Source organism: Chrysoperla carnea, chromosome 3 (assembly GCF_905475395.1).
Source record: "Chrysoperla carnea chromosome 3, inChrCarn1.1, whole genome shotgun sequence".
In the NCBI taxonomy this organism is placed as follows: Eukaryota; Metazoa; Arthropoda; class Insecta; order Neuroptera; family Chrysopidae; genus Chrysoperla; species Chrysoperla carnea.
The window spans coordinates 26177433-26465790 of NC_058339.1; the positions used below are offsets into that span (position 1 = coordinate 26177433).

The 288358-nt window shown below is 28.8% G+C and overlaps 3 protein-coding genes across 5 annotated transcripts in view; 2 read left to right on the forward strand and 1 right to left on the reverse strand.

Annotated features, from left to right (window-relative positions):
* LOC123295242 (protein Shroom) overlaps positions 1-5095 on the forward strand; it is a 13276-nt gene extending 8181 nt beyond the window's left edge. Inside the window, exons 4-8 of the mRNA XM_044876511.1 lie at positions 2490-3577; positions 3655-3811; positions 4019-4178; positions 4239-4505; positions 4793-5095. Coding sequence (XP_044732446.1) covers positions 2490-3577; positions 3655-3811; positions 4019-4178; positions 4239-4505; positions 4793-5056 — 1936 coding nt within the window. The 3' untranslated portion in view covers positions 5057-5095. The remainder of the gene's footprint in view (positions 1-2489; positions 3578-3654; positions 3812-4018; positions 4179-4238; positions 4506-4792) is intronic.
* Positions 5096-18624: 13529 nt separating this feature from the next.
* On the reverse strand, positions 18625-38335 carry LOC123296991 (synaptotagmin 1). Of its 3 annotated transcripts, none has more exons than XM_044878733.1 (11): positions 38287-38335; positions 37492-37718; positions 35931-36059; positions 29638-29747; positions 29371-29469; positions 29015-29209; positions 27852-28028; positions 20962-21079; positions 19729-19862; positions 19442-19647; positions 18625-18737 (listed from the first exon to the last, which is right to left on the reverse strand). In XM_044878733.1, exons 2-10 carry the CDS (start codon positions 37712-37714, stop codon positions 19456-19458), a joined length of 1377 nt encoding a protein of 458 aa, XP_044734668.1. In that variant the 5' UTR covers positions 37715-37718; positions 38287-38335; the 3' UTR covers positions 18625-18737; positions 19442-19455. The 3 variants fall into 3 exon arrangements, with proteins under 3 accessions (XP_044734668.1, XP_044734667.1, XP_044734666.1); XM_044878732.1 differs by having other exon boundaries at positions 20962-21070; positions 29605-29747; XM_044878731.1 differs by having other exon boundaries at positions 29605-29747.
* A 14581-nt stretch (positions 38336-52916) lies between these two features.
* LOC123295956 lies at positions 52917-199159 on the forward strand. Its single transcript, XM_044877418.1, has 3 exons — positions 52917-53017; positions 198690-198910; positions 199133-199159. Exons 1-3 carry the CDS (start codon positions 52918-52920, stop codon positions 199157-199159), a joined length of 348 nt encoding a protein of 115 aa, XP_044733353.1. The 5' UTR covers position 52917.
* The last annotated feature ends 89199 nt before the right edge of the window (positions 199160-288358 follow it).

Genomic DNA, 288358 nt, shown 5'->3' on the forward strand with positions numbered 1-288358 from the left:
CTCTGTTAATCGCTTTAATTTTTAAACAAACTCGCACATGCTTATTTGTAATTTGATATTGCAAAATGACGATTTTTATTATTTTGAAACTACTCTGATTGTGAACTTTGGCGTGAAAGAATAATAAAAGTTAAGAAAATATTGTCAAATTAATTCTGTGAATTTCAGAAGGTCAGAAATTAAAACCTGGAGTAAAAAATTGGCGACGTAATTAATGAAGAAAGGGAAAGCTTAATTAAATAAGTTCACAGAAATGTATTAGAGGAAGTTCTTTGCAATCTTAAAGTACGAGGTTAATGTAGGCCTGAGTCAATTTTTACCGTTTTATGATAGGAATCTACCCTTCTAAGAAAGACCCGAAAGAGGTATTCATTGAAATATACCGCGCGCACCCTGAACCCTCGGAAAGTGAAAGTAAGGCGAAGCAAACATTGAAAAAAACTAAAGAAACTGATAAAATTGATTAAACTATTCATTGTTTTTCGATTTTTGCCCCAATTTCCTAGATTAATTTTTGTGCAGACCGTCACCAAATTAGCCACGAGTAACATATACAATAAGAATAATTACAATTAGCTAATTCATACTGATGATGACTACTTGGTGGTCGAAATACGTATTTATATAATACAAAAATTGCTCTAGAAAATTGGGGCAAAAATCGAAATTTATTTCGAAATATCTTAGAGATCTCATTTATTATCTTTGATAATATTTATATGTTCATTGTTAATAATATTACGCTCGATTCCTTTACGGTTTCAGTTTTAACCGGTAGTAAAACCGGCAAATTGATGATTGCAAATATTGATATTCAATTTTAAACAGATAAATAATATTAATTGAAGGTCATAATCAAAGCTATTACTTGTTTATTATAAAATAGCGTTTTCTTTTGATCAATACCGCTGTCGCCATTAGATTTCTGATTAGTATGTTAATTTTTTATTAATAAACATGATATTATATTTTATATGAATTAAATTAGAAAGAAAACAAAATCTATAAAAAGATACACAGTAGAATCTCAATAACTCGAATTTTCGAAGTGTTTACATTCATAATTAACTCTTAATTGACGAAATAGCTTGATCGACGAAATAACCGCTATTTCAAAACGAAGTAAAGAAAGCTTCACCCTATTTAGAAGAAATAATATATTTTGTTCGATATTTTTCAACTAGACTTGACAAAAATCATTCTGCTGTGGCGGTAATTTTCCAACACCCCGTATATTTCAGATTTAGATTTATATTTTGTCAATAATTCGCTTTTATTTACATTCTGTTCAATCTCGTGGTCCTTCAGTGCTGATTTTTTTTAAGGGCAGTGTTTATTGTCTTTTATTATAAATCCTTCACTCTATTTATTTTAAAAATAAAGAACAAATTTGCTTTCCACTTCACTTTTTTATTTATTTATTTACTTATTTATTGATTACGTAATATTACTAATGTATGAATCAGTAAAATTGTAAATGATATTTTATAATTCTAAATACACGTGATAAAGAAATCGTAGAACATAAAAATACCATATGTTTCACATTGCATATAGTTATCGTGATTCAATTTCAGTGTGAATAATTTTCATTTATGCAGCATAACTCTTAATTTTTAGTTATCATTTGTCCAGAAAGTATAGACTTATGCACTGTATGGAAGGTCAACGGAGAAGGATGGGCGCGTGTTTTAAATAAAGGGTATTTTTTAGAGTTTAAAAACTTTAAAATAAAATAAAACAAAGAACGATTTTTTTAATATCATTAAAATTGGATTTTTTATAATTGTACACCATTAATGTTTGTCTCCCTTCTCCTCTCTTTATGCCAAAATATAAAGCTTTCTATCTAATCTGCTATTTAGCTAAGGGGTTGAAAATTGATATATGAATTGTGTCATGTTAAAAAGGTGCCTTTTAGCATTGTCGATTCCCCAATTCGGCTTCCCGTCCTTTTGTCTAGATTTTACATGTTTTCAAAAGTATAAAATGATAAAAATCTTAATTCTTTAAGAAGTAAGTAATGAAAATAGGCATATAAGGGGAAATTTGACCCTAGCGATGAAGCTTTGATACTCACGGTTTTTGTTTTTTTTATTGCATGAAATAGAATACTTTGCATATAAATTAAATTAAGTTATAATTAGTACCCGATGATATTTCCGCATATATATTTTGAATTAATAAAAATTATTCATTTAAGAGTGATTACGAGATATTTTCGTTGGCTATGTATAGCAGATCAAAACCCATATCAATGTTTTGATTAATACCAATCCTTTGACGTAGAACGTGGAATTTTTTATAATTACATTTCTTTCCTTCATATTTTTATGCCAACGTAACCAACTTTAGTTTTTTTTTGTAAGATTTTACTGACGTAAATAATATACAAACCAAATAATATAAATAATTAACACTTTTTTTCTGACGTTGTTTACATTCTAATGACAAACAAACAAAAATCAAATATAATATTTATGTTTCAGAAATCAATCCAAAAGTTCTTCATATCTCTCATATCGGGGTAATCGTGAACGAGATCCACAAGAGACGGAATATGGCAGCTATAAACGAATATTATCACCTGGTAGTAACAAACCATTGGAATGTACGACAACAACCACAACCACGACAACAGAATGTGAACGAGTTACAGAAATTAATAAATGGTCATCAAATTATATTCATAAAACTGCTATGATTTCAATTGAATCGACAACGGACACAAACGAATCTCAAATTGTTAATCGTAATAATAACAATAATTTATACCATCGATTAACTCAAAATGATAAAGATTTACAAATGAAACAATGTGACTCGCGAAATAATCCACCGGATACATCATCTTGTTCCCATTCGGCATGTAATTTACCAGACGTATTACCAGTTAGTGCTAAAATATCCCCTCCACATACTTTGTCAATAGCTAAACCATCTAGTTATCGATCTAATGAATCACCAAAATTGCATACATCACCAAGTCTTTCTCCTAAATCTACTGCTCTAAATACATCACTACAAAGTTCCTCATTAGTTTCACCTATTTCTCCAATTTCACCAATAGGCTGTTCTTCTTTCGAAAAAAGATTATCGGTCTCTTCAACGTCTTCCACAACACCGTCTATTTCCTTTCCACAATCGGATTTAATACTCCCAAAATCTCCGGTGTTATCATCTCCTGAAGTAACATATTCTTCATCGTTATTGGTGTCACCTGATGAAACAGAGGAGCAGGCTTCCCCCGTTTCATTAAATAAAAATACAAGCAGTGAAGATGGTTCAACAAGCTTAGACACAAATTCAATCGAATCATCTGCTATGTCTCAAGTAACAGAAGGATTACAATTAATACAAAGGACGGAAGTTGTGCTTCGAGTAAATGCTTGTACAACTGATACTGCATCACAAACTGATCTACAACGTGATACAGAAACTTCCTCGCCCACAGCAAACATTCGAACTCCACTTCTACCGTCACGTTCTAAACTTCAAGAAGAAATTGATTGTGATCAACTGTCAAGGGATTTAGCAAATCAACTCTCGCCATCCGATAAATTGAAAGGTATTTTAGGTAAGAAGACATATTCAATTTATTTTTTTAAACATTGAAATAATTCGAAATTATATTGAAATTTAAAAATTGTTTAGCTCCAGCACCCGAACAAAAGAAATCTACAGATTATGTAAGTGGTTTATTTAAATTAGAAGTAACACGTCCGCGTTCTACAACAATTACGAATAATCGTAGCGTCGCCACGGAGACATCAACGCCACAGATGAAAGAGAAGAGGCCACATGCTCAAAAGTAAGTAACAACACATAAATAATAATTAATTGTCAATGTTAAAATATTATCGTGTTGAAAAACCGGAGTTTTTTTTCGCCGTACATACTGCACTTTAGGGATACAATTATAATAATGATCTTATCGTAAGTTATATACTTAGCGTATAATAATAAATTTTAATGAATTTTGCAAAAATTAATTTACTTTTCTTTTTGTGTTTTACAGATTACTTTCTTCAACTTACACTGAATGTTCTAGTCCTTTATCACCCACATCTACATATTTCACCACCTCTGAACCAAAAGCCAAATTCTTAACACAATATAGTCGTGATATGGCGCAATTTAGTAGGATGCAAGACACCAAAGGTCTTAACCAAAAGAAGGTATACAAAATAATTAAATAATTTTTACAAAATATTATAAACATTTATTGAAATTTTCAGGAAGAACTTATGTATCGATTAGATAAGAAATTGGAGGTATTACGAAGTGAACAATTAGCCGTGAATGAAGAAAGTCATGTGAATGAAACTTTAGGAACGAAAGTATCTGATCATATCACACGTGTAGCAAGACCACAAGAAATAGCTAAATATCGATTACACGTTGAAGAAGTTGGAAAAATTACTAGTCTACTTTTGGGTCTTTCAGGACGTCTTGCTAGAGCAGAAAACGCTTTAATGGGATTACCATCTGATCATTTAGAAAGGGTAAGTTTTCTAAAATTAAAATACATTAGAAGAGTTAAGTGACTGTTTCATAAAGATTTAGGTGCAGCAAATTTTTTTAATAAGAGCTTTATTTGGTAGATACACCAATCGATGATATTTTAATAGTGTAATTTTTTGAGCCCACAGCTTAAACATAGGCAACAATTTGAAGATTTGTTTTTAAATTATTTTAAAAAATTGGCTGTACACTACTTGTTGCAACAGTTCCTTTCCACATAACCGTTAGCCCGACAATTATTACTAAAATACATATGGTTTTTTTACAGAAAATTTTAGAAAATAAAAGAGATAAATTACAAGATCAATTAGAAGAAGCGAAAAAATTAAAAGAAAATATTGATAAACGTAGTATCAATGTATCAAATATTTTACATAAGTACTTAAACGATGAAGAGTATGGCGATTATGATCATTTCATTAATATGAAAGCAAAATTAATAATGGATGCTCGTGAAATTGCTGATAAAATAAAATTAGGCGAAGAACAATTAACAGCATTACGCGAAACTTTAAATATTAAGGTTGATTAATAAATTTTACATCTAATTATTTCTTCTTTTTTTTTTTAATTTTATATGCAACTCGCTTTAATTATCGATATATTTTTTAAACTAATGCTGTAAATTGAAATTGAAAAAAGTACTTATAATTTTGTATTCAACTATGCTTAAAATATTATTTACAATCGAATTAAATGTTATGTCGATTTGATAAAATGGCAGCTTTTACGTTAATTTTAGAAATATTTTTATGTAATCTCTTTTTATTATTTACTATTTTATATTCCGCCAATTCAAACTACTTATTGCGCTTCAATTATTTACAAAAATCATTCTTTAACTCGAAGCAAATTTTGTCAAATCGATAAAAGCCTTTTAATAGATCAAAATTGTGTGATATTTAAATAAAAAAATCTTATCTTGGTATTTCGTGAAATCTACTTAAATATTCAAACAGCAAAAAAGGTACTACAACACAAGGCCCAAACAAATAACAAGCAAAAGAAATTAATCTCTTGCTACTTGAAAACCGTTTATTCAAGCTGCTAAGATGATGTTTCACTTTAATTGAAAAAGGTAACATATTTAAAGTAATTCGTTGCTTTGAAAATAATAAATGGCTTATTGTAGGTTCCTACTTGTACAGAAAAAATTCATTCATTTTTTAGCTTTATTATTTTTCCAAAAATTGGAATTTATTGAAATATTTTTGTTCTTCGCTTGTAAATGTTCTTGTTTATAATGTAGAAAAAAAAACTATTTTAGATAAAAATCCTATACACAATACATAGTTTTTATAATTAACATGGAATTCGTTTAATATTCATATGAAATTTATAGTTGGAAACTAAAATGGAATTTTAATAATAACTTCATTGCTAACAATTTGTTTCAATTGTTATTAAATTTTATCTCTAGATTCGGGTATAACGTGCCGAAGTAGAACGTTTACGGTTTGAAAGTTTAAATAGGACTCGATTCAATCTGACTTTAATTTAATCGGTAAATATTAATATTTTAAGCGCCATCATTTAAGCGTACGAGACTCCGTGGGTTAAAACAGATTTGAAATTTACTTTCTTTTTATTTATAGTAGTAGGCAATTTTATTACAGATATCATAACGAACAAAGTTAAATCTTAATATTGTTTCTCTAGCCTGTTTATTTTTAGGCGGTCTATTTTTCGCCATTAGCTAGCATGATAAACTTTAAAATGAGAGGTAAATGATGGAATTTGATAAAGGAATAAGGAAGATTTCACGTGGACAAGAAAAAACAGTCTGGAGAAATAATATATAAGATTCTTTAATACATTCCACTACACCATAAAAGATATTGTCAAATAAAGGGTGAGAAAGTAAATAGATTAGATAAAAGTGATAACAATTTTCCAGAGTATCGAGTGGAATAAAAGAAGTTTTGTAATTTAGGTTTATATCGTTTTAAACGTTGAAACAAATTGAAAGCAATTTAACAATTATTTTTAAAAACGTGGGTAAGGATACTAAAACGTAGTTTTTTATAACTGTTTTCTTAAAGATTTCTGAATTTAAGTTACTCGAGAGAATTTTGATTACTTCAACCACTTAAGTGGATTGTGATATTTGTATATAAATGTCCGATGCGCGATGGTGGTTGAATGACCTGTATATATATTTTTCATCTGCCATTGCTTAGAAATGTAGTATTCTACGGGTGTCACAAAGAAAGATAAATATAAACTACATGTAACACATGAAAACATAAAATAGAAATCACATCGTTTTTTCTGCATTTATTTATGTGAGTGATTGCCAAGGAGTTTTAATTAGGGCCAGGCAAAATGACAAAAATTCGTAGGGATGTGAAAATAGAAGTAATATTCAAACTTCAATAATGAATAGTCACAATATGCAGGGAGTGCATGTAATTAGTTTTCGAGATCCCATTTCAACAAGATGGTATTTTATTGAATATCTTGTGTTAATATATGCGAACATAGTTAAATACTTTTTACTATAATTTAAAACCGAATGTCTCTTAGGGATTCGTTCGTAATATAAGATGTTCTTAAATTCTTAAATTACGCCATTTTCGGACACTAAGCAAATACGTGAATTAGAAAGGGTTTGTTGTACGCAAGAAAATATCTTATGTGTTTTGGATCATGCATACCGCAATATGATTCACACAACATAGTCGCAGTTATTGGGTGGTATTGACATAATTGGTATCTTTAAGAAATTTTGTATTTTATCCACGATCCATTTTTAATTGAATATATCGATAATAAAAACCAAACGAATCTACTAGAATTAAAAAAATATTATATTTGTTGCTTTTGAATATTTATAAGAAAACTAAACAAAATGTGATCATAAATATATGATAATTATGTAATAGTTTTTAATATTAGACTGGCTGTTATTTTCAACGAAATATATATATTTTAGTTTTATAATAATATCTAAATAAACATCGTCCTATCAAGTATTTTTTTAAAATTTCTAAATTTTATTAATAATTGCTGTTATGTATGTATATGTATAGTAAAAAAAACAATAATAATTAATAAATGACAAAAACATTGGATATCAAGTCAATAAAAAAAACAAAATATAACTAGTTTTGTAAATATTAGATAATAAGTTTTTATTAACAGATTCTTCTTCATCAAGAATGTTGATAAGAATCGAATAAAAATGGTGCTTCGGAAATAATAAATATTATTATATATTAAATCAATCATTTAAAATAGAGTTTTTTCTTTGAATTAATAAACGAATGTTCACGCACACACTCATTTCTCATTTAAATTTGATTATGTTAACAATGTTTTTTTTTAATCTGGAATAATTGAACGAATTTAACTTGGCAAAATAACATGAGGAGGTATATTTTATAACATTTAAGAAAATTAAAATAATTTCATTTGAATTTTAATTCAGAAATTGAACTAGCTTTTGATAAAATTCGTGTGAATTCGATTTTATTCGCTTGAAGCCAGTTACTTAAATTCAATTCGTTTGAATGAGTTTTAATTGATTCAAGTAGTATACTGCATAGTTAAAAAATACCATAAAAGTGCCTATTTGCAAACATGAACAATATATCCATGATCGAACTTACTTACCTGATTAATGAAATCACAATTTCACCCCCAAAAACACAAAATTATAAAACGTGTGTGAACTTGGAATCTCATTTCTCAATATCGCAGAAAAAAACCTTAGTTCTGGTCGAATCCTCAATAATTATACAGTTCTTTGTGCCTTCCACAAAAATAATTTAAATAATAATTGCGTCATCAAATGGTAAAACGCTATAATCTTTATACGATAATGAAGTTTCCTATTTTTTTTTTTAAGCAAATGACTTTCACTGATCGAGAATACGTCGTCTTTATTTCTCCTTGTGTAATGAATTTAATGGATCATATGTAATCACATTAAACACTCATTGATAAAATAAGTTTTCAAATATCGAATGGGAAGACACTACTTGCAAAAGAAAGGTTGTCCTCCGTAATTGTAAATGTATATCGTTCAAACTGTATCTAGGTCACTTTTATATGCGTGCAATTTTGCCATGAAAAGAATTCGTTTCATTTATTTAATTTAAAATTTTTTACAAACTACAAACTTGAACCTTGTTCCTTTTGGTGAAACTTAAGCGTAATATTCTTTCTATTTGTGTAAACAGTGGATATTATTACCAAATGACAAGTTCATAGTGTGTCTGGAAAATGAATTTTCAAGTTACTGAGTAACAAGTAAAATTTACAAAATTTAAAACCCCGACGCGGTTTTTTCTTGTGGCTCTCTCCAAACGGAACCGATTTTCTTAAACATACCTGTTTAAGAATACATACCTGTTTGCGTCGGGGGTTAAAAATAGATTATGATTATCTCTGACAGAAAATTGTATTATTAAAATTTTATGAAATTGAATTTCTTGTTAATTGACTTTGAGGATTTGATTTTTAGTTAAAACAACTTTAAAATGGTTAATACTGTAGACTTGAAGACACCGACACAACATTTCGATTCATTTGTTACAAATTTGGCGACACTTAAAAGATCGAACTACGTAATTAGTAAAAGGAAAATGATGGTCGCAGCAATGGGTGTTAGAGCTTTATTTTAATTTTTACAGGCTATTTTTTTGACTAATTATTTTTGAGCACGAAAATTACCATGCCATAATTTTTCAACTATTCCAAATAGCAACTGTATCGCTGCAAAGTGTCGACAAAATGTGGGATGGTTGATTATTTTCGTGAAAGATTGTTAGAAAACTGCGAATATGACCTGAGCAGTGACTGTCATTTTCTTCTCAATAATTACGTTATTCGACGTATTAAGGGTAGCCATATCTATTAATAAAACTTGAAATTTTGTGCCAGTCTCCAAGTCTATTTACTAAACAATTTATATGTTCAATTTTATTAAATTATTGTGTTCGGAACAATTTGTGATAAAAACTTCTTTAAAAAATTTGTTACATATTTGTGATTGTTGTATTATTATAATTATGATTAACATTTAAAAAAAACAGTATACAGTTGAGTTATTAATTTGTTCTCAATTAGTAATATTATGTAACATTAGTCAAACAATATACTTGAATAATAGTTTATTATACTTTAATTCAACACATAGTACGTTAATTAATTTACTCTCTATAAGTTAATTTTAAATATTGATGTTTCTATTCAAAAATTCAAAGTATGTGAAACGTTAGCTTTTTGCCCGCTTATAATAAAAAAAAATCGATTATTATAATTTTTGTATTTTTTATTATGCCCTTTTTATTTCAGATCTCGAATATTCACCTTACGAGATGATAACAGGTTAAAAGAGATGTACTTCAAAAACTTAAATAGTTGTGCATCGATTAAGCTCAAATTTTGACTAGATATACAAGCAGCTTGAAGGATTGTTTTTATCTAGTTTTAACCTTCGGGGGATGGAAAGGTGGAGTGAGAAAGTGGGGATGAATAATGGAATATTTTCAAATATACTCAAGTGAGGTATCAAATAAAAGAGTATGACGTGTTCATTACAAAACTGTAACCCCTATTCAAAGAGATATGAGAGATGAAAGTGGGGATGTTGCCTGCTGGTAGTTCCTTCTATGTTCCTTTTATTGGATAAAATACTTTTCGTTAAAGTACTTACCTACTTTTTTTCATTTCAACAAAAAATAAATACTTACATGTGAATTGGCTTGGAGAGTCTTAATTTGGGGAATGTTACATAAAAATAATTTATTTCGAACTGTGGTTGAAGCTGATTAAAATGTGTTTTTCAACCGTCGAATATCGGCCCCACATCCAATAAAAACCATATTTGACATTTATTATAAGAAACGCTTTATTGCGCTTTTCCCGACATACGTCATTGGATAAGACAAAATACAACTTTATTAGAAGATTTAACAGAAAATATAACTTTTTGTTTTGATATTGAATTAAAGTCACTTTTTATTTGACTTTAATTCAAGTAGCAAAGGTTTTGTTATTATTGTTGATTGCGAAAGATACCAATGGACTGGTCAAAATGATTTCACTGTACCTACCCTGATATCCATACGTGAAATTTTGAGTTTATATAGAGTGTATTTGTGATGTACTTGTTACATCTAATGACTAAAATGGGTTCTATTTGTAACCATTTATTTATACTTGCCTTTGTTTGAGGTTTGATGGTTGTTCGTCATATTTATATGCGACCCAAGTTTTATGTAATTAATTTGTCATATTATATCCATTTTATATACAATTTTAGTAATTTTTAATTAGTATTGAAAAAAATGTCAGCAGTGTGAGAATAAATGTTCCAATCTAATTTCTCTAATTATTTATAAATAAATTATTGAAAACTTTTACGCCATCTCAAAATATTCTACAAAAATTATGTTTGTTTTTTACATACCATTAAGTTTGTCGAAAAGACAAAAAAAAATTTTTAATTTAGGTTTACTCTTGTGTTTTAAAATAAATATACTGACTGACCGAAAAATTGCTCCTTCCATTTCTGGAGGTAATTCGGAATGAGAACAGAAGAAAATAATGTGATATAAATATAAAGTTCTTAAGGAAATAAGTCGTTTCTGAGTTATCAACACTTAAAAAATTGTTATTTGTAGCCCGATTGAGATTTTTCTCTCTAAATTATTTCGTAGATTTAAAATTTATTTTTTTAAATGATAAAGATCTCGCACAAATTTTGTCAAATGATAGTTTAAGCCATTCTGAACAAAAGTTCCCATGGTCATAAGTGCAAATGACAGGATTTCAAGTTATCGCTAAATTAAAGTTGGAAAATGTACTAATTTGAATAACATACGTCTGTGTGTATTTAGGCAAATGCATATACAGATATGTATATGCATTTGTATAAAAAAATATATTTGTAATTTCTATAAAAAAAATTATTGTAATTAAATTGTCAAAAATCCTGTACGTGGCTGAAAATATTGATCTTAACACATTATATTATTGATCCACTGAACATTTAACAATGCTTCTTCTTTGAATTCCGTAACATATTCTTAAAAAAAAACAATAATTAAAAAACAACACCCTTACATAAAAAAAACACACGTATGCATGTAGTTATACATATCTGTATATGCATTTGCCTATACACACACAGACATATTTTATACAAATTAGTACATTTTCCAACTTTAATTTACCGATAGCGATAACTTGAAATCCTGTCATTTTCATGACTTGTGACCATGGGAACTTTTCTTTAGAATGACTTACATCTTTTCATATAATTTTTTAGTTTTTTCAACTTTCCCTTATTAAAATTAAAACAAATAGAAATTAAATTACAGTAACAAATAAAGAGAGTTCTTGGCTTATTTCCAGACCTATATTTACATAACATCCTCTGAATCACCCCCCAAAATGATATAGTCAATTTTTCGGACACCCTATATAAAATATCTGATTTTAGAAACTAAAATGTGCATAGGTTATTTACAGTAATAATTTATTTTTTTAGAAATATTATTATTTGTTGTTAATATGATAAAATAGGAATAAATTACTTTACAACAAGATAGAGAGAGAGAATATTGTTACGGTTTTCTTTTAGACTTAACAAGTGAAAACACTGAACACTGCATAATATTTGATAATTTTCTATTTTAAAGGTGAAATTTTTAATTTTGCCACTGAATTTAAATACAGATTTTTTTTTTAGTTTCATTTTCACATTCACAATTCAATTATTTGTAAAAATATGAAACTAAAAATATGAAAAATTAATAACAGCGTAATAATGAAAAAGTGGTTTATAACAACGGTTGGTATAAAATTCATAAAATTAGTTTGAAAATTTCTAAAAGGCATCAAAATTCATGTTAAATAAAAATTGATCTTAGTATTCGGCAAAGTATGACCAGCCTTATATTTGACCATCTTTTAAAAAATAATTATTTTCTCATAAAAAAATATTTGTCTACATTGTAGGTATTTTTTCGTGGTTATAAACAACTTCTGTATATATTTTTTAAAATATTAATAATCAATATTTTTAAAGATGAAATAATTTACAATATATATTTTTTCCATGTTTTCACACTATTTTACATAATAATTAACAAAATTTTAAAAATGACAGCATATTTATATTATTACAAAATTAGTTTTGAGTAAAAACAAATAATACCAACAAAAAAGCGAGCAGATTTTTGTTAAAAATTCAATTGAAATAATTCTTAATTTAGTTTTTTTTATAACAATTTTATTAACAATATTTTAGACTTGATTCAAGCATTTTATTTAAACGCATGCGTATTTCATAGTTGCACGTTAGATTATATAAAAGCTAAAATGATGGTCTTCACAAATTAAGATATTTAAATGGAAATAGTATGGGGTACAGGGCCTAAAATTTCCCATTTATAAGAACTTAGGTAAATTAATCTCAAAGTCATGCTGAGATAATAAAAAGTTCTAGAGGTAAAAAAAGAAAACAAATAGAGAACCTCGTTCAACATACCTATTCATAAAACCTTTTGAAGACGATCACTTATTGGGAGAGGATTTAGTACAATCCAAGATGTCCCAGATTAAGGAAAATGAAATAAACCGTTCAGTTTTTGCTAAAATCTGGTGAAAGATTTCAAATATAATTCGTAAGTCATGAGTCAGTTGCAAAAATGTTTCTATTTGTTAATAAACAATAAATTCGGTCCATGTAAAAGTTGACTTACTAAAATTAATATATAGGCAACTTGTGTTACGGATCTGCAATGAAAAAAAACAATATTTTACATGTATGACATATAGGTAATACAAATTGCCTATTTATTAATTTTCAAGTTAACTTTTACATGGACCGTTTCACTTAATTAACAATTTATTGTTTATTAACAAACAGAAACATTTGCGCAATCTTCTCACGATTTACGAATGATATTTGACACCTAAATCACGTACCATTTTCTTCTCACGCGCATATTCCTAATTTTAAGTTAATTAAGTAAATATCAGATTTTTCCTATTGTGAGTATGATAATTAGGCACTCACTTGGAGGAAACAGATCCATTACGTTATCCTATATGTAGTTTAGTAACTTTTTCACTGAATATTTGAGTTTATCAATTATTTTACGAAGCTGAGTACACCTCTTTCATGCATATACGATGCACCACACCAGCCTATCACGCCTAAATTTTTGCTGCGACGGCGAGAATCGAATACGCTACCCTAGACATACCGACCATGGAATTGGCTATGTTTTAATCAAGGAAGTCACGAAGTTTAACGGTTTTTCTTTCGTAGAAGGGATAGATTTAAAAATAATGTCCTGTGAATGTTCTTTTCTTACATTTCCTGGTATCAATTAAGAGAAGTATGAAACAAAAGCATTTCTATTGATTTTAGTATATGCTTTGAATCATCGTTTAAATTTTATGATATTTTCAAAACCACAAATTCATTTGACATATTCCATATTGTATTACATTTAGGCTTTTATGCTAGGCGTGAGATAAATGTTACCACCAACAATAAACAGTAAAATGACTTGAATAGGTTTTGAGAAATACTGAGCTGTAAATATTGCAGCCGAAATTCTCTAGGTTGATCTTTTCAATACGCGTCATTTTTTTGTTTATTGGTCTCAAAATCTATAGCACCCTTACTTATCACCCTTAGGTAAGTCACTTGATCAACCCCCTCCCAGATATTCATCACGTATGCGTATTTATGAATCATATTCGCTTTAAAATTGAATTATTTGCTACATATTTGAATTTAAAAAAAATCCTGTGTTTTATTTTTATTGTATGTATTATATAATAATAATTTAACTACATTTAAATACATATTTGTTTTGTATCTATAATATTAATAATAATACCTATATTTATATATATATATATTATATATATTTATATATTATGTATAATTTTAATTTATATAAATATTAAATTGGAGATACCTATATTGTCATCGATGTTGCTCTAAATTACCATTTAACTATAGCTACACACTTTGGTGCTTTTTGTTTTTTTATATCATAAGAAATAATAGCTAAATATTTTTTTAATTTTTGTCAAATATCATGGATTAAGTACCAGTCCAAAAAAATTCGTTGAATTTATTAAAGTTGATAATTTGAGAATTGATTATAGTAGATTGTATATTGCATATAAATAACAGTTATGACTGTCAGTCAGTTAGGTGTTAGAACAGGCCTGACTGACCAGCTCTGTTCTATTGACTGAAATCATAACTGTTATTTATATGTAATATACAAGCTGTATAACAATATTCAGCTTTGGTAAATTCATTTTAGTACAACGTAAAACTTAACGGTTTCGATAGCATATATTTGATCCTGTTCTATCGTTCTCTTGACTGACCGCAGTATGTGTGTACACAACTACTAAAACCAAACCTCCAATGATCAGCTTTATTAAATTCAACTAATTTTTTTTGGCCTGGCTCTGGCCATTATCAACTTGGTATGACTTTTTAAAACTTTTTTAATCAGTTGAAAGTATACAAAAATAAATAATTTTCATTTGTGACACTTTCAAAAATGTATACGATTTCCTTAATAACACACATTCAAAGGAAATTTGATATTTATCGAATAAACAAATTGAACCTTCTTGGTTTTTTTTTTATAGACATGCAGTCATGTGAGAAAATAAATTAGCTATTTTTTTGAAAATTTTTAACCTAAGATTTCTACTAAAACATATCTTCTACTTACTAACAGTTAAGTGATATGAATACAAATTTTACAAATTTACACAGAAAAATTTTGGGAAATTATTTTATTTGAGGATAATTAAAAGCTTTCTACAAGGTCGAATTTTAGTATTTATGACGTAAATAGTTTTTTTAAGGTAATTTTTAAAGAAATAAAGTTTTTTTCTAGTAATTAATATTTATAAATCCAACCCTGTAATATTGTATTACGTTATATATGCAGTTTTGTTAGCGTAAATGCAATCTGGTTTTTCCAAGGTGACCGTTGATAATATAAAAAATCAAAATTATTTCTATTGAATAAAATTAATATTCATAATTGATATATGATGATTGATTACTTAGAGTTTTAAATAAATTATTAAAATCAAAGTGTATAGTCATAACAAAATTTATTTTAATTTATTAATGGTCTTGAAAGTCAAATATATTAAAATGCTATTAGTTTAGTCAACAGGTTAAAATTGGTGAAATGGAGACATACTGGTCGTAAAAATACGTATGATAGCTCGTTGGATTTGGAAAAATATAGAAAAATATGCTAGAAGCGTTTTCGAATCATGCCGAATTTAGCGCGCATATCACACGTACTTTTACGACCAATATTTTTATATTTCATCAATTTGAACTTTTCAACTAGACTATATGGATTATGGCACTTTAAATTCGTAGCTTAATTTAAAAATAAAAATAATGTTGAAACATCATTCAACATTTTATACCTCAGTTTTCTCAGCTACGTAGGTTTCGTCATAGCTTGTCATTACTATGATTACTTTAAAATTTGAAGAACTAAAATTAAATCGAAAGTAATTTTGCGTGTCGATATTTTAATCTAATTTTCATTTGAATTTTAACCATGATTACAAGTATTGATTAGTTGATAATATTATTGTATACGAAGAAATTTTTCTTTTTCTTTTGATTTTTCCAATAATTTTAATCTACACTCAACTTATCCCTTCAACAAAAATCAGTAAAACACTAAAGTCTTAAGGATATTATAAGAAAATAAATTTTTCACATGCAAAATCATTTTTAAAAGTGAGGGAAGTGTGGGGGGAAAAGTTTCAGTAAATAATTTTCGTTATATATATTTTAGTTTCTAATTTTTTTTTTACAAACATGATTCAAAAGTGATGCTTATGAATTTGATCGTTTGTTATTTTTTTTATTCATAACGCTCATATTCAATTAAATAACAATTTTTTTTTTTAAATATATATTTTATGTGAGTTTTTGAATAAACAATACTGGACAATTCTATTTTACATCATTTTATTTACACGCCGATGGCTTGTTTTAAATAATACATCTATTAAGTATAACAAATATAATTAACAAAAAAGATTTTATAGTACTTTTTTTACTTAGAAATCGAATACCTTGAATCAAAAGGTAATCGAACAAAGAGTTTTTTTTTAACAAAGTTATTAATCATTTTTCATTATGATTAATAATAACAGAGAGCCGTAAGGTATAAATATCTTAAAACCCCGGAATCCAGGAAAAGACAATGAATCTTTATAAAAACTGTGCGACTTTATTGTTTAAAGCTTACTTAAAGAAGTTAAAAACAAAAATTTGTGAGATCTTGCCCAGGGGTGGGAGTCACCTCTTTTACGAGAGAGGGGAGTGGAAAAAATTATTCAGTAAATGACGACGGGAATCGATATACTAATGAATTCTAAGCAAAATCTGTTATTGAAATATAACTCGAAAAGTCAATATTTTCCGAGCTATTGGCGATTGAAATTCGGAGTATTTAACGTCAAATAATAGAAAAATTTGAAGTTTTTTGAAAAAAGTATGTCATACACTTTTTAAAGTACTATGAAAAACCTTGAAAATGAAAAAAGTTTATCAGACATTTCTTTTTATGTTTTATTCAGTACAATAACTGATGAATTTACCATGGGAACTAAAATTAATGCTAACCGCTTTCCAATTAACTTTATTTAGTTTTTAACTTCTTTTAATAAGCTTTAAACAATGCATTCACACAGTTTTTATAAAGATTCATTGACTGTTCTTGGATTCCGAGGTATAAATCTTACGGCTCTCCACTATAATATAAATACAACTAGAATATTTTTAGAGGAAGTGTGACAATTTTTTTTTTTGCTTGGATAATTCTATTTTAATCCAAAATAACTATTTCTTTTTTTCATTTCGGTATGATATATTTTAATACATAAAAATATATTACGATATGGTAGACAGCAAATGGTCCAAATATAGTAACTTCCTCCATACTAAGTATTCAGTTTTTATTAAAAAATAATGTTTTACTGAAATTTTTGGTCCAAAATATCCTACCTATACAATTTTATTGTATTATTTTTAACAACAAAAAATCTATTATTAGGCCAGCCCGTTCAAATTTTTGAGAAAGTTTTTTATTTTTTTTGAATGATATGGCATTTATTTGAAAATATCGGTAAACCCTTTCCATTTTTTTAGGCAAGAAATTAAAAATATTCTAGTCTTCAAATAAAGTAAATAAAACATCAATATGTTCCTTTAAATGTACTTTGGACCAATACTATCGACTACTTTTTTTTTGGTTTTTGAAAGCGATAAATAGTAATTGATTGAAATCAGTTTTTTCATATATACACTGTTTTTAAAAGTATTTGATATATCAGTTATTAGTGCTGAAAAAGAGAATAATTTGGGAGAAATTTAATCCACGAATATGTTAGTTGTGTTTTTTTACTGTATTATATGTTTATACAAATTGGTCGATTTGTTTATAGGTTTCATCGCCTATTTGTTTCAGTGTCATTCGTGACTACTAAATATACAAATCATACAGTAATTCTTATATCAAATAATTTGAAAAAACAATTTGTATATTTTTACACATCTCCACTTGGAATAAAACAATTGGTTGGGAAATAAAAAAATTGTATGATGGTTGACAGTTGAAGACGAAAAACAATTAAAGAAAAGAAAATACGAGGATATTAAATAGAAATGAATTATTGTCAAAAATATATGAAACCATTTGTGTGTTAAAAGTGGAGATATTTTGTTCTGATGAATTTTAAGTAAAAGATTTATTTTTCACTGTTTTAAATCACTTACTTTTGATTTGGTTTTATACGTAACTACAAGATCATCATAGTTTGTGATATATTTTTAAAAGGCAAGCTTTTTTTTTGTTTTGTAAGGAACATGATAAAAGTATTCGGATTTTTGGAATACTTTTCATGTAGTTTTTATTTTGTATACTAATAATTTTTTTTTTAAATATACCACTTTTGTTTGAAACATTTTTTTAAAATTATTATTGATAGTTACTAATCGATGCTATATAACGATGAATATTTTAAAAACCATTAAATAATTAATTTCAAAATATCTCTTCCTGAATGTGTAACATTTAATATAATTTTTTTGTTTGTTTTGTTTCTTAACTTATATATGCAGTAGACGTTTTTTCTTTTATCATTTTCTTAAAGATTATGTTGTGTTGTTACTGGAAAAAAGATTGATAAAAAGTATTAGCAGAGTTAACAGGTGTTTTCTCAAAGTAATCAATCATACTAAGCTGCAATTATCATTACAATCTTTACCGACAGCCAAGCAGCTCTTAAATCCTTCAGCTCAGTCTATCTAATCTCAAAGGTAGCCCAGGGCTGCCGTGTGTCCTTAAATTAGCTGAACAAATGCATGTAAACCTGGTATAGGTACCGGGACACAGAGACATTCCAGGAAATTTTGAAGCCGGCGAGCTTGCTAGAAGTGGGACAATGCTGCCGGACACAAGCATCAATAAATATCCGGGAGTTCCATTTGCGAACTGCAAGTTGCTTCTCAAAGAAGATATCTTAAAAAAGATCAATCTTAGATGGAGGGAGGAAGAACTTGTGGTACTACAAGACAGATATGGTCTGAGTACAATCTAAGTAAGCTAGGAATCCTACTTATACAAGGAAGAAGAATATAATCTGAAAATTGCAAGATAATTTGATGATTGACTGGATAAAGCTTTGTGACATGACATCTTCGTATAAAATGTTTGTCGATGCCTTGAAAAAAATCTGGATAATTTTCTGTCTATTTGTTTAGCAGGGAAATCCTTACATTTATTGGTTTAAGCTGTATTTGCTTATTTCTAATTACAGATGACCAACCATTGGATAAAACTAAAAAAAATATTTGAATTTAAAATTGACTTACATTTATTATGCTTCTTAATCTTTTCCACCATCCTCAGGATCTTTGAGCGTATGCCACTGGGCAATAGGGCGGCGCGGTGATGCCAACATATCTGACCAATGACGTAATTCTGTACCGCTAGCATTATATCCCAATACCACTTTTCCAATTGGTTCGGAAGTTCCAATACGATCATAATCGACGACTGTCACCATTAAGTTTACTTTCTACAAAACAAATGAAAAAAAAACATCCGTATAAAAACACAATAAACGTAAGCACTTTAACGAGATCGTTATCTCAAATACCTGTATTTGTTCGAAGGGAACTTCAAACGTAAACGATTCGTTGTAATATGGATTCAATGTACATTTTTTAATGCTTGTCTTTTTCTTTTTCAATCGCTTTCCATTTTGCATTAATGCTATTTTCACATAAGGATCTAAAATATAAAATAAAGAGATATACTTCTAATGTTTAGTAAACTGTATTAGACCGTGAGTCCATATTGAAGCGAAATTTGGGAATGATTATTTTAGTCTGCCCTTTGAAAGATTGATCAAGGTAAGTTTGGAAATAAGGAAAAATGCGTTTTTTTATTCTACAGCATGTGAAAATCCAGTTTTTCGATTTTCGTTTTCCCGGCGACTTTTTAATGTATGCGGTATATGTAAAAAAACGTTTTAATAATTTTGTTGTCAATCTGACTGTTTCTGAGATCCTTACTAATATCTTAAATGCGAAAATAAGCCTGTCTCCCTGTCTGTCTGTATATTTGTTACGCAATCACATCTAAACTACTAAACCGATTTAAATCAAATTTGGTACTGGGATAGTCTAGAGCCTGAGAAAGGACATAGGCTTCTTTTTAATACGAAAAAGGGCTGTAAGGGGTTGCAAGTTTGTATGGAAATTACGTCATTTTTAAAGCTAGAAGCTTGAAACTTATTTTTCAGGCTTTTGATTGGATATAAATAACTACGACATTCAATGTTTGTGAAAGTTTTACCCTAAAGGGGGTAAAAATAGGGAATACAAGTTCTTGGGTGATGATGTCGGTAAAAAAGCTTATGGCCCAGAAAATAAAAGTATGGAACAAATACCGAGAATTAGGGAGTCATTACAAAATGTGAAATTGAAATTAGCGCAATAACGCAAAATAGGTGTTCATTTAAAATGGTGAAAGCAACAGATGATATGGACTAGGCTACACACAGTTTTCAAGATATATCTCTTCATGATAAGGGTGTAGGTACTAGGTACTTAACCGATTTGGAAAGGTAGGTACTAGGTACTTAACCGATTTGATTTCATTTATAGAAAGCTATAATATCAGCGAGTAACATGAGCTGTTTTCAAAAAAAATAGGGTTCCGCTTCAAAATAGATCGACGAAATTGTGAACAAAGGAGGATAAGTAACGGCTTATGAAGTGAAGGTTATAACACAATAATCTTTGTATTTAAAATTGATGTTCCTAAGTGAAGCGGGTAGTTCACAGATAGTATTGAATAAAACAATAGAGATAAAATGAAAACAAACCTGAAAGACCACCAACGTCCATTTTTTTCAAGTTTTTAGCTTCTAATATCACAACAGTTAATTTTCCAGCTGTAGGTACATATCGCAAAGAGAAACAAATATCTCCTAACTTGTTATCCTGTAATATTATTAAAAGAAATAGCAAATCCTTATTTAAGTGTACATTAATATAAATTATTATCAAAATATTTTTTAATTAAATAAAAAATTCTTAATTATTATATTTATAATAAAAAATAATATATACGCATAATTAATATAATAACGAAACAAAGGTAAGAAGTTCTAGACCAAAAGAACACATCAGCTGAAATGGATAACAGCTATATTTGATAAAGGGGGTATTTACCAAGGCCAAGGGGCGAGGATACAATCAGGAATAATTTACACAAATATATATTTAATATTTATTTTGAATAAGTATAGTTAGTTATAGCAAGTTGTAAAGTGGCTGCCTAAAAGCAATTATATTGGATTTTCCCGTAACTAGCTTGCAGTTATATATATTTATATATTTATAGCTTCAGGAATATATTTTGATAAGCCCAAATTTTATTTGGAAAAATTAGCTTATCACAGTTATTTAGAAATTATGAAATAGTAAGTATGTTTTTCATTCGTAAGCCATTTTTCCATATTCTTTCTTAAGGTTATAAAAATTTTCTAGAATGTAACGGCATGGTAATGTCATTCACTGTAGTAAATTTTAATTCTTTTTATTTAAGTGACAATAAATTAATGTCCATTTTCTTTATAAATATTCCGTTATAAAAGTTTCGGAAATTCTAGTTTTGAAAATTATGAAAAGACTGTTATGTACAAATTTTAAATATTCTTTGATTGGTGTGAAACTTTATAATTTTTTTAGGAATCCTTTTAAGTATCAATTGGTGAAAAACAAATTTATAAAGAACAGCGATTTTCCAGATAAGAATGGTTAAAGCAGGGGCGTAGGAACGAAATTTTTGCTGGGTGGGCAGGTTCGAAATTTTTTTTTTGCTGGGTGGGCAGAAAGGTCAATTGTTAGTGAAAAACTATTATTTTGCCCTTAAAATTATCCTACACGAAATTTTAATAGAGCAATAAAATTTTTAATCTCTTCAACAAAGGGGCATGGCCCACCCAGGGAAATTCCTGGGTGGGCAGCTGCCCACCCCGCCCATACGGCTCCTACGCCCCTGGGTTAAAGTTACAATTGAATTAAAGTTATAAGTATTTCTATTCTACCTGTCCTGGATACTTTTATTTTCAAAAATCGTGTCAATTTTCCCATTTTTCATTTTTTACACCTAGGTAGAGTGGATTAAGAAAAATTTGTACAACCCCAGGGCAGGTGAAACCATGGTGAAAGAAAACTTGTCAAATTTTCTTTCCTTTGTGCGTAGTTTCCTTGGAGAGTTCTCAAACGACAGGAAATTTTGCAATTTTACTTTCACCATTTTAATGGGAGGGTATTTTTACCTGCCCTGGGATTACAGAAAATTTTCTTATACCACTTACCTAGGTGTGAAAAAAATATCGGGAAATTAACACGATTTTCGAAAAATAAACCCAGAGCAGGTCACATATGAATACCTATAACATATCCAAATTTCAAATCGATAAAGAGTATAATCGCAGTGCTTGAAAATTGTAACTTTAACCATTCTTATCTCGAAAACCGTTTGTATTTTAATTTTTTTCCACCATTGAATAACTTAAGAGATAAAATAATTTTTAAAATTTGTACATAACAGACTTAATGTAAATTCATTTATTTAATTTTCATGCATAAAATGAAAACAGTATCAGTCTGTCAATTATTTTGTTCACACTATCTGATTAAAACAGTCCAATTTAATAATCCTTTACGATTATAACACTGAACATGATTATTGATTAAGGATCGTGTGCAGAATCTAAAAATGATAGGATTCAAGCTTTCAAGGAAAACAGGAAGAGTCCTTCAAAAGCCAATGTAAGATTATTGTTTTAGGAGAACAGATAATCAATAAAGAATAATTTTTGGATGTATTGAAACGTTTAACCAAAATTATTAAGAAACAGTTAGAATAAAATCTCTACTTGGAAAACTTCTCATACTTAGCCATGAACATAAGAAAAATTATTTTTGATTTCTCGAGGAGGAAATTGTGGGATCAAACGTAAAAGATTTTTATTATTGGGTTTTCTGTTAAATATTTTCATTTGAAAAGCATTGAAATTCACAGCCATAAAATTACAAACTGCAAGGTAGTTAGGTTTTCTATTTTTATAGACAAAACACAAGGACCTATAGTTAGACATAAGTATGATTTTATAAACACACAAATACTAAAAGTTAGCGCTGCAAGAAGATGACTTCATTCCGTAAACAAACATCCAATTGGGAGCATAATTAATAATAATAATAAAATAATAGAAATTAATAGAAAGTGACAAATTGAGTCAAATTTGACACGATGGTTTTATGTATAAAAAAATAAAAAATGGTAACTAGCTTAATAATAATATTTGGGACATAAAAATAATATCATACTTAATTAAAAAAATTAATAAAAAAATAAATGAAAAAAAAAAATGGTTTACATAACTAAACACCCAGCTCAAACCTTAGTGTCACTAAATTTAATATAATTATTCGACACAGTTACTTAAATAGCAGTTTCTAGAAATAAAAAAATTATTCTATATAAGACTACAAAATTAGACGATTTTATTGCCGTCATTTTATGTCCGTATTTATTAGTACGTAAAATTGTGAGCGTTTTTTATTTTTATATAAAAAAGTTTCTAGATTTTTTTTTCCTTTTTAATTATTTTTAAATTCGTAGTAAAAAATTAGAATTAACTCACGCAAATCTGCATTCATTTTTCGCCACCTTCTTCATAAATCAAAAATAAATATGCATTTTAATAAAAAAGACATAGAATATACGCTAAGTGTGTTGAACATTGAACAAAAAAATAAAATTAACGATCTTGTTTTAAAATATAAGATTACTACAACCAACTAGGATTACTACAAACGACTAGGGTTACAAAATTCAGAACAGTAAGATATACAATTTACATTCCCGGGAAAAACTGGATTTTATATCAGGATATTTCCGATCATTTCTTTGGATTTAAAAAATGGTATAACTGAGATCATAATAGATCTAGTTATATCTTACTAGATATACACTTGTTCGTTTATGTAAATCTACTTACATCACAATTGATGTACAGTATAGTTCACCTGTGTACATCAGAGTACATCAACATACATAAGCGTACATCAGCGTTGGTCTACTATATTACATCTTTTGATATAAATGTAGACCAACACTGATGTACGGTTATGTACGTTGATGTACTCTGATGAACAACTGTATATCAATTGTGATGTAAATAGACCTACAAAGACGAACAAGTGCCCACCTACTAAGATATAACTAGATCTAATATCTATGATCTCAGTTTTATCAAAAGAAATCATGAGATATATCCTGATTTATAATCCAGTTTTGCCCAGGTTGTTTCTTTCTAAAACTTTATTGTTTGCAGTATATCAAGCCAAATATGAATAAGCCAAAAATCATACTATATATGTATAATATTTTGAGATTTATACGTTCATCCGGACATTTTTTGTGATTTTATAAACATGTTATATCAGTATATGTCAGGGATGGTGAACCAATGTTTTAGGCACGCCACCGATTACAAAGTTATACGAAATATTGAACAAGATAGGGTTATTACTTTAGAGTGAGCAGGTTCTTTAAAACTATTATTGTATATATTTTCTTTTTCCATTTGAAACATTCAGGATGAGATGTGCAGGGGTTTATAAATTGTTTATATAAACGTCATTTTGAAAGTCGTTGGTGGGTTACTCATTATAGGGTAAATTTTTTCATGTTTAGTGTGAATTGAATTTTAAAGTGCGTTTCATATATTTTGGCGTACTCATACTTTGCGTACATATACTTAAAAACATTAAGAAAAAAACAGCAACATACAAACTGTGAGAAGAAGCGTTGAACTTGAATGTCAACATCTAAACAAGCAAAACTATAGCATTTGATATATTTAAGAAGGATTCACATGCACAAAAAGATGAGGAAAAGAAGGTTATCATGATTCCAATATCATTTTGCTGCTTATCAAGAAATATGTGAGATAAATTCAAAAGTAATACAAGAATAAGTAAAATGAAGCTTAAAAATATACTGACAGGCATACAAAATGATTACATATTTATGATAAAATACATTATTTTTGTAAATTGATTTTTTACAAGGTTTTTGGTAGTACATACTATATTAAATTCAATAATTAAAATAATAAAAATTAATTTTATTATTAGTGTATGACTACAAGTTTTTTTTTTTTTATATCAAAATTTTTCGAACTTGCAATGCAACTTCGAAAAATTATGAGATTAAATAAAAAAACTTGTAATACACTTATAATAAAGTTATTATTTATTATTTTAATTATTTATTATTTTTGTAACCAATTTAATGCATGTCAGTTTATTTTAACAAAACAATAAAGAATTTGTTTCAAAGTATGATTTTTTTAGAAAAAATAAAATCACTGTTTAAAACATAATAGAATTAATCATAAAATATTAAACAATTTTGCCGATGATATAGAAAAAATATTAAATAATTTTTTTAGAACACAACAAAAATTTATAAGACAGCATTTTTTAAAGTCTAAAATTTAAAAATATTTTATCAATTTAAAAAAATAAGTACTTTAAATAAATTTAAGTTAATCGGGTGACATCGTTAAAGAAGATACCTAATGTAATATTTTTGAAATTGATAAAATATCTTTTAAAATTATTATATTTAAAATGATTTAATAAAAACTATGAATGAATAATGATTTAATAAAATTGTTTTACTAAAAAAAAAATTTATAGAATTTTTTTTTGATAATAAAAAGTATTTCAACCCAAAAGTTACAAATAAGTTCGTAAAAGTACCTGAATATAAAAAATTATCTCATTCTCAAATTACAAAAAAATAATAAAATAAAATTATCCATAAAATGATTGCTTCAATTGAACGTTAAAATACTAACAATTAAATATTAAAATTATAGTTGATATTTTGAAAATTTGTTTTTGAATTGTCGCAGGATCGCTTACCTGCCACCATTTTAATAAATTAACATAGACGTAAAAGATTTATGTTATATAGAATTTGAGAATATGAAGATTTTATGTTCGCATTGAGAATGTATCTTTTATTTTTTAGATTTCTTTTTATAAATTTTTATAAATACTTACGTTAATTTTTATTTTGATTTGAAGCGGCATGCAATGAGTCGAAGGCGCAACCATTTACACAGGCCATACCATAAGCAGAGCAGAGAAAATATGAGGGGAAAAGAGAAAAAACAAATCACGTAAATACAAAATTCCATTTAAATTTTTGTTTTTTGTTTGTTTGATTTTGTTTTGTAAGCAATGAAATAATGTTAAGTTTTTTTTTTGACTGACATTACTTCAATATGAAATTCTTTGAGTAACATGGCCAATTCGCATTTGTCGGGGGGTTTTTTAAATTTTGTAAATTTCAAATGTCTAAAGATCAACATATTAATTAGAAAACGTTTTTCGGGTCCTTGAAATTATTTGTATATGGGACAATTCTCGATAGCGTAATTTTGGCAATAGAGCTACCTATAAAATTTAATTTTATACAAAAGCTGATTAAAGTAAATAATTTCTTAATTTTTAACCCCCAACCTAAAAAAAAGGAGGTTTTATAAGTTTGATCGCTATCTGTGTGTGACTGTCGGTTTCGCTTGAGAGGCAATTTAATGAGAGTGTTCTTCGATATGTTTCTAGAGCGAGTTTAGGGTTGCGTACCCAAAAAATTTGTCGGGGGTGTTTAAAATTTTGTAAATTTCACTTGTTGAGGTATCTTACCCAACAAGTAAAACTAATATGTACTTTCTTTATTTTGATTTCATTGTAAGACCATATTTATCGGCATGATTTATCAATATTTTTATATCTTACAATTAAAAAAAATGTTTAATTTAATTGGAATTGGTTCTAAGTAAATTTAAGAACATTTATTTTTGACACAAAATGAAAAATAAATTTTTAGACATATTTCGAAGCATATTTGTTGCAATTTAAAGTGTTAGGGTTTTTGGTTTGAAAACATTGGAAATTTGATTACATATATAATTTGGTTCGATTAGTTCGATGTCATTATAGTAAATTGATAATAATGTGAAACAGGACAATTAGATACCTATTTATATTAAAATAATGTCAAAATTAATAAATATAGCTGAAAAAACAGTATAAAAATATGTGTTATTAGAAAATATATCGCGAAAATAGTTTCATATAAGTATAATAAACCTGAAAATCTACAGAAAAAAAAAAAACATTCCAAGTGCACCTTTTCAAAATTAACTTGTAAAAAATTTTTAATACCTACGATCTTACTGCCATTTGTATCTACATAAAAGTGAAAAAAATTCATGATGCAAGAACTAAAACAAGAACTTGAATCGATAAATTAATGTAGCTTAGTTATTCGAACGGAAGAGAAATTCGATCCAAAAATTGGTATCAACTTTTTTTCTCATTTATATTTAAAAAGAATATTTATATGTTTTTTGGTCCGAACTGGGTGTGATAAAATTAAAATGATTAAATCTTAATTAGATAGAGAAATTATAAACATTTATCGTGAATAAAATAAAAGTTAAAAATAAAATTCGATGTGAAAAACACCAGTTTCATGTTTAGGTATTTCAAGACTGATCAAGACGTTTTTTTAAAATTTTAAATAGGTTTCGCCTCATTTTCTTATCATCCTAAGAGCTTAAATAACTTAAATAATTGACACGATCCGAATTATAGAAAATTTATATAACAATATCACCTGTCCACCTTCGCCTTCAACACTCTGTAGCTCACGCCATTCTTCAATTGTTTGCGCTAAATCAATTTGACATAATGGAACTTTTACCTCACCGATTTGGTCATGTTTTGAGAAACGATCAAAATCAAATATCGCAAATACTAATGTTTTGTTCATTGCATCAGCATATGGTACACCCTGTAATAAAAAATTTTAGTTTGTCAACATGTAAATTTTGGGTAAATATTTTACCAAAGCATTTTGTAACCTAGTTAAGGTGTTTGTTTCCCTACAGTAAACAAGTTGTGGTTTATTGCCCGAAACATACATATTAACCAAAGTCAAATAATGTGTTATTTTTAGCTTTACAATACCACACAACTACAAAAATATATCATATATTGTGTGCAAGTGCTGCTTATAAATTTGGTAATATAGATATCTCTCTTCAATCATCAATACTCTAACTATATTCACTTTTGTTCATCAAATGATGGATTTTCGATAAACTCATAATTAAATTAAAATTTTGTTTTTATATAATCGACAATCTTATATTTTTATGGTATATTATTATGGCGCTGATCTCGAAAGAGGTTTCACAAATCACCGTACGAAAATTAAACGAATTGAGCGACGAAGTTCTGCCTCATGCTCCACAGACCACTCGCCTACCGATTACCATCTTTTCAAGCACTTAGGTAACTTTTTCATCGGTAGAACCTTCGCCAAACAAGACCAGGCAAGTACGACTTTCGTTGACTTCATCGAATTCCGAGCAACAAATTTTTATGCAGATGGAATTAATCGACTTGTGTTACGTTGTCTCAAAAGTGCACGGATTCACTGAGATATTACAGTTTAAAGTAGACTCATAAAAACCGGCAGAACTTTCGAAACAACGTAATATAAGCTAAAGATAAATAATACAAATTTTGTAAGAATTTATAACAAAGGTTCCTCTGAAATAACGAGCGGGTATTTTGAGACTTGAAATCTATTTTTAATTTATGGAGCACCAACTAGACTATAGACTTGATGATTGTAAGAATTAAATAAGAGTAAGAAAGAAATAAATTCTTGCAATGGCTTTTGGACGAATACAAATTTACATAGCCAGAAAGTTATTAGCCTGACTCTTAGGTCATAATCAAAGCTTGTTTTAAATTAAGTTGAATACATACTTTAAAGGTGAAAGTTTCATTAAACACCGGATTCAAAGTTTTACGATGAACTTTAGTTTCAAACTTCTTTTTCTTGTCAGGAAGGAGATAAACTTTAACGTATGGATCAGAAGTTCCACCCATATCCAACGCCGGCAACTCTTCAGCTTGAAGAACAGTGACAGATAAACTGTTTGAATTGAAATCGTACTCCAACTAAAAAAACATTAAATAATTAGTTGTTTTCAAGTAATCCTAGTATTTTTTTTTAGGTAACCATTCCAATTCACTGAATTGAGAACATGTGACGAAATTAAAATCAAATTTTTGAAGATCGCCGATAAGAGTTTCCACGTTTACTATGTAAATCTACCCACCTTATATTGAAGTTTTCCTAATTTCACCTCACTTTGTTTACTTTCTCCTTCGTCTGGTTCTTCTGCATTTTCAGTTAGTTCATCCATATCAGGTTGTACCTAAGAAGAAAATACTATTTTCATACAAATTAAAAAATAATTCTCTATAAATTAGGTTAAAAAGCCAAGTCAAATCTGTTTCTTTAGTTTTTTTTTTTTAAATTTTGTTTTGTCTCTAAGCATTCCAATATTTACTTTTTCTTTATAGGCAGATCCTAATAATTGTACCGATTTTAAATCCACGCCTTTCATTCCTTTTTTTCCATCTTTGGCGCGGCGCTTTCGACAACACCGCCGTATGCAGAAGAAGCATATTCCAAGGATAACCAAGGATACACCTAGGAAGAAATAAGTGTTAGCATTCATACTTCAGATTTAAATATTAAGTGCAACAATACGATATTTTTAAAGTTTTTTGGTTCGTTTGGATGATTCGCGGTTCGTTTTGGTTCGTACTTCCCACTTCTCTGATAACATTAAGAATTATCAAACTATGTATGTATTGAAAAACGAAAATACCTAAGTACGGCATGTTCCAGATGGTAGACAAGCCCATTGGTGCAGTATTTTATTGTTTAATAATTATTAATGTTACCAAGTGGTCATAGTGTCCCACAAATTCGCTGCTACTTTTTTTCAGACCGATAGCTTAATATGACTTTAATATGATTATCACCCTCATTTGAAAAAGCAGCACTTTCGAAAAAATTCGTAGGCAGAAAGTTTGGTGGACTCGTTAAAAGGAATCTACTCACGAATCTGACCACCAGTTTGTACACAATAACAAACAAGAATAAAAAACTGATAAATGGTGTCTGGATCTTTGTACAGGGTGCTTTCTTAAGTCGAAATATTCTTGAAACTCGCAAAATAAGTTTTATCGATAAAAATGCTTCAAGCAAAAAATGTTGGGTTTATATGTGCACATCTGACGCAGACATGAAACTTGATATAGGTTTTCAGACTCAATAAAAAGCGCAGTTTACTCCAAAACTAGTAACAGATAGATGAACACTTGAAATTAGAAAGTTGTTATTGATTAAAAAGTAATATTTTTTGCCCGAAACATTTTTTCGTAAACTTAAATAAACTATTCGTTTTACAAAAAATGTTTCCGGTTTTATAAGGTTTTAAACAAGTTTCTAATTTAAAGTGTTCGCCTAATATTTGCCAGCTATGAATGAGAGGGAAGTTTTAATTGAACCGGAAAGCTTAGGTTGAGTTCAATACCCGTATGAGATGCGTGTCTTTGAAATTAACATTTTTCTTTTGCAGCATATTTTCCTCGATTAAACTTGGAGTTTTACGCATTTGTTAAGTTAAAAAAGACACTCTATATATTTTAGGACAGAACTGAGTATTAAAGAAAAGAACTCAACCACTTTTAAATCTTTTTATTTCGAAAGAAACGTGAATGAAAACTAGAAATGTGTTTTTAAAGAATCCTAATATAATTGATGCAATTCGGATCTGAATCCCGATCCATTTTGCTCTCTAGGTGTACCTAAAAGTACTAAATTGAACCAATTTGGCCTCGTATAGTTAAGTGGTTTGTTTCATTAAAAATATATTTTGAATAAATTTGAAAAACCTCTTTGCTTAACAGAATCTTTAAAAAAAAAAATTAATTGTGAAATATTGATGGCATGACATATACTTTATGGCTCTTTTTGGGCATTATTTACATGCCATTTTCTATTATCAAATTTCGTTAATAAAATGTGTAAAAAATATCGTATTGTTTTTACTAATTTAATAACTAAGATACTACATTAATTTATTTACACAAGAATCGAAAATGCATTAAAATGCAAAAAATGTAAAAAAGAAATTATAGAAAAAAGTGAAATAAATAAGAGCATCATTAAATATTCAAAAAACAAAAGATAAAAATATTTAAGATAATTATTTTTCTTGTTAAAAATATAATTTTTTTTTTAGAAAAAAAATATTTCTACGAAAATTGAGTATTATACATTTTATTTTCGTTCACACTGTGTGAAGGGCGTGAGGCAACAAATGGAGAGAATATATGTACTTATTGCCTTTCAAATAATAATGGCCTTAACGAATGTAATCTTTCGAGTTATTTTCACGAAAAATCATTGTTGATCTATCGAAAAAAATTGAACATCTGTTTGCCGAATTTTTTAAGTACAAGTTTCATTTTGCCGAAACATTTTAAGTACAAGTTTCTTAAAAATTGATTGAATTAGAATCATTCAAACTTCTACAAGCTTTGATACACAATAAAAGTCTAATAGAACGTGTGTACCAAAGACTTATACGTATTTATACAAACTCTGTTTTTAATAATTTCTTTTTGGGGGTGTTTCTCTCATTATCGCTTTATTTTTTTTTATAAAAAAGTATAACGAGTGTCATAAAGTTTAAAAAAGTTAGTTCATTAATTCTTAGATAATTATGAATCACGCGAAAATATTTTTTCAATTCACTAAGTAAATTAATATTTTTTTACAATATAAATTACGTTTCTTCTTGTTAGGTTTGTGACAAGGGGTAGGGGGTGGGGGCTTAAAGCTTTGTGACGTTACTTGTCAAAATCTGAAAACGCGAAATTTAATCGTAAAGAAAAACATAAAAATATTATTAACTTGATCTATATTTATAAGACTAATTAATAATGTAGATAATAGTCTCCGGCGACTTAGTTTTTGACCTTCGACAAGCGCAAAAAAATATTTTTTTTATATTAATTTTATTAAAGATTATTTTTAAAGGAATTTAAACAAATTATTTGCTATTTTAATATAATTATTTCTAAATATAAAATTGAAAAATATGTGACGTCACACGCAAAACGGCGGAGGGAGGGAGTGGTCAAAAGATCATAAAATTTTTGCGACAAAATTTATGGATGGCTCCTTACGCATTTTCCTCTAAGCAAGGCTTATGGTCATCCAAAATAATCGTGATTAAGATTGATCAAGTGATTACCTTTGCGTATAATAAACAGATGATGTAATAAGTTTTTGATATAGAGGTAGTCTTTGAGACACTTTTATACTATCTTGAAAAAGAAATATTCATAAATTGAAATAAAACTCAGTATCATAGAAATATTATTTATGTGCCGTCTTATTTATAAGATTTATTCTATCATTAAATTAGAAGATCATAACTGTAACATACCAGAATAATAAGTTGAAGCTTTGAGAAAAATTCCATTCAAAACTTGATGCCAAGTTAATTTAATTGAAAAATAAATCTTTTTTTTTTGGGATTATTAAATTCAGTATTCTTAATGACGTTATAGGGGAAAAATTATTTTAGATGCAAAAAAAAAAAACATAAATTTTTCTATTTAATCGCTTGTTGAAAAAACGGAATAATTTCATGAAAATGTTTTTGTAAATTTATATAGGGTTGTACTGAACAACCCTGAGAATTGTCCAAAAATATATTACCTCTTAAATGTGAGCAATACTTTGTTCGAAAAGATGTTACCACTTAAATGAGGGAGAACATAATAAAATAGTAATATTTTATGAAATATATACTGAACCAAAGTATTAAAGAAACTTTTCAACTCTTCGTACAAAGTGGGTGATACAAACTTTTGAGCAATAGATTCCAAAATCAGAAATTGCAAGTTTTCGTTGGTCAAGTGTAAGGCGACCAAGAAGGCCAGATCAAAAAACGTCTTAAATATGGAAATAGTCTGTTTTTTGACATGTTTTAAAAACAAAAATTAAGAGAGTGGCAAAATTTTTACAAACAATATGCAAGGGATTTCAAGGCAGTTTCAGTTTTCCAATTTCAGTGCGATGATTATTTCCGTTGATATAGGATTTTAAATCCAGAAGTGTCAATTTTGTTTAGAAAGAGAATATCTTGGTACAAGAAGATCGTACAAAAGCTTTTTTAGCTCATTTTCAAGAAAAATAAACTTAAGCTTTCAAGTGGATTTAAAAAATTTGTTGTAAAATAATTTTTTATATTTTGGTACGCTTCTAAACTTTATATCAAATTATGTTATCAAATTTTTCTGTTCTCCATGCAATGCAGTAAAGTGTGATAAGTGGTAACAACTTCTTGAACACGAAGAACTTTTGTCCAAAAAGACCATTTACGTGGAAAATCTTATTGACAAACCCTGTATTTTGGTTTTAGTTAGAACAATTTACCAACGTCTAGGTCTTTGATATATTTGTATACATAACTTTCAAATTAGGTCATCTCAACGTTTTTTGTCAATCGAAGCTTTTTTTTTAAATAAATTCGTCGTGCGCAAGACCATTAAAAAAAAAGTTATTTTTTGCCATTTTAAATTTTAAGAATTATATCGAGTGACGATTTTGTTAAAGGGCTCATCAGTTTCCCGAAATGTATATAACCTATATATAATAATTATCTTAAATGAAAAAAATAAATAAATATACATAATTAAAAATAAAGCAAATAGATAATAAAAGAATATCAAGATCATATACCAAATAGATTCCACAAAACTCCATATATATGTACCTAGCTTGAGCTTAGTAGCGAATAATTATTACAAAAAGCATTTATTCAATAAACTTGTCCAAATAATAATAAAGAAATATAATATACAGAGTGATTTTTTTAAAAGTTTTTAGCTAATTTTTTAAAAACGGATTATAATGTTAAAAAAAACGATAAAATCCTCGTCTTCTTATCTTCGGGGAGATGTAAACTTAAGCTTTTATTTTCCGAGATCGCCTACCGGATTGAACGATAGTGTCAATTTTGTTTATTTAAATGGAACTAGTTATTTTTGGAGCAGATCCTAATTCTTTACTGAAAAAAATCTACATTTTTTTTAAAAGTTTTTTCCTGGACCTCAATTTTTGATACCCGATTTTTAAGATTAAAACTGTAGGAAAAAAACGACATAAAAAAATTTTGTAACCAAAAAATTATTATTTTGAGAATTTTTCTTGGTATAAACTTTGTATCTTGAAAATATCGACAAAAGACCGGAATCTGTTAATAAAAGTACTTAATTTCATTTAAAAAACATAATTGATTTTGTTTGACCTGGAAGATTATCTCGGGAAATAAAATTAACAAATTTTTTTCATTTCTTCCGAAAATATCTCCAATCCGTTTTTGTAAAAAATAGCTGATAACTTTTTAAAGAATCTTCTGTATAATTAATAATAAATAAGATAAATTTAGGAAGTAAAATTTTGGAAATATTAATTTTATAAAAAATTTTAGATTAATGAATTTCAAAACTTTTTGAATACCTACCTCGTAATCTGTTCGTTTATTTAATTACTTTTTTTTTGTACCTACTTATCTGCATTCGATTATTTCAATATGAGTAATTAAGAATGAACTAATTACTTTTGCTGTTGAAATTATTTGCACATTAATTCAGACTTCAATTGAACAAATTTCTGACATAATAAAGCGCATGCGCCATACAATTTATATTATCTAGATTTTTTGTCTGAATTTTAGACTGAAAAACTTTTTTTATTTTATATACAGGGTATCCATTTTAATCCCTTGCTGAATGTTTCTTCAACAAATTGTTTTTGTAAAACAACACGAGTAAAAGTTGTACCATATACTCAAATCTTGAATTAGACAGAACTCCTTCTTTCCTATAAATAAACCCCCGACAAATGCGATTTATTTTTTTTAAACCGATTTTTGGAAACTTAGCTATAAAATGTTCTCAATCAAGTCGGTACGACCGTTTAAGAGCTACGATGTCACTGAGAAACACACGGACGTACAGATAAACACTTTAAACTTATAATACTCTTTCTTTAATCAATATCAAATTGATGGTCAAGGACATCAGATGAGATGAAAAGGATACTTAGAGAGCTATCATTTATTGGGACAAATTTTTGGAAATATTTTAATTGAAATTGAAATATTTGAGTTGAGTTTGTTCTTTTGAATTATTGTTTTGAATTACCTAATTATTTTACCAATTCACTTTTCGATATGAATTGAGCCATGTTTATTTGAACATTCATATCCAATAGTAATTATTTATATGTTAAAATTATATGTCATGCCTGTTCCAAACTGAATCGACTTTGAAGGTCACTGCCAAACTTTTTTCGGATACGAAAAAACCAAAAAAATTAAAATCCGTTCATCCGTTTAGGCGCTACGATGCCACAGATAGACAAACACACAGACACACATACGTAGCGGTCAAACTTATAGCACCCCTGTTTTAGTTCGGGGGTTAAAAACAACTTTTACTGCCTTTCCTTTTTCTTTCGAAAAAAGATTTAGTTGAATGAACATTCAGCTAGGTGAACTATAATGATTCATCTTGTACATTCTGAAATTCTTTTAAACTCTTGTGGACAAGCCTATTAAGTACACCATTTATAATAAATTTATATTTATATATATATACATCGTGCTTATCTAATAGTGCACTGTCATCATAAATTTATAGATAAACACATTGTACGAATAATAAATTTTTACACTTATAGAATAAGATACACAGAAAAGAAAGCTGATTACAGAAATAACAGAACAAATTGAAATTGTTTTACCTATTATGATTGCTACAACACCCCATGGTGGAATTCCTACGTCTTTTGATACTTCATTTATTATATCTTTTGTAGTTTGTCCAATTTCCTTTCCAACAGAAGAAACTTCTTCTGTCGAAACTTCTGGTTCTAAAAACGAAAATATTTATCGTTATGTATAATATTAACATTATATGTTTAAAATTCACCCTAATGAACCCTAACCTAGATTAATTTTTGTATTATATTCATTTATTTTGATTACAATATGGCTACTATCAGTCTGAATGGTGGATAATTCACACATATAGATAGTTTCAATTTATTTTTTGAATAATTTATGATAATAAATTACAACAAATCAATCAACTATTTGTAATAATAATATCCAAGCGTAGAAAAAATCAATGCAATAATTTTTATTGCAACCCATTGAATATAAAGCTCAAGAATAGGGTACTTTCGGTAGTGAAAAATAAATTATGAAATTTGATAAAAATTAGAATTTATATAGAAATATATTTAAATATTCTGATTTTGAGTCATAAAAGCATATAATTGTTTTATTTTATTAAAATTAAAAATCTTTCAACTGTATATCATGTGACCTAAAACACGAGTGAGCCCCGATGTGATGTCAAATAGGCATTAACCATAGAATATGCTAGTCTGTAAGTGGATGCGATATGATGAATGAGAGAAAGACTGCCTGTTAGTTCCTACGTGTCCTTGTCATAGTCATATGTCATAATCATATGATGCATAGAGATTTTGTGTAATGTAAACAATATCTAGTCAATGACATATAGATTAGACAAGGACACATAGGAACTAACTGACAGTCTTCTCTCTCATTCATCATATCGCAAATTTTGGGCAATGGCGTACTCTATGTATAATATTCTGTGGCATTAATTGCCAGTTCATTGTAAACAGCCGGGTACATATCTGTCAAATTTAAGGCAAAAGTATTGATACTGTGACAAGTGTGATAGAAGATTTTTTGACAGAAAAATTACTAATGTCAATACTTAAAAAAATGTTACTTATACAAAATGTTTTGAAGTAATGACTGTTGATAATACCAATATTACGTCACCAAAATGGATGACACCGTTTTTTGACAGAATAAAAAAAGTTTAAAATTTAATTGAAATTTATGGCAAGGAAGTGGGTTAATTTTGCCAGAATGTAATATTTTGTGGCTTTTTATTAGGAAAATCAACATTTTGAAGTACTTATTCAAACATAGTAATAAAGCCCTATACCACGACTCCACTCATATTTCACGAAAGCAAGTTGTTTTCACCTTGAAAATATAAATTTTCTGATTCTTTAGAAATTTGATTCAGTTGTCTGGATAAGTTTGAAGTTCAAAATTTTTACATAAGGTAAAATGACGACTGTGCACAAGATCAAACTTTAACATTTTTATCTTTAAAAAACAACGAAGCCATAGTTCGTTGCGAAACAAGAGTTGGTCAGTTTTTAACAGAAGGTATATGTTAAGTTTTTTGGAAAACATAGCTTGTTCTATTTTTTAAAGTTTGTTCGCATCTAATTGAGTACAAATAATGAATACCTTCAGAAGTTGTAGTATAGTGATGCTGATGAAGAGCTTTGTTACCAAATATATGTGGTGTTGGGACTTCAGTATTTGCAGGCATTTCACGAGGTGTTGTATTCACTACACCAGAACTTTCTTGTGAAACTGGTGCTGCAGGTGCTGCTAGGGTACTAGCGATTGGAGCCTCAGCTGCAGGAGCTTCCCTTTTCACCAATATCGATGCTATAGGTGGCGCCATATTTCTATAAAACAAAATTTATTTTTTTTTTGAAAAAAATTTTATACTTTAATAGTTAGTAATAATATATGATATGCACATTTTTAATTAAAAATTATTTTTATCAATTAATTTTTTTTTTAGTAATATAATCAATTTATTTATTTGACTGTAGGGACTAATAAAAGTTTAAATTATTTTGAAGCCTGTTTCTTTTTTACTTATAATATTTATTATGTGTGGGAGTGAGATGAGTTATCATTGATCGTTTTCTGCAGTTAAAAGTCCTTGCAATTGACAAAAATATACAAATATGATTATATTTTTGTAATTGTTATTCGATTATATTATTAATTAATTAAATAAAGTTAAAAACCCAAAATTTAAAATTTAATCACAAATTATTACGAATATTTAAATTAAAAATATATAAAAATATTATAATAAAATTAAAAATAAATTCATTTTTATTATTTTAAATAAAATAAATGAATTAAGAGAAGAGAAAAAAATTAATTACGTTAAAATAAAAACATAATTAACACTCTATAAATTATCAGAAAAATATATAGGTATCATTGAAAAGGACTTACAATTTTTATAATATTTTATTATTAATTCCCAATTAAAATTAGTTTCTTTTTAATTATCACAAATTAGAAACAACATAAAATCATTTTCAAATATATATTTAATGGTTTTGTTAATGTTGAAATTAACACAGAATTATTATTCTGTATAGTGTTACACTCACTAGAATTGGATACAACTCGTACGTTAGGTAAGATGGCGGCTCACAACCAGCTCCTAGAAAATCAATGTTGGTTATAGAATATACGAGCATGCTCTATACAAATGTACTATAATATTTGGTGAAAGCTTATGGAAAATCAGTGACGGCGTTTCAATAAAAAAATAATTGATTTCTTAAAAAAAAATTTATTATTATTTTTTTGTACCTAATTTCATAATTTTTCTTTAATATGACTCAATGATAATAATGTGTATACAAGCGTATTTAAAGCCATTTTAGATTGTACCTATATTTATGTAATATTAAGGATCACCAATTTGGATACAATTATAAAAATTTAAATTGTTATAACGACTAATGATTAAAGTTATAGAAAATAAATTTTACTACAATTTATTATTTAACCACAGAGAAATTAACGTTCAATGTTCTAAAATACGAAGTCTAGTTTTTCGATTAATATGATTAAAATGAAAATATTATACCATAAGCAAAATTCTAGAATATTAAATTTTTTTCGATTTATTATCTGGTTACTATTTCGATAAATTTAATAATTTGTGTAAATAGCCGCAGTAATTTGTGTTTTTGTGTTAACTAATGTTGTTGAGAATTTGACATTATTTAAATAGAAAAATCATTCAAGTTATGCACTTTCTGCGTGGCGGTTCAAGCTAGATAATAATTTTTAAAATTATGAGCACTTATTTCCATTTCTCATAGTTATTAAACGTTTTGAAAGTTCACTATTTAAAAAGTACTTAAGCATTACCTGCTTTTGATTTTTGCATTTTATACAATTGTCTCACGGTCAGCGGAAGTTCACAAAAATGCTTCCGTCCGTTTAAATGAGAGTCGAGTTTTACTTTTATGCCGATTTAAATTAATTTTGCTATAATTTACTTATTTTCCTTGATATGGAGTAAATTGCTAACTTGCACGAATATAAAAATGATAGACTTTTTGGTTAGTGAATTGTTTATAGAAAGTTCTGAAGTTCTGAGCTCCTAAATTTTACTGTTCGAAAGATGGAGAGATTTCAAATAAGTTCAATATTTCATTCAAGTAAGAAAATAATAAATTTTATATAAAGTATGTAATACATTCAAGCGATTTATAGAGGAATTTTTATCTTTACTTAATATTTAATGAGGGAAAATACATTTCAACTGGATGCTTGGAATAGTTTAATGCTAGGAATGGAAAAAATAAGAGATCACGATTTAATTCCCTAATTTATATATATCTCATATTAAATTAAAATCTTTTTCTGTTTCCTGAAATTTGCACAGATTTTTATTAGAATTTACTGGATTGCTTTGTTAATATAAACAGTTTCAGAAATTATAAAGGAATTAATTCTTTACCAGTACGGCATCGTTTAATATTTCTAATATTTTTTAGAATATATTAGAAACAATTATGGAAAGTTTTAAGCTGTTTTATCGCTACTGGTATGTTAGATAGAAACTATCATATAATCTGAATAAACTTTTATTTTAGAACAATTAAAATGTAATTTAAAAACTTTCTTTTCATATATCTGCAATAATTTATCTAAAAAACATAAATAATACTTAAACTAAAAATAATATTTTAGAATTTTGAACGTTCGGTCTACTCTTAAACTTTTCTACTTTCCCGTGTCGAAAATGACACACATTTATTTATACACCTTTTAAAAAAATGAGTACAATTTTAAAACTAAAAATAGTACAAACTTATAGGATACTTTTTCTGTCTTGTGATTACCTAGTGAATCAATAGTTCTTGAGGAATTCGAAATTTGTTTACCTCACTATTTGCTTAGTTTAGTATACGTTTTCCTATACAAAGTAAATAAAAATATCCACGGCAAATAGCAAATTTCCAAAAACCCCATTCATTTTTAAACTACTTTCTTCGTTGTCCTACCACTTTTTCAGAAAATGGGTAAACGTATATATTAATACGTTTTTCCCCCCAAAAAGAAAGTCGTTGTTGATCGGAAATTTTTCTTGAAGGTAGAAAGCGTAAGTTTTTAGAAAATCTCTCTTAAATGAAGCAAAATTTACAAGGAGGGATAAAATGAAAGGATGTTCCAATAAAAAAAAAAGATTTGTTGTATTTCCTTGTTAGATTCGGGTTAGAAGAAGCGGCTATATTTAAAACGAAAAAAATCAATTATCTCATATTTGTAACTCTAAGATACCATAGAAAGCATTGTAAAAGGAATTTCTGATAAGAACTAGAGCTGTGACTTATATAAAATAGATTATTTGATCTATGATTTTTGTTTGTTTATACCATGGAGATAGATGTTACACCCTCTTCAGTAGCTATTACAGTGCTATCTATGGTATCTTGGAGTCGTTATTATTTAGTCACTTTCACTAATGAATAAGATTCTTCGAAGAAAAACGTATATAAATAGAAATTTCGATCAGTTTTGAAGATAAAAATTTGTTTTGGCCTTCATTTCACATCTTTAATTTTTTTCGAAAAATATTTAGCTATTTGTTCGAAGACGTCATATATTATAAATATGCCGCTGTCGATAACACCATTATACTGTTTTTACTATAGCGTATAGAACCAACGAATTAAGGTGAAAGAGAAACGGTGAAATCATGATTTATAGAATCCTCATGAATTCATACTTAAAAAAATAAAGATTTGAAAACGGTACTGAAATGAAGAAAAATATTAAAATTGCGTAATTATTTCTTACATCTTACGTAAATGTCAGAAAATTGTGTAGAAATATTTTATCAAAGGCATCATATAATATTGTAACATTCAATTATACAATACAAATAGAGTGTAATTGGCATGCATACAGTAGAGATATTCTATTATAATTTACTTAAATGTGCTCTGTACACTACTTACTTCTCTGATACCCGAAACTTCGTACTCAAGAACATAACTTCAATTGAAATTTAGAAAACTTCCGACTCATATACAAGGGCCCATAAATCTAGTAGCTCAGTTCATTAAAGCGTAACCTATATCCTTTCGCGGTATGCCTAGGGTAGCGGGTTCGATTCCCGCTGTCAACAAAAATGAATTTAATTAATGGTCGTGGTGGGCTGGTGCTTGTCATGGTATATGCATGAAGGAGGTGTATACTCAGCCTCTTAAAATAATTGAGAAGCTGTTAAGTTATAGAAAATAATATTTATCATCAGATCATTTTTTGCACTGAGGTTAATATTTATATTTATTTCTAATTACAAGATTCAAACTTTTAATTCTAGAATTTCACTTTTCGAAATGAATTGAGCCAGGTTTATTAGACCATTCATTTCCATAGTAATTATTTATATGTAAAAATTATATGTCATGCCTTTTCCAAACTGAATCGATTTTGAAGATCATCGTCAATTTTTTCGGGTACGAAACTCTAAAGTTGCGCATGAAACATAGCTTAGAATACTCTCCGTTAAGTTACCTTTCAAATTGAAAAAAAATTAGAATCGGTTCATCCGTTTAGGCGCTTCGATGCCACAGACAGACAAACACACAGACGCACACACATAGCGGTTAAACTTATAACATCCCTTTTTTTAATTCGAGAGTTAATTAAAATTAAACACTTTTTATTGGCTTTATAAATACCATCTAATAATCTGAGATGATTTTCTATTTATAGATTTTTTAAAATGTGTATGAAATAAATTTTAAATATATTTACGTATACCTACCAATGTGAAACCATTTATACCTAATTACTTACTTGCTCGTGGAGAATAGCTAATGACGTCAGCAGTCTTTACGTCTATATTTACACGTGGTGGTTTTCATAATGGTTTACTACCATATAATTATTGTTCTTATAGGTCATAGAAAGTTTAATATAATCAGCATACGTTCTCTAACGTTAATGGGTATCACACTGAGACTTACATCACAATTTACTAGACAATATGTTAGGTACAACATGTATTAAAATTTTGTATATACGATTTAGAGCACATTGTATATAAGATTTGTATGTATAGAGTCAAAATTTAAAAAATCCAAGACAAATTTTTCGGGTACGGAACCCTAAACTGGCATTTGAAACATATCTAAGGACAATTTCCTTTTCCCTTAAAGCCTTTTCCAAACTGAGCCGATTTGGAAGATCATCGCCAATTTTTAGTTTTTTCGTGTATGAATCCGTAAATTTGCACTTGAAACATAGCTTAGAACACTTTTCCTTAAATTACCTTTCAAACAAAACAGACAGGCAGACCGACACGCACACATAGCGATCAAACTTATAAAACCCCTTTTTTTAGTTCGGGGATTAAAAATATTAAAGTTTAAATGATATGCATGGCAAAAATGTAATTTTTAAAGTGGTGTTATACCTTTGCAGACACCTTAAAGCAAAGATTCAATTTTCGGTATGAAAATAATAACGTTTATCAGGCAGTGTGGGATGTTTTAATCAATATTGGCATTTCTTTTGCAGTGGCAATAATGCACTGAACCGATACAAAAAAAAATGAGTCATATTACTATAAACATGATGACTGTAAAGTTTGTTTGAATCCCATAAAATTTATTGCTGTAATTAAAATATAAAAAATATGTAAATATCACATAGTATAAAAAATATATAACAGGTAATTGATGATCTATGTATCTTATCGGTGGTAAATTAGATGATTTTATGAACACCTTTACCAATTTTCGTAGCATTAATAGTTTTTAGCTTTACAAACTTGGGACTAAACTTAGTATACCTTGATACATATTACGTATATATACATGGTATAAAAACTGAAAGCTTACTTTGATAGATAGGACACTGGACCACAAATAATTATGCACATATCACATAGCCAAAGAATCCAAGACCTAATTATAGTGTTTTTTAGAAGTCCTTGTTAACGCTTTTTAGCCACAATATATTACCACCGCTTTCCTAGGAAACGAAAGAAATAAAACATAAATGTTTTTAAATCTTTAAAACATAAATGTCGGGATAACGGTTCTGGTAATTCAACAATTTTTCAAATTTTTTGATCGTCGCTTCATAAAACTTAGTATGATTAAATATATCGAATATTTCATTTTCGAAGTATAAGTTTGTATACTTATATACTATATATTATATGAGATGTTTAATTTGTTAGTTTTTTTGAGATCATTTTCAAAATAAGAAAATAGTTCTTATAAATACATATCCATCCTTGGTCCGGTTCCTCCATTCTTGATTCGGCGCTGCTTTCCACCTCTCTATCAGAAAATTCTTTAAAAAAATTGAAATCATGGAAGTATATGGAAGTAGGAATTCAAAATTGAGTAGTAAAATAATATAGTCATTCGCTAGTATTTAAGTGTGTTTATTTCATAAAAAGATAATAAAAAAAATAATTTATCCGTAAAAAATTGAATAAATAAATTAAAAGATTATATAATTATCCCACAATTACGCCTTTAAGCATGAAGGTTCTGCTGCTTTCATTGCTGGTGGTTGTAATCCTTTCATCATTTTCTCCATGGGATTTTCACCCATTTTTCCAATGGGATTTTCCTTCATTTTTTCCAGGAAATTTGGCATACTTGGCATTTTAGGAGCATTAGGTAGAGCACATACACCACCTTCAGTTGGAGCTCCATTTACGGATCCACCAAATAATGCACAGACTGCCATTATTGCAAGTAATACAAAAGGTAGCTAAAAAAAAATTTTATATTTTATCAGATTTTTTAATTAAAAAAAAATGTATTCCGGCTCCATTACTTTATCCATATGTGGCATGGTTATGATATTGTCATGGCGGTTGAAAATGGTATAAATAAACAAAAATTCACGGAAATATAAAGCCTATTTTAAATTATTCACTCCTCCAGTTAATAAGTCCAATGTACTAAAATCAACTTAACGAAGCCAACTTTGGGAATTTTAAAGTACGTTTTCGAGCCAAATTGTACAATTTAATATGAGATGTGGTGAATTTTTAATATATTCAATTTTATAAATTCTATCAGATTATATGCCATAAATCGTCCCTTTTTTTTTTTTAAATATCTCTAAATAAACGTTTTAGCACCTTAGAAAAAATTATTAAGATACGAACCAATAATTTTTTCTATATCCTTGTATATAAGCTCAAAATATAGTCTAGCGAGATTCAATTTTATTCATGAATTAATTTTTCTAAATATAAAAAGACAAGTTGTACTTACAAATTTCATTTTATTACACTTAGATTGAAATGTGATAAATCAAGAAAAATAATTAATAAAATTTAAGATTATTGTAATTGACTGAATTGTAATTAGTCTTTTAATCTTTTAATTTCTTCAATTACATTGACGACTGTTTTATACAATTTTTTATATTTTAAATCATATCATTTTTTATATAATTTAAATATTTATAAATCATATTTACAACCAAGAAAGATACTTTTTGTTTATTCCGTTAACATAACATTTAATAATGGAAATGTCTACGTGGCCGCCGGTGGCAAGAAATATTGCAAAAACTGCCTACAAATGCGAGGGCAATTTTATCCGTAACCAGGGGAATTGTATCCGGTGATGGCAACAAATATTTTCAAGTAATATTTTCGGAACCGGTATACCTCTTCTCTACCTACAAATGCCAGCACAATTTTTATTTTTTCAGTGAATTAGTATTTATGCTGACAAAGTACTTAAAATTAGTTTAAATCTTTATTCATTTGATTAATTAATAAGGGTGGGTCATTTTAATCTATTACGGCTATTAACTCGTTTTTTAGTTGGCCAATCAAAAAATTACTTAAGAAAAACATAATTGGATGGGGGGCTTTATATTCTGACAACAGATTGGACCTAGTTCTTCAGCTTGCTTTAATAGTCAATTAAGATCCTAAAAGAAAAGCGCTGGTCATGTAGACATTTCCTTTCAACAATGCTTTAAGTACACATTGGGAAATCGGGTATAAAAGTGACACTGTATACTACTTGGCCTATTATTAAGCTTCTCGAAGGGAGGATAAAATAAATAAAGATATTTACTAACCATATATTTTATGTCTACAAATACACTTACTTTTGTCTTCAACTTTTACGATAATATGGGGTCAACAAAATAGGTTATCTTGAAGATATTGTCATCTTCATTACTATCGTTTATAAGTGAGTAGGTGTTTTCATACCCACTCTCCTCTATTAAATAAATAATCTTTATTAAATATTATTAAAAATAATATTTATTTAATGTATCAACGGCAGAGAAAATAATGGAAAACTGAAAAAATATTTTTTTTTATTAATAACAATTTTTCCGTGGTATTATTTGATTTATTTCTTGGAACTATGTATCACAGGATTTAAAGGTATCGACGGGGATATTGTTAAAAACAGTATCGAAAATTTGAATAGTATTGGTATAGACCACAATAATTTTTTTCTTGTTTGCGAAACTGCTTAGCAGAAAAAAAAAACGTTTTCTTTAAGGCAAATGAAATTATTTCTGTAAATAGTTTTTTTTGAAGTATTTAACATGCATTCTTGATTAAATTTTTGTCTGACTAATGATTAAAAAAGTGTTTTTCCAGAAATGGTCCAATGTTTGTTGTAAGAATGACTGTACCTAATTGAAATTTTTAAATTTAATTTATATATAATTTTTTTTTCATAGCAGTAAAGGCTTGGGACGTATTAGGTTTTTAGCAAACTTATTGTTTCTGATTTTGGTTTAATTTTGGAATTATTGTATAGAATAAAACGTGTTTAGTAAACAACCGTAATTCATCGCGAAAACTTGAAGCCACTGGCACAAGATTTCTAATCATTTGTTACAAGTATGGCGTTCCTTTAATAGTAAAAAGATGGTTAAAGTGATGGTAACACCGCTGATCTTTCAATATAATCGAAAGACAATTAAATGAGTTTGTTACAGGCATTTAATTCGTTCTCGGATTACACTTTCCAGAAGACTGTGGAAAAATAATCTCTCTTAGATTTTGCCCCCATAATTAGAAATGAAATTGGGTTGGTTTTAAGCATTTATAAGCCAATCCTAGTAGTTCAGTTGGTTAAAGCATAAATAAAAATTATTATTATTATTATATGGTATCACAAAGGGCCTTATAGCCTAAGTGTGTATTGGCTGGTCTTCATACCTACAGCCAATATACCTAAACTAACCTAATCATTTAAATGTGATAAGTTTCAAATAATTGAGTAATATAAGAATAGGTAATCCAATTCTTGTAGAGATAATTATAAAGTTCGAGTAAGCAAGCCAACCATGGCTTGCTTACTGTTAGTTAGAAGAATTCTCTTTAAGTTTATTAAGCTTATTATTGTAACAATTATGACTCATTCAATCAGTTACAACGAATCCCTTGTTTTACAAGTAAAACTACAAGCTCTACTGGCATATTAGGCTCTTTTGAACCTAGATGAGGCTACTTGCTGAAAATTTTTCTGGCAACCCTACCTTACTTTCACATTTATAAAATATAGGAATCTCCAAGTCTATGAAAGAGTGGATAAAACTTGGTATATCAAGCTGCGTACAATTTCATCTCCTTAGATATATTTGTTCAAAATTATTCAACATAATCGTATGCATCTATCAAGCAAGAAGTATTCATGAATAACAATACTACAACTTTGATAGTATACAACTGATATGTTCCAAATTTTACATGAAAATTCTTCATATAAAAGTTGTATATAATAATAAATCATGTAAGATATTACGTTTATATAAGATATATTATATATTTCCGAGTACAGATTGCTTAAAGGATATGACGTATTTATATTTATGCGTCGTAATGTACAAAGTAAATATTATGTATTGTATCCTTTTTTCTATTATTTGGCTAAGGGTTGTACCTTGGTGATAACGTTCCATGAATCAGCCATTAGCTTGTTCAAAGATATTTCTATCGAGACGGTTAGATTAAAAAAAATAGTAATTTGCAATAACTCTAAGATTTTTTAAGATTTTTTAAGAAATTTTAATGATTATTTAAGACTTTTGGTAGGAATAAAAATTATATTTTTCGCTTAAATCCGGAGGATTCACACTTTTGTCCGGAGAGCGGTGGCACAGCTCGAAATGACTCAAATCGACTTCGACTCAAATGGCAGCCCTTATTTTAATTATAAATTTTTATTTAAATAATAAGTTTAGTCCCAAGTTTGTATCGCTTAAAAATATTAATGCTACAAACAAAATTTTGGTATAGATGTTCATAAAATCAAGTAATTAGTTCATTTGAGGCTGTCCGTCCGTCTGTGTGTCATTTACAGCATGCTCAGGACGTAAAAAGTGAGGTCGAGTTCTTAAATGAGCAACATAGGTCAATTTGGTCTTGGGTCTGTATGACCTATCTTGTAAACCGTTAGAGATAGAACAAAAAAACAAAACATTTCGAACATTTTGTCGAAAACATCACAGTTTACCCGTGAAGGCGCAAATTAGGAACAAATTATATAGTATGTATTATATCATGTGTGTGTGACGTGTATGTATGTGTGGCTATCTTAAAGTGGCTATCTTTTTTACTTACATGACGTGAAAAAACAAACGATTCCGTATTCAACACTCTCTATACATGGTATATCAACAATTAACTCAGTCAATTGTTTGTTTTCACTTGTTTACTATTAAGTTTACTCCTCTTGACTTTGGCTTTTGGGAACATAATAGTAGTAGTACATAATTCCTTAGCTATTGGGTTTTGGACAAATGTATATAAGGCATTTTCGATTAGAAATTGCCCAAGCAACACTCTTAAGGCTGCTACGTCTATCGAATCACGAGGCATCTTGTACTATACATAATTGTTTTGTATAGAAATACTACTTAATTATTACAGTTTATAAATGTAATTAGTAATTCAAGGTACATAACGCTCCCATATTATATACTTTTTTGTTGTTGTTATAAAGTACCTTTTTTTTTTACTAGGCAGTTATTTATCCACACCAAAGCAGCAGCATATTATGTTTAGTATGATAAAAGTGATTGTAGTATATGTTATGTACCATATATGACAGTCATTTGACAGCAATGCGTTATTATGATCAACACTATATGTTATTTCTGTACATATACATAAAAACATAAAGTATTCTGAGTGTATGTATGACAGACAATGACGTGATATTATAAACGCATACATTCATTACTAAATGAATAACACGCTTAGGAGCTTGTTTTTTAAATTTATTAAATGGTATGGAAATATATAGGGTAAGATGAAGTACCTAGAGTACAAGGGAGGCACCTTGAATCAGTCTGAAGTATTCTCGGCAGATATTGCTTTTCACTAAACAGCATTTTTATTTAAATGAAGATATTATTTCAGCTCACATTGAAACGTATAAATTTGGTTTCGTTATCGAATAAACTAAAGAAAAAATTTCCATATTTTAGCGAAGAAAATAAAGTGAAAAATGATTTTTAAAAATCTGTTATAATTTTACAAATATTAATGGGGTAAATCAAACAGATTTTGGTAATCAATTCGGAAAATTTTAGGAGACAGCAAATTTTTTAAAAAATAGGTTTCTTTGCGTTGTAAAAAACAGAGACAACGAATTTTTCGGTTCCGGAACGTTCCACAAGAAATTCTATCATCGCTATATTGTCTTCTTTGGTGACGCTTGCTTGAATATCTGATTCTATTGATCGGATTAAGACGAATAAAAAAAAGAATTATTTGTTATGAATTTCTGCATCGACCTTTCCTGCTGTCGAATCCTGAACTTAGCAAAGTAACATCAAAGTTTCAAGAAAATCGCAATGTAATTTTGTCTCTGAGTGTACAATAAGTTTTTGAACGTGGTTGACTTACCACCCAATCAAAAATCGAATAGCTTTTACTAAAGGAATAAAAAACTTTATATTGTAGAAGTGTTGTGAAAATTGAATTGTTTCTTTGATGTATAATTCAAAAGGATATTAAAATAAATAAGAATTTCAATTACAAGATTTTATTTTTAATTGCTATCATTTTTGGGTGAAGTAATTTACCTCCTAAAATTTTATACTTCGCATTTGATCAACTCAAAGTATGTTCTGGGATAGATAGATACATTACAAACCTCGTTTATCACTGACATTGACCATATAAGTATAAAGCTATGGGTACTTTTTATGCAATTATTTTCAAAAATTTATATGGAATAATCCTGAAGTAAAACAAGCTGTGGGTAGGATCTGATGCGACCATTGCGGTCCACACGAATAACTTCCCAACATAATAAATAGTTTAAAAAAAAGAACAAAAAAAAGATTGCAGTCGTGAGACTCCCGCGTTAGGAACGAAGTTCCTTATAAAATCTGCACTGTAATAGTATTTCTTCACATTGACTGCCAATAGAGAACTGAGCTATTATTTCCAATGAACAAAAGAGCGCCCTTGCGCTTTTTAAGTTCTGGGTCTGGCCAATTTTTGGCCACCTTCTAAAATTGATAGTTCTGCTACAATTTTCGATTTGTTGCAAATAAGTGGAAAAATGAATGTTAGTTTTATACCTAATAGTTCAATTACATGCAATGCTATCATAGATACTTGCTTCTAAGTATTAATATTGTATCGTATTTTATTTCTTTGAAGTTTATATAAATATCATGTATGTATGATCAGTACATGCCTTTTTAAAAACCATAAAATAGATGTTAAGTGGCTAGTATTATATTTGTAGATCAAATAAATGTTTACTCTTTTTCTTAAAATGTTATATAAAGTACTAGCGACCCACCCCGGCTTTGCACGGGTGCAATGCTGATACTAAATACACTACAGAAAAACTGTAAACGTTGTATATAAAAACATAGCGACCCGCTGTGGCTTCGCACGGGTATAAAATATATAGCCTATGTGATTAAAATCAATCCAGTAGTTTTGATTTATTCATTACTGCCCGTGGCCCGCACGCGTTAAATTTGGAGTAAAACAATCCCCGTTTCCCTATACCATGAAGATTTCCTGCTATCTTTGGAATATCTAAATTCATACACTACATTTTTACTTATTTACTTTTTACATTTTTCAAAAATAGCAGTACTTCTCCACTATTTAATGGATGTTATTATACATATAAACCTTCCTCTTGAATCACTCTATCTATTAAAAAAAACCGCATCAAAATCCGTTGCGCAGTTTCAAAGATTTAAGCATACAAAGGGACATAGGGACAGAGAAAGCGACTTTGTTTTATACTATGTAGTGATAGTGATAAAGCTAAAACTATGACTTTCAAATTTAATATAGGGACCAACTTTGAAGCAAACAATTTATATCAGCTAAGCATATATGTTTTATTTTATTTAGTCTTCAAACTTTGTTTTTATTTCATAGAAAACTGGCTAATTTTTCAAGACCATTTCACTTAAATACTTAAAATCTTCTGCCTAAAGAAACTAAAAGCATTAAAAAATATAGTGTTCTTAGCGTCTTCCCGTGACTTCCACCATTCAAATAACAATTGCGTATGATATTTTCGAATACAAAAACTTTTGCACACTAACAATAAATCGGTTAGATAAAAGTTTCTAATGATAAATCATGATATTATGTAGATAACGAAACACAAAATTATTTTTAATATATAATATGGATTATTACTATAAAATAATTTTAATAAAATTAGGCGTTCAGTCACACGTGATATCAAACACCAATCAGAAAGTATTAAAGTATAACGTCACGCCTTGGCAAATAACATCACATTTTAATAGAACGATGCAGGTTACTTGATTACAACTGCTTAAACTTCCATTCACAAAAATGATTGTATGCTAAGTCGTAATATCATTCAAGACGCCGATGATCCTATACAATGTTTTCGAAGTAAAGAATTGGTTTAAAAAAATGCAAAATACATAATGAAATAGTGTTTTCTTTTTTTTAAATAACACTTTTTTGGTGTTTAAATCAAATACTAATGTAACCTATGAACTAATTTTTCAAAAGGACAATAGCCAATTATGGTATCAAGTAGATGCTACCGTAGTATTGAGTATACTCCCGAAAATATGTGAAAACTGAATTGAATAATTTTATTACATGAACACATCCACAGGTCAAGCTAATAAAACCGTGTCAAGAATAAAACTATAGTGTTTGTTAGGTATAGTTTAACTACGGTCAACTCATGGACCATAAACACATTTTACATTAATTATTAAGAGTTTTTAATTAAGTTTTTGTATACATGTTTTGTATTCTTATTACTTATTATACTTTTACATTATATAGTTACAAAGTACTATAATGCAATACAATGTATAATATAATGAATTCAAAAGAAATAAGCATATGCAAAGGCTTTCTTTACCAAGTTCCGCTGTTCTGTCTTCCTTCTCTTTTATATGTATGGAGTGCATTGAAAAAAAAAACCGAGAGGTTGTAAGGTACAGAGTCAAAGATGTTTCGAGCTGTTACGATATTTACTTCTTGTGATTGAGCCTGATATAAGGAAAATATTAGTTATATACAAACATATATATATATTATATATATATATATATATATATATATCTTATATATAAAATTCTCGTGTCACGGTGTTTGTGGTTAAACTCCTCCGAAGCGGTTTGACCGATTCTCATGAAATTTTGTGTGCATATTGGGTAGGTCTGAGAATCGGACAACATCTGTTCTTCATCCCCCTAAATGTTAAATAAAGCATACTTTTATTGTTTAGAACCCTTTCGATTATAAGTACAACTCCGAACACTTATACTAGATAGTTATTTTTATTATATAACTAACAAAATGTTTCCTAGAAATAATATACATGGCAAAACAACGTTTGTCGGGTCAGCTAGTATATATATATATATATATATATATATATATATATATATATATATATATATATATATATATATATATTGTGGAAAAAAGGTTAGATCAAGAAAAGCACTTAACCGGAAATATGTACAATACATAAATAAAATATCAATATTATTTTCCGTTTTGTTATATCCCATCTATATATATATATATATAAATAATATATACATATATATAAATTTCTACGCATGCGTATTATAAATAAAGAAAAACTATGTACAATATATAGTATTACTATATCACAGTCTAGTATTATGGATATGAATTTACTAGGAGGCACGGGAATATATCTGTAATACCTCTTCACTGGATATCAGTTGTGTTATGACTTTTTACTGGAGTATAACATAACTACCATTCAGTTTCAGCCGGGATACACTACAGGTCGTGTGTCGTCATCATCATTTTCATTAACTTTCAATGTAAATAAATGCTCTCTCTGTATTCCTTCTTATTCCAGGTTGAAAAATTTCGCAATAAAAACTTTTTAAATGCTTCGTTTTTTTTTTTGGTTCTTGTGATTTATTTTTGAATGTTATCGCTATGATTGTGGATTTCTTGTGAAGAGTTTTCTCAACATGTTTTTAGTGTTTTTGAGAGTGAAGTGATTTTTTTGAAATTTATTTTTTCATTTTTGTTACGAGGAATTTTGTTTTTTGAGAGAAAGAATTATTATGGAAGGTGGATATTATCAAACAATGTTCTTTATTTGGGTATTTACTTTTATGTTAGTGTTTTATGAAGGTTTGTCAACACCAGCTGCTCCAAAACGAAGTAAGTTGGATTTGAGAATAATTTTTATTTTTTTATGAGTTATGAAATAAATTTTTTTATGTGTCAAGGACATTTGGAACTATCATTGATGGTTCGTTTTTATATATATTCCAGTGGCAGTATTTTTAATGGACTTTAATATAAAATTTTTCAGTAAATTACATTTTTTGATGACGATGTTATAAATATTTGAATTATTGATGCCTTTTGGTGATTTATTTATTATTCAACAAATAGTAATTGTTAGTACTAGTAATTTATAATTAATTAGATAGTCTTTTATTGATATAATGTTATATAAACGTTTAGAAACTATTTAAAAGTGATTTATTTGTTCAAAATCAACGATATTAATCGGAATTCGAATTTGGGGAATTATTCTGAAGTAGTTGCCTTCATGAATTTAGAAAACATAAACGAAAATATAGTTTAAACTGTTTATATACAAGATTTTGCGACGAAGAGAATTTATATATAGGAATTAAAATGATGTCATAGCATCTAATTTTGAGGCATATCTACACATGTAAACCTAATTATTGCTAAAGTTTGTCCAACACATTAAATGAAGATTGTTTTTGGGAAAGATTTTCAGATTTATATATGGGAAATTATTTTACCCAAAATCAAACTAAATTTTTCATGTTTTTGAAAAAGTTTGTGTCCTAATTATTAGGCATAGTATGTTAAGCTTTCCATAATTCTGAAGTCCAAACGATTGTGTTTCTTTTAAAGTAAAAACAATTAAGCATACCCATCATCAAAACGTGTGTCAAATTTTAGTTGGTTGATGGTCGAATATCATCAGAAGTAGGTCATATATTTGTTTGATATTTGATAAATAAAAATTATATAAAAATCAACTTTTTTATATTATTGACATTTTCTATAAATGTTTTCAGCCTTATTAAATAATTCAATATTCATTAGGTAGTTCATCAAGTTTTGCTTTATAAGCTCTCTGCCACGACTTTGGAATTAAACACTTGTTTGATTTCGAATAATTTCTTAAACACATGCAAATATGTCATTACCTCCTTGAACTGCCAGGAATATTAGGTAGAATATGGTAGAATATGCCAGATATTGGTAGAATATGGATAGATACAAAACGGAATATAATTGATCTATATTTTTAATCTACATTTTGATATAGAAATATGATTTACGTTTTTATGTCATACTTATCGCATTGCAGAAACGCTAATTCACACAAGGTCATATCATTGCTTAATCATGGCTGCGGTTAACAATCTAAACGGCTTTCTAAACAGAACAGAAGGAATATAGAGCAATATTGTTCAGGTACTGTGATTTTAATAATAATTGCAAGATTCCACATTGAATATCAGTATCAAATCATTTCACAGTATATAGCATGCTTTTTTAATAAATCTGTTTAATGATAATACAGTGAATTACGTGACTAAGTGATTTTTTTCTGACAAAAGAAAAAAAACTGAAAAACATATAAGCATGTAGAATTTTTCAAAATTTAAAAGAACACCTCACGCTGTTGATAACAAGTGAAATATTTGAGTTGACCTTGTTCTTTTGAAATATTGTTTCGAAATGAACTGAGCCAGGTTTATTTGGACCATTCATTTCCATAGTAATTATTTATATGTTAAATTATATGTCATAATCACCCGTTTTTCCGGGTACGGCGTCCTAAGCTCGCACTTAAAACATACCTAAGAACACTCTCGGTTCATCCGTTAACGATGCCGCAGGTAGACACACACACATAGCGGTCAAACTTTAACACCCTTTTTTTTTTAGTTTGTGGGTTAAAAATGGTTTTATTCGTGTTCGTAGCTACGAAGTTGCCGTTTTTCGTTTTAGACTAAAAATAGAACAAAATTGCAATTTTCATAATAATTTTTTTATTATATTGCTTTTGTTTAATAAATGTTGATGTCGGTTTTCATTAAAATATAAACAATAGCGAACGTAGATTAAAATTACTAAAATCAGGTAAATTTTTGTATTAATATTTTGTATAATCAGGGCATTAATATAATTGCATTAAAAAATAAACAAACAAAAATAATAAAATATGTATAATATAGAAATAATTATTTATTTTAATTATAGCATCATCATCATGATGATACTATATAAAAATCCGGTTGAACCTCATACGACCTCCATATACAAGACGCATCCATATACAGAAGTGATGAGGCATGTTTATGTAGTATTTTTGCTTTCATACTATAAAAATTTCTTTTATTCAAGACAAAGTGCAATTAGTCTGAAGAAAATAAAATTATCAAAAAATGGGTAAGTCCACGGTGTATACATTAATTTCATGGATATTAAAATCGACTGAGAAATAAATTTATCCAATAGATCTAAACCAGACAAACAAATAGCTGAAATATTCTAGGATATGGCACCTCAAAATATTCATGAGTCCTAACTATTCGCCGCATTGTTAATAAACTCCTGAAGAAATGTCTGCCAATATTGTGTAACGTTTGTGCGGTCGTTATGGAAGTTACTCAACAAGCGGCAGAGATTTTTTCAAGTTTTACTTACTTTGTTTTACAGCAGTTTTCGGTAATTACCCACCCTTGATTTCAAATTCCCGTCACAGTGAGAGTCTGTGGTGTCTGCCAATATTTTTCCATAAAAGTACATGTTGTAAGAAGAAAATTTTATTCTATCCCAACCTATTCTAAGATTTACTTCTATCCCACCCTGCTACAAAATATTCTATTTTCATTTTTGGACACAAAACTCTTCCATTCTTTCGATCATTTTTTCGACAATCAATACAAAAATTGCATAGTAAAATAGAAATATATAAAAGAAACATTTTTCAATGATCAGATTTTTATTTTCGTTTAATATGGAAGTAAAATTTTTACATATAATTAAAAAAAATGTGTAGAAAATCTCTTTCATCAGAAATGGTGTTTACCTATTTATTCTGGCCGCTTTCAATGACTGTCACAAATGTAAACTCGTAAACATTGAAAATGATAATAATAGAGGTAGAGGTGAGATGAGCATGGGAGCGATCGTAGTGACTGAATGAACTAGTAGAAATTCACTCGTCGTCACACTATTGTTATATTGTTGCTTTCAGCTATTTGTTTGTTTAGTTTGTATCTACTGGAAAAATTTATTTTCCTGCCTGATATTAGCCATGCACGCATATAACGTAGACTCAAAAATGTTTTGGTAATTTATTTTTTTGTCTATATTAATTGTACTTCAAAAGTAATTTTTTATCATAATATATCAAAATTTTGATATGATTTAGGGTTTCTACTCGAGAATTCTCGTCTCAAAATATCGCTTTAGTCGAAGCGGGAAAAAAACTTAACCAATCGAGAAATCAATTCCGTGGGATAGGTAACATGTTTTTGATCAGCTTGTATCCCATATGACGCCTATGTTTCGAATTAGATTAGTAATATTTTAATTAATCCAAATTCACAATAAAAGTACTTAAAAACATTAAATAAACTGCACATATACAAAAATCAACCCTGTAAACAAATACATACGTAGTTAAATTACAAACATATGGCCCGGGTGATTTCCGGTAGAAATCCTTGCAAGATGAATTGCGTCAATATTTTAAGCTATTTTGAAAGATTATAAGTAGTTTAGCTCGAAATATTTCAAGGAGGTAATTTTCAACGAGATAAAGTTGTAAAATAAAAATATTCAAGTATTGACCGTTAGTTGATATAAATTTTCAAAGTTTTCGATATTTAAAACGTAAAGGATACGATTTCATACCATTTAGACGACATTTTTGAACATTTTTAGTTCAAAGCGTTTTTGTTTATAGAAATAAATTTAGTAAAAAATCTTGATATATGTAAATAAACAAATTAGGGACACTTTGAGCTAATAAGGATGTAATTGACGGGTTAGTTTACGAAAAATCAATACAAAGATTAATTTTTGACCAATATTTAGTCTATTCTAGATGTGATGCTGTGTTTAGATGAGAAATATATTAGATTTGACCTATTTGCTCGACAAATACAATTAAATATATAAAATAAATATATGTGGCTACAATTATTTTCTTTCTAAGATTCACTCCGATAGCGAGACTCGTAACTTCAATCAAAGGAGAAGAAAAGCCTCAAAATTTAAAATGTCTCCAAGAAAGCTTTTTTGACATGACTACATCACGTAGGCCAGAGAAAAATTTGGTACAAAGACATAGTTAGTTCTTTCGCTATATATCTGGCTATGTTTCGCAATGCTATCTTTTGAAAAAAAGCATCCCTGAAATTACTTGCATTTTTTACGAAATCTGGGCAAGAGGGCAGAATGATATCTTTGACTGAAATGAAAATATCGACGTAGTCATTTTATTCGTATTTTTCCTGATATCACCCGGATCAATAGGTATTTTCATTATTTAAAAATATTTTTTATTCGGCCCATTCAACCAAACAATCATTTTATTTATGTGTTGTTTTATAATACAACAACACATGCTCTTGTGTGTACGTCATTATTAAAATATTCTTTGTAGTCACCTCTTCAAACTCTATACATACCATTTTTTTTTTATTCCGCGTTATTAACAAAGCTATTTTATTAAAGCAAAAACCATTTAATGAATTTATGAAACATTTTTTTTTTCTATTGCAATCAAACAGTACAGTCGTTTGGGATAGAAAATACCAGACTTAGAGTAAAAATAGGTACTCTAGTTGCTTTGAGTATTGTTTCAATGTATTTAGGAAAAAGTTTTGAAAAAATGATGAAAATAAAAACAACTTTAAAAACGTTTATTGAATTCATTTTAAAAATGTAAATTTTTATCAAAAAGTATTCTAATCGTAGTAGAGGAAAAATTGAAGGAGAAAGTTGTAAATGGGTTGTGTACAGATTCAATTCAATTCAATTCAATTTTTGAAAACAAAGCGAACAAAATAATTAAAGCGGTAAAAGATGGATTGAACATCGATATAAACGGTTTCATAGTTTTAAAATTTTCCGGCATTCATAATTTTATTAACTTCTCAGAGGAGGTAGTTAATGTAAATGGGGCCGATTTTGAAAATTTCCAGTTTTACATATTTCCGCGGTTTCAAGGCCGCAATATCCGAATCAAGCTTTTTCAATGTGATGTCCATGTGTGTGTGTGTACGTATGTGCGTATGTTTGTATGTTCGTTCGGATTATTCCGCCTCGATTATGTCGCGAACCAGAGTTTTCAGCAAAATTAATTCAGCCGTTTTTAATGGTAATAAAAAAATTGGAAAAAAATGAATAAAACTCATTTAACTTTGGAGATAATGGTCGTTTCAGCATAATCTGCAGTACATCTTCGAAGAATAAAGTATGAAGGCTAACAAGACCGTTTTTTTAATGTTTTTTTCCCTCTGAGAAGTTAGTCATGTGGACTACAGGGGTCGCACTCACACGATTTCAGTACCACACCGACTATGTACTGATAATTTATTTCAATATTATGAAATCAAATGAAGAAAATTACATAAAAATAAACATCAGCTTGAAAGAAAAAAAGTATAGCCAAAGAATAAATAGTGTTAAAATGATTTATTGCAATTTTTTCAAGATATCAGAGGAAGTTTTTCGATTTGACCATCCAAAAATATTAAACATTATGCAGAAGAGAAAAAGTTTTATCTGTGGGATATTATTCCTTGCTAGTTAATCAACAAGTTCAAATTGGTGAAATATAGAAAAAATGGTCGTAAAAATACGTGTGATATAGCTCGTTGCATTTGGAATGAAGTTTAGAAAAAATGTCTATATATTTGTATTTCACCTATTCGAATTGTCTGACTAGACTATAGTGTACTATACTGTACGGAACCCCAAGTTTGTCTATATTTTATAAATAGCCCCCAAACTTTCTCTACAATATTGTTGATTAAAAACAATTCTAATATAAGAAAAAATTGTTAAAATACGAGCAAGTCACTGTTAAAAAATCCTGTTTAAAAAGTATTTTGATGTATGAGATTTCTGATAGCTTTATTGAATTGAGTAACACTATTTTTCGTTTTGTTGGACATTTTTGTTCTAAAACTTATATCAGGAAAATTATTAAATGATTGGACTAACTATGAAGTATTAGAAGCGTATCATACATACTATACTACATGTTATATGGTTTTTGGTGTATCATGATTGCTATTTGTGATAGCTGGTTGTGTGACTTCACACACAACAGAAAAATGATTGACAAATGACAATAAATTTGACATTTATATGATCTGTTCATATGAAGTTTGATTTTTGTCTATGTTTTTGATTTTTTACATAAAATAGTGTATGTCTGTATGACGCAGTTTGATAATAATTATATTTAACTAAGTACTTTGCAATTTTAGAAAAGGATAATTTTGGCATTACTAGCTCAAATTTATAATAGAATGTGGTTTACATTATTTTTACGTAATCATCAATGTTACCACATCAAAAAGTGTATAATAACAAGTGAAATATATAAAATTTAAAAAACCCCCGACAAATGCGATTTATTTCTTGTAAAGCGATTTTTGGAAATTTAGCAATAAAATGTTCTCAATCAAGTCGGTTCGACCGTTTATAGGAGCTACGATGTCACTGAGAAACACACAGACGCACAGATAAACACTTTAAACTTATAACACTCCTTGTTAAATGAAAAGGATACTTCGAGAGCTATCATTTTTTGGGACAAATTTTTGGAAATATTTTAATTGAAATTGAAATATTTGAATTGACTTTGTTCTTTTGAATTATTGTTTTTAAATTACCTATAATTATTTTACCATATCACTTTTGAAAATGAATTGAGACAGGTTTATTTGACCAATCATTTTCATAGTATTGATTTATATGTTAAAATTATACGTCATACCTTTTCCAAACTGAATTGATTTTGAAGATCATCGCCAATTTTTTAGTTTTTTTCGGGTACGGAAACCTAAGCTTGCACTTGAAACATAGCTAAGAACACTTTCCGTTAAATTACCTTTAAAACGAAACAAAAAAAAATAAAGTCGGTTCATCTGTTTAGGCGCTACAATGCCACAGACAGACAAACCCACAGACACACGCAATTGGCAGTCAAACTTATAACACCCTTATAACTTTTATACTTGAAAAATCAGCCTACTGAAAACCGAACTAATGTAAAGAAATTATTGGAAGAAATTCCATTATTTTATACCTAAAATTCCACGCATAACTGTGAATGGCCAAAATATTTTGTCCAAATACTTTTACCCGATACACTTCCTTATTATCAAATCAATATTGAATTTGTATTTATTTCCAAATAACCAAAGATATAATCAGTCAATGTCAAAATTAATTAAACTAAACCAGAAAAGGGAAAAAAAATGTATTTTTTGTTTGTTTTGTTTTTGTTTTAAATATTTACGAGAATTTGTTTTGAATTAATTTGAACTGGATAATAATGTTACGTAATTAAGTTAGCGTTTAAAGACAAAGAAAATAAAAAAATAGAGTGTATAGTAAATACAGGACGTACAAGAATCTTTTATAATTCTCTAATATTTAGAAAAATAAACATTAAAACTAAAAAAGTATTTAATCAATTTATATAAAAAAATACATTGGGAAACACTGACTGATACAAAATATCGAACCATTTGTTACAGTATGACGATTTGTTAATATGTAGTGACAGAGTAACGTTGTGGCAGTGGTAGTTGGAGCATAGCGAAGAAAACATAAAAAAATTTGTTTATTCTATTTACTTTTCACCCCCCCCCCCTTTATCATTCAGAAAAATCATCATGTCAAACTTTTCCAACGATTCCAAATAACTACTATACCACCGAAAATATATCGCTAAGCCTGTTATAACCATCAGAAAAGTATGGCATGATTATTTTCGTGTATGTTAGAAAAATGTTGTATTGTGTACCTTTGAGGCAAACAGACTTATTAGCTTAATTATCGGCTGTTTTCTTACCTAAACTTCTACACAAAATATAGAAAACAATCATATCAAAGATAAAATTCTAAGTAAAAACGAGATTGGAGATAAACTTCGTATATTAAAAGATTGAAAGACCCTTTTTTGTAGATAAAAACCGTATAATAGTGGAAGGTGGATGGAAATTGGCAGTGCACATTGGAAATTGGCAGTTTTTAAACCACTTTTATTCATCAACAATGTATATTTTTTGAGAATTTAGTTATTAAACAACCTTCGATAAAAATGTGTGAACCATGGTATATGATGAGTGAGTCATGGTACAACAGCATATATACCATGTCTCACTAGGGAGCAGCACCATAAAATGTACACGTGTTGAAACTTGAAGTATGAAACTTGACGCGGGAACTATATGTTCACCCTGTGTATTAATAGAATATATATCCTATGCAGCTAATACAATTTGGTGTGCCTTGAATATAATGTGATTAAATTCCGTTCGTATATAAGACAAAGATAAAATGAAAAGAAGAGTAGAAGTATCTAATTGAATCTCAGAGTATAATACCCTCAACAAATGAATTTATTATTTTCTCTATATGAATTTTTTTCTATTTATTATTATTTGCAATCATCAAATGTGTATATATCCCTGTGGTATGAAATAACAATAATAATTCAGTTTAAATGATTAATTATTATTGGCCACATGCGTTCAGACCTCTGTATAGGTAGATATTTGCTCCGGAAAATAGATTAAGACTTTATTTTGACATGCATATCAATAGTTGGGATTCGTTCAAAGAACAATTATACTCTGTTAGTTTTCATTCACTTAAAAAAATAACAATTTAACGATTTTTTTCATTTGTAAATTTTCATCTAAACTAGAATAACCAAATTTTTCTCACTTCAGGGCAGAAAGTTGCCGCTTTCTGTCTCCGCCGAGGAGAAAAATAGTATACACACCACGGAATCAAGTATAGAATGTCCACATATCTTAAGCTTGTCCCCATCGACTTCGCCTCGGGCGACAATGAATATGAAATCTGAGACATTCTTTACTTTTATGCATATGAACTGAGAAGTAAGACGAGTGTTCACTAACTTTCGGTTTTACAAGTTTGGCTGGAAAAATAAAAGGATCATTGGAGATGACCTGAACTGAAGAGAATAACCTGAAGTGAGGAACTTATCGAACCAGTAGCGTAAATTTATCGTACATAAAGCAGAATTATCGTATTTATCAAAATAACTCCTTTAATCCCTATATATTATAAATGTGAAAGTAAGGATGCTTGTTTGTTTGTTTGTTGGTTACGATTTCACGCAAAAACTAGGGAATGGTTTTTAATGAAACTGTATAGCAATGTAGCTCATACATCTGAATAAAACATGAGCTATAATTTATAAAGATATATTAAAAAAAAAAGAAAAATTACAAAAATTAAATTTAATATGACATTTACTATTTTAAATTTTTACAGAAATCTTTATGGTTCAAATTGAAGATCATAGATGGAGCAGATCTTTGATCATGATTTTGAACCATAAATTAAAGATTTGTGTAAAAATTTAAAATAGTAAATGTCAAACCAAGGCCATCTTTTCTCATATACTCAATGAATTATGACTATTTTTCTTTATTATAATAGCGAGGTCTTTTTCTTTAATGTTTTTTTTTTGCTGTAGGAAAACCTTCGTATAAGTAAACAAAATAATTTAATCTATTATATTTATTGCATTTATACGCAAACCACGCATTACTGTTATATAACATAAAATTCATATGTCCCTATATTGTCGTTTCCACATATATGCTATGAGAATTACTGTTGGTGTAAAATACCTATATTTTAAATTAATGTCGACAGGTAAAGATATGGTATACATTTGTACTATCGCGGTCAAAAGTTATGTGTTTCTGTACATTTTTAAAATTTATATCGTCAGCCAGTTGTGGCGAATCGATTCGATGAAAAAGATAACGTGTTAACAAAAGCTTTTTATATATTTGATATATAGACCATCCGTTTATGGCTTGCTTGTTATGAAACAAATTTAAATCCAAAATTGTGGATATTTTTTAGCTATCTATATCGTATCAAAATCAGACTAGCTCATTTACAAATGAGCTTCGTTCTGTGGTCAAAGAATATTCCACTTTGAAATTTTTTCACATTCAAACTTTATTAAAATTGTAACTTTATAAATGTATAAATATTATCAAAGATAATACTTAATTGAGATTTCTAGGATATTTCGAAATAAATTTCCACTTTTGCCCCAATTTCCTAGATAATTTTTGTATTTTTTTATAAATACGTATTTCGATTACCAAGTAATCAGCATCATTATGAATAAGCTTATCGTAATTATTCTTATTGTGTATATTATTCGTGGCTAATTTGGTGGCGGGCTACGCATTGATAGTTTCATGTACCTATAATTAATACTGTTCCAAGTGTCTGTCAAATTGTGATGTCAGTGACGTTAGCCAATCAGCTTCGATCAGGTAACTGCTTGGCCAATGAACATGATCCTTCTGGGCCAATGATACTCGAGTATTTGGTCACCTGCTTTGACAATTAAAATCAAAAATTAAAAACGAGGAATTAATCACGAAAGTGAATAATTATTATTCATACTGATGATGACTACTTGGTAGTCGAAATACATTTTTATATAATACTAAAATTGATCTAGGAAATGGGGGCAAAATCGAAATTTAGGGCTAATTTATGAAAGATTCTGTCTGTTTAGTAATTATTATTTTATTTTATATTTTCATGAATTTAACATTATTGAAAAAATCTGAACAATGGCCCTGAAATCCTCTCAAAGCTTAGGTTAACGAATATTTGTTTGTATTTATTATTATTAAGGGTCTAATTACAGATTATAGTTTTTATTTATGTACTAAACTATAATCTGTGGGTCTAGTTGATAAAGTGCTCGTTCCGAAACCAAGAATTTGGGATTCAAGTATTAGAAACTAGGGAATTTTTATAATTATTTACAAATTAAAATGCTACAAGAAATTTGACAAATTGTATCTATATCATTATTTATCAAGAGCAACATTTACAGGTAATTTTTTTTGATACTAGAACAAATTAAAAACAACATTTGTTTACATAATAAATGTACTGTAAAAGTTCAGAAAATATGCACCCCTTTTTGTCCGCAATGGTACAAAATATGTTATAATATTATGCATGCATACACAAGTATGCATGTTTTGTGTTTGAGTGAATTGCCTTAGAGTAGGTTTATTTTCATATAACATATATAGAGTTATCTATCCATCTCTACACATAGCTTTCTAAAGCTATAGTCGGTTTCGTCTAGGAAAAAACGAACAACAATTCTTAAATTGGGTATATTGATGACGTGAGGACATATGTAACGCTTTCAATAGTGAGTTAGCATTTAAACATATAACAATGTAATATTTTCAGTCAGCAACTGAAAAAAAAGTATGTCTTAGTGCCATTTTGTTCACTTTCAGCTGGAAGATTTTTCCCCCGTGGAGTGACCTGACAGAACTATAGAGTGTGAATTTTTCAACAGCTTCTAAAAATCACAAGAAATTCTATGCAGCTACTAAATTCAAATTATACGTTTTGTCGAGATGCAATATTTAAAATTTCCATGGCAATTTTGGTTTCTATTTGAAACATTACACATGTTTTGTTTCAATAAACTGTTGAAGCAAACTTCACAACTATTGCTAGCTAGCATTATCTTCCAACTGAAAGTGAAGAAAAAGGAGGGTAAATCACAAATTATAAACTTACGCCAAATGTTTTACTAGTTTGAAATAGAATAAACCTAGTACATAAACAATTTCACTTTTGATTGTACCGTTAATATTTCAAAATGCCAGAAAAATCGGACAAAACTGATTTTTATTCATTTTGAAGGCATGATTTGAAAACATTTTGCTTCCCATCTTAATCATTAAAACAAGCGTAAGCTATACAAAAAAATATTAAAATTCCATTGAATTTCCTACAAAAGAATTTCTTAAAAATTACTTCAAGATAATTTTTACATCGAATACCAAGTTACTTCTGTGTGTATCGTGATGTTAAACAGTTAGACACATATTTATATCTAAAAAAGCTTTAGTTTACACATTGTAGTCATATAATTCCAATTACATACAAAACCATTAACAAAACAGCAAAAGTACATAGACTTATATAAAGCAGACTAAACAATCCTGATAATACTATACGAACTCTTCTGCTTATGTGCAAGAGTTCTTGTATTTACTGCTATTTTGGGGATAGTTGTCAAGGTCCGTCATATTTTTGAATTATATTCATAATTAAAAATTATTGTTTACGAAAAAGTTTTAGAAATCGAAGCATATTGATACAAAATGTGGTGTATTTTTCTATAAATCACACATATATTGGATATATCTAAGAACACTCTTCATAAAATTACTGTTTTCTTTAAAGCTTTCTGTTGAACTAAACCTAATCTGAAGATCATTGCCTATTCTTTAGTTATTCCGGGTACAGAACATTTAACTCGCATTTGAAACATCGCTTAGAACATTCTATATCAAATTATCTTTCAAACAAAATTAAAAAATCCAAATCGTTTCATCCGTTTAGGCGCTACAATGCCACAGACAAACAGACAGACATTCACATAGCGGTCAAACTTATAAAACCTCGGGGTTTTTTGCAGGGCCGGATTTAAAATTTTGCCGCCCTTGGGCAGTTGAATAAATGCCGCCCCATCACTGAAATTTCACTCAAAGTTATATAGATTTGATATCTTATTTAAAAAAAATTAAAATATTTAATGAATTGCAAATAATTTATTATGCTTATTATATACTCAATATAATGTAAGAAAATATGTTTTTGTTCTTAGAACTACAAATTTTGCACTAAGCTTGACTCATAATTATATAACAATAATTTTTTTCACAGACAAACACGTCTGACTTTTTGATTTGCAAATTGGTCGATTAAATCATCACAATTCAAACGTTGAAGTACGTCCGATTCGATGCATAGAATAGCTAAGCTATTGAGTCTATTTGCACTCATTGTAGAACGCAAGTAGTTTTTAACTCTTTTTAAACAAGAAAAAGATCGTTCTGCGCTACAGTTTGTTACAGCTAAAGTAATGAAAATTCGATATGCAATTTCTACGTTCGGAAACTCAGTGTAAAGGTCGTTTGCTCGTAAAAGTTTCAGAATATCAGAAGGTGAATTTCGTTCCACCTGTTTTTCAGTGCAATAAGCATGGAAGTGCACAAACTCATCATCTAATGAGGACTCAAGATCTGAAGAATAAATATTTTTTAAATGTTTAGCTCGTTTCGAATCTCTCTATTATCCAGATTGCCAAATTCAATTAAAACTGAGAACGTTTTCTGAATCTTCTCATATGCAACGCATCTTTTTCGCAATTCAGAATCCAGATTGTCAAGAATGACATTAAAAGTATTGATTCTAAAGTGGTCTCGACCACTTAAGGTGCCAAAATTATAATTTACCCACTTTCGATTTGACAAATAATGTATAAGTTGAATTTCTTAAATTATCCCCTAAATAATAAATGATTAATTGAAAGAATAAAAAATTCCTATAGAGAACTTTTGATGACTATAAAAGAAATTTTTTTCCACTTTCCAAATTTTGCCGCCCTAGAAAATTTGCCGCCCTGGGCACTAGCCCCGAAAGCCCCTAGTGTAAATCCACCACTGGTTTTTTGGTTTGGTGGTTAAAAAATTGCACTGAATCGAGGCATACAGCCTAGACAACCGTCTCCTACGTTTCATACACACAATATTATATATCACTGTAAGTATAACGTGCACAAAAACCATTAACTAACAGCATTGTTTGTAAAATTATATTCCCAAATGTTCTTATGTTGTGAATTATTATTAAAGGAATTTTGACATAATTCATTCGATATATCATGAAATCGTATATATAGAAATGGCTCAAGTACGCAACTGTATTCCTACTAATTTTCAATTATTTACGAATAAAAGTTTTAATCAACTGGTATTGCATTGTAGAGGGGACCAAAGCATGACATGTAAAGATTTCTTGGTTTTTTCCCAGATCCTTTATTAACACGCCCCCATAATTACTTGTACGGTATAACATGGCTAATTCGTTAAGGCACTTTGGTAACAAGTATATAATAATAGGATACAATTCGGCAAGGTTGCACCATCATCCAATCTTAAGATGAATGAGTCTGCAATGATCCGTAGACATAGCCTTTAAGAAGAATGTGTACTTCTTGTGTTTGTTGATAATTCAAGTTGACCATGCTTCAATGTTCCCCAGCTTTCACAGACTGTAATGTGTCCATGATACTCACGTTGCCTTTGGTCTCGGAGTGTTTCGGTATCTAAATCAACATAACATCTTTTGCCCTTGCCAAGTTCTCATGATTACGTGTATTCGAGATAGAGAGTAGAAGCTGTTTTGGCGGTGAAGATACCTTAGGTATTGATTGTTCGTGGAAAAAACCGTTCCCTCCGGGTAACCGATTTTAGGTTATGCACTTAAAGTATGGTATGAATCCCTGTTGAAAAAGTGAAAAATTTATATATGGCACATTAGAGAGCTTTGCGTGAAGCTAAGTGCCTGTTCTGCCGATTTTTTTCGAAGTCTTAGTTGGAAGTCTCTGTTGACCACTTTCTTTGTTAATTTTCAAGAATTACGAACTTTAGAGACAGAATTACAGAGAACAATTTTAAGAGATCTCTTTCTGCCCCTTTGTGATATTTTTTCTAGTCATGAGACGGATCACTTACCAATGGCACTATGTCTTGGATTCTCAGGCCTCCGTATTCTTCTAGTTTTATCATTACTGAAAATATATTACTGCTGTACACCTTGACTTGAATAAAATAAATAATAAATATTATGAAAATTGGTGTACGCTCATGGAAATTTATTTATGGAAGTTAAAAAATTAGTATTTCAATTCCTACCTGAGATATTTAATTAGGTCATTTAATTGGAATACTGTTTTTATTTTTATTATTTTATAAAACAATTTTCATATTAAAATGATGATGATAAATACGATTTTGATCGCCGGAAATCAAATTACGTTAAAAAATTGAATCGTTTAAAAAAAAAAAGTAATGAGCTTAAACATTTTGTCTCATTAGAAATGGATGATAGCTTTCAATATTTTCAATGCGTTTATAATCCTATCCAATCAAATAATATCTATACATAATTCTTCATTTAAAAATTTATTAATTTGTAAAATATACAATTTAATCGGATGACTAATACACGTTGTGTATTATTTTTTGCTTTTTATTTATGCATGTTCGCCAGCACGATGAACGAACTGACTATTTACTTCGAGGGTAAAGGTGAGTCTTTACAAACAAAATCCAAAAATCTAACTAAACTATCTCTATTAAACGTCTAAGTTTGTTCTAAATCTATCTCTTTGAAACGTTCAGAGAATTCATAAGAGGAAGCTTTAAATTTCTTAGCCTAAAGTTTAGGCTCTAGGTGGGATTCTTTAGGCTATAGCTAAGCGTTTCGCAGAGCTATGAATCTATATCAACCAACTTTATCTAAATAGCTTGGATACTATATTTCTAGTGAAAATCGTCGAGCTTTTCAAAATAGCTAATACGCGAAAATCTATTTATTGTTAGAAGTTTGGTGAAAGAAAATAATTTAATTAAGTACATCTTGGGAACAACCTCGATTTTGGCTGTCTTTTTGAAAATAATGAAATTTATTCCGCCGATAATAAAAACTGACACGTAGTCAGAAAATGGAATTTTCTTTCTTTTATCTAGCCTGCATAGTTCAAACAATAGACAGAAATATCCCCTAAACGATGTTCCTCTTCTATTGCGACCAAGAACGATTCCGTTCCATATTCCACACAATGCTTCAACTGTTTTTCCCATTTCCGCTACCTAAAACAGCCTTTAAGTCGATGATATTATTCTGTAAATTTCGCCACCCAAAATTTAATTGTTGTTAGCGCAGAAACAGACTGTTGTTGTTAGCGCAGAAACAGAAACCGTTTCCAATTACTTTGGAAACAAATATCACAGTTTACGATGTTCTTTCCCTATTGTATTTCGAAATTCAATCAATCAAGTTTCATTTTAATATTATAAATTTATAAAATTTTAAATTATGAAAATAATAAATTAAGTGATCATCACTAATTTAATTTTCATCATTTTTTAAACACAAGGGTAACAAAAACTAAAACAAATGAAAACAAACAATTAACTGTGTTAACTGTGGAAATATCTTGTATAAATAGTGTGGAATGCCACAGCTTACATTAATTTTGATAACTTAGGAGGGATTAAAAACTAGCACAATTATGGCAATCTTTCAGTCGCCTTTTGTTTTGGTTTTTTAAAATTCCCAAAATTTTCTATAGTATTTTCAAAAACTTTTCTTCGTTTTCTAGAATCTTCCAGAATACGATTACTTGAACCTACCTGAAAATTTTTAACTCCCTATCTTTTAGAGTTTTGAAGGAAATGGGAAATCGACCTGTGTGTCTGTCTGTCTGTCTGTGGCATTTTTTGAAAGGTAATTTAATGGAGAGTGTTCTTAGTTATGTTTCAAGTGCAAGTTTAAGGTTTCGTACCCGAAAAAACTAAAAATTGGCGATGATCTTCCAAATCAGCTCAGTTTGGAAAAGGCTTTAATGAAAAATGCACTTTAATGGATAGTGTTCTTAGATATGTTTCAAATGCGAGTTTAGGGATCCGTAACCTTGCCGAGGGTTTTACGGACATTAATACCTTTAAGTGTTACAAACTTAGGACTAAATTAGTATACCTTGATATCTTTTTCATATTTACAGGGTAAAGCATATATAAAAACCATAAAACGTTTTTAAATACACAATCTATCTCTCTACCAAATGAATACTACATCCATATAATTTAAATCGTTCATTAAATTCATGATGACGATACTTTACAAAATATAAATGAACGGGATATTAAGATAATTAGAATTAATCACTGTATGTATATGTAGTATGTATGTATATATACTGTTACTCCTATATACCTACTGGTATATAGGATAGGTACTGTTAAGTTATGGATGGATAGGGAGTTAAGTTACACACTTGTACATTCAGTGTTTTATGTAATATGGGGATATATTTTACATTCCATATGTGAGTTAAAATCCTATTGATGATACTGGGCAATCCACTATCAAAGACTTTATACCGACTTATAATATAGCAGGCTTTTAAAAATTTAAATCCCAACTGACATTGCTTTGAAAATGAATTTATTCGAATATTTCCGAGTCCAGTTTAAGTTGGTCAGGTTAGTAAAATCTTTATAATACACTAATACAGTACGTGAACGAAAAAGATACTTTATTTTATTAAGCTTTCTTGACTCAAGAGGCGATTGCCATTCGTAATATAGGTTTTAAGGACATTAAGGAAGGAAAAAATGAGTGTATACCAATATTTGAGGCTTAACTTTCAAATTTTGAGGATAGATTTTGTTAGAACTTGGAACTTGGAACAAATAAGAGAAAAATTTTCGATTTAGAAAAAAACTACTTATCGAAGATTTAGAAAAAAACTACTTATAGAAGAAAAAACCCATAAATGTCATTCATTTCATCACTTTAAATGTATTTTAAGGAAAAATGAGTCATTTGTTATCCTTTTCTTTATGGAAAAATATTTGTTATGCTTTCAACTTAATAAATGTTAGTTTCCCAAATTAATCTTAAGAAAATAAGCCTTGCAACATAATAAAGCATACCCTTAAAGCTACTTCAATGTAGGATTTATATGTTAAAAACTCAACTTCTAACAGCTAAAATCTATAAGTTTAACTACGTAAAAGATTTAAAAAAATTTACCCGCTTATAAAGGGCATTAATGAAAATGCATATTCATCATTTAAAGACGATTATAAATTACGTGATTTTTGGGGAACGTTCTTAAATGAAAATGTTAATTACAAAATGTATTTTACTTCAAAGCTTTATGACTAATCTTGGAGCCGTAATATCCAGGAATTTCGGATAACGTTCAGCCTCACTGGAAACCGTTATGTAGACAAAACAATTAAAATTATATGAAAATGAAACCAAGACCAAAGCTACTTCGCTAAACTTTAGCTGTATTTGATATTAGCCGTCAAATTGTTGAATTTGCGTCAACTTGACATAAAAGTATGCGTAATATGTGACGTCAAGATATTGTCAATTTGATAATTTTACAAGACATATCAAACACATCTAGTCAAAAGAGAGCAAAACACTAGTTAAACTTGAAAATCAAGAAGAATAATGCAAAATAGACAAATATGGTGAATTTCAAAATAAAAGAAGGTTTTTTCTACAGTGCTTTACTAAAAACCTACTAATGACTATACATAATGTGGGTGAACTCTCAGAATAAAATATTTCAAAGAACCGAAACAAACCGAATGTGGGTTTAGCATTCATTGTTCCTGTGAATATGAATAAGTCAAATAAAACAAGTGAAAAGAAACAATTGACTGAGTTAATTGTTGAAATACCATGCATAGTCAGTGTTGATTTCTTTATCACATAACACATACAAAAATGTATAGACAGTGTTGATGCGCCATCGTTTGTTTTTTTGACGTCACGTAAATAACAAAAGATATTCACTTTTAAATACACACACACAACTGATATTCCTATATTAATACATACTATAAAATTTGCACCTAATTAACGCCCTCGTGGGTAAACAGTGATGTTTACAAAAAAATGTTTCAAACAAAAGCTTTTTATTTTTTTATAAGGAAAATTTTTTTCATTTAAACTTTTGTTCTATCTCTAACGGTTTACAAGATGGGTCCTACGGACCCAAGACCCAATTGACCTATGATGCTCATTTACGAACTTGACCTCACTTTTTACGCCCTGAGTATGTTGTAAAAATTTCAGCTCGATATCTTTTTTCGTTTTTGAGTTATCGTGTCCACAGACGGACGGACGGACGGACGGACAACCGGAAATGGACTAATTAGGTGATTTTATGAACAGCTACGACAAAATTTTTTTCCTAGCATCATTAGTTTTAAGCGTTCTAAACTTGGGACTAAACTTAATATACTATGTATAGTTCATATATGCATGGTATAATAAATGTCAATTAAAGACACTTTCAAGCATGAACAATGCCCAGCTGCACTAAATAAGTTTAACATATTTAGTAGAATCATATCGCATATGAATATATCGTATTAATAACAATTTGATTCCTACAAATATCATTATGAATGATGCATTTCATTAAAATCCCTTCATAATATTAACATTTATCCAGGTTAGATACAGCATAACAGTGTCAGTCTATATAAATGTTACTAGTTCATTCCCCTTTTACTATAGTCTAAATACTATACTTTGTGTTCAATCTACAATACAGGCTGTCAAAAAACTCCGCATTAGATGAACACAGTGATCTAGGGAACATTCTAAGCAGAAAGTACAATTAAAACGTGATACGTCTAGTCATTTAATGTAAGTCAAATTGAAATTTTACAAATATTAAACAGGAAAAAACCATTTACGTTAATTTATTCACTTCAATAGAAAACTTTCGTTAAAATCTATCAAAATCGATTCTACGGATCAAAAAATTAGAAGAAATAATTTATATTTTGACTAATCTCTTTCAGTATCTGTAGTGGGAGCAGGGGATACGAGAACAACATAACCCGAAAGCTTGATAACCTGAAAAGTATAGCAGTTTTACAAAATTCCTTTAGTGATATCTTTTTTCATTTTGTTCAGTTAATGCTCCCCAGACCTATTCCTCTTCTTTTAAGGTTTGCATTATTTTTTGAAATTTTCGGGTCTGACATCTCGAAAACGGTTCAATTTAGGAAGCAATCCTACGTATCTTTGTATTGATTAGAAAGTATAAATTGTTTTAAAAATTCCCAAAAAGGAAGGTTGGAAAAATACTACTAAAAATTGATTCTACGAGTCCTTTTGAGTTTTTTTTTCCATTTTGTTCGGTAATGGTTTCCTAGGCAGTTTCATCTTGTTTCAAGGTTTGTATGGTTGAGGTAGTTTTTTCCCTACAATCAAGTATAAATTTATTGGCTCATTAACCATTCTATACTTATATACATAGCTATGCAACTAAGTTTTTTACTGCTTACTGTAGTGTACACTACTACAATCAAATACCATTCAATGAATGCACACATACACCTCGCCCTTAAAAATAATACTCCAAATGTTATATTCAGTTTATTATTTTAGGGAAACTAAACGGTGAATAATTTAATTTTTTATTTTAAATGATTCTTAATATAATATTCTTCCAAATATTACTTTTTTTTGTAAATACGGTAACTCTTTTTCACTGGAAAAAATTAAAAATAAGCCATTTGCACCCGCTTCTTCTATGCTACATGTGTTAAAAATGTCATTTTTATTTTCAATTATGTCATGTTAAGCGCGGTAAATTGCCTTTAAATTTCAACAGAGTGTATAGTAGCGCGTGAAAATTTCTTTATATTTTGCTTAAATGACCCAACTACCTTAAAGAATTAATAAGCAAAAATAGTCTTTTTTGATTTTGGTATGTGATATCTCTAAAACGATTCGATTTTGGCAGAAATTCTACGTATCTTTGGGTCTATCACCCTTTTTATCATTTTGCTCTTTTAATGCGGTATTTTTGGGATACACTATATTCGTAATAGTAGCTGGTAGCTCTTCATGTATGATGACCTTAATGACTACTATTCATATATCCAATTAACATTTATTACATACAAAATAATTTAGTGTAATTATATTGGTTTTAGTGTAATCAAATTTAGTGTAAGTTATATTAAGTTGGTATGATATTATTATTATTATTATTAGTATTGTATCAAGGAATTGTTGTTGATTAATTACAATGGATATAAATAATGAGAAAACAAGATGTAATCAATCAAATCCATAATGTATAAATTGGTTTTCAATTTAGATCATGTGATGATATACCCGTAAATATTATATCTTAATATAGGGCCAATTAACTTCCCAATATAGAAAAGTTCTTGTGTATTTGGTCCAAAAATAATCGAAATTACCAGCATATCTTTACGTTTCATGGCCAGGACAATGTATAAGCATCACTTTTGATTCATGACTATATTTACGGATGTGTGTGTGTGTTCGGAGACATTTTTCGTTCACAATTTCTAAGATAATAGCTGATAATAAATATGTCCAAATTGGGTTGCTCAATGACTCCATAACCATGTTCCCATAATAAATAAGTCAAAAGTAATCGAATTTTTTACTTAAAGACTTAAACGACCACTGTCTTGAGACAAAGTTTACTATTAATCATCTACTATTGTTTAGAAATTTAAAATAATAAAAATAAAGAAAATTTTTAATATACCATGTTTTTTCATGGGTTTTTAGGCTTTGAACAGACTTTTTTTACGTGTTTTTTAACTGGAGGCACAGTCGCTAGCAACGACATGAAGAGAAAACAATATATTCGGATAGTTTCCTAAATTCGGAGTAAAAAGTATCAAATAATAAATAGCTGTAATCTTACAAGTATTAAAATAGCTATTTATTATTTTGTACTTTTTAGCCCGTTATAAAAGCATGATACATTAAAAATTATTTTTATTTTTCTGCTATTTTGTGTTATGTGAGTGCATTGTCATCCACTTCTGAGCTATGGTTCAAATTTCAAGTCTCTATCGGGAAGTTAGTTTACCTTTTTTCACATTTTCATGCATTGTTCATCACTTTACCCGGGCATACAAAAGCGAGTTAATAAAAACATGTTAATAATAGCTATTAAGTTAAAATTTGTACCTTCCTGTATAACTTTTACGGAGAAAATAACGATACGACACTTTTTTAGTATTACAAAAGCTGAAAGAATGAAAAAATTAATTCAGTTTGCAGTGAAACTTGTACGTACAAATAAATTTAAATTTCGTTAAGTTTTATTGTAAGATTATAATAAATCTTTTGTTAAACAATTATCATCCATTTTAAAATGCATGGAAAAATCTCTCTTGAATGGTAGAATAGAGATAGGGCGTTAATATTCTGTACTACGTATTAAACATCCAGAAAAAAAATAAATTCAAACACTTATATACAGAAAACGATAATAAACATTAAAAGTTATACCTTGGAATATTGTTTTTATAGCATTAGTTAAAAATAATTGTTTCTAAGAAGTTCTATAATTATTATTTTATTCGAATTGTTTATTTATTTTTACTCCTCTTAGTAAATATTTCTTTTAAAAGTTAAGGTCATTAAACACATTATTCGCCTCGTTGAAACTTGATCGTCAGTGAACAATTAACCTTGTATTTATGAGATGTTTCAGATATATGGCCATTAAGTTTAAATGCATTGAATGATATTCACACAACTTTCCTATATTATTAAAATTCGAGATATCGAGATATGAATATGATTTTGTTTTTCACTTTAATTAACAATCCATAGGACCCATCTTATAAACCCTTAGAGATAGAACAAATGTTTAAATGTAAAAAATGTTACTTATCAACTTCATATTATCAACAAAAATAAACAACTTTTGTTTGAAACATTTTTTCGTAAACATTACTGTTTACCCGCGAGGGCGCAAATTAGGCGTAAATTGTATAGTATGATATTATATAAATTGTATGTGTATATGCAATGTGAAAGAGTAATCAACACGATTTATGCATGGTATTTCAACAATTAACTAAGTCAATTGTTTGTTTTCACTTGTTAAATATACATTTATTTGTCTTAATCTTTTAACTGCTACAAGCTTGATATATTTTTTTCCCTGTCTCTAATATCACTATGGGTGGGAATGGGAAATCAGTGCCAATATAAGACAATCGAATGGGTTGTTAGCTGTCTGTCTAAAGAAACGGTTGTAGTATTATTGTAAATATACAGAATATCAATTATTAGATAAAGTTTTTAAGGGTCTTGACTAATATAAAGACAAAAATAATTTTTGCGCTTTTCTGACTCTTGTGTTTGCATTTGACAGGTATAGAGATGGTATATTTTGCTTACTTGATTATTGACGATTCTTTGAAATTCGGATAAAGCAGTCATTATTATTTTTTGAGAAAGATTATATTTATTTACAAATATTTCTTCAGTCCTTCTTTTTCCGTGTATTCCCATTACGGTGACGGGCGAACCGACTGTTTTTATATTTTACAGTTAGCGCCTTTAGCGCTCGATCAATAAAAGCAGCTTTCATATAACCAGTCAATAAAAATGACTTTACAAATCATTTTTGCCAAGTAACAAAATATAAAATATCCAAAGATCTTAAAATCCTTCATTTATTGACTGACTAGCTGTAGGGTTGATAATATGTAACGGTATTATTCCAGTAGTAGCGAAAAATACAAAACGGATTTCCAGGCAGGTAACGTTCAATCCAAATAAGAGTTTGAGGAAAGTCTGTGTGAATCTAGTATGTTGGAATCTCGAGTTTTACATGGAGGATGAAGTTAAAGTAACAGAAAAGCGATACTACAAACGGTTTAACATTTTTTACTTGTGAGTATGAAACTGCTAATACTCACTCACCTGGAACATATTGTAAACTTAATTTGTTCGTAACGCGAACCCGTAGTAAAGAATCTTTTACGGGTGATATTTAGTATCACGAATAAGTTACATAATGATTGTAATAATGGATAATATGAAAAAAATAAATAAATTACTTTTTTATGTAGGTAACTATTAAAAAAAAAACAGTACTAAAAAATTTACTTTGTGTAATGTATATAACACAAAACGTCTAACGTAGTATCTACACCACCTTCACAATCTACCTTGGAAATAATCTTTTTTTTAGCGATTTTTCATTTTCAATGTAGCAATTGATGATGTACCAATGGTACAATTTTGCGAAAAGATCGTTGATCATTTTATTATTCTACCAAGGCCTGTTCGCGCTCTAAAATTCATTGAGATATTACCATAGAGCTGTATAAGCATAAGAAAAAGTGAATTCTTGGACGCAGTCAGAGACGTAGAAGAGACAGAAATTTTAGGCGTCTAAGAGAGACGAAGATATCCACAAGCACCTACTTGATCTGTTTCTCTGCAGCTATACGCATCTACTTTATTTGTCTCTCTCTACAGCAGTCAAACTAACTCTATGGTATTATCTTTATGATAAAATTGAAGCAAATACTACGGGAGTTCATTGTTAAAAACCTCGCCTAGGTTAGGCTATAGAGCCCATTGTGATACCATATATGTAGTTTTGCCACTTTTTCGCTGATAATTTCATTTATCAGCTCCTCAATTTCAGAGGCTGAGTGAACCTCCTTCATGCATAAATACCATGCACTACACCTGTCCATCACAACTATTAATTAAATTAATTTTGCTGCAACGGCGCGAATCGAAACCGCTACCCTAAGCATTGGTTACGCGGAGGGAATTGGTTACGCCTTAACCAACTGAGCTAATAGGGCAACAAAACCTCACCTAACATAAAATAAAATCTAAATTATTTTAAAAATTCATATCATATAAATTGGATATTTTTAATACTCTTTATTTTTACTACTTACAAAAACCTCCATGAATAAAACTTATTACAAAAGAAGTTGATTTTGATTGAAAAAAATTCACTAAACTTACGCAGCTCCTGTGATTTAGAGTCTTTATTTTCTCAAATTGTACGCTGTAAATCTTCATTTTTATTCTACATACCATTCACCAAGGAGTTTAAATATGTGTATGGTTCGATTCACCGTTCGACCGTCTTAACAAATGGAATGGGTATTCAATTTTTAATGTTTAAATTTCGTGATTTTAAATGAAAAATATTTGTGAAAATTTTATGATAAATATATTTAGAATATTTATTATAATTGTTTTTATCGACTGAAATTATTCGTAAAAAAATAGATTACGTAAGAAACATTTTATTACTTATTTTATTTTTGATTTGTGGCATCTTTGCTTCCAAACAAATGATTAGATTTCGGTTATTCTATGAGTAATCTTAAGGCAGTTATTAGTCTTGATTCTTACACTTTGTTTTTTAATTTGTCTGAATAAAAATAATCGTATCTATCTCATGGTTGGTTTTTATACCATGTATATATGAAATAATATAAAGGTATACTAAGTTAAGTTCCAAGTTAGTAACGCTTAAAAATATTGATGCTACGAACAAAAATTTGATGTAGGTGTTCATAAAATTATCGAAAGAGTCCAATTAATAAACGAATAACTCAAAAACGAAAAGAGATATCCAGCTGAAATTTTTATAGGGACGTAAAAAGTGAGGTCGAAAATGAGCAACCTAGGACAAGTGGGTCTTGGGTCCGTATTTTTTTAATAAGAGGGTTAAAAGCTCCACCGAGGAGTTAACAATAGCAAAAAGCATTTAATTAACATTCACAGACGCTCAATTCTTAGATAAATTTTCAACCATCTCCTAAATTTGTTGGAGAATTAGTGGTGTTCAAAGCTTTAAAATCTAATTTAAATGCAGGACGTTTAAGATCGAAGTGTCTTTCGTGGACCGAATTCGTTGGTGTACTTTATTGTCGAAAAATATAATGTGTCAAAATTTACTGTTATTATAAATATTAAGTTATTATGGCTTCTTTAAAATACTGGTATGTGAATTGATAGAACTTGTGCGTACACACGAAAATACTTCAGAAAAGCATAGCTCAGAAAAAAAATAAATACAAATTTATACATAAGAAAAAAATAAAAAAAGGGGATGTTTTGTTCTTGAAGATAATTTCTGAAACAAAATGAACGTACTACTCTAATAAATTTGTTCAAAGAAAGTATACTTAAGGGAGCAAGAAGCTTAGGATACGTTACGTATTTCATTAAACAACGTATAACGGTAGTAGGTATATATTCTAACTTTCCTTATTACACTTTAGGTACACGCTAAAGAAACAAAATTTATTAAATTAAAATATCAATAGTTTTATCATGTAATGGATCTGACGTTTTATTCTTATTTATTTTAATAGACATTTCTATCTATACTAACACGAGCAAATTTTTTTACCCCTAAAGAAAAAATTATTATTAACAATTTCTTCATATAAACTTTTTCTTTTTCGGTGAAGACAAATCGAGTAGAAGTAAATTATAATAATTTGTTACCTATTTTGATTCTATACAAATGAATATTTTTTGACATGGCCAGGATGACAGTTTCGTAACTTGATAATTAACGAAATCGACGAAGTTTTGTTACCCGTAGATTTCTGGCGTTGCTGATTCCGAATATAAGGTTTAAAAATTTTCTCGATGCACCTGGTGATCAAGACACCTTGTTGTACACTCGACCTCTAGGAGTTTTTCTAAATTGTTATTAAATTCATCCAAAATACTTAGTCGGGGATTTTCGAGATTTCTGATGACTCTGATATAATGTCTTAGATACTCTTCAGTATATATGGGGACTAGGGTACCTGGCTGTAGAAGTAAATTCCAGGATTTTGCACAAAATTGGTCACAAAATTCACCCAAAATCGGTAAGATACTGACGGTGTACATAATGTATATACACTTATGCTTCACTCTGTGTTTATCACATTGAAACACACTCTGACTAATTTATTGAATTAAAGTTTATTAATTAGGAAATGATGATTGACATTTATTTACCATTTCAATGTATCCTGATTAAAATATATTCCATTTGTTTATAAGAAACAGGCCCGCCTGCATTCGATTGACTAATTATTGAGAGTGTAACTTATTCAATGTTATTCATCACAATATAATGAAAGTTAAATATAATTTAAGCAATCATTTCAACGCAAGGTTGTGCTTTGAGTTTGGTTATAACTAATAAGTGACTGTATATAACAGACTTTATTAATAAAAAATTGTGTTTTTTCTCGGGAAATACTACGATATTAAAAACAGATTAATTTCCCAGTTTATGGCAATTTGATTTCCATATGTAACCATTGTGGACGCTTAAAATAGATCATCGAGGATGGTCGTTTTGTTCGAAATGGCGAGCCAATGATCAATTAAAATGATTCGGTTTCCGTTATGGACCCAATCATACTCTAATCTTTATTTTAATAACAACAAGATGCTTCTTTTTTCAGTGTTGTTTGTTCTAACACTATTAATTCGACCTAAGATTGTGTCTCGGGCAGATATATACATTACGATTGGTACTGAATCTCCACTGAGGCTCATGCTGCAACGAACCCATTAAAATCACACCTCGAATAAAACAATCATATTTGAATACGCTTTATTCTAGCGTCTATGAAGATGAAAAATCCATGGTAACAACTGAAAAAGATATGCTTTTGGGGGATTGGTAAGATTTTGTTGTAACTAGGTAATAAGAACAATTGAAGTTTAAACCGCCTCCTTAGTGTTAGGAAGAAAATTGTTACTGTCGGAAGGGTTGGAAATTCTGTTTTTCTTTCTTCATTATTTTTGCCACATGCTTGATTTTTGTAAATTTTCAATCATTTTGAAATTGTGATTTTCTCTTTATTTTTGTTATCGAACTTACTTTTATCAATCTGTCTGTCGTCTGTCTGTCTGTCTGTCTGTCTGTCATCACGATTACTCAAAAACGAAAAAAGATATAGAACTGAAATTTTTATAGCGTGCTTAGGACCCATCTTGTAAACAGTTAAAGATAGAACAAAAGTTTAAATGTAAAAAATGTTCCTTATAAAAAAATAAACAACTTTTATTTGAAACATTTTTTCGTAAACACCACAGTTTACCCGTGAGAGTGCAAACTATGCAGAGTAATCAACACTGTCTAAGTATATATGGTTTTTCAACTCAGTCAATTGTTTGTTTTCACTTCTTTTCAATCAATTTTGGATCCTACAGACTGAATATCCTCATAAATTAAAGTTAAAAAATTAATTCTAATTTTTATTAAAAAAAATTTACGCACATCAATGTGAAACGATATCATATAAATGGATACTTATCCTGGTTAATATCAGTGAATATTATATAATTCTCTTAAATCTCTTTCAATTCAAGCTGAAAGCATATAAACTATTGTAGATATTTTCATTTCAAATGGAATACATTATGTGTGTATAACAAAAAAAAAAGGGGCGCGTTTTGTTAAATCCCCAAATTCCACGTTATTACGTCTATTAAACGTCAAATATACCTACTACTACAGTTAATGTCATTTCTATTAAATTTTTTATTTATTTATTTGTGAAATTGAAATATTAACTGTCAACATTCCTGGAAAAGCTTCTATCAAAAATTTTGTTCTATTTTATGAATAAAAAATATATATAACGTAATTTTGAGGGTACAGTAGAAGTTAAGGTCGATATCGAGTGTGCGTAATACTGATGCTACTCATCCTTCCAACAAAATTAAAAAAAATCATATATTTTGATACTGTGTATATTTGACATTAAAGTCCAGGTATATTACATTTTGTCCCAAGTTTGTAACTCTTAGAAATATTGATGATACCAACAAAATATTGGTATAGTTGTTCATAAAAGCATCCAATCAGTTCATTTCCGTTTGTCCGTCCGTCTACATGATAGCTCAAAAATGAAATGTGAGTTGGTAAATTAACAACATAGATCTGTTGGGTCTTGAGTCCGGGCCCATTTTTTAAACTCTAAAAGAAGAAAAGAACAGAAGTTAAAGTTTACCTTATAATAAACAACTTTGTTTCGTAAATCATTGTTTTCCCGTTTGGCAGCAAATTAGGGAAAAATTCGGTGTCTTTTTTCCAAAACTATAAAAGATAAAGAGTAGAAAATTTGCAGGTAGCTCCAATTAGTAAGTCTTGTGAAAGATTTTTGAAATACAAAAAAAAAAGTTTTATAGAAAATAATACAAAATATTTTCAAAATTTTCCAAAACTCGGTTGGAAGACCGCCATAAATGTACTGGTGTTTTGTTAACTTATTTAATTTATTAAAAATATTGTAAGCACTATTAATGTTATCAAGTGGTCATAGTGTCCTACAAATACTCTGCCGCGTTGTTTTAGATCGATAGCTTAAATATGACGTAAGCATATGCTCGTTTGAAAACTCAGCACATCAATACACACCAAAAAAGCCGTAAAGGGAAAGTTTGGTAAATTGCCAAAAGTAAGCCACTTACGAAGTTAACATTCAAGTATATAACAATTGTTTGACAAAAATGGTGCCGTTCTGCAGACTAATTGTTTATAAGGCCAAAATTTCAACGCTTTACGACTAAAGATTTTTTAGTTATACGAGATACTTAGATATTAATACAAAAACTTGTCAAAATCGATTCAAAGATTATTGAAATGAATATTTCTTTTGAAACCATCGAATTTTTAGGTCCAGAATCTCAATAAAATTTTGATTGGTAGTTTGATTTATTCACATTCATTTGAATAAATCTATGGTTTTTGTTATTGAGATCAATAATTTAAATTTTGCATAAATTATGTATCTATTTTGTAGCTTAAGAGCTAACGTTTGTAATGACCTGCAATATCGCCATATCCATAATAGAGACTTTATTTTATAGTATGGAGTCTCTAAATTTCCTAGTGCCCAAAATTTATATTATTGGATTTTTTAACTAATAATACCAGGTAATAAATTGAGTTATTCGGCAATTCTATTATTTATAGGAAAAATTGATATTTTGACTTACTATATGTATTTGAACATTTTACTATCGCAGATCTTATAATGTGATTAGTGCAATACTGGCTTTGTGCCAGAAAAATGGGTCACTTTTATTAATTTTGGTTCCTTCAAATAAAAATTTCTGCTGACTTCGACATTTCTTTCATTCATATGTATTATATGAAGAATACAAAATTCAAATCAATCTGATAAATGTCAAAACGCATTTCTATCGAACTTATGCTGTTAGAATTTAACAATCTTAATAAAGCATTCATACTCAACTTACGTTGGTACAATTAACTCGGTTAGTTAGACATATTCCTTTTATATTAGGGTAAGATGTAGGACTATGATAATATTTTACCTTGGTTAATTCTCGTAATTTCTCGAAAAATATTTTCGCCAATGAGATAGCAATTATATGATGACTAAGTTTATTTGTTTTCAAATAAAATGGAAATGACATTTTTCAGTTAAGCTTCATTTTTTCACGGTTGAAATCACATTCTACCTAAATCATTTGGTCAAATGTCGAGAAGGTAAAGTTTGAAAAAGCTCATCGTGACGTATCACCGACAACGCAAGAGGATTATCTATTATTATGCACCTTGGGTACATGATAACCCCTAGAAACGCAATACATATTATAAATATTTTTCCTTTGTTAAGGTTATCATTTTAAGTAAGGTTAGCGGAGTAAAAGGAAAAAGGAAGTATCTTTCACCCTGGATCAATAAAAATATGAAACTGTTTCTACGGATCTGTAGAAAGAGGTTTTTAAACATTAGGTTTACAATTTCTATCAATGTGATCCTTGGAGTGAATTGTAAGAATTATATGTTGAAGAAAGCATTTTCAGGTACAATCTATGGGAGTAATTCTAAGTGAATATTAACTAGGATTATGGTTTATAATTTTTCTCAATAGGTGCTGAGGAACAACGGTGGTATAAACAATAGAAATTTTCAATGTGATATTTAAAAAATATATCTCTAAGAAAATACATAAATGTAAATTTGAATTCCAGTTACAATACCTTACCCTAATATTTACTTAAATTGTTGTTGAAGAATTTCATTACATTATTACATTATTTTTTTTGCCAATGGCTCTTATACTAATGAATGTTGTATATGTATTCGAAAAGAATGGCTTTGTTGATTAGAGAGATGGTACCGAGTTCGTGATAATGTGTAGGTATGTATGTATGTGTGTATGTATGTAGTACGATCTTTATTCCGAAAAATTGGTCGGGACTCCGACCTAAAAAGACCTCACATCAATGGATTAATGGATGGATATATGGATGTTTGTAACTCAATCACGCCAGAACGGATAGTTTATAACCTGGATTAACACAAAAGCATTTTAATTCAAAAAAGGGCTGTAAAGGGTTAAAATAGGGAGGGAAGGGGGTGTGCTTCAATAACTTAAAAAGTTATGCATCGATTAAGCTCAAATTTTGACACGATATTTTACCACCTTCATAAAGTGTTTTTCTCTATTTTTAACCTTCGGGGGTGAAAAGGTAGAGCGAGCCCAGCAAAGCGAGTTATGCAGCTAGTGAACTGTTCATTATACTATATTATATTTAGAAAGCCAGTAAAATGAACAACCATTGAACTGGGCCCAATAGCCTCCACTGTATATGAATTCCGCCAGGATCAGAATCCTGATCGATTTTTCATGCTAGGGATCGCTCTAAATATATTTTATTTGTGTAGTCGTTTGATATCAAGTAGTGTTATTTATATAAGAAAGACACAAAATCTACATCAACATAGATGACACATAGACATGTCACACATTGAAAATACTTAGTATGCCTTCTTCATTCACTGTATACGACTACTACAGCTACTCTCTAGTCTCTATATATGATAAATTATTATATTTTATTGTTCTGGTAAATACATAAAATGATGTGTCACCCTTGTGACATGTGTCATTTTACACAACGTAATTTTATATTTCTTAACACTTAGTATTATAATACAGTGCGTTTCAAATATTTCTTTTATGAATCGATGTTGATAATGGGGTCGTAGCCTTTGCGATCTTTAGTCTTTTGACTAACTAAAAATAACGCAATACTCTGATTTTTATCAATAGATGTGGAATTAGCGCTAGATAGAGTGATTTTTCGTAGCCACGTCGACAAAATTAGTGTCAATATTGTTTTTCAATGTTGGTTCTAAGGTAGTCAAGAAAACTTCTCATTAGAATCTTGCTTTCCCGTACTATTTAGAATCAAATTGATCGAAAATAATTTTCAGATTCAACATAGATTCAAAGCACTATTAGCAAAATATAAAACATTAAAATCAATAAACACATTTTTCGTGCTTTTCAGTTTTCCTTTTTCTAGGTATTATTATTTCAAGATTACTTTTTAAATCACCCTAGATATTTTCACTTTCTTTCAATTGATTAAGCCCGTAGGTATCTGTTTCTAACACAGTCAATTTCATTTTGATTTGATAGTTCCACTTGACCCGGAATCATAAATATCTCGAACGATACCTCTATAATACATAATATTTTGTTAAAAATTCAATGGCAATTTGTAATCAAATGTAAGTATGGTGACATGACCTTTATTTAAAACAAACCATTGTGGATATGACCAGTTGACACCACGTCAAAAATTCATTGATTATAAATAATTGTATTAATAGTAAAATTATTATAAAAATTTGTTTTCTGCAATTTTACTCAGGATAAATATTTGCAAATATAAATCAAAAATTTCATATTTTGTGTTTTAGAATAACATTATCGGTAATATTTTTTCAAATATCACATTTATAAAGACAAAAGACCTTATACTCCAATTATTTTAGGGTTTCATATCGAAATCCAACGGAATAAGCTAAATTTTGTACAAACCAGCCTGTCTCCGACGACTTCTCCGACCTGGAGTCCGTCGACCTCGAAGCTCTCCTGCTGTTCTTAAACAGCTCCAAAGGGTTCATGGAGTAATCGCCGGGGATCACAGCGGACCCTATGGTTTAAGTGTGTTCCACTCCAGGACAGCCACTCTTATCTAACCTAACCGAGCCACGTCATAATGTAATTTCAATTTTCGAAGCGTATAAAAAAAACTTACTATCAGAAAGCGAATAAATATTCTAATCTATACGCATCGAGGTTTTATCCCTGGTAACCACCGTTGCTAAATTGTGTTTTCATATCAGTACGAACACGAGCTATATTATGTATGAATATGCGTTTTCCTGCCTACTTCAAACAAGATTATAATAATATTCCTTTTCCAAAAGAGAGACCTTCATTGACCTTCGATATGATTGAGTCTTTTACATACATCCTGATATTCAAATTAGATGAAACGTGATAAAAGTTTTGTGTAAATTTGGTTAGCCAATTTTATCAATTTCTTTCTGTATAGCCAAAGCTTTTTTTATTTTCTAACTTTCAAAAGTATGCTTATTTGAATATTTTACGAAGGTAATATGTAGAAAGGTTATCAGTTTTTAAAGTCAATGGACGGAGACATACCTTTTTTGTTAGGTATAGGTATTTTTCTTGTTTTTAGGGTCCGTAGCCAGTTATAGTTTACCTTTGATATCATTTAGTGGAAAGAGTATTGAGGTAGACTTTGTTGTTTGAGGGATATGAACTGACAACTGTGAAATGTTTTGAATGTTGATAGTAATAAAATTCAAGCTTTAATGTTTCTGCAAAAGTAGAGTAAAAAGTAATATTTCAATTTGCAAGAATTTAGGTATTTTGAGTGTAAATGCCCCGATGTACGTTGGCGCTTACTTAAAATGTGAAGGAATCTAAAATGATCCAATGTTAATTGGAATTATGTTCCTTATCACATGATATTTTTTTGTTGGTTGGGAGTTAAAACTAAAAAAACTGCAACAGACACCAAAAACCGACATCTAGGTTACCTAGGAAACTAAAATATGTTCAATTGATTCAGGTTGCCATGAATTTTGACAAAATGCAAAAAACGATGGAGCTATGCTGCTCATGAGTTTCTTAAGTATTGTTATGTTCAAAATAAATTCAGGGTATGAATTTCTTATTTTATTCAGGGTATGATAGACTTTAATGAGAAAGTTACATCATATGGACAATGTAATTAATTTACTAATGTAAAAACATCAATCAAACACACAGTAGTAATCCAGTAAATATGTATGAAAATATGGGGTTGCTGTGCAAAAGGTCGGGTAGTTTTGATTTTTGGATATGTTGTTAGTGTTGAGCCCATGACTTAAAATCCAAGTTTTCCACCTCGGGGTGCCAAGGCGCGCCGCGGGGCGCGCCACTTTTTAATGAAATATCGAAAATTTGACCATTCCTAAGTGAAATCTCGCGAACGGTTTATTTTACAGAAAATATTATTTTAATAAATTAAAGGGTAATAAATTTGTGACAGTTTAAGCCCAACACCAGGTTTGTAGCGTAAATAATGGCTGAATTATAGATCTTCAAAATAAATTAACTAAGATAATTGGGATCAATGATATAGGTTGGTAAACCTGCATTATTAATTGATCAGCTGAGTGTTAGTAGTTTAGTAAAAACAAATTAATTCTATTGTCATGTTATTGTCAGATTTGTTGTTTAAAATGATCTGAATGTTCGTGCATGGTTATTGCTTAAAAGTATCATTTTTAAGATACAGAAGTGGCTAGGTCAAGAGAAAAACCCTCTTGAATGGGGCTGGGTATCTACCAGATTTGGGCTCTCTCCCCTCAAAATGGACAGAGATGCAGCTCCTGAATCCCTTCTTAAAATGATATCTTGCAATTGTAAGAAAGCGTGCAAGAACTCATGTGGTTGCCGTAAAGCTGGTCTTATATGTTCTTCTCTATGCACCTGTTCTCTAGGAGAATCTTGCGAAAACGTTTCGGAAATAAATCCGTTTGAGCTTTGAAGACGAAGACGACATGCTGGCGTCAATAAATAACTCTAAACATGAAGATATAGGAGAGTTAAATTTTCCACTGGATGAAGAGAACAAGGAGCATCAGGCAGAGCTTGAGCATTTCCATCCTGGCCCATCAAAAATGCGAAAACTTTAAATAGATACTGTTATCGTTATTTGTAACAAATACTTCCAAAGTGTACTGTATTGTTTTAACTAAATAGGACATTCATTGATAAAAAAATGTTAATATATAACTCCTACAAACACACTTTTCATTCTTTCTTTCATAATTTTATTAATACTTTGTTTTATTCTTTTATAGCAAATAAACTAACATACACAATTAATTTATACAATTTGATTTAAACAATTTAAACAGTGGAAATATTTTTAAAAAATCACGATTTTCACAAATCTTTGAAAAATTGGTTTATTTTGAAGGTTTGTATTTCAGCCATTATTTACGCTACAAACCTGGTGTTGGGCTTAAACTGTCACAAATTTATTACCCTTTAATTTATTAAAATAATATTTTCTGTAAAATAAACCGTTCGCGAGATTTCACTTAGGAATGGTCAAATTTTCGATATTTCATTAAAAAGTGGCGCGCCCCGCGGCGCGCCTTGGCACCCCGAGGTGGAAAACTTGGATTTTAAGTCATGGGCCTAACACTAACAACATAGGAAAAAATCAAAACTACCCGACCTTTTGCATACCACAATGTATTATTTTACTGAACTATAGTACTACTAATATTATCTGTATTCACATTTAAGGGTTCTGTAGTAATTAACAAGTACCTTAAGCAACTGGGTACATTATTAAAAGGTACGAAATCCTTGGTTTACTTTTTGTAAATTTAACTTGATCGGGATGTTCGTTTTTAACCCCCAATTAAAAAAAATGGTGTTATAAGTTTCAACGCTATATGTGTATGTCTGTGTGTTTGTGTGTCTGTGGTATCGTAGCGCCTAAACGGATAAACCGATTTTAATTTTTTTGGTTTCATTTGAAAGGTAATTTTACGGAAAGTGTTCTGAGCTATGTTTCATGTACGAGCTTAGAGTTTTGTAACCGAAAAGAAATAAAAAAATTTCGATGATCTTCAAAATCGATTCAGTTTGGAAAAGGCATGACATATAATTTTAACATACAAATACTATGGAAATGAATGGGAATACTATCAAATAAAGCTGGCTCAATTCATTTTCAAAGTGAAATGGTAGAATAATTAGGTAATTCAAAACAATAATTCAAAAGAACAAAGTCAACTTAGATAATTCAATTTCAATTAAAATATTTCCAAAAATTTATCCCAAAAAATGATAGCTCTCTAAGTATCCTTTTCATCTCATCTGATGTCCTTGACCATCACTTTGATATCGATTAAAGAAGGAGTGTTGTAAGTTTAAAGGATTTATCTGTGCGTCTGTGTGTTTCTCAGTCACATCGTAGCGGTTAAACGGCTGAACCGACTTGATTGATTTTATAGCTAAGTTTCCAAAAATCGGTTTACAAGGAATAAATCGCATTTGTCGGAGGTTTTTTAAATTTTGTAAATTTCACTTGTATTAAAAAATAACAATTTACTACTGTACTCTCTCTATCCATACACCCCATCATCAATATATGTATTATTTAATGGGAAAAAAATTACCAAACATAAATCAATCTGGAATTTGAAAAATTAGTTATTCTCTGTTGTTTATATGTTTGTTTGTTAAATATTACTCATCAAGTAATGAATGAATGTATTATTATGAATCCTTGTTACAGAGTGTACGTTGTGCGATCAAACACTGAACGAATGAATGAATTATTTCATAAATACATCCAGTCATGGTATTGTGTGTGAGTTTTAGAGAGCAGGATAACAGTTTTCTGATAGTAAATTATCATATTGCAAAAATATTTCGTTTATGATTCGATATTTTGTTTTTGAATTTGATAAAACTCGGTGGATGGGGTAATTTTGTTCCAACAAGTATAAAAATAACGTTTTTTATTGATTGGATGCAGAGTTTCTGAGATATCGCAATATTTGGATCGATTTTAGTCCGTATCTCAAAAACTATTCGACTAGCCAACAAATGCTCTCGATTTTTGTACTTTTTGGGACCAAATTACCTTATATACTGAGTTTTATCGAAATTGGAGATAAGAAAAATTTTTCGATTTTTTGAAATTTTTGTAAGGAAAAAAAATCGAGAAAAACGCAAAAAAAAAATTTTGGAGTTTGATGAAACTCGGTGGCTGGGGTAATTTTGTTCCAAAAAGTATAAAAATCAAGTTAATTTAATAATTGGACCTATAGAAAGTTACAATGTCAGCGAGTATCATGGGCAAAACTTCAGTTTCAAAAAAGTTAGAAAAATTAAAATCCATAAAATTGTGAACAAAAGTGAGGCTAAGTGAGGACTTTAACGTGATGGTCTTTGTTTTGAAAAGGAGAAATTGATGGTTGGGGTGATTTTGATCCAAACAGTATAGCAATTAGGTTAATTTAATGATAGGACCTATAGAAAGTTACAATGTCACCGAGTATCATGGGCAAAACCGAAAAATTAAAATCCATAAAATTGTGAACAAAAGTGAGGCTAAGTGAGGACTTTAACGTGAATGGTCTTTGTTTTGAAAAGGAGAAATTGCCCAGCAAAGCGGGCGATTATCTGCTAGTACTAGAATAAAACTTCGAAATATTGTATTTCATAAAGCTTATCTTATGTTTGCTCTTAAAATAGAAAACATGTATGTAAATATAAGACTTCAAATTTTCTTATTAGTAGAGTTCTGAAAATATCCAAAATCTCAATTCTGTTGAAATTCCAAATTGATCACTTTTTGGAAAATCTTCGCAATAATGATCCAGCCATTGATGTCGTCATACACCTGCATGCGTCTATTTTAAAGTAGCGTTAATACACTTGAGCATATCTCTTCAAAACGTGAAGATACCATAATAGTACTGATTTTGATTATCAGGACAAATATACTAACATTTCTTTCAGGAAGCTAATAAACACAATAATTTATTCAATATTTTATTCAACACACTCTGTTCATGCATACGGCTTAAAATGGATTAACCTAAAACAAATTAATCGATATTGTTTGGTGTTATTTTTTTTGTTTTTTGTTCTAGATTTGTTTATAAAAACATAAATTTATTAATAGTGGTGTTATGGATTATTACAATTGGGGGGGTTTTGTTATTGCTGTAGATTACGAGAGCACACATATAGTCCTTTGTTTTATCGATTTATTTTTTAGACTAATTTATTTTCATAACAAGTGAAAGCAAACAATTGATTGAGTAAAATGTTGAAATACCATGTATAGTGTTGATGATTTTTATCACATTACACATACATTCATGTCACACACACATAAATGATATTCCCATTAATAGAATACATACAATACAATTTGCGCCTAATTTGCACCCTTACGGGTAAATAGTGATATTTACGAAAAAATGTTTCAAACAAAAGTTGTTTATTTTTTTATATTTAAACTTTTGTTCTGTCTCAAACGGTTTACAAAATGGATTCTACGGACTCAAGACCCAATGTTGCACATTTACGAACTCGACCTCACTTTTTACGTTCTGAGTGCGCTGTAAAAATTTCAGTTTGATATCTTGATATTTTCGTTTTCACGTTTCGAGTTATCGTGTTCACAGACGGACGGATAACCGAAAATGGACTAATTAGGTGATTTTATGAACACCTATACCAAAATTTTGTTGGTAGCATCAATATTTTTAACCGTTACAAACTTGGGACTAAACTTAGTATACTTTGTATATTACATATATATACATGGTATAAAAATAACATATTGTGTTAATTTTTTTTACACTTTGTTAATTTACATTTTGATTTATTGAAAAGCTTGGTTGTCGATTGAAAACTGTAGATTTATTTGATTTAATAAATCTGAGTGGTGAACTATGGATTTTTAATCGGCTTAAAAAAAAGGAATTAATCTGATTCACGTGTATGCGTCTTGAAACTACTGCCGATTGGAAGATTTTATTAAGAAATTTTTTTCACCTGTAGGCAGTTTTAAAAATTAGCCCCACCCGTATTAAAAATTTACCAATATAAAGGCTTTTTATTAGTTGCTTAGCTTCAAGTTCTTTATTTCTAAGCACCTGTAAAATCGCATTGGTTGCTTAGGCCAGTTCTCCGTCTCGAGATATCGTTGTTGAATTATTTAAAACGTTTTCCGAGGAATTTTTTGGATCTGTATCCTTATCAAAAGTTTATATGAATGTTTTTCCTGAATTTTATAATTTCGAAAATGATATTTCTGGAACAGTACATGTATGAACGTTTTTCATACCATCAATACAATGAGTGTAAGTAACCCCTATCATAAAATTTATGATTTATTTTAAACTTGTCAAAAACTTTTGATAACTCTTATTTTGTAACAAAATGTAATTTAATTAAACTTTATAATCTCTTATTATTGATTTGTTAAACAATTAATTAAAATATTTTAAAACAATAAATTTATTATTGTTTATAAAATTGAATAGATGGGCTTTAAACGTTCAGTATCAATTTTTTTTTTTTTTTCATTAGGATAAAATACTTTTTTACAAAATTAAATGAAACAATAAAGTATGACAACTTTATATTACTTTCGTTTAGTTTGAATGTTAGATATAGGGTGATCAAATTTGGTTTATATATATTTTAATTTGAAATAAAAGCAAAAAGTTATTTGATGTCACTATGATTTCTTTTTAATCTTATACATTTGATCATGATTAAATGGCGGAAATTGACTAATAAGTTGATTTTATGAACACCTACTACCTAATTTTTTTCGCATCATTGGGATTAAAATTAGTATTCCTTGACATCTATAAATTTCAAATATACAGGTTAAAAAAAAGAACGGAAGGTGTCATGGGACACCTTCGTACCTTGGTGTCGGTATAAATGTACCGCTTGCTTTTTTATTTACAAGATATTTGTCTGAAAATTTTTAGGTATTACTTTTAGAAGTCAAATAATTGTTTGATTCTTTAAAGAATTTAATTTTAATGCTACTTTTAGTTTTTACTGTATGAATTAATTGTAATATTTACTTAAAAAAGGCACTTCTGATTTAGTAGTCAATCTAATATGTGCGTACATTACGTTTGGTTTGATCAGGATCTTTAGTGTGACATAACATACAAATTTCATTGTGCTTACTTTGAATAATCTCGGTTATCTTTAACTTCTGATAACTTAATTTTTTAAATGATAAGACAAAAATATAAATTGACAGTTCTAATAATATTTTTGCATTTTCTCAAAATTCATGGCAAGATGAATTGATTGAAAGGTTTTCTAAGTAACCAAGATGAAAATAGTTGATTTTTGATGTCTTTTTTTTGCCTTTTTCTGGTTTTACCTCCCAACCAGAACAGAACGATAACGTGCGATAAGGAACATAGTTCTAATATAGTTCCAATTATAATATCATAATAGTTTGACGTCATGTTTTTTTTATCTCCCTATCTAACTTAGGGTTAATTTAAATATTACATTTCCGAAATGTTTAAAACAAACAAATTATTTTTTAATAAGATTTTGAAATATATCGATTCAAATTTTTTTATCGTAAAAAAAACATAGAATACAACAAAAGTCATACTTGTGATAAAATATTTTAAATTTTTAATGGTCGTTTAAAAAAAATGAAACTAGAAACCACTAGAAACAAGATGATAGTTAAACAAAACAAATTAGGATAGAAATGCCATCGTCTCATAACTAAAATAAATGGTTTTATTTATACAAAAACAAAACATAAAATAAAATACTATATATGAAATAATTTTGAGGATACACAATAACAAGGAATAAGTACATAGACCAAAAGGACTTTGTTGTGTGAGTCTTGTACTCTGGTGTAATATCCATATAGTACTTAATACAGTCGAATGTCGATAAATGGGATTTAAATTTTTTACTTGAGCGTCAAAAACGATATTCAAAATTAGACGATGTTGAAGAGTCACGCCTTCTAGAAAATGAGGAATCAGAATTTGTTTGTTTCTGGTTGAATATTACTGTACTTTACAAAACCTAAACAAGTTTTAATTCGATACTGCATTTGCCATCTCGTAATAATAGTATTTTGATTTCAATAAACAAATATAATTCATTATATAATCTAGGCAATGACTTGATAAAATATCCTGATGATCCCTTTTTCACATCAAAATTATCCACTGGTAGCGCGGTCAACGTACTGATTTTACCGACCATAACTACGCAGAAATAGTTCTTAAACTGATGTCTTCATTCATCAACCGTAAGTTGAAAAATAGATATAATAGATTAATCTATTACCTATTTATATTAGCGAATTATCGAAAGAAATGAAGCCATTGCTCATATACTGATGTTATAGAATTTTGCAAAAATTTCTTCAAATTTTCGTCGAAGTTGACACAAACGCATGGGTTGTTTGTATGAAAATAAATATTGTTGTTTTGAAAGTCTTTTTTTGATTGATTCAAACACTTAAAGGTGGAATGGTTGTTGCATATGCACCAAAAAATGGTATAAAAAAAATCAATAAGCTTATTTCAAACAATCTTCATGTAGTTGGCTCAATCACATATGAACTAAACATGATATATATAGAATCATCTTAACCATATACTCTATTTAAAGCCCACGCACAGAAATTTTCTTTTAATTCATCGATTCGCTTTATTATCTACACGAATATATATTCCAACAAAGTACAATTTAATTTTTGATCAATAAAATGCACGACTTTAATTAAACTAAAATCAATTTCTTTCATGTAATGGAGGTAATGAGTTTGTTTATTTAACTTCAGTGTTAGGCAATTGTTTGAAAGAATTTTTACTTTATTTCAATATAAAACGGCCAACTTCGGAATGAGTTTATCATAATTTTAATATTTAATTCTGTGTACTGATTGCAGTCTACTGTGTCAGAGCAAGACCAAATAACAACACTAAGTGTGCTATACAACCAAATCAATTTCCTAGCTTTGGTTTTGCTCATCACTACTTGTTCTTACTTTTACGTCGTGGCGTTATAGTTTTTATAGGTGATTCATTCTCTGTACACTTTTCATGGATTAAGTTTGACTGTAGTGTACTACATATAATGTGTTATATGTATGTATGTTTTTCAATGTAAATCTATGTACATACTAGTAGATAGTATAATATAAACAGAACATTTATATATGCTTTAGCTATATAATATGCTTATATGTGGTTAAGTACTATATGTATTCATTTACAATCCCATTATCAAAAACTATAGACATTCAAGACGTAAATATATTCAGACAAATACATACATATATTATATATACAATTATATTACTGTGTATCTATTATATACAATGTAATGCAATGTATAAAATATAATGTACCTACGTTATTTTTGTCTAGTCATGGCTGAAAAATGTGAATATTTTAAGCTGAAGAATAATATTTAGTTAGAATGAATTATTTAAATGTTCATGTTTGAAAGACAACTTGAAAACTTTAAGAAATCAATAACAATTTTTAATAAAAAACAAAAGAATATGGTAGTCAGTTTTTGGAATAACTATGTTTTTAATTTTTATCCGGACAATGGCGAGGGTTATGTGTTTGACCGATTTGTATGTATGTTCATCTGTTCGGATCTAGCTTCTTAACTACTCTAGAGGACATAAAGTTATGATCGAAAACAAATTTCGATTTAATTATAGCGTGTTTGATTTCAAATTAAAGAGCGTAATAAGCACTTTTCAAAAATATACATATTGTTACACTTAATCACGAAATTATAACCGCAAAATAGTTTAAAATGTTTGTATTTTCGTCTGTTCCCTCCGAGCTTCTAAACAACTTATCATAATTGGACAAATGAGGTATCGTCTTGATTGTCCGCTAGTTATAGTCTATGTATCGTCATATTAAATTGAATACGGCGCCCTCTAGAGGACATAAATCTATGATAGCACTTTTCAATACTTTCTCACGAAATTATGGCCTCAAAAAATAAATAAAATAAAGTTTGGAAATTAAAAACCCGACTATTATAGAATCGCGCTGTTAACAGCATGAAAACAAGATAATATTTTCATCTGAAATTGTTATGATTAGTAAAATCGCCTTTACAGTAGAGGGACCTCTAAGATTTAACAGTTTTCCTCAGGACCGAAAAGATGTCCCACGACTGTGCACTTTTAGAACCGTAGAAAACCTAAAAAACTAAGGAAATTCAAAATATTTCTAGAACCGATAACATTTTTCAGAGAGGATTTGAATTTTCTAATGATTTATAGATTGTTTTGAAATCCGAATCAATCTTTATTTAATACCCAATTGAATAGGTATTGTATGTGGGTAATTATGATCAAGCATTCCTGTACATATAATAATTTCTCATTGAATTATGAATTATGAAAGATGAATTTTAACATCTTTCGATTTTAGTAATAATGAAGTATCATTTTCGACCTGGAATGAAATTTTTTGTATTTATAATATGTATATTATATATATGCTCGTATTGATATTATTCACCTTTATTTTATAAATTTATGAAACAAATACTACAATTTTATCATATTAAGATAAACCAACTAACTCACAAGATTCATTTCGAAATAAGACCAAGTTGTTAGAATTCTACCTTTGCAATAAATGTGTTATGTGAATTTATAAATGAAATAATTATTATATCTATTCGTTATTTCTAAATATTAATTTTGTAATGGAATATTGCTGGAATAATTTCCTTTACTTATCTTGATACAGTCCACAAACGAATTTGTGGTCTAGATTTTAGTATCAAAGAATAGAAATTCTTAAGAAGTATATTTTGAAGTACATTTTAAATTACGGAGCTCAGAAAAGGTGTTCACTTATTGATGGTTTGTAAGTATTATAGTGAATTAGATAGTGATGAGCAAGCCTCAAAGGTCTTGGACTTAAGACTCTTGAAAAAGTCTCGAATTTGGTAAATCATAAATGTTGACTTTGTTCATTGGCATCCACTTTTTTATTTTTCAAAAACTCTAAAGGCAAACCAGCTGATATTAAAAAAAAAAAGTTACCCTGTCCCTTCGAAATTGATAATTTTTTCTTTAGTTTTGGCAAGATCTAAGAATATTAAAAAATAAATGCAAAGAAAATAACCAAATGGTTCAATTTTGTCAAAAAAGTCCTTTTTAAGGAGTAATTTAAAAACGCGTAACTGGAAAATGTACGCTTCATGATACTTAAAGATATCATTTCCACCTAACATTTCTATACTATATCAATTTTGAATATCAATTGACTTCAGTCAATAAGTGCTTTTAAAAATGTTAACATTTATATAAAAACTTTTATAAATATTCCTCAAGTTTTAAGCCTTAAAATCATATCAAAATTAAGAACTGTGCATAAAAATGAAAAACTTTTTTTTTGTAAAAACACTGATTTTGTAAGTTAAGTTCTCATAAACCGTACAGGAAATGATAAGAATTGTTCACAAAAAGCGTATAAAAGTATGATTAATTGATAAAAAAAGGTTCAAATTTTGGTTTTATTTTCATTTTTACGGTATCGAAGTACTTTAACTAGGTTAATAAAAACTTTTCGCTAGAAGATATTTAGCTGCAAAACTTAAAATAAACATAAACTAAAATACACTGCATACTTCAAAATCAAATGTATAATTCTTATTTAATGACCCTATATAAAATCATAATCTATATCTTTTCATCAAGAATTTTACTTTTTAACTAGCTTGATACCCGCACGCTACACTGGGCTTAATGGTCAGGACCACCCCTTTGTAGCTACCACCTTTCTTGCTCCCACTTATCCCCCTTCCAAACACTCAGACTAGGGATTAGGATTGTTTAACAAAGGTAAAATTTATGTACAGATTTAAATTTGTACAGATTTAGAACAGGTTGGCCATGGATTATATCTCGTTCAACATTTTTATGATGCTCATATATGGCGTAGTGAAATGTCATGAACTTTAATTTAATATTTATATCTTTATAAATTATAGCTCATGTGTTATTCTGATGTATGATGATCTATATAACTTTAGTAACTAAGTTTCACAAACAAACATCCTTACCTTTACATTTATAATATATAGGAATACTTTTTTCTTAGGCATTTTATACTTGTTGCATTTCTGATGCTGGTCTCGGTCTGTATGATTAGATCATGGTCCAGGTCATTTACCTTATAACTATGAGTCGTTTGATGAAATACTTTCGTTCCTATAGAGTTGTTTAATGTTCCTTTGCTTAAAGATTAAATAAAAAGCTTGTAACGTTACATAAGAATCACCTTTATATATTTATTACATGTGTAAATATATGGTTTATGTCAACATAATGTATGTATACGGAATAAGATGACAACAACCACGTAGAAAGTAGATTAGGTATACACTAGGTATGTATACGATGTTGTTTTCTTCTTCTTCGCTACAGGTATCTAGCTTCATCTATATGAACAGCTTAAGTAACCGCCTTAGAAGCTTTCAGGTCAAATCTATAGCTTAAAAAGGTGCACCTCTATTGTCACTATAAACATATATACTACTTACATCTATATGAGACACTAAAACTATGTAGCATGATACTATAGCAGCTCTTGTAGTGTTGCTGCATTGATGACATTAACCATCATCCACCCAGTGCATCAACAACTGAGCTGGTTGTATATATTGTGGTGGGTGCCGAAGACGTTAGTGATGACAAAACATGTTATATTTATGAGAGGTTTAAAAATTAATATGCATATAATGCTAAGAGTATTAGTTGTTGTACTAAATCTATTTAAGAATTTTATGAGTCTTAGTCGACAGGTAAATGAAAAATGATGTTCGTAAAAGCACAAAATTAACGCGTTGTGTATTCAAAAGTCTGACTTGGAAAAAATTATGGTTATCCGGTCAAATTGAATACAAAAATATGAGTTAAGGTAGTACCTACACGAAAGTGATATTTCAAGAATTTCTCAAAACTCAGAATATAAAATATTTAATTCATAATACACATGCTGTTAAAATTAGAAGATGATTTACCATGCCATACATGAGATATTAGCAATTAAAAGTGACGCAATTTGTACGTGTACATGGGAGAAGTGTATAAAAATACACAAATTTACAAATATTATATTTATTTACCAATGAATGACGTCCACCATCTCTATGAAAAACTAATATAATGTAGAATACTATATTTAGAAAATATATAAATAAAAATAAAAATTATTTACCATATAGTTTCGATAAAAAACTTAAATAAATAACTCGTTTTAGCGATGTTTTTTGTGGAGAGGATATAGAAACTAATGGTAAACGTATATATCATAGTGTGTGTCTGTATACGTATAGGAGATAAATTAGTGTGTAACTACAGTCTTGTGAAAATAATATATGGTATATGTATAATAGTCATAGCACAGTTAATGCACTGAATGATAGTATTAGTCCAAAACTTTTTGACTGGACTGTCGCGGAGGAACTACCTTAAGGTACAATAAATTCGCAACCGACTGAAATTTGGTAAGATTGTTCAAAACATCATCATAAATAAAATCTAAAAAGTCCTCATCGATCCGATGTTTAGGAAAAAATTTACGCGAGGTCAAAGGTCACAAAAACGGGTTTTCCGTGATTTTCAGCAAAACGGTAATTTTTATAAATATTTTTCTATCGGTCATTGTAACTTACATATTTTTCTTTACATGTATCCGTTGGGTGCGTAGTCTTGGCAAGGACAATCTGGATAATTTGCAGTGGATAATTTTGGATAATTTCAGGTGACTGTTATGAATAATTGCCAATTCTTTTCATTCAAATGGTATAGTAAATGGCCAGTTAAAATTATTGAACTATAGCAATTAATTAAACTTGTTGCATTATAAATTGTGAAAATAAGATACAAAATTGTAGATATAAGTAATATTTTTTTTTATATATAAATTTACATAATAACTGATTTAAACTTTTTTTTTAAATATTATTAAATTTTCATTGTAAGCCAAAGAATTTTATGTTATATCCATAAAATTAAAACTCTTGAATGACGATTACAACCCTTATGCAACTTTTTGAATCTGTATATGTCAGAAACGGTGGTTCATAGGAAAAAAAGTATTGAGACATTTTTAACTTCCCGATAAGAAAATAGGGAAGTTATTGTTTTCACCCCGTTTTGCCAAAATCGAGTTTTCATCAAATCTCGACGTTTTAAGGTGTCAGGAAGCTTCCCTGACTACTTCCGCGAGGGTGTCTGTATGGCTGTCTGTATGTGTATGTATGAGTGTGTGTGTGTGTTTGTGTGTGTGTGTGTGTGTGTATGTAAACCTCTCATAACTTTTGAACGGCTTGCCCGATTTGATCGCGGTTAGTGCCATTCGAAAGGGCTTGACCAAACTTAGATTTTGAGGCCTATTTGAACCGATAGATTTCAAGAAATCTCAAAAAAACTGCAAAAAAAAGTTTTTTTTTAAGTTTTTTTTTTTTTGAATAACTTTTAAACGGCTGTATCGATCAATTCCAAAAACTAATCAGCTCTCAACATTAAAAACCACGTCGATCACCACCAGTCCGGTCAAAATCGGTTGATTCGTTCGTGAGTTATCGTTGACGAAAGAAAACCCAAAAAAGGGATTTTTCGGAATAACCTCAAAATATTTTGTTCTATCAATTGAAACTTAAAGATTCTTCATGAAGCTTCAAAAACTGCGTCGAACGTCACCAACCGCGTGAAAATCGGTTTATTCATTCTAAAGTTATCGCGATTTGAAAATTTAAAAAAGAATAGATAAAATTTTTTACACGTTATGAGTCAATACTTAGCGGGAAGTTACAGGGATGACCTGCAGGGTCAACCGTTTTCCAAATTTTTTATATTTAATTATCAGATCTATAATTTTCGTCTATCAGATATATTCAGATATATATTTTCCATCTGGAAAATGTATTACAATCCTGGTGGTATAACATTGAAAACCTAAAAACCTATAGGAATTGTAAGAGCTAGTTCTCAAATATAACGATAAATGTTTTAAAGTTTTCGTTCGAAAACAAAAATTTTTTATTCGCAAGTAAATAAATTCATATGAAGGATATATTTTAAACAAGTTAAAAAAAAAAATGAAATTAAATTCTATGAAATTATTACACACAGACTAGACGTAATAAAATAATAATAACACTTCAATGTTTAAATATTATAATAATATTACATACATAAACACATACATTGTATAAAATATAGGAAGGTCGTCAAGTGCTGCCATAATTTAGATTTTATGCTTAGACTTTAAATTAAATGGGAAATAAATACTTCAACGATTGCGTAAGATAATAACAAACTAATGGACTATTTGATATGTATATGTATTTGATTGAAAACAAGTGAAAACAAACAATTGACTGAGTTAATTGTTGAAATACCATGTATAGACAGTGTTGATACATATAATACTTACTCTACAATTTGCGCCTTCACGGGTATCAAGCATCAGCTTGATATCTCTTTTCGTTTTTGAGTTATCGTGACGACAGGCGGCCAGACAGACAGATAGACAGACGGGCAATCAGATATGGACTAATAAAGTGATTTTATAAACACCTATAGCAAAACTTTGTTCGTAGCTTCAACATTTTTAAGCTTTATAAACTTGGGTCTAATTTAAGTACTTATACCTTGATATATATTTCATACTAGCTGTGAACTACCCGCTTTGCTGGGCAACATTCCCACTTTCACCCCTCCCCCCATATTCCATATCCTTTTCTAGGTTACTATCTATCACCTAACTAAATTTCATCAAAATCCGTTCAGCCGTTTAGGCATGATAGAGCAAAAGTCCCAACAAAAACGACCAAAAATCACTAACTCAATTTAGTTATCTGCCTACTGCCTACCCCCTAAGAACGATGGCGTGATTATTTATAGCCTATGACCATTTCTAGGTTATCATCTATCAACATACCAAATTTCATCAAAATCCGTTCAGCCGTTTAGGCGTGAAATAGTAACAGACACTCAGACAGACAGGCATACAGAGTTACTTTCGCATTTATAATATTAGTATGCATATACCGGGTATCAAATCTCCTTTAACATTTAAAAAAAATCGCTGAAATGCAACGACTAAAACTGTAATTTTCTTTATAAATATTCCATATGGATAAAAAGAACTATAGAAATAGATTAAAGGCTCTAATAGAAAGAGTAAAAAAAATTGGCCTATCATGGTGACTTTCTTTTGCATACATACATATAATATTTATATACATTAATTAAAATATTTAATGAAATTATGATTTTGATAAAGTACAGATAATTTTATACATTTACATACATAGGTAGAGATAGGTAGGTATATAATACCGTCAGCTGTCTCACATGCTTAAATATAAAATTTTATTAGACACAGGTAGTAGTAGCAGCTACCTACCAAGTTCTATGTATCTCTCTCGATACATATGTTACAGTGTAGCAACAATATAATACCTCCTGGAAACATGCATGGAAAATAAACATTAATATGCCAGTGACACTAACATAAATGTAACTAACTAACTAACTAACTAACTACAATTAATTTGATAAAAAAAATAATGTTATTGGGATGATAATTTTACTTTTTATTTTTAGAGAAAAATAAAAACTGTCCTCGTAGTAGGAAAAATTTCATAATTTAATAATAATAATAATAGGGTTTAACCTCCGTTTCTCTGACATATACCTATAACAGAAGCCACCCACATTATTATTTGTAAAATCTTTATTTATTGAAATACATCCGTATATATACATTTACATTTTATGATGTGAGTGGAATCGGTTACTTCCTTCTTATACAAGTGACGATAATGTGATCAATTCTAGCGGCCCCATTAATTATAATTTGTTCACACTGCCGCTGCCTGAATTCGAACCCGCAACCTGCCAGTCAGTAGCCAAACGGTCAAAGACTAACGCCTTAGACCGCTTGACCCAAAAGTCTTATAACCTCATAGGTCACAAATATTGTGAATGACGTATAAGCGAAACTAGAAAAATTAGTTTAATCAAGGAAAATGCTTCAACCGAAAAATGTACGTCTTCGGGCTCAATTAAAAACACCCTGTGATTGACTGATAAACATTAGACAAACACTTTAAATTAAATAGTTGTTCTTTATAAAAACAAAAATATTTTTTATTTGAAACGTTTTTTTGTAAAACTGTTAAGGCAGAAAAATCTTGCTTTTCTTCATTTAATGTGAACAAAAATATAAATGGTCTTTATAGAAAACAAACCGCTTTTATTAGATTTATTGGAAACCTTTTTTCGAAAAGTGCCTAGATTCCACAGAAACAATAATTTTGATTCGAAAAATCTTTTTGGGGGAAAATTTTCAGTTCGTTTTTGCTTAAACTATACGGTTTAATAAACAAAAACTTTCTAATTTAAAGTGTCCTCATCTATCTATTACCAGCTATTGAGTAGAGTGAGCTTTTCATTGGGCCTGAAATTCTAGGTCAAGTTTAATATCTGCGGAAGATACATCCAACATTTTTGCTTGTGGCTTTTTTTTATCGATAAAAGCTTTTTTTCGATATGCCAACTTCAAGAGACTTATGGAATACTGTTTGAATTTCTCCTAAATTTTTTGTTTTTCAACATCTATGTAATCGAATGTAAGTTTCGAATTTCTTTTAATATATTTAAATTTGTATTAACTATTTATTTACCTATTCGGCAATCCCAGAGGAAAACTTTTGTTAATATTCGGATTACTGGTTTTATTAGTATTTTTTATTCTTGGAATTAAAATAGTATTTATTCAAGTTAAACAATTTTTCATAATTTACATTTTAGTACATTAAAAGCAAATTTATGTAGTTAATTAATTATGTATAAATGTAATTATGATATAATTTACCGTTTTTCATTTTAATAGTTAAGTAAATATCCGTTCTTACATAAGAAATTTTACGTTATACCTACATTCGGAAAATATATGAGTTTGTTTACGCATACGAGTAATTTTTTTATCAAATATTATTAAAGGTTTCTTAAATTAATTTTTGTTAATCAAACACAAGAGATTAAAATTGGAAAGTTATGGGCTTAAATCTTGTCAGCGGAAATTTCAAACCTTGATTACTAGACTCCCCTTAAATCGTTAAAGCACCATGGATAGCGATGAGGTAACCGGCTACTGTGGTGCTTGTTAGTATTTGCATTTTTTCTCGATCTTTCCTTTATTGGAAAAAAAATTTTATTCTTATTTTTCGTCTACTTTCATGAAGTTATAACAAAACAAAGTACAAATCATTTCTATCACAAGTCTAAACTTGCCTTGGCGATCGTAATACATTAAGTCACCAATATAATAAAAATACTTTTAAACCTTCGTAGGTAGAAGCTTGACCGTGTTGGTAATACAGACTAAATTAATAAAAAAAGGCGAAACTAATAATTGAATAAACCTGAGTCTCTTAAGACACTCAGGTATACATATTTTATGATAGTTACAAATATGAATTTGTAACTATCATTGTTACATATTAATGACTCTGAGGATAAATTATTTTTAAATTTTAAACTCAAATAGTTATTACTTTATTTGTATGAGCATAGTAAAGTAAAATAATTTGCATGTAATGCTCAAGACTTTTTCAAATGAAAGTAATTACTGCTATCTACAAAGCTAGAGGTAGTTTCATCAATCTGGTTGCTAAAGCAACATAAATCTACTTTATTGTTAATTGTAAAAAAAAAAAAACTTTAACAAAAAGAAAACCGACTTCAAAAGAAAATCTTTTCCAAAACAAATTAATATGCACTAAAAAGTAAAAAAATAACGATAATATAATGAAGTTAAAATTATTGTTATTTTTGAAATCGTTGTCAGCCAAGGAAACAACTCTGACAGAACAGTATGCTACATTAGCTTGGCTGACACCGACTCCAAAAAATAACAATAATTTTAACTTCATTATATTATCGTTATTTTTTTACTTTTTAGTGCATGTTAATTTGTTTTGGAAAATATTTTCTTTTGAAGTCGGTTTTCTTTTTGTTTTTTTTATTTCGTGATTTTTAGTGAATCTGAAGTACACTAACTAATCTTTCACTAAAAAAGAATCAAAATCGGTTGACGTGATATTGAGTTATTCGCCCTCTTGTCGTGCATAATGAATGCAAATTTAAGACTTTTATGGTTTTCTCATGAATGGCGTTGTCAGAACTAGACTAAAATGAAATGGGACCACACGGGAAGCACTTGTTAAAATAGATAAAGAATCATCAAAATCGGTTCACCCAGTCAAAAGTTCTGAGGTAACAAACATAAAAAAACTCTTCGTCGGTTAAAAAGGATTTATTTTAATGAGCTTTCTTTGTGAAATAAGAATAATTTTTAATTTTGGATGGAAAATGGTGGAAGCGATGTAAAATAAAGAAAGTTTATATTTACTCATGAAAATACTCTCAGCACTAAAAATGTAAGAATATAAAAATATATTCTATAACGTTACAGTTATTTTAATTACAAATGTAACGGGATTTTTGAATAGCCTTAAGTATTACAATGTTTATGGATACAAGTCAAAGTTTTGTATTAAAAGTTTTCTGTTTTCCATATAAATATGACATGATATTTTGTGGTTAAACTGCTGTAACTCTAACTCCATCAATCTAAATTAAAAATAACAATTAATTAAAACATACTACTATAATAATATTATATAATATTTATAATATACTTTTAGACAAATAATATATAGCTTCTTTTGGGGGATATAATATAGAGATATTATATAAAGTGCAATTAATATAATTATATCAATGATTGTGTATTATGTTTTGATTATGCGAAGTACAATGCGTGCTTGGAAGTATCTTTAAAGTTTTTAGCAATAGGTGAACCTCTCAGTAATCATGTGTATGACGCTTTATAACATCGAATCCCCCTCCCTTATCGAATATTTCGAGAAATAAATAGAACCCAAATTTACAATAAAAACGAAATTTACAATCTGCTATAAAATATACAATAAATAAATTACAAGAAAATACGCCTTTGGATATCCTAGAATATGAAAAAATGTAAAACCTTATTGAGCAAGAAGAAACAATTGAGGAGCATGAGACCTATATCAGTCGAGAAGTCATCGAACCTGAGAAGCATATGGTGGATATTAATCAATGGCACAGCTTTCAAAATCTCATTATCGTAAGTTATACAAAAGTAAATAATACTCCCATTTCCGTAGGTAATGTTCTCATTTGAAAAGCTCGGGTACATACAGCAGGCTATTGATTGATAGCAACTTGATAGTAACCCTTCAGATGTTTCGCGTTTACCTAATCTAATGTTAGTTGCAAACACATTTCAATTTTGTCGTAAATTTACCATATAATTTGCATGAGAACTTGTATGGTACGAATAATATGTTTGGTGAAGTTAAAAAAAAATATATATCGTTAATATTTCAACGAGTTTTTCGTATTTATATAAAAATAATAATTATATAAATGCATATTATATACCTACGAACATTTGAAAGGTATACCTTTGTAGGAACATTATAAAGTTTTCCATATATAAAGGAAATCATTAGCAGATATTAAATGAAAATTGATTACGTATGAAATAGATATTATATGGATAATGTCAAGAACAGAAATAGCCATAAGCGCCGTCATATGTTAATTAGACCATGTCATCAATATGTTAATTAATTCAAGCGTAAATCTGAGTGAAAGTGTAAAGTTGAAACAGGGCTCTGCAATTTGTATATGATTTTTATATTTGTCGTTATTTTGTATATATTGTTTATATTTGTGATTTTATCCAAATAAAACGGGCTTCTAGTTTTTGGACTTGTTTTTGTTTGTAAAATCATAGTAAATTCCTTGATAACATTAAAGACTATAATTAGACTGTTAAAATTTTACAGAAACTTCAAGGAAACTCTACAGAACCCACCATATAAAAACCAGCGTTATCATTCACTAATCTACCTGCATCAAATTGCCTTACCGAAGGTGTTATTTGACTGTTTTAAATGCCAAATTGATTATAATTATCTGTCCGATGAAAATCTAATCATTTGAAGCTGTTTGAAGAACATTAGCTCTTTTCTTGATGATGTTTTCCCCACATCATTGTAGAAATGTTCGTAAAAATACAAATTTTCTCTAGGTGTTTTAAACATTGAACCATTGAAATAAACAAAATCATATATTGTAACTTACTGTAGGAAATGAAGCATTTGACCAAGGAATTGTCTCCTCGTCAGTTGATTTTTATGGCAGTGAAAAATAATCTGGGCGAACTTAACATGAGTACTTGTGGTTTTTCGATTTACGCCCATAGGGTGAGGCCTAAGTACCCTACTTTCGGACGCCACATTCTCTTTATTTAACAAAAAAAAAAAAAAAAAATTTGGTTAGACTGTTTTTTTTTTTTTGGTTTTATTTCCTCGATTAACTGTATTGACATAAAATTGAATGTATGTGCTATATATCAATTTAGTTTATGTATACATTGTATGTATGATGTGTTCTATTTAACTAACTTTGTGACCAACCATGTTCTAAAACCTTTAAGTCTTATATCCCGTGGGAATCACAGCTGACACAAACCTTAATTAATGAACAGTGGACACAATGGATTACAACAGACATAGACAATATGTGTCTATAATAAAGTAGTATATACATATACCAATATTATATTAGTTATGCTACTAACGAGTGCAGAGAATATGCCAATCAACTTATATATATTAAACCAATATATATGTATTATTTATGGATGGTCTGTATTAAATTTTATATAGTACTAGCAGATACCCGCCGCTTTGCTGGACAATTTTCCCTTTTTAAAACAAAGACTATCACGTAATATCCCTCACTTATTCTCTTTTTTGTTCACAATTTTATGGATTTTAATTTTTTGAAAATGAAGTTTTGCCCACGATACTCGCTGACATTGTAACTTTCTAAAGGTATAATCATTAAATTAACCTGATTTTTATACTTTTTGGATCAAAATGGCCCCATCTACTGAGTTTTATCAAATTTTCTAACAAAATTTTTTTTCCCGATTTTCTCGATTTTTTCAAAGGGGTACCCCTTAAAAAAATTGCGAAAAATCTAACAATTTTTCTTAACTCCAATTTCCATAAAACTCAGTATATAAGGTAATTTGGACCCAAAAAATACAAAAATTGGGTGCATTTGTTGACTGGTCGAATAGTTTTAGAGATACGGACTAAAATCGATACAAATATTGCATAATCTCAGAAACTCTGCATCCAATCAATAAAATAACCTAATTTTTATACTTTTTGGATCAAAATTACCCCATCCACCGAGTCTTATCAAATTCTAAAACAAATTTTTTTTCCGATTTTTTTCAAAGGGGTACGTACTCTTTAAAAAAAATGCAAAAAATGGAAATTTTTTTAAATCTCCAATTTCGATGAAACTTAGCATATAAGGTAATAGTAAAATGTCAGATTGAATTTAATTAATAAATTAACTTTTTTAACATATCTTTATAAATGATAGCTCATGTGCTAGTCTGATGTTTAAGCTATATTATTGTAAAGTTTCAATCAAATCCATTCAGTAGCTTTTACGTCACAATCAAACAACCTTACTTTCACATTGATAATATATAGGGACAGCCAACAACAAGTGAAATTTTTAATAAATGCCCCTCGTCATCTGAAACATGGTAGCTAAAACTTAAGTTTTGCATTTTGTTGCACCATTCTTCTTTCATGGATGATAAAATTTAATAAAAGAATGACTTTGTCGACAATTTAATAAACACTAATATAATAAGGTATCTACGTATGTGATTTCAATAGTATACGACCACATACATAAATACGTATATTTATACAGATTGCCCCGTGGTTACATGGCCATAGTGAGCTTATTCTTTTAACAATTTTAAGTCGAACGTGTCTTATATTCTTTAGTCCAAATCCCAATAGTTAAGGAGCTATGGGTAGTATTAAATTTCACCAATATAGTAAAAACATTGATGAGTAAGGTAATACATTGTTTGAGTTGCTCTTCCAATACCTACTTCAAGAATTGTATGAACAGTTAAGTATATTCAAATAAACCGTAAAACTTTAGATGAGATAACTCAAAATATTATGGCTATATTTGATTCCATACAAGACGACACAGATACTCTTCAATGATCAAAGTCTTCAATAATTAAAAGAGGAATAATGTGTTGTCAGACAGCAGGGAGATATTTTGAACCAAAACTCAAGTTACATTTGTGCTAGCAAGTCAAAAAAATTTCATTATTAAAACATTAAATGATTTTACTCAACAATATCTTTACTTTATTGGCCAAAATCTGCACATAGCTTCTTCACTTTTTGGTTTTGGGTTAAAAGTATACAAAGCAATTTCGACTTAAAATTGTCTATGGCCATTAAATCACAGGACATCTTGTATGTACATATATACATGGATTTAACTCACGTCAAATTTTGTTCAAATGAAAGTTTAATATAAAGAATAACTTTGACAGTTTTACCGTTGCTAGGTAGATGTGATACAAATTACACATACATAATGTCTCAGAGAAATGTAAAAGGATAGATTCTTCAATTCTTGTTCAAGTGCAGTCCATTTGAGCCCTAAATTATGAAGTCTTTAAATTTGAGTCCAATATAAATGTAGCTGCAAAGGTCTACCTGAATGTCCAAGGATTATTGCATTTTTTGAAGACGACTAAAAACGGATATTTCTTGCCCTACTGAACTTACGAATGGATGAAGCACTATCTCACATTTTATAGCGATTTCGTTAAATAATAATATTCTCAGGTTCCAGACGTACTGGCAGACATAATTAGCTAATTAAAATTACATTCTCTCATTATAAAACTAAAGCATATTAAAATTACGGGCAGAAAAAAATTATTTGTTATCTTTTTAACCACCGAACTAAAAAAGTTTGAACGTATAAATAATTACTATGGAAATAAATGGTCATATAAACCTGACTCCATTCATTTCGAAAAGTTAAATGGTATAATAATTTGATAATTCAAAAGAACAAAGTCAACTCAAATATTTAACTCGTCTGTGTGTTTCTCAGTGGCATCGTAGCCCCTAAGCGGTCGAACCACATTAATTGAGAACATTTTATAGCTAAGTTTCCAAAAACCGGTTTACAATAAATCACATTTGTCGGGGGTTTTTTTAATTTTGTAAATTTTCCTTATTTCAAGACGTTGTCAGCTTTGATACCATAAGCAACTCCTGGAAAGAAAACTCAATATCAGACCCGACATCAAAATCAATACTTCTGTGTCTCATATTACGCTGAAATCTTGGATATACAAACGTAATAGACATAGCTCGTAAATATTTAAACATACGTAACGTATTTTATGTAAGACACGTAGATAAATGAATGTTTTCTATTTATTTAAATAATCAAATAAACTTGTATACTACTTGTTCTGGTAAAATACCAACGTTGGTTTTTTTCTCAAATCATAAACAGACTGTTATTTTTTTTCTACTAGTTTTATTTATATTTACACACAAAACATGTATAAATAATAAAGTTCGTGTGTGGTTGGTAATACACTAAAGATTTTAGATATCGTATAAAAATAAATACCGTTAGTATGTCTTTTAGTTGAAAAATCATTTTCTTTTCCATTTTGCATAATAATAAAGTTTCATACAAGCATAAAGAGTGTAAAAAATGCAGTGCCTTGTAACCATTTATCGGAGCACTGACAAGCATAATTCTAACAAGTGAAATTTACAAAATTTAAAAAACCCCCGACAAATGCGATTTATTTTTTGTAAACCGATTTTTGGAAACTTAGCTATAAAACATCCTCAATCAAGTCGGTTCGACCGTTAAAAGAACTACGATGTCACTGGGAAACACACGGACGCAGAGATAAACATTTTAAACCTATAACACTCCTTTTGAAATCAATATCAAAGTGATGGTCAAGGACATCAGATGAGATGAAAAGAATACTTAAAGAACTATCATTTTTTGGGACAAATTTTTGGAAATATTTTAATAGAAATTGAAGTATTTGAGTTGACTTAAGTTCTTTTGAATAATTGTTTAGAATTACCTAATTATTTTAGCAGGCATATTCTTCTCTAGTGTGAATTATAAAGATCACATGTTAAAGGGAGCGCCTTAGGTTTAATAAATGAGGGTGAATCCATAGTGCACCACGGATCATATGTTCAAAACAAAGAAACATAGTTTTTATCTATTGATGTTTAAGTTCTCCCAAAAATATTGGGTAAAAATTGGTTTATGTAGATTCAAAGGCTTTGCACACACGTTATTTCCTTTGCCCTAAAAGGTAGCATGTAAACGAAGCCTGTAAGTCTACATAGGCCAGATATATCCACAAATAAGAATGTAACTATACGAATAGATGTTTTACAGTGATTTTATTAGAAAAAATGGCTTTCAAAAACATAAATGACGATTGTGATCAAGGGTATAACACTCTCCCATACATACATACATACAAACACACATACCTACACACGTAAATATACATGTAGTACATAAATAACGCCGAAAAAGAAAACAATAAGATTTTCTTGTCTCATTTTTTTTTTTATGTATACCGCAATATGCTGTCAGAAAACATTTCTAACTTTTATATGTTTCATTGTTTGGCTGGTGACTGTAATGATGGTGGTGAGTGTTACTAGCTATTTTAGTTACACTCCTATGAAACACGTAAATTTACGAAGTACGTAGACATTTTATACAGGGTGAACAAATTCGTGTGGTATGATATTTTCAAAGTAATAAGAAATTTCTACATACACTTTCTGCATATATGAGAAAAAGGGTGTTATAGTATGTTAAGTTTGACCGCTATGTGTGTGTGCCTGTGTGTTTGTCTATCTGTGGCATCGTAGTGCCTAAACCGATGAACCGATATTTATTTTTTTGGTTTTTTTAAAAGGTAATTTAACAGAGAGTGTTCTTCAAGTGCGAGATTAGTGTTTCGTATCCAACAAAACTAAAAAATTGGCGATGATAATTTTAACATATATATACTTACTATAGAAATGAATGGTCAAATAAACTTGGCTCCATTCGAAAAGTGAAATGGTAAAATAACTAAGTAATTCAAAACAATAATTCAAAAGAACAAGGTCAACTCAAATATTTCAATTTCAATTAAAATATTTCCAAAAATTTGTCCCAAAAAATGATAACTTTCGAAGTATCCTTTTCATCTCATCTGATGTCCTTGACCGTCACTTTGATATTGATTTCAGAAGGAGTGTTATAAGTTTAAAGTGTTTATCTGTGCGTCTGTGTGTTTCTCCGTGGCAGCGTAGCCCCTTAACGGTCGAACCGGCTCGATTGAGAACATTTTATAGCAAAGTTTCCAAAAATCGGTTTACAAGGAATAAATCGCATTTGTTGGGGTTTTTTGTAAATTGCACTTGTTTAGCTTTTGGTTTGCACATACAGTATGTAGTATACGTAAATACCTAAAGGTGTTATATGACTTCACGGCACGTTCACATAATATAAATTTGAATTCAAAAGTAAAATTTATGTTCCGTAGCGATTTACTGAGTATAGTACCCATATAGGAAAAACTCTTACGTCAAATTTATATGTACTTTTTTTAAGAGGTTCATAGGTGTGAAAAAAGAACCATTATTTGAAAAACCTTAATTGAAATGTACCAACGCAACGTAAGAATATTTTAAAAATATTTTTATGTGGTATTTGTTAATTTGTTTTAGTCATAATTTTTTTTTTGTTACGAATTTTTTTACTTTATTTTAAACAACCGAACTAAAAAAAGGGGTGTTATAAGTTTGACCGCTATGTGTAGGCTGTGTGTGTCTGTTTGTTTGTGGCATCGTAGCGCTTAAACTAATGAACTGATTTAATTTCGTTTTAAAGATAATTTAATGGAGGGCCTCGAAATCAATATCGGTGTGAACGCCATACTGAGGGAATAGATACATTACCAATAGTGATGGCGAACGAATCAACGCTGTATGGGCGCCAAGTCCATACTGGTGGAGCGATACTCACAATACTTCTGGTGGATAATTCAATTCAATACTGTAAAATTACTAATGCTAACATAGATACTTTAGTATATGTCTCTTTACCATACCAACATTGTAGTAAACACCATTGTTTTTTTACCGTGTACTTACGAACCTTATAAACTTTTCTATAAAATTTAAATCATCACTCTTGTCTAATTTTTACAAATTTATTATTTATGTGGCATTTTTGATGGTTGAAAAAAGATGGAAAATATGAGATTCAAACACGCAACTTACAGATAAATCAGTGTTGTACGCTTGACTGTAAATTAATGTCTAGAATTATCTACGTATTGTTTACAACATGAATGTAAGTTATGATGACGACTAACTTAGAAAATGATATAAATTTTGTTTTTTATGTTTTTTACACAATGGTCTGTAAATTTTAAAAGGTGTAGGTACACTACATTACTTGTCAAAAATTTTATGTGCCATTTATATATCACATCATTGAGTTTCATTTTATTTATTAGTACCTGGATGACGCTTTGCTCGAAAGTTTTTAATTAAAACGACACAAATTCGATCACTAATATAAAACCGTTTAAAACTCTACATAAATTTGAATGTCCCGGTAATGTACTTTATTTCGTTAGCTACGATATGCACCAATAGATGTCAGGAAAAGTCATATTTTGAAGTGTATGTTTAAATTTTTCACGAAAAGAAGGATAAAATGACGTTTTTTTTTTTAAAATGAAACCTAGCTAGATCGACTTTTCTCCCAAATAACCCCAGCATCGATATCAGCAAGATCGTTGATATATATAAAAATTGCTCGTTTAAATATATAAGATAGAAATTAAGCCTGGGAAAGTTTTGACGAGATAAGCCTTACTATGTTTTTTATTATTATCGAGTAAAATAAATTCAAAATCATAGAAATTTTTTTTTCCACTGTAACTCGGTGTGAAAAATGAAAATTGGAAAATTAACAGGATTTTAAAAAGTACCCTGGGCAGGTAGAATATGAATACCTATAACATATCCAAATTTCAAATCGATAGAGTAAAGAGTACAATCGTATTGCTTGAAATTCAATTGTAACTTTCTACATATCAGTCTTAAACTGCGCCTAATTTTGTGTGAGAACAGGCAAGATTGCAGTCAGAAATGTAGAGAAATTGGAAGTGCTGTGAAAAATCATGTCCATTACAAAAATGATAAAGAAACATGCACATAAATTTTTTTATTCCAAACTAACTGCAAAGTTTGTTTCTTGTTTAAAGTAACAGACCATCAAAAAGATTATGAAATTTAAAAGCCTATTCAAGAAGAAACATTTGCTTACACAACCGACGCACACAGAATGTAGTACACCCTGTAAAGTACAGTGAACAACCCACCGAAACTAACAATAAACGTTATATTTAAATACGATCGGTAAAATATTCCTCTTTGCTCAATATTCTAGTTTCTGTAAAATGAATAGCAAGAATGTCAATTTTCGTTTACATTTGTTAAAGAGTCACGAAATGTTTATTTGCTAGGTGATGATGAACTGGTTTTAATACCAAAAACGTCAATATTCATCCGACATGTTTGTATTTATATTCTTGATGTTTTGAACTTTTTTTTTTTACATATTGTGAACGATGACTTGTTGTATAAGGAGTTTTTAGAGCATGCATGAGACAGAATAATAAAGTATGGTGTCCTCGTAATATAAATATATATATGTATGAAAAATCGATATCTTTTGTCTCATTACCCAATAAATAAATAAAAAAGTAACAACTATATTCAAAAGTCAAGGTCAACAATTATGGTGAACGATAAATTCTTAGTTGAAAATTGTGAAATTTACTAATATCTATTGATTATCATTGACTAATGGTTATCGAATGATAGTGTATGTAAAAATTTATCAATTTTTGCCATATCTGTATCTCCCAAATTAGGACTCAGATCCAAATTTGGAAAACAGTTATGTTTTTGCTCTTGATGAGCTTATTTTGGAAAGCCGGGTTTCTCCAGTCAATAATAGAACACGGTGTATATATATCGCTTACAAATTGAGACAAATTTTATAGATTTTGACGCTTTTGAGAATATATACCCGTCAAGCGGAATTTTTGGTATTCAACGAAATTAAAAAATAAATTTTGTGAGCTTTTTATTTGTATTTTAATTATTCATTTCTTATTTGACCTACAGAGGTAAGAATATGTACACCTGCTTACGTATTTTGATTATATCAACATTGAAGAGGTTCTTTTTACCATTTTGCATCAATTATAGCACACAGTATGCTTTTAACGATCGTAACGTAATATATCATACATTTAAAGCTGTTTGTACCTTTTATAATAATAAAAAGTATAATAATTTTATATTATGTATTCAAAATTCAAATAAATATAAATTTATTGCAATATATGAACGTGTATATATAGGTTGGTCCATTAAAAAAGTTACAAATTACCAACATTCCCAAAGTATATAAAATCAATCGAGTTTTTTTTTATACATTTTTATATTTAGAAGTTAAAAGTATGCGAGAATCAGAAATAACAAGCAAATTTACTCATATACTGCATTGACTTGTCCCCCATAATTATTGCTTATGTTACTATTCCCTCAAGACAGTACACAGTATTGGCGTTCACATCGATATTGACATAGTTATATCCACAAAAAATTTCCTGGCGTGTAGATAAAAAAATGATCGAAAAATGCCTATATATAAACAGCCGAAAATATATACTATGAGTTAAATTTCTAACAACAATTTAATGTATAAATAATGATTTTGAAAACAAAGAAAAACAAATATAAAAAATATATTATTATAATTTCATTTATATTATTGAATAAGCAAAATGAATTTGAACCATTCACTTTCAAACAAAGTCAGTCTGCTACAAAATAAATCGTAATAATTTTATGGAACAGCCTCTGTATACATAATCCAGTTAGTGCCATAACTTATACAACAACAGATGAAAAATTATAGTCGAACCACATATATATAAAAATAAAAATAAAAGTGTAAAAAATGAAAAATAAATAACAACACTACCATATATTTTATATATTGAAAATGAAAATCTTGTATGTATATATACATATAATGTAAAATATAAATATAAAGTAAATATAACCTTGTTGTTAGTTCAGTGTGTAATGTTCAGTGTGAAATGTCGTCGCTTACCAAAGAAACATTTGTCAATGTAATCATGTCAACTAATAAATTTACAAAATTTAAAAAAACTCCGTCAAATTTTTCAGCTACGGAACCCTAAATCGCATTTGAAACATATCTAAGAACACTCTTCATTAAATTGAGCCGATTTGGAAGATGATCGTCAATTTTTAACTAAAAATTGGGGATCATCTTCCGTGCCCGAAATAATTTATTTCGGGTACGGAAAACTACATTTGCACTTGAACATAGCATAACACTCTCCATTAAATTACCTTTCAAACAAAATCGGTTCATCCACGATGCCACAGACAGACCGACACACACACATAGTGGTCAAACTTATAACACCCCTTTTTTTGTAATACCAAGGTTGCAGAAAAATTTCATGGTCGCTCGAGAATGTATTGCTTTTCCTACTAAATACCCAAAATACAATTATGTGTTTGCTTTTCCTGCATTATTGGTTTGGTGTGTTATTAATTTTTCAACTGACAATTTTTATATTATACACTTTTGATAAAATATTTTACGTATATCGTTGAATGAAAAATGAAATGGTTTTTCTCCTTCAGAATTGTTTTACGAGTAGTTTTAGAAATTGAATTCGAAGAATGTAAAAATTTGTTTCATGTTAACAAACCTGATATTGCTGAGTAATTTTGAGATTTGATTGTTTTTCGATTTAAAATTCCTTAAATGTCGATACATTTTACTGTGCTCAAACTTTTTAGTTTTCATTATAGGTTACTGGAACAGAAAACCTTGCAAAAAATTGTCTTTGAAAATAGATTCGCGAAAAATGTGCTTACTATACATATTAGTTAACTAAGTCAACTAAGTTGACTCAACTATTTGCGTAGGAATTTTATCGACGTTTGTATTAAGTATTATTTTGCAAATGTTAAATGACTCGGATAACTTTAATATGTAGATAACTTTAACAGAAATAAAAAGTAGTTTTTACTTAAAATAACATTTAAAAAAAAATCAATTTACTTTTTTAAGTTCTTCGCTATGTGATATTGATACCAAACAGTTCGATTTTTAAGCTAGATGTATAGATAAGGTTCGATATTCTAATCTACTGTTATCATTTATTTTTGTGACAGACAAGTAAATTAAATAAAACTGAAAGCTTTGACCACAAAATACTTCCAAATTGATTCAATTTTTTGTAACCAAGACGTGTTTAAATGGAATTTTATATCATATCATCAATCATTTGTGGAAATAGCACACCATACACAAATAGTTACCTACAATGGTGATATTCATGGGTATGGCTATTATACAAACATACTGCATACTTTATGCTATCAAATATAATATGTTTAAGTAATGTTCTCGTCGAATCGATATCAGGTAAACTCAAGTGTTCGACGTCTAAACAAATTTACTTAAATGAGAGCAATACATACATAAACATACATTTAACAAGTGAAAACAAACAATTGACTGAGTAAATTATTGAAATACCATGTATAGACAGTAGGGTCTATTTGGCTAGGTGCTCTGAACCATTGCTTCGAGGCGCGATGCTCGAGCATGGCCCGCTAACCTCCATACCATACCATACCATGTATAGACAGTGTTGATGACGCATTCGTTTGTTTTTGACGTCATGTAAGTAAATAAAGATATCCACTCTTAGAGAGCCACACATTCATAATTATTAATCCCATATACATACTATAAAATTTGCATCTAATTTGCGCCCTCGTGGGTAAACAGTGATGTTTACAAAAAAATGTTTCAAACAAAAGTTGTAGTTATCTTTTTATTTTTTAACATTTAAACTTTTCTTCTATCTCTAACGGTTTACAAGAGAGGTTACTACGGACCCAAGACCCAATTTACCTATATTGCGATTTACGAACTTAGCATCACTTTTTACGCTATACAGATATCTCATTTTTTTATTGAGTTTCCGTGTCCATAGACAGACGAGCAGACGGACGGACAACCGGAAATGGGCTAATTAAGTAATTTTATGAACACCTGTACCAAAATTTTTTCGTAGTCCTTAATATACTATGATATATCTATAAATATATAGGAGACTTTCTATAGATATAGATAGTCACTCATCACGATATCTCTGGAACTATAAGACCTAGGGACTTGAAATTTGGCAGGAATATTCCTTTTGCCAAGTAGAGGTCAGCTAAGAACGGATTTTACGAAATTCCACCCACAAAGGGGGTTGCGGGGGTGTTCATGAATAAAAAATTCATATTTTTAAATTATGGCTTTTAATAGTTCAAAACTTGGTCAGAATGTTTTAAATTACATTTAGAAATTTTTTTAACCTTCGAAGGGTAGAAAGGTGTAGCGAGAAAGTGGGAAGGAAATATCGAATATTTACAAATATACCTAAGTGGGGTATCAAATAAAAGAGCATGACGTGTACATTACAAAACTGTTACCCAACGCATGGAAATGTGGAGGGAGGGGTGCAAGTGGGGATGTTGCCCAGCAAAGCGGGTAGTTCCCAGCTAGTTTCATATATACATGGTAAAAATATAATTTTATTTTAGGAACTTTTCTGTTGTAGGACACAAATAATGAAAACGCGTGTACGACTCACGTTTATTAATTTATCTATGTATGCTTAAATTTTTACGTACACTGATATGATTTCCTAATTAAAAATTGACTAATTAAGATCAAATCAATTTTCATCAATAAGAAAGAATAAAACATAATTTTGCGTTCGTAAAATGTAATTTAATATTTATATTTTATTGGAATAAATTTCAAATAAAAACTTTTTCTTTAATAAAATAATTTTAATGTATAATTGAAAATTTTAATTAGTTTTATAAAGTTGTTGTTGTTTTTTTTTTTTTTTTAATTTTGAATATTTCAATTTGTAATGTTTATGTTGTTAATGTTTTTGTTAGTTAAAAGAAAATTTTAAGTAATTAATTTAATTACATGTAAAATATCTTGTCTTTAAATTTTATGAGACACGTAGGTACCTACTATACTGATGAACTTCGAAAAACAACTTTGTAATTAAAATCTTATTTATTTGTTTATTTATTTATTTAATAAATATTTTGTATAAAATGAATATTATTTTTCACAAGAAGTTTGGTCTGTTTGTTTACTTTAAATATTTCTATATTTTCTTAATATTCAGTGTAACTTTCGTATCACATAGAAACACGATAGATGGCTCGATATTTATAATTCACCACACTGAGAGAGAAAATAATAGTAGTTACATGAAAATATTTACTTAGGGTAGTTACTAGCTTGATACCCGCCCGCTTCATTGGGCTTAAAAGTAAAAATTACCGCTTTATAGCCTCCACCTCTCTTGATCTCACTTATTCCCCTTCCATAACACTTGAAGGGATTGTTTTACGCAGCTAAAAGGTATGCACAGTTTTCAATTGTTTAAATTGTAAAATAGTCATAATTCATTGAGTATATCAGAAAAGGTGGCCATGAATCGTTTGACATTTACCGTTTTAAATTTTTACAAAAATATTTTTATGGTTCAAAATGATGATCATTTTGTTACATCTGTGATCATTATTTTGAACCATAAATTAAAGATTTCTGTAAAAATTAATGTCAGATTAAATTTAATCTTTTTATAGCTTTATAGCTCATGGGTTATTCTGATGTATGAACTATATCGCTGTACAGTTCCATCAACATTCAAACAAACAAACATCCTTACCTCCATATTTATAATATACAGGGATAATCAAGATTTTTTACTGCTTACTGTAGTGAGGATACTACTATCAAACACAATACAAGGAAGGAACGCACATAAAAATAGGATGAATACACACATACATATCTTTATTAATACTTTAAATGTAATATTTAATTAATATTTTAGAGAAAAAAATGGTAAATAATTTAAATTTTTTTAATGATTAGAAATATATTCTTTTCTATTTTGAATATTTTTTTTTCTTTTTTTGAAAATTTAATTGGTAATTCTCCTTCAAGGGAAAAAATTAAAAAGATTGCCATGTTCGAGAGCTTCTACTAAGCTACGTGTATTGAAAATGTCATTTTTATTAATTGCAATTATCTCATGTTATTCGAGATAAAGTCTTTAAAGTTTAGCGTGTGTGTTAGGCTTTTATTTACTTTAATTAAAAATTATTATTGTCATTATGTCATAACCTCATCATACAGTTTATGGTTGGCTATAGTGAGGTATGGTCAATGTTAAACTTTCTCATTGTCTAAAATAAAAAGGGTAAAAATATAGATTTTAGTGATCCAATGAATGGGCAAATAATACTTAATTTAGGAATAAAAATGTATAGAAACAATAATTTCTACCAGCAGAAACTATATATAAACTAATTTTTATTTTTCTTTGTTCTAGGTAAGTGAATATTTCTATTAATCATACTAATCGATGAAGTCTAATGGAGTTCTGTAAGTTAATTGCCTTGTTTTATAATAGAAGATACTGAAACTTATCTGAAGAGATTTAGCTGATAATAATTATTCTAAAAAACGTTTTTATTCTGGGAGTCATAAATCATAAAAAATTGCTTAAAAGAGTCTTATAACATTTAAATACTACGTAAAATGTTTGATTAGAATATTCGTTTATTAATGTTTAATAAATACCTATTATATTCGAGTCCATTATTTGTATTAGCTGTTAGATACACAGCGCGCTAAAACTGTGTTTTAATTTTGCAAGAAAATTCGAAATTAGGATATTTCATAAAATGTTCAGTTTATTGAATTTAAGCCCAATGTAAATTTAATTTATCAAATTTCTCAAAATTAAATATAATAAAATCCATGATTGCAATATGGTCTTACATAGTTTTTCTTACTTAAGTTAAAAAGAAAGACGTTCTCGGCAGTAAATGCACCTCAAAATTGAAAAAAACAAATTTTTACTCTACCAACATTACAAGTTGTCGAATAATGAAATTGGAAAAATGAAATATATCAATCTACGAAAATTTCGTTGGTGATTTGTTTATTATTACAAGCTGTTCCTAAATGAACGAACGAAACAGAAACTCTGAATGCCTTACGGAATTAAGTACCCTTATTTATCGTTTTTAGTTGATCTTGTGTAATATTTGGAAAAATTAAGTTTTTATAATGAGTAAAGTTAGAAGAAGAAATAGAAATTAAACGTTGCTATAATTTATAAACAGGCTTTTCTTCGGTTGTCGTTTACAGGGTCGGCTATATACTATTTTTCTTAATCCTCTAGTCCCAAGGTATGCTCTCCTGGATCGAATTTGGTTCTGGGAAGACTGGCTTGCTAGATTATATGCAATCCACTACAAAACTTGCCCTTCCTGGAGTTAAATCTGGCCAGGAAGACTGTTTTTTTTTTGGCACCATAATCAATTAAAATCGAAATATTTTTTTAAATTGTCTTAAATGACAAAATAGACATGGAAGAAAAGAAATATTCAATTTGACAATCTTGAAATAGGTATGTTTTTTCCTGATGTTTCTTTCTCTATTTCCACTGCAAAAAAGAGAAAATTTATGAAAGTTTTTTCTTTTTAATTTTGCAAATAGTATAAATTAAGAAAAGGTGCACCTTATAATAATATAAAGAAAGAAAGAAAAGTCGCCACTTTTTAGTAAGCATAGATTTTGTTGTTGTTGTAAAACTAGACATTATATAAAATAATAAAATGGATATTTTGGTAAAGTTATGACTATTTGTCATTTGTATTTAACTAGGTATTTATCTATCGTACATATAATACTAAATATACTAATAGCAACTAATAGTTTAGGGAATATAGTAGGTATTATGTATAGACCATATCTATTTGATTATGTATGGACTAGAGTAACAATCGAGAAATTATTTCTATACCTAGAATTTATTATAATATAGGGTGTTATTATAAAATGATTTTAACTAATACAATCAACTTTCATATAATATGTATTATAAAACCTTATCGATGCAATCTAATCAGGTTCACTAAATTCATAGTAATTTTATATGTAAATAGAACCAACTTTGAAGCGATATAAAGCCATATTGATATTATACTTTTATATATTCAAAACTATTATTATATTCGGTATAAATTTTACTTAAAATAAATGAAATTTGGAAAGTGTAATTGTAAAATACGCATAAGATATTTAATTATATACTAGAAAACCGAAAACAAACTAATTTCATATATTTTATCCCTAAAGTTTAGACAGTATAAAAGGAGATATACTAATGGTGTACCAATAAGGCATAGAATAAAGTTTCGAAATGAGGTTGTTTTACAAAAACACTGTACGATTATTTGCGTAAATTTGTATGCTTCTGGTTACTGAAAAATTGATTTTTGCGTATCAATTACTACCTATACTATATTTAAGCCTACTAGTCGGCATACATTGTCATTGATAAATATACCTCTAGTCATTAATAATAAAAACACAATTTTTATTTGCTTAATTCCGCCTTTTTAAGGCTCCATGCAATTAATACCTCTAGTTATTTCTGTGGATTAATTATGTTTAGCCAAACAACTTTTTTATTAACAAAAAGTCTTGTAACTCGTTTTCCTTTACGACGTTCCGAGAGTTTGACGGAAAGGCAACTGAATAACAAATACAAAAATTGCTTTGTCAGACACTGAACAAAAGAGATAAGTATTTGTTATCGAACAACTTGAAAATTATAGAAAATCGTGAGTTTCAAGGATGCCGAACAAAAATTTCTAGAGATAATTCATGTATGACATTTTTACACGATGTATATCGTAAATCCATAATCACGGCAACTTAAAGTACAATGTTATAACTTTTGCATCTGCTTTTTGAGGCTTTAAAATTAAACAAATAACGATAGTATAATGTAGTTATAATTATTGTTATTTTTGGAGTCAGTGTCAGCCAAATTAATGCAGCAAACTGTTCCATCACAGTTGTTTTCTTGGTTGACACCGACTCCAAAAATAACAATAATTATATCTATATTACATTATCGTTATTTTTTACTTTTTAGTGCATATTAATTTGTTTTGGAATAGTTTTTTGTTATTAAAAGTTTTTTTTTTATTAAAAGATAAATAACCCAAATATTTTGTATGCCTAATCGAAACTTATTAAAATATCCATTTTAAAGTCTACGATAAACAAATAAGTATTCGAATAGTGATATTACTACACTCTATAGTATAATATTTAGGGTACAAAACATGACTACATGTAACAAATATTTAATATATGCAAAATAGAATCTATAATTCCCTAAAATGTGTATTATATTCTGATATAAAGTTTTGTATTATCTATACAACCACAAATACATGCATATATTGACAGGTAAACTTATCGAACCAACTATTATACCTAAAACACTACAAATTTTACCTGTTCTATAAATTCGGTTCAATACGTAACGAATAATTTATATATATATATATATATTTTATAATCTAGAGAGATATCATTATTTTCATATTATCAATGTTGTAATACTTGTAAATAGTATGTTCTTTGTCATTTATCATACGGTCTCTCACCGATGAATAATGTCGCAATATTGACTGATCTACTGCTAGGGAGGAAATTGATTAATCAAAATATAAGGAACAAGATCTGTTTACTAATTTGATTACACTTGAGATACTTTACAAGCAAAAATTCATGATTTGGCTAGTCGAGCTAAAAATAAAGTTCTTTGTGACTTAATTTAAAAGTTCCCAGAAGGATTTCTTCCAAAATTTATTCGTTTTCGTGATATTGCACTTAAAAGATAAAAAAAAACTATTTTTGGCAAAGTTAAATTAAGTTGAAGTATTTTGGAATGGAATTCAATTGTGTAGTAGTTATCTACATGGCCAAATAAAAATAAGAAAAGATCAAATGAATGATGCTATACTTTGAAAAAAATGCTATTGAATTTTATGGTGTTATACAAAAGATGGTGGCTAGAAGCTACCTTTTATCTTCTCAAAAAGACTTTTTTTTTTAAGGTTGGAATGAAACAATTCAAAAATGACTTCATTTTGATAAAAATCCTTCTAAAATCTTTTGACTTTTGACTAGCAAAGATAATGAACCAAAAGGATTTGTCTCTCTCAAGAGCCTGCTTTACAAATCAGTTTATTTATTATTATTATTTGAATTTGAATTGATTGCAGAACACATGTATTGAACAAATATCTGTAGCCGACCTCGACAGCGACACAAAATTGAAGAAAAATTTTACAACGAGGTTCAACTTAACAAATGTATTAGCCGGTATAGAATAAAGAGCTAGTGTAATACCCTGAATTTCGTAGAAATATCTGTAAACTATTATTGTAACATAGGGTCTTCCAATAAGAATGATTCTTATTAGAAATTTGAATACTCAACGTATCAAAGTTAAATATGTTTTTTGAATCTTAGGACAAAATACCTTAAAAATGGCAACTACGACTCCTTGTACAGAGCTCCATTCAAAATGCTTTGTCATTTGTGAAATTTTTGCGATTTTCTTTGAATTTATTATTATTGGACTTTTGGACAAACAATTGGAGACCTTAAATTTCGGTGGGGAATTTCAAGGATATTTTGAGCACAATATAACTGCAAAACCTATCAAAATAAAAAAAAATTTTCTTTGATGTGTTGAATTTTTTTTTTTTTTTTTTGGTTTAAATCAAAATTCTAAAAAGTATCACTCTAATTGAAAGCCCCTATTTCACGAATATTATAAATGCCAAAATTCGAGGTGAAATATTTCAAGCCGCTTTATTATTAGTTTATAATTATAATACGAAACTTTTCAGTACTTAACTATTAATTAAGTATTGATTATTTATGCTTAGGTGCGTCTTAATAATAATCAATCCTATTTAGAAGAGCCGTATAAATTGAAAAGCCTACTACTAACAAGCACAAAAGGTTCAACATCTTAAAACCATGCTCATACACAGTAATAAATTTTTTATGGATATCGCTATGTTAGTATCGTTGTGAACGCCATACTGTATATTGTATTGAGGGAATAATATAACATTAGCAATAGTTATGGCGGACGAATCAACGTAACAGCGTCAGGCCCAATACTGGTTGGCGATACCCACAATATTTCTGATGGATAGACCTATTAAATACGTTAATATTACTTATTCTAACATAGATATTATATATGTGTCTGTCTCTATACCATACCAGCATTGTAGTGAACGCAATGAAAGCCAGAAAATACACAATTATTTTGGTATATAACCTACTACTTAATAGAAACATTTGTAGCAAGCAGAAAAAAAGCAAGTGGACTTAAATCGTAATTTGCCCATGACACTTAATGAACTTATCACTTTAGCAGATCGACTTGCAGACACGAAAACAAAATTTCAAGTACTTTTATGATTGTTATGTGACCTGGTCTCAAATATCAAATAATCTGAATTCATCTAGACAAAAATAAACATTTGCATTTGAGATTTAAATTTGTGGATGTACTAGACGGCAGTTTATAATTGTCTTAAAAACAGTCATAAGATGTCATGGCACAGAACTTACGTAAACTTTATTTCATTTTTAAAATTATTTGTTACAGGCTTAATTTTTTATTTTAATTCTTTTCGAAAAGTTAATACAAGTTGTATTTTTTCCACGTTTCTAATTGGTCTCTTCAAAATTAATTAAATCTAGGTAGTTATATAACGAGTACGATTAATAGTTATGTAATTATGCTACGACAATCAGCGCTGTTACCATCATAATCTTTTTTAATAATAACATAATTTGACATACTATCTGATTCTCATACTTACTACAAAAATATTTCTAATATGGGACTTGCGGATCTGTAGAATAGCATACGCAACCTATAGATCACTAAGTTTAATAAAATTAATATAAAGAGGAATGGAAAAATAAGAATTATAATAGCCATACTCTTTATAACGAAAATATATTATCACATTTCCAAAAGTATGTGCTTCGCTTTATTTACTATCACAATAAAATATTACCAAAAAAAAAACTTTTCTTTAGCATAACTTAATGTTTCTTTATTTTTGCAGTAATATTAACCCAAAAGCTTCCATTTCTTTCTACTACTTTTTTAATCAAATTCATCTTATAAAAAAAGTTTTTCATTGCATTTTTGTGATAAAAACAAATAATAAATTTTTGTGGTTTTTCTAAAAATAATTTTATTAAATAAAATATTTTTTATCTTTTACTTTCATTCTGGTTTTAATATGGAAGATAAATATCACATAGAATTTGAAGGATTGAAATGAATCTTTTGTTACTATGTTTTCTTATTATAGTCAAGTATTTGATATACAGGAGACGCAAAAAGAGTGTACCATAAATTTTTACTAGCATAGAGATGCGTTTATCATCTCAAAGTACATGGGATTTACATATAACTCATTCTTATGTATTCATTCTGATGTGCTATAAATGAATTAGTTTAACTTTTAATTTTTTGTTTCATTTTAATTAACCCCCCAAGCAAAACAAGGCGTAGGTATTACAAGTTTGTCCGCTATATGTGTGTGCGTGTGTCTGTCTCCCCGTCTGTGGCATCGTAACGCCTAAACGGATGAACGTATTTTAAATTTTTTTCTTTCGCATGAAGGATAATTTAATGGAGAGAGTACTAAGTTATGTTTCAAGTTCGAGCTAAGGGTTTCGTACCCGGAACAAATAAAATCTAGGCGATGATCCCCAAAATGGGTTCAGTTTGGAAAAGGTCTAAGGAAAAAGGTAATTTAATGGAAGATGTTTCAAGTGCGAGTGCTAATAGATAAAAGCAAGTTATAAAAATCACCTATATTCGACAAAAAAAAAAAAGGAAAAAATAAATCTAATGTAAAATGCACAAACAACACCTCGAAGATGCATATACATTCAAGAATATTAAGAAACAAGAAAAGGATCAACTGAAAAACCATTATAAAAAGAGAGAAAACCGATAATATATTTTCAAACTTGTTTAATAAAAGTTTCAAGGGAAAAAAATGTCGAAAGGCAAAAACAAAATAAAAACAGAGCAACAATATTGGTATAATATATTCTTATATACCCAGACACCAATAAATATATAGGATTTGTTTTTTAGTTGACACAACCCAAAGATTCGTAAAGTAGGCGTCAAATCTAATACTAAAATATATCTGTTAAATAACTTACCGTTTGATTTGCTTCGTGATCGATAATAATAGAGGTTAAGAATTTGAACTTATTTTAAAATAGTTTCAAAGGTTTTTAGTTTGAAACGTTTTTTTTCCTAAAAATCACTGTTTACCAGTGAGAGATATATGCTATCGTCTATGTGTGTGTGACTTGAATGTATATGTAGCTCTTTAGGAGTGGCTGTCTTTCTTTATTTACAAGACATAAAAAAACAAATCGATTGAGTCATCAACATTATCTTTACGTGGCATTAAATCAATTAACTCAGTCAATTGTTTGTTTTCCCTTGTTTTTAATGTCATTTTCGCATTGTGATACTTCCATAAGTAATGATGTCACGAGGCTATCGCTTTCGTTTTTCGGAGAAAGGCAATAATTTAATTTATCTATGCCCTATGAGATAAGAAGTACATTTCTGATGCATGGGAAAAATAGTTCATTACCGCACTTTTATTATAATGAATACATTTACCACATTCCAAATTACTGTCAAAATGTAAACTAATAACAAGTTACTATAGTTTATTTTTTCATTTTAGAGGCGTAGATAAAGTTTTGTGTGATACATGTGTGATAACGCTTTATTAACGTACTTCTACGATTGTCCCACTCGCGCTATGCACTCGTTGTGCGAATTTCGCAGGCGTACCTTAATAATGCTGTTATATCACTAGTATCGTAAGAACAAAATTTTATTTAATCAAAAATCTTGAACGTGAATTGCATTTGAAGCCATGTAAAATCAGTTTCAAAGTGTTATAAAAAACCTTTAAAGTAATTTTTGTTCATATTATTTTATCTTCAAAATAATTTGAAAGAAAAACTTTATTTTTCAATATACATAAAAATCTGTAAACATAAATCACCACCTTGTAAAAACAAATTATAAAGTTTTTCTCAGCTACCATTATCGATAACGAAAATCATTATAAAAAAAAAAAATATAAATATTGAATTGAATAGGAACTTTCAATCTTCACGACATTGCTTTTATGTTGGGCATTTATAAAATTATTACGAAAACTATAACTTCTATCTATCTGACACTTTTTTTTTTAAGTTATAAGAAAAAGACAATAAGAATAAATTATAAATTTTATTTCTTTTGACATTGTTAAATGATTTTGTAACAATCGTTGTTATAATTTTATATACAAAGGAAGCTAATTCTTTAAAAAAAAAAGTTTATTTTTGTTGCTGAAATGGATAAAAATAAGAAAAGAAATTTTAAAAAGTTTTTATGAAAATAAGAACATTTTCAGATTATGTAGGTATTTGTCTTTATTGTTCTGATTATATGAATACAGGATTTTATATCTATAGTTCAGAATGTTGTGAATGTTGGACTTTATTATTATTAAAGAATTTCAATAAAAACACAATTTTCTTTAATCGGATGCAAAATGTAAATTTATTGCCAAATTTGCAAACTATATACTCTAATACATGTTATACAAAAGGAATAGTTTTCTTATCAATAAGACAGGGTTTCATATAAAATTACACTCAGGAAAAACAAACTTTTTGTACTTTAAGACACGGAATCAGATGAAACGGACTATTATATATACTGGGTGTTCCAAACCACCCGTCCAGGCTGATTATTCTGAATAGTTTTTAAAAAAAATTGAAACGAAAAAACACGTATCAAATATTTTTTGAAACTCTATCTAGCCATACCAAAAACACCCTCCACCCTCAACCCCTGTTAGGGGTAGGGGGTGTAACTTGAAAAAATCAAATGGTAACCCCTATTTTTTTCTGCAGATTTGAATTCTTCAGAAGAAAAGACAAACATTTTGTCTAAGAAATTTTTCCCGATTTTCGGTAGATCACGCTACAATCGACAAAAATCGTTCTTTTAGATTTGGCATTAGAATTTAGATTTGGCATTAGAATAGCAGTTCAAGTGAAGGCGAGAAAAGTTTTTTGAATCGAGAATAGTTATTTTCAATTTTGTTTTTGTTTTTTTGAAGAAAAGACTATATTCTGTTTTGTTTTTCATATTTTATTATCATTTAGAAAAATTATTTTTGTAAAAATGTTTTTATTTTTATTTTGGAAAGTCTGAAAAAAAATTAAATCTAAAATGATTCATATCTAATTCTTTCTAAGAGCTTTATGTTTGTCTTTTCTTCTGAAGAATCCAAATCTGCAGAAAAAAATAGGGGTTTCCATTTGATTTTTTCAAGTTACACCTCCTATCCCTAACAGGGGTTGAGGGTGGAGGGTGTTTTTGGTATGGTTAGATAGAGTTTCAAAAAATATTTGATACGTGTTTTTTCGTTTCAATTTTTTTTTAAAACTATTCAGAATAATCAGCCTGGACGGGTGGTTTGGAACACCCAGTATATGTGGAAAATTATAGACGATTGATTGATTTTAATAAAGTAAAATTTCCAAGAAAATTGATTCTATAAAAATGTGAAGTATTTTTGACAGAAACCGAGTAAAATAGAATGGAAGAGTTGTATTTATTTTTTAAGTTTTGTATATAAGAAAATTGTACTTTAGTCACTTAAAAATCACCTCATTTGGTTGACGGCGCGATAAAATTAACTGTAATTTTAATTAATTTTTAAATACGTAAATTTACAATTTAAAGGTTGTAAGTTATATGAAATCAATTCTGTTTTATTCCGTATTAGATGATAATTTTATGGAGAGCCTTTATGAAAATTACATCCATACTTTTAAATAATTATATATACGCCTTGATTGTAAATAATTTAAAAATAAAATTTTATCCAAATATTTAATAATAAGGACATGTTTACATGTTTTGGGTTGGTTAAATATTCAATGTTATATTGCCTTCAATATGTACACATAATTTTAACTAACTGTTCTAGCTATAAATTATGATTACGATATGAAACTGACATGTAATACAACATTTCCTGCATTATGAGAACACAATACAGTGGCTTCATTATACAATATTTGGTAATTATAAAAAAACATGACCATAGATATAGAGAAACTAATTGCAAAATTTTATGAAGAATTACAAAATATAAGCAAGGTAAAATCTCCACTCAAATTGGATAATCACCTTTTAACACTATTGAAGCTAATTTTACTTGTGAATTTGACTAAAACGCAGATACGGAATTCGTAAATAACTTGATACCAAACAGCTTATTTGCAAGTGGTCAATAAGAAAAGAAATCTTTGAAAGAAAGGATCCCGGGCAGATCATATAAGTTTTGATATATATTAGGATTTTTGGGATATGTACAAAAATAAGCATTATTGAGGTAAAACACCCATTTATAGGGCGGAGTCACTCTCGAATCTCTCTACTAATTAATCCCATGAAAAAAATTTATGTTCCAACTTTTTGACATAATCCAATAACTTTATCCATAAGTAGATATAATATGAGACTAGATACTAATTTGCTACAATAGTAGACCCTAATACCTTTCGAGATAAAGCTTTTCAAAGTTCATCCAAAGAAAAAGCTCTGACTTCAAATTTTTGAATAGGCGATGGTGGAATACATAACATCTGATTATTTGCCTCTTCCACATTTGTTTAAAAAAAATTTCACGTTGGTATGAGATATCAGCAAGGATGATCAGCAAGTGAATGTCTTCACCAACGACCACCACTACACCATATGTAAAGGCAACAGATACAGCTGTAGTGATGATGAGCTGTTAGAAAGTTCCTCTGCTTGGAATACTTGAATATCGTGATTTCCCATTTTAGTTGTCAGCAGGTTTATGCAACGGCTCTTGTTTTTTTCATTTGACAATAATTTCTGGAACCTGTACAACGGTTCTGATGACCTTTTATTGTGCCATGGACTTGGCTCTTCGAAGACGTTCAGAGCGCTTTGTGTTCTTCTGAAAAATTGCAAAGTTTGAAAAAATGACGAATTTTGAAAAGCTTTATCTCAGAAACTATTCTACAGACACAATTCTAGTCTCATATTTTTAGTGAATTTGGTCTACTTTAAAAACGTCCGGATCAAGTTCTATCAAAAACTAGTCGCTTTGGGTTAAAATAACCGAAATCCGAAATTTTTCGATTCTTGACAAAGTTTAGCACTCGAGATCACAAACTTTAAACAAGTCTGTAAAAAATCAGGTTTGATGCAAAGTACGCCATACTTTCATGCGACAAGGTTACTGGAGTAAAAGGAATTGTTTCAGTAAAATGACTGGAATTTTATAATTATAGTAGGTAATGCATTATTTACAAATCTAATGGAGCCACGGTATATATGAATACACATATGTTAATGCATGAATTCAATAAATACAATGAAAATCTGTATACTCTTGTAATAATAATAATAATATGTATGTACTAACAGTATATACCATACTTGATTCCACATGCCAACCTTCTGGATAACACCTCTTTGTGTTTATATTTGATTCCAACCGTATTGTATGATTGTGTTGAATACGGTTTTACAATTCCAATAATTTCTAGTTCTAGTATTAATTTCGTACTAGTTAAAATATATATAATATAGTTCCAATATATTGAATTGATATTTAATCACCTTGAAGCACACATAACTTATAGGTACTGTACTGGATAAAATCAATTTAATTAAAATATTAGAATAAAACATTTTATTTTTTGATTTATTCAATAATTAATTATTTATTATAAATACATTCCTGCAATCGCTACCAATTTTTAGGCATATTTTGATTCTAGTCATTTTCGTGTAAAGGTTATTGAACTTGTAATAATTCTAGATTTTTTCGTTAATATTTTTATACAACGAGCTGTAAATCAATCGAAATTGGTATCAGAAGAAAGATAATTAAATTAAGAAATTGATGATATAGGCCTATAGGAAAACATTGATTGAAATTATATTAAATTAAAAATTGTCCTGTACTAAAAAACTAAAGATAGGAGTGTTACAAAAATCAATAAAATTTTATTTAATAAATATGGCTTATTTAGTTATCAGATGGGTGAAGTTTGATCTTATACCGTCTCCTAGACCATAATATTTAGTTACAACTCACTAAATAAATATTTTGATTGGTGTATTTATATCGTTTCTTACTATGAGCTATTTATTTATCCGCGCTTCCACCAAAAGAATTAAGTGTTTTAAAAGTGGCACTTGGTACAAATACCGTTTTCTACTTTAAAGTTGCATGATGTCCATATTTAAAAAAAACGATTCGATTTAACATTCAGTTTCAGCAGCTAAATTTCATCTTGCACGCCTACTTATACTAACCCATTTAAAATCGTCTGATATTATATTAAAAGACTTAGAAAATAAAAGGGGAAGAGTATTCCGTCTCTCCTACATATATTAATAGAATTAAACTATTGTTAGATTGTCTTTGCTTGTCAACTTTAGTTTTATTCAAGAAAAATAGTTAACATCTGCATACAAAACACTTTATAAAATTAAATGTAGATACTATATACAACTGAAATACCATAAAAATAAAATAAATAGTACCTTTTGACTACTAGAAAATATAAATTATTTAAAATAATATACAGGGGATGCCTAAATAGGTATAAAATTGGTACTTTCTTGGTTACGAACTTCCCAGTGAATTGATTGTGTGTTGCTTTGGGTGAGAAAATCGAAGTTTTGAACAATTTATTACGTTTTATAGTTATTACATTGTAGACTACTTTTTGAGTCATGTATGCGTGTGTGTGCGTGTCTGTGTACGCATGTAAGTTTGTCCGTGAGTAGATATTACAGGTGATTATATCTCGAAAATATAAAGTCCCCGGTACGCGTTTTATTAACTTTTTCCTTATTTTTGTGAAAAAAATCTCATAAAAAATTCATATAAATTATTTAAATACTTTTTGGCGTACATTCGCCTATGTTTTCATTTGAAATCATTCCGTGAACTGGAGCTTATACATTAACGCTAAATGTTAGTGCATAAGTCAACGAAATCGGTATGTTAGTCTCTCATTCTAGTGTCTTTTCCACGTTCTTAAGTTATTTAATTACTTTTATACATATTTACGTAAAACTTTTCTTAACCGGGTTGTTTTTTATCGTTCTACATGCACTTTCTTTTAAATTTAGTGCAACGTCACTGAAGTTTGTTTACAGTATTAAAGATGCACTCTATATATCTTGTAAACCACTATATAAATTAAAGTATATGTTGTATTATATATTTTATGTTTACTTGTATTCTGTTCAGAAATATTGTATCAACATATTCCATCCATAAACAAACAATAAAATACAATATAGGTATAACTAAATATAGAATAATGCACTATATTTTTTTACCCTGTATATATGTAATATATATCAACTACGAAGTATAGTCCCTTGTTTGAAACGCTTAAAAATATTGATGCTTCGAGCAAAGTTTTGGTATAGGTGTTCATAACAGCACCTAATTAGTCCAGTCTGTCAGTCTGTCCGTTTGTGATCACGATAACTCAAAAACGAAAAGAGATATCAAGCTGAAATTTTTATAGAGTGCTCAGGGAGTTAGAAAATGAGCAACAAAGGGTCAATTGGATCTTGTATTTTTTTCGTAAACGTCACTGTTTAACCACGAGGGCACAAATTAAGACAAAATTTTGGTGCCCATTAAAGATAGATGGTTGAAAATTTGCATATACCTTCAACAAATATTTTCCTGAAAATTTTTTGAAAAACAACAAAAAAATTCCAGTAAATATTTTCGAATATTTTCAAAAATTATAATTGTGCGGTTTTTTTTAAATCTTCTAATTTATAAAAAAATAATGCAACCACTGATATTCAATACTTTTTTCACAGGGTATTTCAACAATTTACTCAGTCAATTGTTTGTTTTCACTTCTATATATTATATTTTCGGCGAAGCATCAACTTAAGTAGAAAATCATTTAAGCTTTATTGATAGGTATAACGGCATCGGCTATAACAACTATAGAACGAGATAGAGAAAATTTGGACTGATAAGAAATATGACTAAAAATAAGAATTAAAAAAATCAAATACCCGACTGCGTAAGATAAAATCTGAAAAGAAAGAAACAAGTCCAGTAGTTTATGTAGCGACTTTCATAGTCGAAACCCATTATTGAGAAGATCTGAGCCGGTTTAGATTTTAATGAGTCATGACTGTTAAAGTCGCTATGAAAACTACTGGATTTGTTTCTTCCTTTTCAAATTTTACTAAAAACAGTTGGGTTTTTGATTATTTTAATTATTTATTTTATTTAAGAATTTTTAGTGTCCTGGAACCAAAAAAAATCCTCTTATGTATATTTTTGTAATCCTCTTTTAATTTCCTTTATTTTGAGACCCTATTCGAAACGTTTGATTAATTTTTTTTAATGACGGATAACTATTATTTCACGCCGATAATCCTACATTTTGTCATTGCCGAAATTCATCGAGCCGTTTGAAAGATACGAGATATAATAAAGAAATCTACAAACAAATATACCTTTATACATACATACATACATGATACGCGCAAAAAACATATCCACTCTTTGACAGTCGGGTAAAAAGAAAAACTAAAACATTTTATAATAACTATTGTATGCATTCATCATCTCCTCTTATCAAGAATATTATTTAAGCACTAATAATATGTATATGCTTTATGGCATTAGTATTCAATAGCTGTTAGTAGTGATGTTTTCATCTAGTTTAACACTGAAAATTTTCTGTAATTATACATCACAATATTAGATTATCAACTGTTAAGAGTTAACAAGCAAATTGAAAGCAACTATTCAAGAGATTAATTAACTATATGTGGAGAATTCGTTGTACTACATCGTGCACATATATGTAAAGAAAGATTGTGAATTATTCGTAGAAGATTCCTTTATTAATCACAATTTTCTAATTACCTGAATTTATCGTTTACCTACTTTCTACGAAAAGGTAAGTTCCATTCGTTTGTTATGAACCTGGGTAAAACTTCTAAAGAGATACGGTTCGTTTTTCTTATAAGAAGAAGATGCGGTTAAAATATTAATTTAGATGTAAAATGTTAATTTTGGACCGTATGACAACGTTCATAATAATATGAGTGCCGAAATAATGTCATACACGCCATTTTGAAACTAAAGAAAATGTTTTCGTGCAGAAACGCATTCTCATGGTTTGGTTATTATCACTTTTAAAAAGTACACCAAGATATTTACCTGTTTTATAACGGATTTATAATTTATCATAGACATTCATAAAAAACGTAGCATTGATTACAACTGTCCTTTTTTTGATCGATTTTAAAGAAAAATTAAAAATGTCTTCCAAGGCTATTCTTTCGCATACTATTAATAGGATTTTACCTTCAATAATTTAGACACTTTCGGTAAATATTATGCAGATTATAAATGAGAATGTGTGTGTACACAGTTATGTATTATCTCTATGCATACTTGTGCACATGATAACTTTCTCTGTTATTAAATATATTGTGCTTGTTCAAGCAATAATAGTCGTATTCTCTCTTAAAGCACTTTAATGTTTAATTTGATAGAAACTTTGGAATAATTTTTGCATCACTTTTTAGACCTCCTGCGCCTCTGATATTAAACGTAATGAGATTTCTTTTTATTCCATATGAAATGATTAACAGAAATTGATTCATAATAAATTCATACTAAAATAATATTTCAAACGTGTTCCAGGATTCCTGGAAATTTTCGACTTCATTATGTTATATAGCGAATCGTACTTAAGAAATAGGACTAAATTATTTCCAGACCTAAGTGTTACTTTCTACACTTATACAGATGCATAAAAGAATGTGTAAACAGCCATTCTTAGCGAGATTTAGAATTTTAGCTCTAAGTGCAAACCCCTAATTTAAAAAAATAAATACGGTCATGTCATTTGCTGATAATGTAGTGTTCTATAGGTGACAGTATTTCTAAAATCAGTTAAGTAGCGAACTCAATAGTTTGCATATATTTTCATATAAACTTTCATCACCTATTTCACCCCTTTAGGGAATGTATTTCAAAAAATACTTTCTTAAATGACACCTACTGTATAAAAGCAATGTTCTATCGAAATTTCTAACTTCTATGATAAGCGATTTAGACAAGATGTCGACGTATCAGTCGGGACATTGCGTTTTACCCCTTCAGAATATTTCCCCTTTCTGAGAGGTTTCTGATTTTAAATGATATACAAAAAGAAACATTTTAAAGAAATCATCCAAATCGGAGCTGCTATTGACGACTCCCGAGTAGAAACCGAAAAAATTGTAATGACAGATTTCATTCTCTCACGCAATCACCAATTTTTATGGCGTCAATTTTGCGGGTATGTCTTTGCCAAGTAAAAAAGATCTTGCTACATTACTAGTAAGTTAAAATTCACGAAATTTTTTACATATTTAATCACATTCGAAAGTAATTTACTTTTATTAATCAAAATTTTCCATTTCAAATGATAATTTAATCTCAAAGGAAAATTAATCTTGTAAGTTCCTCAATTGATACCAAATTAATAAGTGAACAAGTTTTTAAAGCAACTATTTTGTATTTAGAACTAAAGAACCATTTTATTCTTAAAATGACACATTCAGAAAACAATTATTTTTATTACATTAAGTTTCTTTACTTTATGTGCCTCATTTGAATGTATACAAAAGTACCGGTTCATTTAATAAAAATTGAAAGACAACAAATATCTGGTAAGTTTAAACAAAAAAGTATACGAAAACATTAGAAAAACAAAACTTCATTATCATAAGACGTGAAAATTGTAGCAATCACAATTCTGTATGTAAACTAAAAGTATTATTTTCTTTATTAATCCTACAAATGAAAATTTATTCACTGCCATTGTTTTTTAATTTGTTTTTTCAACGCCTCAACTGGAAAATAAATCATGTTTAACAAACGTTTATTAACATTTTAACTCTCTTTCTTTTATCAATAGAAAAAATTACAAATTGAATCTTAAAAAGTATGAAACTAAAGGAGATAACGACTAGCAGAGTTACCCTTTTTAAATTCCATGATTATCAATCTTTGAAATGTTTGTAAATTAATGGTTGGGTTACTAAATTACACAAAAATCGTCTATCAATGGTATACAAAAATATATTGACTTGATTTATTCTTCCAACGTTAAAAATTAAACAAGTGAAATTTACAAAATTTAAAAAACCTCTGACAAAAACCCCTGACAAAAGCGATTTGTCCTTGTAAACCGATTTTTGGAAACTTAAGCTATAAAATATTCTCAATCAAGTCGGCTCGACCGTTTAAGGGCTACGATGTCACTGAGAAACACACAGAAGCACAGATAAAAACTTTAAGCTTATAACACTTCTTCTTAAATCAATATCAAAGTGATGGTCAAGGACATCAGATGAGATTAAAAGGATACTTAGAGGGCTATGATTTTTTGGGACAAATTTTTGGAAATATTTTAATTGAAATTGAAATATTTGAGTTGATTTTGTTCTTTTGAATTATTATTTGAATTATCTAATTATTTTACCATTTTACTTTTCGAAATGAATTCAGCCAGGTTTATTTGACCATTCATTTCCATAGTAATTATTTATATGTTAAAATTATATAAAACACTCTGCGTTAAATTACTTTTCAAATGAAACCAAAAAAAATAAATTCGCCCGTTTAGAGACACACAAACACAGACACACATGCAGAGCGGTCAAACTTATAACATCCATTTTTTTAGTTCGGGGGTTCAAAAAGTTAAAAATGATCAAATATTTATTAGGCTGGTGGGCGTAAAATGTTTTTAACACGTTTTCAGTCATTTTCACTTTATAATTTGGAGGTGTTAGTTGGAAGCCTTTTTCCGTTATAGGATCTTATATCATTAAATATAACATGGTCCTCGTGTATTACAATTCCGAGAAGCAAAATTTCAGCATAAACGAGCCAAGTTTCTTTTGCTGATGTTTCACAAAGAGGCCATAAGGATTTTCGAGTGTTGAGGCAAGTCGAATGTTCATTAGACTCACAGTACTCACAGTAATTATGAGTGGCTACGAGACCTTATCGTGTGCATTCTTTCACTGCTATGGTATTCGTTGTGTGCGTAGTCATGGTGGGGATAATAAAATCGATGCCAGCGCTTTAAGTGAAAAATTTTGGAGATAAAGTGGGCTGTTATGACTAATTTGCAATTATTTACATGTTAATGATATAGAAACTGTCAAATTAAAATGATTGAAAAACACTAATTAATTAAACTTAATGCATTAAAAATTGTGAAAATAAGAAATCAAATTGTACAAATATTATTTTTCAAATGTTAATTATCGTAATTATTTATTTAAATTTGTGAAACAAGAATATTAAATTTTAAATGTAAGTTTTCAATGCAATCCACACAATTATATATGCATCCATTAATTCTATAATTAAAGTAGTGTATCGTTGTCATGGAAACGAAATTCACGCTCGGAGCGAATATTGTTATTTACAAGCTCCCTCATGTTTTGCTGGTCGACATTTTCAACTGCGTGTAACATTGACCTATCGTTAAAAAAAAACACAGGAAATGAATATGACTATACAATACTTTGTATATAGTAATAAAAAATGACCTTAAGCTTATTTTTTCCCCGTTAATATTTTTTTATTTTATTTTATTAACACCTAAGCTAACCTTATTAAACTAATAAATTAAAATTTAATAATTGAAATTATATATAAAGCATTTATATGTATTGTATGCAACCAGTGCAACAACCAACAATGTAGATGTAGATGACATGTTCGTCTCTCGCCTTTATTCATAATAAATATTGGTTGTTCTACTTTATAACCCCCACTATCATCCCCACTCCCATTTATTTACAAAATAAAGACTGTGTGTATTATGTGTTGTTTGTATCTGTATTTACAGTTATACTGGAAATAACATGTGATGTAACCTTTAGCATGATTATTGTATAACATGCAATATTTTCATGCTACAATGCTTACTTTTAATAAATGATATTTCTAACCATGCAATAAAGTTATGTGTAGGAACTATACAAAGGATGTATAAATGTTCAAGAAATTATATAAAAATTACGCAAGGGAAGAACGTATAGATAGAGAACTAAAAATGTAAGAAATTCTATGTCTGAAAGACTGTTTCAACTTTCAAATTTCGGACTCCGATTTAAGGAGCGCACCTTTTCTTTTTATTTATTTGATTACCTGAGCCTTTTAGCGCTGTATCAACTTTCCTTCCCAATTTTATGAATTTTAATTTTTCGGTGGGGAACTCTAACTTTTTTGAGAATGAAGTTTTGCCCATGATACTCGACATTGTAACTTGCTATAGGTCCAATCATTTAATTTACCGGATTTTTATACTTTTTGGATGAAAATTACATCATTCACTGAGTTTCATCAAATTGCAAAACAAAAATTTTTTTCCCGATTTTCTCAATTTTTTCAAAAGGGTACCCTTAAAAAAATTGCAAAAAATCGAAAAATTTTTGTAATCTCCAATTTCGATAAAACTCAGTATATATGGTAATTTTGACCCAAAAAGTGCAAAAATCGGATTCATTTGTTGACTGGTCGAATAGTTTTTGAGAAAAGGACTAAAAACGATCCAATTATTGCGATATCTCAGAAACTATGCACCCAATGATTAAATTGACTTGACTTTTTGGATCAAAATTACCCCATCCATCGAGTTTTATCAAATTCCAAAACAAAATTTATTTTTGCGTTACTCCAATTTCGATGAAGGTAATCTTGACCCAAAAAGTACAATTATAATTTCTCAGCTCGAATATTTTCTCTCCCAATTACCGAACGGTGAATGCTGACGGGTTAAGAAATAATAAAACTGATTTAGAATATTAACTGGAAGCTAATTTTAATGCACTTTTATTAATAATACATATATAGTTTGTTTATTAGATTGATAACATTAAGGTTTTTATATAAATTTACAGTGTTATGTAATAAAGATTTAAAGCCCGTAAGGAGTCAGAATATGGAATCGATGCCATAAGGGTGTACATCTTATATTTATTATCAAATTTCAACGTTTACCACAGTTTCCAGTACACAAATAAGTATATATACATTATACGTCGTAAGATAATATTTAATTTTGATAAAGAATATAATAATCATATGTAGAATTTCATTGATTGTCCGATGTACGTTATATAATGCCCAGCTTTTTCATATATTAAAAATCATAAGCTCCAACTTGCAAATCATTATCGTCAAAAAGACGTAAGACTACAAGAATATTCACAAACATTACTTAGTGACTGCATTTATAAGAATTTATATTATGTTTCTGAAACAGAAGTGTTCGCTTGTCTGCCGGTTTGTTCACCTCTAACCTTTTACGTTTGCACCTTATAAACACTATGAATTTTAGGGTCTTGTGGAGATTAGAAACTTTACTAAGTGTAAGCGATTTGAAACGTTTGAAATTGGAATACGAATAATTTTCATAGACTTCTGTATTAAACATAAAATAACTTTTAATTTATTATTTATTAAACTATGCTTACCTTATATTTTACGGTCTACATTTTTTTCACTTCATGAAGTTAATTTTTTAACAGGCTTTCCGTTTTCTAATAATAATAATTTTGTATGTTTCTGATTTCATTTTAATAACATATTGATCAAGTTTAAAATAGCGAGTATATATGTTTATCAAATATAGTTTCAAGTTCCTCAGGAAATAAACACGATATGTTATCATTACAAATTTATGATTAAAATAAGTTAAATTTGCTTTTTTCAGCATATTGGCAAGATATATGTGGGTGCTTTTGTATCTTATTGCTTCATCTTACAAGAAATTGATTGTACAACTTACTTGTATGTATGTACTAGAAAAGTGAAATTTAAGAAATTTAAAAAACCCCTGAAAAATGCGATTTATTCCTTGTAAACCGATTTTCGGATACTTAGCTGAGATGCCGTTGAGAAACACACAGACACACAGATATACACTTTAAACTTATAACACTCCTTCTTAAATCAATATCAAAAAGATGATCAGGGACATCAGATGAGATGAAAAGGATACTTAGAGCGCTATTTTTTTTTGGGACAAATTTTTGGAAATATTTTAATTGAAATTGAAATATTTGAGTAGACTTTGTTCTTTTGAATTATTGTTTTGAATTACTTAATTATTTTACCATTTCACTTTCGAAGTGAATGGAGCCATGTTTATTTGACCATTAATTTCCATAGTATTTATTTATAAATTAAAATTATTTGTCATGCCTTTTCCAATAATCGATTTTGAAGATCATCTCCAATTTTTTAGCTTTTCCCGGGAACGAAACACTAAAATTCATGGCAAGCTGAATCGATTAAAAAGTTTTAGTTTTCTAGGAAACCCACATGTTGGATTTTGGTGTCTGTTGCACTTGCCTCCCAACCAGAAAACAAATCATAACGGGCGATAAGGAACATAGTTCCAAAACAAACCATTGCACTTGAAATTGTTAAAACATTCCATACCTTTTCCAATAACTATCCAATGTTTAACTATGTAAATATTATGGTAAATTTTCCGCACACAAAAAATTGTTCGTATAATATTTGGACCACATTTGGTGTTCACACATGAATACTATTCTAATGTATTATAAATGTTTGTTTGTGGTCAGCTGGTCATACTGAAATAACTATAATTTTATTTAGGGTAAAGTTTTATACCTGAAAGTACAAGTCACCACCAGTTTCTCTAAAGATATTGATTGCTATATATAAGACAGCAACTCTGTATGAGTTTACATAGCAAAAGACAAGCAACCAAGAGAATGCATTTTGCTTTTTCTGTTTTATATTTACTTTAGTTGACTTTTGGTGAATTGTGTTTTAAAAGACGTTAAAAAAAATCACTGCTGATTGATGGGCATTTTTTCATTTTTAAACATAGCTAAAAGTTTGAATAGGCTCATAGCCATGAACCTTGAATCAAAATAATCCATAAGTAAGTCTTGAAAAAGTGAGAAAAAGGGAGTATCATTTACACGCTCAGAGAAGAGGATGCTTATGAAAACAACTTTAAATAAATAAATAATGCTGGTTTAACCTCCGTTTATATGGCATACGCCTTATCACAGAGGTCACCCACATCATTATTTATTAATGAAGGAGTTGCCCTCAGCTTCTGAAATTGAGGAGCTGATAAATGAAATTATCAGCGGAAAGGTGGTAAAACACAAATATGGTATCACAATGGGTTCTATAGCCTAAGTGTGTCCTTCGGGGACAGCCAATATAACCCAACCTAACCTAATGGGATATGGGATATGTTGTAAATTGTGATCCAAGGTACGATCCTTTTATATATGCTAAATAAGCAAGCTTTCTATATACAATACGCTACGTATAAAATGTACCATATCGTTCTTAATTACTAAATATGGGTTGTTATAATATCCACGACTATATATTATGGTAATTGTTATTGTAGCTAACAAGAAATGTTAGCTGTATAGAAACTAATGGTGAGAAAATGTACATTACACAGCATATAGTGCCTATTATAACTAGAACTGTAACGTTACAAATGTCATAATTTGTGACGGTGATTTATTTATATAATACCTGATATTGTAAATTTAAAAGCTGTTATGGATACCGTCAAACGTGTGCCATTTTGATGTTTGAATGTTGTGGTAAGCACTCAGTAGTGCCTCTATTTGATATTTTCAATAATGTTTGAATTATAAAGCTTTAAAGAGTCTAACCATTCGACCAATATCGTCATATTCGTAACACTGGATCGGTCAACAATTGTAGTAATAAAACCCCAATAAATAACACCCCAACACTATTCAAATGGATTTCACATTCTAGAACAATTCTATATAAATATGTTGGGAGCGTAAATAAATACATTTGAATATATTATTTATATGCGTTTCGACCATTTATTTCATGGGTTTTACTTTTTTGGTCCGGAACCTTCAAAAAACATTTTGTAGGTGCAGTGACGATGACAGTGATGGTGAAAGTGCTCTACGGGACAAAAGAGGTTTTAATTTTATAATATTAGAAAGTTCAGAATCCGTTACGGTCTTTGGTATAAATCAATTTTTTCTTAAAAAAAACGTTAAAAATTCATTGAAGTAAAATTAACATAAAGATTTGGGCATTAATTCAATTTTAAAACATCGAAAGTATTTGAAAAAATAAAAAATTCATATCGGTGAAAAAATGTTTTTTTCTTATTTGCTGTAAAAATCTATTTTTTGGAGCTAGGACCTAACTTATGATAACAGTATTGCTCTAATGATGCTCAACTTTAATACAAAGGTTTTTTTTGTAAATAATTATATTGTTTCTTAAATTTATTGTTTTCATATAATCGGATAAGCTGGTATAACGAATATGTGTGACTTCATAGAAAGGTGAAACGCATTTATATTAAATATTAAAAAAACATTGATATAGAAAATACATTTTATGGAAAACATTGACCAAATCCTAAAGAGTTATGGTAGTAAACCATTAAATTAAGTATAACATTGGTCGTATGTACCATATTTTCCCATTGAAAAAAACATTTTTCACAATACAGGCAATAATATAAAATATTAAATTGTGAAGTAAAGATTACTACGTACGTTACGTTATCAATATTATTGTACCGGGTGTTTGGTAATTTGATGCTAAGATAGGAAGTAGTTTGATAAGGACTCATTTGCAAAATATTTGACTAATAAAATAATGTCAAATAGGTGTTGAGAAGACACAATTTTTAAAATTTTACACTTTTTTACTAAAAATGGTGTGTCGTACAAGATTTATGAAGTTTTGGCCAAGTAATTTATTTTTAAATAACTTTTTTAATATGATTGGACATAACATGTCTCAAATTATCGCACGGTGGAAAGTGTTTAGAAATAGATCACACAAATTCCAAAATTGTTTTGTATAGGTAACATTTCGTTCGGAGAAGTTTACCCAATAAAAGTATTATTCAAGTATTCTAGCGTATTCTAGAAAAAATCTCTTGAACACATTAGCAATCTAAACGCTTGAATTAATCGAAAATGTTCGTTTATAAACTCCGTTTCATTTATTTATTTTTATTAATCCAATTTATTAATAAAATATATTGGAAATGAGTTCTGCAATAGACTCATTCAATTTTTTTTTCGGATTACTTAACACCCTGTATGCGGAGAAGAAATAAATTGGTTGTATTACATCATATAACTTCAATTAAGAAACAAAACTGTTACAACAGTTGGTACAAGATCGTCAATTTTATGGCATTATAAATCAAAGAAATTACTTATTTTGGTTGCATATTTTGGCTTTGGAAAAGTGACCATAGTCTTTTTGTTTTAAGACCCAATTGACCTATGTTGCTCATTTACGAAATAAACCTCACTTTTTATACGTCCTAGGCACGCTATAAAAATTTCAGTTTGATATATCTTTTCGTTTTGAGTTATGGTGTTGACGGACAGACGGACTGGCAACCGAATATGGTTCTTAGTATCAATAGTTTAAAGTGTTGCAAACTTAGGATTAAACTTCATACATACAAGGTATAAAAACTGAATATTTGAATGAATGAGAATGAAATTTATTTTATTTTACGAACCAGACCATTTTCTTTTTGTCAAAGCGATTTCAAAAAAAAATTTTTTTGATTATTTCTCGTACAGATTAAAAAACTTTGTAGTAAAATATAGATGATAGTTGCATACTCTCAGATGATAGTCTAAAGTGATATATAATCGACAGATCTTAATTGAATGTATGATACAATAAACTTCGTGTCATTGTACATAAAATGTTTCCTAAGTGTATTTACAGGTAACTTTTAGTTAGTTATTTATGTAGGTGCGGCGTACAATTTATTGAAGCGAAATACAAAAATAATGGAAGTATTAGAAGCATTTATTAATGTGATCAATATTAGAGAGAAAAAAATTAAATATCATCAATAAAAAAAGAAAAACTTTTATAAGACGAACAGCAAAAAGAAAACGGAGCAACAACAAAATATACCATCACATCGTCAATAGCAACCATAATTTGTTCGTATAATCGAAATAAGAGAAATATATACAGTGTGATAATTTTAAAAGTATCTACCCTTAATAGCTCTTGACCTGATTATTGTTTTGATTGAAAACATGTCGATTTAGATATCGAAGGGGAAGTTTAAAATCACAGCTGTAAAGAATGACCCAAAATTAGTGGGTTTCAAAAAAAATTCCATTAAGATCGGATCAAATTTGCCTATGTTATCAAAAAAATTGGATTTTTGTACTTTATGACGTCATCAGAATCCAAGAAATTTAATTTTGCTTTATCACATCCAAATTTTATCCAATTTTTATAAACCAAGTATGCTTTCCTACTTAATTTGGGCTACACTTTTCAAATTTGTAACCAAAATTTACCTAGCTCTATTACATTTCAAGAATGTGGAGTCCTGATACCGGAATGAACCACATAAGTGATAGGTAGCGATAAACTGATATCACAGCTGTAAAGAATGACCCAAAATTAGTGGGTTTCAAAAAAAATTCCAATAAGATCGGATCAAATTTGCCTATATTATCAATAAAATCGGATTTTTGTACTTTATGACGTCATCAGAATCCAAAAAATTTAATTTTGCTCTATCACATCCAAATTTTATCCAATTTTTATAAACCAAGTATGCTTTCCTACTTAATTTGGGCTACACTTTTCAAATTTGTAACCAAAATTTACCTAGCTCTATTACATTTCAAGAATGTGAAGTCCTGATACCGGAATGAACCACATAAGTGATAGGTAGCGATAAACTGATATCACAGCTGTAAAAAATGACCCAAAATTAGTGGGTTTCAAAAAAAATTCCATTAAGATCGGATCAAATTTGCCTATATTATCAAAAAAATCGGATTTTTGTACTTTATGACGTCATCAAAATCCAAAAAATTTAATTTTGCTCGATCACATCCAAATTTTATCCAATTTTCATAAATCAAGTATGCTTTCCTACTTAATTTGGGCTACACTTTTCAAATTTGTGACCAAAATTTACCTAGCTCTAATAGCTTTCAAGAATGTGGAGTCTTGGATAACTAGCGAAAAACTGATATCAGAGCTGTAAAAAATGACCTAAAATTAGTGTGTTTCAAAAACATAAAACATTAAGATCGAATCGGAATTTTGAATTTCCCCGTCGATATCTACATCGATGTGTCCTCTCATAATCACATCAGGTCAAGAGTTTTTAAGAGTGGATACTTTTGAAATGATCATACTGTATATATATACGAGCATTTTGAAGGGTGCGATATCAGGAGGCGATACGATATAAATATACGTATGTAATACAATAATACACGAAGGACTGACTAAACTGTATGATGGCATTTATCCAAACAGTTTCAATTATATTAATGGATTTTATGAAATATATTTTACTTAATTTCTTGACGATATATATTATAAAGACTAGGTTGTGTAGGCGCTAGCTTCCAAAATAATGGCTATATAACGTTATAACCTTATGTAATTTATATCAAGGTATACTAAGTTTATTCTCAAGTTTGTAACGCTTAAAAATATTGATACTACCAAAAAAAAATTTTGGTAGAGGTGTTCATAAAATCACCTAATTAATCCGTTTTCGGTTGGCTCACTTAAAAACGAAAAAAGATATCAAGCTGAAATTTACCGCATATCTAGGACCTAAAAAGTGAGGTCGAGTTCGTAAATGAGCAACATTGACGAATAGTTAGTCTCATTATTAATAAATAAGAAAATCAAAATTTTGTTTACGATATATTTCGTACAAAGAAGTTTATTGCAGGTACATATAATGGGAAAAGCATAGCTTCGGTTGATTAAAATGTTTTCCTGTTTTGGCTATTTTCGAAGAAGAAATTAACAACACCTTTCTATTGATTGCTTTCTATAAATTTTTTAAAAACATCACAATCACTTGTCATAATTTGCATGCAATTACAATAATTATGAATTTTCAGAAAAAAAGGAAAATTGAACATTCTTAGGTCACAACTTCGCAGGGTCATCAATCACGAAAGATTATATTCAATTTTGCAATCGAGAGCTTTAAAAGGTTCGCATTTACATCGTCTAGTCTAGATGAACGTACTTTATATACGAAAATTTTAATAAAATATACAAAAATTGTTTGTAGATATACACAAAAGTTATCAGTTATATTATTTTAAGTAGTATGGATGTTTGTTTTTCTTAAACTCATTTATTTTAATTTTCATTTTAAATTTATATTCTACGTTTTACACATTTCAATCATGAAATGATGAAGAAGAAGTAAATCAATTTGCATAAATCATATTCAAATTAGGACAACATTCATGAAATACATCATGCAAAATTTTGTTTTTAAACCGACATCGAACAAAAAAGGAGGAAGTGATCAATTCGATTGTATTTGTTTTAAATGTGTATTACCTCAGAACTTTCCACTGGGTGAACCAATTTTGATGATTCTTTATCTGGTGCTTTCAATGTGGTCCCTTTTCATGTGGCATCCATGAGAAAACTATTAAAGTCTTAAATTTGCATTAAGTATACAAGACAACAGGACGAATAACTCAATATCACGCCAACCAATTTCGATGATTATTTTTTTAGTGAAAAATTAGTTAGTGTACTTCAGATTCACTGAAAATCACAAAATAAAAAAAAACTTTTAACAAAAAAAAAACCGACTTCAAAAGAAAAACTTTTCCAAAACAAATTAATATGCACTAAAAAAGTAAAAAATTAACGATACTATAATGTAGTTAAAATTATTGTTATTTTTGGAGCCGTTGTCAGCCAAGCTAATGTAGCAAACTGTTCTGTTTTGGAATAGTTTTTCTTTTGAAGTCGGTTTTCTTTATGTTAAAAGTTTTCTTTTAAGCTGAGACAAAAATTAGAATGAATATGGTAATAAACTGCGTACCAAATCATTTAAAAAAAAGAATTTGGTCGTTATCGGACAATATTCAAATAAAACACCAGATAATCGACATTACGATAATATAATAATTTAAAAAAATACCTAAGTATATCGAAGAAATTACTTCCCGATAAATGAGAAATAAATGTTATATATTCAAATATAAAATATAAAATATAATTCTACTTTGATAAAAATTGATTAATAAAAATGAATTAAATTTAGGTCGGAAATGTAAAACAGTTATCCTGATTGTAAATAGTGAATGAAAAAAATTATTATCGATACATTTTCAAGTGGAAGTGGAATAGAATTTTGATACCGATACATTTCGTTTGAATTCCATCGTTAATAACTTAATTTCCATAGGTAGTATATTATGTTAGCTCGAAAACTACTTGTTAATAATTTTTGTGACCGTGAGACCATGAGAGCTTTTGATCAGAAAGAACAAATTAGGGCGGATTAAAAAAATGTTTACCTATCTAATATTACGGGGTCCTTTCAACATTATCTTGAAGAAATAAAAAAAATTAAATTTATTATGGCATAGATTTGGAAAACTAAAACCTGTCACTACAATAAGAACGGTGATTGATTTCTGGATTCACATCCTTAATACAAAAAATATGAACATTAAATAGAACATATTTCTAGTTTAGTAAAATATAACATATTGATTATTTTTTTAAATAATGTATATATAATATACATTTATACAATACAGTATGCACACAGATCGAATTACAAAGAATCATAAAAAATTTTTCTTCGTAGACTTCGTAAAAAATTTTGCTAAGCGATAAGGTTTAGTAAGGTTACTATAAACCAAAGTTTGATCTAACTATAGAGTTAATAATCAAGCACCAAGGCAATTTTAAATAGAAAGCTTAATTTTTTTTATATGAAGTTGAACTAAGTCAAAATCAACTCTGAAAATTTTAGGTGAGAGGGAGGGGTGCGCGATTATTTAAATAAATAAATGACTTTGAAAGTTGGCATTTTTAACATTGGTTTTATGGTAAAACGGTAGATGGATGCTATGTTTTTATAGATTTTCCTAAAACTAGTCGGTGGAAATTAAAACAAAACTACTTAAATTTAAATATAAATTCCCGTTGTGCCCGACTTATTAAGGGTTTATGAGCACAGTAGTGGGGACACAAATTAACAAAAATTTTTCGGAAACCAAGGCAGATATCGAAAGATTTTACTCTTATTTTTCATCTACATACATGAAGTTATTGCAAAATTCATAATCAAAATTGAAAATAAGGAACAAATAATTTCAACTCTAAATCTAAAATTGCCTTGGCACTCTTACCTTAATAGTAAAAAAAATTGACCTTGTATCATTTACAAATTTTTAACCCGACTACAGTTTGTTCAGAAATTAAGAAAAAATTGAAAAGAGAATTTCTTATCATTTATTATTTTACAGAAAACTTTATTAATAAAATTTATTTGGTAATTATTTATATTTTTTTATTAATTACTGAATACCTTGTAGCCTAACAAAAGTTTGGTACTTTTGGATTCGGAAACATCACTTTTTCGACAAGCAAGCATTTTTATGATGAATGAATTTTTGTCGTAAAAACTCAAAGTACAGTTTTTTGTTGCCTTGGTAACTCGATTGGTGAACATACTGTTTATTGTATCGCACATAGACGGTCATGTCACTTGTATGTGCACATGCATGTTTTATTGTACATATTGATAGTAGTTTAGTTAGTATCGCCATTCATATATTTATTCAATAAATGTGTACATGATGATACAGGATGTGAACAGAATGAAAGGTGGAAGAAAAGTTTCCATCTTTGTATTTTAAAAAGAGTGAAAAATTTCCTTTTGTAGGGGTAAAAAAGATACAGTACTTTGGATTGTTATACATTAACGATTTTCTGGTCATCAGAGCTAAGTACCTGGGCGACCAAGCTTTGCTCGGTATTTTTTTTTAGGTAGAATGACACAAATTTCATCACTTGCTTAGGAACTTTTAAAATATCTCCACACAAATGCCAATTTGAATGTTTTGGTGGTATACATTATTTTGTTAACGACGATATACGTATGAACCAAACAGCTATGTATCAACCAAGACTGACAAAACCACAAGGATTTCACACTATGCAATACATACGAAACGAACTACGTACAATGTATATACTCGCCAATAGATGTCTCAGGAAGAGTCATATATTGTAGTTGATGTTTTAGTTTTTCCTGAAAACACGGATAAAACGACTTTTTATAAAAATGAAACCTAGCTATATAGATTTTTCGCCCTCCCTGCATACAAAATTTCATCAAAATTGTTAAAGCCAATTCCGAGATTATTGATATTTACAACAATTGCTCATTTAAATATATAAGATTTTGTTTTTTTAAATAAAACTAATTAGTTGATTCTTTTTTTTCTAGACCTTGATTTTTGACACTTGATGTCAGGTATTTTAAGGTTAGAAAATGTCCACCAAAAAGTTCTGTAGTCGGCAAATTCTGTAGTGTTTTTATTTTCCCTTGGGTTTTCGAAATAAAAGGTACTTTTAAAAAATCATCCTGTTTTTGTATGCATATAGCGAATTGAGAACAAAAAAAAAAAAAAAAACCATTTGCAGACACTGCTTTAAAATATAGAAATTAGGTCGTGAAAAATACTACCTATCACTATGCATTCGTTCAGGATCAATGTAGTGGTATGTACAGTAAGTGAGAAAAAGGTTAAATGTTAAATACTTCTTCTCTACAAAAATATTTACCTGTGTAAACCCCTTTTTCGAGTACTATGGAACATGAGTGAGGGCAAGAGAGGTGAAGACTATAACGCGATGATGTTTACCAGTCTTTACTTTGAAACTCAGCGAAACTGGTGGGTATCAAGCTAGTATCAAATATACTTAAATTTCTATGACTTCTCAGACCCGCAGCATTTAGTAGAAAAAATAGTTTTATCACCCTATTCTACCCAAGCACATACACTACTAAGCTTTTTGGTGATTGGTGGGAGCGACGAGTTTTATTATTAAAATATGGTAAATTTTGCCTTGTTCGTTTTATTACTCAACTATTTCTCATTGGACGCGGTTGGCTACTGTATTATACTCATGATAGTCGAAGGTCTTAAAAATGTCTCTTTCCCGAAGATCGTAAAAGTATTCCAAGGATTCGTATAAGTAGTAGGCATTTTTGATTCGTTCATAAGAGAGATACGCACAGAATTATGGACACGAAAATTTTAGCTGTCCAACCCATACCAGCATTCTCAGATTATGCAACACTGAATCATTTTCTGGCACATTGTAGGTATATTGTAACATTCATCACAGTAAAACTAAATAAAAAAACTGTGTTCATGTTATACGCCATAGCACAAACGTATATTTATTTATAAATTATAGGCTTATAAAAAAAGTTTTTTTTTGGGTTTTAATAACGACATTGCTTGTTCAGCATTCAAGTATTCCTTCTAAATCGAAGAAAATCATTTTACAATCACGTTTTGACAAATGAACGTTTTTATTTCTTTCGTATTTTATTCTCAAATACAAGTAAAATTTAACAGATTGAACAATAAAATCTCATATGAAGCTATGAAAACGCTTTCGATATTTTTATTGCTAATATTCTGAGAAAAATTTATCGGAAATTGTATGCATTTTTTAAGCGTATTATAAAATTGAAATAATTTTACAGTGCAATAATAAGGCACCGTTTAAAACTTGGAATTTTTTATATGGTACACTATAAATTGCCTCTCAAACAAATTTTTAAAATTATTATTACATTCTGAGTAGAGCTATTGTAATGGGATCGATCAACATTTATGTGAGAAATATTAACTCATTTCTCGGAAATTTCACTTGGTGAAATAGTTATTTCTCGACTACTAATATTGAATAAAACTATAAAATAAAAACAGCGAAAATTTCTTATACCGAAAGTAGATTAATTATTGTGAAAAAAAAAATTTTCATTAATAATACCTAAATTGTGTTTTAAAACCATCATTCTTAACTGTATTTCATTTTGAAACTTGGAAATATTAAACATTAAATTGGTATCTTGGAAATATTAAATAAAAAATTGAAAGTCTTTATTCTTCTTTATAATTAAAGTGTTATTTCTGGAAAAGTTTATATATATTATTTTTAATTACGTACTGAAGTGGAATTTCCGAGAAATTTAAGAATGATACTTTATTATAACTTATTTTAAATTGAACTTTTATTTCTTCTTTATCGTAAATTAATTAGAGTATAATATATTGAAATTTCCAAGAATCTGATGGATTAAGATGTATTTCTTGGAAGAAAATTTTTAATAAGAAACTGAAGAGAAACATTTTATTAAAAAATAATAATTTGCCTCTATGAAAGGTACAAGATCTTACAAAAAATGGGTCGGCGCTTGAAAAATTGTTCAAACCAAAGTACCAACACATAAGAAGTAAAAAGATGATGGATAACGATAAGATTTTAGGTACATAAGGAATCGAAGAAATGTATCTGTAAAAATTTTTATCTTCAAATAACTTCAGCGGTCTACAAAAATGTTAAAATTAGGAAAATATTCTTAGATTCTACGTTGAAAATAACTTAAATATAAACTTGCTATTTGAAAAATAAGTTTTTGAAAGATAGTTATATCCAGTTGTCGATATCTGTCAAAAGTACTAGTTTAACGTAAAAAAAATGGATATAAAAATTATCAGTTTATATTTTAAATTTAAAATTCGACAGTCATTTCAAGATTATACTAATTTCCCGTTTTGTTTAAAACATTTTTTAAAAGCTTACGGGGAAGTCGTTGAGTCGTCACGTAACTTATGTGACACCTGGTATAAAATGATTCTTGTTACCGGAGATTTTTATAGGTATACACACATATTCGTTCAAGGTAGTTCATTATTTTTAAAACATAAAAGTATATTAAACTTATTTCCTTTGATATCGTGACTAAAAATTATAAATTTTATGCCATCCACTACTTTAACATTTCTTATAATAAGAAAATGTTTATATGAAATGATTTTGATACTTTAAGATTGTTTAACAAAAAATTGTTCAAATATTTAAACTTTTTTAGGGAAAAACAATATCAAATATGTAGTATTTCGTACTAAAAATAATTAGTTTTTCTTTTCGTTTACATTTTTAAGGTGCGAATGTGTGCACTGCATAAACTTTCAAAGGATAATTTGTTTTCTTTTAAGTATCTCTAATGCTCAATGTGATCCAAGCTCCTATGGCTGGAGAACACCTTTATATCAATTAAGGTACCTGCGTCTTGAATGGCTGTATTCCTATGATGACCTCCTTTCAAAATCGCATACTTTTAAATGTTTGAATAAGTTTACATTTCGCGTTGATGTTCAGTTGTGTTATAGAAAATTCTGCAAGTTGTCGTCAATCTACAAGGGCATTCCTATAAGAAGATCCCGATCAAGTAGAAGTAATAAACACTAGAGTCATAATATTACGAAATAGAAAAATAATTATTCTTCCTAATATTGTATGGTGGAATCTCGAATTTCAGATTCATTCAAAAATTTTCGTAGGTACTTATAATTAAAAAAAAAAACTAATTTTTTTTTGCATTCCCTGACTTTTGAAATGAGTTCTAGGGTGCATTACTTTCATTAAAGATTCTTAAAAAAAACCGACTAAAGCCAAAAAACTGATATTTGATATTCTAGGTGATATTCTTACACCTAAAGTTTATGAAATTTTCAATTTTACATTTTTTATATCTACGTATTATTCGTTTTCTAATTTAACAATCAAACACTGCGCAATAAAATTAAATTGGATAATTCGAACGTTTTTAAGTAAACGTGCTACGAAGTAATAAAGAATGCAACAAATCATACTTTTACCACTTATTTAACTCGTAATATCCTTGAAATAAATTATATGAACCATATGCTACAATAAAAATAGTTTTCCTCCACTAACAGTAAGAAGACATAATATTTCTTACATAAAGTTTGTTTCTATCCGAAAGATAAATGTTTTAGTATTCAAAGATAACAACTATGTACAGGGTAATTCAGCTTAAATGATTGTTCTAGTTTAATAAAAAGAATCATTTCAATAGTTTTTCTTTAAATACATTTAAGTCGTATAGCGCAATTAAAATTTAAAATCGATTTTGGCGTTCTAGAGAAAGGTTAATATTATTACTATAAAAATAAAAATACGGAACCAACAGTTTTTGACTAAAGGTTATGAGGTTTGGTATGAGGTTTCCAAAAAACCCGCGTTTGCATGATAACCGATTTGAAAGCAAGCAGTTGCTTGGTATTTAGTATGATTTGTCATTATATTTTGAATAGAATGGCGGAAATCATATTGAAATGTTAATGGAATAAAACAGTCTATGCAATTTCTTTGATAGTAAAGGCTCCACAGAAATGCAACAAATTTGTTGTTTTGCTATACAATTTTTATCTGATGATTTTTTTTTTTGGTTGAAAATATCTTATTGTTTATATCCTGACATATACAGGAATAATATTTCCATAACACCCTGTAATTATCTATAGGAATATATTGTGTAGGTAATGTTTAAATGAACCTTGATCGTTATAATTAAAACATTGGGTTTGAAGTGAATTACTAACTGAATGAAGTTAATTAAGACAAGAAATTAGTTTCGAACAACGACAATATTAATACATTATATAATATAGGAGCAACACAAATTATTAATTATTGTTAGAACTCTAACACCTAAAAGATAAAAGGAAACTTGATAATGCTTTTAGAAGATGTTAAAATGTATATCAAATTTCTTGAAAAGTAAATGAAAGGTAACAATTAATTTTTCGCTTCTATTATTCTATAAACGATGACCTTTCTTTGACTTCTTTCGAATTTACTTTAAAATTATTAAGTTACAAAAAATAGCTACGTTAAATTCATGTAGTTACCACGATGACAGACACCAATGAGTTTTGTTATTTGACTTAATAAAATAGAAACTTTAATGATATGCTCTAGTACAAGCAAAAGAGAAATTAATTATAATTCGCCTCTATAATGAATAGATATCGCAAATATTTTAAGGCAATAGTTCATTTACACAATTTTAGGTTAGGTTAGATTATATTGGCTGTCCACGAAGGACACACTTAGGCTATAGAGTCCATTGTGTCACCATATATGTGTTTTACCGCCATTCCGCTGATAATTTCATTTATCAGCTCCTCAATTTCAGAGGCTGAGTGCACCTCCTTCATGCATATACCATTCACTACACCAACCAGTCACAATTATTAATTAAATTAATTTTTTATGTGACGCCGTGAATCGAACCCGCTACCCTAGGCATACCGCGAACGGAATTGGTTACGCCTTAACCAACTGGGCTACTAGATTTGACGAGAAAGCTCTAAGATAAAAGGTAATTTAATTGGGAGTGTTCTTAGATGTGCTTCAAGCGCGAATTAAGGGTTCCGTACTCGAAAACTTTGTGTGGGATTTTTCAAATATTGTAAATTTCACTTGTTTTAATTAGTTTTCTATCAAACCATATTACCATTATTACATCAAAATGAAATACTATACAATACTAAATCAATTGTTTCGTACATGGCACAGTGCAGTGAATACATTGCTTTACATGTAGGTAAAGCTGTGTTTGCTGATCCTATCACTAATTAAAATATTTCTAAATAAAATAATAATAAGTGACTTAAAGCTATTGTGATATACATCACATCGTCATCATTATATTTGCATGTGGTTAAATAATTAATATTAAACTACATCTACTATCTACGCATCAACTAAATGATAACAATACGCAATTGTATAGGTACAGGTTTATTATTATATACGAGAGACGAGAGTGTGATGTAATTAATATAACATATCATAAACTTTATTCATTATTATATGTTCTATACTAAGTAAGTACAAAATGGAGTTCCAACTTATCAAATTATGGTCTGAAATATAAATTTTATTTAATTATGGGCTGACAAGTGAAATTTGCAAAGTTTAAAAACCTCCGACAAATGAGATTTATTCCCTGTAAACCGATTTTTGGAAACTTAACTATAAAATGTTCTCAATCAAGACGGTTCGACCGTTTAGGGGTTACGATGCCAATGAAAAAGACACAGACGCACAGGTAAACACTTTAAACTTATAACACTCCTTCTTAAATCAATATCAAAGTGATGGTCAAGGACAGATGAGATAAAAAGGTACTTAGAGAGCTATCATGTTTTGGGACAAATTTTCGGAAATATTTTAATTGAAATTGAAATATTTGAGTTAAGTTTGTTCTTTCGAATTATTGTTTCGAATTTCCTAGTTATTTTACCATTTCAATTTTCAAAATGAACTGAGCCAGGTTAATTAAAATTATATGTCATGACTTTTTCAAACTGAATCGATTTTGAAAATCATCGCCAATTTTTAAGTTTTCGGAAGCTCGCACTTGAATAGCTCTCCGTTAAATTACCTTTCAAATGAAACTAAAAAACAGACATACACAGAGACACACACACATAGCTGTCAAACTTTAACACCCTTTTTTAATTCGGGGGTTAAAAGTAGTTCTCAACCATAGTTCTTAATCATGAAAATTATATTTTAAAAACGTAGTATCGCTCAGTAAGGAGGAGGGGGGCAGACAACGGCTACTTAATCATAACCGTAGTGCCAACCATAGTTTTAATTAAATGACCTCGTTATTAATATTCAACTTATACATAAAATAACCATGAATGTTAGTTATACTCTAGCATACATCTCTATATATTATAAATGCGAAAGTTAGCATGTTTTTTTGTTTGTTTGTTTGTTTGTTACGCTTTCACGCTATAACTAGCGAATGGTTTTTAATGAAACTGTACAGCAATATAGCTCATACTTAATAATTACACATGAGATATAGTTTATAAAGATATATTAATAAAAAATTTTTTTTTAAAATTAATTTAATTTGACAATACCATAAATTACAGATTTCTGTAAAAAGTCATTTGACATTACAATAAATTACAGAATTCTGTAAAAATAGTCAATATAAAATATTTCACGGCCATCTTTCTGATATACTTTGTGAATAATTACTATTATACATTTAAAAAAATAGAAAACCATACATATATTTTACCTGTGTAAAACAATCCTGGCCATCATTTCGAGTGTAAGGAAAGGGGATAAGCGAAAGCAATCTATATAAATCTTTACTTTTAAACCCAACGAAGCGGGTGGGAATCACTCTAGTATTATATAACTGTAGAAATGTCTAAAATAAACATAATATCGTCTCTTTTGTTAATAATTATATTTATTTGAATAATATAATATTATAAACAAATAGTATTTGTATTTGTCAACAACATCACTACACACATTACATCAACATTGACAGAATGACATTTGTAATGTTTGTTTTTGATCAATTATTGGTTGCTTTATATAATATATATATTATTGTATAATATGTTATATGTTTATATATGTTATGTTATATATGTTACATACATACATTTTGAATAACCAAATGTTATATAGGATATAACAAGCGAAATAAAGCTATAATGTATGTAATGTATCAGGTTTAATAGTAAGAATGGGATACTTTGTGTAGTTTAAAATATTTTAACATATTTACAGCGTGTCTATTTTAAGGAGATATGCAAAGATTGAATTATACTAGGGATTTCAATAAAGAAATACATTTTTTGTTTAACAAAATTTTCAAAAATCACAAAAAATTCCTATGTCATCAGACTTTTTATTATTATTTTATCGTTCAAAGTTGACTGAAAAAATGATGATTCATATAAGTAATTATTCTTTTCAATTGGATATTTCTATATCAAAAAATTCAGAGAGTGTGATAAAAAACTATCTAAAATATTTAGACAATCATGTAGTTTATAATAATGCCATAAAAAATAAGGTTGTTGATGATATGATGAACAGAGACGACTATAGTAAGAGTATTGATGATTGAAAGCGAAATCTATATTATCAAATTTATAAACATCACTTGCATAAAATATATTATATATTTTTGTAGTTGCGTGGTATTTTAAAGCCAAAAATAACTCATTACTTGACTACAAAGCATTAGGTTTATATGTAGGTATGTACCGTGAAATAAACCAAGACATTTTTACAATACTGTAGGTTTGCAATCACGTTAAATTGGAAATTTATTTGATAATCGAGACAGAATACAACAGTTGTTTTCAAACGAAATACTAGCCATAATAGATTAAAATGGTGATCACCTTGTATACAAATTCGATTATTATAGATAAAATGTCATTTGAGATGCTGATAAATAAATAAGTGATGAAAATATTTGGCCGTATAAATTATAGGCAGTAAGTTCTTTGCACTTATTTGCGCTTCTACTATATAACTAAAACTGACTTGTTTTCGTGAATTCAAAGAATTCATGACATAACGCGAAAATCGGATTGCAATTGGTTTTTATATTTTTAACGAAAAACGGTGTTTTAATCCTAAAAGTAGGCCACCTATTGAGACACCCGTTAGTTTTTGTTTTATATCCTTTCAAATAAAATCAAATTTCAAAATCAATTTTCAGCATAGTAACAAATTATTTTTAGGGGACGCTAAATTGTTTTCAAATTGTTATATTTTATATATCAACTTTCTATATTGATTGACACTTTGTATAACACACGTATATGTAATAGAATTGTATTAAGTGTTTATTTGTGCTTTCATCAAAGCTACAAATTCAATGCCGCTTTGTTAGACACTTGTATGTATATGTACATAAATAAATCCATCAGTCACATAGTCCTCAGTCTTCCACTATAAAGAATATCGTTTCACATATGGTTTCTGTTCTCGGATTACCACTGTTATATATATATTTTTTTTGGTGGATGTTAAATGTTTGGACGAAGATATTTTCTCTCTTACAAAAATATTATTATTAAATAAAAAGTTTTTTCTTCAAAAATAGTCATGAAATAATTCATCCATTATTTGTGATACAAATTATCTACGATTACATTCTCTTCTACCTAATAAGATGACAACTCAAGCATGATACTTACTTCTTGGAAGTAGAAAAGAATGGCTATCATTAAATGATTTTGCTCATATACGATTCACTTAAGCACTAGAATTTCCACAAAATATAAAGTTACAAAATATTTAAGGCCTTATTAAAATATTTCCAAGCTTTTAAAGTTTAAAAACAAATGTTTCATTGTGGGTTTGTGTTTTCAATGCAAGAATCGTTTCAATGGTTAATTAATGAATAAAAACCGCGGAACGCTACTAAATTAAAAAGTGAAAATTGAAGATAAGCGGGAAAAAGCACCGTGTTTGGTTTTTCCAAATCGCTCTTAAACTACGTAAAATTTCGACAAATTTGATATAAAACTTTTTTTAGAGAATCAAAATTTTTCATCGAATAAGTATTTTTCAAAAATAAAAATAATAAAAATTGTTTCATGCCAAAACAGTTGAAACAAACTGATTTATTGTGGTTTTTTGCTTTTTCGACTGTATCTTTTTTTTGAGCAGGGAAAGATATAGGCATTGTTCCATGCAAAAAAGGAATACATGACAATTACAACAAATTTGGAAGAATGGTGCTACTACATTTTCTCAATAATGCTAGCAAACATGGTATCGAAATCATCATCTATATCTTCAATAATGTCGTCTATTGCAGTTTAAGCTTCTTTTACACTGTCATAATTAATCCCCATGCATTCGTTACCCATCCCCATTTATTCTTTGAGCCGTGATCACTTCTTGTGAGACAAACTATGATAGGCGTGTTTTTATATCAATAAAATTTAAAAAAAATTCTGTCGGCTGGGTGAAGATCGACCTTATACCGTCGCTTAGACCAATATGTGATATATATTATCAATTTCCACTTCTTTGAAATAATTTATTTGCTGTTTATATTTCACTTGTGGGAATCAATAGGTTCACACTGTTGAAATTGAATAATATATTTTTACTATTGAAAGGAATATTAAATAATAAATTATTCATGTTATTTCTAAGATAGTTCTGCGTCATATTGATGTAATTATAGATAATGTGGCATTAATTGATTAGTGTATACTGCCTGCAGACACTTAAAATGGAAAATAAATAAATAATAAATTTAGAATGATAATAAATTTACTCAATTTAGCTGTGAAAATGTATTTTAAAAATGTAAAATCATCCCAGTGGCACAAAGTTAATAGGTACGCTCGACATAACAAAATTTGCTCCTTGAAAAAAAAAATTTTAAATAGCAAAACCACAAAAATCTATATCTCCGGGAAAAATTGTCTTATCGGGACTATATTCAACACATTCGAATGCTTATAAGTAGATAGTTCTTAAGAAAGCTAAGCCAAAAAAACTAATTTTTTATTTTATTTGTTCTAGGTAAGTGAAAATTTCTGCCATTCGCTTCCATTGAAGCTTTGTAAGTATATTTTCAAACCAATAGAATCGTGATGTCGAATTGGCTATATTACCCATAAAAATGTAAAACTAAACTTGATACCATGACAAAATTTGAAAGTGTTTAGATTGATTAAAAGATGAAGAAGTTATAAGCAATGAAAAATTGCATTCAAAGGTTGCCCATCTGCTTTTAGCAAAACAAAGTCTTATATGTAATCTCTATGGCGATACTCACGTATGACGTCAATGGTGGGTATCTTCCTCTTAATTCGTAAAATGAGAATGCTTCATTATCATTTGAAGTGATAAAAATGATTTTGCCCGATTTCCTATTGTTAATACAATTGCGATTCATTACCATTGTAATACTTTATTATCGGTCAAGTCATTGGTCTAAGACCGGTAATAACCTATGCAAATTTTCATGCGTAAAACTGCTGTGCTGTGTGTTTCTAGTGTCGATCCCAAGAAAACTGACGTTCCAATATATTAGCATAATTTAATTGGAGAAAGCGGTGTCTGAGGGCTGATCAGGAGAAAGCGGGGAAACTATACATTTAGAAAATAAAAGCTCCGCTATGATGGAAATCAGTAAATAGTTCTCAGGTCTCCGAGTGAGTGACGACAATGCTGAACAAGACTCTAAACATAACCTAACCTAACAGGATGCTTACGTATACTTATAATATGGTATATTTGATATTGTTTAAATGAGAACAGCTTTTTTTTAAGCATAACAAAATAAAAACAGAAAAACAGAAAAACACTAACATAATAAGCTTAGTGATGAAAGCTCTACGGTTGGTTTGTCACTTTTTTTCTCTGTATGTGTATTAACAAAAAAATAGGCTCATTTATTTTACTTTTTTTAATACCATTTTAGTAATAATCATAGCGTATAAAATAATGTGAGAAATGTATAAAATTATATAAAATATGATGCGTGACAATGAAACATAACAAAATTTGACATATTGTTGACTATGACTATAATATTTATTATGGTATTATTTGTATATGCATGAATGAATGAAAATGAATGGATGCGAGGGAATCGTATATGTCATGATGTTGTACGTACTTAATCCATAGGAATTAGAGATGAGGTTAACCGGGCTTATATAAAACGCCCACCTTTTAAAGCTTTCTTTATACATATATCTATATCGTTGTTATAGAAACTATCGTTGGTTTTGTATCTGTTAGATAGAGACAAGATGGTTTAAAATTGTTTGACATTAATATACTTTTGGATGTTCTTACAGTTTTCTTAACAAATTACTCCAACAATTTTACAGTTAGTTTACACAAATTATTTTATTTGATGTCATCATTATAGTTAAACTTTTCAGGTGTTTTTTTAACCCCCGAAATAAAAAAAGGGTGTTATAAGTTTGACCGCTATGGGCGTGTGTCTGTGTGTTTGTCTGTCTGTGGCATCGTAGCTCCTAATCGGATGAATCGATTTTAATTTCTTTGAATTCATTTGAAAGGAAACTTTAACGAGCTTAGAGTTCCGTTCTCGAAAAAACTAAAAAATTGGCGATGAACTTCAAAATTGATTCAGTTTGGAAAAGGCATGGTGTATAATTTAAACATACAAATAATTACTATGGAAATGAATGGTCAAATAAACCCGGCTCAATTTATTTCAAAAAGTGAAATGGTAAAATAATTTGGTAATTGAAAACAATAATTCAAAAGAACAAAGTCAATTCAAATGTTTCAATTTCAATTAAAATATTTCCAAAAATTTGTCCCAAAAAATGATAGCTCTCTCAGTATCCTTTTCATTTCATCTGATGTCCTTGACCATCACTTTGATATTGATTTCAGAAGGAGTGTTATAAGTATAAAGTGTTTATCTGTGCGTGTGTGTGTTTCTCAGTGGCATCGTAGCCCATAAACGGTCGAACCGACTTGATTTAGAACATTTTATAGATAAGTTTCCAAAAATTGGTTTACAAGGAATAAATCGCATTTGTCAGGGGTTTTTAAAATTTTATATATTTCACTTGTGTTCAAAGATATGTTATGTTTTTTTAATTTTTCATTATTGACGGATTTATTCATTACTGTAGGAAGACAAACACCTTAATGCAAAACATTTAGGCTGAGAGGGGTAGCGTTGAAGCCAAGATAAAACTCGTAGTATTTAGTATTCTAATATTATAAGTATTATCCAAGATAACTAATTTTTCGAATTAATTTTCGATTTTACCTAAATTTTTGTATTATATAAGTACTTATGTCGACTTATATGTAGTTATCATCAGTATGAATTAGTTAATCGTAATCACTGATTCTTTGTTTTATACAAATTAGTACTTCGACTACCATGTTTCGAAACAAAGAGTATTTTAGCATCAAATATACACGAAGGAACTAGCTAGACGCAATAAATAATATAAATAAATAACAGTGGCATAAGCGTCATTTTTCAAATATAAATAAATACGACTCTTGAATCATTCTATAGTTAAACAACAAATTCTCGTCTTGTTGAGGAATTTATAAATATTTAAAATAAAATTGAAATCAAAAACAATAAAATTTTATGTGACTCGTGTCAATATAATCTAGAAACATAAACTTAAAAACAAGATAACCAACCATCTATACAATCTCTTATACGAAATCGAATTACATAAATTGGTTTTTATTATTTGGTAAATATTATTGTTTTTGTAAACAATAATAACTGAGGCCTAGCTTCAAAATTATATAATTTTTTATCATTATCGTTTGGGTTTAAAAACAACCTTTTTCAGAAATTTATTATTCGACATATTGTTGTGTAAACACAATGTTTTTATAACTGGTTTTTATTTTATTTTTTTATGGTATAGTTGAATATTTTTCAATAAGCTATGACAGTTTTGTAAAAACAAACATAAAATGTAGAGTTTTATATTATTTTTTTTTACATATTTATCAATGTTTATTTAAAATAAATATATGTGAAAATTATTTTCAACACATTAATTCTCATATAAATTGACAAAATGGCAAAAAAAAATTTTTAATATCATCGGAAATGTGGTGTCCTAATGGGCCCTACGGCTGAAGTGTCTTCCCTGTGGACAGCCAATTTAACTAGGGTTGCCAACTTTTTTTTGCATACTTAAATTGATGCAGATTTATTTTTATTTTTAACAGATTTTCAACACTACGACCCAGTAGGCTTTTATTCATCACTCAACAAAGGAACTTATAGGACAAAAGCTGACAGCGTGGAAGAATTTATTATATTCCTAATAGATTTTTCAATCAAATTTCTTTAGCACCATAATGTCAAAAAAATCAACGCTAAAGCAGTTTTTTTATTGTTTACGCATTTAGTCAAGGAAATCATTTTTATCGAAAGCATTTTATTTATGATAAGCTTTTTTCTAGATTCAGCGGTTTTAGCTGTGCGTTGATCGATCATTTACGATTTTGCCTGAAAATTTATTATAATGTTCTTCCTTTAGAAATCTTTAAATTTCTATCTTCAATAGTTTTGACTTTTTCTGTCGGCTACAACTTTAAGTATACAGCTGTATAATGATTGTTTTAAATATTTCGTATAACGATAAAATAATGTATCAGACTTTCAATTTATAAAGGAGCATTCCTTACATACCGCTTGTGAGAGGAATAATTACAATTCTCTGTAAACTCCTTAAACTACATGAAGTTTAAAAAAATCTTGGGTTGTTGTAAATAAGTCCAAAAATTGTAGAGTATTGTAGATATATAATTATTTAGACATATAGTCATAGTATTGCATACAAGATATTCTTCTGATGTAACATAATTTCATTGGTTGAAATCTATATATATTTATATCAAACTTTGAAACATCGTTACATTGATTTCATTTACCTCATATCTACTGTTAATTTGAAACTGACTGAGTATTTGATACACAAAATGTTTTAATTGTGACTTTATTAAATAAATGAATTCAATTTGATGATGTTCGTTTACCTTTCGACTTTCTTAGAAAATTAAATACAAAGCGTCTATAAAGTTAATTAATTACAAAGTTATTGAACTGGAATCTTTTCAAGCTGGTTATTTATTGCATAAATACATTTAACAGTAATAATAATCTATAAATAAATCTGAAATTGGAAAAACAATTATAACATTTGTCAATATCATATTTGTAATAAATTGCGGCTAAGCATAACAGTTTATAAACAAATTTTATACAAGTCAGTAGTAGTCAGTCAATATGTTGGTATTTTAAATTCCATTGAGTCTGTCCAGAAAATGATTTTTAAAATTTAATACGTTTACTGGATAATAATAATAACAATTAGGCTTAACCTTCCTTCCGTGGGTGAGATTGGTTACTTCGTTCTTACCCAAGCGACGACAATGTGATCAATTCTGCCACCTCCTATTAATTAGAATTTGTTCACACTGCCGCAACCTCCCAGTCAGTAGCCCAACGGTCAAAGACTAACGCCTTAGACCGCTCGCCACTGAGGCTTACTGGATAATAGAGAGATCAAATCACGATTTTTTGCGCAAGTTTTGCTAACTTCCTCGTCATTGTAATCAGTCCGATTTTCGAAATCTAAATTTTCAACATGTTTTACGATCAAGTCAAGGCATTATTCGATTTTGACCATTTTGAAGTAAAAAGCAATTTGTTTACAAAATTATAATAAACAAAATAAGAAAAAAAAATCCAGCACAAGTTCATTGAATGCCCTTGAAAAATTTTAAGTATAACTCTCTGAAGTGCAGAAATAAAACAATCTGAACTTTTTTTATTAGCACTTCTTGATTTAGGAACTTTATGATAGTAACGCCACTTAAGTGGACCAAACTACGTCTGCATTATCTGAATAAAATTTTTGAAGTCCTAACAATTATTTCTTCCTCTTTATTTTTTATTTATTTGAATTTTCATTGTATTAATATTGAATGTATGTAAGTACGACTAAATTACTCTACAGTGAATTCTACAAGTTCTTACTTGTTTATATTACAAACAATTCAATAATCGTAGAGAAAAGCTTAGAAATTATTTTCAGCATACACATAATAAAACGTTTAAATGGATATAGAAAGTGCTATATTATTACATGTAGATCTACGTTGTTAATACACTTTCGATACAAAAATTTGATTCATTCGTTTTATCCAAAAATAGTCTTATCTGAAGTATTCATAAAGTTTAATATACAGGTCTACGCCCAAAATTGTTGAGAGTATGTATATTTGTCCATTAAGTCCTTACGGCCAGTGTTTTTCATTAAGAAATTCTCGAGAGTCAAGCGTTCTTTCCTGAGGACTCGAGCAATTTTTGATTGAGTTTCTAAGATTTTAATTGAAATATGTCTGTTTTTTTATTGGTATTTTAACGTCAAAATAATCGAATAACTAATCGTTTGGCTCGACTTTCAATAAAATAGATTGTTTGTTAATCGACACTCAGAAAATTGAAATTTTGAGGGGTCGGTTAACGAACACAGGGGTCAGTTATATTGAAGGTCAGACAAAATAACTTTTCATTTGTTATTTGATTATTTTTCTGATAAAATACCAAGAACCCGGAGATTAATTTAATGCTTGGGGGTGTAGGTGAAAATTTTTCTATATAAAATAAAACGGGATCTAATTTTTATTGATATTTCATTAAACAAGCGTTAGGAATATTCATTCTTATAGAAATAGTAGAGATTGTTTTTCTATATTAATCCAACATTGTATTCGTTATTTCGTAATTGGTGGATACACACATATAGAAAAGAGCATGTCGTACCTTCGATCAAAATTTAAATTTGTATGCTTATTAAGTTTTGTATGATTATTTTTTCGCTATTAGTAACAAAATATCTAGTTCCGATTGACTCCAAACATTTAAACTTGCAGTTTCAATAAGGTTATATGAAAAGTATAGTGTGTGGCTCGGGATAAAACACGATTTTGGACTTCGGGATGTTTCAGAATTTAAGCTTTTACCTAAATTAACTCGTTTCTGAGTGTGACTGAATAAAAGTGAGGAAAGTACACCGCAAGCTCAAAACTACGCAGGTCTTTGTCGAAGTTCACTACGCAGGATCAAGACTTTTTCATCTTGTGTATCTCCAAAAAGGTCTGTGCGGTAAGTTGTAAGTAAAAAAAATCTTGGGATTATCTATGTTTTTATGTTGCAGGAGCTCGTTTCTATTGCGTATCCGACCTGTGCACCCCATAATTGGGACATGGTCACTAAAAAATTCACTTTAATTGACTGTCTAGTGCCACCCCTCACCTATCCCCCGAGCCCCATAAAAACTAGCGAATTGTTTCGGTTTCAAGTTTAATTTCGCTCTGAAGCTTCCTCAATCACAAGAGGGGGATCATAATGAGATACCTTCCCCCAATATTCTTGAAGAAACTGAGAGGTGATCTTACATAGGTACTTTTAGCGAGATACAACACTTTATCCTACCCATAAAAGTATAATAAAATGAAAATTATATACTAATGAAAGAGACTAGTTTTTAGTACCTATCTAGGTAAGGTAGGTACCATAACGTTCCTAAGTATATAACAACATATGTTCCACACATTCATTCTATTGTTCATATTATTTCAATGTAATTGCATTTTTCATGTAGAAGAATGAATGAATTGAGTGTATATGTTGTATACTATGAGAAATTAAATTTTATTTGAATTTCTTTTTATTGTATTTTATCGTATTGTTTTAATTTTGTTCACATGTCATCAATTCCCATCTATCTAATCGTTATCATAAATATTGATATATGAAAAAAAATATGTACGTTTATTTATTATTCGTAAAAACAATTACGAATTGTTTAGCCAGCTGGATCGATAATAAAAAGAAAGAACTGAAACACTATATGACGTCGGGTGAACACTATATATAATTTTCATTTCTGACATATCTTCTGTTACACTAGCATGGTTAAAATAAATTGATTGACGGAATAATCGTCAAAATCGTCTCACGTGTTAAGTTTTTAGTGTACCTCATAAGAACTAACATATATACATACATATAGAGACTGATAAACACATTACCACGTTGCAAAGTGCAGTCGGGTAAAAAAGGTGCAAATGGCAATGAATGATGAAAAAGCACTAATCGAGTCTTGCACATGACAATTTAGTGATTTTCAGCATTCATTTCCCTCTTATGATTTTGAGTTGTTAGGTAGATATGAGTAATTATCGAGAACACGATATACACATATTTTTAAAAAGGCAATCAAAGAAGGCTGTATATGTTTTTGGAGAAAAATAATGATACTTTTAAGGTTTATAAGAGATATCCTCTTGTTCAGAGATACCTCTAAAAATTCAGCTCGACATCTTGTTTCTTATTTGAGCTACCATGACAGACAAACGGAAATGGACTTATTAGCATTAGAATTTGTAGCGCCAATATATCTAAGCGTTACAAACTTTTGACTAAATTTAATATACCTTGATATACTTCATATACAGGATATAAAAATAATGATTATTATTACGTACATAATAAGTGTGTTCATAAATTTCCATACATGGCGCTAAGTTCACTTCTGCACGCAATGGATATTTACGTAATTTCAGTAGTTTAATATGTGATATTCACGATTATGTTCCACCTAAACGTCTTCTGAATATTTTTAATTAAAATCATTATTTAAGCAATTTCATTATGCTTGTTAGGAAATTAAAATAATAATTTTCAATAAACAGAAAATGGTATTACAGAATGTTCGAAAAGTCTGCATGTGGTAGAATAACTAAAGAAAAAGACGTAGTTTTTGCAAATTTCTAATTATAAAACACACGATCTTTAATAATTCCTCTTTCTTTAGATATCTTAATGATTATGTACGTTAAAATTTCTATAAAGCGAATCAAAAATCTCAAGTCCATTTCAAAAATAACTTCAATGATACGGAATACTAAAATATAAACTCGAATGAAATATCCCATAAATCTCACGTTTACTAGTATTTTACAAAAGCATAGGTATACAAAAAAAAAAAAAGTAAAAACAATGTAGCGATGTAAGTAGATAAAATTTGTTTTAAATTATACCTTAAAGGCATTATATCCATTAAATGAATTAAATTTTCAAAATGAAAGCAGCACCATCATCCATGAAATAAATAATTATGAGAAAAAAAATTGTATTATTATTATTAACATTGTAAAATGTAATAATTTTCATTTAAAATCATTTTATTTATAGTCGTCAACGTTGCAATAAAATAATTAAAAGAAGAAACATTATTATAAACAAAATACTCCAGTAAACGAGGATTAAACCTCTAAATTATTTCCTGTAGCTCGGATTGATCTGAAAACCCCAAGAAACAAAAGTAATATGGTGCATTTTCCCTGGAAGTGGTAACCACACTTTTAAGGCAGTGGAAAAATATATATTAAAAATGAGAAGGAAACTCGATTGAATAATGAATTCTAAGAAAAAAGTGTAATTTAAGTATATTTTGAAAAGTCAACACGTTCCGCGTTAACACTATCCGATTGAAATTCGTTCAATTTTGAAAATAACTGATATACGTACACATTTTAGAGTACTAAAAACCTTGAAATTGAAAAGTCTCTGATCATTTGCACGAAAATTAACGGAATTTAAATAAAAAGAAAGTTTCTTTTCTCGTACTTTTTTTTTGATGTTTTATTCAGCACTAAAACTGATGAATTTACCACGGGAACTGAAATTAATGCTTGCCACTTTTCAACTTTACTTTATTTGGGTTCTGACAACATGCTCAAAAAGTTTCAAAAAGTTTAGAAAACTAAAAAAAAACACTTTTTTTGGCTTTTATAAATAGCCAAACTGAAAAGTAGAAAATAATTTCTATAAGTTCAAAAGAAAATGTAGGATGACTTAGGAAAACATATTTTTCTTGTAAATGTGGTATGTTTTTTACGATAAAATGATTTTTTTAGCTCTATAATTTTTTAACTATATTGATTAATATTATGGAATGTTACTTGCGCTTCCACCAGCAAAGGTTTTAAATCAATCGTTATACTGAAGATTCTGATAAAGATCAGGATAATCAGATAATCTTATTAGATAATTATGGCTTGTCATCAGTCCTTGACAAGTGTGTGAAGTTTGAAATCAATTCGACGTTTTGGGTAAAAAAAATCACGTTAAAAGATTTCGTTACATAAATACATTGATACATCGATACATACCAAGCAAATAAAAGCGTCTTAATAATAGGTTAAAATTCTCCTGAACGTTAATGAAATTTTTCCCGAAATGTAAGCTTATTGTCTCATCTACATGTATCTATATTATTCGAAGGTGTTCTACATATCATAAAACTTGTATACAACGAATTATATTTACAATGTTTACGTTATTATATAAATAAATTCTAAAACTTTATACCATCCATTATAATAGCTCATTCAATATATATAAAATATAAAATAACAAATGAAAAACTTTCAAAGATAATTCCTGTTTGAGTCGTGTTTTCTGTCGCCATTTTGACGAGAACAAATAATGTCGTCATTGAATAAAGCTTTTGATTCTATATAGTCATAATAAATATAGATATATATATCCACATCTTCAACCATCTACAACACAACTCATACTTCTTCTTACCCGACTTTCTTCTAATACTTTTACTGTTTCAAAACATGCACAAGTTTCTTCGTCAAAGTGTAAACAGAGTGTCTCAGAAATATTGGAGACCATTGATATCGATATGTAATATCGAAAGTAACACTGCGCAGATTTAGTGAATAAAGTTAATGAAAAAAGTTATTTATTTGATTTTCTTGTAAATTATAATTGTCATTTCGAGATTTTTCTTATGATTTTCAAGGTTAGGAAATTGCTTCTAAGTACAGATCATGCTTGAAGAAACACGAAACTAGTTTCGAATCCTAAAATGGAAATCACTACCATTCTGGAGAAAAGCGTGGTGTTGATAGATTGATCAACCAAATTACCACCGTTCATGAAATATAAGAATAAAACTGGTCCACGTTTTGATTCTTGAGGCACACCAGTTTCGATGTGCAGATTATATGGATGAATGAATTTTAATTTATTTGTTAACCTTTTTTATTCATATATGACGAGCATACGTGATCATCACTCACTAGCGTTTACCTCTACCACAATTAATTTATTTTGAAATAATTCTGAAGCATCCTGCATAAAATATGTGTTGAAGTAGAGGTACGATATTTATTGAAACCCCCGGGTGCTTTTAAACTTTACTTTAAACTTGATGCTTTCAACATGAACTACGAAAAAGCAGTTAATCCATTATAGTAACACTCTTATTTACATACGATACATTCACACAAACATAGTACATACATACACACATCTCTCTTGTTTCCATACCACGATGTTGAATTTAGAGACCGTAAGCCCATTATGAAGTGATATTTTCAAGAATCTTTTCATCTTTTTGAGAATAGAGAAATTGCATTCATTTTTTTTGTTGCCATCAATTCATGTATAAATGAAATAATAATCTATACATATCAATTGCTTTGTCCTGAATGACTGGCTGACGGATCAGTGCATAACCTAAGCCGCTGATCGTCGAGTCCTTAAACATGGAGAGTGATTACTTTGTATGACAAAGGTATCCGATAAGAAAGTATTTTCCGATATTCTAACCCTAAGGGAGTGAAAAACGGTGGCAAATTTGGTATGAGGCAACTTGAAAAACAGCAGAAAGAGTTCATAAATGATTTTATTTTGCATTCGATTTTTATCACGAATATTGAAAATGTTCATTCCTATTCCTAATTACTTTAGTATGTCAATCAAACTAACTCTTATCAATCCTCAAAGCGGATAACAAAAATAGTGATGGAAATTTCGCTTCATTATGGGCTCACAGTTTCTTACCGTATATTACTACTATGTACATAAATGACATATCAAATTTCTTCTAACAAGATATTAGTTGCTGGTAAGATATGTTGTTGAAAACTCATACCATTTGATATTATAAGAATTTTGACATTGATTTCGAAATTTAATTCATTAAATATTACTTGCCGGATAATATATAGGTATGTTAAATACACTTCATACCCGAAAAGTTACACATGTATCTAAGTGAAATATCGTTTTGAAATAGTCTGCAGAGTAAGTTTTAATGTTTTTTAATATTCTGTGTGAATTTACTATTTTCTAATCATATATTAGGTTGATTACTAAAACATATGTATGGCTTTTTTAAAGTAATATTACAATTAATTGATACAGTAAAAAGTAAAAGTAGTTTATTCGCACCGTGTGTGAGTTTTATTGGAGGCGTTTCCATGGTAACGATACACTACTTTTATTATAGAATTGTATGGATTGAATTCATGACTTATATTGAAAATTTAATATTATTGTCTCACAAATTTAAATAAATAATTATGATAATTTACATTTAAAAAATAATATTTATGCAATTTGATTTCTTATTTTCACAATTTTATATGCATTAAGTTTAATTAATTAGTGTTTTTCAATAATTTTAATTTGACATTCACTATAACATTTACATGTAAAGAATTGCAAATTAGTCATAACAGCCTCCTTTAACGTCAAAATTTTTCACTGGAGGCGATGGCATCAAATTTTATTGTCCCTACCATGACTACGCATACAAGGAATATTAAATTCTTGGAAGAATAAAACAAGATTTCTAAAATTAATACCTTAAATTTTCAGAAAAATATCTTGTAAATAAAAAGTAAGCATTTATAATGTACGAAGATACGATAATAACATAGTTCCTACCGATATGTAAACGCAAATGGCATAAAGTTAATTTAATATAATGCTCAGATTTTAACATTTTAAGTGTACCTGTCTTATACTTTAAAACTTACTGATACTAATAATGTAAATAATTATTATTGTATGTAAATAACTATGTAATATGTTTCAAGTTTGTACACCTAGGTACATTAATCCACTTGTGAGGTAAAGTTGATGAATGTGGGCTTATGAAGATGAATTATGTCAGAACAAACTTTACCTTAGGTGAATGATTCATATTAATAAACTTTTTAATTGTAGATAAATTAATTTACTTTTTTATTTATTTAAATAGTGAAGTATTATTTGTAGGTAACTGGAATGAAAATAGCTTATTTCTCAGAGTGTAAGTGATTGTTATACTATATAAATAATGTTTTCTACACATATTTTTCTATTTACGGTGCTGAAAAAACTTTTCATAAGGGGAACAATTTTTTTAAATACGAACTTCTATCCACTCTTTAATTTATAAGAAGAATTTTATGTCGCACATGTAAAAACAATTATCAATTTTGGAACAGAAATTGTTAATTACCATGAAATCTTTCATTAGATCACAGGGTGCAAAGATATAAAAAAAAAATGAAAGTCTCTAAGCGAAAACTGCGCGAATATTATTTATGAATTACAATATATTTATTTAATTTTAAATATCTTTAAATCATATAATATATATTTTTATATGATTATTAATTTTATATAATTCGTTACTTATGAATAATTCTACCTATTTCACCCATTTTTTATTTTTCGTTCACACAATCCGCATAAAAACTTAAAACCAAAAATTAAGTTCTAAAATGAAGCTTTTTTTTCCGTCATTTATAACAATGTTTCAAATCGCCACACAAACATAGAAAAAATACTTGATGGTTGAAATAAAATTTTAATGAAACTTTGTTAGAAGTTTATTTTTCTCGAAAGAGTGTTTGTTATTAATACTCTGTTGGAACTTTAACTCAAACGTACAGACTGTCCCACATACCCTTACGTGAAGTTTAATAATTTATTTTTTGGGCTATTAAAAAAAATATACCTATTTGTTGAGAAAGTTTACGTAGTGAACAGGCACTAACAAGCTATGTCAGTTGGGACTACTCAGTCTGGTATGAGACTATGCTAATTGATCTAACTAGCCCTTGTTAAATATCGTTTATGTTGCGAGTACTACGATGGGAGGAACAACTGGGAGAAAGGTAGATAAAGACTATAATGCGATAATTTTTGTTTGAAGTTTCCCCGTGAATCAGGCGGGTAACCGCTGGTTTGAAGTAAAAGCAAAATCATAAAGGATATCAATACGATTTGAAAAAAAATTTAATTAACAGAATTGAGAATATTTTCATCCGTATAAACATCTTTGCGCGGGCGCTACAAAGCTCTATCTGTTTAAAAAAAAAATAATCTGTTCATTCTTTTAATTTGTGTGGATGTAAATATGATTAAATTTACAAATATTGAATAATGTAAAAGTTTTATTATATTAAAAAACGAAAGGATGTATGATTTTTTTCAAATTTTGGCTATGGAACCATGGAATCCTTTTAAATATGTAATGAAGTCTAAAATTTCTTAAAAATCTGGTAGGCTATTTATTTTCTTTATAAAATTTTTATGGTCTTTTTAATAACGGTGGAGGGAATGGTGTGTAGAATATGTTGTTAAGTCATTTTTTGACATTTTGTAAGATCAAACAATAATTCTTACGCTATTTTGTTAACTTAGGTTAACTACAAAATGTATTAACTCGACCCATAACTCGATTTATATTTAAAAAAAAACTACACCTTTTGAGCCACCATGTATTATTGGTTACCTTAAATGTGCGACTGGTTATAAATATGAAGATGTCTTTAAAAAAAAAGAAAACTTTTACATTAAAGTAAAAATAACTTTATACAAGTATATAATAATAATTTATGCAAAAGGATTTATCTTGTTTTTTAAATGTTTATAAAAACAAAACACTGAACGTGTTACACCGAAGAGTCAAAAATCAAATAAGCATAATGGAAAAGTGTATGTCTTTAATTATGTTGACATTGATTAAGATCAAATTCCGGATTTCATTATTTAATATTGTCTAAATTTAGTCCTAAAAAGTTGGTACGAAAGTATATTTTCGGTTAAATTGTACTGGCTAATAACACACAATTACACTTAGAAAAATTTGAAAAATCTAGTTAAACGTTTTATAAAGTATATACGGAATATAATACTAATAATATTTTTTATATGCTACCACCATTTTTTATATGCTAATTGGTAATTTTTCCTACCATAAGTTAGTTTAATTTTGATGATAAATCAGATTTGTAAAAAAAGATCGGCATAAGTGCCCTTATTGCGAACAATCAATCCACTTTTTTTAATAAAATTATTCATCTCCTATACCTATCTCCATTCTAATAAAAATAAATAATGACTTTGAAACATAAAATTGAGTGGTAGTAGATCTTTCAAACATAAAATTTTGATTGAATTTTATTGGATTATGTATTTTTTTATCGGCAGGAATATTTTCTTGAAGCATTATGGCATAAATAAAATTTTGTATGCACGCCACACAACATCTATATACGGATAACATAGGTACACTTAGCAAATATGTTTTGCCATTTTTAAAATACAACTTAATATTCAAAACTTTCACATCCCTGCCAGATACAGATTTTTTTATATTCTGTAAGCTCGACTTTGTAGGAAAGTGAAAATCTGAAAAAAAGAAACAAGTCGAGTAGTTATAAATATTTTGGGTACCAAATTTTTTTAATGTTTATCTTCATACCTTTTACTGCACGATGAAAGTTGTTTTAATATTTAAAAAGAATTGGAAAAACCAAATTTTAGATTTTAAAAAGATTCTAGCAACAGTTTTCTTGTAATTTTGAACAATCGAAAAAAAATTTGTTGGTTTTGCTCTAACCTTGATTGAACCTCGCATGACTATTTTAACATTTTGTATTATGTTTTAATAAGGTGTAAAATTTGATATCCCCAACGGATCTTTTGAAAATGCATTATCAAATTTTCAAATGGAAAAGTGTGCCTCTGTTGTTTTCCCACCTATATAGAGGTTAAAAAAACCGATCACATTAAGTAAAAAACATATACACACATTGAATTTTTTTAAATTCGCTAAGCGTAAAGTAAGATAGATATCTGATAATACAATATAGAAAAAAAAATGTTAAGCCTACAGCAATTTTATATTGTTGTGAAAGGGAAAAAAGGGAAAAATAGATATTAATCTCTAGTTTATATAGTGAAAATCGAAGGATTTTTTATTATCTTCTCTATCTCTTTATATTATAAATGCGAAAGTAAGTATGTTTGTTGGTTTGTTTGTTTGTTTGCTACGCTATCACGCAAAAACTAGCGAATGGTTTTTAATGAAACTGTACAGCAATATAGCTCATACTTCAGAATAACACATGAGCTATATTTGATAAAGATATGTTAATAAAAAATAAGAAAAAAGTTAAAAATTAATTTAATTTGACAATACCATAAATTACAGATTTCTGTAAAAGTAGTCATTTGACATTACCATAAATTACAGATTTCTGTAAAAATAGTTAATATAAAATATTTCACGGCCATCTTTTCTGATATACTCATTGAATAATTACGACTGTTATATATTTAAAAAAATAGAAAATCATCCATATATTTTACCTGTGTAAAACAATCCTTACCATTAATTAGAGTGTTATAGAAAAGGAATAAGCGAGAGCAATCTTTATCAATCTTTTCTCTTAAACCCAGCGACGCGAGTGGGTATCACTCTAGTATATATTTACGTATGGTAGATAAAGTAGATATACTGTTGATATTACAATCGGATTTATATTGTTTAACTTTCTTTTTCATAAAATTTTTTTAACATCGGTTTTAAATTTTATAGAATGAAACAAATTTTTTTTTTATTTATATCTTGCAGATGTTGTATACTTTTTAATATATTCCGTAAGATAAACAAACATGAGCCAGGATTTTTATTCAATGTAATTTAATATTTAAAATATAATAATATATTTTTAATTACTATGTGATAACTTTATTTATAAAATGAGTTTAGAGAATTTGACATTCAAGTACATAAGCATATTTTTGAAAAATTATCTTCTGCGTAAAAGGCTGCTACCTGTTTTAGAACCTAAACTTCGTTTGTGCTAAATCATGCGTTTGATTTCTATCTAAAGTAAGCCTAATGAAACAAAATTTTTCTCTTCACTATATTTAAAATTGCAATATCCCAGAGAAGCGGGTGGGTAGAGTTTCTGAGATAACGCAATCTCAACTGTATCTCAAAACTATTCGACCAATCATCAAATGCACCCGATTTTTTTTCTTTTTGGGTCAACATTACCTTATATACTGAGTTTTATCAAAATTGAAGATAAAAAAAAATTTTTCGATTTTTGATAATTTTTTTTGAAGGGGCCCTTTAAAAAATCGAGAAAATCAGAAAAAAATTTTGTTTTCGAATTTGATTAAACTCGGTAGACGGGGTAATTTTGGTCCAAAAAGTGTAAAAATCAGGTTAATTTAATGATTGGATGCAGAGTTTCTGAGATATCGCAATATTTGGATCGATTTTAGCTCGTATCTCAAAAACTATTCGACCAGTCAAGAAATGCACCCGATTTTTGTACTTTTTGGGTCAAAATTACCTTATATACCAAGTTTTATCGAAATTGGAGATAAAAACAATTTTTAGATTTTTTGCAAATTTGAAAAAATCGGGAAATCTGCAAAAAAATTTTTCATTTATAATTTATTTAGTATTTTGGATATAATTTTTAATAAATAAATATTTTTTGATAAATATGAAATAAAATTTAGGGGGATGGGAGTCATCTAGATCGAGGCGAGATTTTTGGGACAATTTTCCTCGCCTTGCCCCGACTTTTGGACTTCACCTTGTAACCTCGATGAAACACTAGGTTTACTTCTCTGCTTGTTAGCTATCACATGTTACGATTATTGTATTATATTTCTTCCATCTCCTTGTCGTCTAACTTATGTAATTAACTATTTTAAATATTTAATAGAATTTTAAAATCATGTTTTATTGTGAATAAATAATATAGATGAATTATAAATATATAATATATGTTATAAAATATATGAATTATATATTTTATTGTATTCCAGTTAAATAAGCTTAAAATGCACATAATAGCAGTAACAACCAATTAAGTTAGCTGTCAGACAGATAGACTCCACGTATAGATGGTTGTTCTGGCTTAATATAAATTAATGTTATTGTTTTGTAACGTATACCATTAAAAGTTTGTTTCATAACAGATATTAATATGAATATTATAATTTTAAATTATTATTATTATTGTTATAATTATTATTGTTTTTGTTAAATTTTATATTATATTTAATAATTTTTATTCGGTATGAGGTTTCTTTTTGGATATGAAATTAAATATAAACAATGGAAAATTTTTATTTGCTCGCTCACAAAATTTGTTAAGAAAATGAGATGTAAAATAAAATTTTGAAAAAATAAATAAATAAAACGTATAATTTTATTGTCTTATTTTATCAGATTTCTTTAACATGATTCGTAATCAAATTAAAAAATAACAGTCGTGTTGTTAAATTACTGTAAGATAAAATATTCATTCTTATAAATCAATAGCACATACTTTATTTTAGATTACATTTGGATACAAGTTCTATGGCTTTGTAGATCATATATTAATTCATGCATGTATTTTTTCTTTTTTTTTTTCTGATTCTTGAAAATCGTGTACACTATGCAAAGGTACGCGAAAAAACAGGGACCTTACAAAAAAAACAAAGTTTAATGAATGGTTTCCCAATGAAATGTTCGAAACTCTAATTGTCCAACAGAGAACATAGCTCTAAGCAATTAAGGTCGATTTATTTTCAATTAAAAATCTCATAATTCAGTATAATTATCTCAAAGTTGGAAGTTTTACTTCATATATACATGCAAAAATAGAAATTATTCGATAACATTATACAAAAATTAACGTAACATTTTCAAAATCGAGTTCACTTCAGTTTCAAATAGTTTCACAGGTTACTACTTACCGTAACATCTTCAAATCGCCAGTTATTTATGTCAGATCTACAATTAAATAAAATTTTGAAGATACTACTTTAATTAACATACAAATTTCAAAAGAAAACCTTTGTTATTTGTTCTAATTATTGTAGGTTCTATAAATCACATAATAATTTATATCCTCTTTGCTTCTAATATACTTGAAACTTTTACACCTTATCGTAGTAGACTAGACACAAATATTTTTCGTATATTCTCGCTTTATTTTCGGCGATTTTTTTAAAACATCGCTAAAATTATAATATATTATCCGACTAATTTTCCCATTTCTGAATTGAATTAAACAATTACATTTTTACAATATTGAATACAGTTTAAACAAGTGAAATTTACAAAATTTAAAAACTCCCGACAAATGCGATTTATTCCTTGTAAACGGATAAAGTCGTTTCGACCGTTTAGGGGCTACGATGCCACTGAAAAACACAGAGACGCACAGGTAAACACTTTAATCTTATAACACTCTTTCTTAAATCAATATCAAAGTGATGGCCAAGGACATCAGATGAGATGAAAAGAATATTTAAAGAGCTATCATTTTTTTAGACAAATTTTTGGAAATATTTTAATTGAAATTGTAATATTTGAGTTTTATCTTTTGAATTATTGATTTTAATAACCTAATTATTTTACCATTTCATTTTTAGAAATGAATTGAACCAGGTTTATTTGACCATTCATTTCCATAGTAATTATTTATATATTAAAATTATATGTCATGCTTTTCCAAACTGAATCGATTTTGAAGATCATCGCCAATTTTTCGGATACGAAAACCTAACCTCGCACTTGAAACATAACATAACTAGTTCGGGGTTAAATAAAATTTATTTAAAAAAAACTCTTTGACAGATACGACCAAGAGAACTATATTAGTTCTATGCAAGCATACTCTCTATTAAACTAACCATATGAAAGGTCATTTAAAGATAATTGAATCTGTAGATTTTCTATAACTTTTGGTTGTACATGTAGATAATATTAATGCATATTATTTATATTATTAAATAAATCTCTCAACTAAATACGTGACATGAAATTTGATATATTAATCAAAAATAGTATGAACAGCAATTTTGTTTACACTTTTGATATGAACTTTAATTAATATTGTATTATGAGTTACGTGAAAGATAAATTTCGATAAAGTTTATTAAAACATGAATGGTATTAATGAACCGTTTCTGGATACATGTATTTAATTAGGCTCGCTATGATTCAATATCCCTTGATCATGAGAATAGTAGGGGTCGAGATGTTGTATTTTGAATCAAAATTTTTATTTATGTATTTTTTAAAGTCATCTTTTTAAAATATCGCATTAGAAACTGTCCTTGTTTGAAACTTCTGCAGTGTTATTTCTCACTCACAACTATCAATGAGAACGTATGAGCTATGTTACGCCACCAAACATGACGGCCCTGTTTCAGCATGTAAGTGACGTAATTTTTAACAGTTCTATAGACTGAACAGCAGAATAGAATGTATGTGATTGAAACATTGAAAAAATCCTACACGTTCCTCTTAAAGGAATCCACTTCTCTAACCATTCAACAACAGCTTAAACTGATAATTTCAATGACTTGAGTGATTCAGAATTCTTTTGATATAACAAAATTTTATTTAGAGTTTATTCAATAATAAAACCACATTAACAATCAATATTCAGCCTACCTGCACTCTCATAAAATATGTTCATTTCAATACAAGGACTTTCTAGTAAATATCAATTCCGAGAAACTACGAATAATTCAATGAACATTTGACTTAAGCTACTTATCTTATCCTATTATAGGCGTATGTTTAGAGCTTCAGCATTGAAGTATAGTTAGCTTCATTATTGAAGGATAGTTAATATTCAACTGCAGCATTTCAATAAAGTTCTGTGGTGTTTCACATAAGTCTTTATGATCTTCAAAAAAAGTTCCAAGCGGCAGTTTAATATATAGCAAACTATGGGCACAAAATTGATAATTTAATCACAGAAAGGGTACATCGACTGAACAAAACTGAACAATGTGTTTTAGTTATAATAAAAAACGTTTTATTTCATACCTAAAATATATAATTGTACAATCCAATGTAAAAACAGTACTATGTCTAGTCATAGGTAATAAATTGAAGGGATAACATAACAATAAAAACTATTTAATTTTCAGGATTCCGTATTTATCTAAGCAATTTTCTCTTTTGCAAAGCTACGTTAGGTTCAATGCAGAGAAAATTCAATGCCTATTCGAACATGAACTTAATCTACAATAGGCTAAAATAGTATAAATATTAATTTATTAATTTATTATTAATAAAAAAAAAAAGAAAACATTCTTATCATTTTTATATATTCCTTTGCACATACTTTGGTAAGCAATTGCATAACACGCAACAAAGTTTTTTCAATTTCAAGGTTGTTCTTTAGTAGAGGCTGTAGTTTATAGAAAAATTATTGAACGAACAACGTCAAAATTGAAATTGCTCATAAATTTAAATGTCGTAAGGACCATCACCAGGCAGTATTCGAAAAATTTACTACTATCTCTTGGATAGGCTCTTGACCTGGCTGAAACCTTCTGCAGTGGAGCTCGTTGCATTCGGATATAGCTCTAATAAATACCTATTCACAATATTTGAATAATAATAAATAATACCTCAAAACTATTAGAAATTGTTATTATTCTAGATAAATATGGTGGGAGCGCAAATAAATACATAGTAGATATGAAGATGTAATGTAAATCATAATTTATATGCGTCTCCACCATTTATTGCATTGAATATTTTTTTTAAATTTTCGAATGTTTTGCTCAACTTATAATCAATAATTAACACAAAAACAAAAATTAGAGGAATTGTTCCACCCGTTCACGCATGATTCGATTACTTACAAAAATAGAGGTTTGAATAGGCGATTAAATGTCCATTTTTTTTTTCACAAATTGATATAAAGGTGATTTGACATGAATTTGAAACTCGTTGATCCTTTTAAGAGTTTTACTTGTTTTAAGCTCGGCTTTGATCGAATTTTTTCAATTTTTCAAGGACATCTATGATCTAAAACCACCTTTAATTTCAATTTTAACCTTGATGAATCATGATAGTTGACGAATACTGAACCTTTTATCAAATGAAATTCAATTCACAAAAACCAACTGAATTTTTTTGTTACCACAATTGTGTGTTTTTATTGTCTTTATAAAATACATATAGACCGTTATATAATAGCATGAAAAGATGCCTTCAAAGTTTTATACTAGAGCCACGGATACTTCTTTCTTACGAAATTATAACCCCAAAATGGTTTAAATAATATAAAGATCGAAAATTAAAGCCCTGACAATTACAGAATCGCGCTCTTAAAAGTATGAAAACAAGAAAATGTTTTCATCTGAAATTGTTATGATAAGTAAAATCGTTATATCAGTCGGGGAACCTCTAAGATTAAACAGTTTTCCACAAGACCGAAAAGAGGTCCCCCAACTGTAATGACAATTTTACTTATCATAACAATTTAAGATGAAAATATTTTCTTGTTTTCATACTTTTAAGAGCGCGATTCGGTAATTGTCGAGGTTTTAGTTTTCCACCGGGTTTTTAGTTTATTTTATTTGTGTAATCTCTTATACCACAAAAGATGATCTCGATTGACTATCACAAAAAAAGATTGTCAATTACAAAATAGACTGTCAAATATTTACAAATTATATGAATTGTCAATCATGATTGAGCGTGAATGGTGGCCTTAACTTGATATTATCCTTCGATCTAAACCTCACTATACATATATCTATCTATATTTTATTCACTGAAATTAAATAGACCAATAAACGAATTTATTAATCTAGTAATCTAGTCATGTGACAATATTACATGTATTATAATACCTAGAATACAACATACATTGTATATTGTCGCATTTACATTTAAATTTGTTATTTGTTTGTTTGTTTTTTTACGAATTACGTATGTATGAGAACAACGAGAACATAATAAAAAACAATTGTAATAATAATGTTTTGAACTGTTTTGTACAAAACTTAATAACTAATATACTATATATACTAGATGGGGGGCTGTTACAGAATTGTAATTATTTAATTGTTTATTTTATTGATATTCAATTTATTTTAATGGTCCAAACCATTCATGTTATCTTTATGGTTTTTTACTGGAACGGTTAATTTTAAAAAAAAATTGAAAATTTGTTATTTAAAAGCACCAAATGACCCGTCAGTAGAAAAAAAAAATTGTATAAGATATTCATTATACAAGGGCCGTTAAATTTACGTCTTGTACTAAACTTCTTGCATCAGTATATCGGGTGTAACAAAAGAAAAAGGATGGTCCAAGAGCTTTTTTGATGAATTTATTAAGCGATTCATACAGGGTTGGCCATTTTAATCCCTGCATTTAAATATCTCACCAGAGACGCCACCTATTAAGGCATGACCGCCACATAAATTGTAGAGTTTGATCGAGAACATTATATTCTGATATCAGATTGAAACTAGTACTTCGGGTTGCTTTAATAGCTAATTTTCATTCTGAACGGTAAGAGATAGAACAACTCTGTAAATTAGAAAGTTTTTCCTCATAAAAAAATTAATATTTTTCATCAAATCCATTTGTTCGAAAACTATCTGATTTCGGAAGAAATGCGACTGAAAAATATGTCATTATTGTATTTAAAAAAAAAAAACTACGGAAAAATACTTGAGCCAAAAGTTGTCTAGGTCATTCGCCTGTGTCCATGACTTTGGCCTACAATTATCGATAAAATTTAAGCGTATTTTCTTTCGATTAAATGCAATAGTAACATATTTTTAAGTCACATTTCTTCCGAAAGCTGACAATGTTCGAAAAATTGATGTCTCTAACAAAATATTCAGATGCATACATTGAAATGGCCCACCGTGTATAAATGTGGCCTTGAAATGGCCATGGGAAGGTGAACATCGAAACTTTAAATGAAAGCCCTTGTTTTTTGTTGCCGATTCATTTAAAAGATACGAAAATAGCATATTGTATACGAAACTTTTAGAGTAACGATAATCTAATTAATTCTCAAGAGCACTACATGTGAATCGAAATACGTATTTATATAATAAAAAAAATGATGAAGTACTTGATCTGGTTTAAAAAAAATTCAATGCGTATATATAAACAATATTAGTTGTGTGCGTTCTTCTTTAAATTTAGCACAAAATTTTAATTGAAACTGAAGTTTTATTGTCTGTTTAATAAGATTTTTTATGAATGAAATCATGTGAAAGTAATTTTTCGATATATAATTTGATAGATAGGCATACAAACGTAGATATATGAAACATATAGGTATATCTTGTTTTGTATGAAGTAACAATATTATTTCATATTATCACTAAATATTAGTGAAGGTCTAGTGAATTTATGATCACAAATCAGTAAATTAACGCTCCAATACCATCATAGAATGACAAAATAATAACAAACAACAACAACAACAATAACAACAACAGTTGTTGACCATCATATAGGTATTAGGCAATGTAGCATTCAAGGAAATTAATAATATCGAAACAACATACATATAACATATATATTATATATTATAATAACTTGGTTTGTTAGTGGGATACACAGTTTTAGTTATTTGTCCTTCAGTTCAATTCTTGAGTTTGAATTACAGTGTGTTTTAAAACAAAATTTGATACGAAAATCATTTTAAAGTGGAGAAGATAATCTATTGTTATTTGAGGACATTATTAAAATTAGAAATACTAAGTTCATTTAATAATTTTATGTGACAAATTATTTATATGTTTTCTTAATTTCTGATAAATTAATCATCGTATACTTTTGGTTTGATCATAAAATTTCAAAATATGCTTTTAATTTTTATCTGGCAAATGTACAATGATCCCGCGAACTCTATGTAGAAACCCCAAGCAGCGCAGGCATATAGACCCTCAAAATTGAAATACCTTAGGGGAAGCTTATTAACAAGGATGGATATATCGTAAAACATGGATAAACTAGTACCGATAGAACACTTTATACCACATTTTGTCGATTTAATTTTACAAAATTCATGATTTTTGGCTAAATTTTGAAAAGCGTATATCACTTTCTATATTTTTTATTTTAGAACTAGCAGTTTTATTCGCCCGTTTTGCTAGGAAAACAATTTTAAATTTTCTTACCCTCGCATTACTCACATTTTTAACTAAATTTTTGAAAATAAATACAGCCCATGTTACTTGCAGATAGCTCGGTTCAGTAGTGGGCTCAAAAAAGACGGATTTTTATCCTGTTTAGGGAAAAGCCTTTCTTAATGACAATTACAGTATAAAATCAATATCGTCTCAAAATTTCAAACTTCTATTAGTAGTGGTTCAGGCTGATACGTTATTCCAGAAATCGCTTTTTATTTATCATCAACTTTCTAATTTAAAATGTTATTCTATTTCTTACCTTCAAGGACTTAAATTGTCTATTAAAGCTCTCCCATCAAACTCTGCAACTTTTGTTTAAGTTATTTTTTTATTGGTTAACTACAAAACGAGATATTTAGGTGTATAGATTAAAATGGTCCACCTTATATAATAATAATTATAGTGGCGTTTAACCTCCGTTTCTCTGACATATACTCCTATAACAGAGGCCACCCACATCATTATTTGTTAACCTTTATTTATTTAACTTCCATACATATTTACAATTACATTTTGATGTGGGTGGAGACGGTTACTTCGTTCTTATCCAAGCGACGACGATGTGATCTACCGCCCCCATTAATTATAATTGTTCACACTGCCGCTGCCTGGATTCGAACCCGCAACCTAACAATCATTGTAGACAATCGTTCATTGACTAGCGCCTTAGACCGCTTGGCCACTTAGGCTCTAACCGTATATAGACTGGATGCTCGGCTACGATTTACTTCTAAGTGGTAAAACCAAGAGATTCGGACCAAAATCACTATGGATTTTGGTACATGCAATAGGCTTATAAATTATGTATAACATTTGTATTATTTATGTATATAATATCCAAATTTATGTGCATAATGCAACAACCTAGTAAACGTTTCAGTTATGGTTAGTATACCACTACACTTCACCATACTACACTATACTACAATATACTACACATATAATAGATCATAATGACTACTACAGTTGGAAAAACTAATATGTATGTAACATATATATATATATATATATATATATATATATATATATACATAAACTAGCTGTACCCTTTCACGCTTCGCTGTGCCACATTAGGATTGCATGCAAATAGATACGAAGTTTAACAGCTTGTAAATTTTATAAACTTTGACAACCTCGCGATAAAAGAGTTCAGATTGTTCATCTCCATTTCCATTTCACTCCCTTATCCTCTTGCGTCGGGGGTTATAGTTATGTAGGTAATGTACACGCCTTGCTCTGTTATTCGATACCTTACTTGGGTATATTTAAAATAATTGATTGTTCATCCACACTTCCCCCTTCATAACCCACTTGCGCCGAGGGTAAAAATAGATAAAAACCATCCTCTAAGCGAGTTGTATATCGTGTAAAAATTTGAGCTGAATCGATGTAGAACTTTTTGAGTTTTTGAAGCGTACACAAACCAACATAACATTTTTATATATAGAGATGTTATTATTTATTTAATATTATCAAGTTTAGGATTTTAGTTTTGGAAGAAATCTTTTGTTTAATATAGAATAAAGAAAGAACTCTACAGAGCCATGTCAATAAATTGTTTATATCAAGACAGAAAACGGAAAAATTTCAACTTTATTAAAATGATTTATTAGCCTTACGAATGAGTTGTTACCTTACGTTGATGATTCATATTTGATGTTATTTGAAGCACATTAAAGGTATTTTTAGCCCCCGAACGAAATAACGGGTGTTATAAGTTTGACCGCTATGTGTGTGTGTCTGTCTGTCTGCCTGCCTGCCTGCCTGTTCTTAGCTATGTTTCAAGTGCGAGTTTAGGGTTTCGTACCCGAAACAAGTTAAAGTAGGCGATGATTCTCAAAAAAGGTTCTGTTAGGCGAAGGCTCTAAGGAAAAAGGTAATGCAATGGAAAGTGTTTTTAGATATGTTTCTAGTGTAAGTTTAGGGTTCCGTACCCGAAAAATGTAATGCTAACTAGTTATTTTACTTTTTAAAATAAATAGTATTACAAAAATCATAAAAGTATTATTTTAAAATCTTACAAAAAAAAAAATTAAAGTCGTTTACAATATCGTATATCGTTTATTGCCAAACGTATTTATTTAATCGTTTTCAATAAATAAATTTGCAAGCAAAAAAAAGTTTTACTTGCTTGCAAAACTTACGCAGGTAGTACAACTTTTTTGTTTTCATTCAACTTCAGCGGTCATAGAGATTTTTTTTTTGGTAAGGTTAGTAATAAAGAAAGAAGGATTTTTTGTTTGCGTTTAGAAAACAAAAATAAAGATCGATTAAAACAATAGACGTGATTCACAAGCTTTTGAATAATAATTCATGCAGACTAATCGACATACTAATACTGGCAAAAATATATCATTCTTGAATATAAAAACTAAAAATAAACAATTCTTTTCCCTTTTATGTAATATGACTGCAGGATATAGATCTAAAAAAAAAAGTAGATTTCAATACATATTTTAAAGGTTGTGTCATATTTATTTCTTTTCAGTTTTCTATGTTAGACTAAAGCTTGTATGTAATTCTTTGCTAAAGTTCACTACAAAAATGAAGACATATCTTTTCTTTTCATGGTTGGTTCATAAAAATATAGCTATCTTTTCATGTGTGTTTATATATATTTGTGTTTGTGTGTGTGTGTGCTGTGAGTGAGTGAACTGCTTCAATGGATCAGCAAGTCATGTGTGGAAACATATTAAATTGTATATGGATATATTGCCGGTAAAAGTAAAATCCGTTATGGGCAAAAAAGTTTGAAATCGTATTTAAAAATCAAGAGACATTTATATTCTAGAATCAATAAGCAATTCCATTTCTTTATAATGGATTTGTAGTCAAATTAGAATATGGTTGGTGATGCTTAAGCAAGTTATTAGATTTTCACCAAACATAGCTTAGATCTCCCACAAATAGATAATATTTGAGATGTTAAAACGTTTTGAGATTAACAACAGGCCTGTTTTATTGCAAAATAATAGAAATATAATAAACAACGGTAGAAATTATAATTCTATCAAACCAAAATGACACTAAGCAAGAGAAAGTGTAGATATTTGATAGAACTCTATCAACATGCCAAAATATTTAGTAACAAAAATATTGCCCAAAGACTTGCGCGATTCGAACCTTGCAAGAAACGAAAGGTTTTGTGCCACAATACTAGTCTTAATGATGAATGAAATCATTTTACTTGACACTCAATAAAATGTGGATCCTGTGTCTTTAACTACAAAAATTGTTATTTCTGATGTATCGGATAAGGTAAACGCCTTTTTTCAAGTGTTTGTATTAATAAAATGAAATAAAATGGGATTGTTCTCTCAAATGTGCCTGGAAAGATTATTGATAATCAATTCGGTATCAATAACCTTCCCAGGTTATTGAGCCCTATATAATGGCTTATTATTTTAGCTCTAGCCATTATAAAGTTTGCCGGATTATCCTTTGGTTGTATATTATATACAAACTCAAATTTAAAGTAAAATACAATACATAGAGGATATTTTTTATAACAAAAACTAAAAGATAAAAGATAAATATTTATCATGTGCTAGAAAAAGATGAGTATATATTAATCTTTGATTATTTTACATAGTGTATGTATACAGGATCATTTTAAAAACAGTTTCCACTGTAGTAGATTCTTATTTTTTGAGCGCAAAACCTCAAGTCTTGGAACTTGATTTCAGTTATTTTCAGGTTAAAATATTTTTAACGAGCAAATTATTAACCAGTAATTTTTCGAGGTAATAATTTGTTCACAAATTCACAAACAAATTATGGGCTGATGTGTGTGTTTCCATGTTTTTTGATTTTCGATTCCGTTTTCGAAATATATGGGTGGAAACTTTCTAAAAATCATCTATATACTTTACTGTATAACTAATATGGTATTTACACAAAACACCATATACAAACATCGGTTTCACTTAGAATACGAATTGTTGTAGATGAAGATGTGAAATAGTAGAATGTCCATGTATAATAAATTTCTATTGGCTATCTTCTTTTTTCATTAATAAATGTAGATACACTGTTCTGATTTTTCTTTTATTTTTGTCTATTGAATTGAGTTGTTTTTATAACATTGACTGATTAAATAATGATAATAATACGAAATCCTTTCCTTCTATACATTGAAATTTCGATTTTGATCACATTCTTCGAAAATTATATCGGATATTATTTTCGGAGTGGAAAAAGAATATTAAGATATAAAATTATTCTCTTGAAATCGACAGTACAAGAATAACTATTGTTAATTTCGTAATTTATCTGAGAAGCATTTATTATTCTTAGTCATGCATTTGTACAGAATGTTCAAGTCATTCAAAAGTGGCATTAAAAAATAAAATATATAAAAAGAAAAATTCAAATAGCCTTTATTTACTCTGACCTTTGCGCAGTAATATAATAACATATAAAACTATTCTAACTTATTTTATGTGTGCATTAAATATCAGTTATCAGGCCAGGCTGTCTTGCGACATAGGCACCGTCAAGTTCCCTTCACCTTTGCTTGCTCCTTGCTCCCTTTCTCAAACCATTTGGCAGATCGTGTACCCATCTTTTTTTCTGCCTCCGTCTTTTTCCGTCTAGCGGGTACTATTCTGTTTTACTCTTTTGGTCCACTTTAGTGTTGTTGATCTCATCATGTGAGCAATCTATTTCCATTTCAGGGTTAGTATTTTTACTTTAGCATCTGCTACTTTGATGATGCTCCTAATTGTATTAGTTTTCCATTCGTCATTCAACCTTAGCCCCTACATAAAATATATCAAGGAATAATAGAAGTTTAAAATCTGCGAGATAGAATTTAGCAAAAAGTTTTAAGCAGCCAAAATTAGGTAGCCATAATTTGAAATATCAACTTTAGTTTAAACAAGTGAAAACAAACAATTGAATGAGCTAACTGTTGAAAAACCATGCATAGACAGTGTTGAGTACTCTATCACATTACACATACATACATGTCACACAACATATTTACATTTAAACTTTTGTTCTATCTCTAACGGTTTACAAGATGGGTCCTACGGACCGAAGACCTAATTAACCAATGTTGCTCATTTACGAACTCGACCTCACATTTTACGTCTTAAGCACGCTATAAAAATTTCAACTTGATATCTCTTTTTTTTTTGAGTAATCGTGATGACAGACGGACAGACGACAGACAGACGACAGACTGACAGGCAACCGGAAATTAACTTGACTAATCGTGATGAGAGACGGACAGACGATAGACGACAGACGACAGACAGAAGACAGACTGACAGACAACCGGAAATGAACTAATTAGGTGATTTTATGAACACCTATACTAAAGTTTTGTGCATAGTATCAATATTTTTAAGCGTTACAAACTTTGAACTAAGCGTAGTATATCTTTGTATAGTTCATATACATGGTATATAAATGAGTTGCCATTATTGGATCATCAATTCGTAAAAATAAGTTTCAAATTCAGTATAGTTACTAAAATGATGTAAACTGTAATTTAAAAACAATCTACAGTTATAATAATTTTATTTGGAAGTTATTTTATCTTTTTAAATTGAAACTTCCCCCTTAATATAATTTAGAACAAACTATTCGATAAAAATTTCTCAACATTTATTTATATTTTATAATACTCATTTAAAACATACATAATCATAAAATTGAAACATGAAAACAAATAATAATATATATTTTGCATATAAAAATAAACTTAAGAATAAAATCAATATAGAAAATTTTCATTCAAATCCATTATTCTAACAAAATAAAAATTCTTTAAAGTTTGAATTTGCTTTTCTATAAATGGTTCTGTACGTTTTGTTTCTATACTATTTTAACTGGCATAAATTCATACTCTAACCTTACAGGAATTAGTTATGCCTGAAATATTAAAATTAAATCAGAATATCTTAAGGATGTATGAGCATGGTAGTGGGGGCACAAATTTAAAAATAGATATTTTCAATTTTGATGATAAATTTATATTATAAATTGACGATATAAGACGAAAAGTAAGAAAATAATTTTTCGATATCTGGCTTAATTTTCAAAATATCGAAAATTGAAAATTTTGTTTAATTATTTAGCTTTTGATATTTCGAAAACCAAGACACATATCAAAAAATTTTATTCTTATTTTTCGTCTAAATTCATGAAGTTATAACAAAATTCATCATCAAAGTTGAAAATAAAATAAAAATAATTTCAACCCTTAATCTACCCTGCTCTTACATCCCTTATATGGCCTGTGACACTTAGTTTTTTTCTTTTCTAATTCATTGCTAATATGTTTACTTTCTATTAAAAAGTTTTTTTTTAATTTGTTTTCATTCATTCCAAATGAAAATTATCAAAAACTTCCAAAATATGTCGTTTTTTGAGATTCCTCCATAAGAGCCAATGTATTTTATATCGATTTTTAATGACTTTTTTCTTAAAAATTTGCACGGATACCTAAGCTGAAATTTTAACCACATATTCTTTGAGTAAAAGACTACCTACAAACAAATTTTGAACCTTTAAATCAAACATTGTTGTCATGCTCATACATCCTTAATAGAGAATACCGACATTCAAACTAACCTAGTAACTGAATTGATTGCTCAAATAAGGAAAAAAAATACAAAAAGGAATGGAAAAGAAGAAAATACAAAAGAAAATGCTCTCTTGGGGTTGTGTAACTTACGTTGGAATTATAAAACTAGATTTAATTTATATAATTTAGATTCAGTTTGATTATTAGTTGTTGTTATTGTAAAATCTATTCATGATATAAGCCCTTAAGTGATAAAAAGCGCCCAAAAGAATCACATAAAAGTCGCTCAAAAGTCAAGGTCTTTATTACTGTCTTCGATATTCGTGCCTTGCTTAATCATGAATTCGTAACAACACGACGATTTTTATTTCAGAATTATTCGGTGTATTCAGTCAATGTCGCAAGAAAAACACAGGAAAACTTTTATAAAAAGTATATCAAACCATAAAGATTTAAGTTTATTGGGTTAAACAGGCAAACAGTTAGGTTAATGATATTTGAACCATGAATATTTGTTTTTAAAATAAAATTGCTTGTTTTATCTAATATTTATTGAAATTTATTGATTTGAGCAGCACATACTAGAACAACCTAAGAATAACCCCATTTGTTGTTGTTGGCCATTGCCAAAAATACATGGCGAGAATTAATCAAGGAAAAAACCACTTTAAGTGAAATTTTAATGTTTTGGTGGATTTGGTATATTACCATAGATTAATTCAGCAAAACTGTATAGAATCAATTCACAACACTGTGATTCAACCCAGAACACAATGATCCGTTGTAATTTTATCGATACGGAACTTTAAAAACGATGTAATTCCACTTAAAAAAAATGTAATCAAATATAAAGAAGCAAAAATATAACAAAAGAAAAAACAGAAGAAGTAAAAAACTAAATTATTATCATTGAATTGAATATTTTTGATGGAATATAAATGAAAAAAATATTAATGATTTGAAATGATAAATTCTGTTTTAATGCTATTATACATGGGGATGTTATTATGATACTTTTTTGTATTGGGTTTCATTAGAAATTTTCAATTTTTTTCCGAAAATATAGACTTACACACTATACTGTATTCTAGATCAACTGAAGTGGTTTAGGGTTCCATATAAAAGTCTTTTATAAACCCCTAGAACTCAAATATAAATATATGTGTGCCACTACTTTTGGGTATCTCCAGTCCCTTTTTGTTCAAATGAATTACAGTATGTAGAGTTGTGTAATAGACGAATGCTTAAAAAAGTGGGGTTTGATTTTTACAACTTGTAGGTCAAACAATATTTTTCGACCTTTGTATACCTTTAAACATCTGTACAGATCTCCTCTAAATTGATCTAGAGAACCTTTTAGTCATGTAGAATTTCTTTCTGCCTTCTCCATTTTATGCCAAAATATCACGCGATTTTAAGGCCTTACACAATTCCTCAGCCCCTTGAAATTGATTTTTTTTTGGTTTTGTCATCTTTTCAGTCTACGTTAACACCCTTTTTACCCTAAACATGAACATGAACTCTAAAACATAAAAAAACTAAATTCGGTTTCAATAAAAAACATCTAAAATAAAATTAAAAGAAAAAAATTAAAAACTCGACTGCGTTAAAATTGAATAGATCGAAACAAGTACAGTCGTATACATATCGCTTTTTACAGTAGGGGTCCACTATTGGGGATATTTGAGTCAGTCTAGATTTTAATGGCCCCGACCGTTTAAGTCCCTATTAAACTACTGTACCTGTTTCTTTCTTTTCAGATTTTATTTAACGCAGTCGGGTTTTTTATTTTTATATTATTATTTATTTTAGTTAAGACTTTTTAGTGTCCCAGCACTTAAAATACCCTCTTATTATTCTATATTAAAACTTTTTATATAGTGTATATATTAAATATGTAGTATATACGAGCGAAAAATATACCCACTTCTCGAGTGTCGGGTAAAAAATAAACATTAAATGAGGAAGAGAACATGACCTTAAAGACGGAGCTCTAATGCTCACAAAATTTTTCTTTTTTTACGATGTACGATGTTACGTACGATGGTATTTATTTATTGTGTCAATGTGTGAATATTAAAAAATCTCAGGGCGTTTTGTGAAATATATTTTTATTCTCAACGATGATGTGTGTATCGTAGAAATATGCCTCTACTCGCAGCTCCTAAAGTATACAATCGAATTTCCTATAAGTATACAATCGCATACTGGTTGATCGATAGGACAAGTTGGTTATTACTTTTCATATAAATGAAAAAAATAGACCTTATTTCAATAAAAAAACTGTCGACATTTTGTCTTCAAAATGAACTTTCTCACTTTTGCACAACTGAGATAACTAGTTAAAAAGGTTTTAGCCGGGCACCTTACATCGGCCAAGTATAAATTTTTAGATTTTGTGGCCATAAATTGACAATTGGTTACTTATAATTGGGCAATGACTTAATTATCTCAACAAAACTGTTGAAGTGGTCCTTAAGCATGAGCTTCATTCATTTGGAAGACGGACACTTCACGTGTCCCATTTTTGTTAAAACATCTCCGTTGCTATTAGGATATTATACTATCATGAATTAACCTTAATATAATCCGATAATGATTTAATAGTTTATGAGAAACATTAACCCAAAATGATGTAGCGTTTCATAAATATGGCGCATAAAAGAAGATTTGATATGATAAATTCCATTTTAATGCTTTAATACTTAAGATATATAAATATGTTGGCTATATAACTAGACTTTAATTTTCCTCTTCTCTTAGATATATACCTATTACCGTTGGCATAAAAGTAGGTATTCTCATGAATGGAATGTGAATATTATATGATTGGTTGGAGAGAAGATGGTTGAAATAACATTTTGACCTTATATATTTATTTGACTATTTGGGCTTAGTAAATCTTTTATGTACTGTAATAAAATTATATTTTCCCATATTCGTAAATATTTCTTATGATGATAGACATACAGTGTGCATGTAAATTTTCCCTAGCAGGAAAACAGTGTATTGAATAAACAAACTTTATTCCCGAAGGTTCTACTAGAATTGAGAAATTTTGACGACAGAGTATTACACTAAGCTGACTTACGATTTTCATTATCCAATTGTACAAAATAAATATCGAGGAGAGGAGTACTTGTAATATTACACCAGGATCAGACACCCGAATTGACACTTTTTAGTGTTCAGATTGAACCAGATAGTGTTCTGATTGTACCTGATGTGGAATTGGCTATATTACCCATAAAAATGTAAAACAAAACTTGATACCATGACAAAATTTGAAAGTGAATCGCCCATCTCCTTAAGCAAAACAAAGTTTTATATGTAATCTCTATGGCGAAACCCACGCATTAGGTCACTAGTGGGTATCTTCTTTTTTGCTTAATTAGGAGTTTGAAACTTCCATATCTTGCATAGTAGTAAAGATTTTTAAAAACTAACTCCATTTTTCTACACGGCTAGATATTAGGCAAATGTGCAATTTTTGTGAAAAGATACATTAAACTCTAGTGAATTTGTTAACTACAGCCCCTGGTTACACGATACAGATCCATTATTGATATGCAGCTTCTGTGCTATTTAAAAGAGACCTATTTAGGGAAACTACTTAACAAGTATTATCCCAACGAAAATTCGCTTCCTTATTTTCGTGGAATAAAATCACACGGAATCTTGTGAAGTTTCTATGTTACGGGCGACTTCATTGATAAAACAAGACTTGTTTCTTGAACACTTGGAAGTAACACTGGAAGGAGTAAGATTGAAAATTTGTGGACAATATTCATGTGCTCATTTGGTACGCGTTACCAGTTAGGAAGTTAGACAAAATTTTCATTTAACCATTATGGTCCAGCATATGAAAAACATCGGGTTTCCCAGCCAAGAGTATAGGAAACAAAAGTCTTCTATTCTAATCAATCAACCTGATATTTAGTACTTTTCATAAAATGCATGTTAGTTACCTAATTTACTTTTTTTTCAAAAGTTTAGAACTGTTACATTTTGTACCCACAAGTTATATACGTTGTATTTCAAATCAATTTTATAATACTACTCATGCATAAATAACTTGTTTAGTTTTATATTTTTATGTAGTGTGGGTTGTAAAAAAAGCTTTTGACTTCATCCAATGACGTATAAATATGTCATATAAATTTCAAAGAAAATATATTATTAGGTTGTTATTTTTTGTATAAAAAAAATACACGGAGAAATTTTTTTGGTATGCAATCAATATTATGATTGTATATTTTACACAAACAGACTTACTCCTTTCGAATTTTACGAAGTTATCTTAAACATATTATTTTGGATTAAAAAACTATTATACTCCAATCACCTTAGGGTTTCACCTTGGAATCGAACGAAATAAGCTGAATTTTTATGCAAAACTTTATTTTGATAGTACAAATGCTGTCTCAAAAGTCACACATATTCAAGGTCTAAGGTCACGAAAATCAGTTTTTTGAAATAGAGGACGCTCAGCTTAACGTATTTCAGTGCTGGGTCACTATTAATAAATATAATATATTAAATAATTATTTAAGTAATATTTAATGAATAATTAAGGAAAAAACCGCATAATAAACTGATATTTACGATTGACCCTGTCTATTATATGGTTTTTTACTTAATTATCCATTAAATACTATTTAAATAATTATTTAATAACTTATATTTATAAATCAATAAATTGGAGGGAAACAAAACTAACATTTTAACATTTTTCATTAAAGAGGCATGAACTTTTGTACCACAAATGGCTTTTTAGAAGTAAAGCGTCATAAATTTAATAAAATATATCGTTTCTCATGACCCATAATGGTCGATCATAAATTGCATTTGTAAAAAAAGTCTCCGTGCATACAGTGAGTGACCTGATAATTTTTAATTTACTCGATAAAATTGATATATAAATTTTTTTCTTTTATAAAATATAAATTTTTGATTATTCTAATTTTCATTACTTTGCCTTCCAGTCTTTTATATCCGATTTTTTCTATTTTTTATAATTTTTTTCAACAAACAAATTCGTTTAAAATTTAATTGCAATCCGTTGAAATTGTTTCTATAGAATGCAAATTTTAACAGAAATCTTTGAGAATTTTTATTTTTGGCGATTCACACATTTAGCATCCTAGATAATGAAAATAAACGTTATAAATATTAATTTTAGAAAAAAGTTTAAAGTAAATATTTTAGGAAATTTGTGGATTTAAAAGTTTTGTTATTAGTCAATAAATAAATAATCATAGCCGTCGTATAAGTTATAAACGGTTAGTGATATAAAAAAAAAGTTTACAAAAAAGGTAGCTAATTTAATTATCTATAATAAAGAAATTTGGGATAAAGTACACGGTTATGGAGATATAGCGTAAAACGGTTTTTCTTAAAATGGTGGCACTTCCCCTGCCTATTTTTGTTAGTATTTTGTGCATTTACATTTAGTACGTGATATTGAACCTTTTTAAAAAATAAAATAAGTCCTGTAAATTAATGAAAAAATTTCTCTGTAGTCTGAAGTTCTACATCTGATCCAACATAATAAATATAATATTTTACTATGTAGGTATGTAATAATTTAAAATATCTACAAATAGCTTTTAAACTTTTCTCCAAACTACATTCATATACAAATTATATAATAAATATATTATTTATAGAAACTGTTTAACATTTGTATAATATACCCTTAAGTTTTTACTAACAGTATGTATATTTTCTGCTAATTCCATATACTTAACTTTATCCGTATAAATGGCAAATTGTAAAGAAATATATACAAGCTAATAAACCCCTTCAAATATATTCTACTCTTTCTTCTATTCAAAAAAAGGTTCTTTTAGATTTTCCTCGAATTTTAATGTATTTATGTATAAATGTTGTATAGTTAATATAGTAATCATAATATAGATCGCCATTATATTCTTTAATAACCTGTTAGAAAGTTGTATAAAATAGGTTTATATATTACAAATTTATTTGTAATATACTCTGTGCCCAAAAAATAAGGTGACATTGTATTTATTTTGAAAATTCTTTATATATTCTTCCAAATCAATTTCATCCCCTTCAAAGTAATCTCCTCCAGATGCACTTTTGCCAACGGAATTGCCTTCATTTCGTCTTCGCTGCGGATTGAATCACCTCTATCTTATCAAAACGGTGTCTTCGGGGCGGTCTTTTGGGCTTGCTGAACAGCCAGAAGTCGCACGGCGCCAGATCAGGTGAATACGGTGGTCGCGAATTATGAGTGCAGTATGGGATGGTACATTATCGTGGTGTAAAAACCATGAATTGTCTTTCCACAAATCCGGCCATTTTAGGCGGATAGCGTTACGCAAATGACGTTCAAATAATATTCCTTGTTGACTGTTTGGCCGGGCGGAAGGAATTCATAATGCACAACAAAATGCCATATTTCTATCACAAGTTTTTTTAATTTACTGAGTACGCCTAATATTAAACTAAAGAAATTATTTTCGCAAAAAAAATCTAGTAGTCTTAGAAGAAAACAATTTGATCCAGTATTGTATTAAATATAATTTAATATACCTTTAATGGAAGTGAAAAAAAATACATTGAATGAGCTAAATACGTATAATCTAGATTTATTGAATTGGGTAAAATAAAATAATCCTAATTAGTTAATATACCAGATTCAAATTCAATAAATGAAAATATAGATATAAATATGAACATTGATCATGTTTATTTCAATTTGTTTAAGCAGAATGGATTTATCTAACCATATTGATAAAAGTATACCTTATAAATATACAGGCTGATATTCCAAAAAAAGTCGGGGTCCATTATCGAGAAGATTTGAGTGAGATTAGAGTTGGAATTTAATGGGCCCCGGCTGTAAAAGTCGCTATGTTAACGACTGTACTTGATTCTTTATTTTCAGGTTTTACTTAACGCAGTCGGTTTTTATTATATTTTAGACTTTTAAGTGTCCCAGCACTAAACACAGTATAAGAACACTAACAATCAACACATCTTTAAAAAAAGGATCATTAATATTGGAGCAACGATGTTACAGACAGACACACAGATACGTAGATACACAGACACATTAAACTTAAAACATTCTTCTTAGTCGGGGGTAAAAAATATGCATATACATTTGGAAACCAAGTTAAACAGTATATAACGTTGACTAATAGAAGATCAGATAAGATGACAGAAAAAAAAATGTTAAAAATAAATGTTCTGTTCAATGAATATGATAACAGAAACTTTAGCTGTACAAGAACCATTCATTAGAACGAAGTAAAAGATGATAATTGAAACACGTATAACTTTTCTGTGAAAATTATTTGGCAACAGATGTTAATAATGCATAACAGAATTTGTTGGATACCTTACACATAAATTCTTATTTATATATCCGAGCAGTGGCCGGATTTCTATGAAATTAATTTGTTCATTTGGTCGAAAAATTACGTATATATATCGTCTGGTGGTCGCCATATTGTGAAATCAATTATTGACGTAAGAATCATCAAAATCAACCGAACACGTTTGGCCTCTAGCGTGCCACATAGGAACAGACATAGACTGATAAACACATTACCACTCCTTAGCGTTGCTCAGTCTGGTAAAAATAAAAATGTGGAAGTACCGATTAAAGACAATGTGCCTGAAAAACTTTATTTCTATTAATTTATATTAAAAATAATATAAGGATAGCTTTATATCTTTTAATATTGTCACTATTATTTTTATAAATTTTTATTAATTATCTCATAATATTTTTATAAAATACTCAGTTTTTATCCAGTATTTTTTATCATTTTTCTGTCACTTAAATATTTTTAATTTTTGTTACAGCTGAAGTAAAACGCGATCATTGCAACAAGACTGTTGACATTTATGAAGATGTATCAAGCCCAGAAGTAACATTAGACAATATTGGTAAACCAATGACATGTTGGTATCGATTTCGTTCATTTCGTGGCACACCACGTGACTGGATATTACGAATTCGTTTTAAAAAGTTTAAAGTTGGCACATTGATAAATGCGACACACTGTCATATGGGATATATGCAGGTAAATAATATTTTTAATTATTTAAAATAAAATACAAAACATTTGAATTTCTTAGAGAAATTTTAGTTTCGACGAGGCAAAATATACAATAACACTGATTTTTTATAACTTTTCTTTGAAATAGTGACTATGACAATATTTATCACGATATTTTGAACATGAATTAGAACAATAAAATATAAATCGATTTACGAGATGTAATTAATACCTTTTCCTTTATAGATGGGAGAAGTAGAGGACATAAGTTAGAAAATGATATCGCAGTATCATCTCTTGTGGCTAGGGTGTTGTTGACTTAGTATCAAATTATTTCTCACCTGAAAGATGTAGAGTTTATTGTAACTTTCTGTATTCGAGAACTCAGTTGTAATGACTTCCAATTTGTTTCTACATCCTTTGAAAGTTTTGCTGTGTTTTGGGTTCGATAGCAGGCAAAGTCGATGTAGAAATTCATAGCAATTATTTTTTCATTCGTCTCAATTCGATCAATATAGAAGTGATATTCACGATAACGTCACCAACGAAAACATTGAAAAGATAAATTATCCCAAAACCACGTGCAGAAGGTCATGCGGATCGCTCCGGAATCGGAAAACTCCTTTTTTGTATTTTTTACAATGAAAGAAACCTATTAAAAAATTTAGCCTTGCTCTAAAATTTTTCGAATTGGCTATCAAAATCTATTCTATCCAATCTACCCAACTTTAAATAATTATTCGGGTAATATTCGGTCACTAAAATATGAATTCCTTAAACATGAAAAAGATTCTAGTGACGATAATAAGTATATCAAAATTATTATAACAAAAAGCTTGCCTGGTATACAACATAATTTGAGAACCGATTGATGTAAACAAACAATGAGTTTCGTAACACTTTTCGTCAACACTTACCACAAAGAGACAACTTGAATGTATTGATATATCAATCCTATTCTAGATATGTGAACTAATTTTCGATCGAAAAAACTAAAACTAATCTTCGAATCTTCGATGGTCGAATTTCGGGCGCTTTGGTCGGGAGCGAGTCTGAATACTCAGTATTCGACTGTTTAGCTTGACCAAATCACTATTTTTTCATCACTACTATTTAGTGTTTTCTTTTTCGTTATTGAACAATACCTATATTTTCTCGAACTAACATAGATTTACGTCTAGGTACTGTATATGGTAGTGTTGGTACCTACACGAAAGACATTTCTTTTTGTGAAGGGGTGCAGAAATGTTGGAGAAGATATTTTAACGAGTTGTTTCTACGTGATTATTTTTGTAACTAGAATTTTGTTGTATTATGTTTGTGTATTCCCGACATTATGAAGACTCTGGCTCAGTCATGAGTATGAAGGTAGCGTTTAGAATTTGTTATATACATTGGTATATACTACATACATTCACCATACTCTATAGAATATATACAATTTTTTTTACCGTGTTAATTTATGAAATACCTACGAGTTTAGTAAAAGCTATATAGTAAATTTAATTTTTTGTAGGTAAAAATTGTTTTTCGGTATACGCATCCAGGCGTATAAATATAGAGGATATTTCGTATTATACTTGGACTGCTCTTTTCATAGAATATAAAACCTGAACGGATTGAACACTATCTCTGAATTATATTTTAGACCCCGTAGCGACATTTAAGAATTCGAAAACATGTTTTTAACCTGACTCAATTCATTTCGAAAAGTGAAATGGTAAAATAATTAAGTAATTCAAAACATTCATTCAAAAGAATAAAGTCAACTCAAATCTATTTCAATTAAAATATTTCCAAAAATTTGTCCCAAAAAATGATAGCTTTCTCAAGTATCCATTTCATTTCATCTGATGGCCTTGTTCATCACTTTTATATTGATTTCAGAAGGAGTTTTATAAGTTTATAGTGTTTATCTGTGCGTCTGAACCGATTTCATTGAGAATATTTTATAGCTAAGTTTCCAAAAATCGGTTTACAAGGAATAAATCGCATTTGTCGGTCGGGGGTTTTTAAATTTTGTAAATTTCACTTGTGAAAAAATTTTCCTCAATCTGTTTCTATGTTAATACATAGAAACAATTTTTTTAATTGAACTAAAGAGAGTTATAAGACATTCGAACTGTATCGTACATTTTTCATCATTCTGTACTTTCTCAGCTTAAAGTTTATGATACCTCTGTATGTGAATAACAAACATTTCCAAAAGATACCGTGCATACTAATTGTATTTCCTTTTTGTAGATTATAAACTATAATATCTCTGTTGAAGAAAATTTTCACAAAATTTATGTATTCAACCCATTTCTACAACAAAATGTTACCTTTTTTTAATTATGAAATGCTTTAAGCAGTTTTTAGTAACAAACATTAACTTTATTTTCCACTATTGTGAAGAATTATATGAAAATGGTGGTGCAAAAGATTTCCTGCCTTAACAGCATATATGACAAAAATTTTAATACCTACTTATTTTACATGTAGATATGCAAATCATAAATTTACGAAAAGCATTTTAGGAAAAAAATAAAAGTAAATAACACCAGTGAATGACAACTATAACATTTATATTAAGAACTAACTGTGCAAAAACTTAAGCAATTAAATATATGTTTTTTTTTGTGTGGATTCCGTAGGACTTGATCCAATTACGTTACGTGAAATAATGGTGGCCATAATCTAGTTTGCCACTATAACCACAGCCTATTTTGCATTCCCAGTATCATGCAGTTCCCAGTTGTGAATTAAAAACAAGTTGTATAAAATTTGACCAAGAGGGTAACTTTGACTTTTAAGATCGCTTTAAAGTGAACTTTAACTATTATATGGAGATAGATAGAGGAAAACATTAAATTAGAAAGTTATTCATCATAAAAAAACCTTCAACTTTTGTTGAAAACAATTTTTCGAAAACTCAATAGAGTAGATAGAAATCCAACTTGAAACTATATCTTTGATTGTTTTTGTATTCGATTTTCAAATTTTCAGAAGTATAGTCTAGTTTTCGCATAATCTTTCCGAAGCCTTATTTTTATTGACTTTTTGTTGGTTTTGTTGTAACATTTTTTGATGTTTCGGGACATTTCTGACACACGGTATACACTACAGTCATTATTTATGTAATATGTTTCCTGTGTTTTAACATTGCTCTGTCAGTATGTACCTTCGACATACTTTTATGTATATCATATTTAACACACTGGTAAAGGAAAATGGTGCATCTATCGCCTGCATTAGGTTTGTATCAATTCATCTAAAATATCTATTTTCCGTTACTACTTCTTGAAGAGCAACGCAGGCTAGCTTTTCTGCTTTATTTTATAGCAAGACTTCTCTCAAACATTTTCCAAGATTTGTCCTAACTATCTTGAGTACTGCCTTACTATCTGTAAAAATTTTTAGTTTTTCTACGGTATATAACGTTTATTTTTATTCTAGCTGCTATTTGTTTGCTGAGATTTAAAAATTTAGCACCCTAAAATCATCATTAAGTCGTATGACACCCTTTCTTCCCCTAGATAATACAAGGATTGAATAAAAACAAACTTCTGGGCTTAATTTGTTCTTCCTTCTTTATTATATTTTATATCTCTTGCTAAGGGACATAAGTTTCCTTGAAACAAACTCTTTTCATGCTCATAAAAAAACCGCTATTTATATATTATTTACAAAAAGTTCCTACTAGAAACCTTCGTTATTTTTGGTAAGTAATTGTTTTCTTTATACATTTTTTCCTAAAATGCCCATTCTAAGTAACTAAAAATTCGTCTACTTAATTCAAAACTTTAAAATTAATCCTATTTTTTTATAGTTATAAAAGAAATGCATATAGAACTAAGGAAGAGAAAGTAGCCTATAAAAATAAAAACAACACAATAATCGTTTTAATAAAATAAAAAATAAATTCTATTTATTAAATCCAACAAACTATAATAAAGTTTGGCAGCGTCTTACCATTACTTTATATTATTTCTTGGCGTTAAAAGTTAAAATATAAAAATTAAAAGACAATAACATTGCATCAGGCAAAACACACACATAATTTATAATATGAAATCTGATTGTTTCAATCGAAATAAAGTTTTGTTGAAATATTTGTTCTCAGCATAAAACAGTTAGTGTGTAAATAAACAACAGGATAACGCCGTTAATTTTTTCAACCGAAATAATTCAAGTTAAACTTTATTTTGAAAGGAAGTAATATGGGAATGATATGTATGTATATAAGAAATCATGAAAAGAACGCGAAAAGACGCAGCATTCTATGAATGTGTTTACTTATAGTGCAGGGTATGTACGTGAAAATTATTTGAGTAGAATTTTTATTTCAATTTTCTAGTAGAATGAGTTATAAACATGTTGGTGTGACGTTTGGGCTAGTTTCTACGTGACCCTAAACAATACTACTGAAGTTGAAAATAAGCACAAGGTTTTTGAAATATAATGAAATAATCTCAAGCGAGGGTTATAAATATAGTGCGTTAAATGTTTTTCACTTTTAAAATAAAAGCTAAAATCAGAATCGATTTACAGTACTAATTGAAGAAGTAAAGTATTTGAGGTCGGAATTTAAAACTACATATTTTTAAGGGACCGACTACAATTTTTTTTATGGTAAATGTATGTAAAATGAATAAATACGTATTATTTATTTTTTCCAAATTTGACATCTTACAAAAAAAAGTGGGTGAAATGCTAAAATCTGGCCAATACAGATGAACAGATTGCAAATCTATGAGCGGGAAACAATAGTCTTTGTCCAACAGTCTTACCATGCTCAATAACTTTATAAGTAAAAGCCAGGATGTCCTAGAAAGGAAGAAATATGATAGATGAAAAAAGAACAATAGTATAATTTTTCTAACGCGTAGTATGTGACTATGCCCTCCACTATAACTGAAAATAGTATTTCTTGCTGACGATAGTTAGTTAGTAGGTAGATTTCTTTCCTAGATAATTGTCTGTCTATCATTCAAACAGCGAGTCTGTCAATATCACAAGAAAGTTCTTCTGTTTATTTCCCGGCCAACATAATCAGCACATGGTAAAATAGTAGCATCATCTTGAAAATGTGTGTGCATTCATGGACACTTCCGTTGCTATTGTATACTACCATGAATGGGATATAAAGAAGATAGATCAACTTACTTCGTTGAACGGATGTACTATACTGCAAGAAGGTAAAAGACAGCTAAACTGTATAACGGTATAGTACAATGTACTACCGTTCTGTTGGGATATGATATCGTCTATTCGTTCGTTATCTCTTAGTAAGTTTCAAACATCCAATTATTAATAATACTACTTCGTTGTTAAGTATAGTTCTAGCCAACGACCATGTAAGAGTTGAGGAGATGATCGTATAGTTAACCCTCCTTGTTAACAATAAATCTCCATTTTTATTCTATAGTTTTATACTACTTAATAATAGTTGGTCCTAAATAATAGTTGATTTTAATCCTAAATAATACTGAAAATTTTACAATGTAAATTTTTTTACTATTTATAAATGAAAATAAATTTAAATTTTTTAGTAAAATTTGAACACTGAAAATCGTCATGGTAAGAAACGGTATAAGGCCGATCTTTTCCCATCTGATAACCAGATGGGATATATTTTAAATGAAATTTTATTGATTTTTGATTATTGAATATTTTTGACAAGCCTATACCATAATTTTTTAATTAAATTATCTTCTGGTACCAATTTCAATTGGTTAACACTGATAACAGATCGGTGTAGTTACCTTTATTGACTTACCTGTTTACATGGTATGAACACCAATCTGTTAATCAATGGAAATTGGTATTAGAATAAGAAATTAATTATTGGCATGACCACTTTTCGATATGAAAACTATGATAGGCACGTTTAAAAATCAATAAAAGATAAAAATATGTCTCATCTGGTTGCCAGATGGGTAAAGATTGACCTTATACCGTCTCTTATACTACCACAAAATGGGAGAAAGAATATAATTATCAGTTTGATAAACATTCAAGTGTTTGAATTACTATTGGATAAATATATCTAATGCGAGCTATCATAGAAAAGTTAATCAAAATCAATTTACAGTTCTCTCAGCGTAGTTTTTTCATCTGAACTCATCTTTTCTTAGTTTTTAACTGAAGTCAGAAATCTAGGACCACTATTGGTATAATTTTTGTATATCCCCCCTCCCTCTTTGAGTTTGATGTGATCACAGACAGGCAGACGGACAGACATCCAACAAAACATCTTCTTTTAGATAGTTTTATGGCGCTGTAGCTTTGAAGTTTTATTAAAGGTCAAATCCAATCGGATATGGCATTTCTCATTTTTTTCCCGCTAACTCTGCCAGATTTTCACGAGTTTCCAAACTTTTGAGCTACCATGTAGGTATGCGTGATTTAACGATAATTAATTATTCACTTGTTACTGCAATAAAGCGTGTATTATTTAGTTTTTATACCATGCATATATGAAATATACATAGTATATTAAGTTTAGTCCCAAGTTTGTAACGCTTAAAAATAATGATGCTAGGAAAAAATTTTTGTCATAGGTGTTAATAAAATCACCTAATTAGTCCATTTCCGGTTATCCGTCCGTCCATCCGTCCGTCTGTGGACACGATAACTCAAAAACGAAAAAAGATATCGAGCTGAAATTTTTACAGCGTACTCAGGACGTAAAAAGTGAGGTCAAGTTCGTAAATGAGCATCATAGGTCAATTGGGTCTTGGGTCCGTAGGACCCATCTTGTAAACCGTTAGAGATAGAACAAAAGTTTAAATGTAAAAACTGTTCCTTATAAAAAAATAAAAAACTTTTGTTTGAAACATTTTTTTGCTAACATCACTCTTTACCCACGAGGGCGTTAATTAGGTGCAAATTTTATAGGATGTATTAATATAGGAATATCAGTTGTGTGTGTGTCTATTTAAAAGTGAATATCTTTTGTTATTTACGTGACGTCAAAAAAACAAACGATTGCGCATCAACACTGTCTATACATTTTTGTATGTGTTATGTGATAAAGAAATCAACACTGACTATGCTTGGTATTTCAACAATTAACTCAGTCAATTGTTTCTTTTCACTTGTTTAAACTATAATGCCTTCAAATGTAATAACATGTGGCATGTATTTATATTTTCGAGGGAGAGTTTACTTTGTTTGTTTCTTGCACTATAATATCGCCTCTCTCAATCCGTCGCTCATTTCTATCTATTTATTTAAGATGCGAGCTAAGACTAACAATGGATACTTACGTACTTACTATGTTTATTTTAGCATTGCTCAAATATCTATGGTTTAATGAAGAAATGTATGTAGTTGGTACTGTAACGCGAACCAAAACGATTCTATAAACAAATAGTCTGTAGAGTTCTTACTGTCAAGAATTGTTATACGCCTTTTAATTATTTTATTTCCGGGATAAGAAGAAGTTTAAATATTGAAGCATTTTAAACATTAATTACTGTAAACTTGCATTATACTTTGTGGTTGGTACATGTATATACAGTGTTTTGAAATTTAATCGAAGTTTATATAAATCAATTGGGGCACTAATACAAATAAATTTAGAAAAAACAATGTCTTCACCACTTCTCCGTGATGGGAGTACTTCATTAGTATAATTAGAAACAGTGTGCTCAAAATTCCTATTTTTTAACCATATTCAAACAAAAAAGCAGGAGGTTATCAATTCGACTGTATTTTTTTTATGTGTGTCACCTCAGTACTTTCGACTGAGTGAACCGATATTGATGATTTATATAATTGAAAGCTGGTACTTCCCGTGTGGCCCCATTTAATTTTGGTTCAGTTCTGACAACGGCATCCATAAAAAAACCATTAAAGTCTTAAATTTGCATTAAGAATGAACGACAAGAGGACGAATAACTCAATATCACGTCAACCGATTTCTATGATTCTTTTTTAGTGACAAATTAGTTAGTGCTGAAGTACACTAACTAATTTGTCACTAAAAAAAGATTCACTAAAAATTAATTATTTTTAGTAGGTTATTTTTGGAGTCGGTGTCACCCAAGCTAACGTAGCAAACTGTTCTGTCAGAGTTGTTTCATTTTCTACATCCTAAATACAAAATTTCACATTTTAAGAATAAGCGTCTTATTCGAGATACATGAACATACCGGTAAGAAATTCATGGCGTTTATTACAATTCTGGTAAGGTATATGGCTCGATTTACGGGTGTATAGTTAATGATGCTATAGTATTTTAAATTACGTCATAGTGTATTGTAAATAACGTCATAAAGGCATATAACATACCAGCATTTTAATAAACGATATCCATTTCTTACCGTAATACGTACATATTACCCAGGCGTCAAGTCGAAACTAGTGAAAATAGATTCAGTGATGAATATCTTCCTTGAAATTGTACAAAATGAATATTTCCCTTGAAGTATTTCTTACTAAAATATTGAACCTTTTATACAAGAAAAAAAAAAATACTATCATCTTATTTTTTGCTGTTTTACTCGAGTGGTCTTTAGTGCGAATTTTCGATTCGTATTATTACACCATGTACATGGATAAAACATATTTTGTGTTAAAATTTTAATTTAAAATACATATATTCATAAAATAACAATAACAATTTATTGTTATTCATAAATAATAATAAACAACAATAATATTTAATAATATTTTCATATAATAATAATAATAATAATAAACATATAAACGAAAACAGTATGATAAATAAATAAAATACATTATAAAATGACAATAAATAAATTGTACCAACAAACAAAAATAAATAACGATACTCTATTACTTCTGCAATTATTATATTTTATACATAGAGCAGCATATATACCTAAAATACATTTATTTATATGTGGAACGGTTTTACATTATATTATTGTAAATAGTAAACTAAAATGTATGTGGTAGCAGTTCCGTTGAGTGGTAGGTACTTCAATTGCAGGTAAATTGTTAAAAAAGAATTATTACATGTGTTAAGTTAGTCCAAAGGCTAGAAATCTTAAGCGAATTAATTTAGTACTGTAAAAGTCAGGTCGGTTACTAGGGCGTAGTAAAGGAGGCACCTGTCACTGGAAAAAATTACTTAAATTTAGTAGGATAGAGCAAAATTAAATTTTTTTGATTCTGATGATGTCATAAAGTTAAAAATTTCGATTTCTTTGATAACACAGGAAAATTTGATCCGATTTAGTTGGAATTTTTTTTGTAACCCGCTTATTTTATGCCAGTCCTTTCAGCTGTGATGTCAGTTTTTCGGTAGCTATCAGCTCTGTGCCTAATTCCGGGACCAAGACTCCACATTCTGGAAACCTATTAGAACTAGGTTAATTTTGATCACAAATTTGAAAAGTATGGTCCAAATTTAGTAGGATTACATACTTGATTTATCAAAATTTAATAAAATTTGAATGTGATAGAGCAAAATTAAATTTTTTGCTATACATACATAGCCATAGTCAACATTAGTTTTCTTGATTAGAGAAATAGGTAGTTGTATACATTATTTCTGTAAATTAAATAGTTATTTATTAGAATGAGCATATAATTATCAAAAATTGAATAATAATACTATATATATAAACTATAAAGTGTATATATTAATGTTACGTGGGTAATGGGGCCGATAGAACTTACCCACACACACTCTTTATAGACTTGAGACTTGCAAATGTCCACCGTAGCCGCAGCGACACCAATAGAACAGCTAATACGCTCCAAGAGGTTAATGACCCTACCGTCAGAAGCAAATAACGCGCATATTTTGTATTAAAGTTCTTAGAATATCCGAGTATTAATCAAAAAATTGTAGCTTCAAATATCAAATACTTTAATTAGACCGATTATAAAATGACGCCCCTTAGTTTGTGTGCAACAGATAAATACATGTATTAAATAGACAACATACAATATTTGTGCTATTCGTATATGCGGTTTTCTCTTGACATTCATCCAGCCACAAAATGCTACCGCAGTTTATATGTTTAACAACAATAACATAAAATAGTCATATACCAGCAGTAGGTGCATTTAGTATTGTTTTCTCATACACATTGTCAAAAAAAATATTTTCAATAACATTTTTTTTTTAGAATCAGAAGCGTTTATTAATAAAACTACTCTCCGAAACTAACCAAGGTTGTATTGGACTTTAATTTTGTTTTATCAAAATGCAAATTTGAACTTACCATAATAGAGTTTTTCATATCAAACTCTCCTTTACAAGACTGAAGTTTATTCCTTTGTATTCCGCCGAGTACATGAGTATAAGAAAATAGGTTTTAAAAAGTTCATTTTTTATAAAAACAAATAAATTCAAGGCATTATCATTAAAAAATTTTAAGTAAAAGCTACTTGAATTTGAAGTTCCCGCCAAACGAACAACTTTAATTTGGGTCAATTTTTCCAAAAAATATCTGATGAAACTATTCATGATGATTGATTTAAATCGGACATCTAGTAAACATCTACACCACTAACGAAAACAAGCTAGTATGATTAATAAAATCCCCTAAATTGCTTGCGTATTGTATGAAAGTCATTTGCCTATCCTACCTTTTACATTTTTGTAAAGACGATATATACTGAAAAGACCTTAACATGGACCTAATTTTATCAGCTTAGCAAATATTCTAAAGCTTTCTATATTTTTGTTCCTATGTATTTTTATTTTTCATGGTACATCTTCTTTTTCCTTATTTTCTGTCTATTTCTAGGTCTATAAAAAAATCTATATTGTATAAAGCCTCCATAAATACCATTTGTAAATAAATATTTGCAGGACAAGGATAAGGTCAGGTCGAAGTACTAATTTGGAAATTAAACAATCTATAAATAAATTAAATATTCCACCGAAATAGAAAAACGAAATTTTACGTACGGCCCAATAGAGTTTCACTAGTGTCAATTTAATTTGTAAACTTCTTCTAGAGCGAAACATGGAAAACATATACCAATTCTTCTTTTTTCGAATCAATTTCACCTTTGTCCAAACATCAGTAACTGGGAATCTTTTCCAGGTAATAAAAAGTTTGTTTGTAGTATAAAACCTAATTCTGCTTCTTTAATCTTGTGATCTTAAAACAAATTTTATACACTTTAATCTTACAGCAAACATTCATATAATTGCAAACTAGATATTAGTGTAATTAGGAGGTAACAATAAGTGAATATTTTTTACTCTAAAACTAGATACTGAATTAATTATACTCAAAAAAGTAATTTTCCACGATATAATGTACGACCTATATGCATGAAATTAAGGTATAACAGAAAAGTTGATTTTTTTTGTGCTATACCCTTGGTATTCTTCATGAATTTTCTTTTATATATGTTTCCATATTATCTTCCGCCTGTTTTCTTACCTTTCTATTGAAATGACTTTTTTATTCGTGACTCTGAGGAAATGACAGATGTGTTAGATAACGAAATATTTCTTGTTGTAGTTTTGAACAATATTTTGCTTTATAGATATACATATTTTCATATGCATATTTGTTTGGAACTAAAATATATATTTTTAAGAATATTTTATCCTGGTGTGAATTTTATGCCTATGTAAAATAAATTTTCTTTATGAAAATAACAGGATGTAACATAAAAAATTTTTATAAATAAATATGATACAATTGGCTGAATAAAATTTTTCACTTGGAAGGGGTTGTTGTCAAAAAATAGAGAGAAGCAATACAGAAATGATAGCGGTTGAAGATTTACACCAATAAAATAAACTTTTGCTAATTTTTAAAAGCCAATACGATTTCAAACTCTTAAGATGTAGTTATAGAAGCATTTTTTAAATAAGAACTGATACCACGAATCTGTCTGCAAAGTTTCAACTCGATTGGATTATGGGAAAACTGTTAAAAATCGATCTAAAATTTTTTCAGTAGACAAGTATGCAAGCACTGATAAACAGACATAGCTTCAAGCGAGTCAGAAGCAGTACTGATTATCAGTAGTACTGATAATACTGATAGTACCAAATGATAACAAGGGATACGTCTCTTGTATCATACATACGGCGTGCCGTAGAGCATTGGATTGCGCAATCTTATCGCTTTTTGTGTACGAATGCGCATTTTGGTGACTACTTTTGTTAATAATTCCTAAAGCATAATTTTTTTAATACTGGCAATCGATTGGGCCAGATGGCAGCAAACAGTAGATACCCAGAAAAAACTTAGAACTCATAGAAGTTAAAAGACCATGAAAAAAATATTTTTTGCTTTAAGCGGTGCAAAACTATTTGCTCATCTAGTACGAAATGAACAAAATAATTCTAATTTTTTCAAGTTTTGTAATGTAATTTTTTTTTTTTTTAAAGAATGGGGGAATATTAATATCATTTGAGAATCATAAGAACATAATTTCTAATATGTTCAATAATATTTTCTCGTACCTATGTACCCCGTTTTTTAAAAATATTTTTAAGAAGCCATTATAATAAATAACAAACTGATAAATTTTTGTACAGTAATTTATGTGAAGTAATATATACTGGTACCATATCAAAACGACGTTCTTTCCCGTTCTTATATGTAAGTATGATGTACAATATTCTTATTAGTATAGTAGACAAGGCGCATGCTATCTAGTATCATATCGGCAGCCAAAAAAAAAAATGCAATTTGCATAAATTTGAGCAAAATATTATATTGACAAAGAATCGACGTATCTAGATTGGATACATAGAAAGGTCAGATTCTTAATTTGAGCCGTATTCGACATACCAGCAATAGGGAATATTCATTAAATTTAAATTTGGTTCAAATATTTTTTTTACGTAACTTTATTGGCTGGACATTTCAACTTAATCATTATTTTAGTAATTAATATCTTTTTAATTACTAAAAATTATAAAAGTACAAGATCAGGGGGAGAATTCAAAATTTCTAAAACGGAAATTCAATTTTTCAAACGGACATAACGTCATAGTATGGGCTTGTCAAATTCGTTAACATACTGTATGGTATTACTTATATTTTGTATGGTATTACATTGAGTTATATTATTCTACGATTTTTTATTAGAAAACTTAATAATAACGAGTGTTACTTCTGTTATGTAAATTCATTTTTTTAAAGTGTAAATTATACATTGAACTGTCGCCAATTGACAGATCACGTATTTATACGTCATCAACAGAGAGCACCAAAAGACTGCGTTAAAACATCTCAAAATTATTCTGTATTTTAAATATTTTTACACTTAATTAACGCATTTTTAAACAGTATTTTAATTTTTTACTATGATATAACGGTGTAAACAATGAATTAAAAATGTAAAAAAAATACATGAATATTCTCTATTGTTTAGTTACTAGTTCTATGCAATACAATCTTGTAATTGGATGATAACGCCTGGATAGTACCTATGTAAGAAAATGGAAAGCTTTACAAATGATATACATTATAAGATACCTATATCTTTCCATTTTCTTAGATAGTACCTATGCAAGAAAATGGGAAGCTTTACAAATGATATACAGTGTAAGTTTTATTTTGTCCATTTTGCTTTAAGCTAAGCAGTCTAATAGTCCAAAGATTGTATTACTAAAATCATATACAGTAATAACCTTAAACCCAAAACAGTAATAAAAAATAATGTTTTGGGAACATTTAATTGTACTAGTTATTATCAATATCTCCAAATATGGTGTAGCACCACCTTTAAAGCTTTTTTTTTTATCTATCTCCAGACGTTTTTCTCAACTGTACGAGTTTGGTACATTAAAACTCACAATCCAGCGACTAAACTATATTGCAAAAACTAACTTTGTATGTGTTGCTCATTCAGAAGATAGCTCTACTCATCATACCTATCTTATTGTAGGTACAGTTACTTTAGGTTTGAGTTACTTTTGGATATAAGTACGATTCGTATATACCTACAAAATTTTATTATTTTTATACATTGTGATATATCGTATATAGTTGATTTAAAGAAAAATTTTTACTTCTTCTTTGAGCATTAGCAGATATGTTGAATAAATGTGCGTCCAGCATGCTGATAAAGCTTTATGATACTTTTTACTTAATTTAAAAATATGCACTAGTTGCAGACATTGATGGAGGAAATCATGTTTTGACATCAGATTGGACTTTAATAGTCAGTTTTGATCATAAAAGGTGAGAGATAGAATAACACTGTAAATGAGAAAATGAACCCTCATAAAAAACTACCATTGTATATCCAAAACATTTTTTGGAAAACCGTTAGTTTTCCGATCAAATTCGAATTTAAAATATGTCATTATTACATTTAATCGAAAGAAAACACGTTTGCCATAGAAAAAAGGCATTACTACTAAAACTAATAAAACTTTTTTTTTTCGAATTTTATGCATTTATCAACTTAAAAAAATTTGGAAAACGGTTGACCCCACAGGTCATCCCTGTAACTTCCCGCTAAGTATTGACTCATAACGTGTAAAAAATTCGCGCGACGTTTGATAAAACATTATTTTTTAAATTTTCAAATCGCGATAACTTTAGAATGAATAAACCGATTTTCATGCGGTTGGTTTGGGTTTTCTTTCGTCAACGATAACTCACGAACGAATCAACCGATTTTGACCGGACTGGTGGTGATCGACGTGGTTTTTTGATATTGAGAACTGATTAGTTTTTGGAATTGATCGATACAGCCGTTTAAAAGTTATTCAAAAAAAACCACTTAAAAAAAATTTTTTTTTTGTAGTTTTTTTGAGATTTCTCGAAATCTATCGGTTCGAATCGGTCCAAATAAGCCTCAAAGTTTGGTCAAGCCCTTTCGAATGGCACCAACCGCGATCAAATCGGACAAGCCGTTCAAAAGTTATGAGAGGTTTACATACGCACACACACACACACACACGCTCATACATACATACAGCCATACAGACACCCTCGCAGAAGTAGTTAGGGAAGCTTCCTGACACCTAAAAACGTCGAGATCTGATGAAAACTCGATTTTGGCAAAACGGGGTGAAAACAGTAACTTCCCTATTTTCTTAGCGGGAAGTTAAAAAACACCCTGTATAGAAAAACACCTACTACATAGAAGAAACTTTGAATGATTCCATTTTATACAAAATATTATAACCATATAGCCAGTATATTTATATGACCTAAACATCCTTTTTCTAATGTTTATTTGGTTCGTTTCAAGTGTTGCTGCTTGCCATTGCACCCAACATATCTATGCATGAATGTTGCCAACAAACAAACAAGCAAACGAACAAACAAACAAACAAACAAACAAACATGTATTTTTAATATAGGCAAATAATAATACTTCTAGAAGGCATCTGTGTGCAGGTTTGAATGAATATATCACCATCCTAGAAACTATATACATATACTTACTAGAACCGAATAACAACGGGTATGAAAGTAGTTTATGGGTATAGTTCGTACATCTGATTTTGATCCTTTACAATTCAGTTAGTTTAGATTGTTGCGTGATAAGGTATATCACACTGGGTGGAGTTCTAGGGGCAACGTAGTGCCTACAATGTTATTATATTTTCTAATTTATACACTTAATTAACGAAAAACATTATCCCAATCTTTTTTGAAGAATCCAAACAGCCGCCGTGTCGTTAAAAAGGATTTATTTGAAGAGGTATGACGCCTATTTGACCGTAGAGTTGTAGACAGTAGAGTTGAGAGAAATTTTACATGAGAGGTTTAGAGGTTTAGAGGTTTTTCAGTTATTACAGTATGATGTAGAGACTTTTTATACATATTCTGTTAGTAACCGAGATCCACGTCAACGCCAATATAAAGTCAGTCTTACTGTATGCTAGTGAAACATGGAGAGGTACAAATGCAATAACTTCCAGCCTGCAAGTATTTACCAACAAGTGCCTGTGTTGTACAATGACTATTCGTTGATCTGATACTATTTCAAATGAAGAGCTGTTGTGGGATACTTCAAATAACTCAAGTATGAAAAAAGGAAAAGGCAATGAGGAGAAATAAATCGTTGGTTGGATACAGAAATGGGTAGATAACTCTTCTGGATGGCTTTATGCTCCCATAGAAGATAAAGTGAATAAATCATGAAAGTCAAGTATTTTCTAAACAGGATATACAAATGAGACCCACTGGCCATCGAAAAAATGGGCAGTGAGTATCTGGCCATTCTTTCTTTTTCGAAAATCCAGTTCTTCTTTCCCATTTTCATTGTTCATACCCAGGAATTTTCTTATTCCATTGTACCTGGATATAAACAATGAATAATTGGGAAACTCAAGAGGATTTTCGAAAAATAAAATTATCCAGGGCAGGTATAAATACCTATAACATATACAAATTTTAAATCGATAAACTAAAGTGTATAATTACAAACCTTGCTTAATTGTAGCTTTAACATTTTACCTGGAAAATCGCTTTTCTTTATAAATTTTGATACCAATGGTTATTTAAGAGGATTCTTAAAATAGTTTCAAGCTAATCAAAGAATGATTTCACGCCAATCAAAAAAAGTATATAGAACAGCCTTAAATAAATTATCCAATAAATAACAAATATTGACTAACATAAATAACATTGACTAACTATTCGCACCGTGTGTGAGTTTTATTTGAGGCGTTTCCATGGTAACGATACACAACTTTAATGATAGATTGTATGGATGTACATATATAATTGTATGGATTGCATTTATGACTCACATTGAAAATTTAATATTATTGTCTCACAAATTTAAATAAATAATTATGATAATTTACATTTGAAAAATAATATTTGTACAATTTGATTTGTTATTTTCACAATTTTTAATGCATTAAGTTTAATTAATTAGTGTTTTTCAATAATTTTAATTTGATATTTTCTATAACATTAACATGTAGAGAACTGCAAATTAGTCATAACAGCCTCTTTTAACGCCAAAATTTTTCACTGGAAGCGCTGGCATTGATTTTATTGTAACCTACTACGAATTAAATCAGTTTTAAGTAATATGATTGGTAACCATAGGGTCAAAGTCGTTTTTAAAGACTATAGATATTTTCTATTGGATGTATTTCATACTACATCGTTACTATGGCTGTATGTTGTAACTTCAAATATTACTCATATCATATTGCCTAAGCTTCTACGTTTTCCATTTTCCACTACCATCCATTCATTCTCTATTGTTTGGTTTTCGTATTATTCATATTTGTATGTAAATACTTGTTCACTCTTTTGTTAGTATACGATATTAATTTTCAAAATTCATGCTAACATAATACATAGAACACATGATAAAATTGTAATTATAAGACAAGAATGTATGTATATGCATGCTATGGTATTTCATTGCTAGCTATGTCATAAATCGATAGGTAAAAACTTTTCCAATAAATCTTTTTGCATACATTCATAATATAAACTTTAAAGTAGCAAATATATTTATATATATACTAATAAACTTTCAGCATTTATTGCGTCAGTAACTTGTATTCGAGTTTTTGCTATAAACAAATTTTTGTTGCCAATCGGTGGTGTGAAATCTGGGTAAAATTTATCATTTATGTAATATTTCGGTTCATATTTGCCTACGCTTTTGTTTGATTTGTTAATCGTACTCGTTAGTTGTTAATTCGATAATATTTATACAGTTATTAGTGATTCCGATAAAAAGTTACTAGGCGAAGGCCTTTTTTACCATTTTACAAGCTTTTACTTAAAATTGAAATGTATGTTTGTTTGTATGTATGTAAGTATGTATGTAAATATGTTTGTTTGGATGTAATCTTGCAACTCTTCTGCGATCCGGGTGAGTTTTTTCTTAAATTTTATCCTTATCGATATCGCGCGAACAAAAATGACTTCGTTGAGATGCTGAACGAAGCGTATTAACGGCAATATAATCCGAAAAGAATTTTATAACATTCGGTCGTGTCGTTTCGAGTAGGTCGAGTTTTTATTTTATTAAATTTTTCATAACTTTTTATTTTGCTCGGATGTTACTCGTGTTACCTCAAGGATCGCATCAGACTCTATCTACGGTTTGCTTATATTTAAACTTTTGTTTCATCTCTAAAAACCATGTAAATTTTACAAGCATGATATCTCAAGAACTTTCAAAATGATAATGTCAAAAGAGTTTTTTAATTGAACTGCAAAAACTGAAAAAAAAACCGAAATTTTTTCAGTTTTTCACGGAATACGCCATATTTTTTTTATTTGGACGATGTTTTCTTGGTCTTCAGGAATATTAAAAGTTAAGTAAAATACAAAATTATTCATGGAAATTCGAGGATCACTGTGTCAAAAACTCGTTTCTGATTTAACACCTAAGCAAAAAATAGGTTATATAGGTGCCGCCACTTCTGTTATAATCAGCTGGGTACAACCAAAGGAAACTTATGGGCCAGAGGCCTAAAATTGACGATAGGGTCAAAAAGAATACTTTGAAGGACTTATGTCCGTTGATTTTCGCTATTTGTATGCATTTTGGAATTAATACCAGAAGTAAAAGAGGCGCAATTGATTAGACATCGATATTTCTGTTTAAAATTAGAATCGACATTTTCAATATGGTAACCACGAGATGGACTATGGACTAATTTTCTCGTAAAAGTTAAATTCACACTATACTTCTAAGCCAGAAAATTGAGGTCAAAAACTATTAAAAAAACGTTAATAATTCACCTATATTTCTATTATATGAAAGCAGTTCGTTCACTGACCTATTTTTCATTTTACTATATTATTTATATCTAAGAATTATTTATTCTAAGAACTCATCTACTTTTTTGTAGCCACAAATAGAAAAAATAATGTAATAATAATAATGCATTAACTTCTAGATTATACCAGATGTATCAGTTTAAATTATCAATAATCTAGAGGCATATAGAGTATACAGATACAATAACCAGAAACATATGGCCGGAAACATTCCCTTTTGGAACTACAGCGTTGAAAACTTTGCAAAAGTGGTTGGTATACAAATATTTTCTTATTATATTATATTCTTACAAATTATTTTCCCGCCGTTTAAAATTTAAGTTTACCTTTAAAAGATTGTGAGAGATATTGAAAAAAGGTAAGGAATTGTTGAACAAAGAGCAAAACTAGCACTAAACGTAAAAAAATCGTTTATCTACAAACAGTTATGTAGTATCTCTCAGAAGCGTTGAAATCATTACTCAAATAGAAAAAAAATTTATCGTAAAAAAAACAGCAACTTGCTAAAGAGGAGCGTTTCCGGATACATGTTCTTCATACCTTAATATTTGTTTTGATTTGACCCTGTAATCCCTTCTAGATTACTGGTAAATTATATTGTTACACACAGTATATAACCAAATATTTTTCTCTTGCATTATTTGATATCAAAGTTTTGTATTAATATAATCCATGATGAATAAAACTTTAAAAGCTAAACAACTAGCTTTCTGATTAAGAAAGATATTTATTGTGTTTAAATATATTTAAATAAAATACTCCAAACTGAACTTATTTAGAAGGTCATCGCCTATTTTTTAGTTGTTACGTTTACGGAATCCAAAACTCGCACTTGAAATATAACTCTCCATTAAACTACCTTGCAATCGAAACCGGCACACGTATCGGTCAAACTTTTAACACCCCCTTTTTGGTTGTGGGTATTAAGAAAGTAAAATATACTTGGAGAGGCGCTTTTGATATATTGATATTTCTGATTCTCTTGTTGTGTGTAATTTAAACAGCATCCTTAGCGTTTTTCAGAAGATTTTTATTTTGATTTTTGAGGTGAATATAATAAATATATTTCAGAAATTTAATATATCTTGTATAAATGTATGGATATGCTCGTAAGGGGATTGTAATCTTCGTGAGAATCTAACCCAATGTCATTATAAAAATCTCTCAAAAGGTATGTATTTTTATATTATATTATGTACGCTATTTCTAAAGGGTTTAGCGTCAAGTTAAAGCTACCTATATACACATATAAAAGTGTAACATTGAATGAGAAATTTCATATTATGTAAATAATTTTTAATATATAAGAAAAACTGTAACCTGTGATATGTATGTATAACGTATTTTTATGTCAGTTCTAGTATTATTGTTCCGTAGCACACAAAATAACAGAGAAACATAAAAATCGATACCTGATAGATAAACTATCGTTTTATTTTTGGATTCATTGCAACAAATCCAACAAATGCAACGAGAATGCAAGAGCGATATTGAGAGGTGCGCTCTTTAAGTTCTGGGCATGAAAAATTTTGCATAGTATCGCCAGAATAAAATTGATGAAAACGGATTACGGATTCGTAGCTTTGTTGAGTATCAGACGGTCGACCATGTTTTTATTCATCGATCATTTTTAGCTACTGGAACATTAACAAATTTAGCAGAACTTTTAAAGCAACGCACTACCAAAATCGCTCCATCTCAGTGTTGTAAGACTACATAAAGATATCCACAAAAATCATTCTTACGAATAAAACATTAAAATTTATTGCTTAGAGAAATTTTTGCAAGAGGTTGAAAATAATCATCAAAATTGGTTCACCCAGTCGAAAGTTCTGAGGTAACAAAAATAAAAAAATACATTCGAATTGAGAACCTTCTCCTTTTTTGAAGTCGGTTAAAAATAAACCACCAGATGTTTTCGGAACAAGATTGAACAATCTATGAAATTTCAAAAAAAGAATACCTTTAAAAACGTTGAATAGGTTCATTAAGCGTTTAAAAATTTGACCAATCGTACTGACATTTCAATTCATTTTTGTGTAAGGCTTTAAAATAAGCTTAGACTCGTTTCGATAGGCCTACTTTTTCTCTCAAATACTCTCTTTTATGGTACAAATAATATGGTCTCATATTATAAAATATTTATATTTGTACAGTTATTTGGTATTAGAAAGTGGGCAGTTTTGAGTGAAAGAGAAATAAAATAATAATAATTTTGAGAAGAATATAAATTATTTAGAAAATCAAAAATGCACATGAATCTATTCAGAAGCTTTAAGAAGAAGCGAGTAGAAATTAAACAACGAAACTAACTTCTCTGATTGATTCACCATAACTCACACTTGACATATATATTACTCTTTTTTTTTTGTTATTCCAACATGAGAAAATATAAAATATATAACTTTAAATATCAAATATATGTATGAATGTTTGTTAAAACGTTTTACGTCTATTTTCCTTAGTTCTTAGCTTGCTTACCTGTTAAATTTCACATTTTTATGACTTCATAATAAAAAATACATTATTTATTACAATGTTTTATAAGTTTTCATATAGTTTATAACAACATCATTGTTCATATTATTTTAAAACTAATAATAAATAGTAGGTACTGTGTTATTTTACATTATGCAACATTATTATATGTTTATTTGTTTGTTTTTAGAGTAGTTAAATATTAAATTTAATATGTAAATTAGGTGTAAATTTGTATGTTGTAAATTATAGCAAAATACTTAATTATGTAAATACATGATGGATTAAGAGCATGACAAAAAAAAAATTCGTTGAATTTACTAAAGCAGATAATTTGAGGATTGGTTATAGTAGTTGTGTACACACACATACTGCGGTAAGTCAAGCGAACGATAGAACAGGTGTCAGATATATTCTATCGAAACGGTTAATTTTTATGTGGTACTAATTTACTAAAGCTGAAAATTGTTACCCAGATTGTATATTGCACATAAATAATAGTTATGATTGTTAGTCAGTTAGGTGTTAGAACAGGGCTGGTCAGTCAGCCCTTACGCATGCACAATAAATACATCAGGTTCATTTATGATTTTCGTGGTATTTAAATGAATTTATTAAAGATGAAAATTGTTATACAGCTTGTATATTGCATATAGAGAACAGTTATGACAGTCAGTCAGTTAAACGTTAGAACAGGACTGGTCAGTCAGCCCTTATTTATGAGCATTAAATAAGTAAGATTCATTTATGATTTCCGTAGTATTTAAATGAATTTATTAAAGCTTCTATAACAATTTTCAATTTTAATAAATTTTCATTTAAATACCACAGAAATTAAAAATGGAACTTATCTATTTATTGCTCATAAATAAGGGCTTTTTATAGAATTACTGGACTAAAAGCAGATATTTCCAAGAATGTAAAATATAGATGGAAATTTATTACACATATTCGTCAGTTTATAACACTATAATTGGCATAGCTCATTTAATCTTGAAAAATAAAAATTTTATTTTCCACCCAAAAGCAGAAAGGGCATATTTTTTTATTTTTCAATGAAAAATGCAATACAATGTCTACAGTACCTACTCAGAAAAGAAATAACGATATGAGAGTCCGTTTTGTGATATTCAACATCGAGTAAAACAAGAATGAGTAAAACTTTTTCCATAAAATTAAAACCTTTTAGTATTCGCATCAATAGCAGTTCTTTGAAAGTTTTATCTTAGAAATTAAAAATAAATTGAAATCCCATATATTGTATTCAGATAATCTACTCAGAGAAATGATTAAATTTTCCTTTTTTTTTATGTATTTGAAAGAATAAGTAAAAAAAGTATAACAGCAAAAACTTGTTTTTAATTTCCAATAGAAAAAAAATGCTCAAAAGGTTTAATAAGAAATTAATTAACCTACATTCATTTTATAAATGATGTAAAGTATGGAGCAAATATTGAATGTAACATGTACAAGTAAAACATATTATAAACTTTCTGAAAGGAAAATTATTATTGTCAACCTAAAAATCGGGAAAAAATAAGAATAACTGAAAAATATCACGACAGCTCTATTTTATTTGAATAGCCAATCAAAAATAGTCTGCAAGACCAATATATAAACCCGACTTTTCCCTTCGTACCCCTTACGAAAATTGCAAAAAATCGAGAAATTTTCTTTTGCCTCCGATATTGATGTAATTCGGGTATACCGTAATTTGTTATATAAGATAGTTTTGACCCAAAAAATCAAAAAATCAGGTTAATTTAATCGAGTTTTATCGAAATCGGAAACAAAACTTTTTTCCTGATTTCTTCGTTTTTTTCTAAGGGATACCCCTAATAAAATAAAATATTATAAAACTCGTAATATAAAATAATTTTGGTCCAAAAAATCGGGTTTATTTAATGATTGGGTTCGTGGCTTTTGAGATATAATTCAAAATTGGATACAAAGAGCGATTTTCTCAAAAACTATACATCCAATCGATTACGTTAACCCGATTTTTGTAGGTTTTGAGTCAAAATTACCTTATGTATAGAGTTTTATCGAAATCGGAAACAAAAAATTTATTCTGATTTTTTCTATTTTAAATGCTTTTTTATATAAGATAATTTTGACCCTGAGACCCTGATTTTGACTTTTTGAGTAATACTCTTTTAAGTAGTTTCTGTTGCTGTGGATTGACTCTAAACGTCATATCTACCAGGCCTTGTTTATTCATATAGCAACAAGCAAATAATATTGAAAACCATTCATTTCAAAATTCAATTAAATAACCATTACTAAAATTAGAGAATGTATCAAAATCAGTTCAAACTCAAACTCCTGCACTGGTTTTGCTATCACATACAATGTGTATAAAAAGCGATAGACGTTATTTATGGAGCGATTTTTGTGTGGAACGAAGAAAGAAGTTTTAAATATAAAAATACTGTATTCTACAAAATCTTTTAAAATTTAAATATAATATAATTTTTAAGATAACTGTGGCATCTGGAAAATATACAGAAAGGTGCGTTTACAGTATTATTGGAAAATCATTTTTTTATCCATTTTAATCGATGACTTAAATTAGAATTACGATAGCAGGCTAAAACTGAGTTTCAGCAGGCATTAAATAAATGATTAAGAGACCATAGCAGTTCAGTACAAGAATTATGTTTAAATATATGAATGAAGTGACAAATAAGTAAAAGCGTAAACTTTGAATGGCTTGGTTATTCCATAGAATAACGCTGTTTTTTTTTAAGATTTAAAACTAAAACTAAACTGCCATATATTTTCCCAATGCTGTGGACAAAACGTTGGCGTATAAATCGCTTAAAACTAGTCAAAATTCAGGGATAGTAAAAATAGTTATGGAAATCTATGGAAATATGAAAATCGAAAATTTTCTAAGACTTTAAAATCTAATAAATCTAAAATAATATTAGGTACGTTCCCTTAATACGAATCGAAATTTATGCGATCCTTTTCGTCTGTCATTTTTCGTATTTCGACGATGTTATTTTGCCTGCTGTTTATGGTAACGAAAAGTCTACGGAGTAACGAATTTCCGGTTTCAAAATGTCGAAGGAGTTAAAAATTGGAATGCTAATTTAATATTTTTTTGGAACGATTTGCCAATGCTTTTGACTGTTTTAAACTTCCCGCCCGTGGCACCTACGTATTCTATTGTTCAAGAATACCTTTTAAATATAAAATACAACTAAAATATCATCACAACACAAAAACATAAATATCAAAAAATTTGATTTCCATAGAGGTAACCGAAGGGGTTTCCATCGTAACCCTATCATTAAGACTCTGCTGCCCATCAGTCACTCCGTCCGTCTTTCGGCGGGCTGTCTCATAAACTGCAATGGTTTGACAGCTGAAATTTTGAAAGATAGTGAATTCCTTTGCACCTAGAAATAAATTCTCGAAAAGAAAAAGAAAAGAATTAGAATAATAGAAACGCGTCCTCAAGACCTGACGGTCTGTAATAATTCTTAATGTTACTTATGTATTTGAATTGTTAGTTATTTGGCATGATTTCTTTTCCTACAACTGCTTACGACAATGTCAAGTAAATTTGGTGACAGTCTGTATAAGCATATTTGTATTCTATTTAATGGATGGTAAACTTTGTCGATTCTATGTATGCTTCTGTATGTTATATTTCTTTTTTAATTGCTAGCTTCGTACAATCTGATTGCCTATCTTATAAAATCGATCACAGTTCTTCTGTTCAGTGAAAAAAAAAAAAAAAAAAAACATTACAGTGATACTCAGTCAATATACGAGAACGTTTTTTTTTTTTTTTTTAAATATTTGCTTAAAAAATAAACACAATTTAAATTTTATGTTTATTTTATTAAAAATGAACAAAAAAATGTTTTAATTAAGTAGTTATCTGTTTGTAATTTCCAAAAATATGAATCGATTTGTATACCCAATTTTAGAATTTATGTTTTAAAAAAGTACTAGTTAAGTAGCAAATTGGTCAAAGTTAAATTATCTCGTGTTTTAACTGATCAAAATTTATGAAACTTTGAGATTTAATAGTAAGCATAATTGAGTCCTTAAATTTATTTTCTCATTAAATTCTGCGGAGAAAAATTTGTACACAAGAGGAACATATAAAATAGTGACGTCATTGTCCCATATCACCATATACATACATATAAAACTGTTACATATAAAACTGTTTTGCTAAAAGGAGATAGACAATAATCTTTGAATGCTAATAATTTCTTCGTTTTTTAATCAACTTCTATTTCACTTTCAAATTGGTCATGATATCAGTCCAGTTTAACAATTTATACGTAATATAGTAAATTTGACGTTAGGCAACTAGTAAGACAAACAAGAAAATGAGGAAAATTTCAATTATTGATTTTCTTGAATTAAGTATTGAGATCATTGACTGAAGAAGATATTTACATTAAACAGCCAAATAAATGCGTTTACTTCAATCCAATACTTTTGTCTAGCAATGTAAGAATTTTGTTAATGGTGAAAACTTATGGCCCACACATTCAACTTTCCATTTGTTTTTCATTTTCAAAAAGCTAACTAGGCATACCACTACTATATAATAAAATGCTCAGTAGAATAAACCAAAGTACCATATAACCAGTTATATAAAATTTATAGTCTGGTTATATATACATAATTTATTTATATATAATTAATTAGATAGATGTTCCATTGCCAGCATCCGTAATTAATATTTTCATACAATTTGAATGTTGAGTAAAGAGTGATGAAAAATTTACCTAGATAAACTCAGAGAAATTAACGAGCAACAGAGTTTTAACTAACACGTTAAACTTGGAATCCAAATTGAACTTAAAACCATCAGGCGGGGTTGGTATGAAATTAAGATTGATGAACCTGATATTCGAAGTTTTCCTAAAAAGTTGCAACACTCTATCTTTTTTTATTTCATGGAAATAAGACTTGGGAGCAACAACTCGAAGCTACATTAACAATTTTATAATTTTTTTCTCTTACAAAATATAAGCTCTGGAAACTTTTTTGCACACGGACAGAATTTTTTACGTTTTCCAAACGCATATATTCTGAGAGACGTAAGCTTAATACTAATCTTTTTCCGTTTTTGAGTTATCATAAGCAAGGACGAATGTACAATCGTAAATGAACTAATTAGGTGATTTTATCAACATCTACACCAAAATATTATGTGTATCATCGGTATTTCTAAGCGTTACAAACTTGTGAATCAAATTAGCGTACCTTGATATATATTTCATGTATACATGGTATACAAATGATGAATTGTAGTCAATTACATTTCGAAAGACTTTTCTGATTCTCAAAGTTAGAGGCGGATAATTAACGAATCCTACCTCGTTCTGCGTGTGTCGAAAAACAAAAAAGGATACTTTCCATCCATATATTGTATCCTGTCATCCCTGAATTGGTAGCTTTTTAAGAACCTTGTACAGCAAAATTAGTCAGCCATATTTATGTTTTTAATAAGTTAAATTTATTTGAAATTGGATGTTTTATTTTTGTTTGAAAATATTTTACTAGGAATATTTTGCCGTGATATATTCTTCTCGAAATATTTCTTCGCTTTAAAACTATAACAACCTATCGTGACTGTTTAAAAATATTCATTGGTAGCTCTGGCAAAGTAGTCCCTTTCATTTAATTACATAAATCTTCTTTTTGAAATAAACAATGGACAAAAGTGAGATAGAGCCAGAGAGAAAGAATTTTCTTTTATAAGATAAACTGTCATTAGCATTTGTGAACGATAAATAATCATTAATTCCGTATTTTTACACACATGTATAATTAGTTTATATTTGTATGCTTGTGTATGTTTTATGTAATTCTATGTTGTATATTTTAATTTATAAACTATATTTTACTCTTGGTTTATTTTTGTTGTGGTAAATAAATCTTCTATTACGTTAAATATATAGTATATACATCCTTACGAAAGAATCTTCTATGTATTGTATATGTTACGGATAAAGCATATAATTCATCCATTCTATAGAATGACCAAAAACTAGCGTAGCAAAAGAATCACCCATCCTTCGTGATGGAAGTATCAAATTTGGCTCTTTCAAATAATATTTGTGAGATATTAGGTCGATATAAACCTTTAAAAATAGTAGTATAGCGGCAAATAACTTTTTTTAGAAACTTTTTTTCGTAAAATGATTTCGAGGATAAGTGATTTAAAAATAAGTGTTCCTAAGCTTATTTTCTGATAGTATAATAGTTTACAAATGGTCGTTATATATTATGTATTATTTTCTCATTAACATGTAATCGAAAACTATCTTATATTTTGTTTACATGTTTCTAACAATAAACAGTAAGTGATTATTTTGAAGGTATAAAAGATTTATTATGGATACGATGTAGGTATTCGTTCTGAAATTGATCCTTCCTTGATGAACTAATTAAATTTCAAATGTATTTTATAAAGACGTACAGTACTGTTTAGAACTTATTTATAAACAATCAATTGTTGATCAATCCCCATATATGCTTTGCTTGATTTTACAAGGTTGGGTCAAAAAGGCACTATTCATTTGTTAAACAGAAGCACGGACAGCCAGCCGACTCCTAAAGGTTGTATTGGACTGGCTATCCGAATAAAGAAACAGGCTATAAAAATAAAATTAACATTTCAATTTCTTCACTATGTAATTTGTATATCATATCTGTTATAAAATTGCCTATAAATAAAAATAAGGCAAATTCATATTGATGTTTATCACTGTTTTCAGATGAGTATAGCGCCCTGCGGAAATTCACATGGTCGAGCAACTTGTATTAGATTAAAAAAAAAGATGCTGTCGTCTGTCATGGTTCTTCTTGATAAATTTAATAAATATCACAAAATAATTAATTTCACAAGCTTGCATATGTGTCACGTCCATATTGTCGATATTTGTACTTGTTAATAGCAAATACTTCTTTTTATTAAAGTTTTTACCCAAAGTTTGACAAGAGATACATCCATAAAACCTGTGGACCCTTCAAAAACTACATATAAAGGGTCGTCGTACGTAAGGAATAGTATAGAAATTGAACTTTCTGAAAACAGTTTTTTTATTTTTTTACAAAACTTTCATAATAATCTATGAATCATACAAATGGTTATATTCTAACAAAATTTACAATAAAGTATTAGGTACAATTTCAATTATTCAACACACATCATAAGAGTACATTTACTTGTAAAACACACTTCAGGAAACTGTTTACTAAAATAAAAATAATAATTTTTCTTCCTTCCACAAAAATTTTTATTTATTTGATTTAAAATGTACATCTACTTGTTTCACTGGGTAAACAGTAAGCACAGATGTATATAACTGAAAGTGAATCAGCTATGTAGGTATGGACTTTTGCGGTCGGACCACTAATTTCCAATTCCGTGAGTCAATATTGTAATATTGTACAACTTGAATTATTACAAATATTTCCATTTATCTAATACTACTTAACATATTTCAAATTTATTGTAATAAAAATTTAAACTCTTAAAATATCTTTATAAATGTATTTAGTTCACTTTCCAGTTTCGATATTTACGATATCAAATACTGCGCAATTAAGCAAAAATTATACAATTATGTAATGTGTATTGCCTATATCTATAGATATTTATAAAGTGGAATCAGTTCGAGTTTTTTTTTTAAGTGATAAACATATGTCAGCGGGTAAATTTTAGAACTGTTCTAGGCTGGATCTAAAGTTTTCGTCTAGAATTTGAGGAATTATTGCTTTTGTCTCTGAAATCGAGAAATTATTGGTGTCTTCAACTACGCCTTCGTTTCAATGGAACCGGTTCATCATAGAAGTTCAGTCTGAGAAAGTCCTATCTCAGGCTCTAGACTGTCTCTGTACCAATTTTCATTTAAATCGGTTCAGTAGTTTAGACGTGATTGTGTAACACATAGACAGGCAGAAAGATAGAGTTACTTTCGCATTAATAATATTAATAAGAATTTTCAATTTCGATGTTCAGGATGAAAATAAGAATTTTGCATCAGAAAGTCACCAAACACGGTAGAATATTGTGTTAAATATTAAGATAAAAAAGGAAATACAAAACTAATATGATACCCGTCAAAAATTTATCTGTCTAAAAATATAACAAATACATTCTTAGTTTATGTGAATAATAAATATCATCTTGTTTTCCCTAATGTGTAATACACATATACACCCATGTATTAAGCAGAAACTTATAATCTGCCATTGTTTTGTTTGACCTATTCTGCCCACGAACCATATCAATGAGTACACCACTTATATTTTGTTATGAGAGAGCAAACTTGTTGAAGACTTGACGTTTCTCTGTTATAAAAACGATTTATAAGTTAATGAAAAAACTTAACGGGAGCAACGGCCGTAAAATGGATTTGAGTTTTTTGAGAACGGAACTGTCATATAAGATACAAACAGTGACTTTGAAATGGATTTGTTTTAGACTAGAGTGATTCCCCTCCGCTTTGCTGAGTTTAAAAGTAAAGATTGATAAAGATTGCTCTCACTTATCCCCTTTCTATAACACTCGAAATAATTGTAAGGATTGTTTTACACAGGTAAACTATATGTATGGTTTTTTATTTAAATGTATAAAAGTCGTAATTATTCATTGAGTATATCAGAAAAGATGGTCATGAAATATTTTATATTGACTATTTTTACAGAAATCTGTAATTTATGGTAATTTCAAATTAAAATAATTTTTAAATTTTTTTTTATTAATATATCTTTATAAATTATATCTCGTGTTTTATTCTGAAGTATTAGGTATATTGCTGTACATATTCATTAAAAACCATTCGCTAGTTTTAGCGTGAAAGCATAACAAACAAACAGACAAACATGCTTACTTTCGCATTTATAATATATAGATATATTTAGCGAGAACTTAATCAAATCGAATCGATACTCACTGCTGTGTTTATAAATATGGTGGGAGTGCATTTAAATGAAGAGTCAGTGGTATAGACTTATATACTACAAATTTAATTGCGCTTCCACCATTTTGTACTATATTTTTAAAGAATCACATTTATTAACATAATTACAATTTCTTCGCCGTCAGTTATAAAAAATTTTAATCTAAAATGTTAGCTAAGATATTTTATGAGCTGAAATTTCAGCACTGGTTTTTAAACGAGTTTAAAAAAATAAAAAAACAATTTATTTCTTTTAGAAAGAAAATAAATTTAAGTCAATTTGAATTTTATGGCCAAGTTATAAAGCCTTTTCTTATAAGACTCCTTTTCTAGTTTTCAACAATTTATTGAGTAACATAAAGGATGATCAAATGAAGTATGTAAAGTATAGTATGAAGATTGTATGTAAAGGCTGATCAGATAATAATTTTAAATTGTAACTAATAATAACATTTTTAAATTTTAATAAAAAATATACTTAAAAGATATTTGTTTCTTGAAAGTTAATTTTTATGTAATCCAATCTTTCGATCATCGTACACTACAAAAGTAAATGAATTTTTTTATGCTTGAATCTACTTTAACGTGATTGAATTATCTTTTAAATATTTGATTCTGTCTAATGGAAATAAAAAAGGACAATTTTTTGTGTGTATGTACGTCTGCCTACACGTTTATGTGTCAACATTATAAAGCTCTGTACGTACTATTAAATATGGTTGAGCGATTATCTTTAAACATTTATGTCTGTCTTGGAACAAGATAACTGAAAAGTGAAAAGAAATATCAAGCTGAAATTTTCCTAGTGTTCTCAGGACGTAAAAAGTGAGGTCACATTTGTAAATGAGCAATATAGGTCAAGGTCTTGTTACCCGTTAGAGATAGAACAAAAGTTCAAGTATAAAAAAAATTCCTTATAAAAAATAAACAACTTTTGTTTGAAACATTTTTTCGTAAATATCACTGTTTACTCGTGAGTTCGCAAATTAGCTTAGAAACATTAAACAGTATGTAGATGCGCATTACATGTATCATGTATATGTTTGTTTGTTCATCTTTCGCTACTTACATGGCGTAAATGATAATTCAACAATTAACTCAGTCAATTGTTTAATAAAATACAAGATTAATAAAATTGGGAACAAGGCAAGATTAATAAAATTGGGACTCGCGATAAATTTTTTCATTTAGAAATGAAATAATATCTAAGTATAATAGTAAAGAACTTGGGTAGGCTTGTGTTTTTTAAAGGATAGGAGATATTTCGTAGTAATTAGTTTGTGATAGGTAAAAAATCATAAATAAAAAACTACTAAAATTTTAAACCAGAGACCGGACAGTTTTGAAGAAATTTGAATTTAGAAGCACTATATTTGAGCTTATAAAGTTTTAAAAAAAAAAAGTATACTTCTTCAACTTGAATGAAGTTAAAAGTGTGAACATAGCTTATTAGTTGGTACTGTACGCATGTTAAGCCCTCAACTCATCACGTACTTATTACAATTTTGTGTTGTGATATTGTGAAGTGTGTAATGTGTGTGTCATTTGCCTTGTGCGTTGTATGTATCTGTGTATGTACATGGTCTGTATATTACGTTATGTCCTACGTAGAGGTACGTACACTCAACAACACAGGATATTATTATTCTCTCATACCCAAAAGCAATTTAACACAACATGAAAGTTTTTTTTCTATCTCATTATTTTTTTATTTAACGTTACAGTTATTTTGTTTGGTACAAGTACACTTCAGATTAGAAAATTGGCAGTACATAGACGGAGAAGTGTGGTACTGAAGTCGTGTGAGTGCGACCTCTGTAGTCCACGAGACTAACTTCCGAGAGAGGGGAAAAACATTAAAAGTAAGGTCTTGTTAGCTTTCATAGATTATTCTTCGAACATGTACTGCAGCTTATGCTAGAACGATCATTATTTCCATAGATAAATGATGTGTTTTATCCACTTTTCAGGTTCTGTTTACTCAGTTTTTCCAGTTTTTCTATTACCATTAAAAAACGACTCAACTAATTTTGCTCTTTCAGTTCTTAAATACGCGATTACGCATCGAATAAGCCCAGTCACGTATTGCTGTCATAACTGGTTCGGGGAATAATCGAGGCGAAAGAATCCGAACGAACATACACACACACACATACACACAGACATCACATTGAAAAGGACCTTGAAACCGCGGAATATGTAACACTGGAGATTTTCAAAATCGGCCCCATTACATTCATCTTTTCATTTCATCGCCAGGCTGAGGAATAAACACCCCTTTTAGATAGATGGATATGTGTACGCATGTTTATGTGTGTGCTTGGAGACACTTTTTCGTTCACGAATTCTCGTGAATGAAAGAAAGGTGACTAGCGATTTCAGATATGCATCAATCGTTGTGAAGTAATATCAAGACGTTCTGAAAATTATTCCAAATGCGGTTAGCAGAAATTGGAACATTGGGAACGGGAGAATCAAACTTAAAATTATCTGGAATATTAAGAAACTGACAATTTTGATGATTGTTAAAATTGGCTTTGTATTTTTAGTCTGATCAATTTTTTTTGGTCAGTAGCATTCTAAGTATAGAACTTTGCAAACGTTTGTTGTTGTTACGATTAATTACAAATTCAATTATCTTTTGGAGTATTTTTTTATGAATGAAATCTCGACATGAATATAAATCAAAAATTTGTATTTTCGTTAGCTTTATAAATTGAATGTTTAAAAATTTACAACACAAGATCGTTTTGGATAAATAGTTTTATACTGAATGTGACTGTCTTACACCATTTTGAAAAGTTTCTATAAGCAGCGTCAACAATTTCGAAAATATTTGGAAATCCATTTCGAAATATTAGATAACTAAAGACATAACTTTTTGCATAATTTTCTGCATATTATCTATAGAATTTCTGCATATTACCTATAGTATTTTTGCATATTAACCATAGGTTAAATATTGACAAGATAATTTTTGAAGTAAGTTTTATTTTTTGTTTGTTTTGAAATTGGTTTTATCTTTTTTAAATTGTAATCTGTAACGTACACTCAGTTTTATTTTGTTGTATTTTGTATATACAAAGATAAAAGATATATTGACTGTAGATATCTACATAAAAAATTAAATTTGCTTGAGTAGATTCTCACATAATTTTAAAAAGTCTGAATCATTTACTATAAGTAAGTACCCACAAAATGCACAACTTCTGAGAGTGTTTTTATACACATAATAAATAAATGAATGGTTTTAAGAAGAAGAAAAAGCCATACGTCTAGATAAAAAGTATTAGGAACTAACAGAGGAACGTTAAACGTAAATTGTACAAGAACATTCATTGGCTAGGATTGCACTCACAGGCATTCATAAAATGCAATAACATAAATAAAGATATATATCGTATGTATAAACTATTCTTCAATTGTTTACATGTAATTGGTATAGTAAGTGTCAAGCAAAAATTATTGTATAAATAATATTTTTATAATTTAAGCATACAATTTCAAACAAAGTATTGTGTCATTGTCATGAGAACTTCTGAAATAAAACTCATGCACGGTGCGAATATTCACTGCGAGGTGGCTCTGCTTTCTCCTAGCATATAACAATCCTATAAATTATAAATGTGAAAAGTAAGGTTGTTTGTTTGTTTTGCTTGGGTTGCAAAAAACTACTGAATGGATTTAATTGAAACTCTACAATAATAAAGTTTATACATATATATAAACTAACACATGAGCTATAAAATTTGTTTAATTAACTTTAATCTGACATTTTACTGCGCCATCTATGAGAATCATTTTGAACCAAAAATTAAAGATTTGTCAAAATTGAAACAAAATACAATTCATGACCATCTTTTCTGATATAGTCAATGAATTAGGACTATTTAATTTTACCTGTGCGCGGTGGTCTTTACCAGACTTTGCTTTTAAACCCAACGAAGCTGACGGGTATCAAGCTAGCTCACAATATTTTTTCACAATATTCAAATATTGTAACCATGGAGACAGGTAATACACTACAAAAGGATTTAGTATTATTATGTTATGTACCAAGTGGGCAGGCGCTTCTAAGAAATTTTACTAAGAAATTACACTCTCTTTTGTTATAGTTTTAATGTAATAAGAATATTTTTGTAATATTTTATAAAAAAATAATTTTTTTCTGTTTCAGGTAAACAAATTGATAATTTTAGTCAACACGTAAGATGTTTAAATTTATATATAATCTTTAATATCGAAACTATTCAAAAATTACTTCAAACAAGAAAAATTAATCATAAGTTGAATGACTCTGTATTCCATCTAAAGATTTTGTTGCCTTGTAAGAAAACTAAAAAGGGTCACTTAAAGCTTTCAGTAAAACAGAAAGAGAAGTAAAAGCGAATCAGGTGATAATCGTTTTTACAAACATAAAATTAGTTCATGGAGTAAATAACAGATGGTGTTCAATACTGTTGTTTAATAAATACATATCTTCAGGATTCTGTGCGTCACAATGTATTTTGAACAATTATAGCTATGACCTGAATACGGATCGTGGTTTCAATATAATGCGGTTTAATATTGTCGCTTACCCTTGGATATAATTATGTTCCTGCAATCCATGTTTCGAGAATTGATTCATATTAGATATACAATAATCTCTTTGAGTAAAGTGATAGGTATTTACGGTATTGTACAGATATGTATTTGCTTATAATGCTTTTTATCATAATTAAATTAAGGTAGTACCAGCATGAAATCACTTTTCGACAGATTTGGCCGAATTTTTTTTCTCGGGTTTATAATAGCTTTATTTATGAATTCCTAAAATTTCATAATTTTTGACCGTTTAGATCGCGAGATATTTAAAGACAAAGTTCGCGATTTTGAGGGTCATGTCCCATTTAAAGCATGTAAAATGTCCGGTCTCTCCAACTATTTTTTATGATATTATTATATATTGAAGAAAAAGTAGAAAAAAATGTTTATACAATAAAATTCTAAAAAAAAAATTTAGAAATTAATTTTCACTTTCGAGATATTAATTTTGACGTAAATTGATCGAAATTGAGACGTTGGCATAATTATTTCCCATTTTAAACGGTCAAAATTTCTGAAACTTTGGGAATTAATAGTAAACATTATTAAATTCTTAAATTTAATTTTTCGTTAAATTCTGTCGAAAAAAAAATTGTACCATTGCTTTAACATAGAAACTGCAAATACCATGCTGGAAATACCTTAAATAAAAATAAAGTTCAAAAACTAAAACATGACTTTTACAAACTCACGATTTAAAAAATACGAAACAAGAAAATATTATCATCTGAAATTGTTATGACAAATAAAATTGTCATTACAGTAGGGGAACCGTTCTGTGGAACCCCGACTTCTGTTTTTGTTTGAATGATCTTGCCACTATAGGTACTCGCATTCTCTACTAGCATGGTAAATCTCTGCCAGCATAATGGATGTGTGTTAAATTACCCCTCAAATTACAATTTGCGTATGACAAGTTAATTTAGTGTACGCAATATCCATTTCGATTTCGAAAGCGGGAAACTATGCTGAAAAAATGGCCATTTATCGAGATATAAATTCCATTTGCACATTGAGTTTTGGAATAAATTTTGAGACAGACTTAAGGATTTTTGAATCTTTGTGTAATCCTTATACGATTTACCTGTTTATATAGGAACGTTTCATAAGGTTGTATGATACCATTGAAAAATGTCCAATTCAGACTTGTTCGCTTTTATTTATTTTATTAATATACATGCGCCATGTTTGATTATTATTATTATTAATATTTATTATTATACTCAATTTTAGTATGATTTTAACGATTATTTGTGACAATAAATATATAATTTATTATATCTAATATTACAAAACGGGGTGAACCACATTAACCATAATTTCTACAAATTTATTATTGCCATACTTATACATTGTTCGAAAATTGCAATTACTCTAAATTTGTATTTACTTAAAGGTATTATGCGGTTTTCCACAATGTAATATATACGAATAAATTATGGGAAAAGATGAAAATCCTTAGAAACAAAACAACAACGTTTATCTAATTATTGCAGAATGTAATGGAATCTTGAAATAAAAAATTATAAATGAGAGATTTGGTTACGAAAATAATTGATTCGAAAATTTCTTAGATATTACTTTCTCCAGTCTATTTTTCTGTTAGATGGTGGTATTTTCTTGTTCCTTTATCAAATTCTATGTTTAACCCATCATTTTCAAGATAATTGTGCTGGCTTATGACGAAAAATAGTCTCACGATCTAAAATTGTACGGCCACTTCTCTTAAATTTAAAATAATCCGCCATAATAGAAGTAACCAAATTAAGTGTAATTTTGAATAGGCGAATATGCTTCGAAACAATTTTTTAGACGTTCTCCTAATACTGAAAGCAACAACTTAGGTTCAAAATAAAGAGTAGTTTTACTAGGAGAATATATTTCAAATTCTTTTTAAAACACGTTTTCCCAAAATTAATTTAAGCAGTGCGGAATTTAGGACAGGTCGTGTCAGTTAATAAATAATACTTTCTGAAAACAATTTTTGAAGTCTTCATTATTATTATTTCATTCATGATATTATTTTGTTACAGTTCTTTAGAAGTAAAGAAAGAAGTATAGCTCAACGCTAATTTCTATCTTTTTAAAAATGGAAATCTTGTAAAAATTCGTGTCGAAATTTTCCATTTATATTCGACTTGAAAACGCTGTATCAGTGAAGGCACTTGTATTCCGTATTTAAATACTTTACTCTTCTAAAGAGAAAACTTACTCCATAGCAGTTATTTTATTTGAAAGCGACAAAATGGGTTTGATTATGATGTGCTTTATCAAAACTAGTTAGAAAAAAAGCTTTTACTATTATGCAACTTTAATAAACGTTAATAAAAAGTCAGAAGAGAAACAATTTTAAAACTCCGGAAATAGAATGAGTTTTCATTTTTATATTTTCTGTTTTATCAAATTTTTTATTATGAGAATAAAATAAAAATTAAATCAAATGTGTCTACAGTTAATTTCACACTTTTAAGTTGACACACTTTGTACAGTACAATAGTGACAAAAAAGATTCACAAATGAATACTCCGTGTAAAAAAATTTTTCACTCGAATAAATTTAACAAACACTGTTATGAATTTGTATATAGGTATATATTTTTTTTTGTAACATGATGATTTTATATCATCTGTTTGTTTAATATATATACGAACGTCAACTCTAAGCAAGGAGAAAAATCATCTCTCCAAAAATATATCATCAGACTGATTTATATGTCAACGGAAAACTTATTTCAAATCCGTCAATTCCAGAAGATGCGTTTGAAACGATCAATATAGTTGGATGCAATTTGTAGTGTATGAAAACTATTAAATTCATGGATATGGTTTTTTTCCCGCTATAGGAAGTTAAAAAAATTAAATGGGTCGGATTTTCGAAATCGAAATTTTCAACATATCGTTCCGTTTCATGGTTAGGACAAGGCATTAACACTTATTTGGAGAAGAAATTTTGATATCGCGTGAACAAAAAAATTATATCGACTTCGTTGAGATATTTTTCAATACTATTAGAAGCAATATGATTCAAACAGAATTTCATAACATTCGGCCGAGCCATTTCGAGAAGGGTGAACTTTTTCTTAAACTTTATTCTAATCGATATCGTTCGAACAAAAAATGATATCGACTTCGTTGAGGTGTCGATCGAAGCGAATTAACGGTAATATGATTCGAAAAGAATTTTAAAAAATTTAATCAAGTCGTTTCGAGTCGGTCGTGTTTTTATTTTTTTAAATTTTTTATGCCGGTTAGTTGTGTGGACCTCAAGGGTTGCACCAGACTCTATCCATGGCTTGTTGTTTTTACTAAGAAAAATTTGAAAACATTAATCTTACCTGTTTTTTTTAACAGCTTTATAATGCTTTGTTTTACTAGCCAGCCATATGGGACTTCAGTACCATAAAATTTTTTTTCTAAATACCATTTGAGTGGGTTTAAAATTAGACATTTCAGAAATTGGCTGATTTCATCACAATTTTTGGCGAGATAGCTATACACTTCTGAGTACACCGATGTTCATATATCTAATGCTCAACAGAGCATAAGGGCTATCATGTCATATAGATATACAGATACTAGGTCGTTAGCCCATAATAAAGCAAAATTTTTATGATTCTTTTTGTTTACCACTTGGAGTATTTTTTGTCGAGTACCGTGTTTTCTTATTCAAAATAAGTCAAAGTAAGTCAAAATTTTTCGTCAGTCGAGGCCCAGGCGAGGCGAAGCTAATCAACATGCTACCTCTAGCCGAGGCTTAGGCGAGGGGAGGTTCATATTTAAAAAAGCGAGGCAAGGTGATACCAAACCTTCACCTCGCTTTGAACTTTTCCAAAACTTCGACTCGCCCCATACCTCTTGAAACACTTATCTCTAATCTAATCTAATGTCTTCGAGTTTTTGCTGACTTCTGGGTGCATCAGACTTTATAGGAACTAGATAATTGCTACGAATTACAGATAATTGATTTTTTGAATTTGTATAAATTCGGGTATTCTTTTCAGTAATAAGAATAATTAATATTGCAATATTTTACGCAGTTATAGAAAGATATTTTCGTTTGGAAAGTAGAATGTATAGACTCCGAAGGGTCGTACTCACGTGGACAGCTTGTTTCTTTATGGACTTACGGTCTTTACCATTCAATAGATTTTGTTTGTATGTATATAAAAGATACACAATACATTTACGTATAACATTCAAAATATATTTACACTGTTATGCCTTCGTATCTACCTGCCTGACTGCCTCATGGTTGCCTGACGACTGAATGAACATGGCAACTAGATTAAATTTATTGATACGTTTTAAAATTCCATGACTGATCAAACCACATTTGACCAATTCACTATATTTTATCATCTCGTTGTTAGTTGTTAATGTTTATTTGTACTTTAATCAAAATCAATAGTGAAAATAGCAAATATAATCAATATTGCACACCATTTTTCGTGTGTTCTTTTCTTTTTCGCTTATTTGTTTATTTGCTATTTACAGTGAAGTTATTTTAAAATAGTTTTTTATCACTTTTAGGCCGGGAAATACTGATATATTGACGATTTCTCTTACAATGAACACAAAAACGGAAGTTGACTGACATAGGGCATATTAGAGGTAGATACTAAATCAATTCTGAAAATTTTAGGGGAAGACTGACCAGTAATTTGAATAAATCTGCTTCCAATCATTAAATTAATCTGATTTTTATATTTTTTGGATCTAAATTACTCCATCCACCGAGTTTCATCAAATTCCAAAAAATTTTTTTTACGATTTCCTCGATTTTTTCATAGGGTTACCCCTTAAAAAATTGGCAAAAAATCGTGAATGACCGAGTTTTACTCGATATTTTTTTATGTAAAAAAGCCACAAATTTTATCACTAAAATTAGAACCATTTAAAATGTCTTCATACAAATACCAATTTGAATGTCCCGACTTTATTTCGTCACCAATAGATGTCAGGAAGAGTCATATTTTGCAGTCAATGTTTCAGTTTTAGCTGAAAAGACGGATAAAGCGACATTTTCAAATAAAGAAGCCTAGCTAGATCGATTTTTCTGTCCAAAAACCCCCTGTAAACAAATTTTCATGATAATCGTTGGAGCCGTTTCCGAGATTGCTTATAAAATTCGCAAGTAGATAAAATTCGATACTTGATAAAAATATATAAAGGAATTTTTCCATTGTCCAACACCCAGAAAGTTTTGGAGTAGCCAATTGGTCAGCCATTTAATTATGAAAAATAAAATTTCTAAAAATTGATAATTGTATTTGTATTGTCTCACATACTATTGAACTTTGTGTGTACTAGCTCTTACTTACAAGTAGATAGACACTTCAACAGAAGACAACAGCATCTGCTTGTTCATAATTATTATTAATTATATTTCTCACAGAACAACATGCATTTCAATGTTAATAACAGAACCATTTTACAAATAGAAAGAAGAAAATTAATTTGAATTCTATTGTATTACATTCTTTATTAATAATAATATATTCAATGTAAAACAATTATACCGAAAACTATATTTTACATAGCGTGTTTGCTGTGGTTCCGTATCGATATTAACAAATTGTACTTGAACATTATAACTTTAAAAACAAACTATCACGTTATAGCCCTCACTACCCTCCTTTTTGTTCACAATTTTATGGATTTTAATTTTTTGGTGGGAAACTCTCACTTTTTTGAAAATGAAGGTTTGCCATGATACTCGCTCGCTAACATTGTAACTTTCTATAGGTCCAATCATTAAATTAACCTGATTTTTATACTTTTTGGATCAAAATTACTCCATCCACTGAGTTTCATCAAATTCCAAAACAAAATTTTTTTTTTTCAATTTTCTCGATTTTTTTTAAATTTTTTTATCTCAATTTTGATAAAACTCAGTATATAAGGTAATTTTGACCCAAAAAGTTCAAAAATCGAGTGCATTTCTTGACTGGTCGAATAGTTTTTGAGATACGGATTAAAATCGATTCAAATATTGCGATATCTCAGAAACTCTGCAACCAATCATTAAATTAACCTGATTTTTATACCTTTTTTGTGTTTTTCTCGATTTTTGCAATGGGGTACGTACCCCTTAAAAAAATTGCAAAAAAGCGAAAAAAATTTTTATCTCCAATTTTGATAAAACTCAGTATATTCAGTTTCATGAATCTGCATAGATTTGAAATACATAGTCGTTATAAGTAACAATTTTTATTTGCTACGAAATTACGGATTTTTCTGTTTCCTCATGTTTTCATGTAAACAGTTGATATGTTTTTACATATAAGTTTTAAATAACGTTGCAGATTTCTAAAGAACAAATTATAAAACACGAATAAAAACCTTACAAAAACAAATATAAGTACTAAAAAAAAAACTATTTTTATATATGTAAATATACATAACACTAACTACAAATTACTTTATCTTGCCATAATAATAGGTATTCTCATGGGTTTTTTCTAGCTACACTATATCCTCTTTATTATAAGAGAGCACACTTTAATCACACTATAATTTCTAAGATATACAGGTGCAGTCACTTAGAAAGGTTACCAGATCGTTTTGTCCATAAAGTGGCAGTTATGACATCTTAAAAATGCTCTAGTTCGATAAAATAAAGTGAGATTTTCATTTGGCTTAAAAATTCAGTGATTGATACCTTATAGCGACTTTGTCCACCATTTTGTTTAAACAAAACACTCCAATAAAACTCAAATATATCACACTTTTAAGTATTCATTATAACTTTTGATAACTAAACAATTTTTAACAATTTAAAAATGAGGCCTTAGAATAAAATAATATGTTATTCCTCATCAGAACATTAAAATTTTAAAATTTTGAAAACTCAAAAAATTTTAATTTACATTAATTTTCGTATTTGAAAATAGCCTTTCTAGAGTATTCCTAAACATTAAACTGTCAATAACTCAACAAAATGAATTTAAGGAAAGGTGAACAAAGAACGTTTTTGACATTAAACTACCCAAAAAAACTTGGGGTAACTTTATTTGGTTCAAAACATTGACATTGACATTGAAATATTTCTGTAGAGGGGGAAGGATATACAAAAATTGAGCCAATTGATATTCTGGAAACATCAAGAATAGAATCTATAATCTTTTCGGAGGAATCAATCGACAAAATGCGGTTCTCAATTTTTGCATTTTTAACTCTATTTAGTGCCTGCTATATTATAATAAATCAAAATATCGACCGCAAACTTTTTGCTTGTCTCGGCGACACAAGGGTACTGTCTGTCATGTCCTGCTTTGACTAAAGAAAAAGTATGCCTAAAAAAATACGGAATTAAAAAGCAAACAATCAAATGAATAGTGTTGGTTTAGTTCAACCTACACAACTTAAAACAAACCTTTTTCTTTTTGGGTTTCCTTTACCTAAAATTTATTCGAAGAACAATAATATTTCATAAAACGAAATTGTTTATTATTTTTATTTTTATTTATCCTTCTTTTTTTATTTAATATTTGTTTTTCTTGACTATATTTTTCCGTTGAGTATGAATTATTTTTTATCTTTAATAATAATATAAAAATAATGCTGTTATATAATTTTGTACAATTAATTATCATTTCAGTTTCGTTTTTTTTTTCTCCTATTGTACTCTTATTTATATTTTTTTATTCCACATTTGTTTTAGACTCTTTTTTTTTTCATTTGGTTTTTCTATGTAAATATAATTTTGGAATTTTTTTTTTTCTATATTTACATTTTTTAAATCATATTATGCAAATATAATATTCATAAATTATTTATAAATGTGGTAGACCAGCGACAAAAAAAAACAACACAAGATAAAGAGATTTTTGAGTAAGGCATGATCATTGGTGGTTACGAATGTTATAATAAAATTTTTTTTTGATTTTGCCACAATTTTATTTCTTACTTCGTTGATTTTAATAAAATTCGGTATTCCTAAATCATATAATACTGTGCCCAAAAAATAAGGTGACATTTGTGTATTTTGTGCATTATAAATTCCTTCCGCCCGGCCAAACAGTCAACAAGGAATATTATTCGAACGTTATGCGTCATTTGCTATCTGTCTAAAAAGGTCGGAATTGTGGGAAAACAATCCATGGTATTTACACCACGATAATGCACCATCCCATAATGCACTCATAATTCGTGATAATTCTAAAACGCAACCCATATCGTTCCGCAACCACTGATGTGGCGCTGTGCGACTTCTGGCTGTTCAGCAAGCTCAAAATATACGCGTATATATACTCAAAATATATATACGCGGAATACAAGATCTCAGTCATTATTTAAAGAAATAAATGGAAATTCTAAGTACTTAAATTCCAGTGAGACATAGAAAATGAAATCTGAAATAGGTTTTTGTTCTGAGAAAATTAGCACAAGAAAGAGTCCGGAGGCTGCGATAAATAAATCCATTATCCACCTATCACGAATATAAATATTTAAAAAAAAAAACTTTATCTTAACTGGTAACGTTTTCTTTGTGTATTATATTATATAACTTTCTAATAAAAATAAAAAAAAAACTTTTAATTTGAACTATACATATACGAATTTCTATATCATATATTACTATTATGAAAGTAAGGATGTTTGTTTGTTTGTTTGGTACGCTTTCACGCAAAAAGCTAGCCAATGGTTTTTAATGAAATTGTACAGCAATATAGCTCATACATCAGAATAACACATGAGCTATAAATTAAAAAGATACAGATACTAAAAAAGAAAATTAATCTGGTATTTACTATTTTAAATTTTTACAGAAATCGTTTTTGTATGGTTCAAAATGATGATCACAGATGGAGCAGAGTTATGATCATCATTTTGAACCATAAATTAAGGATTTCTGTAAAAATTTAAAATAGTAAATGTTACAATTCATGGCTATCTTTTCTGATATACTCAATGAATTATGACTACAATTTAAAAAATCGAAAACTGTGCATATCTTTTAGCTGCATAAAACAATCCCTTCAAGTGTTATGAAACGTTGATAAGTAAGATCAAAAGAGGTGGAGGTTATAAAGCGGTGGTTTTTACTTTTAAGCCCAATGATGCGGACGGGTATCAAGCTAGTATGTATATAGTTTTTAATGAATTCTAAACACATAGTAGTATATATGAGAATTTGTTTAATGCATAAAAGATACCAAATATGGAAAGAGAAGTTGCTCTTATTCCATAGTCTATGTTTACTTGCATAACGAACTAGAAAGTAGAGTATGTTGAAATGAGAGTCAGTTAAAGTCGCGACGAGGAAATGAACTAGATAATTAGAAAGAACAAGGAAATATTCAACATTGTGTATGTGTCTATGTGGTATAATACTCGGTTGATTACATCATATTCTTTCAATGTGTTTAATTTTTATCCCAGTGTTTAAATTCGTCAATCCATGTAATTCCCAGAATATGTGTATGTTATTATTTGTTAATTCTACCTAGTTCATTCTACTTGGTTTATTCATTCATTCAGTTTTATTAGTTGTTCCGTCTTTCAAAGATGCTTCAGGTTTAATAAACATCAGAATAGTTCTGGGTGACCCTTCAGTTATTTTAATTGAGTGTGAAATAATTTTAGAATAGTGAAATAATTTGGCGGTTAGATCATATACCATTCGCCAAATTACAATAAACAGTTAATCCGATCATATTAGTCAAAAAAAGTGGTCAACCTCGGAATGTAACGGAATAAACTGAATTTTTTGTAAAAACGTTCATTTTGGTAATCACATGTGCGCGTTCTGAGATATATATGTCAATGGTCGCGAATTTTTTTGAGAATATATCGTTTTCTTTGCCTTCAATCGTAATATAATTTAGTCATTACAAGTATTAACGAAATTCAAAATGTTCTCTTACAACACTGTACAATAGTTTTGTACCTTTTAATAATTATATTTTCTTTGTATAGTATGTTCTTTACATTATATATGCTTTTAATTACTTTATCCCAATTTACTTAAATTATATATTTTTCAGATTGCTTTTATCAGGCAAACATCGAAATAAATAAAAAGTATTTTAATGATTTAAAATTGACGAGTTGCAAAAAATCTCTGAAAAAAAGAGCGCTTTATGTTTTTTCATTTGTAGATAAGTGCAGTTGACTCACAAAAAACATTTATTTTCGACTCGTTCGCAGAATTCGATTTTTAGTAACCTAGTGAAGTGATTGTAAAGAGACTTTTCCAAATGGATAAGTTGTACTTTCTGACTTCTGTAGGTTGTACTTACTTTCTGTTTAAAGGATATTAAAAAATTATTGATACAATATTTGAAAAATAACCAATTGCTAGTGACTTGAAAACTTCTTGGGTGTTTCGTTTAAATTTGAATAAAGATCGATGCGATTTTTGTAATATTTGGGTCAAAATGACCTTAGAAAATAATTTTCATGACAGTCAGAAACAAATAATGTTTTTCGATTTTTCGAATTTTTCCAAAGGGAAAATAATACCCCTTAAAAAAATCGAAGAATTTCGAAAAATCGTTTTTGTCTCCTATTTTGATAAAAACATGGATTTAAGCTAATTTGGATACTGCAAAAACAATGCCGTTGGACAAAATTCGCTCAGATTTATGGTTTTCAAGATATCAGTCCTATAGTAACGAAACTCAAATCCAGAAAAATTGGCTGTCATGTTATTTTGAAATTAATAAGTCGGGCATTCAAATGGATGCGATTTTTGTAATATTTGGGTCAAAATGACCTTAGAAAATGATTTTCATGACTGTCTGAAACAAATAATGTTTTTCGATTTTCCGAATTTTTCCTTGTTTTAAGGTACCCCTTAAAAAAATCGAAAAATTTCGAAAAATTCTTGATAAACATGGAGAAAGAAATTATTGAAACACAAGGTTACACATTATTCTTGAATTCAGGTTTCATTTTTTGTAATAATTTCTTATGAATAGAATAGTACTCAGCAATTTTATTGGATTGCTTTCACGTATTTCTCAAAAATACCAATGACTGAGGTTGACCAAATATTTATTTTATAGAAAATACATCTATATAGAAATGTCGAAAATTTATTCTTGAATAAATGGTTGACATTTCATTTATTTAGTAATTTATTTATTATGTATTTTGAAAATATATCGAGATATCAGGTGAGTTTCAATAAATTATTTTAAATTCGATAAAACGTGAATAGAGGTGTAGATACCTCTATATATAATTAATGAGAGTGAACGTCCTCATAAATTATTTGCCCACAAAATTATCCACCTACCAAAAATAAATCGATGGGATATTTAAATATATTCAGATAGACATAATTTACTTAAAATAATTTATACGATATTCCGCAATGAGTTTGTATTGATTTTTCGAAAGATAATAATATTTTACAACCCGAAAACCGAAATAAACAATTTGTAGGTAGAATTAATTATGAAACATCTACCTTACCAACTTTTAAAGAAAGAATAATGAGCAGCATTTTCAAAAGTTTTGCTTTCGAGTGATTCTGGCCATTATAAAATGTTATTTTCACCCTTAACAATATTTTATAATAAGTGCATACGTTCTACAAAAAGATCTACGAAAACTTACGTTATTACTCCATTTTGCTCCTCAAGGAATATTTTTTTACTATCTACTTCATTTATGAAAATTCGCTAGGACTGTTTTGGTCTTTAGAGATGAATTGAATATTTTACATGTTCAGAAAGTTTTGTCCTATATGGTTCATATCCACCACGACCTGTTAAGAGGTATGAACAGATGATGATAATTTATTAACTAATACCCTTTTTTCGATTAATAATATGTTCATGTTATGTGTTTTGTACGTAAACGTGATGGAAAAGAAAATTTTCTCTCCAAGTAAAGTATGCTATATTGGTAAAATGAAAAGCTATATATCAAAATTTATAAAAGTTCATTATTTAAGAAAACTGACATTTCAATCTATATTATTTGTTGAAAAAGGAGAACTAATATTTTCGATACGAGATTGTTGTGTGTTTGTTTGGTATACCCACCCAAATCATTTCTACAAACAATTCGCCCAAGTTCTTAAATACTAATTAATTCTTAATTCTAAGCCGAATACTTACAGAATTTCAGCAAAAATCTTGCTTTTTCAAGTCTTCATTCTATTGGAACAAAAATAGTTTATATAGAACAACAAACAACTTTTATTGGATTTATTGGAAAAAATTTTTCAAAGAGTGTCTAGATTACGCAGAAACAATAATACGAAATAATTATTTTGGGTAGAAATTTTCAGTCTGTTTTTGCCAAAACTTTTTCGGATTTCGGAAAAATGTTCTGAGCAAAAAATGTTACCTTTTTAATGAAGAACAACTTTCAAATTTAAGCCATTCATATATCTGTTACCAGTTTTGGAGTATAATGAGCTTTTCATTGAGCCAGAAATCCTAGATCAAGTTTAATGTAGGTGTTTGATGTGAGCTTATACACCCAAAATTTTTTCCTTTACCGTCAAAATTTATGTTTCGAGTCTCAAGCTTATGTCAACTTAAAAAGACAACCGATATATATATATTTAATAAGCTTTCCAAATAAATTAAATGAGCTTTTCATTCCTATCTGTATTTAGGAAAAAATAGAAAGAGATTAAAAGTCATTCTGAGATTTAAATTGGGAATGTGTAATGTGTAAATATAAATTTTTCTCGAGCTTAGCCCCTATATACCCCCGTACATTCAGATTTCAATATATATATGAAAAATGTTCGTGCATGTTTTGGAGAGCGATGAAATTGTGTGGTGCTTGATGCTTATTCATATTGAGGTTTGTACAGTTTTCTAAATGAAATCACGATACAGAGTATTTCATGTGTGCATGTAGGTATAGCATATAATTTGTCTAAAACGTGGTTTAAAAAAATCCTTAAAACAGCTGTCGTAATTGCCGTTTTTGAAAATATTAATAAATATAAATAAACTTACAAAAACTTCATTTTGGATCAGTAAATTTATGTTTATAGAAAGGTGGAAAATTAAGCCTCCGGGATTGCGTTGAAACTATTGAAGAGAGAAGTATTATCATTTAGAAATCTGTTCAAAACTTAAAATAATCCTCGATTGAAAATTTAATACTATGAACAAATATTAATACAAATAGAACAATTGAAAATTTTGAGTTTTGATTCGAAAATTTGTAACCAAGGTTCATTTATATTTGATTAAAAATTTCTTGAAAAGCAAGAAATAATTATTTTCTCTTGGTTTGATAGAAATTTTTATGTGTTCCCACTTTGGAACGTCAAGAGGAAAATTTGAAAAAAGAGGAGCTAAATTGTTTTATTTTTTTCTTACAAAAACAAATTTATTGTTCCATAATTTTTCCAGTTAATTATTTGTTTTTGAAACCTTTGATTGTTCTATATTCTGGAATAAAAACGAATAAAAAATTTCAAAAATAATAAATCGATCTTTAGAAATTTTCACCAGAAGGTGAAATCCCAATTGTGATACCCTATATGTGTAGCACCTTTTTGCTGATTATTTCAGTTTCTCAATTATTATTCTAAAAGTGAAGAAGTAATTACACCAAATGATCTATTAGAGTTTGCTTCTACTTCAAACGTCTTAGACTTTTACTAAATTCAGCTTTGCTATTACAGACATCTTATGAAATTCATTGTATTAAGTACAGAAGGAATATAACTAAACAGTTCTCATATGTACAGTATAGTTAAATAAAGTATCACATGTTAATAATGACTTGGTAAAATTATGTAATTAATCTTCATTATTAGTTAGATGGAGTGAACATATATAAAACATAGTAGTAGTATTGTTATAGCTTATATACATACATAAAGTAAATAAACCGTGAATATGACCTTTACGGGTCCTTACTATTACTACTACTATCACTTTTTGATTAAGAGAATTCGCGTCTAAATCTAGTTTTCAAAATATAAACTGGTGAAGATCACCGAGTTATATAAAGCCCTTATCTGCCTTACTCTCACTTATTCTCCTCCCATAAATCTCAGGTCTAGGGATTGTTTTACACAGGTAAAATATATGCACAGTTTTCAATTTTAAACACGCTTTTATTAGCATCATACGTATGTTAGTATGTAACGGGATATTTAAACATGATTTTGACACCCTTCAAAACGCCGGGTTAACTCGAAATTTGGCAAGTTCATTTAATTATCCTGATCAGCATTAACGATTTCCGCTTTTGAAAATATATACATTTATTTGCGCTCCCACCATAATCATATTGAATTTTTGGTAAAACTTTGTAACTATAGTTGAACTGACAGGTAGCAAATAAATAATTTCTTTAAATTCAAAATACTCAGTGACTTCCCTTTTACCAATATCTGTCTATAAAATAATTACAATAATTGAAATTTAGCAACCCACGCTTTTTTACAATAAAATGATTTTTTTGAATTTAAAATTCTGTTCTATCTTTTCGTTCAGCTAGTTAAAAATGCGTGCTTTATTTTTTTTAAATCCAGTTTATCAGCATGAATGGTATTTTATATTTAAACGTTTACCATTTTTACAGAAATCTATAATTTATATTTCAAAAGGATGCTCATAAATGGCACAGTGAAATTTAATTGTTTTTATTTTTTTAAATATATCTTTATAAGTTATAGCTCATGTGTTATTCTGATGTATCCATTCAAATCCATTAAGTAGTTTTTGCGTAAGAGCGTCACAAACAAGCAAACAACTTTACTTTCAAATTTATAATTAGGGATGGGTTAAGTATAAATATATTTTATACTGATGCTAATTTTTGCTGAGACATTCCAACTTTCGTTTCCTCATTTTTTCAATGGTACAAGCAATCACTTTTGTTTGTCTACAACTCTAAACATATAGAAATCATATTATTATGGATTTCAATTTTTGGGGGTAAATACAACAACTTTCTATCACAAAAACTCAATAGCAAGGAAAATCATAGTTTTGTTATCTATGTACTATTATAAATATATTTATATAGTTATACCGCCTTACTTTACCGCTCTATTTTAGCTAGTGAATGGCTTGTTTTGTTGTTGTTGTTGTTGTATGTTAAAATATTAAACGTTCGCCAACTGGTTTTGTAATTTGTAATTTGCGTTACTGTTTGTGCTATCTATAAATAACACAGGATTGTTTCTTTATTTTAACCACAATTCGTAAATAAAATATATCTTTAGATCATGTTCTGTGCTGTAGATAAAAAGTAATGTATAGGAATGCACATGCACTTAAAGGAAGCCAAGTTAATGCATTCAAAAGTAATAAAATTTAGGTTTCTTTGTTTGCATCTCGTTTTTTAATATGAAAACATAAAAGAACAAGTGAAAACACACAATTGACTGAGTTAATTGTTGAAATACCATGTATAGACAGTGTTGGCTACGAAATCGTTTTATAAGTCATGTTGGTAAAGAAAATGGAAATGAAATTCTCTCTATTTCATTTAGTTCTTTCCCATCTGAATTAAGTAAGAACTATATAACTTATTTAAACTTGATAAACTTGCAAATGTGTCAAGCATTTTGTTCCAACAAGACTGTATAATATCGTACATGTTTGGAGTCATTCGAGAATGCTATTTAGAACATACTTTTGTAGTAAAACTTATGTTTTAGTAGAACCAGTATTATGTTGTTGACAATGGTCACTTTAGTGAATATCATAAATAGATACGACAACAGTTTTAATTAATTTTCATATTCTGTCATTTACACCAATGAGAGTGGAATTAATAATCAGCACCACAAAACCTATAAAGATTGTTATGCGCATATATGTAAATACAGCGTGGTCCAAGTTATAGCAGCACCCGTCTTGCACCCGGTGGTTGCAACATTAAAAGCGTTTAAAGTAATTGTTTTATAGAATTTGAGATTTAAAAGTTCAGTTATTATCATTTTCTTGTTTAGACAAATGTTAAAAGAGATACCGGTCATAAACGATTAGTGATACACAAAAAATCTTAATATATATATTTCTTGTGTGCGTGTGTATGTAATGGAACTCCTCCTAGACGGCTGGACCGATTTTGATGAAATTTTTTGTGTGAGTTCAAGGGGATTCGAGGATGGTTTAGATTTACAATTTGGTCCAGTACAACTGTTTTTGAGGGCTCCGTACCAAAAAAATGAAATTTCATTAAATGGTGGGAGCGCATATAAATCATATCACATTATGTATACTATGTGTACTATGTATTTTTAATAGTATTCAGGTATTGTCAATAGGCATTTATTAGAGCCATATGCGAGCGCAGCGAGCTCTACTATCAAAGGTCAGGCCACTCCAATAAATAGGAGTTAAATTGGGGTTTAGCGGGATGGGTTTAGCGGACAGGCTAAACGTAGTATAGGTATTCATGAATTGGAGTTACGTTTTTACGGGACAACGTCCGTCGGGGCCGCTAGTTTCTTTATAAAAAAGGTAGATAATTTATTAATCTACAATAATGATTATTACCATATTTGGTCTAAAGTGCAAGGTTATGACGATAAAGACTAAAACGATTTTCCTTAAAATGGAGACACTTCCTCTGCTATTTTTGTAAAGATTTTGTGCGTTTACATTCAGTACGTGATACTGACCCTATTTAAATAATAAAATAACTCCTGTAATTTAGTGCATTATGGACAAGAGTAACTAGCTTTTATATAACCTGTAGTAATAGTATCTATCTCTATACTATACCATCATTGTAGTAAACGCCATAAATTTCTTACCATGAGCATAACATAAAGCTGGGACAATCATTTATTTAAAAATAAATGAAATGAAATGTATTGTCAAAATACAATTTATAACTTTTAATTTAGAATCTAATATTTCGGTAGACAGATCCATTATGACAAATAATGGTGTCATGTAATTCAAGACAGAACAATTTTTGGTTGATGTATTATTAAACGTTTGTGTCACAATGACTGCAATACTATTTATTATTTTCTTTAATGTACAATATAATCAATCTTCATTGGTCACCTTTTGCCGACCCACACATAACACATATATAACATTTATGTCAAGAAATAGTCCCTAATGCCTCGTCAATTTCATTTCATACAATAGATACAATCATATACCGTCGTAAAAGACTTGAAATTCATCATGAGTTTTTAATGTCTAGGTTAATATACAGCGTGTTCTGTTATTGACTGCAGAAATCCACCTTACCAAAAAAAAAAGCTCATCAATAGCACCAAAAAAAAAACTGTTATCCAAATTTGGATCTGAGGCCTAGTTTGGGAGATACGGGTATGACAAAAATTGATAAATTTGTTCATTCACTGACTAGCATTCGATAACCAGTAGCCAATGATAATCAGAAGACGTTTGTAGGTTTCATTTAATAATAGAAGGGATTTTGAAAAAAGTATAAAATGATTTAATTGGATTTGGTCAAATTATTACACTATTTATATTTTTACAAACTCATAACTGATTTTAATATCTAATAATTGTAAATACTTAACACAGTTTTTTGACCAAGGAATAAGCCACAAGCCGTTAAAATATTTGATTTGATGTATTATCTTGAATTCTAGACATTTTTAACGATTATCAGATTTTACAAGTTCCTCGTAACTTATACATTAATGTCTAGATAATATCAAACAAATAAAAAGTTTGAAAATAAGAAAAAAGAAAAACAGTAACATTTGCTTGAAGTAATTGATATATAATGTTTAACTCAACGCTGCAATGTAGTAAATAAGCAGAAAATTAATGAATATAAGTTTAAAAAACAAGTGCAAACTTTTATACTAACGTATTATATGTAATAGATCAATGTCTTATTGTTTAGTAGAAATACGATACACATATCTCGTTTCCACTACTTTTCGCTTCTCTTCCTGTCTCTCTTCCAATGTTTTGATAATAATTTTTGTACTTTAAAATTGTTTTACCTAAAAGTTTTGCTAGGTGTATAATATCACTTACATTTAAATTTACACTTTTTTTTAAGAAGAAAAAACAACAACATTTTTTTAGATAAAACATAAATAACAAAACATATTAAAGAAATTTATATTATATATCAACAGAGTGAAAAATATCTTATTCATTTTATTTTAGATAGAAAATGAAACTACGAAATACTATAAAAATACTACGAAAAAGTATGAATAAGTATATAATATATAATGTATTTCTACGAAAAATGTATTGTATTTCTTCGAAAAAATATATAGTATGTATCATCTCTGAAGAAAGAATAGCAAAGTAGAGTTATTTTTCTATATTGTATAGAGCAGGGCTTCTTAAACTTTTGTAATTCACGACCCCATTTATGATTGCGAGTTTCTTGACGACCCCATGCAAATATAAAAGAAAAATAAATTAATATTTTTTGATGATTTATTTATTAGGTAACAATATACATATACATATGAAAATATATAAGTTTAGAATTCGTTTTGAAACATACAAAAATCTAAAATTAAAAATTGCACAAAAAATTCTAAAATTGTATTTATTATAGTTTCAAAAATAAAAGTGGATTCTGACCGTCTTAATTCTCTCGAATATATTCAAGTAGTTGCGTGGTAAATATTAAATTAAAGTATAAGTTAAAAATTTAATGAGATGTATGTGCCTGTTTTCTATTGCATAACAAATCAAATCTTGGTGGAATGTTTGAAACTGCTGGACGTAAGACCTCTTCAACATTTTTTATCACTGAACGATATTGGGATTTAATATGTGTTAAAGCTGTTTCTTCAGCAATAATACCTAGAAATTTTGTTGATAATTATTTCTCGGGATTATTTCGGCTTTTAGAGATTGAAAAAAATAAATTTATATATTTTATTAATTCCAATAACATTTCATAATTCATAGTAAATGTTATTCAAGTTATTATAATACTCTTAATAGAAATGCAGGTCATAGGTACAAACAATCTTTCCGAACTAGAAGATTTTATGATATATTTATCTACGATAATTGTTATTTTATCTTTATAACAATAATTTTACAAGTTAAAAAACATTTTCTGTTAAATTGTATTTTTACCTCTCGCGACCCCAGATTTTTGCTACGCGACCCCAAATGGGGTCGCGACCCATAGTTTAAGAAGCACTGGTATAGAGTGTACTTTTTACATGCACATTTATACAGAGTGAATTTCTTCTCAGAAAAAGTAATGGTTTGCCTGCTCCTAAAATATTTAAAAAGCAATGTTTTTCCTGTAACAGGATTTGTAGTTAAAATGCCTAAATTCTTGAATAAAAACAAAATTCATATCATCTTTTGTACGTACAAAAAAAGTTTCAAATTATCTTTTAAAAACTGATTAGCTCGCAAAATTACGTTCACCTTTTGATTGGTACAATTATTCTTCTCGTATCTTCATATGTGTAAGCTACCATCATTTTCACCCACATATTTAGACCACTTTTCCAGGAAAATATCGGTTTTATACATTTAAGAAAGCGTAGATAATGTAAACTGAAAAATAGGAAGATATTATTAAACTGGGCTCAGCTTTCTCTAACTATTTGAGGGAATCAAGCCATACTTCAAATATGAACTTGGATATATTACACGTAGTCCTATGCCTAACGATCATTTAAATAAAATTGTAATTATTTTTCTGTGATATTTAAGTTTTATTAAAATTTATAAAGAATGTATTCTATAATAAAATATTAACAAAATTATTTGTGTGAAATTAATTATTTTAGAAACAATAAATTGGCTGAAAACGAATTTGTTATAGCTGACCCATTTTTTGAAGCTGTTTTGGAGTCGTCCCTGAATTTGAATATGAAAATTATATTAAAGGTGTAACGTTACATTTATCAAGTACTTGCCCATTTTTTTTTAAATCATGTAAGAAAGACAATTTAATAAACGTATAGTCTTTTATGAACACAACATAAAAGTTTTTCCAACACAAATAAAAAAAAAATTATGCGGCATAAAATAATTGCCACCACTATCTTACAATTTTCAGCACAATAAATCTGAATACAAAAATAAAATTATGAAGAAAAACATTCCATTGCTTGCTGTGAGTAGGCTATATATGTGAAAGTAAAATTTATTAAAAAATTAATTAAAAAGTTATGTATGGATATACCTCACAGATTATACAAGATGTTCAAGAAAATATGTTTGGTTTTTATAAAACAGTTTTATTCAAACTATTGGACTTTTAAATTTAGTTATCCACGCTTAGTTTGGCTTGGAAAGACACGAAATTGTGTACTGTTTGTCAAAATATATTTCTAACCCCATATTCATAAAATTACAAATATTCAAGAATAAGTAAGTAAATAAGCAGTTCGTCTAGATTGGTGCAGTTTATACATAAATAAAATTCCAGCTAAAATAATATTTTTCAATTGAAAATGTGAGATTAGCTCGACATCAGGGAATTCTACTTGAACTTAAATGCAGTCTAGTAAATTTCAGAACAATATACCTTATAGCACGTTATAATCAAAAATGTAGGTGACCTAGGAAGCTAAAACTTTTTTAATCGATTCAGCTTGCCATGAATTTTGAGAATATGCAAAACTTTTTACAATCTCTCAATTTTTATTTTTTGTCCAAAATTAATGTATTTCCATTCAAAAAAATTAGTTGTGAGTTATCAGAAGTTAAACATAATAGAGGAAATTGAAAATAAGTACAAGGAAATTTTATGTTATGTGATATTAAATATCCTGATCAAACAAATTATTGGTGTTGTAGATATGTATTAATGTTTATTAACCAAATATACAATCAGATTTGAAGGCCACCAGCAAATTTGTTGAAAAAATTCGGAATAAATTCGCGCTTGTCTAATTCATTTTAGCCATCTTGTACACTATGTTCTATGAAGAATGTAAGGTATTATTATACTGCCAACATTAAAAAAAATAATTCACCGTGTTTATTTTTCTCACAAACAAATTATTTTTCACTTTTCTTTTATATTATTCATAATTATACGTTAATGTTTTTTTTTTCTCTTTTTCATATATGCAAGAAAACTTTCACCGTTTGTATGATATAACACAATCTATTTTTCCTACAAAGAAACTTTTACTCGCGAATAATTTTTTTTTTCTCTCTACCTCTATACATGTATAATATTGAGGCTATGTATTTCACCCATAAAAATTCTATGTTGAATTTTCGATGAAAACATAAACAATAATTTGATGGTTACTTAATTTATTTTTTTGACCTCTCATTTTAGCATTTGTTTAGTTTTGTGCCTAGCAAAGCTTAAAATGATGATAAAAACGAGGAATTTGACAGAAAACTTTATTTCATAAACAAAAAAACTCAAGTCCTTTAAATTTCACGGGCAATATTATCTACACAATTAAAAAAGCACAAGTGGTCTGGCAAAAGGTATGGTTTCATATTTACTTGCTATACATTCATTTTTATACCATGTATATATGAAATATACATAGTATATTAAGTTTCGTCCCAAGTTTGTAACCATAGATAATAAATATTTATATTATACTATAGATAGGCATCTCTATCATCACCAAGGAAACTTGAGATTTAGTTCTCACTCTGTTCACCAGATAGCTCTTCAATCAATCGACCGCCTTTTTTAAAATACTCAATGCCAAATTCTAAATACAATTTAAATTTTTACTTTTTTTTTGTTTTACTGTTTTAGAACATGTTTTGGTATCAAATTTTTATTTGAAATGCTATTAAATATCTTTTTTCCAAATCATGTGCTTAAAACAGTAAAACAAAAAATAATTAAATATTTTAAAGAAATAAAAAACGCTTTTAAATTATAAAATAAATTTATTAAACAACTAATCTTTTATTGTTATTTATACTTTTATATCTAATTTTTTTAAATATTTAATAAAAATTTTAAATTGTGTTTCTTACAACTAATATTAAAACTAAAAAATGTTTGCATCCGTGTTGTAATTAACAGTTTTAGATTTTGCAAATACGCAAACTGAGGTAAATACGTATGCATTATCTCGAAGCATTTTGAACATATTTTTCGAAAATGTGTGTTTGGCCGTAACAATAATTTTTTTTTGAATATGTCCTAATTTCAATTAAGGTATGTTAATTATCTGAAGCAGCATCTTCTGTTCATGGTGGTAATGCAACTGCAGTTGATTCGTTGATTTGTTCTTCTTCAATATTTAAAGCCACAATTTTTCGACTGGTAGACGCAATAGGTGATCCTAAAAATTGATTTCATTTAAATTTGCCATATCGTTTACAGTAAAAATTTATTAAAAAATTTTTTGGAACAACAATTAAAAAACTCATTTTCTATATACATGATAATATGATTTTAGGTATCAAATAGTGAAAAATTCCATTTTTTGTGATTTAATAAAATATAATTTAATCCAAACATATTGTAAATGGACACAAAACATGCCTTCTCATAGAAAATCATAAAGATTTGGATGTTTCGCTATCAAAAGCTCCCCTTTAAAATAAACGCTAATAAAAGCTACATTTTTCAAACTTTTAAGGAAATAAACTTGTGTTTAATGGCAATTAATACAGTAAACATAACAAATTAAAAAATTCATTAATGAATATTTAATATCTCTATAGCTTTTATTTATATTCTTATAACTATATTGTTATATTTACTTTTAGCCTAAATTATAATTGTTAATTATAAGTGCATAACAATTAAATTCGGTATACCTTAAATTCACTCACCAGGTCGTTTTGATGCAGCTTTGTTTCAATTTATGTTTACCGTCTCTCCATGTATAAATTGTGAACCTAAAATAAATAAACATTACCTTATAATCAAATCGTGACTACATTAGTGGGTTCTATAAGACCTACTCACAATAGTAAATTGAGCACATTTATTACATAAGGATTTTAACTTACTACTTAAGTGCAGGTTAGGAAAAGCATTAGCCTTTAAGTTCGTTCGAAATTTTCCTCTTGAAACTTGGAATTTCATTTCGTCGGAGAAATGTAAATCACAGACACGATAGTTTTCTCCTTTTGAATATTCGATGTCCGTTCGACCAATCGCTATCGTCCATTTTTTAAATCGCTGTAAAATTAAGTCTTTCAAGAAGATTTCTTCCCAAGTTAATAATTTTTTTACTTACCTCAGAATTCTTAGGAATCATATGTAAACCAATCTCGTTTTGCATTTTTCCACAAGTTTTCACGCAACAATGAAAAAACGTCTTTTAATTTTAATATTTATAATAAATATTTTATAATAACTGACACTATTTCAGAATAGTTTTTGTATTAAAGTCTGTCAAGTATGACCAGGTAACTACGATCAAATGGTTTCTATGGTTATATTTTTATGTTTGTAGAAATTAAGAAAGTTTATGTGATACATAAAACGTTTTTGTAATATTCATTGCCTATAATATTTAAGTTAAGAGCTTGAATCTACTTTAGTGACATCTCTTAAATGGAGTCATAAGTTTTTGGAGCTCACATGGTAAAAACTGTTCAACTTTCCCATCTATTTTGTAACGCTTAAAAATATTGATGCTACGAACAAAATTTTGGTATAGGTGTTCATAGAATCACCTAATTAATCCATTTCCGGTTGTCCGTCCGTCCGTCTGTCCGTCTGTGGACACGATAACTCAAAAACGAAAAAAGATATCGAGCTGAAATTTTTACAGCGTACTCAGGACGTAAAAAGTGAGGTCAAGTTCGTAAATGAGCATCATAGGTCAATTGGGTCTTGGGTCCGTAGGACCCATCTTGTAAACCGTTAGAGATAGAACAAAAGTTTAAATGTAAAAAATGTTCCTTATAAAAAAATAAAAAATTTTTGTTTGAAACAATTTTTTTGTAAACATCACTGTTTACCCACGAGGGCGTTAAATAGGTGCAAATTTCATAGTATGTGTTAATATAGGAATATCAGTTGTGTGTGTGTTGTGTATTAAAAAATGAATATCTTTTGTTATTTTCGTGACGTCAAAAAAACAAACGATTGCGCATCAACACTGTCTATACGATTGCGCATCAACACTGTCTATACATGGTATTTCAACAATTAACTCAGTCAATTGTTTGTTTTCACTTGTTTAAAAGTCAAATATTTATTTTCTTGATGTATGTATTGAGATCATTGCCTGTAGAAGTATTTACCCAGTAATTTATATTTTAATAATTAAAGAATTTTGCTGAAATTTTAACTCATGTAAAGATGAAAATGAACGAAGGATTTAACTGAATGCATCTAGTTAAAAAAAAGTCCCTCAAAACTTGAGATTTGGTCAAAAATTTAAGCGACCTTTAACTCAAACGGAAAATATAAGGACGGTAGTTCTTTCATTTTTCAAAAGCTTTTTTTTAATCACTGGTTTTTTTTTAATTATAGAAATTATTTCTACTTTTTAGTTATTTACAAAAGCGTGTTTTTTATTTTTTTTTTATTATTATTTATTTTATACTTTTTAGTTCAGCGTTTCCACTATCAAAGATCATTTGTTAATCATTAATCCTGAAGATTCTGATCAGGATAATCAGCCAAACTTACTTAATTGTTTCTATAAGTCCTTAATATGTATGTGAAAATTCAATTCAATCCGTCGTTTTGAAGTGGGTGAAAATCACATTCGTAGAGACATAGATACATAGATACATAGATACATACCAAGCTTATAAAAGCGTGTTAAGAATAAGAGTTTCTGTATTAAAATTTGAAAATAGCTTTTTATAATTTTCTAAATGAATACCTTTTGTTAGAATGTTTTTAATAATGTTTTTCGAAGAAAGAAAGTGGAAATTCAAGGGCCTCACATTACAATTTCTTCTCTTAAACTTATGCTCAATTCTTCAAATCTTTATTTTTATTTTTCAACAACATATATAGAGGATTTGTGGCGTACTTACTAGATTTTTTCTCAGAATAATTTTTCTGGTGTCTTCTTCTAGTTGTAATATGAAAAAAAAGAAAATTGTTATAGTGGTTTTCACACAATTTCATATTATCTATATGTGATATAATTTATGTATATTAATTTTATGAAATTTAATAAATAAAGCCTCTGCTGTGTACTCGTTGCTAGTCTCCATATACTCGTTGCACTTGTAGCGTACGTAGCACATAGTTAAACGTAGTCTCTGTACTGTTCATTTTATTAAAATAATAATATATTTTAATTAAAATTTTACTAAAACTTTTTCATGTTGATTATTACTTCTTCTCAAAGGTATTTTAATATTAAAGTAAGTTCTTGTTAGTTTATAAAAGTTTTGTAACTCAATATGTTGAATTTGTTTAGGAGCTGACATGCATTTTTATAATAAATCTTAACCTGGAAGATTCCTAGTAAAGGGAAATTCATGTAATGCGTTCAACTTTCTAATCGATATTTTCAACGATTGATGTCTGTATGTACGCATATATATTTGTGTGTTCGGAGAAGTTAGAGCGGAAGTTTTGTGCAAGTTTTCTTCGGATTGAAAGGCGTTAGCAAACTCATATTTGTGCGCAGCATTCTGTAATAACATCAGATGCTTCGGATGTGTTTCAAATGCCTCAGCTGTGCTGAAATGATTACCAAAAAGAGAAATAGAGGTGTTGGGGGAGTGAAGACAATAAAATTATTTTTTTACATAAAGAAAGTGGAAATTTTGGTACTTAGAGCAGCTTTAGAAAATCACGAAAATCATCTAAATGACAATTTATCACCTAAGCCTTTAACCAAGTGGTCATACAGAACTTTAATAAGCTGTTGGAAGACGTTTAAGTTAAAATTAGTTTCTGACTGTGTGGTAACACGTTCATTTGAAACTCGGTAATACCTAACTACGTGCCTCAGGAATTATTATCATTTTACCAGGTTCAATATCTCGATAGCATCAGGTTTCCCTGCCAAGTATAGAAAAACCAATTATCAACCTACCAGCTATCAGGTCAGAATTTTTACATAAAAATGCCTGTCGCATCCTTAATTATGCATGTAATAAGAATATTGTGTTGTGCCAAGAAGTGTGTTGACTTGAACTTAAATTCAATACACTTTATGAATAAAAACTGGAAATTGACATGAGAATTTTGATTATCCACTTAGTTTATCTTTGAACTTTGACATCGAGAACCCAAACAATAAAGTTAAAATAAATGGAAATTTCATAAATTTTCTTTTTGTTTTAGTACATGCAAAAGTTAAATTAAGTACGAGAAAAACAACAGAATTTACTCTAATGATTTTGATTTCACCATTTTGTAAATTGCTATTCTCAATGTCATAATTAATAAATTTATAATAAAGCTTAATATTTAATATTGGTATTAAGTAGGATTTCAATTATGTGAAAAGGCGACATGTAATAGAAATGGAAAGTTAATAAACTTGTCAATTATATATCCTTTACAACTAATAGTTTCAAATATCAATGTCAAGCTAGTATGCCATGATTTTTCGATATATTCACAACTAGCAGTTTCTCGACACATCCTACCCAAGCTCTTGTTTTGGATTGGAAATATTTCGAATAAAATACTGATTGTTCCTCATTCCTGAATGAAAATATTCCTTTAAAAATTTCAGTAAAAAAATATTTTCATTGAAATTTCTCACGATCGAGAAAGCCTTTTTGCGACACGCATATTTGCACAAAAGCGCATTTTAAAATAACTTAATTAGGTTTCGAATGCTTTTAACAAATTTTGTGCAAAATAACTTGTACGTCCTGCCTACACGCTTTTAAAATTTATAAAAATTTAATAGATAATATTTCTCGCTATTTCAACCTTCAACTCGATTGAAAATGACAAAAAATTTTGAGATAGTTACTTAAAAATTCAGAAGGAACTAAACTTTGGAAGAATTTTTTCATAAGCATTGAAATATTTTAAAAAAATAGGGAGTCATGGGGACTGTCGTAGGAAATTAAAACTTAAAACTTTAGAATAACTGTGTTTTTTTTTTTAAAAATCGATCATAAGTAATAAAAAGGCAACAGCACATGTTTTTAAGAGGTCTCCCATCCAAGGACTGAGTGTTCCCGATATTGTCTAACTGCAGTAAGCGATCGAAAAACATTATTTTAACATGGTATATATGTCAAATGATAAACATGTCATCGGAAATGACGATCCAAATCTTGTCGCCACCATACTACATTTTTACTCTCTACAAAAAAACTATTTTAATAAAATCACTCAACGCTAAAGAAGTTTGCACTTCAAAACAAATTCTGGAAAATAAGTGCAATAAACCGAGAATTTACCCTAAAAGTATCATACTCCAAAGTTTACGCGTGCCAACGTAACCAGAAACAGTAGGGTGTCCATGCTATAATCACAGTTTTTTGGTTTATTAGGTACATAAAATTTAAATTAAATATTAAATCATTGTTGTAGTTGGTTTAACCGAAAAGAGCCATCATTTACCAACTGATACAAATCAACAATAATAATCTTGTATGAATCCCACGTGTGGCTTTTCTAAGGCATGGTGTATCCATATTTATACATCCCCTTATTTAAAAAACATAAAAGAGTTTACGTTTACATATAAATGTATAAAGGTTGTACTGTAACAGAGGGTATTCACACAACGCTATGTACCAAATAAATTTTTTCGGTTGACTGTCCCTATGAGAATTATAATGTTTGATGACATTCATATATGTTGTGAATAGCAAAAGCTTATAAAATGTAGAGAGGAGATGAACGAATGTCAACTGTAATAGAAATAACATTTCAATTATAGCTTTAGTATGATGGGGTAAGGATTAACAAGTGAAATACGATGACATAACATTCTCACATCAAAGATGGAATGTTGTAACTATACTCTGCAAACGTACATACAGTGTGATCATTTCAAAAGTATCCACTCTAGTAACTTTTGACAAGATGTGATTATTACTTTGAGCGAAAAAACGCCGATTAAGGTATCGATGTTCCCTATTAGCTCAGTTGGTTAAGGCGTAATCAATTCCGCGATATGCTTAGGGTAGCGGGTTCAATTCCCACCGTCGCAACAAATTTCATTTAATTAATAGTTGTGATGTCCTGGTTTAGTGCATGGTATATGCATGAAGGAGGTGCACTCAGCCTCTGAAATTGACTAGGTGATAAATGAATAATCAGCGGAAAGGTGGTAAAACACATATTGGGTATCAACCAATATAACCTTACCTAACCTAAGGTATTGACGTGTTAACTTACTCTTTTGCCGCTTTTCACAGAAGCTCATTCTGGTATCTCAAATCAGCCCCATAAGAAATGAATCGCCTAAATTAAAAAAATTCTGGGGCTTTGCGTAGCAAAATTGCACTTGGGCGCCATTCAGTTCCAAGTGGGACGGTTTAATGAAGTGACAATGTCGACAAACTATCCCCAGTTCTAGGCGTGGTGAATCACGGCTAGATAAGACGGTATAAATAACTGGTATTAAAAGCTCGTAGAAAATATCCACCACCGGTTTTTACCGTCTAGCCCGCGAACTATTAGAAAAAATTTTGCTTTCAGGATTTCTAATTTTTTTAGAAGTAGTAGTTTTTTTGCTAAAAATTAAACTGTTTTTATTATCAAACAACCGCCCATATCAACAATATTTTCTGTTTACTTAATGCCACAAATTTTACCACGAAATACCACAAAGGTTAAATTAAATAGAAATATTTAATTTATATCTATCTTAATTTACTTTGCTTTGAACCAAATTATATATCATACAGAATTAATAATGAGTAAATGAGCACAAAAAAGTGTGAATTCACATACTTTTTAAATTATCTGCCAAGTAACATTTGTTTGGCCACGAAATTTCTAAATGTATTTTTCATTATTAAAAAAGAAAAACAAAAATTGTTCGACTTGTCGGTGCCAAGTAAAATTTAAAAATATAGGTTATAAAAATATTCATTGCTTTCTTTATGTAGCAGCAATCAGCATTATTCTAAAAAAAAATTATGATCTGCTAAAAATTTTATGTGTAATAGTTGACATTTGTTTTATAGTCCACAGTATGTGTATGATCATTTTCATTGAAAATATTTCTTAGAAATTCAACGTTCGAAGTCTTAAAGTCGATGATTCAGACGCAATCAAAGTTATTCAGACCTCATGGAAGAAAACATCGTATTTCCGATAATTTCCTATAGAGAAAATAATAAACAATATTGGTTCTAGTCTAGGTGCAAATTTGTCAGCACTGGGCAAAATATTGACTGACGAACATTGTTTCAATATTGGATATCAAATATATTGGCCCAAGTTTGGTGTCTTTCTTCGCGAGTTTCGCTAAAATTATACATATTAGGTTGTATATTTAATATACAGGTTTGCTACAGACAAGGTGTGACTAGTGTATGTGCTTGCAGTAAGTCAAGCCACTGTTCTCACACTGGCAATTTATTAGTATAGCTACATAAAATATAAATTAAAAATTGGATCTTGTTGGAGTCCAATCTTGTACAAGCTTGGAGGCTGTGGATTTGATAATAGTTGACAAAACCAGGCTTGATTTATTAGCCTTAGCTAAGGTTTCAGTCAAGGCTGGCCAACCAATACTAGCCCAGCCCTATTTAGTATTGGTAATTTTTAAAATTCAGTCTAATTCCAAGCTCAGTTAGAAAAAATGTTTTATAAGACTTTTCATGCTTACTGTCGACTATTATTATACTATTATTATAATAAAAATATTTTTTGTAAATGTGACCAATTCGATTCAATTCTATACTGTTACTTCGAAAAGAAAGAAATTCGAGGAGAAGAAATTTTTCCTAAAATAAAGTATCCTATTTGCTAATAAACTATTTTTTCCAAATCCATTCAGACATTTTTGATTGATTAAGTAACAAACATCCAAAAACCAAACATAGAAACCTCTTGTACTTAAACTTCTTATTTGATTTTAATAGATTTGAGCATTTTACTATTCGAAGAGAATGCTCTCCGTTTTGTCAGTAGTTGTTATAAGTAGGACACATATTTTAATGCTATGATTTACTGATGCAGGCCACAAATCTGCCACCGCTTACAGTAAAAATATTTTGCAAACGTTTTGTATGAGCACGTACTATAAATAAAACAATGCCAATGTCGTCGGTAAAGGAAACGTTACTCGAATAAATTATCAAAATTCAAAAAAATGAATTACTTTCATCATATTTTTTTATTTGCAAACATTTCAAATGGAAATAGAACAAAAAAAATATTTTCACACTCTTTTTCAATTCAATTTTAATCGATTTCTTTTTTCTTTTTCGAATATAATAATAACGTACTCGAAATACAAAAAAAAAATATCAAAGAACCTGAAACGAAAATTAAAACAAAAAAAAAAGCTGTGCAAATAATGATCACAATTGCCGTAAGCGTAGATTATTTGCATTCTAGATTATAAAATATATACTTTATATTTTCCACCAAAGAAATAAAGGAAAATCTCTTTGTTTTACTTAGGATTGTGTACCATAAAGCTTTGTATATATAAGTAAGAATTTTAATAAGAATAATTTGGTATTATGAATTACAATAATCTTTCTGAGTATTTCTCAAATGAGTACAAACTACAGTGGTAAAACATTACAATTCAAGTTTTCTTTAGATATATTTATCTTATTTTATTCTAACCATCGTAATAAGCAATATTTCCATTTTCAAAAATACTTTTGTTCGAATTTGTTCGAGATTTTTACAATCGTTTATTAGCAAATACTTTTGTTTTTAGAATATAAAAACGGATATCTCCTAACCAATTTCAAGCTCGTAAGCCATCAAATAACCAGCAAATATTGACTGAATTATTTGTTGACTTGCTATGCATAGACAGTGTTGATTAGGCAATCGTTTGTTTTTTTACGTCATGTATGTAAAGAAAGCTAACCACTCTTACTCACAAAGTAATAAAAGTATCTTCTTCCTTCCTCAGTTAACATATTATATGCAATAAACAAACCCATACATATATAAAATAAATGTACACTTGATACAATGCAATACACAGTATATAGTACCTAATTCACCCCTTTAAGGGTAAACAGTGATGTTTACGAAAAAATCTTTCAAACAAAAGTTGTTTATTTGTTTTATAAGGAACATTTTTTTATTTTTAAACTTTTGTTCTATCTCAAACAGTTTACAAGATGGTTAGTACGGACCCAAGACATAATTGCACGTTTTAAAAATTTCAGCTTGATAACTCTTTTCGTTTTTGACACATCGCGATCACCGACGGATAACTAGAAATGTTAATATTTTTAAGCGTTACAAACTTCTGACAAAACTTGTATACCTTCATATATATTTTATACATCTATCTATATATATATAGGAGACTTTCTATAGATCTATATAGATAGTCACTCATCACGATATCTCTGGAACTATAAGACCTAGAGACTTGAAATTTGGCAGGAATATTCCTTTTGCCAAGTAGAGGTCAGCTAAGAACGGATTTTACGAAATTCCACCCACAAGGGGGGTTGCGGGGGTGTTCATGAATAAAAAATTCATATTTTTCAATTATGGCTTTTAATAGTTCAAAACTTGGTCAGAATGTTTTAAATTACATTTAGAAGATTTTTTTAACCTTCGGAGGGTAGAAAGGTGTAGCGAGAAAGTGGGAAGGAATTATCGAATATTTACAAATATACTTAAGTGGGATATCAAATAAAAGAGCATGACGTGTACATTACAAAACTGTTATCCAACGCAAGGAAATGTGGAGGGAGGGGTGCAAGTGGGGATGTTGCCCAGCAAAGCGGGCGGGTAACAGCTAGTATAATATAAAACTGTTGTACAGAACCTTTACTGATGCCGCGGTTTATATATTTTTTAAGGTTGATATTCGTTTGTTCTTATCAAATAAAATTATTTCCAATCATTTCATGACATATTTGATATTAAATATACTTTTTGAAAGATATTGTTTTTCTTTCCATGTCACATGTTTTCAAGATTTATGCGTCAATGTGTCTTTACTATTGCTTATGAAAGTAGAAAGCGTAACTAAATTTCGGTAAAGATAATAATGTTAGTTATTGATATATTAGTATCTACAGGCTATTTTATTTTATTATTATTTTTTTTTTTTTTGGACATTGAATAAAAAAGAATCTCCGAAATGTGATCGAGAAACCAGTAGGTATATTAAATAAATACCAAGTTTTTTTTTTGTATGTCGTAGCCCTTTAGAAAAGTGTATTTGTGTCTCGGGATCGTTCTTCGAGAAATTTCACCAATGAGTTAGTTATACCTAACCTTAAAAAATAATTTATTTTAACCCAAATTTCGATACGTACCACTTTTTTTAACATAAAAACAAAGTTTAATGGTTTACGACACTTGATGAACATGAATTCAGTTTAACTAGGAAAAAACTTCAAGTCTTAGAAATAAACGAAAGAATTTCTTTAAAATTTGTTACAACAAAATACTTAGGGAAAATTTTCGTTGAGGTAATTACAATATGGTGGTGAGGTATTTAATTCTCTCATTTTGAAATTTCGAGTACTCAGCCGGAAAAATTATTCTAATTTTGGTTTTATTTCAAGACAATAACACTTCCACTTAGTTTTATCAAATTTTTTAACTGCCTATTTTATTTCCCAAAGTCTTATCTTGAGAATTCAAAATACGTAAGATCTTTACGATATTTTCATTCCTACCTACTCAAATAATTATTCGACGAAATTTCGTTATACCTACGAAGTACATGTATGAAATATATAACGATTATAGCTCAAGTATCATTCAATGAATTGTTATACAATTTTCATGAACAAAATATGTAAATATGTTTCTAAGGTAAATTTTGGATTATGCTTTGTAAATATATTCGTTCTACCTTTATATATTCTATTTATAAATCTTTTTATACGAAATATACACAAGAATATTATTATTGCTTACTCTCCATACCAACTTATGACACAAAAAATATAATGATTAAAGAAAAAATTTTAAACAATAGGTAAACTTCAAAACTCACGTTGAATATAAAATTTTGAACTGATGGTTTTAATACTAAATCTGATGTGGAAAGGGCGAAAATGGCATGAAAGAGCTGAGTTTTGAATACAAATAATCTTAGTCATTTGAATTTGATAGTTAATTAGCGACATCCATTCTCCAAACTAGATGGAAAATAAAATTGGCAGTCATAGGGACTGCCGATAGAAGTGAAAACTTTTAACTTTTAGCATAAAAATTTGAAATTTCATAATATTTGAATTAAAATTATCAACATCAATCTGGTTTTCACATCTATTGGCACTTCAAGCAACAATTATATGCATGTTTATATAGTTTTTTATTATTTAAATATATTACGTACAAGATTATGACAAAATATAATAACAATTCAATTGAAATAACAATTAATATACAATCATATGATTTGTGGATAGTTTTTGTATTCACAAAAATTTCAATGTACGCAGCGCTAATGTTACACAATACGTCAGCTGTATAGCTACAGCTATACTGCTATAAGGTTGTCGGCGCGCCCACAGCATGTCGGTGACGCAAACCCATAACATTTTCCCCTACCAAAAGTGACCAATGTCGCTATAGAAGTTTTCACTTCAAAAACGTAAATATTAAAACGTAGCTACCGTAACCCATGGCTACTCTGTACGCGTAGCTTACAACAACAAACAACAAATTTCGTAGAGTGGTGAACAAATATCAAAATTTCTTAAATAAATATGAGTAGAACATGTATTAAAACTAGTAATTATATGTTTGGAGTATTAAGAAAGTATCTGTAAAATCTAACATGTTTTCCTAATAACTCATGTAATTTATTCAAATTTATGATATTTTTTCGTTTGAACTATTTTGCTAACGTGTTTTTTTCTTAAGCGGTACATTTTTAGACCGTGAGTATATTTTTCGTTAAACCTAGACAATATAAGATTGAAAATGAGGAGCGAATTATGTAATTTGATAAAAGAATAAAGAAGATAAGGGAAGGGCAGAAAAAAACTTGCTATAAATAATGTATAAGATAATTTAGTCGGTTTTAGCAAATAATTTTCCATTTTAGCTGGCTGTATAATATCGCAAGTAATAATATCCTGAAGAGTGGAAAAATATATGATAATTACAAATCACAAATATGGGGTGATATAAACGCCTATTTTATGTACGTAAATATCGTCCAGCCTTATTGTAGTATTGGACTATAAACCAAAAAAAAAAAAAAAGTAAAATTAAATATATATGTATAGGTATTTATCAATCTAAATGAGTCCATTAAAATAAATAGTTTGAACCGCACAAACCTATAGCTTTATCGCTTCGTTAACGATAATCCAATACGTCACTCATAGTACATAAACTCGTTCATTGTGAAATTGGGGATATTATTTTTACAGAATGCTCAAAGAAGTGTCAAATTTTAACCAAAAAGTATAATTGCTATATGAAATTTTAAGAAACGAATGTGATATACAGGATGGGATATTTTAATCGATTATAGCTTATAGCTCCAAATTAAAAAATAACTTATATGAAAGATGTAGAGCTTGATGGGGGACATCTTGTTCTGCCATCTGATTGAGATTAAAAAAGAGGTTGACTGTCATAAAAAATCTAGCATTTTTCATCCTATATTTTCGAAAATCGTCAGCTTTCGAGGAAAATGCGAATTATAAACCTGTCTTTATTGCATTTAATGGAAAGAAAACACGCTCAATACAGAAAAATGCTTTAACGAAAAGTTGTCAAGGGCAATAGAGGACATTCGCCTGTGTCAATAACTTTGACCTACAATTATCGATTTCGAACAAATGTTTTAAACAAAAATTCTTTTTTTTATCATTAACTTCAAGTGTTTTTTTTAGGATTAATTTCAAGTGCCTAATTTCAAGTTTCATTCTATCTCTTACTGTTTAGAATCCAAAATGGCGATTAAAGCAACCCGAAGAACCAGGTCTATCTGATGTCAGGTCTATCTACAATTTTTGTATAAGTTATTTTTTGATTGGTTACTTTATTCGACGACCAAAAACAAATCTGATGAAATATCTGGTGAAGTCTTTCGGTTTTGATTAAATATCGAAAAAAAAAAAATTAAAGCCTACACAAAATTATGATTTGGCATGTATATAAATATTTGAACCTACTTTTTGTTATGCCACACAATTTTAAGACAATCTGTAGAATGTGCTTGTTGACTATACCCTGATAATATATAAAAGAGAATTGGAGATGAATATGAGAGGGAAAAGTTAAATGACTACTACGTACGTTCCACACCATCATGAATGAATAAATTCAAGTGATATAATTTTATGAGTCGTTATCATAAAAATTTTTTCAATTCGTAGATAGATATATATATTTTTAGTATCATTAAAAACAGGTATTAATAATGGCATACATTTTTTATCTTTAGCTACTATGTATGTTGACTATAATGTAGTATCGAATATATGAGCTATGTTTTCTGTGTCCCCCAAATTCTAAAGAGACGTTGAACGTTTGTCAGCTCTTGACGTTTTTACAAACGATAATATATAAAATATTTTTTCTCACTAAAATGTGCTTCTAAGAGAATTTCTTGAAAATATCCATATAAAAGCTACAATATAGGCCGACGAAAAAAGTATAATACACAAGGTCGTTCTTGCAACTTTTTCCCGGAAATTAAGTGTTTGAACATTTTTTAAATAACTAGGTTGCACCGTAGTGTACGTACATTATCTAAAAGTGCAAATGTATCATTTTTCTTAACCTAAAACTTTTAATTGTAGTTTTCCGGAGATTTTTTCGTAATTTTTTTTAAAAATTGCAATGGAATAATTAGGGAATTCAAAACAATAATTCAAAATATCAAAGTCAACTCAAATATTTCAATTTCAATTAAAATATTTCCGAAAAATTGTCCGAAAAAATGATAGCTCTCTAAGTGTCCTTTTCATCTCATCTGATGTCTTTGAGCCTCATTTTGATATTAATTTTAAGAAGGATTGTTATAAGTTTAAAGTGTTTATCTGTGCGTCTGTGTGTTTCTCAGGGGCCTCGTAGTCTCTAAACGGTCGAACCGACTTGATTGAGAACATTTTATAGCTAAGTTTCCAAAAATCGGTTTATAAGAAATAAATCGTATTTGTCGGCGGGGGTTTTTAAATTTTGTAAATTTCACTTGTAGGAAAAATGAAACCTCCCTTTATAAAAAAATACTGCATATTGTATTAAATTTCTTTATTCTTGTATATAACATGCGTTAATAATTTAAAATATTTTTCCGCTATAATTGAAGACAAGTTTCTTACAGAAAGATGATATTTTTCGAATGCATATTGAAATATTTAGTATATAAGCTATCCCAAAGCCGATTATATTCATTTAAATTCTATAATATATAATTTTCTTGTATATAATGAACACATAATATATATACATTAACATGATTATTCATTTAAATGATTGTATTAAATCCTTAGGGTAAACACATTAAATTACTTATTGAATTCATTTACAGGTATAAGTAAATTATATAAGAGTTATTACACACGTAAGTAACAAATATACTTACATACATTACAGAATAATGTAATAGTATAAGCTTCCATTACAGTAACAAGAACGTCATACAAGTGAAATTTACCAAATTTAAAAAACTCCCCGACAAATGCGATTTATTCCTTGTAAGCCGATCTTTCGAAACTTAGCTATTAAATGATCTCAATCGAGTTAGTTCGACCGTTTAGGGGATACGAAGCCACTGAGAAACACACAGACACACAGATAAACACTTTAAAGTTGTAACACTCCTTTTTAAATCAATATCAAAGTGTTGGTCAAGGATATCAGATAAGATGAAAAGTATACTTAGAGAGCTATCATTTTTTGGGACAAATTTTTGGAAATATTTTAAATGAAATTGAGTTCTTTTGAATTTTTGTTTTGAATTAATTATTTTACCATTTCACTTTCCGAAATGAATGGAGCCCCAGGTTTATTTATATTATCATTAGTTTTCGAAAAATACACATTATTCACCATAAGTAGGTACTTACATTTTAGTGTGATCAAATTAACTTTTTGAATAATTTAATTCTGAGTTCGGAGAAAAAAATTGAATTTAGTAGATCATTATGATACAAATTGAAGAAACTAAAATCTAACATTTTTTGATGGTCGGAAGGGGTCCAAAAAAAATGGTAAAGTGGCCTAATCCGGTCTTTCGCGTCAGACACCGTCAGATTGAGTTAAAAATAAAAAAGTGATTAATAAGCTTACGCGCCGTAAAAAGGCGAAAAGAATGAGCTGCGAATGAACCCGATTGGTCCATCGATGTCCCCACAAATTGCAAAAAACCATCGATTTTGCTCGAAATTTCAAAACTTCATAGCTCTTGTTGTTTTAAAGATTCAAAGCTGAGATTTAAATGGATTGTAGCTTTTGTACCCATGAAGTATCACACACAATTTCAGCAAGCTCGAATGTATACTTTTTGCAAACCGCAGCTGAATGCAAAAAACAGGACTTTTGTAAAATGGCCCTAAAAAAGTTGTGGTGCGGTAACGCGCTATTTTTTTTACGCGATCATATGCTTCAATAGTTAAAGTAATACCTACTAAAGTGTCAACCTCTCATCTTAAGTAAAAGTTACTAAAATATTAATTTTAAATTACTATTATTTTAAATTATAACATTAAAAATAGGATGGGCGTAATGGGAGCAATTATTAAGACTATAATGTCACATAACTTCTGTCTCTTAATAATTGCTCCCATTACTCCCATCCTATTTTTAATGTTATAATTTAAAATAATAGTAATTTAAAATTAATATTTTAGTAACTTTTACTAAAGATGAGTGGTTGGCACTTTAGTAGGTATTACTTTAACTATTGAAGCATATGCTCGCGTAAAAAAAATAGCGCGTTACCGCACCACAACTTTTTTAGGGCCATTTTACAAAAGTCCTGTTTTTTGCATTCAGCTGCGGTTTGCAAAAAGTATACATTCGAGCTTGCTGAAATTGTGTGTGATACTTCATGGGTACAAAAGCTACAATCCATTTAAATCTCAGCTTTGAATCTTTAAAACAACAAGAGCTATGAAGTTTTGAAATTTCGAGCAAAATCGATGGTTTTTTGCAATTTGTGGGGACATCGATGGACCAATCGGGTTCATTCGCAGCTCATTCTTTTCGCCTTTTTACGGCGCGTAAGCTTATTAATCACTTTTTTATTTTTAACTCAATCTGACGGTGTCTGACGCGAAAGACCGGATTAGGCCACTTTACCATTTTTTTTGGACCCCTTCCGACCATCAAAAAATGTTAGATTTTAGTTTCCTCAATTTTTATCATAATGATCTACTAAATTCAATTTTTTTCTCCGAACTCAGAATTATCTAAAAATTGACGCCATTTTTTTTTTTTTTTGATCACACTATTTGAAGGATAGATTTTATTATTTTCGATTACATTCATTTATTTTAAGAAACACTTTCTATATGTACATATACTGTCGAACTATTACATTACTTTTTATGACATATTGAAAGCTGCTATAGAGTCTCAGACTATTTACATTCAAAGTAACATAATACAAGACATGTTAGACACAAAATATTATAAGAAGAATATTCAATTTAAAATTTCTTCTATTTACGTCAAAATTTGTAAATCTTAATAACATAACGATTTTACTTACGTGTGTCATGGATGAATACATGTGTAAATATATATAGACTTCGTAATTGTTATTACATGTTATATAATATTTAATGTAATGTTAAATAAATAAATTAACATAATTACAATATGTAAAATTTAAATAAGTCGTTCGTTATACAAAGATTTTTAAAAGTTTGTACATGATGTATACAAATAGTGTGCCTGTGGTGGGCAGTTAAGAGCCAATGGGATTAACATTCCCAAATGAAAAGTCCAGTAATAAATTGGCTCATCATACAGCCATCATACAACAAATACTATAAATTTGGAGTTTTCGTCAAATCATGTTTTATGGTCCCTTACATCCAATTTCTGTGATTATATGTATCATATCCCCTATTTTGTATGTTTTGTATATGATATGATTTAATTTGTGTTTTTAGTTCATCAGAAACGATGCAATGAAGTTCGAAAAATTTGAACAGTATGTCAGATTTGAAAATTTCCATGTTTTCTCTCAAAAAAAGCATGTTCAAATTTGTCTTAAAAAATGATAATCACTATCCTTGCGGTGATATTCCCAAGCAGATCCTGTCATGTTACTCGTATGCTGTATTTTGTATATTTTTATTTAAAAACGCTGCAAATGATAAAATAATGTTTTCAACATAATTTATGGTTTAGAGCATATTTGATTGCAATCTAAACAAGAATAATTTTGAAAACATCAAAAAATAAAATCGCCATCAAGTTGTTTTCATAGATTAGTTCAAAATTCGTTCATATAACGATCTTACAATCTTATTTTTCTCTAACGTGAGTCTACTTACATCAGAATATGAATATGCCAATTTTTTCCTGTAAAAGTTTCAACAAAATATCAGCCTATTGTACTAACATTAAAATATACTATTTTTATACCATGTATATATGAAATATATCAAGGTATACTAAGTTTAGACCCAAGATTGTAACGCTTGAAAATATTGATGCTGAGAATAAAAATTTGGTATAGATGTTCATAAATTCCATTTCCGGTTGCCCGTCTGAATGTCTGTCCGTTCGGTCAACACGATAACTCAAAACGAAAAGAGATATCAAGCTGAAATTTTTCGTAAATGAGCAACATTGGTTAATTCAGTCTTGGTTAGGGACCATAGGACTCATCTTGTAGACCGTTAGAGATAGAACAAAAGTTTGTTCTATCAATTGTAAAAAATGTCCTTTATAAAAAAATAATAAACTTTTGTTTGAAACAATTTTTCGTAGACTGTTTACCCGTGAGAGCGCAAATTTGGCGCAAATTATATAGCTTGTATTATATGGAAATGTCAGTTATGTGTGTGTCACGTGTATGTACGTGTGGCTATCTAAGAGTGGCTAGCTTTCTATACTTAACTGACGTAAAAAAAACACGATTGCGTAATCAACATTGTCTATCCATGGTATTTCAACAATTAACACAGTCAATTGTCTGTTTTCAATTGTTTTTCAGTTTAGTATCTGACTTTGTTCTGTGTAATGTGTTTGACAAAATCACGCCTCGAATGTTTCTCTATGTTTCAAATGCATACACAAACTTTTTGAAAACTTAGTACACTACACACTTTTCTATGCATAAATGTGTTTTATGTGTGAGTATACTTTAATATAACGATACATTAAAGTTAATTATGAATTCACAAAACATAATATAAACATTTACACATTTGTATATGAAAACTTAGTAAGCACTGTATCACCTATATTTGTATATAACATCACGCATAATATACATAATCGAGGAAATAAAACCGAAAAAACAGTCTAACTGGGGAATTTATTACTCGTCAGTGGATTTACATGTTAGAAAATTTTTGTCTGAGTGTCGTTAAGAAAGTCATATTCACGCAGCCTTGTGCTTTTATGATTTACCCTCATAGGGTGGGATAGAAATACCCTACTTCCGCACACAACATGGACGATTCTCATCATTTTTTAACCTTCGAACTAAAAAAATGAGTGCTATAAGATTGATCACTATGTGTGTGTGTCTGTGTGTTTGTCTGTCTGTGGCATCGTAGCGCCTGATCGGAAGAACCGATTTTAACTTTTTTGGTTTCATTTGAAAGGCAATTTAACGGAGAGTAGCGAGCAGCTCTCTAAGTATCCTTTTCATCTCATCTCATATCCTGGGCCATCCCGTTGATATTGTTTAGGAAGAAGTGTTACCTATGGAGGTAAATCGAAAAAGCACAAGTTCGCATGGTTAATAAAAATCATACTAACGAGGAGTCTATTCCTTGGTCAAATGCTTTATTTCCTATAGTAACATCTATGTGTAAATTTTATCTTTATCTTTATCTTATATAATCATCAATTTTGTAAATACTAGTGACGAATAGAAATACATCATCAAATTATAATACTGTATGTAATAATTTCATGTCGAATGTGTAGGTTGGTATAGATGGTGTAGATAAGGGGTGATGAAAATCATTCATACATTAATTTAATAGGATTTAAAATGAGTTTCTAATGGGGTAAAACGTAATATTAAAGATAAGATATTTAATATTCAATAAGATACTTTCTGTACAAAGAATATATACTCACTTCATCGTAAGGAAATAAGCTTGAAAATTCAAAAAAATTATATTAAAAGTATATATAATTTATATCATATTTATTATCAGTATCAAATATAAGATAATTGAAGCTCAGGTCTAATTCAAAAGGCTCATCTTTTTTACTAAATTATAAATGTGTTACATAAACATGGAACAAAAATTTAAGAAATGATTCCTTAAAATATTTTCTCTTTTCATGAATCTTGAAACGGTTCTTTATTTTAAAGATTATAGTAGATAAAAGTTTTTCATAAAAAATATTTTATTTCGCATTAATACCTAGAGTAAAGCTTCTTAATCTCAAAGAACTGTAGGAAATGATAGAATAATTCAATCAATTACTCATTGAACCTGGGTAGTTGGATATACTGACTAATGGATATAGTATATTTCAATAAGAAACATAATTCAAAATGTTTTTGAAACAATTCGACAGTCGAAAGGCTTCATTAAATTTTAGGCTGATCGCTTTACCGAATTTTAACCGAATTACAAGTACTGTCTGATGCCTATTCATGAAATGGAAAGGATAAAACTTCAGTGTCCACCGTTAACGAAAGTTGTATAAAATATAGACTAATATTATAAATAACCAGTTTCAGTTTTGTTAAAATATCATAATTTATTTTGTCGAAACTTTCAAAAGGGCAAATTTGATGCGTAACACCGGCAAAATAAATGAATTATCATGTTATGTACGGCAGGTATCGGAGAGTATTTGCCGAAAATATAGGGCTTGTTCAAATAAAGTAAATCTTTCAGTCACTGGCTCCTAGATCATTTCTAAAAATAATGTCTCAGAAATTTTGTATAGAAATAAACGAACAAAGATTTTTCTGAAAAACATAAGTCATTACGTATTATCCGTGATCTGACCTGGATGGTAATCGATTAGCTACTCCTCGTCGGATGGGTAATTTTTTGTTTGGTAATTTTTTAATTCCAAAAATAGTTTTTCTTTTCCAATCCGAATTGTTATACAATTATACACGAACACTAATGCAATTCTCCTTCAGGCGAAGTACCTACTTTATAGGTATATTCGATATTATTGGCATTAAGCCACATTACATAAGGAATCTAAACTATGGAATGATTTTGATTGTTACTTTCTGTATTACGAACAAATATTATAGGTCTGCATATGTAAATGAATGAATGACTAGTGCTTGCTTGCTTACATGAACATGTTACAATAATATTTGAATGGTTACAACTTTACATATATTACAAATATGCGTACGTACTACATATATATGGTAATATTTAAGATAAGCCATGTTATATAATGTCATTCATATATGAATATATATTATTCTGTATACAGGGTGTTCTCTTATTGATAGCAGAAAATTCTACCAGTAAATTAAGCTTATCAAAACAAACGGAAAAGCTCTTTACCAAATTTCGATCTATGGACTCATTGGGGAGATGTGGCTATGGGAAAAATAGAAAGATTTAAGAATTCTCTAACCTATCAAACTCATTAAATTAGTAAGTGTCACTTAAGAATATAGAGGGGACTATCATAAAACAATAATTGATTGTAAATTGATTTAATTGGGTAGCGAATACTAAAAAAATATTTTGTTGTCGTTATTTATAAAAAAAGCAAACAAAAAATACATATTTATCAAATTATTTCACCAATACAGAGACACTTAGATTTGGGAGTCAAAATCATAAATGGTGTAAGTTTTTATTTCTATCGGCAGTCCTTATGACTGCCAATTTAATTTTTTTTTTGACGGCCTACGTATTGTATGTGAAGAAGTCACTTAGAAACTAATCAACTGATCACAAAGAGTGCTACTAGAGAAATAACTACCTTACTATTAACTAACTCTTACCTTTAAAATGACTCCGTTATCTGCAAATATAAAAAAAAAAATGTCAGTCATAGGGATTATCGACGGAAGTGAAAACTTTAAACTTCGGAAATGCAAATTTTTTTTAATTAATTATAGTATGAATAATTAAATAATTATTATAAAAATATAAACAAATCATAAGTATCACCAACTATAAACAGTAATCAGAAGTTATCAAAGTTCAGAATCACTTAAAGTTAATAGTTAATTGTACAACTTTAATTGAAATCGATTGAAAGAAACTGTATCTGTAGCTATATTCATAGCTTGTTGCTGACGATGATTCGCAAATTCATAAGATGTTACCCTACCAAAAATCGTCCAACGTCCCTTATAAAAGTGTTCACTTCAAAAGTGTTCCAAATAAAAAGCTCACTAAAAGCACACTGTATTACAAATGTTCTAGATAGACATAGGTACCTTTTCTGCACTATCTACACACGTAGATGTACCTACCATCATCACACATATAGTACATACAAAACCACTACAATTCTAAATTGCGTTGTTATATAATATTCTAATATAATGGGTACAACACGATACGGATGAAGAAAGCTTATCGTTATCATTTAGATGAATTATTATCATGAATATTATTATTACTATTTGTGTGGTAGAGAGTATTTACCAACTATTTAAAGTATAGTAGAATGACTATTTAGAGTAAGTAGGTACTTACTTTACTCACTCGTCAGCGGAACTTAATGAAAATGTTAAAAAATACATATTATTATCTATTTACAAAGAGAGCAAGAGTGATATGATAAATGGCTTCACTAAACATTACACTTATTATAATGGTTTTTTTTTTGTTGATAATATTTTAATGAGATATTTTTTTGCATAGTCGTTCTAGAATATCGTACCAAAATATATTGTTTTATTTTTTTAACCCACGAACTAAAAATAGGAGTGTTATAAGTTTGACCGCTTTGTGTTTGTGTCTGTGTGTTTGTCTCTCTGTAGCATCGAAGCACTTGAACGGATGAACCGTTTTTAAGTTTTTGGTTTCATTTGAAAGGTAAATTAACGGAGAGTATTCTTAGCTATATTTCAAGTGCAAGCTTAGGTTTCCGTAGCCGAAAATAACTAAAAAATTGGCGATGATCTTCAATACCGAATCAGTTTGGAAAAGGCATGATAGATAAAAATAATTACTATGGAAATTAATGGACAAATAAACCTGGTTCTATTGATTTCGAAAAGTTAAATGGTAAAATCATAGGGTAATTTAAGACAATAATTCAAAAGAACAAAGCTATCGCAAGTATTTCAATTTCAATTAAAATATTTCCAAAAAATTTGTCCCAACAAATGATAGCTTTCTAAGTATCCGTTTCATCTCATCTGATGTCCTGACCATCACTTTTATATTGTTTTAAGAAGGAGTGTTATAAGTTTAAAGTGTTTTTCTGTGCGTCTATGTGTTTTTCAGTGGCTTCGTAGCCCCTAAACGGTCAAACCGACTCGATTGAGAGCATTTTATAGCAAAGTTTCCAAAAATCAGTTTACAAGGAATAAATCGCATTTGTCGGGGGTTTTTTAAATTTTGTAAATTTCACTTGTTTTTAATGTTTCACTTGCTTTTAATGTTATTAAAAGAACAGTTCGCACCGTTAAAAGTTTAAAAAAAGGAACAATGTAATAAACGTAAGCCATTTTGAAATCTTATTGATTCATATCTAACCATTTTTTTGTGGAATGTTTAAACATTTTCGTCATATAGTTGAAAATAAATTTATACACGGAACCACTTTCTACAATCAAAAGATCCCTGCGCGTTAAGCGCTAAAATATAGTCGTCTTCTACATATTCCGCACCAAAGCTTAAAATAACTTATTCTCTCTCTTTAATTTTTTGCAATACAAACCATGAAACTGGGTATACTATCTTTATGAAAAAGTGGAAAATTTCACTAAACTATTTTTTGAAGATTGTGAAAATTTTATTCATTCCTTCACTATCTTGACAAATGATATATATGTGAAAATATCCACAGTAATTTACTTTCCTTTTATTTATAGGCAATTTTATTACAGATATGTTATACAAACTATGTACTGAATCAAATTAAATCTTAATATTATTTATCTAGCCTCATTTTTCCAAAGCAGTACATTATTACACCGTGAGTCTATTTTTCGATTACCTTTAAATAAGGAGTAAATCATGGAAATTGATAATGGAATAACGTGATCTCAAAAATCTGAGAATCGCTGTCTACGGTTCGAGAGCACCCAATATGTTCAAGTACATTTTAAAATCAATTTCCAAGAATATACGTACTTATGTTTATTTATACGTTTACTTGGTAATCATTATTTTTCAAAGTTTGTTTAACGAAAGTTTTAATACTCTTACGTGTAAACTTAGAAAATAAGATTTAGAAAAAGTTTTGGTTGTAAGTAAAAGCTCACAAAAAAAAAACTTTGTTGTTTACTTAACAGTTACATATGAAATATTATTAATTAATAGTTTGGAAAATACAACGTCCATGTTTGTCTACACAGTTGATAAGTCTTTTTATGTAATATGTATAAGAAGAATTAAATAGCCGTTATAAATATATTGACGTTGACTTTCCTAATTTATATTGTCAGTTTCATATAAATGATAAAGTAGATTACTTATTTACAGTGAAAACTATATAACTGATGACAATACAGACGAAAAACTTGATCCAAAATTAGTGGAACAAAAAAAAATTCCATTAGATCGGATGTAATTTGGCTGTGTTATCAATAAAATCGATTTTTTAACTTAATGACGTCATCAGAACCAAAAAAATTTAATTTCTTTCTATTATGTTCAAATTATATCCAATTTTGTTAAACCAAGTATAGAATCCAAATAAATTTGGATCATACTTTTCAAATTTGTGTACAATTTAAACCCACCCTGGATCCTGGACCCGAACTTTAGGTAATTACACTTCTGACATCATATTTTTGACAGGTATTCGGTTCGGTTAAATGTGATTTTATGACTGAATTAAAATTGGCAGTACATAGTTAGAAATCGTGTGAGTGCGACCCCTGTAGTCCACACGACTGACTTCCCAGAGGGGATGATAACATTAAAAATATGGTTTGTTAACCTTCATAGATTATAGCTTATGCTGGAACGATCATTATCTCCATAGATAAATGATGTGTTTTATCCATTTTTCAGATTCTGTTTATTCAGTTTTGTCCAGTTTTTTATTACCATTAAAAACGGCTCAACTAATTCTGATGAAAACTCTATCAGGTCTTCAATACGCGATTACGCGTCCAATAAGTTCAGTCACGTGTTAATTTCATAATTGTCATTTACATAATTGAAACTTCACAAAACTTTCTATACATATTTTATTTTATTTCTTCGACTTCGAATTTTCAATAATGAAGATCTTTTACTGTAAATACATAGTTTAGTACGATCACTACATATAGTATAACCCCTTAAAACCACATCGAAATGGTTGGTTTGTTCCCTATAGAGCTTGTAAAGTAGGGAGCTTACTTTGAAGACATAAATAATAAATATAGTTGGTAATATGTCAAATAAAAAACAAAAATACTATCAATGAGCAAGAATGTCGACTTGCTTTATCAACTTAAGAGAATACTTCACATATACTTCACAATCGTTTGTGATATATATTTTCAATATAGAAACCACTTGTCTGCGGAGTGATCAATTGAATTTTTTTTATTTATTTAAAAAAAGTATACCATCGTAATTGAAGGTATACTTTTTCTAATACATTAAACAAGCCATAGTAGATTTGATCTTTAAAGACAAGATAAATAGCTTCCTGATAAGGAACATCAACGCAATGAAGTATTTAGAGTAAGAAAACTTCCCGCCCCCATATTTAATTGTCTCGTTTATTTTTGCAATACACACATGCACAGTTTTACCCACATAGCGAGATGATATCCTTATAAGAATCAAAATGTATAAAAATTTTTCAATGACTAAGGATATACGAGTTGTAGGGCAATTTTGGATAAAAGACTCAATTTTTTTATATAAAGTTTTCGAGATATCGAAAATTGAAAATTTTGTTTATTTATTTAGCTTTCAATATTTCGAAAACCAAGGCAGATTTCGAAAAGTTTTTTCTTATTTTTCGTTTACATTAATGAAGTTTCAAATTTCATCATCATAGTTGAAAATAAGGTACCTACAAATAATATTTCAACCACAATGTTAAACTTGCTTTGACGCTTGTACTACCTTAAATATATATTTGATTATAATATTGTAATAATAAAAAAATTGATCTAGAATTTTCTTTATTTCAGGTAAATTTTTGTTAACGTCATCATTTACGAATATAACGTAGTCTTGAAATTTTTGTCCAGCGAGAAAGGTAGGTGTGAAGTTATTTTACAGTCTGGGTACAATTGGTACAATAACAGTTCATAAACAAACTGATACTTTCGAGTTCAGGAGGCCGTCTCCTGTTTTTTCTCGATAATAAGCCTTTAACATATGTTGTAACGTTAATAAGTGGTAAAATTTGATCAGTTGAAAGTAACTTTGACTTGAATTTTTACATTAAAAAGGGTGGCATATTAGAGAGTACTCTGAATTATTATAGTTTATCCCATGATTAATTGACAAGTTTAATGTTTCTTACCTTAATGAGAAAAATATAAATACCTTCTTAAAACTGAATGTTATGAATTACCAAATAACTACACAAATTATCGTAGCGGAGTTTAATAACTTTCCTGCCGAACAGAAAAACCTAAAAACGTGTGGACAGAATGAATGAAGACTCATATCCATGAACAAACATAATTTCATAAATAAAGAAAAAAAATTTGTTATGTAAAATTATTATTTACTAGCACGACAAATTTGAATTACTGAATACTCAATCTAAAGTAAACATTTTACAAAAAGCTGCAGTTAATAGATTACTTGAAATTATATACTCAGAATCTTCTACTTCGATACTCTCTTCGATACTTTTGCAGATATTTTCTCTTTGAATAATTTTGTCTATACGAAATTTTCCCTTCACTTCAATTTCTAAAATTACGTAAGTTAAGACAGTGAATGCAAAATAGTGGAAATACAAAATGTTGCATACTTTCAAACAAAATTGAACGAAAAGACTTGAAATACAGTCCTGTGAAACTATATGAAGCAAATTAGCTTGGCCCCTATTTATACATTGACAGTAACAAAGTTACATTTATGTAATGCACAAATCCAAAAAAACCATGTACATTATTCGAAAACATAAAATCAAATAGACAAAATTTTTCAACATAAATCATACCGAATATAAAAGAGTTATATTTGTTGTATTTTTATGAAAACTTACTGTGTAGTAATGATAATCTGTATCAGTGTACACTGCATAGAAAAAAGTACTATTCTTATTCTCCAAATTTGCAAAAGTTGCACTTTTTACAGCGATTTTTTGTATCATAGTACACTAATGTTATATCTGAAGTTCAGTTCGGAGCTAGTTACAAATTCTTGTTGATATGAATCATCGTACAATAATATGAACTTTATTTGTATTTTGTAGGATGAATCATATACAGAAAACTCTCCAAGTTCGTACAAATGAACTTTATATGTATCCATGGTATATATGAACGTGTTACATTTTGAATTGAGTTTTGAATGTATTTTTATATATTTAACTTTTAGTAAAGAATTGCTGCTGTTACTTTCGTGAACAAACTTTTTGGTTGAGATGACCACAAATGTATTTTATTTATAAATAAGATATTTGTAGTATTATAGTGACACTATTCAAAATCAGACCATATATACATTTAAGATACATTCAGAGTTATTACTTGTACAATTATATAATATACTTTATTCAGTTTTTTCAATATCAAGGTTCAAAAGAACTCAGCTACGAATATCGCACTCTGAGAGTTTGTCAGAAATTTTTTGAAACTGTTCATTCAGCCCTTAGAGGTATTCGTTATGAACTGTAATCCTGAAAGACACATTCCATGCTAAAATCCTTCAATATAAACCAATCAAGAGTTCCGTATCTTCTCCTAGTTTCAATCCTGTGCAATTCGGATGAGATGGTTGACTGATTTTTTGTTGAATTGTGATCTATTTTGTCACATCTCACTGTGATTTGATTTATTCCTCTAGTCCTTTTTCCTTGTAGTTTTCCGAGGAAAAAGAGTTGCAATGTATTTGTTTGAACTATATTGGTGCGTCCAGTGATGTGGCCGAAAGTAGAAGCATTTGCCTCTCTTTACTAAATCTACAATATTTCACTTTTCAATGTTTTTACCCTTTGAGAGTTCGCTTAAATTAGTCAAGCATCGTATAGATAATCTCAGACATCTGTAAAAAAAAAAACAAGGCACTCAATGATTGATTGAAGATGAATGATGCAAGCTGGTAAAAGTTTCGCTTGTCCAATTAACACTTAATGTTAAAAAAATAATTTAAAAAATTTCCCTTATTAACCTCACAATTTGCAAAATAATTTAGACGGACAGAAAAGTCTTTGAGGGGGTTACGACTACTATCTACCGATAAATATGAAAGTACTATAGAAGGAATGACAAAAAGTGAAATTAAAATTGGTTATAAATACGAATCAGCATTTTAAACTACTTTCTAGAGAGATATTAGACAAAGATCGGATTTAGACTGTGGCACTCTGCTCGTTGTTACATGGATGAGGTTTTATAAGATCAAAAAATGCAAATCTTTTCCTATTGCTTACAAAATGAGATTACGTCGATCAACTTTTGAATCCTAAAAGATCAGTTTATCCAATTACCTAGCTTGAATGTTAAGGTATATCCGAATAAGGCATATTCTTGTTAAGGTATCTTTCTGTGATTCAATATGTTTCATTAACAAACTTTGGGCGATTCCATTAGTGTTAGGCCACATTTTGACGCATTTAACGTGAATAACTTGTAACGACAGAACAATATTAATGAAATTATCCTTTGAAGTGTTTCATTATGAGTGCTTTTAGTCACGAGAGAGTTAAACGCAACCTAGTAGAGTTGCTTTCAAATTATGTGATTTTTGTATTTGTTTAGAGAAAACTAAATGACATGGAGAAAATAAAGCACTTCAAAAAGTAATTCCATTTAAATTGCTTGTTATTAAGAAGATATGCATAGTTAATAATGCATATCTTCTATTGATGAGTTTTTTCTTTACTCTTTACTTAAGTTTTTGTGTCCGTAAGAAACACTGAGGATTATGGTTATTGAGTATCAAAAAATTTTATTTTTAAATCTTACAACATGTAAAATACGTATAAAATGGAATAAGAATGTTTTACGTGTATGGTAAACCGTATAAAAAGTTTTCAACCAACTGAATTTTTACAACTGTGTACATTTATTTTCATTTCTTTACAATATTGTTATTTTATAGAAGTAAACTATGTTGTATGTAACTCGAAAAAACTTTGAATGTTTTTTTTTTTTTTTTTGTGTAAGAAAATTTTCGTAGTCTGAGTGAAAAAAAAAACAACTCCAGAATTTTACTTTGGTTTACATACAGTTATTTACACAATTTAAGTTATTACCCATGTTTTTTTTGCTCGTGTATATTGTAGAATAATAATCATATCTGAACGACAATTTAGCAAAAATTTCTGCAAGTTTCGATCAATTTTACCTAATAGAAGTAAAAAATGACTGCCTAATGGAAAAAATTTGTGTTTTGGAATTTGATTGAACTCGGTGAATGGGGTTATTTTGATCCAAAAAGTGAAATCAGGTTAATTTAATGATTGGATGTGAGTTTCTGAAATATCGCAATATTTTGATCGATTTTAGTCGGTATCTCAAAAACTATGCGACCAGTCATCAAATGCACCCGATTTTTGTACTTTTTAGGTGAAAATTGCCTCATATACTGAGTTTTTTCAAAATTGGAGATACAAAATTTTTTTCGATTTTTTCGATTTTTTCAAGGGGTACCCCTTTGAAAAAATCGAAAAAAAGGCAAAAGTGGATGGGGTTTTTTTGATCCAAAAAGTATAAAAATCCGGTTTATTTAATGTTTGGATGCAGAGTTTCTGAGATATCGCAATATTTGGATCGATATTAGCCCGTTTCTCAAAAACTATTCGACCAGTCAACAAATGAACCCGATTTTTGTACTTTTTGGGCCAAAATTACCTTATATACCAAGTTGTATCGAAATGGGAGATTAAAAAAATTTTTCGAATTGGAATTTGATAAAACTCGGTGGATGATTAATTTAATGATTGGACAAAAAGTTAAAATCCTAAAATTGTGAACAAAAGGGATGAAAAGTGATATTCTTATCGATTTGCAAATCTCTTAAAAAATGAACCTTTGACACACTTTTTTAATTCTGAATCGGTTTTGCCGATATAATTGTAGAAAGCCAATTAATTCCATGTTTGTTTATTTTATTGTGGTTTTCAAGCTGGTGACAATGTTCTTGCATCATAATATGACAAAAACATAATTTTCCAAGAAAATAATTTTATGTATTGAGTATTGAATTCGAAAATTAATAAATAAATTTTTATTATACATAAACAATATTAACTCAACACAAAGAGAACAAAATAATAAAATCAAAACATTTTATTATTAATGCTTCCCATAGAGCTTTGTGTACGTATGATACAGATACGGGGTCATAGCAATGATGTACCTACACTGGGACGATACAACAAAGAGATGATCATACCACTTACAGTAAAAACTCTCCATGTAGTCTGATTTGTACGATATACCTGAAGTTTCTGGTATTATATATTCTTCTTCTGTAAGCATGGAGAAAGCACTTCACCAATTTATTACTTACAGTCAATGACACCAAATTTTTATTTTTGAATTTGCTACAAGTGAAAATATTTAATTGGTCAAACTATGAAATTGCCGAAAAATTAATGAATTTTGCAGGATGATCAATAAAAACTTGCAGGATCAATTTCGGATAAAACAAAATATGTAACAACAAGCGGTTTTTTATTTTCTAGTATTCGATAAGAAAGAATTCGGCGGAACCGATTTCCATTTTCACTCCTAAGACGTTATAGTCTGCCAAACCACTTAGAACTTAGGCTAGGTTAGGTTATATTGGCTGTCCACGAAGGACACACTTAGGCTATAGAGCTATTGTGATACCATATATGTGTTTTAACAAATTTCCGCTGATAGTTTCATTTATCAGCTCCTCAATTTCAGAGGCTGACTGCACCGCCTTCATGCATATACCATGCACTTCACCAGCCCATCACAACTATTAATGAAATTAATTTTTTTGAGAGGGCGGGAATCAAACCCGCTACCCTAAGCATACCACGGACGGAATTGGTTAATCCTTAACCAACTGAGCTAATAGGGCGACACTTAATCTGTTGAAATTTTATATAATTATGTTAAAAAATGTATTCAACAAAATATTTACCGCAGACGAAAAAAATTATTTTATCGCATTGAAATTACGTTATATGTCATGTAAAAAACCACTTCTGCGTTAAACACTAGCACTAAATATGAATTTAAACTTCTCGATGCCTCCACCATTAAATGTTATTTTAATTATTATCCTAGAAGCTCCTAGAAAACACTTTGCAACTTTTGTAATTCGTTAACAAATAATTAAAAAACGCCAAATGAATAAGTTTTGAGAAATGCATTCAACTGCGATATCAAGTTTGTTTTGAGGCATTTTGGTTTTCAAATAAGTACTTTTACTTCTAATTATAGAATCCAGAGTGCTTACACTTCTAATTATAGAAGTGTGGAGAATTTCATGGGTAGATATGGATTAAAAGTTTAAGGTATGTTGTTATTGTTTTAGTATGCTTTTTTGAGAATAAAGTTCAACAAATTACTTTAAATCGACTACAGCCAAATGAGTTTTTATCAAAATTTTTGAGAATAATTGTATTGTTTAAAATTTTTGAGAGTAATCGTAATTTAACGAAATTCTTGAGAATACCAACCTTCTAATTCTATTGAAAAAAAAAAAAAAGTATATTTTGGTTTTGGCATCCCTGTTCACTTTTTTTACTGTATTCTAACAGTTGTATTACCAGGCAACCTATTGGATGAATCGTAATATTAAAAAGAATGAATAATAAAAATACCTAAAATTAAATTTGCAAAATACCAGTCATATTGAAAAAATGTATATACGAAAACCACCTACTGTTTTTTGTGTGTTGTAATCCTGCTGTGATACAGAAAAAAAAAAGAAAATTATTTCATCCGTTGTTCATTCTCAATTAATTTTAAAATTTAATAATGAAAGCACAGTATAGATAGATAGAAAGTTGGTCCAAGAGTCATCCATACTAAATACACCTTAAAAACAGTAAATTCCATAATTTTTTTAAATCTACATTTTTATTATCTTTTAAAAGTTTAAAAAATATATAATCTTGAAGAAGAACAAAAAATGAAGATATTTAACAATTCTCGCCCTATTAGCTCAGTTGGTTAAGGCGTAACCAATTCCGTCCGCGGTATGCTTAGGGTATTGGGTTCGATTCCCGCCGTCGCAACAAAATTAATTTAATTAATAATTGTGATCGGCTGGTGTTGTGCATGGTATATGGATGAAGAAGGTGCACTCTGAAATTGAGGAGCTGATAAATGAAATTATCAGCGGAAAGGTGGTAAAAACATTTTTTGGAATTTGAGCTTCCTTTAACATTTCAAAATCTAACATAATAAATGCTCGTTTATCATTAATTAATACTTATATAATTTTAAAAAATGAACTTGAGCTATAAGCGGTTGGTTTACTATAATCAGCTCTCCAACTAGAAAAGTGTACATCATATTGCATTCGGTTGATTGTTATAGCCAGTCAGCCAGCGTAGCGTATTCACCACCATGCTTGCTTGTGAAGGTAGATAGATATTAATATCTATTTGATTTGAATATTTTATATATTTGATGAAATTTAACATTTCATGAAACATTTTATTAAAATTAACTGCTGTTCAACAATTCTAACATTGTTTTGAATGTAAAATTATGCTTTTTTGAATCATATACTATTACTATATGTATCTCGTCAACATTTGTAAAATTACTGTTATAAATTAAAATTATTAATAGGAAACATTTCATATACTGTTCGTTATAAGCTGTTTTTCTATTGGTTGTTCAACCAAATTTAATTAAATAGTAATAAGTAAAACTATGTTTCGAAACTAGCTGTTATTTAGTTTTGAAATATAGTGTAACAAATAATTTATATTCATAATTTTGAATATTTATAAAACCTGATAAAATATTTAATCAAACAAAAATTGGCAGTCATAGAGACTGCCGATAGAAGTGAAAACTTAGAACTTTTAGTATAAAAATTTGAAATTTCATAATATTTAAATTACAATTATCAACATCAATCTGGTTTTCATATCAATTGACTCTCCGAGCAACAATTATATGCATGTTTACATGGTTTTTTATTATTTAAATATATTACAAGATTATTACAAAATATAAATACAATTCAATTGAAATAACAATTAATATACAATCATTTGATTTGTGGATAGTATTTGTATTAACATAAATTTCAATGTACTTGTTATATACGCAGCACTAATGTTACACAATACGTCAGCTGTATAGCTACAGATATACTGCTATAAGCATGTCAGCGTGCGCACAGCATGCCGATGACGCGAACCCATAACATTTTCTTCTACGAAGAAATGCCCAACGTCGCAAAAGAAGTTTTCACTTCCAAAATCCAAAAAATATGAAAAGAAAGCAACAAGTCCAGTAGTTTACATACCGACTTAAACAGTCTT

What these genes read in the sequence shown, in the direction of transcription:
- LOC123296991 (XM_044878731.1), bottom strand. Translation starts at nt 37,714, where the DNA reads ATGGCGCCACCTATAGCATCGATATTGGTGAAAAGGGAAGCTCCTGCA. An exon ending in TAGGAAAACTTCAATATAAG is followed by an intron (nt 29,210 to 29,370) that starts GTGGGTAGATTT and finishes ATGTTTTTTTAG; the next exon opens with TTGGAGTACGATTTCAATTC. An exon ending in TTGAAGGCGAAGGTGGACAG is followed by an intron (nt 21,080 to 27,851) that starts GTGATATTGTTA and finishes ATAATATTACAG; the next exon opens with GATAACAAGTTAGGAGATAT.
- LOC123295956 (XM_044877418.1), top strand. Translation starts at nt 52,918, where the DNA reads ATGGAAGGTGGATATTATCAAACAATGTTCTTTATTTGGGTATTTACT. An exon ending in ACCAGCTGCTCCAAAACGAA is followed by an intron (nt 53,018 to 198,689) that starts GTAAGTTGGATT and finishes TTTTTGTTACAG; the next exon opens with CTGAAGTAAAACGCGATCAT. An exon ending in GTCATATGGGATATATGCAG is followed by an intron (nt 198,911 to 199,132) that starts GTAAATAATATT and finishes TTTCCTTTATAG; the next exon opens with ATGGGAGAAGTAGAGGACAT.